At 38.8% G+C, this 247,965-nt stretch overlaps 4 protein-coding genes across 10 annotated transcripts; 2 read left to right on the top strand and 2 right to left on the bottom strand.

Moving 5' to 3' along the window:
• Window positions 1-14,279: 14,279 nt before the first annotated feature.
• Window positions 14,280-31,210, top strand: LOC127456711 (hippocalcin-like protein 1). 2 transcript variants are annotated; one of them, XM_051725222.1, is made up of 5 exons: window positions 14,280-14,473; window positions 14,670-14,766; window positions 24,809-25,262; window positions 27,635-27,740; window positions 29,607-31,210. In XM_051725222.1, the coding sequence occupies exons 3-5, from the start codon at window positions 24,885-24,887 to the stop codon at window positions 29,702-29,704; spliced, it is 582 nt and encodes a 193-aa protein (XP_051581182.1). In that variant the 5' UTR covers window positions 14,280-14,473; window positions 14,670-14,766; window positions 24,809-24,884; the 3' UTR covers window positions 29,705-31,210. The 2 variants fall into 2 exon arrangements, with proteins under 2 accessions (XP_051581182.1, XP_051581183.1); XM_051725223.1 differs by having other exon boundaries at window positions 14,280-14,480.
• Window positions 31,211-31,304: 94 nt separating this feature from the next.
• Window positions 31,305-41,806, bottom strand: pdia6 (protein disulfide isomerase family A, member 6). The gene is made up of 13 exons (XM_051725219.1): window positions 41,643-41,806; window positions 40,942-41,086; window positions 40,451-40,508; window positions 40,147-40,273; window positions 38,588-38,694; window positions 38,331-38,464; window positions 38,014-38,128; window positions 34,078-34,218; window positions 33,833-33,917; window positions 33,043-33,115; window positions 32,723-32,881; window positions 32,480-32,576; window positions 31,305-32,384 (listed from the first exon to the last, which is right to left on the bottom strand). Exons 1-13 carry the CDS (start codon window positions 41,656-41,658, stop codon window positions 32,316-32,318), a joined length of 1,326 nt encoding a protein of 441 aa, XP_051581179.1. The 5' UTR covers window positions 41,659-41,806; the 3' UTR covers window positions 31,305-32,315.
• Window positions 41,807-47,257: 5,451 nt separating this feature from the next.
• LOC127456703 (otoferlin-like) lies at window positions 47,258-162,199 on the bottom strand. 5 transcript variants are annotated; one of them, XM_051725201.1, is made up of 46 exons: window positions 161,953-162,199; window positions 156,872-156,930; window positions 130,348-130,436; window positions 125,824-125,923; window positions 121,626-121,822; window positions 105,503-105,576; window positions 103,363-103,489; window positions 99,140-99,194; window positions 97,990-98,121; window positions 96,431-96,493; window positions 96,193-96,277; window positions 95,856-96,015; window positions 94,888-95,074; window positions 82,381-82,567; window positions 82,052-82,275; window positions 79,360-79,468; window positions 79,059-79,248; window positions 78,599-78,719; window positions 77,192-77,292; window positions 76,822-76,912; window positions 75,947-76,063; window positions 75,711-75,863; window positions 75,396-75,585; window positions 74,149-74,273; window positions 73,933-74,067; window positions 73,070-73,231; window positions 71,098-71,217; window positions 70,797-70,958; window positions 70,550-70,712; window positions 69,882-69,952; window positions 69,598-69,627; window positions 69,331-69,465; window positions 69,164-69,239; window positions 63,515-63,654; window positions 62,965-63,102; window positions 62,729-62,866; window positions 62,518-62,645; window positions 62,228-62,398; window positions 61,964-62,124; window positions 58,801-58,943; window positions 57,327-57,415; window positions 56,260-56,358; window positions 51,995-52,236; window positions 51,700-51,878; window positions 51,284-51,384; window positions 49,410-50,180 (listed from the first exon to the last, which is right to left on the bottom strand). In XM_051725201.1, the coding sequence occupies exons 1-46, from the start codon at window positions 162,029-162,031 to the stop codon at window positions 50,000-50,002; spliced, it is 5,979 nt and encodes a 1,992-aa protein (XP_051581161.1). In that variant the 5' UTR covers window positions 162,032-162,199; the 3' UTR covers window positions 49,410-49,999. The 5 variants fall into 5 exon arrangements, with proteins under 5 accessions (XP_051581157.1, XP_051581160.1, XP_051581159.1 ...); XM_051725198.1 differs by lacking the exons at window positions 97,990-98,121; window positions 99,140-99,194; window positions 103,363-103,489; ... (4 more) ...; window positions 156,872-156,930; window positions 161,953-162,199 and adding exons at window positions 48,419-48,557; window positions 71,542-71,613 and having other exon boundaries at window positions 49,980-50,180; window positions 69,882-70,027; window positions 96,431-96,464; XM_051725197.1 differs by lacking the exons at window positions 49,410-50,180; window positions 97,990-98,121; window positions 99,140-99,194; ... (5 more) ...; window positions 156,872-156,930; window positions 161,953-162,199 and adding exons at window positions 47,258-48,557; window positions 71,542-71,613 and having other exon boundaries at window positions 69,882-70,027; window positions 96,431-96,464.
• Window positions 162,200-165,942: 3,743 nt separating this feature from the next.
• Window positions 165,943-233,535, top strand: LOC127410331 (fibronectin type III domain-containing protein 1-like). 2 transcript variants are annotated; one of them, XM_051645532.1, is made up of 22 exons: window positions 165,943-166,015; window positions 170,705-170,899; window positions 171,671-171,757; window positions 173,152-173,211; window positions 181,226-181,435; window positions 182,185-182,283; window positions 182,382-182,502; window positions 182,782-182,969; window positions 183,543-183,650; window positions 184,999-185,187; window positions 185,309-187,558; window positions 188,758-188,873; window positions 192,909-193,020; window positions 193,119-193,496; window positions 204,552-204,680; window positions 221,195-221,431; window positions 226,816-226,924; window positions 230,230-230,309; window positions 230,396-230,425; window positions 230,985-231,146; window positions 231,410-231,532; window positions 232,722-233,535. In XM_051645532.1, the coding sequence occupies exons 1-22, from the start codon at window positions 165,943-165,945 to the stop codon at window positions 232,835-232,837; spliced, it is 5,172 nt and encodes a 1,723-aa protein (XP_051501492.1). In that variant the 3' UTR covers window positions 232,838-233,535. The 2 variants fall into 2 exon arrangements, with proteins under 2 accessions (XP_051501492.1, XP_051501493.1); XM_051645533.1 differs by lacking the exons at window positions 165,943-166,015; window positions 171,671-171,757 and having other exon boundaries at window positions 170,730-170,899.
• The last annotated feature ends 14,430 nt before the right edge of the window (window positions 233,536-247,965 follow it).

Below are 247,965 nucleotides of genomic sequence, written 5' to 3'. Positions count from 1 at the left end.
TAATTAAAATATATAATTTTGTGTAAATTTAAAAAAGGCTATTTTATGAACATAATGCATAGAAAAATCTTTCTTAATTTCAGCTGGATAATTAAACAATTTTGTTTCTATTTCATTATAATTTTGTTTTACACTGTTGATAAAGTCTAAGACCTTAAATGTTGTCATAAATAATCATTGTGTTAACCAAATTTATTGTGTTCCTAATTATTAATGAACACACAACACTGATTTTGTGTAATGTGAGATATATATTACACTACATATCCCTGCATAGAGGCATGTATGTGGACACACACACACAGACAGACAGATCCGCTCATTGCCTTATTTACCACACATACACACACTTTTATCAGTCTCTGTACCAGACACCATAGCTGTTAGAAAATGTGTGAATTTGTCCACATTACAGTATAAGGCAGATACTGTACTTGCTCTGTATGTGATGACAGTATCAGACATAGACGGTTGTGCAGCTGTGATAACTATTATCTAATCAAATAGCCCATATATTAAAGACCTCTTGATAGAAATAAATGGTAGGCTTTATTAGGTGATTTTATTAAAATGGAGAAAAGATAAACTTTTATAGTAAACGTTCATTTAACAGTTATAATGAGATACTAATATACAAAATACTGTTTTATGTTTATATTATTTATAATTTGAACCATTTGGCACTGGTCTGTTGGTCTATATTGTTTGTAAATGTGTTTTCAAAGTAAAATAACACAAAATACAAAATAAGGAATAAGACAAATTATAACAATATAACAAAGTGAATAAATTTGATTAAAATCACCAGTATAAACTGATTCCATTCATGTGCATAAATCTCTAGATATTATTCCCATTATCCAAGCTACAAGAGGTTTCACTATATTGTTCAGGACATGACCAGTGTATTGCATTTGAGATGCATAATACACCACTTTATCAACACTTGCTGATTACTGGTTTCTGAAAAGTGTTGACGCTTTAACAGTTATGGGACGTTGTATTCTGGGATGTGGTATATTGTGCATTCCCACAAGCACATACTCACATAAATTAAACACACAAACATAATCAGTGTTAATGCAATAATGTAAATATGATTCTACTAATCTGAAATGGTAAAGAGCAAAAGGAATGAATCATGCAAACCTTAAGGTATGAGATTTAATACAATATTCTTTATAACAAAGGATTCATTTTCAGACTTATTCACAAAAATACACACATACATAATAAATACTACATTTGCTTTAACACTTCCTGACTCCATTGTTGGATAGCATACATGTATTTTTTTGCAGACAAATTTGTTCAGGCTGCAAGACTTTGATCTTTACATTTTAGTTGGATCCAACCTTCGTTCCTGCATTGATGAGCTTATCTTTTGTCTTAGTTGAGCTATAGATTGAAAGGTGTTCTGCTTACCTATGGGAATACATAATACACTATATCTTCTAACTGAACAAGATATTGGTTTTGTGCTGGAAAAGTCCTTCATGATAGATGTGTTCTGGGTCTGTGATATCACCAGGACTTGAATACTGATGGACTTTTTTCAGGCCTATCTTTTAATTGTAATCAATTGTAATCAAAGTCCTTTACATGAATTAAATGTGATACAATTGGGTCATCCCAATTCTCAGTTACTGTTACATCAAAAGATGTGTTTGTGATCATAATCATAATATACATTTTATTTGAGTGGTTGATTAGTTATTTTTTTAGAATCAGTCCTCGGTTGGTCTGAGTTCATGAAACCAATTCATGATTCTGAATTTTTCTTATCGTGCCTGCGGATATTTAGTAACAGCACTGTAATGCTTCACCGTTTGTATCACTCCACTTGTCTGTGTTTGTGGCATTCTAGACAGCCTATCAGTCTGCCAGTCCCTTTGAAATGTTATTATTAAAGGGATAGTTCACCCAAAAATGAGAATTCTCTCATCATTTTCTCACTCTCATGCCATCCCAGATGTGTATGACTTTCTTTTTTCTGCGGAACATAAAGATTTTTAGAAGAATATCTCAGCTCTGTAGGTCCATACAATGCAAGTGAATAGTAATCAAAACTTTAAAGTGCCAAAAAGCACATTAAAGCAGTATAAAAGTAATCTATAAGATTCCAGTGGTTTAATTCATGTCTTCTGAAGTGATCCAATCAGTTTTGCATGAAAACAGGAAGAAAACAGGTAACTCCCTTTTCACTTAAAATCTATAAAACTATTAGTCACCTTGGCGATCATGATTTCAAGCTCGATTATACTTCCTTGCATCATCAGGCACTCTGTGCATGCGTCAAGCACTAGGAAGTGTAATCAAGCTTGAAATCATGATCTCGCCCAGAGACTGCAATGGCAAGATGTACAGTGGAAAAGGGGTTATATCTGTTCTCATCTGTTTATGTGCTTTTTGGAGCTTCAAAGTTTTAGTCACCATTAATTTGCATTGTATGGACCTAAAGAACTGAGAAGTTCTTCTAAAATCTTTCTTCCGTGTTCTGCAGAAGAAAGAAAGTCATCAACATCTGATATGGCATGAGGATGATTAAATGATGAGAGAATTTTAATTTTTGGGTGAACTATCCCTTTAAGGCTTTGGCTGAAAACATTCACTCTCAATTTAGCATTTGTTAGACACTTTGGTTTGTGCAAAGCTGAAGTACATAGAGTATAATGGTTTCTATAATGGGAGTGGGAATTACTTTACATATTTGTGCATTGTGGACATGCTAATGCTATGCAAAACACACAGTTTACATGCCCAAAACATGCAATCAACACCCAACCATCACTGCATCCACACACTAGTGCCATTACAAACTGAATCTGACATATCTTTAAATTCCCTGTACAACATATTGTTTATTAATTTACAAATTACAAACATGTGATATAAAACAAAAAAAACAGAGCAGTACTTTTTATTGTCTGTTATTCAGAATTCAAAGACTTTCCTAGGTAAGGCAGAAAGTACATAAGAAAAGCTCATAAAAAGTGAAAAGATCCTGACACTGATTTGGTCCCCACCTTAATGATAACATATACAGTAGAAATAATTTTGACCCAACTGGATTTTGGAGCAACTATATATTTGACAAACCTAATAATTACTTCATTTGAATTTAATTTTAAATGCTTTCTTCTATCAGAGTAACATTGAGTGCAAATAATGCATGAGTTAAGCCACTGGAAATTTCTAAAGCATGATGAAGGATGATATTGACAGCACCAATCTAATTGTTGGTTGTTTTAATGCCAAATAAACAGACAAAAATCAATTAATCAAACACAAGAATCATCATCTACTGTTTGTTTTTGTTAAACTTAAAAAAAAAAAATTAAAAAAAAAGCAGATCCCCCCTATGAACAAATATGAAAGCTAGTCTAAACCAGCATTAAAAACTAGGACATTGTGGTAAACTTTCAAAATATATAAACCTTAACTAAACTAAATTGTTAAGATGCCACTTGAAAAATTAGCTTATAGCTTTTAGAAAAGTTAGCTTAGGGTTTTTATTATTAATAATAAATTATTTAAAAAGCAGTTTTTTTTCTTTTTTTTTTTCTTCTTTTTGTTTTTTACTCATGTCAGTGTTAACTGGAAAAAAAAACTTTTGTTTTTGCTCTCAAATGTTTTAGAAATTAATTCGAATTTACAACAGTTTTTACTAATTGTTATTAATTGGTAATTTGTTATGAGATTTTTCAGATCCTTTTTATAGAGCTTTTAATGAACTTTAGTAGAACAGTAAGGATATTTAAAAACTGGTCATGATTACAATAGCTTTTGGGGTTTGTTTTATATGTTGATCATCAATTTTAAAACTATTGTATTTTGCACATGTTACGTATACTGTACATTTTTGTCATATATACAGTACACTTTGTGAAAATTGTTTTCCTGTGGTAAGAGTTAGTCTATGGACTCAAAATGGTCTAGAGATATTTGCGCTCTCAAATGGAGTGACCATAAAAGACCATTGCCCCCTATGTGTCTGAGGTACATTTACAGTATATCTGTCAATATTTGTTTAAACTGTATGTGCTTTTGAACTCAAACACATTGCACGAGAATCCTTACATGCACAAGAATCATTTATAAAAGTGGGAGGTAGTTAACAGATCTGGGGTCCATTCAGCTGTGAATTTATATAAATAGAAATATTATACAAAAACTTACATTTTGAATTCTTAAACTCAAAGCTGATTCATGCACTTATTGTACAATACCTGGTTGTTCCAGAACATGAACAAAGGTCATTTGTACAAACATAGATCAGATATCATGAGTGTTTTGATGAGGTGGGCCTCTTGTATGTTTGAGTAATTTCAAATCAGTTCAAAGTGTCTTCTTTGGATTGTCAACATGACAAAATAAGGTGGAAAGCTTATGAAGAGATAAGAATCACATTGCATAGCATTTTGAAAATCAGAGCACGAATTTTAGCAGAGCACATATTGCCCATAGAGCTACTCTTAGAGACAAACTTCTCTGGAACTTTGTTTTGGAAAGTAGGCTAGTTAGATGGTTCTATATGGGAATATACAACAGGCTAATATTGGATTAGAGCTATTCTATGGGATCAAAATCCTGTCAAAAGTATTGCTGTCACAGATCCAAACATAATAAGCGTGAATCAAAATAATAAGCGTGAATCAAAAAATAGTAAGTGCAGATAAAAAAATTATAAGCGCAAAAATAAATAAAAAGCGCAGATCAAAATAATAAGCACAGATCAAAAAATAACAAGCATGAATAAAAAATATATAAACACATTTAAAATATGCTGCAAAAACAAAACAAAAGAAAAAATAAAGCAAAGTCATCAGAATTGCAAACTAAATAATGTTTTCCTTTATATTACTGTTTTTTGTGCTCTCTGACAATTTTGCTCATATTTTCATTTTTGTACGCTTACGCTGTATTTTTCTTTGCTTTTGTTTCCAAGTTCTGCGATTGATTTTCCAAAACTTGTGAGTAGAGTTTCATGTAAATCAGGGGGCATTTTGCGTCCCTACTGGTCCACAAGCACTTGATCAACAGCTCCTCCTCTAGCCAATCATTCAAAAAGCTGCTGCTCAATATTATATTATTTGTGATTTATAGATGTACACATGTGGCTTGTGTCTCTTTTGAGTATTTTCTGCCAGCTCTAGGAGGCAATTTGTTGTCCGAGTAGGCCATTATCATTGTCCGTTAACACATTTATCGAGCCAGCTGAATTTAGATAGCAGAGCCTTTAGTTTAGGCATTATTTCAAACTTCCTTGTTTGTAGGTTATTGGCTGCATATCTAAAAAAAAAGCGGCTCAATTTGGTATCTGAACTCGCGACTACATTGGTACAGCTAGGAAAAACACGCATCAAACATCCACACCAACCCAGCCTTGTTTTTGTTTTTTTTTTTTTTTTTTTTTTAGATATGCAGCCAATAACCTACAAACAAGGAAGTCTGCAATTATGCCTAAATTAAACACTCTGCTAAATAAATTCAGCTGTCTCGATACGTGTTAATGGACTATGATAATGGCCTACTCGGACAACACATCGTTTCCTAGAGCTGGCAGAAAATACTCAAAAGAGACACAAGCCACATGTGTACATCTATAAATCACAAATAATATAATATTGAGCAGCAGCTTTTTGAATGATTGGCTAGAGGAGGAGCTGTTGATCAAGTGCTTGTGGACCAATAGGAATGCAAAATGCCCCCTGATTTACATGAAACTCTACTCACAAGTTTTGGAAAACCAAGCGCAGAACTTGGAAACAAAAGCAAAGAAAAATACAGCATAAGCGTACAAAAAACAAAAAACAAACAAAATGAAAATATGAGCAAAATTGTCAGAGAGCACAAAAAAACAGTAATATAACCAAGGAAAGCATGATTTTGTTTGCAATTCTGATGACTTTAAATTTTCTTTTGTTTTGTTTTTGCATCATATTTTAAATGTGTTTATATATTTTTTATTCATGCTTGTTAATTTTGATCTGCGCTTATTATTTTTATCTGCACTTTTTATTTATTTTTGCACTTATTATTTTTTTATCTGCACTTATTATTTTTTGATTCACGCTTAATATTTTGATTCACGATTAATATTTTTGGATCCGTGACTGCAATAATTTTGACGGGATTTTGATCCCATACTATTCAGTAATGATGTCAATTTGAAGGCCAAGCCAAAAGTCTACTTCGCCATGGCTTCACTTGGGAATTTCTTATATATATATATATATATATATATAACTTTTTTATATATGTAAATGAGTAAATTGGATCTGTGGTAAATGCAAACTCTCTTCCTGGTTTTATGACTACAAACTGAACAGCTCTTTCTCGAGTCATGTTCACTGTGTGCTCCATGTAGAATCACAACGTAACATCTGCTGCCCCCTTGTGGAAATGTTGAAATGTTCTCAGTCTCAAGTCTTGAGCACACTTTATGACTGACAGTGCAATGAAGGACACAGCAGGAGTAATAATGAGTAATGTAGCAAAGTAATGCAGGGTGCACACAAGACCACACAATAACAAGCAACTACACCTACACTGATTTTAGAACTAGTAACTCAGTTCCAGGACAGGATATACTGTCATCATTTACTCACACCCATGTGTTCCAAATTCTAATAATTTTTTATTTCTTATGTGGAACACTAAAGTTGCTTTTTCCAACGAAAGTGAATAACTGTGCTGTCAATCTCCAAGCACCATAAAATTAGTCAATTTTTGACTGCACTTTTTTAAGTTTTCTAAAGTCACATAATATATTTGTGTGAGGAACAGACCCAGGTTGCAAATTTTGACACTCTGACTAACTGTTTCCCAGTGTTGGGCAAGCTACTAAAAAAATGTAGCAAGCTAAGCTACAAACTACTCAAGAGAAAAATGAGTGAAGCAAAGCTAAAAGCTACACTTAAGAGAAAGTAGCAAGTTACACTACAAGCTACATGCCAAAAGTAGCTTGCTACATTTAAGCTACTTCATATTTTTTTTCAACCGCAGATGCATGGAGCATACCGTCATAGACAAAGCATATAAAAGACTTTCGCATGATGTTTATCAAAGCCTTTGTACAGTATATTACAGTTTAGTGCAATATAGTATACTGTATGGTGCAATACTTATGAGCATGTAAATTCATATTTAGACATGCTACTTATACAAACCCATGTGTTCAAAATTTAAAGTCACTCTTTTTACATTTTATTTTTCATATTTATACTACTACCTCTATAAACCCATACCCATTTAAACATCATTTAAATTGCACATTTCTGTATAAAAACTCTGCGTGCATACAGTATACTATTCATCTATACAATACAGAAATACAGCAGCTAGACAGAATTACAGGATATATCATCAGAAGCCAAATTTCTTGTGTGTGTGTGTGTGTGTGTGAGAGAGAGAGAGAGAGAGAGAGAGAGAGAGAGAGAGAGAGAGAGAGAGAGAGAGAGAGAGAGAGAGAGAGAGAGAGAGAGAGAGCGCACATCTGGGCAATAACAATGTGATTTCTGATGGTATCAGATGGTAATATCATGGTACTTTGATTTACAATGACCATATTTATGTTCCATTCTGTACCATTACTACCATGATAAATTGATATTTGATTACAATATTCATATACTAATGTATTTACGTGGTGATTCAAGGTAATTAAAAAATACCATGGTACTTCCATTGTAATAACATAGTGCGTCCAGGTAACGGTACATGTCCAATAAACATGGTAATGCCATGGCACTTTATATCTTATATGTTTTTGTGCAGGCTGATACGTGTTTTGATACTCTTTTGGTCGGAAAATGTATTTACCTGCAGAAGTCGTTTACAAGCTGCAAACGTGTTGAAGTTTATAAATACCTTCTTCATCACTGGCAAAACTGGTTAGGATGTATTTGCAGGTTTAGTTTCCATTGATTGTAGATCCACTGCAACCAGCGTTATCTTTATTTTTCGTGTTATAATATACTCAGTGAGCTGAATGGCAAGAGCGCGCACAAATGATTCAGTAGCGCGCGCGCAAGATTTCTGAGTCATTCAGATTGAATCGTGAACCGATTCAGACTGCTTTCCTATCACGTGTGACCAATTCATTTTAAATTACCGACTCAGATGAGCGATTAATTTGTGATCGGACATCTTTAGTTTTGATTAAAAACTGGCGATAGTAAACACCGGGTACAATACTTTTGTCAACGCTACGCCGCTACCTAGTCAAAAATATAGCTTCGCTACTGAAAAGCTACTTGATTTAAAAACTAGCAAAGCTACCATCTGGCTACTCAGGAATATAGTTAACATTTACAAATAGCAAAGCTACTGCCCATCACTGCTGTTTCCTATGAGACATCAGCTGTGTCTCATTTGGAAGACTTCCAATGCGACCTTCTTTCATGGGAATTCGGAGGATGCATGAGGTGTATTGTTTGTGGGCACTCATAACCCACAATTTTTTGCTTCAGTGGAAATGTCTAAAAAAAAATAAACATTTTGACGCCAATTTGCCCATAAATATGATGTTCAAATGCAAGGAATGTTAATTCCCAAGTTAAAGTACCTCAGTAGATGGGTGCAGAGTATATATGTATAATTATATTAATATATAATTAAAATAAAGTATAGACTAAAAGTACACCTGTAAAATCTAATTTCCTTTCTCTTTACATCATTATAACTCTCCTAAAATGTACCTCATACATTCCCTTCAAAAGGGACTTTTTTCAAAGAGTGGTGTGCTGTCATAGCAACCATGTTACGTTCCGTTTCCGTTTGTCCTACGAAGGCCGTCTCATTTATACGAGGTTTGTTTAAGGAGGACACTCGGTATACTGCAGCCTTCAAAGGACGCGTCCTACCTAGCACGCAGCCTTCGAAACGAGACACAGCCATCATTTTTTGTTTTTTGTTTTCCTCAAGGTGGAGCATTTTGACCTCTCAGAAAGCCAAATCCTTCATTGATCCACTTTCAAATCTAAATTTTTTATGTCTCACTGGAGAAATTTGTAAACTTAAAAGTGAAATAATAATAATAATAATAATAATAATAATAATAATAAAATCCCAAATGTTTTCCTGTGGATGAATATCTGCCCAGCTAATATCCATAAAATAGGACTGGGAAATTTAATTTACATTTAATTCAATTTACATAAAAAATAAATAAATAAATAAAAATAATAAAAAATAAAGATGCAGGCCTGTTTTTTCACTTCCTGAAACTTCACTGATGTTTTTCCCAACATCCTGAGGCCAAAATGGGCATATATTAATTAGCAAGAGGTATGCTCGTCTCGACTGAACAGCAAAGAAATTGATTATGGGGTGCAGTGCACGCTTATTCATTACTCGCGATGCATGTCCCAGACATAATTTTCTATATGGAGAATGGAAACTTCACCTGCAAGTGGTGAGCCAGGTGTGGGAGAGATATGGGCAAGCTGCTGTATCTCTTCGCATCGCCCCAAAACGCTCACTCACTGTCATCTGAACAAGTTTCAAAAGCAAATCCCAGCGACAGTCCCAGCATTTCTGCAATAGAGACTGAACGGCAGCTGGAGAATATTTTTATTTTTTTATTTTAAACTACAGAAAATTACACTTCAGCATTCAGTTTGTTTTAAATCTGTATGTACAGAGTCTAATTATGCATTGGCAATGTACACTAAAGTTTATCTTGCCAATAAAGGTAGATATTAATTTGCCCATTTGATCCTATTATTAAAAACAAAAAAAAGTCTACTGGAAAATTGCAGAAGATTTTGCCCAACTTTTAATTACAGAATGTCCACTGATTTTGTTGCATGTAAACATATACTTGTATCAAAGATTTATACCTGTAAAAATGTGTTTAATTTAACTCTTTCCGCAAAAATAAATACATTTTAGCATGTACATATTTAAGTAACTAAAATAAATGATGGATAACCAATTTCTTGCAATTTCTTTGAGACAAAGTATAAAATAAATATATTTATGATTTTAATCTACCATGTACCATGACTAAACGCGATTTACACAAAAAAATCTGTGATTAATTAGGTAACATTTTGAATCGATTCACAACACTTCTATAAAATCATTAAAAAAAAAAACTTTATTATGTAATTACAAATGACTGTGATTGGTCCATCCTAACCAGCGCTGAGAAAAGTATCAGGTACTACATGACCTGGCAGTCAAAATGCGGCTTCAGCAGCAGTCCTGACAATAATTTACAGCCGAAAAATTATATTGCGAAACAAAACTTAAACTTGAAACATGAACTACTGCACTTTATATATATATGGAATTTGGTTAATCCATTGGTTAATCCAGTCCTGCTATAAATTTGTGGACCCACAAGTGTTGAATGAGTTAAAATGCCCCACCAGCACGGTGCAATTATGTATATGAAGAAGAGTCCTTTTTTCCTGAATTGTGAGTTCTACCCACTGTTCTGAACATAACTATAATGATAATCGGCTATGGCTGGCAAAAACAAAAAATGATTTTTGAATGATGACGACGTAATTCAATTGCTCAAGTGGTTATTGGATGATGACACCATCAAGAAACCTCTAAACAATTTTATATAATATATAATTTTTATTTAACTGTATTCAAATACAAAGAAAAAACAATTTGTTTAACGCAGGGTGATGTTAGATAAATTGTGCCATCTGAAAAAATGTGCCAAATGGTTGGAGTGTATTTCTTTGAGTTTCAGTATTTAATCATATCATATAAATGCAGCATAAATGTTATCCATATGACTCTAGTAGTTAAATCCATGTCTTCAGAAGCAATATGATAGGTGTGGGTGAGAAAAAGATGATATTTAAATAATTTTTTACATATTTATAAATTTTATAAATCGCCACTTTCACATTCTTCTTCTTTTGTTTTTGGCGATTCAAATTGTTTGTGCATATTGCCCCCTACTGGGCAGAAAGGAGAATTTATAGTAAAAAGGATTTAAATATTGATCTATTTCTTATCCACACCTATCATACCGCTCCTGAAGATATGGATTTAACCACTGGAGTCTTATGGATTAAGTAATGGATTACATTTTGTGAATACACGCTTCTTCTAGTTTTTCCAGTTATGCTGCCTTTCTGTGCTTTTTGGGGTGAACTATTCCTTTTAAATTAATGCCCTGACATGCAAATTGAAACATATTCACTTTGAAGATTTATTGAACATCCAAGAGTATCATGAAAGATATCTTCTATAAGGCATGGGTTAAAAAGTGAGATTTGCTAAATGCCCCAATTAGTTTATGAAAAAGAGAATTTAGTTACTGGCCTGTATTAGCTGATTAAGGGAAGATTAAATGGGCCACAAGTTTCAGTTCCACTTGAGGAAATGTCTTTCATTATGCAGTGCTGAACACATGAATTACACTGTATATAAATAATTACATCATTTTATTGACTTTATATTACTGTATGTTGGTTCTCTTGTTGTATTTTAAGTATGTTGTGTCATCACTAGGCTACTTGTAGGCACAATCGGTTTTGTGGAAATCCAAGATATAATTATAATAATAATAATTATTATTATTATTATTTTATTTTTTTACATATTTGGTTTTTACGAAAAAAAATTACGTTTGACGAAAAAACTGAAACAATTTACGCTCTTTATTAGTATCCACGAACTGTTAGGCTGGGAATCGATTCCAAAAAGAAAAAGCGTTGGGAATCGAGAATAGACTCGATACGTTGGAATCGACGCCAAAGCTGGAGTCGATTCCTTTCGGGGAAACTGGTTGAAATTTGCGGAATGTGTTTATTTCCTCGACCACTGAACTACTACACATTTCAGAAGCATAACAGCACTAAAACAATTTACAAAAGTCTTATAAAATGACTGCATCTTGAGTCTTGTGTAGTCTGTCATCATCTGTAATCCGCTCCGTTTGTTCATCTGTATGAAGCAATCACACAAGCCCTTCAACACATCTGCTTTCCAGTAGGCTAGTTTGCCGGTATTTTACTTTGACAAAACTTATAATCAATTAACTTGCCAAATTTGTGACAGTAAATTGGCATACAATAACAACTTGTTACAACACAAGTCTGCAAAAAGGAGATGGCAGAGTTCAGTTAGCGTCCCAGTTCACATCAAATTCAATATGTTAAAGTTTAAATGATCAATGTGCTGCACTTATAAAAGTGAGAATGTAACGCTTCTCTACTCGTTCTCGTTTACAGTGTTTTAAAACCTTTTGTATATATATATATATATATATATATATATATATATATATATATATATATATACACACTATATTGCCAAACGTATTCGCTCACCCATCCAAATAATTGAATTCAGGTGTTCCAATCACTTCCATGGCCACAGGTGTATAAAATGAAGCACCTAGGCATGCAGACTGCTTCTACAAACATTTGTGAAAGAATGCGCCACTCTCAGGAGCTCAGTGAATTCCAGCGTGGTACTGTGATAGGATGCCACCTGTGCAACAAGTCCAGTCGTGAAATTTCCTTGCTACTAAATATTCCACAGTCAACTGTCAGTGGTATTATAACAAAGTGGAAGCGATTGGGAATGACAGCAACTCAGTCATGAAGTGGTAGGCCACGTAAAATGACAGAACGGGGTCAGCGGATGCTGAGGCGCATAGTGTGCAGAGGTCGCCAACTTTCTGCAGAGTCAATCGCTACAGACCTCCAAAGTTCATGTGGCCTTCAGATTAGCTCAAGAACAGTGCGTAGAGAGCTTCATGGAATGGGTTTCCATGGCCGAGCAGCTGCATCCAAGCCATACATCACCAAGTGCAATGCAAAGCGATCGGATGCAGTGGTGTAAAGCACGCCGCCACTGGACTCTAGAGCAGTGGAGACGCGTTCTCTGGAGTGACGAATCACGCTTCTCCATCTGGCAATCTGATGGACGAGTCTGGGTTTGGCGGTTGCCAGGAGAACGGTACTTGTCTGACTGCATTGTGCCAACTGTGAAGTTTGGTGGAGGGGGGATTATGGTGTGGGGTTGTTTTTCAGGAGCTGGGCTTGGCCCCTTAGTTCCAGTGAAAGGAACTCTGAATGCTTCAGCATACCAAGAGATTTTGGACAATTCCATGCTCCCAACTTTGTGGGAACAGTTTGGGGATGGCCCCTTCCTGTTCCAACATGACTGCACACCAGTGCACAAAGCAAGGTCCATAAAGACATGGATGAGCGAGTTTGGTGTGGAAGAACTTGACTGGCCTGCACAGAGTCCTGACCTCAACCCGATAGAGCACCTTTGGGGATGAATTAGAGCGAAGACTGCGAGCTAGGCCTTCTCGTCCAACATCAGTGTCTGACCTCACAAATGCGCTTCTGGAAGAATGGTCAAAGATTCCCATAAACACACTCCTAAACCTTGTGGAAAGCCTTCCCAGAAGAGTTGAAGCTGGTATAGCTGCAAAGGGTGGGCCGACGTCATATTAAACCCCATGGATTAAGAATGGGATGTCACTTAAGTTCATATGCGTCTAAAGGCAGATGAGCGAATACCTTTGGCAATATAGTGTATATTAACTAGCCTACAGTTGACACCGTTTTACATTAAATTTATTTTATGAAATCAAATTTTAAATATACGTTATAATATATATATATATATATATATTTACATTGTATGAAATAAACCACAACAACCTGGATTGTTAAATAAAACTGCAATGTATTGTTTAGACATTTTATTCAGTGTACAAAAGGTAGTGGACAATTACTGTAATTTAAACCTCTTTCTAAACTCATGAGTGGAAACTGACAATTTAAATGTAGGTAAATGGTGCTTTTAGTAAGATGATTTGCGGTAGTTCTTCGAAATGCAGCCTCATCTACTCAAACTTCCCTCAAATTTATCTCAACTGATCGAAGCATCGTGCTTTGGTATGTGTATATAGGACCTGATTTAATTTTAGAATGGACCTGTTCATAATAAATAATGTTCATACTATTATAAATAGTGCAAAGAACACTTTGTAGTGAACAATTTATTATGAGATTTAACGTTACCTCCCTTTTTTTTTTTTTTCCGGAATCGAAAAAATGAGTCTGGAATCGACTCTCGAATCGATTCCAAAACCGGGAATCAGAATTGGAGTCGTTTCCCAAATTATGTAATCGAACAGCCCTACGAACTGTACTTGATACAGAAGTTTCCTCAGACTCAGAGAGTATGGACGAGTCCATGCAGTGGCGTGGGAGTTTTTCCCAGTCTAGAACGTAGTGCATGAACAGAAATGGCGTATTTTCGAAATTTGTACTCGAGTTTTGTCTTCAACCATATCTTACCGATTCTCACAAGGCGAAACTTGCGTTTTTATTGTGAATGTTTTCGAACATAATAATAGTATATCCTCCCCTTCTCAATTATAATATGAGTCTCTCCTAAAGTTTAGTAGTGGACTCGCCCATTGACAACGGAGCAGGGCTGTGTGGTGTCAGGTCTCTCGCTCAATGATGAGGTTTCAAGTGCGCCTTTGAGATGTTATGGAGTCTGTAGAATATTCTACTGTTTATTACTTTTCTAATTTCCTTATGTTAAATCAACAATCCTCATCTTAGAAATCAAGATCAACCAGTAGCCTACGTTTAAACACACATCTTTAAAATTTATATCATTTTGTTTTGTGAATGCAAGCTTCTGGTTTTTCCATACAGCGTGAAAGTTTTGTTGAGGACACTCCTTCAGGACCCGACGGACCAAGCCTACAGCCGTCAAGCTGGGGGACATATAAGCTCTTTCAGTTTCTTAAAGGTAAGTTGAGGTCTTTTTTTTTCTTTTCTTTTTTTTTAAAAAAAAACCTCTGTATTTATTTTGTGCGTTAAAAAAATACTGATAACCTATAATATATCACGCTTTTTCTCTGTGCGTGCAGTTATAAACCCTAATTTGCTTGAAAGAGGTCTCTGGTCTGCTCTCTGGGAATTAATGCACAGTTCTTTATGGCACGAAAAATAACTATCAAGTTCAGCCCAAATACTATTTTGAAGAAAGAGATCTCTCAAAATAGCAGTATGTGAGGTTTGCACGATGGTATGTGTGGCGATCAAGTAGAGTTTAGGTTTGGATAACATTAGTTTATGGACAGTTCACCATTGAAAACCATGCATGAAAACATTTGGGTGACACTTATGCCCCAAAAAAGCTAACCATCAACTTACCTTTTACTCTCACTGACTCTTTTTACACTCTTTAATGTAAGTCATACACTTTGCAATCCATCCTTTATCAATAAAGTGAACCATAGAGTAAAACGAATTAATTACTAGCCTATCTATCTATGTATCTATCTATGTCTCTATGTATCTGTCTCTATGTATGTATGTCTCTATCTATCTATGTATGTCTCTATCTATGTTTGTCTCTATGTATGTATGTATGTATGTATGTCTCTATCTATCTATGTTTGTCTCTATGTATGTATGTCTCTATGCATGTATGTATGTATGTATGTCTCTATGTATGTATGTATGTACGTACGTACGTACGTGTGTCTCTATCTATGTTTGTATGTATGTATGTATGTATGTCTCTATCTATCTATGTTTGTCTCTATGTATGTATGTCTCTATGCATGTATGTATGTCTCTATCTATCTGTGTTTGTTTCTATGTATGTATGTCTCTATGTATGTATGTACGTATGTCTCTATGTATGTATGTATGTCTCTATCTATCTATGTTTGTCTCTATGTATGTATGTATGTATGTATGTCTCTATCTATCTATGTTTGTCTCTATGTATGTATGTCTCTATGCATGTATGTATGTATGTCTCTATCTATCTGTGTTTGTTTCTATGTATGTATGTCTCTATGTATGTATGTACGTATGTCTCTATCTATGTTTGTCTCTATGTATGTATGTATGTCTCTATGCATGTATGTATGTCTCTATGTATGTATGTATGTATGTATGTATCTATGTATGTCTCTATCTATCTATCTATCTCTCTCTCTCTCTCTCTCTCTCTCTCTCTCTCTCTCTATATATATATATATATATATATATATATATATAGAAGGCTATATACTGTATGTATATAGTGTATGTCGTTTGCTTAGAATGGAGTCTGGAGACAGTTGTTTGCCAACAATAGGTTATTCTTGTAATTCTGTTGCCATTTGTATTTCGCCTGTATTATGATCACCCCATGGGTCACAGCATGATCCTCACAACAGGAGCAGCAGGTCGATTTCCCACATTTCCAATCAAGTCTCTCCATGAAGCCTTGCAATAAACTGTTCGGCATACCTGCCAAGTTGCCGTCAATGTCAGAACAAACCTATCAGGCAACCTCAAATTCTGTCAAAATTCTATTTCCATCTCTAGTTCTGGTCTGGTCTGATTCCGGGCAATAGATGTGTAAAATTGTTTCAGTGAATTCAGCCTATGAACAGATGATGGGAAATGTATTTGATGACCTTTTGACATTATTACATTTAGCAACATGGTATTCCAAGAAAAATACACAGAATTCTCAGATGAGGGTATAAACGGATTGTTTGTTTTCCTGTAATTTAATGGTTTGTTGGAGCAGCTGAAAGACTGGGTTTTCTATTCTACTGCTCTTTTGACACCTGTCAGGGTTCATTTTAGAAAGGTTGCATTGGGGAATAGAAGGCTTAATGAGACACACACACACACACACACACACACACACACACACACACACACACACACACAGAAAGAGAGAGAGAGTTAATGGAGCTGATGTTTTATGCATGATAGGTCAAAGGTGAATACTGTACTTCTGCATGTTGAATTGCACTGGCGTACTGTATACTAAGACAGAGTGTGACCCACTCTTTCCAGGTAACATTTCTTTGGTTACTGTATATGTTTAGTGTGACAGGACAGATACATGGTAAATTATAGCATATATATATTTTAAAGAGATAGTTCACCCACAAATTCTGACATCATTTACTCAAACTCTGTATATCTGATGTTAGGCATTATGTTAGTCTCAGTCACCATTCACTTTCATTATATCTTTTTTTTTTTTCATACAAAGAAAGTGATAATAATACAGGTTTGGAACAACATTAGGGTTGATGACAAGTGATGACAACATTTACATTTTTGGGTAAACTATCCCTTTGTGAGAACACTTGGACAAAACTGTATTTGAATGTGTTAAAATTAAAGTATGGGCATATACGCTCTGCATTTAGCTTATTTGTACAATTGAGGGCAATAGTTGAAGTGTAGTTGAAGCCTTGTAGGTAAGAGGGGAGTCTAGTATCCCACACGCCTGAGGGAAAAAGACATGTCGTGTGAGTGTGTGGAATCTGGTGGCAAGGCACAACATTCATAATTGCTAGACTGGCAGGGTTTACACTCAGTGCTGGTAATGGGGGCTACATTAATGAGAGGAGGGAGGTAACAAAGACAGACGTTTTTGCAACTATGGCTACCGGAAGTGAAATTGGAAAGTCAAATAGGAATGTTTAGTCATTAGAAGCACTTTAAGAGCTTTGACTTATTGTGACACAATATTTGCAATCAAGACATGGTAGAAACAGAATGGGCAAGGTTTAGACATACAGTGAGAAGTGCAACAGGGATCTGTCTTATAGAAACTGGCATTTACAATAAACAAAAATACACTAATTCCTAACCAAAAAAGTCCAAGTTTCTTCTTCTGGAAGGACAGCTGCAATAAATGAAATACCAAACTGAAATACTCTATAAGCTTTAAAAGTGTTAGTTCACCCAAAAATGAAAAGTATGTCATCATTTACTCACCCTTATGTTGTTGCAAACCCTTTCTTTATTCCATAAAAAAAAGAGATGTTTTGGGAGAATGCTAGGGTATGACAGGTTAGTCACCATTCACTTTCATTGTATAGAAAAAAATTCAATGAAAGTGGATGGTGACTAACATTATTCCTAACATCTTTCATTCTCCACAGAAGAAAGTCATACAGGTTTGTAAAAACATGGGGGTGAGTAAATAATGACAAATGTTTTTGCATGAAATATGCCTTTAAGTGTTTATAAGGAACATCGCAACTGCATGGCTAAACTGTACAATTTGACTTTGAGCCTTTTTTTCCATTACAACATTGATCAACATTTTCAGATCTACTATAGTGCCATTCTTTGCACAGTGTTGACATAAGGATCTATATGGTTTTCCCAGTGGCCTTTAGGGTGTGTGAGTGACACTTGTATCACTTATAGCAAGACACCAGTTGTGAAACCACCTGTAGAGCATTATGGTTTGTGACTAGAGAGGCAGAGGATGCTTCTGAATCATTAGGTACTTGAGCACACAATAATATACCATCTGCTCGCCACCCACATTTCATCCAAGGAGATGCATCTCACGCATTGGTTTGTTTCTGATTCAGTTTTTGCAAAATGCTTTTAAAGCATTTTGAACATTGAGGCTATGTTTGACTCCTTGCTCTCCTCATGTCTTTCATTTTGGTTCCTCTTCAGAAAGAAAATGTGGGCCTGAATCTTAGCTCTCTCTATATATGTGCCCCCTGTGAACATGTTATTTTGCTGGGTCAGGGTCTGTGGGGACCCTTCTTTTTTCATAGTTTTTTCCATTTGACAGTAGCACATAAAGCTTTTTTTTTTTCCTTCAGAATAGAAAGTTCTGGGTTTCTTGTGGCTTGGTGAGAGTATTTGAGGGAATGGGGAGGGAGCAGAAAGTTACTACGCCCATATTTATGTCTGTCTGCCTGCATGCTGCCAGGCAAGTAGCTTTACCTGTGTGACTCCAGCCAAGGGAGGAGCTACCCTTATGATGCCCCTGACAAACTAGCAGACTGAGCAAACTAAATTTTTATTTTTTTATTTTATTTTTTTTTTTTTGCAGAGGTGGACAACATGACTACAAAAAAATCACTCTAAAAAGATCTATAACATTTATTTCTAATGGGTGAACAGGTAAGCAGAAGCTCCTAATAGGGATAGTTCACTCCAAAATGAAAATTCTGTCATCATTTACTCACACTCATGTCATTCAAAGCTGTTTGACTTTCTTTCTTTCTTTCTTTCTTTCTTTCATGGAACATAAGAGGAGAAATTTTGAAGAATGTTGATGCTCTGTGTTTTCCATACAATGAAAATAAATGGAAACTGAGGCTAACATTCTGCCTTACCATCTCCTTTTGTGTTCCTCTGTACTTTCCATTGCAAAAACAGAGAGCTCATGGCAAATTTGCCGCAAACTTGCTTCAAATACGCCACTGATAATTTTCACATGCAAATGAGCTTTTACTCTCACTTTATTAGGAAGACAAAAACACCTACATATTCATGTGATTATCTAATCAGCCAATCGTGTGGCAGCAGTGCAATGCATAAAATCATGCAGATATGGGTCATGAGCTTCAGTTAATGTTCAAATCAACCATCAGAATGAAAAAAAAAAATTGATCTCAATGATTTCGACCGTGGCATGATTGTTGGTGCCAGATGGGCTGGTTTGAGTATTTCTGTTACTGCTGATCTCCTGGGATTTTCACGCACAACAGTCTCTAGAATTTACTCAGAATGGTGCCAAAAACATTCAGTGAGTGGCAGTTCTGCGGACAGAAATGCTTTGTTGATGAGAGAGGTCAACGGAGAATGGCCAGACTGGTTCGAGCTGACAGAAATGCTACAGTAACTCAGATAACCACTCTGTACAATTGTAGTGAGCAGAACAGCATCTCAGAATGCACAACATATTCAACCTTGAAGCGGATGGGCTACAACAGCAGAAGACCACGTTGTGCACTTAATTAGGACCATAGTGTTTCTAATAAAGTGCTCAGTGAGTGTAATATAATATAATATAATATCAAATCAAATCACTTTTATTGTCACACAGCCATATACACAAGTGCAATGGTGTGTGATTCTTGGGTGCAGTTCCGATCAACATAGCAGTCGTGACAGTGATGAGACATATACCAATTTACAATAACATCAAATTAACACAGCACAATTTAAAGTCTAATATACACATAATTACACACAACAATATACAAATATTAACATACACTGTACAGTATACAATACGCACAATATAGATACACATTATTCAATAAAAAAAAGTATATATAGTAGTATATATAGAATGTACAGTAGGTTGTATTGTACTGTATTGACATTCAGGCTGTCGGTTGATAGTAAGTTGTTAAGAGAGAATATAATATAATAATAATATAATTTATGACAGTCTGGTGTGAGATATAAGAGTAAGAGTAATAAAGTGCAGTGCTGATGTATTTTGATCATGGGAGATCAAGAGTTCAAAAGTCTGATTGCTTGGGGGAAGAAGCTATCATGGAGTCGGCTGGTGCGGGTCCTTATGCTGCAATACCGCCTGCCTGATGGTAGCAGTAAGAACAGCCCATGGCTCGGGTGGCTGGAGTCTCTGATGATCCTCCGAGCTTTTTTCACACACCGCCTGGTATATACTGTATGTCCTGGAGGGAGGGAAGCTCACCTCCGATGATGTGTCTGGCAGTTCGCACCACCCTTTGCAGTGCTTTGTGGTTGTGGGCTGTGCTATTGCCGTACCAGGCGGAGATGCAGCCAGTCAGAATGCTCTCTACAGTGCAGGTGTAGAACCGTGTGAGGATGTGGCGGTTCATTCCAAACTTCCTCAGCCGTCTCAGGAAGAAGAGGCGCTGATGAGCCTTCCTCACAACGACTTCAGTGTGGATGGACCATGTGAGTTCCTCAGTGATGTGGACACCCAGGAACTTGAAGCTGCTGACTCTCTCCACTGGTGCTCCATTGATGGTGATGGGACTGTGTTCTCTGTCTTTTCTTCAGAAGTCCACCACAAGCCCCTTTGTCTTACTTACGTTGAGGGGGAGGTTGTGCTCCTGACACCAGTGTGTCAGAGTGTGCACCTCCTCTCTGTAGGCTGTTTCATCATTGTCAGTGATCAGACCTACCACCGTCGTATCATCAGCAAACTTAATGATGGCATTGGAGCTATGTGTTGCCACACAGTCATGTGTGTACAAGGAATACAAGAGTGGGCTGAGAACACAGCCCTGTGGGGCTCCAGTGTTGAGGGTCAGTGATGAGGAGATGTTGCTGCCTATTCTAACCACCTGGCGTCTGCTTGACAGGAAGTCCAGGATCCAGCTGCACAGTGAGCTGTTTAAGCCCAGAGCCCGGAGTTTCTCATCTAGCTTGGAGGGCACTATGGTGTTGAATGCTGAGCTGTAGTCTACAAACAGCATTCTCACATAAGTGTTCTTTTTTTCCAGGTGGGAGAGAGCAGTGTGTATTGTAGATGCAATGGCATCATCAGTGGAGCGGTTGTTGTGGTAAGCAAACTGCAATGGGTCTAGAGAGAGAGGCAGCACAGAGCAGATGTAATCTCTGATTAGTCTCTCAAAGCATTTGCTGATTATGGGGGTCAGAGCAACATGACGCCAGTCATTTAAGCAAGTTATTTTTGATTGCTTTGGAACAGGCACAATGGTGGATGTTTTAAAGCATGTGGGGACTATAGACAAAGAGAAGGAAAGGTTGAAAATGTCCGTAAAAACACCAGCCAGCTGGTTCGTCCACGCTCTGATGATGCGGCCCTGATTGCCGTCTGGGCCCGTGACTTTGCGGATATTCACCCGTCGGAAGGATCGGGTTACATCCGCTACAGAGACGGAGAGTGAACTAACCTCTGTAGCTTCGGCCGCGAGAGCTCTCTCCACGAGGGCGGTGTTAGTTCCCTCAAAACGAGCATAAAATGTATTTAGCTCATCCGGGAGAGAGGCAGCGGTGTTCATGGCGGAGTTTTTATTCCCTTTAAAGTCCGTGTTGATGTTAAAATGCTTCTAGAGTTGGTGGTGTTAAACTGTCCTTCAATCTTGTTCCTGTACTGGCGTTTTGCTGTTCTGATAGTTTTTCGGAGGGCATAACTGGCTTGTTTATGCTCCTCCACGTTCCCAGAATTGAAAGCGGAGGTCCGCACATTAAGTGCCGTGCGAACATCGCTATTTATCCATGGCTTCTGGTTCGGATAGATCCATGTTGTTCTGGTTGGAACGACATCCTCCACGCACTTTCTGATGAAACATATTACGCTATCAGCATAAAGCTCGATTATCGTCATCAGAGGCGGACCGGAACATCTCCCAGTCCGTGTGATCAAAACAGTCCTGTAGCGTAGAGTCTGATTGGTCCGACCAGCACTGGATTGTTCTGAGGGTGGGTGCTTCCTGTTTAAGTTTCTGCCTGTAAGCGGGCAGAAGCAGAATGGAAGAGTGATCTGATTTGCCAAATGGTAGGCGGGGGAGGGATTTTTAGCCATCCCGGAAGGGAGAGTAGCAATGGTCCAAAACCCGGTCCCCTCGTGTGTTGAAACTAATGTGCTGGTGGTATTTTGGTGCGACTGATTTGAAACTGGCTTTATTAAAGTCCCCGGTCACAATGAATGTGGCCTCAGGGTATATAATATAATATATAGTATATAATAATTCAAATACATTACATTACATTGGGGCAGACGTGTAAAGCATTGATTAGACAATACAAAAAGGTGCTTTAGAAGTAAATACATTTATTTTATATCCATGTCATTGACCATAAACCTATCACTGGCCTATAGTTCACAGCAGTCCATTTTGCAAATGAGTTTGTCAATATGTCCAAAGCAGACTTGGGTTGTTCTCACAGGATGCGTTCTTACATCCGTGTGCATTATTTCTGTTATGAACATAAGTAAAACAGACACTTTTGGAGAGTCTCACTGTGGTTATGTCATGTTTCACTGGTTTTCAGCATCTCTAGCCATAATTGCCACGTTTTTAGGATGCTGTGCCAAGTTAAATGTCATTTTAAAATGTGAAAAAGTTACATTTTGTTGTGTGGCGTGCAACTGTATTTGAACAGCTATTATATGGTTTATTGTCTGTAATGCTCCTTGGTCTGGACGTTGCTTGTACACCTGGATCTGCACTGACTGCCCCCTGCTGTCTGCAGCTCATGAAGGTTGTACTTCAAGCTTGAATTTGTTTCGTTGGTAGAAAACATTTATTATCACAAAATTTACATGCGGTCAGGGGACATAGTTAATTGCATTATTTTTTTACGGATTGTTTTTTACATAATAAATCAACACATTAAATTACTACATTAAATTAACACATTAAATCAACTGCTATAATTCTTACATGAAAATCCAGGTGCCAAACAGTAATTTATGGTATTTTTGGAAATGTAAAAATATAAGAATTTTTTGTAACCCATGAGAGAGATTTTATTAAGTAAAAAACAATTTAATCAATCACAGGTTTGCTCTGTGGATGCAGTAAGAGATGGATGGCAAAAGGTATTTTAGTCACAGGAGCACCAATTTATTTTCATGATGAAACATGACCTCATCTACCACCACTCAGCAGTCCTGAAACCAGGTGATCTTAAACTAAAGTAGGGCAAAGCAGGGCTTCTTGCAACACAGGAGTGAAAATTGGCTTCATAAAGATCTTCATTTCTTTTGATCACCTCTGTTAACCCTAGAATACATATGTGGGTTAAAAAATTTAATGGCCGTCTGCTTTTTGACTTTAATTTTTACATGAAGTGGTCTTTTATGTGAAGGTGTCTTAGACAATTTGAACTGACTTTTTTTAACATTAAGTTATTATTATTATTATTATTTTACATTTAGAATATTTTTTAAACTATAAGAGAATTTGCATCACTACACCTTGAAAGCATACGTGGGTCCTATATGACCCAAATGTGTTTACCATGATGTTCAATGCATAAAAAAAAGAAAAAAAAAGAAAACATTTTAGTCCATCGTACTTGTATGCAAGTGTTTGTGTGGGTAGAGTTGTTGAGACCGAACATGGGAATTGCCCATATTTCTGTTATACAGCATTTTTACACTGTCACCCAAAAGTCCTACTTCATTTTCAATGTGTGTAAACTCTTCAGAATTTAATAAAATATACATCAACCATTTAAAAATATAAACTATATATAAAATGAAAATTACAGGTAATTTTCTTTGGGGGGAAAAAAAAATGTAATGAAAAATATTTATAAAGAATAGCATCTAGATTTCACCTGGGTCTTTTTCGAACCACATATGCATTTTAGGAGGGTACGTTTAGGAGGGTAAGTATATTTTGGCAAGCAGAAATGTATACACAGTCACTTTAAGCACTGAGTCAAACGATATAGCAAATGTAAACTACCACAAGTCAGAAAGTACTAAAAAATGTGAAACAAGACAGATTAGAAAGGGACGAACTAAAGAAGGAATGGAGAGACTAGTAGAAAGAGAGGGAGTAAGAGCATATGGCCATGCAACAGACTTATGTAACCTGTCATTAAATTTCACTATCCCTGCCACCTCACCATTTATATGGTCTTTCTATAATTTGTTTAAATAAAACTGATGGTTCCTCACACTCTGCCCCCTCCTATTGCCGCAAACACAGGCTCATGTACAGTAAAAGACACCGATTGTTCCAAATTACCCACACACACATGCAAAAAAAAAAAAAAAAAAAAAAAAACACATCTCCCTGGAACCCACACTGACTTAATTGTTGTATAGTGACAGTAATACCCTCATATTAGTATCCCTGTCTGCCCTCCACCCCCACTATGAAGAAGTCAATAAATTCTCACCTTAACAAGGTATTAAATGGATCATATGGAGACCAGGATCCACTGCCTCACTTTGGAAGGTTTACACATTTTTCATTATACAGAAACCCACATCTTGCAAAGGAAATGTGAATCTCTTTTTTTGTCGCTGGCTTATAAAAGAGACTAATTTAGGTTAAAATATCTATTTCATTGTACTTGTGTAGGGTGCTAGCAGAAAAACGCAGAAACTTCAGTGGAGAGGAGCAAGGGTCTGGGATTAGCGTGTGAAAGAGATTCATCATGGGAAAACAGAACAGCAAGTTGCGCCCAGAGGTCCTGAATGACCTGCGAGAGAACACAGAGTTCACAGACCACGAGCTGCAGGAGTGGTACCGCGGTTTCCTTAAGGACTGCCCTTCCGGCCACTTAACGGTTGAGGAATTCAAGAAGATCTATGCCAATTTCTTTCCGTATGGGGATGCATCAAAGTTCGCAGAGCATGTTTTTCGAACCTTTGACACCAACGGTGATGCCACCATTGACTTCCGGGAGTTCATAATTGCGCTGAGTGTGACCTCGCGTGGAGCCCTGGAACAGAAGCTCCGCTGGGCCTTTAGCATGTATGATTTGGATGGCAATGGATACATCAGCCGAGCTGAAATGCTGGAGATTGTACAGGTGAGTTCTGGCTCTGAAACCTCATTTTCTGTTTGGGGTCTGAGAACATACTTAAAGGAATAGTTCACCCAAAAATTAAAATTCTGTCATCATTTACTCACCCTCATGTTGTTTCAAACCTGTTTGACTTTCTTTCTTCCCTGGAATACAGAAGGAGATGTTAGGCAAATAGGCATGTAAGCCTCAGTCACCATTCACTTTCATTGCATCTTTTTTCCATACAGTAAAAGTGAATGGTGATTAGGACTAACATTCTGTCTTACATGACCTTTTGTGTTATATGGAAGAAAGTAATATAGGTTTAAAACAACATGAGGGTGAGTAAATGATTACACCCACTACAAGTTACGCCCACTAGAATTTACACCCTCTTCAAATAACCGGCGGAAGTCAGATGCCACATAATTCATTCATTGTGTTTAGCTACCAGAAACCTATGCTTACCCGTAAACCTAACCCTAACCATACCCCTATACCTAACCCTAACCAAAAATATGAAAAATGGTAAGTTAGTAAAATTATTAAATATACCTCAACTTAAATGTTCGAGGAAATGCATTCATACTGCCATATCGCTAGGCGGCAACAGTGAAGAGAAGAGCGATGTAAGTGAACATGAGAAAAAGCTATACTACTGTGTGGTTATCAGGCTAATCAGCTAGCGGTATGCTAAGCTAGTAGGCTAACCAATAAGCTTGTGGGATATCTGGAAAAACAATGTGAAATGTTAAATTTTTTAAATAAAAAAGTTATTTTTTGTCATATTTACATATTTAAGACAACATGAATCATAAAGCACCCTTACAAAAAAATCTAAACTAGACGCAAATTTGCCACTCGTTATTTTCACATGCAAATTAGCTTTTAATTTGCCACAAAAGTTTGCCAGATGTTTGCAGCTCTTCGCTGTTAATGGTGAATCTCCGGCAAACCTTTGACAACAATGGACAATTTGCCGCAAGTTTACCGCAAACCTCATTTGCATGTGAAAATTATCAGTGGCAAATTTGCCATGAACTCTCAATTTTCATAAGGGCTATTGTGATAGGATATTAAAAGTTCTTTTGAGATTCAATGGGCCATTAATTGTAGTGGGCATAAAATGTATAAGGGGTGTAACTTGTAGTCTTGCAGTATTTGGTTAATACTTAATGATTTTCCATAATGCTATGAGAACTGACTGGCAAGATTTCAAGTTTACAACATGCTTCAACCGTCCTCCATGAAAAATATTACATTACTTACTGTATGTTAAAAGTGTTTCGGAGACCCCGTGTATAAAACAATGAACAGTTAAATACAATGATTTTCCCCTTTTAAGACTCTCTGATTATTATACATTTTTTTAAAAATTTGTTTTATTGTATTTTTTCTGAGATGTGTTTTTGCTGGGGTCAAATTGACCCCAATCAGAAACAATAGTACCAGTAACATTTACTGCATGAAATGTCAAACCATGTGGTAATACAGAGGGATTAAAGCTTCAATAACATATGCCTACTTGGTTTTGATTAAGTCAGAGGAAAAACTGAATTTGAAGAGAAAAAATAAGAGGTTAATTTCAAAATATATTACTATTTTTATTTTAACGCATCATTGGAGTCTGGTACCCCAATCATAAAAACACTAAAGTCTATCTCAACAGAACATGGGGGTTAAACCTTCAGCTGCTGTTTTCTCTTTGCACTGTACAAATGAATGCTTTTGTACATGCTGTATATTCTTAGGAATGCTGGAAGACAAATAAGTTAACTACTTTCCTTTCTTCTCCTTTATGTTCATTTCAAGATGTATTTTTCTGTATTTTGCTTGATGAGCCTTTGGTTTCAGTGCAGCTTGTTCCATATCAATATTGGCTCAGTCTAATGTTTGGTGATACAAACGTCCTGAATAAACAGATGCCCTCAATCAAGTGTTCCTCAGGCCATATGGTCTTGCCACAAATGGTGGCCAAACACAAAGGATTTGTTCACTACTTCAAAAGGTCTGTTGACTCTCAATGTTAATAACATAGATGGCTCTTTTACACCTGCAAAGAAGAGGCTTGCTATAAAAAAAAATATATGTCTGACAGAGAAATTGTCTAATGGACATTACAATGAATTACCATTAGATGACTTAAAAAGGTTAATTTAAGGTGTGACAGCAACAACAGCTGCATAATGGAATTTCATGTTAGGTTACAAGTCATTTTTAATTGTCAGTTGTGGCATTATGGGGAAACTGTTATTCAGATAATCAGAGATAAATGCAGAAATTGGAACAGGTTGTGTAAGTTATATAAATTACAGAAAACAGAGAACTGAAAACTTAAGTCTTTGCATGTTATGGTAAACATATGTTTTGACACACGGTTTCGCAAATTTGCGTAGGCAATTTATAAAATGGTGTCATCTGTGATGAAGATGCCCGAGGATGAGTCAACTCCAGAGAAACGCACAGACAAGATATTCCGACAGATGGACACGGACAATGATGGTAAGCCTTCCTCCTGGGACCTGTCTCTCACTCACAGTTAATATTTCTATCGATCTAGTATCTATCTACAGTATCTATCTGTCCGTCCATCCGTGTGTCTGTCTGTTTGTCTATTTCTCTTTCTGTCTTTTTTCTATCTATCTATCTATCTATCTATCTATCTATCTATCTATCTATCTATTGTATCTACAGTTGAAGTCAGAAGTTTACATACTCTTAGGTTGAAGTCATTAAAACAAATTTTTTAAAACAGATTTAATATTAGCAAACTATAGTTTTGGCAAGTCGTTTAGGACATCTACTTTGTGCATGACACGAGTACTTTTTCCAACAATTGTTTACAGACAGATTGTTCACTTTTAATTGACTATATCACAATTCCAATGGGTCAGACGTTTACATACAGTAAGTTAACTGTGCCTTTAACCAGCTTGGAAAATTCCAGAAAATAATGTCAAGCCTTTAGACAATTAGCTTCTGATAGGAGGTGTACTGAATTGGAGGTGTACCTGTGGATGTATTTTAAGGCCTACCTTCAAACTCAGTGCCTCTTTGCTTGACATAATTTGAAAATCAAAAGAAATCAGCCAGAGAACTCAGAAAAAAAATTGTGGAGCTCCACAAGTCTGGTTTATCCTTGGGAGCAGTTTCCAAATGCCTGAAGGTACTGTGTTCATCTGTACAAACAATAATATGCAAGTATAAACACCATGGGACCACGCAGCCATCATACCGCTCAGGAAAGAGACGCATTCTGTCTCCAAGAGGTGAACGTAGTTTGGTGCGAAAAGTGCAAATCAATCCCAGAACAACAGCAAAGGGCCTTGTGAAGTTGCTGGAGGAAACAGGCAGACAAGTATCTATATCCACAGTAAAACGAGTCCTCTGTCTTCATAACCTGAAAGGCTGCTCAGCAAGGAAGAAACCACTGCTCCAAAACCACCATTAAAAAGCCAGACTACAGTTTGCAAGTGCTCATGGGGACAAAGATCTTACTTTTTGGAGAAATGTCCTCTGGTCTAATGAAACAAAAATGTAACTGTTTGGCCATAATAACCATCGTTATGTTTGGAGAAAAAAGGGTGAGGCTTGAAAGCCGAAGAACACCATCCCAACCGTGAAGCATGGGGGTGGCAGCATCATGTTTTGGCGGTGCTTTGCTGCAGGAGGGACTGGTGCACTTCACAAAATTGATGGCATCATGAGGAAGGAAAATTATGTGGATATATTGAAGCAACATCTTCAATAACATCTTCATCCCAGACATCAGCCAGGAAGTTAAAGCTCGGTCACAAATGGGTCTTCCAATTGGAAAATAACCCCAAGCTTGACCTCCAAAGTTGTGTCAAAATGGCTTAAGGACAACAAATTCAAGGTATTGGAGTGGGCATCACAAAGCCCTGACCTCAATTCGATTTGTGGGCAGAACTGAAAAAGCGTGTGCGAGCAAGGAATCCTACAAACCTGACTCAGTTACACCAGTTCTGTCTGGAGGAATGGGCCAAAATTCCAGCAACTTATTGTGAGAAGCTTGTGGAAGGCTACCCAAAACGTTAAACAATTTAAAGGCAATGCTACCAAATATCAACAAAGTGTATGTAAACTTCTGACCCACTGGGAATGTGATGAAAGAAATAAAAGCTGAAATAAATAATTCTGACATTTCACATTCTTAAAATAAAGTAGTGATCCTAACTGACCAAAAAAGGGAATGTTTTCTAAGATTAAATGTCAGGACTTACGTATTTTAAATGTATTTGGCTAAGGTGTATGTGGCAGCTAGCATGCATCCATCCATCCATATAATCTATCTGCCACTGAACTGTTGGAAATGGGTCATGTAACCTTTGGTTTTCTCTTCTATAGGCAGACTTTCTCTTGAGGAATTCATCAAAGGTGCCAAAAGCGACCCCTCTATTGTCAGACTATTACAGTCTGACCAAAGCACGTCTCGACAGTTATAAATACAAATGTGAAAAGCAGCTGACAGGCAACCACAAAAAGACAGAAATAGTAGAAAGTTTGTTGCTTGAATCTGAATTCAAACAGTATTTGAGTTGTCATAAATGTCTGGGCTTTGTTTAATTTTATTTTAAGGGATGACCAAAAATATTTAGAGTAATTTCAATTACATTCCACTATAGGAGATAAATGACCAGGAAGTACTGCCTTCATATCCCCAAAATGGCTGTTGGGCCATTTGGGTGAAAACATTTAGTAAACATATTTAATTCAAAATTAGATCTAAAAATAGTCAAAAATTGCGTTGAAATACACAACGTAAAAGTAGGCTACTGCTCTTTATAGTACTATCATTAGATGCTTTTGTCAGATGTCGATCATGGGTTTACACTACAAGTGGTCTGGATGCATTTGAAGCAGCACTGACTGAAAGTGCTGACCTGCCAATCATGATAGATGTTGGGGCATCAAAACGTCTAGTGCTTTATTTTTTTTTTAAACATATTGCCTTGTTAGGTATGTTTCAGAATATACTGAAAATCTCTGTATGCCCACAGACTCAAAGCTGCTTTGATTTACACGTATGTTTGTGCTCAAATACAGCTTTTAGATTTAATTAGTCAAAAGAAATATACCAGAGCATGTTTGGCAGTTTTTGTTATCAGGAGTTGATTCAGAATGATTTAAAATATAATATGGAATGGCAAACTATTTTAAAGTGCAATATAATCGAAGCACATGAGTCTATTTTGCTGCATTGTAACATCTGATTTAAAACCCGGTTGGCTTTAATTCTTAAGTTCATGATAAGAAGGAAGAAATGCAAGAGGACAGTCCAAAATCCTTTTTTTTTTTTTTTTTTTTCACCATAATGCCCTCAAGGTAAACACCAGCAGGCTTTAGGCTGCTACGGTGGTTAAATAATTAATATTTCAACACTGTTATCCATTTGAATATATGGAGCAGATAGAATAGCAGACAGGTGGTTAGTTTCTCCATGTCCTTTCTCCATTCCAATGTCAGTAAAAACAGAATAGATGCTTTTGGATATTTAGCTGCATAGAATGTAATGTTGAAGTTTCTCCAAGATCTGTGTTAATGCAGAGAATGAACCTTCTTACTATAAACATTGCTGCTTGTTAGATTGTGCTCTAAATTTTCACTGTTGCATGAAGTACAGTATTTTTGTGCTCTAAAAAGCTCTATGTAAAATGCTTTGTTTTAAGAAAGTTTAAATGAAATGCCAAACCTAATATTTGTACTGGATATATTAGATTTATGAGTCATTTTTAATTTTATATAATAGTAATTGTGCTATAAGCAATGATGTTTCAACTAGAGACAATAATTCTGTCTTTACTGTAGCTGGGAATGGGATGTCCAGCCATATCTTGGTAAAGCCAAAGCATCAGTGCAAATCTTAATGTTGCATCTTAACTGAGCAGTGCACTTGTCTGCATGAATTCTCAATAACCCACTGATTCATAGGCCATTTAAGTCACTGGTGTCCCCTTGAAAATGTGTGGATATTTGTAAGAACTGCTCGATAATGTGGATAAGATAGTCTTAAACTGTCACAGGAATGTAATAAAATCTAGCCAATTTATTACTTGTTTTGTTTTATTTTCATAACAAAAACATTTTGATTTTCAAAACAAAGCTGTGTAAGAAAAATCTACACGATGCCCACATTACACCCTGTCCAGCACATCAGACAAATTGGATTACAAGTTGGCTGACTTCAGTAACACATTTAAAAACAAATAGTCACATCAGAGGGAGAAATGGTGAAAGAGAAAGAATAATGCTTCCTGAAACTTGGGTCCAACAAGATTTCTCCCCAGGAAAGGAGCTGCTGAACTTATGGAAAAGGTACATTAATCTTCACTGCTTAGAGGTTACTGTAGTCAACAGTATATTGCAAGAATCATCAGATTAAACCTAACAAATATTGTCTATGAAACAGATAATATAGATATTATACTTTGTGTTTTTGAAAGAGTCCTATGAAGAACCTCTGTGTGGCATCTGTTTACAGCTGAGTGTGCTGGAAACAAGTGATTGGACAGAGAAAATAATCAGACATTCACATTCTAGTTCACCATGCTGATTGAAAGATTCAATCAGTCACTAACTCAAATGTTAAAGGTATAGTTCAACCAAAATTATGAATTTTGTTGTTCAAACTTGTAAAACTTTTTTCCTCTTCTGTGAAACAAAAAAAAGGTGTTAGGCAGAACTTTAGCCTCAGTCACCATTCACTTTCATTGTATGAAAAAAATGCTGTGAAAGTGAATGGTGACTGAAGCTAACATTCCACTTAACATCTCCTTTTGAGTTCCACGGAAGGTCATATGGGTTGGGAACAAGATGAGGGCGAGTAAATGACAGAGTTCCCATTTCTGGGTGAACTATCCTGAAGGAGTTATGTGAGGTGAGTTTCTTTTTTAAACTAACGGGGAGATTTTTTACATTTTTTTACATTTTTAAAAGCTGCACAACCATTTGCTTTATTTGTGAATTTTGTGTCCCAACCATCCCCTCATCCATGGGAGAGAAGATGTGGGTATTGTTTGGGTCTTAGTAGTCTAGAGTAGTTTAGACTAGGCCCTCTCATAACTCATCCTTCCCCAAATCATCCAGATCCACATCACTCAGGTCAATGTCATCCTCCAAAGGCAGCTGAGGAAAGGGAAAAAAATTAAATAAAAATGGGGTTAAGGACAGTAAAGGAAAACATCCACCCTTTCCAGCCTAGCTCTATTTTCTGTACTCACCACTCCATCTTTCCCATCCCAGGGCTCTACACTGTTGATCTTAGGCAAAGCTCCACCTCCCACTGTAGCAGTGGAACCACGGCCAACAGAAAGTTCTCTGGATAAAGACATTTTTAACAACATAAAACAGGCTGACATTTAGAAGGCTCATTATAAACAACACCTTAAATTTACAGCATGTTAACAGTCTCTGTAGCGTAACTTGTTTCCTAGTAATATAAACTCGGCGAAGCATTCTAGTACCTAAGGAATTCATGGATGCCCGTTTCGCTGAAGGAACCTCTGAGCAGAGCAAACTTCATCTTGCGAGAATTAATGGCTGCCATGGCAGGATAGCCAAATCCTCCAATCCCGAGAGAAGCCTCCAGATCCATCTGAGCCCCTGCTTCAGTCCACAACCAACTGCATAGAGAGAGATGGTGTATGATGTGCATGACTGTATTTCACTCTCCATTCCCTTTAGTCTTATCTCTGGCACACAAGCTTCGACATGGTGTTATGGGCAGGCCAATGTTAACTTGTAGTCAATCTGAAATAGAGGATGCTGAAGAAAACAAACTGACCCCCACATCTTCTTTTTGTATTTCTCTGCCATCCTCTTCATAACCTCCAGGTAACCAGTTCTTCCGGATGCACCTGCAAGTATAAAGAAAATACAGGGATCGTTAAACGTCCTCAAATTAACCATCCTTTATATGTAACATGGCCAAATGTATGTGGACATACAAACATCACACCAATATGTGCTTGTTCAACATTTAATTTCAGAAACATGACTACTAATAGTGTGTTGGTCCTCCATTTGCTGCTTTCAATCTTGTAAGAAGGCTTTCCACTAGATGTCAGAGGTCCCATTCAGACACAATGAGTGATGTCAGGTGCTGACAATGGGGTTCAGGTCTTGGCTTTGTGCAGGCTAGTCAAGTCTTTTCACAACAGACTCAGTAAACTATTTTTATGGCCATCACTTTGTACACATGGGCATTGTCATTCTGGAACAAAACAGGGCCCTATTCTATTGAAAATGTTTGTCTAAGTAGATTGTATGGCTGTATGCTTGATTTTATGTACCTATTAGAAATGGGTGTAGCTGAAATAGTCTGTCCACATAAATTTGAACACCTAGTGTATATACACAAGCACATTCACAATGCACTGATCCCTTTTCATAACTATTTCGATTAAAAAAAGGTGGCATCGCTGTTGTGAACTCTTTTCTTATGCTTCTCTGCATCAACAAAATTTTTTATTAATATCAGCATTTTTATTCCTAAAACACAGAGCAAAGCATAAACAGCAAATTATCCTTATTTTTTATTTATTTATTTTTTTAAAGATATGCTTATTTCATACCGGTGTCTAGAATGTGAGGCAGCACAGCTATAATACACAGCTGGTAGTCTTCGCAGGTCTTCTTTAAGACATTTTCATTCAGAATCTAAAGAAAACAAATTACATAAATTCAACCATTCAACCTAAATAGTATTTTAAAAACCTGTCATTTATTTCAAATCATTTAAATAACAAAAATAAATAAACATTGGTTTAACTACATACTTTCATATATTGGAGTGTGAAAATGGAGAGACAATACTCACCTCCTGAAGCTCTGGAGGAGGGATATTGTCAGAGAAGAGGTCCATGGCACGAGCGATGATGTCAGATCTGGTACGTCCCCCCTGATAGTCCTCTGGCTCCTCTCCCTTACGAAAGATCTTGATGGTGGGGAATCCTCGAATCTACCAAAAAGTCAAACCAACCAAGATAGCAAAAAAGACAGTGAGTCTAGATGCAATTAATGAACTCAAAGCCCTGGGGGAAATATGGCTCCCAGAACAAGGAATTCTACTATACTGGCACCGTGAAAACAGTCTTTCAACAGTCATGCTATTATTCAGATATAAAGAAATGAATAGAGCTACATGGTTCCCATATTTTTTGGGCCCATAAATTTCCATGACCTTTCCAGTCGTTTGCGATTAGGGGATAAGGACTATTACATATTAGCCCCTTTCCCACATTCAGTTCCGGTACTTTTCCGTTAGGAACTTTCTAGATGAGAACTATTAAGCCCAAAGTATACTTTGGTTGTCCGCGTTGCTGACCACTCCGCGCACAGTATACGTGACGGAAATATTGTCTTCAGCACAGTCTGTGTTGACTGTGTGCATGTGGCCTAAATTTGACACGCGCACATTCCTTTCATTTGCGCATCGTCCACATTGAGAAGAGATGAGGCGATCAGCCTATTTTATTCAGAAGTGATCATTCATATGCCCTATTCCCTTAGAAGGCTTTACCATCCACTGTGAAAGCTTTGGAATGCTGAAAGGTGCGGGGCTCAATAATAACGTTCATTCGGAACTTTGGAAATTCTGTTTGAAGCAATCTTACAGCATGACTATCATGATTGTTCTCACTTCGAAGTGCTGTTCGGAGGCTGATTTATCCCATTGGGAACTCAGCGAAAAACATGTTGAAAATGCACTAAAAACCTATTTATCAACATGATCATTAATAATAAAAGCTTTTATGACTCAAAATACTGTTCTTACCTACTCACCCACTGACTGAAAAAAAAAAAGTTTTGATGCAAGTTAACCACACAGTAACAGACACGCAACTCTCTCCTCATGTAAATTAGATTCCATGATGGTTATGTTTATAATACATTTAAATTAACCACTCTCGATAAACATTATTTATGTCCGTTATCCCAGGAAAAGACGAGCCGGAGGCGCCAGTTAGAGAGAGAGAGGAGAGAGAGCACACATGTGGCTGCTGTGTGTGTGTCTGTGTGTTTATGTTTGTTTAAATTATGTCATTAAAATTATGTTGACTGTTCTGCCGGTTCCCGCCTCCTCCTTGCCCATCCTGTGAACTCTGTTACATACTCTTTGGATACTTTGTTATTTCTGTTAAGGGAATTGGAAAAATAGCGCACTCCTCCAAGTATAAAGGCTAGCAGCTACAAGTTTGTTTCTCATGGCGGCTGCCAACTCCTCGCATTTCTCATTGCTTTGTGCATCATACGTGTTTGACCAATCACAGGTTGCAGCACCTCCCACAGTCCCTCTTCACCCAAAGAGTACCCACCCTGGAGTAGGAGCTAAATAGGTCCCTCTAGGTCTGTTGCGATTAATAGATAATAGAAGTGCAGTGATGCACGCACCATCTGTGGAGGCTTCGGCCATACTCCTGCAAAAATATAAACAAGGATTTTCGGAAATGCAAAGCGTTCCGGTTTCACTTTAATTTAAGGATCGTGTAATGGCAAATGTTATTTGCCTTTGTGGGTTCATACACGCAGTGTTAATGACATGCAGTGAAACCGAGATGACGCCCACTTACTCCATTTGTAAAGAGATGATAGAAGAAACACAATCTCAGAGGTCTGTCTTCATGTGAAATAAGGGCTCGTGAGTCATTTTTAATCAGGGAGCCTTACAATAACGTATGAAAACGGAGAATTTGACAAAAATTTTACTATTGCATATAATGTAATATAAGCTAGTCAGGTTGGCTGGGTTCCAACAACAACGTACAGTAAATGCAAAATGGACCAAGACTAAAGTTGACCAAAAAGAGAGAGTATTTTAAGTATTTTGAAATATTTTGATGTTTACATTATTTTTTTCAAATGTCATTCAGATGTTTTTAAAGCCTCAAAAGGAAATCATGTAAAAGGAAAATAGAAATAAATTACTTAAGGTTTATAAAGCACACATTCGCCTATGACTAAAGTATAATAATTTGAATGATAATTAATAGTCATAATCATGAAAGCCCTAAACCAGACAATTAATTGTCATAATCACAATTATTTATTTGACAATTAATCATCAGCCAAATTTCATAATCGTGACAGCCCTACATCCCTCTAACGGTTAAGAGGAATTCTAGTTCCTCATATGTGAAAATGAGAAAAGGCAGTAATGTAGAGTAAAAAAGTACCTAAAACAGGCTTTAGCTCCTGCAGTGTGAAAGGACCTATTTTGAAATTAAGACTGATTCGCTACTGAATATTTCAGCTCAATATGTGAATCGGATTCATTAAAAACTCAAAAGAAAGATTCTCACAAATCAGACATCATTATGATTTGCAAGAAAGACTGACTCCACACAAGAGCAATATCTATCTAATTGATAGCATGACGTTTCTTATTTTTAGTTTTTTCCAGGCCTGGAAAACTAAATAAAAATTAACAGTTCATAACATTTCCAAGTTTGTATTGACCACTGGCACCCTGGAGCTAACTAATTTCCACTGTGCAAAATTAATTAATATTGTTAATTTAACCTGGAAGGCTACTGGGATGTGGAACTGAACTAGGCACAAATTGTAAATACTGGCATATCAAAGGTTATAATTAGGGCTGCAGCTAACAATTATTTTGATAATCGATTACTCTTCGATTATTTCTACATTTAATCGATTAATCGGATAAAATGAATTTTTATTTCCTGTATTTAAAAAAACAATGATTTAAAAAAAAAACAAATGATAAAGGGCGTAGGGGGCCTGGGTAGCTCAGCGAGTGAAGTAAACTACTGACTACCACCCCTGGAGTTCACGAGTTCAAATCCCAGGACGTGCTGTATGACTCCAGCCAGGTCTCCTAAGCAACCAAATTGGCCCGGTTGCTAGGGAGGGTAGAGTCACATGGGGTAACCTCCTCGTGGTCACTATAATGTGGTTCGCTCTCGGTGGGGCGCGTGGTGAGTTGTGCGTGGATGCCGTCTGGCAGGTGGATGGCATGAAGCCTCCACATGCGCTATGTCTTCGCGGTAACGTGCTCAACAAGCCACGTGATAAGATGTGCGAGTTGAAGGTCTCAAATGCGGAGGCAACTGAGATTCGTCCTCCGCCACCCGGATTGAGGCGAGTCACTATGCCACCATGAGGACTTAGAGCGCATTGGGAATTGGGCATTCCAAATTAGGGAGAAAAAAATAAAATAAAAAATGATAAAGCGCGTAAGGATTCGGTTTGATTTACATTAATGAATTCACAATTCTATACTCACAAAACTCTGAACAAAGCCTGAATCATGAAAAGTTACATTTTAATTTATTATTATTATTACTACACAGATGCACACGCTCGCTTGCACATTAGAGTTTAACGGAGACTTGCTTGTTGTAAGAACAAACAGTTTTGCGAAATACGTGGCTGATTTACATTCTAAAACATAGAAAACAGGAGTAAAATATAAGTGATGTGCTGGAGAGAAACAATGCTTACTATGAACTTCTTTGAAGTGTTTATTAAATGCTCTCGTGCGCTGGACAACTTGGGTCATGTTTTTTCTGTTTCAACTTGTCTCCGTTGTTTTTCAAACGAGTCTCAGTGAAGTGACGTCACTGACGGGGCTTCTCTGTGCTTACTGCAAATATCCAACTAAACGAAAATGAAATTCGTTGTTGATGATTTCCATTACCGATAATTATCAATTAGTTGTTGCAGCCCTAGTTATAAATGCTCAATTCTTGTACTAAACACATTAAATGCAAGTGCTGATACTCAAACATACCCCATAGCGGCTTGCCAAGCCCTGGTGGACAGTAGCATCCACAGCACCCAGTTTCACTTTACCCTTTGTCTGCTCTTTGACTTCTGTGGCAGCTGCTGTCCATTCGGGCTCAAGACTGAAAACATTGAGAAAAGAGTCAACATGGGAAACCCTAGCTGGCAGAGGAATTTCATTGGGTCTTTGAATCCATTTATAAATAATTGAACATGGATTCAGTGCATAAATAATGAATTAAACAACATGTCAGATACTACTTCAGTGGAATGACAGATAGACAGGTCTTATGAAGTACAGGAGACCCTGAGAAAATGACTTACTTTTTGCAGTGTCCACACCAGGGAGCAAAGAATTCCACCAACCAGACATCATCGCTGTCCAACACAGTTCGGTCAAAGTTATCATCAGTCAACTCCACCACATCTTTCTTACTGCCAGCGCTGCCGCCTCCACTCTGATCACAACATTACCGGACAGTCAAACAATCAGAGGCATACATAATAATAATAATAATAATAATAATAAAAGAGATCAAGATGGGGAGTAAGAACAAAAATTTGATTTTGGGCTTAAATACCTGTCTGCCATAGTCTGAACCTCCAGTCTTTCCACTAAGTCTGTCTTTTACTAGGGAGCGGAGAGCATTCAGAGCTGTATCTACAATAGCCTGACTGCTACGCCCACCTATGACAGAGAGAGAGAGACAGACAGACAGACAGACAGACAGAAAATCCCAATTAGCATACCTAAGAAAAGCAAGTCTTTTTATATAGCAATGAATTTCAGTTCAGTGTGTAATTTTTTTTGATACTTTCTCCTATCCCAGTTTAATATACAGAGACAATTTAAGTATAAGTAAGCCTATAAGTAGGCCATTTCTAGGTTGATTTCCCTGAACAGTGGCACTATGAAAACATTGCCTGGCCTGAAAAAGTAACATTGTCTTAACCAATGGCATTTTGGGAAGGCCTATCTGTTTTTCAGCCATGTGGAGAGTTCAGGAAACCTACTTGAAAGCAATTAATAGGTCAGCACCTGGCCAGATGCGATGCATGGAAATTTGAAATTTTGTCTCTCTTTTCAACTCCTCCCCCAGACTGCAATCAGCAAATCTCGATGAACAGTAAGTCAAAGAGCAGTTGAATTTGAACACACCTAATTTTGTTGCTGTCCAACAGGGTGTCAGTAGTAGGGATGTGCTACGTTGGTCGAATAATCGACTAGTTGTCAACTGATTACTCAATTAATCAGGTCGACTACTAACATTAATATTTTTAGTGGTGGTGGTTTAATGGGAGACGCAATTCTCAAATTAATTGTGGGATGCAACTTCTTGGAGAGCGTTTCTGCATGATTACAGCTTGCTGTGCTTAAAAGTGAATAATAGTCAGCACAGTAAAACCCTCTGCAAGAAGTTTCGTCTCTTTAATGCTTTAAGTTTAGTCCATTTATGCACTGTTACAACCATCAAAGTGCTGCATCAACAATAGAATACGATCACTATCGGACATTAAATCCTCTGTTGTGAGTAATTTTCCCTTATTTGCGAGGTGCTGTGGAGAGATTAAAGTCTGATTCTGTCTGACACCATTTAAATAAATGGTTGCAGTAAAAAAGGTTTAAAATGCTTAATGTTGTGAACTAGATGTGTACATGCAATATTATCTTGCAGTTCTGTGCTTTTAAATGCATAGCAAGAATCACCCTGAGACACCCAATTCTCTGTTTATACTGAAGCGCATCATTCTGCATTCAGGATGCACATAAGCGGTTTTGAGCCTTTCTTATTTCTTACTTTGATAGTTTTGTGCAATAAGATGTTATAGTTATTAAGTCTTTTTATTTGTTGGATATCCATTGGTTACCATGTTGATGTGCTGTGCTTAGCATCCATATATCCCTCTGAAAAGTGTTTAAAATAGGGTCACGTGCCCACAACAGAGCCTATGTTATACATTATTGTCCTTAAAACTGACTAGTTGACTAGTCATTCAAACAACCGACAACTAGTCGATTATGAAAATTGGTAGTTCTGCAAATCCCTAGTCGGTAGAGGCCCAGAAATTACTCACTTCACCTTTAAGGAAACATTTTTTGTGTGCATGCAAAGACATTAATGAAACAGCAGTATCAAACCTTGGAATTCCTCTGGTTTTTGTTTGTTGGCCCCAAAGATCTTGATGGTTGGGAAGCCTCGGACTCCATATTGGCCTCCCAATGAGTTGTGCTGGTCTGCATCCACAGCACCCACCTTCACAATACCCTGTGGCAAACAAAATCACCATCAGCAATAAATAAAGCACTTTTTTTTTTTCTTTTTGTATCTCCTTTACATCCGTTTTCACTTTCAGATTCATCTTCCTGGTTAATTCAAAAGATTTAAATATAGCAATTTCTGAAATCAAATCAATTGTTGTGTAGCCAGAAGTTTAGAATTAACCTTCAAAGCTGAGGCTGCTTTCTTCCATTCAGGAGCCAAGTTCTTGCAGTGACCACACCTTATAAGACAAACCATAAGATGTCAAGTATTGCATATAAACATCTGAATGTCAATCATGAAATGCATAGCACAGCCACGCTGGTTTAATTATAATGTTCACGTTTGTATTAAGTAACACATGCAAACAAAAACTAATGAGATGCAAAACATGCAAATAAAGCTCATCATTTAGAGTTCTGTAGTTAAAGCACAGCTTTTGGGGTGCACCTAAAAAAACTACATAAAAACAGTGGCCATTTATTTTCAAAAATACACCATCCTCACCGCTATTCAACTGCTTAGAGAGCAACAATTTATGCTTAACATGCAGAACTGGTTCAGCACCAGCATTTCAGGTATGGAAGTAACTTAATCTGTGCCTACAGATGTTGAGACATCTATGGTGAGCCACACATATCCGGGTACCCACCACCACACTTTTTCAAACTTACCAAGGGGCATAAAACTCTACCAGCCAAAGGCTGTCGCTCTGTATGACCTCCCTGTTAAAATTGGAGGGGTTGAGTTCAATTACATCATCACTGGCAGAGTACAAACCATGGACAAAGAGAACAGTCAGGGAACACACCAACAAACCTGAAAGACAAGATAATAGATAAAGAAAGTGTAATGTTTTGCATCAGTACTGGAGTATTGCATGTGATTTCATCAGTTTTATTTTACTCCATAAAACAAGAATCACAGCATGAAACACTGTATTTGACTCATAAGAGTACCTGCAATGCAAACAAGAATTTCTGCTACCAGACTCCAAGCACAAACAAAAACATTGTTGCCATCTCAGTTAAATAAACCATCTACTTTACTTCACCACAATAGAACCTGATTATTGCAACTGGTGTACAGTAATATGCCAGTAATTTAAAGGCCCAACCCCCATTACTAACTCTACACTTCCATGTTAAACTACACTAAAATATTTAGAAGAAAAGCATGCTTAAAATGCCATTCAGCAGGATTACAGAATGGTTCTTTTCCATTTTGGTATATTAACGTGTATTCTCCAAGCTGGGATTCTGCATGCCAAGATGATTCATAACTAAAGTTGGGTTCTATTCCATTTACACTTTGCTTGCGAACACATCTTACAATAAAACACTTATCTACAGCGAAGTTCATGTCTTAAACTCACCCAGTAGCGCTCGCATGGTTGTTCTTGATGCCTAATCAATATATTGGTCAATTCTTCAGGCTGTGTAATGGTCTGTTCGCCGCATGCACTCTCCACTTCACTCACTCGCCGCAGATGGAAGCGCATCACATCGCCAGTCTCCAACCAGCAGTGCAAAAACGCAACATAGTCGTACCGTGGCCCGCGATGATTGGCGCGCCGCTACCCGGAGACGAGCTCAGCCAATAGCAGTTCGACGTGTAGTTCTGCGCCTCGGTGAAGTAAGGTGACTGGGAGGTATCATGAAATGGATAAAAAGAACTTAAAGGAATATTCCGGGTTAAACACAAGTTAAGCTCAGTCGACAACATTTGTGGCATAATGTTGATTACCACAAAAATTAATTTCAATTCGTCCCTCGTTTTCTTTAAAAAAAGCAATAATCTGGGTTACAGTGAGGTACTTACATTAAGTGAATGGGGAAAATCTGTTAATGCTAAAATACTCACTGTTCAAAAGTATAGCCATAAGATGTAAACAGTATGTGTTAACATGATTTTAGTGTGATAAAATCATGTACTAACCTTTTCTGTGTGAAGTTATATCCAATTTTACAACTTCGTTGCCATTACCACATAACATCGAAAACCCTACAACCTTAAAACGATGAATTAAACAACTTTACAGCTCGAATAATAAACAAGTTTTAAGAATTAAAGTGCTTTTATCAAATTATAAGCTTCACTTTTCTATTCTATTTTCTATTCTTCTATTGTAAGTGCCTCACTGTAACTTTGTTTTTTAAAGAAAAGGAGGGACAAGTCAAAATACATTTTTGTCAACATTGTGCCACAAATACTGTCAATTGAGTTTAACTTGTATTGAACCCGGAATATTCCTTTAAAAAATAAATAAAATGCTCAGAACAATATACATAAAGTAGCCAAGACAAACAAACAAATCATATACTGATGGTCTCACACCATCATCACTCAGACGATTCACTGTGTGTATCACTCCACTTGTGTTCATGCCATTCTTTTTTTTTTTTTTTTTTTTTTTTGGGTTTTCTTCCCTTTTTCTCCAAATTTGGAATGCTCAATTCCCGATGTGCTTTTAAGTCCGCGTGGTCATGTAGTGATTCGCCTCAGTCAGGGTGGTGGAGGACAAATCCCAGTTGCCGCCGCGTCAGAGACCGTCAACCTGCGCATCTTATCACATGGCTTGTTGAGCGCATTGCCACGGAGACATGGCGCATGTGGAGGCTTCACGCCATCCACCACGGCTCAACTCACCACGCGCCCCACTGAGAATTATAGCGATCACGAGGAGGTTACCCCATGTGACTCTACCCTCCCTAGCAACTGGGCCAATTTGGTTGCTTAGGAGACCTGGCTGGAGTCACTCAGCACACCCTGGGATTCAAACTAGCGAACTAGCGAACTCCAGGGGTGGTAGCCAGCATCTTTACCACTGAGCTACCCAGGCCCCTGTGTTCCTGCCATTCTAAACTAAAGTCTAAGAGCAGTGCAGATGTGTTAAGAGCCATCTGTCTCTTTACATTTAACTTTGTGACATTACATATTTTAGCCAGCAGGTGGAGGCGTGAAGTGAGTCAGCGTCACTCAGTGTTTATATTCAACAGTGCTCCGTGATTACTCGTATTACTACTACACTACTAAAGCTAGGAAATAGCTTTAAACAGCTTTAAACTAACAACTTCAGCATTAAGGCTCATCACAGCTGACAGACACAACAGACTGATTAATTACACAAACTCAAGGCGTTTACCTCTTACCAGACTTTCCACATTGGAGAGGACAAAATGGCTGAGGAGATTGCGGTTTCTATAGCGAAAGACTCTTGTGCACCGGCTACCGCGAAATGGGGAGGAGTATCCCCACTTGAATGGCTATTTTTCCACTGAGAAAATAGGATGCATTTCACCAAAATGACATTATCTTCAGAAAGCTGACTAACAGACTACAGCATCATCAACAGGTGATCACACATGCTCCATCTCGCTCTCTCTCTCTCTCTCTCTCTCTCTCTCTCTCTCTCTCTCTCTCTCTCACACAAACACACACACACACACGCACACACACACAACCTTGTTTCTCCAATAACATGTTAAAACAGCCCAATCTGTAGTTCTAAAGTGATGTTTTTGAGAGACTTGTACGCATCATTTGGTTTGAACCAGCAATGGCAGATTCTGATCTGTCGTGTAAGAAAGTAGTTCCATGAACAAATGAATTTTTTTGTGACCGTCCTCAGTTTTTCCTATTTTTTAATTTTATTTACTTGTTCATTGAACTGTTGTATATAAACAATATCACACTCACAATCATGCTATATGGCCCTAAATCAGCATTGCTGTGATTACCTACGGCACGCGGCCTCAACCGAATCACAGCAGTGCTGATGTAGGGCCATATCGCACTCTTGCTCGTGTGATATTGCTAAATATATATATATACATTATATATGTGTGTGTGTGTGTGTGTGTGTGTCTAAGTTTCAATATTCTTCAATACTATCATAATAATAATAAAAAAACATTTTCATAATATCAGGGTTGTATGTGTTTTTGCTCATGTCTTTTACTTTGATAAATGTGTTCCTGTTTCCTTGTCATGTGTTTCCCATGTTCTTGTGTCTTGTCCCCATTGGTTCTTTGTTTAATTGGGTTGTTAGCAGTCTCATTATCTTGTTTAGAGTCCTATGTGTACATTGGTTTTCATTGTGATGTGTTCTCCCTAGTCCTAGTATTTAACCCTCATGTTTGCCATTGTCCATTTTAATTGCCCTCAAGGACTGTTTTCGCTTTGGACTGAATGAGCAATCTCTTCCCTGATGCCAGGCGGTAAGAGTACCCACAGTCTGGCTCAGTATATTGACCTTGCCCTACTAATATGTGGTTCATTGTTCAGTGTGGGGGAGGTGGACGCCAAGCCAGAGTTCCACATCATGGCCGCCAAGCCAGAGTCCCACATCATGGTCGCTGAGCTTGCGCCACCTTCTGTCCCGGATCCTCAGTGTGCTCCATGTCACAGCCATGCCTCAGCCTGCTCCATGCCATGTCACAGCCATGCCTGAGCCTGCTCCATGCCATGTCACAGCCACGCCTGAGCCTGCTCCATGCCATGTCACAGCCGTGCCTCAGTCTGCTCCATCCCATGTCACAGCCATGCCTCAGTCTGCTCCATGCCAAGTCACAGCCACGCCTGAGACTGCTCCAATGCCGTGTCACAGCCAAGCTTCAGTCTGCTCCATGCAATGTCTCAGGCTCACCTCTGGTCAACGAGCCAACACCCAAGCCTGCCACGGTTAACGAGCCAATGCCCACGTCTGCCACGGCCAACGAATCAGCGTTGCAAACCTCGTCCATTCCAGAGCCATCTCTCACTGGGCTATTTGAGTTGGAGTTGGTTTCCACCCTTGTGCCCACCCTGAGTTTTCCTGATCAGCCGGTACACCCCAAGCCACCGGCTCAATCATCGTCCTCTGAGATATCCCAGACATGGAGAACTTTCGAACCTCTGACTCCGCCTAGACCCTCCAAGCCCTAGACTCCACCTTGGCCTGTCGATCCCTTGACATCTCCTCAGCTCTACGTTCCCTTGGCTCCACCATGGTCCTTCAGCCTGTCGGCTTTACAGGGGTCCCTCGTTCCTCAAGCTCCTCCTTGGTCTGTCAGTCACCACTTTGGTCCTCCCTGCCTCTGGCTCCACCCTGGCCCTTCGAGTCTTCAGCTACTCTCCGGGTATCCAGTTCTCCATGGTTTAGCCCCTCGAGCCTCTCACGGCTCCGCCTTCCATGGCTCCACCCCTTGAGCCTCTCATGGCTCCACCCCCCACGGGCTCCACCCTGGTCTCATGCTCCATGGCATGTTTTCACCAGACCACGCCCCACACCTTGTTTCACCATGTTTCCATATCCTGCCACGTAACCACGTCATGATGCCACAGTGTTCTCCCTAGTCCTAGTATTTAACCCTCATGTTTGCCATTGTCAGTTGTTGAGTATTGTTAGTGTAATGTTGGTTCTATGGTCAAGTCATGTTTACGTTTTGTTTCATAGTCAAGCCAAGTCATGTCAAGTCAAGTTTAGTTAAGTCATGTTCATGTTTATGTTTATGTTTTGTTCATGTTGAAAGTTAGGGTTCTTGGATATCACTTTTGTAAATAAACTGCACTTGGGTTCTACACTTCATAGTCTCATCATCTACCTGTTGCCAGCCTCGTTACACATAACAAATATTAAAATTGCAAAACAAATTTGTCAGTTATAAACCTAGATACCTCCTTACGCAACCTCTTCATATGATGACAGTGCCAAAAAAGATGAGGCACAACTTCTGACTGCATCAAGTAAAAATAACAGTTCATTTACAAATCATTTTGAAACTTACTAACAAAGTGCTTTGTAGGGTAAAATGTATGTATTATTTTAATGGAGATTTTATTTATCTTATTAGTAACAAAAACTGTATGACTTTCTCCCAGTAAGCAATTACATATGGTATGGTGTGGTCAAAAGTATCTCTTTCCGAAATGAGTGTCATATGCAAAACAACAAAGAATATAGTAATGTTGCTTTTTTAGTTTCCATAGTCATGGATGGATGTAACCAAACTTACTGTAATGTAAGATAACTTATAAAAATATAACAAGATATACCTTATATTACATTTAAGGTATACTATTATTATTGTCAATTATCTAATAATAATAAAAACATGAAATGTATGAAGAAAGATTTTAATATTAAACTTTATTTTAATTGAACATCATAGGAGGGACATTGCCTTAGTATACATCTTCGCAGCCTGGGAACTTATAAAAATGTATAATAAGCCATCAATTGGTGAGAGATGCATTACACCCTTAGTGCCAAACACCATGATTTAATAATATTCTGTAATATGGCCTCTTACTTGCAGCACTGAAAAACTTACTTTGTATCATACAATACTTTTGGAAATGTATAGGCCTACTCCTTGTATTTTACATGTTTTAAATTAATTTAAAGTTTAATATCAACCATTTTATAAGTCTGTTTGTTGTCTGCTGTGAGCATATCATTTTGTGAATAGTGTGATATCAGGTTTTTATCCTGAGAGATGCTGAAGATCTTCTGGATAACAGCAGAATGTAGAGAAAAGAAGAGGAGGCCCAAAAAGATCAGCACGGTTATGCTGAGCAGAGTCACCATTGTGGCCAACTTATACTGCTGCCAACCCATGTTGCAGGTCACCCGTATTGGACTCAACAGCCATGAAAGGTTGGTAGTTGGACTACTGTGGTATGAAAGAAGATAGGATTATATACACAGAGCACATGCACACACACACGTTTGTTTTTGTATCTTGGTGGGGACTTTCCATTGACTTAAATTGTTTTTATACTTAAGTAATTATATTTTCTATACCATAACCCTAAACCTAACCCTCACAGAAAGCTTTTTGCATTCTTAGATATTAAAACATTATGTAATATGATTATTAAGGCATTTGACTGGTCCCCACAATGTAGCTGATTTCAGGTTTCACTATCATTGTGGGGACAGTTGGTCTCACACACACACACACACACACACACACACACACAAATAACCATTTTCAAAATGTTTATTGCAATTAATTCATTTTATTAAGTCTTCATACAGACAAAAAAAAAAAAAAAAAAAAAAAGAAATCAGTCCATATTGCACAAGACTGAAAAATACACACTTTTTTTTTATATAAACAACCCAAAATCAGTGCAAACAAGTCCTTTGTCAAATGTACTATTCATTAAATAGAGCAACAGTAAATATCAAGCAAACATAAAACTACGTAAATGTGCACAGCAAGCAAAATCAACTAACCAAATGAAGAATGTTGTTTAAACTTTAAGTGCCAAATGAAACATTATTCCCTACTTGTCTTTGTGTGTTTCTCTAAAGGGTAAACAACATTATCTTACTAGAGTGCAGTAGACTTGTGTCATGAATTGAAAGTGCAAACATCAAGGCAAAGTGTAATCAAATTACATAAAGCTTGCAGCCCTATCATAGTATTTTTCAAACTGTAGATACTGATGAACAAGTCATCTTTGTAAGACAAAGCTGCATGCTTATTATACTTTTACAAGACTAGACAATCACAATAAATATCCAAGAATCTAAAGCAATGCATTCATATGAACACCAGAATGAATACTGGAATTACTATTCCAGTTTATTTAATACATTTATACCAAAAACAATCACTTGAGCTTTATTTTTCTAATTCTGAATAATTAGTCTGGCAGAGAAACATAACAAACGACAGAAATAAGATAACTGATCTTCCCTGTTGAAAAGATCAGCATAAAATATGTTGTGTTTTGCATGCTGGTTTGCTGTTGTACCCAACAGGCTTAACCAGCAAGAGTTCCTTGGTCAATCAGCTTCAGCAGGTTGGCCAGCATTTTTTGCTGGGGAACAGTGCAGTTATGCTGGTCCACTAGCTAGACCAGCACCTAACCAGCATAAATCAGCCTGAACCAGCATGGAAATGGGAAAGACATGCAAATTAGTTCTGTAAAAGTCTTAGTAAAACAAGTTATTTGATACGTTATGCTTAGAATGCAACTGTGAGGGATGGAAAACTCTTGAGATGTCATTAAAAATAAAAGCAGTGCTTTAAATAATTAGAAATAAAAACAAATATTAGAAATGGGTCACTTGAGTGAAGAAGGGTAAATCATCATCATCAACTTTACCCCACTTTAGGCCCCCAGCAGCTTCTTGACCAGATAGCCTGGCATGCTATAGAGAAATAGGCCAACCATGATTAATAGCAGCAGAGCCAAGACGATCTTGATAATGAGCCACTTGTAGCGGTTGCATATCAGGTAGCGGATGGCCTTCAGCGGGCTCAAAAACCAAAGGAAGGTAGTGTCAGGCCGGCTGTGATTGGAAGTGGTGGAGATGGGTGGGTGTTGCAGGGAAGAGGTGGTGAGTTGAAACCATGGATGATGGAAGCAGAGAGATAATACAAATGTTAGTGGATAGTAAGATATGATCATGATTGAAACATTGTAAAATCTCTTAAAGGGATAGTTCACCCAATAATGAGAATTCTGTCATAATTTACTCATACTCATTTTGTTCCAACCCATATGACTTACTTAAAGGGATAGTTCACACAAAAATGAAAACTCTCTCATCACTCTCACCCTCATGCCATCCCAGATGTGTATAACTTTCTGTCTTCTGCTGGAAGTTTGTTTAGAAGAATACCTCACCTCTGTGGGTCCATACAATGCAAGTGAATGGTGACCAGACCTTTTAAGTTTCAAAAATCACATAAAGGCAGCATAAAAGTTATCCATACATCTCCAGTGGTTAAATCCCTGCGATATGATAGGTGTGGGTGAGAAACAGATCAATATCTAAGTCCTTTTTTTTATTTTTTTTTTACCATAAATCTCCACTTTCACTTTCACGTTTTGAAAGTGAAAGTGGAGATTTATGGTAAAAAAGGACTTAAATATTGATCTGCTTCTCACCCACACCTATCAAATCACTTCCGTAGATATGGATTTAACCACTGGAGTCTTTTTAGTTTTATGTGGCCTTTATGTGATATTTGGAGCTTTAAAGGTCTATTCACTTGCAATGTTAGGACCAACAAAAAGTACCTGAGATATTCTTCTAAAAATCTTCATTTGTTTTCTGCAGAAGAAAGTCATACACATCTGAGATGGCATGAGGGTGAGTAAATGATGAGAGAATTTTCATTTTTGAGTGAACTATCCCTTTAATTCCATGAAACACAAAAGGTGATGTTAGTCAGTGACAGCCTCAGCATTCATCAAAATTTGTCCTCTTGTGTTTCACAGAAGAATTTTATGGGTTTGGAACTATGAAGATGAGTACATGATGACAGAATTAAAAATTTTGGGTGAACTAAATCTTTTAAGGAATATTTATTTATACAAATTAAACCTCAAGAGCTGGTTCAAACATTTGCCAAGGACTACCTCTTTTGTGTATGATACCATAAATTCCACAATACAAATATTGGATGTCTTTGCCCAAATGACAACCGCACAGACCTGAGGTCAACATACTATAGTACAAAAATATGCAATAAGAAATGGGATGGGAAACCATGGCAATGGAATGGTTAAATGGAAAATCGAAAAAGAGGCTGTTTGTGGCAAGGACAACACTAAATCCCCCCAAAACCCTCAGGTCCGTGTTGTAGGTCTTGAAAAAAAATATGAGTAACAAAAAGAAAAAAATAAACAGTGACGAGCAACACTGAAAGGCTGAAAAGTTGCCCACAGAGAGACACAGAAAACAGATGCAGTGAGAGTGGGATACCAGTGGTCTTCCCCCTCTCCTCACGCTCCTAGGAGTTTCTTGACCAGGTACCCAGGAATAGAGTAGAGGAAGAGCCCAACGAGGAGGAGGAGGAGCAGCAGGGCCAGAGCCTTCAGGATCAGCCAGCGGTACTTGTGCCAAATGAAGTACCGTATGGACTTCAGAGGGTTCATGAACCACATTAGACTGGTGTCTGGACGACTTTTTCCAAAACAGGGATGGGGTTGGAATGAAGGAAATGAACAGGAAAGGGTAGGGGGAGGAAGGGCAGTCACAAGGAGGAAGGAAGGACGTGAAAGAGGAGAGTGGGATTATTAGAAAGGGAAGTGAACAGTTTTAGAGGGGCAGTCTTCACTGACTTATCCCCATTATATTTGACAGTTTTTGTTCTCTACCTGTAATTACTTACTGTATTAGAACTCCTTAGTCTCCTTTTTCTAGAACTGTATAATATGCACAGTTCTCTCATAATTTACTCACCCTCATGCCATCCCAGATTTGTATGACTTTCTTTCTTTTGCTAAATACCAACAAAGACTTTTAGAAGAATATGTCAGCTCTGTAGGTCCTCACAAAGCAAGGGAATGGTGACCAGCACTTTGAATCTCCAAAAAGCACATAAACGCAGCATAAAAGTAACCCATAATACTCCAGTGGTTAAATTCAGATCTTCAGAAGTGATATGATAGGTCTGGGTGAAAAACAGACCAATATTTAAGTCCTTTTTTACTATAAATCTCCACTTTCACTTTCTTCTTTTGTTTTTGGCCATTTGCATTCTACGTGCATATTGCCACCTACTGGGCAGGGAGGAGAATTTATACTAAAAAAGGACTTATCACCTATCATATTGCTTTTAAAGATATAGATTTAACCACTGGAGTCTTATGGATTACTTTATGCTGCCTTTATGTGCTTTTTGGGGCTTCAAAGTTTTGGTATCCATTAATTTGCATTGTGATGACCTACAGAGCTGTGATATTCTTCTGAAAATATTTGTTTGTGTTCAGCAGAAGAAAGAAAGTCATACACATCTAGGATGGCATGAGGGTGAGTAAATGATGAGAAAATGTTTATTTTTGGGTGAACTATCCCTTTAAGGAATGTGGCTATGCAGAAATTAACTTTCAAAAATAAACCTACCTTAAGAAATATTCACTGGAGTAAAAAATGTGACAACAAACCCGGTCTACCCTATTGGATATTTATACATATGTTGAAACTAAGTTGTTTCTCAGATGATCTAGGCAAGTCACCATGTGAAGGGAAGTAAGTGTATATACATATGCAACTTTATATCTTACTTAGGTTTCTCAAGTGGCTCAGGATCACTCCGCCCGAGGCCGACTGGACTTTTTTCTGCCTCCTCTGCAGTCAATAGATGAAGCTCTGCTTCCACTTTTCCCTGTGAGCAGGATGTTAGGGGTAAAGTAAGGTAATCTTTTGGTGATATCCCTGGGTCTACAGTATATACAGTAGTTCTGTTAAAAAAAAAAACTAAAATATAGCGCCTATATTAAACAGGTCTACTATAATATAATTATTATTATAATATAAGTAACATGTTTAATATAATATAACAGCATTTGTTTCTATTAGAAAAGATTTAACTCTAATGTGGAAATTATATATTGCTGAAACTCTATGTAACTTGTATGTTTAAACTGCCACAATAAACCCAAAAGTTTATTTTTTTCTCATTTAAACTGTTTTAACCTACTGTGAGCTCAAATTCATCATTCTCATCTCGGGCCACAAAGGGCCACCAGCCCTTCACTCTCTTCTGTTTGAAGATGGAAATGGTAGGAAGCTCTTGCTCTTTCAGAACCATGTTGAGAGAGCACTGCTTGGCTGTTTTTGCACCACGGGGAAACTTATTCAAATCCAACTCAATTGCACCTGCAGAAATAAACACAGATAGCATTATTTCACTGTACATACAAGTACATTAGAAATATATAATAAATAAATAATGAATGTTCTTTTTATATTCTTTTACATCATGCACGCCATACCCAGGAAGTCATCTGCAGAAAAGTGGTCGGCATCCCAAACTTGAAGGGTGAGTCGAGCAGGAATCTTGTACTCTGTCTCATCCCAGGAAAACATGGATTCCTTCTTGGAGATGACTATCTTCTCCTCAGCCATGAGATAGTCAAAGGGAAAGACAAAGCGCCAGTTAAAGTTTCCCTCCCCAGTCAGAGAGTGATAATGCACATCTGTGTCCTGCTTATCCTCCTGTTGTCCTTTTAGCCAGCTGAGAAAAAATGATATGTGATATGATTTTGTGTTGTTAGACGCCATGCAACATAGTGTGCCCATGTGCATATTAATTAGAATATTTTATTTATACAAAAAATAAACAAGCACAAACCATCAAACTACACATACAGTCATTTATAGCTTATTGTAGTGGCATAACAAAAGCATGCAAAAATGTTCTGAACAAAGAAGTGTTTCAAAGTTTAAAAGTGCATTTTCATGTTTGTAAAATGTCTAAAATATTGACACAACACCACTTAGACAACATGCATATAATATAAATGATCTATATCACATATCAAGGTAATAAACACCACCAAACACTGGAAGAGCTATTCATATACAGGAACAGGATAAAAGAATCAAAATTCTACAGAACCCCATGGTCATTGCAGTTGGATGTTCTTAAAAATATTTTATACAGTCCAAATATTTATACTTGTAGAAACATACTGTATATACAGTGGCCCCAAAAAGTATTTGGACCCTTTTAAACACTTAATAAATACTTTGAGTTCAGTAAAAGTTAACGTAAATCAACAGTATTTGTGTCATAATGTTGATAACCACAAATATAATTTCATCTTGTCCCTCCTTTTCTTTAAAAAAAGCAAAAATTGAGGTTACAGTGAGGCACTTACAATGTTAGTAAATGGGGCCAATCCGTAAACATTAAAATACTCACTGTTTCAAAAGTATAACCACAAGACATGAACAATATATGTGTTAACATAATTTTAGTGTGATAAAATCGCTTACAAACCTTTTCTGTGTAAAGTTATAGTCAAATTAACAACTTCGCTGCCATGATGATATAATGTCAACAAACCCTAAAATTACAATCTGAACAACTTAACAGAAGAATTAATGTAAGTGCTTTTATAAATTTACAAGCTTCACATTTCTGCATTGAAACCCTCCAAAAATTGCCCCATTTACTTCCTTTATAAGTGCCTCACTGTAAGTTTTTTTTTTTTAAAGATGAGGGATGAGTCAAAATAATTTTTTGTGGTAATCAACATTATGCCACAAATGCTGTCAACTGAGCTTAACTTGTATTGAACCCGCAATAATCCTTTAAAGGCAGAAATGTGAAGCTTATAATTTTATGAAAGCACTTACATTAATTCTTAAGTTAAAACTTGTGTATTATTTGAGCTGTAAAATTGTTTAAATCATCGTCATGGCAGTGAAGTTGTAAAATTGCATATAACTTTCAACAGAAAAGCTGAGATTTTATCACACTAAAATCATGTTAACACACATTTTGTTTGAGTATTTTAACGTCTACAAATTGGCCCCATTTATTTTCACTGTAAGTGCCTCACTGTAAACCAGATTTGTGCTTTTTTATTTTAAAGAAAATTAGGGACCGGTCTAAATTGTTTCATTTATTTCTATTATGTCACAAATGTTGTCAATTGAGCTTAACTTGTATTCAACCTGGAATATAAAACAGTATGAATTTCATTTAATTAGAAACAAAATATCAAAGCAAGTAGCATCTGCAGACAATTCTGTCTAAATGCTAGGACCTTTTCTCAGAAGTATCTTCACTTTTAAGATGTTCTTGCAATTACTTTTAACAAATTAAAATTGCCAGATCTCAAGGTGATTATGTTGGTTGTAAACTCATACCTGATCATGTGGAGACCAGGCCACTCCTCAATCCTGACAAGCCAGGCATAGAGCAGGTACCTAACAACATAACCTTGTCTCGAGTCACGCTAATATACTTTCATTTTTGGCAAATTATATTTACGTGGCTCATTGTATGTATCACGGCATACAATGAGTTCCCCACAAATTCACAGGTGTCCAAGCAGAGTAAACACAGGTAAAGTTTACATTAACTATGGATATGGTCCACAAAATCTGACACGGTATGCAAATACTTTTTGTCTTTATTGTTTTATAATTTAAGACCTAACAAACTTTTTTTGTGAAATGTTTTGCTTGAAAATTACAGTATATTTGTCCTATATTTTAAAAAAATATACAGTACTGTGCAAAAGTCTTAGGCACATAAGATGTTTCACAAAAGCATTTGTCTTAAGATGGTATTTATATCTTCAGCTTTAGTGTGTCAATATGAAATATAACTTTTAGACTCCCAAACATTTATTTTGCAAATAGAATAGAATAGAAGAACAGGGAGCTCTGCAACAGATAGCATGACCCCCACAAAGCCCCCCACTGAACATCGAGTCATTCTGGGATTACCTGAAGAAACAGAAGCAAGTGAGATAGCCTAAATAGATAGAAGAACTGTGGTGAATTCTCCAAGAAGCTTGGAACATCCTATCTGCCAACAACCAAGAAAAACTGTGTCCAGGTGTACCTAGGAGAACTGGTGCTGTTTTAAAGGCAAAGGTGGTCACACCAGATATTGATTTAGCTTTTTTATGTTCACTGGACTTTGTATGACATTAAGTGATAAATGAAAACTATTTATGTCATTATTTTTAAGACATCCTCACTATGCAACATTTTTCACAAGTGCCTAAAACTTTTGCACAGTACTATATATATATATATATATATATATTCTATTTTGTCTGATAGTTATATAATGGTTATTATAAGAGATTCATTTATTTTTTTAAGGGTGGCTTAAATACTTTTTGGGGCCACTGTATCAGAATTTAAAACCAACAACAGACAATTTTTTTCTCTTTCATGACTTGGAAGAGTTATGTGCTTGCTTGTTACTGTTTGATAATAGCACTTGAAAAAGATACTTGAACTGACATCTAGTCCTTTTTCTACACTTCTGCTGTGAGAATTGCATCTGCAGAGCTTACCAGTTCCCAGCACCATTACATTATACTGTATTATGTATTTAATTGAACCAATAGTACTGCATGGATCAAATACATGCATTGTTTTATGATTCAACCCATGTCCTTGTGAGAGAGATCCTTAAATGTTAAGCAGGACACAGTAACTAGAGTCAACAGTAAAAGTGCCAGCATTAAGGAGGTGATAGTAAAATGGTTACTGGGCTCTACCAAGAAGTCTGCTGATTAATTACTCTTTTTTTTTTTTAGATAACAATTCCACATGTCATATTGTAAAAGCAGGTTTTTCCATGCAAACAAACACATCTTATGCTTTCAAGCAGTATTTGATTAGAGAGTCTATCGGCCACCAAGACATTATTAGGCCTGAAAAATAAAACAACAAAGCTCTAGCAACCAAGACCATACCACTTATAAATATAGAAAGGTCAAAATGTGTAAGAAATTCAACTCAACTGATAGTTTAATTACAGACTGAAATGTTTAATTAATATTATCAAATTAATACAGAGCTGATACATACAGTACTGTATATTATAGGGATACTGAACTCACCTTCATGTTGTTCTAAACCTGTATGACTTTCTTTCTTCAGTGGAACACAAAAGGAGGTGTTCGGCAGAATGTAAGAAAATTATAGCTTCAGTCACTATTCACTTTCATTGCATTTTTGTTCCAAACAATAAAAGTCAATGGTAACTGAGGTTCTCATTCTACCTTACATCTCCCTTTGTGTTCCACGCAATAAAGAATGCCATACAAGTTTGGAACAACATGAAATCATTTAAATTTTTAGTTGAATTATCCCTTTACATTACAAAGTAGCATCTGTTTGAATGATATGGTCCTGTTTAACTTGCTGGATTTGTATGGAAGGCGGCATTTTTTCATTTGTTGTGATGGAAAGGCGCAGGTGAAGAGCAGTCGAGCCATGCGATCGTATCATCTTTACCCCCTGACATAGATGTCAGACATCTTCTCTCCTGTCATGAAAGCATCGTCCTCTAGAATTACATCATCAGTGTTTCAAATAATAACACAAAGCTAGATAACAGCACAGCAATGACATGGGGGCGGGGCGAGGGGATGATAGACAAAATGACACCCAACGCAACAAGACAAACAGACAAATAACAAAAGGAAACAGAAACAAACAAACAAAGGCAACCCATTAACAAGGCCACCCACACACTTTTCACACACCTGCCCATACCTACCCCCTCACAAAAATGTCACTGGACTTTTCCCCTGTGAAGTAATCATCGTCTTCCAGAATTACCTCGTCAGTATTCCATATTATCACCCTGAGCTCATATCTGGGAGATGGAGGTGGAGGGGAAGGAAGAGAACGGGATCATCACCACTTGAATGAGTGTCTCTCACTGAAATAGGACAGTTTCACTGTACAGGCCTTGCTTAAGGGAATATTCCAGGTTCAATACAAGTTAAGCTCAATCGACAGCATCTGTGGCATCATGTTGATTACCACAAATTATTTTGACTCTTCCCTTATCCTTTTCTTTAAAAAAGGCAAAAATCTGCTTAATCTGCTTAACTTGTTTTAAACGTGAAATATTCCTTTAAATCGAAATGAACATGATGAGCTAAAAGCAGATAAAAGAGATGGAGAGATGCGTGAAACTGAGAGTTTAAGTTAAAAAAAATAAAATAAAAAAAAAGAATCTACCAACTCGGAGTGAGAGAGTTTCATCTGTTTTGTGGTTCCTTTGTATCTAATCTGTAGTTGAAAATCACAGTAAAATTTCACTAGTTGAGATGAACTGTAAACAATTAGTAAAAAGACATTTAGTAGTTTTTAACTGATAAATGCACATTGGTTATTTGCCATTCTGAAGCACTTCTACCTCCAAAGTATCTATTTCATTCAAAGATTATTAACTGCAAAAACAGTCCAGATAATGAAGCAATCTGTTCCTTGCCTAAGGGTGCAAAGATCTAATAACAGAAACATGATCTCAGCATGACTGATTTATTGAAGCTTCCATTTATTTTTTTGGCTCATCCTCTAATGGTTCTTTAAAATCAAGGCATTAGGATATCTTGTTTCCTGCACCTAAAGACTTAAGTAAAGGAAAACCCTGAAAAAATACATGCAACATTAATGTACAAATGAAATATTAATGCAAATCATTTGAGATTACAAGAGTGTGAATAAGTGAAAAGCTTTCAGTCTCACTGATGCTGACCTTTTCGTGTTCAAAACTGTGTAATTTATAAAGTGAAACAGATCATCCAGAGACTCTGATCTCACTGTATCACCTACCTCTTTGGTTTGCGTGGTGATATGTCAATGGCTGGTCCTGGTGCAGGTACATGCATAGGAAACATGTCCACCCACATTTCAATTCTTCCCTGTGAGATTAAAAAAATTCAGAGGAGCTAAACAGAGAGAGATGGTAGTCATATCACTTTATGACTAACTGAAACAAGCTGACATTTTGCCTTCCTCTTTCTCTATGGTTGTTGCTATTTTATTTATCATTATTCAAGCATATGTAAACTGCAAACTGCTCAATTCTGCAGCTGTTTATTCAGAATTAATCCGACATATCTCACTATTTTCATTAATAATGTTTGAAAATTAAATTAATTTATTAAAAAAAAAAATTAAATCAAATACATTTCTAAATTCAAATTGCACTCCAAACGAAACAAAAAAGCAATTAAAATAACGAAGTGATCAAAAAAATAATATATTTATAAGTAACCACTTTCCATTTACCATCAGGCAAGAATCTGTTTTAACATGCAGGTGAAAAATTACTTACACAAATGAAGACATAAAAACAATTCTAAATGTAAAAATAATAATTATAATGATGATAATAATCACTGAAATATAAATCATGGTTCGAGGTGAACATGTTTTTGTATTATTTTATGTTTTAATCACAGATGTATAGGCTGCAGAGTTGTGTTCACAATGAACTGCTCTGTGGAAATAAAGCAAACTGAACTCAAAGCACCTCCTGAGCTGAGATGTCTGAGGTAATTTGCAGCACTCATAGACAATACTGTTCTTGCAAAAAAAAAAAAAAAAAAAGTATTCAGAAGACCTTTTACATGCGCGTGTTCCACAAGACTGCACGCCTCTGTATAAATAGTGCATCAGAAATGAGCACAGAAGGCTTTTCTGTCATCTGTTCTTAATAATATAATAAAGTGTGTTTCTTCAAGCGCATGTCTGTGTGCCATGGGGCAAATTATTTGTAATATTAATTTGATAATAATAATAGCCTAATAATAATAATTGAATACATTAATTGGGAAACGAGCCAAATATCGTCTTGACATCGTCAAAGGCATCAGCTATTGGCGACAACTCTGACCATCGTCGATCCCTGAGATCATTGTCTATCGGCACAACCCTATAGTCAACAACACAGTTGCTGAAGCAACCCCGTCACTGTGTGGTGCTTTAAGCTTACGTGTCGACTCACATGCTCTTCTGGAATCCGAAAATGTCATTATGTAATGCAAGTATTGAAGTGTATTGGTGTCATGCATCATAAAATAGCACTGTGTGAGGAACAGAGTAAAAAATAATAGTTTATGAACTGAAAATCTTACTGTTTTACTTGTGATTTGTGTGAAAGTCAATAAAAATCATTGTTGTTGTAGCACCTCCAGTATTAATTTCACCAGGAAACTGCCGGGGTAATACATACAACGAGCCACGTAAAAATAAAATGAAAGTAGAGTAGCGTGATTCGAGACAAGGTGGTTTTGTTAGGTACCTGCTCTATGCCTGGCTTGTCAGGGTTGAGGAGTGGCCTGGTCTCTACATGCTCAGGTACGAGTTTGCAACCAACACGTGGAATCTCCTCCCAGCATCTGAGAACAGTAAGAGCCAAGTGTTCTTCTGTCTGCTTCTTTAGACCTGCAAGATACAATGGCATTATAACAAAACTTTTTACATATATGGTATGAGAAACATAAAAGCAACTTCAGACAGCAGCCATATCACCCTATAGCTCAAGGCTGGTTGCCCACTGAAGCTAAGCAGGGTTGATCCTGGTCAGTACCTGGATGGGAGACCTCCTGGGGAAAACCAAGGTTGCTGCTGGAAGAGGTATTAGGGAGGCCAGCAAGGGGTGCTCATGTCCCAGTATAGTGATGGGGACACTATACTGTAAAAAGGCACTGTCCTTCAGATGAGATGTTAAACCAAGGTCCTAACTCTTTGTGGTCATTAAAAATCCTAGAGCACTACTTGTAAAGAGCAGGGGTGTAACCCTGGTGTCCTGCTAAATTGGCATTTGTAAAAATGTACAACGTGCATTAAATGGTTGCTGATATACATAAATAAATGTAACAAAAACGGTAAGCGCTAACAATTAGCTGCATTTAGAAAAATGAATAAAACCTGTCATTCACTACAGAAACCGTACTCTCCTCCACCATGTTGAAAGTTTAGGACTCCTCCCATCTCGGAAACTCGGGTATCAAAATTATCTCAGAGTTTCCCAGTCGTAATCACGACTTGAGGAGTCATTCATGTGCAACAGACAGATTGTTTCACTTTTAATTGACTATATCACAATTCCAGTGGGTCAGAAGTTTACATACACTAAGTTAACTGTGCCTTTAAGCAGCTTGGAAAATTCCAGAAAATGATGTCAAGCCTTTAGGCAATTAGCCAATTAGCTTCTGATAGGCAAATTGGAGTCAATTGGAGGTGTACCTGTGGATGTATTTTAAGGCCTACCTTCAAACTCTGTGCCTCTTTGCTTGACATCATGGGGAAATCAAAAGAAATCAGCCAAGACCTAAAAAAATAATAATAAAAAAAACCAAAACAATTGCGGACCTCCACAATCTGGTTCATCCTTGGGAGCAATTTCCAAATGCCTGAAGGTATCAGGTTCTTCTCCAAACAATAGTATGCAAGTATAAAAACCATGGGACCATGCAGCCATCATACCACTCAGGAAGGAGACGCATTCTATCTCTTAGAGATGAACGTAGTTTGGTGCACAAAGTACAAATCAATCCCAGAACAACAGCAAAGGACCATGTGAAGATGCTGGAGGAAACAGGTAGACAAGTATCTATATCCATAGTAAAATGAGTCCTATATCGACAAAACCTGAAAGGCTACTCAAGGAAGAAGCCATTGCTCCAAAACCAGCATAAAGCCAGACTACAGTTTGCAAAGATCTTACTTTTTGGAGAAATGCCCTCTGGTCTGATGAAACAAAAATTGAACTGTTTGGCCATAATGACTATCGTTATGTTTGGAGGAAAAAGGGTGAGGCTTGCAAGCCGAGGAACACCATCCCAGCCATGAAGCATGTGGGTGGCAGCATCATGTTGTGGGGGTGCTTTGCTGCTGGAGGGACTGATGCACTTCACAAAATAGATGGCATCATGAGGAAGGAAAATTATGTGGATACATTGAAGCAACATCTCAAGACATCAGCCATTAAGTTAAAGCTTGGTCACAAATGGGTCTTGACCTCCAAAGTTGTGGCAAAATGGCTTAAGGACAACAAATTCAAGGTATTGGAGTGGCCATCACAAAGCTCTGACCTCAATCCGATAGTAAATTTGTGGGCAGAACTGAAAAAGCGTGTGCGAGCAAGGAGGCCAACAAACCTGACTCAGTTACACCAGTTCTGTCTGGAGGAATGGGCCAAAATTCTAGCAACTTATTGTGAGAAGCTTGTGGAAGGCTACCCAAAACGTCTGACCCAAGTTGAACAATTTAAAGGCAATGCTACCAAATACTAACGAAGTGTATGTAAACTTCTGACCCACTGGGGATGTGATGAAAGAAATAAAATCTGAAATAAATCATTCTCTCTACTATTATTCTGACATTTCACATTCTTAAAATAGTGATCCTAACTGACCTAAGACAGGAAATGTTTTCTACAATTAAATGTCAGGAACTGTGAAAAATGTTGAGTTTAAATGTATTTGGCTAAGGTGTATGTAAACTTCTGCCTTCAACTGTAGCAAAACCCCAGCAATGCCCTAGTAACCACCCAAAACAACTTGACATTGCATAAATTGAAACAAGTATCATAAAAAATTATGCATTTTTTATTTATTTATTCATTCATTATTGTGGAGAATGTAATACAACCACAGTAATTCTGCGCATTAAAGGGATAGCTCACAAAAAAAATTCATTCTCTCATCATTTACTCACCATCATGCCATCCCAGATGTGTATTACATTTTTCCTTCGCCTAAACACAAATGTCAATACACTGCAAGTAAATAATGACCAAAACTTTGAAGCTCCAAAAAACACAAATGCAGCATAAAAGTAATCCAAATGACTCAAGTCGAATTGATTTTAGGTGAGAAAAAACCAAAATGTAACTCCTTTTTCATTGTACATTCTGCCATTGCAGTCTCTAGGCACGATTATTATTTCAAGCTCGATTCGTGCTAGATGGTGCTAGGAAGTGTAATCAAGCTTGAAATCGTGACAGTCAGGGGGACTGCTGATTTCAATATTTATTGTAAAAGAACAAGATATATTTTTGTCTGTTCTCACCCAAAACCGATTGGATCACTTCAGAAGACATGGATTAAAACACTGGAGTCATATGGATTGCTTTTATGCTTTCTTTATGTGTTTTTTGGAGCTTTGAATGTTTGGTCACCATTCACTTGCATTCACAGAGCTGAGATATTCTTCTAAAAATCTTTGTTTGTGTTCTACAGAAGAAGTCACACATCTGGGATGGCATGAGTAAACGATGAGCGAATTTTCATTTTTGGGTGAACTATCCCTTTAAGGATGTTCAACTGAACTGCATGCTAGCATTCACATACTTGAGTAAAGTATGTTTCTAGCATAAGTTTGTTATCCTTGCAAAGGAAAAATACATTATACAGGAAGACTGAAAAAACTTTAGAGAAGAAGCTCCTTAAATGTCTCACCACTTTCATCTTCAATTTCTGTTGGCCCAAGAAATATGCGGTTTGCAACTTTGACTCTGCCACCCGGTCCATAGTGGGGCCCATCCAATTTGCCTTCTTTGCACAATTTAGCCAGGATCTGAGTTGGCTTCTGAGGATCCCGCCATACATTGTAACCATGGCTACAGGAAAATGTTTTTTAGAACATAATTTTAAAAGTATAAAGGTTTCACATGTTCAGGCTCACTATGTTCCAATCAATTAGAAAGCCAAAGTGAGACTTACACAGAATAGTTGGATGCAATGCCGCATGTGGCTCTGTGTTTGCTGTAGTATCTGTTCTCCAGATCAATCTTAGTCTCACCAATCAGATCATCAGTTCCAACTAAATCCCAGTCATATACAGCCACTGTCAGCATGGACTCCATGGGAAATGTGGCCTCTATATCAAATGACCTTAAGGGCAGGAGAAAGAGAGGAGGGTGTTATACAAATATTGTTTTTTCCAGAAATTAACGTTTCTTACTGGATCTCAAACCAATTCAGCTATTTCTTTGCAGCAATCTTATACTCACTTGCCAAAGACGGGATTCAGCTGCTTGGAAATGTAGTTCTCTTTGTCCCTAATCTCAGACTTTCCCAATCGAATGACTATGTAAGGATCCGCTTTGCCATTTATATCAGCAGGGTGCAGGTCGGTGGCCTGAGAAGACAGTCATATTACTTAAGCAGGAACAGTGCTATAAAAATAACACCAGCTCAATTTAGAGTTGGGAGTTCACTTACTCTAATGATATAAATCCTGATGAGAACACTGATGGGGTCATTGTGAGGAACACTTTGGAACATGCCCATGTTAGGATCAAATCCTGCCTCCCTGGTGACCTCATCAGACAGTGGTAGCTTATACATACAGAGGGAGCCCTGGTTCATAAGGAGACAGGTTAAAAAGCAAAATGAGATACTTCATGTTCATAGTCTTGTTCATATTTACAGCTAATGGAAAACAAGAGATCTCTTACCTTGAATCTGCCCACAATCCTGTCATCATCAACCACATGGTGGTCATCATCGTCTCCAGCCTTCCCTCTATACAGGTTGAAGGTGTGGAGCCAGTCTTCAAAGTTATCAAACTCACTTTCCAGCTCTTTATTATACACCTGAGATAAAGGTATTTACATTTGCAACAGGCTGCTTTTTGTAAAAACTAGACTAAATTACCAAGTTAGTTAGTAAAAAAAATACATACTCTACTAGTCAAAAGTTTCACTCTTGACTGAAATTGTTTCTCATGATCTTAAAAACATTTTGATCCAAAGACTTAATTAAATATAAATTACATTTAAAATAAAATGGTAATATAAAACAAGAATTAAAAACACTTAGCTGCACTGACATGCACAGAACGGGCGCTAAAACCCGCTCAACAACTTTTAGGTCTGTTTCTATTTAAAATCCCAGACCGATTTCTCTTCCCACTCTCTCCATTTCCTTCAGACCCTGTCCCTGCTAAGGTCTGTGCACGTCACTGCTTAGCTGTTATATTTTCAAGCCGGGTAAAAGAGCACTGACCATGAGTTCCTCCACTTTTGGTTTTGGAGATCGTTTCTCTGTTCCATCCTGGTTCTTCTTTTTGTCCTTGGAGCTCTTCTTGTCTTTGCTCTTCTCTTTAGGTTTGGTGCCTTTCATGGGAAAGTCATCAGCTTTGATCTCTGAGGTCAGGGGTGAATGGTAAGTATAGATGGACATGAAAAATGCGTAAACAATACAATGTCAGTTTGACTAGACATTTTTTAATGAAAAATAATGTTCTCAAGCCATTAGAGTTAAAGATCCAAAATAACATATGGATATTTTGATATAGTTTGCTAGATGTGCAGCCCCAAAGCATGAAAAATAAAAATGAATTTGTTGAAACAGTTACCAGATTAGCAAGCAGAGTTTTTCTTTTTTCTAAATGATCGCTAAGGGTTTTCCGGTAACACTTATAGTACAAGGTTGCATTCGTTAAAATTAGTAAACTACATTACCAATTAAAAACACATTTACTGCCTTTGTCAATCTTGGTTAATGTTAATTTCATCATATAGTAATACATTTGAATTAAAAGCTGTATATTTTAACATTAGTTAATGCGTTTTGAATTAACATGAGCTAACAAAGAACAAAATGTATTTTTATAAATAAACATTTAAACAAGATTAATAAATGCTATACAAAATCCTTGTTCATTTTTAGTGGTACCTGATGTATTTACTAATGTTAACAAATAGAACCTTATTGTAAAGTGTGACTGGTTTGTTTCTAACTTTCGTGGCATGAAATAAGGATACAAAAGGGTTACTTACGTTTTTCGATCAATTAATTTCCATGATTTTTTCAGTTAAAAATAATTGTATGGAGATCGCCCTCACGAATTGTAGCCAATGAAATATTTTAGAGCTGAGCATAACCAGAAAAAAAATATATATTAACTAAAAAATTTCCACAATTAATTGCCTTAACTTTTTCAAGCCTGGATATCCTTTTTTAAAATTCCATGATATTTCTAGGTTTTCCATGACTGTGGGAAGCCTGTACATACTAGGGACTCTAATGGTTATATGTCATGATTACAAAAGTGATGAATTTGATATGGAATGATGGTATATTATTTAGGAACAATACACCAGGGGCCGTATTACAGAAACATCCTCTCTTAAAACTAAGCCAGAAACATTCACTGAAAAATATTATTTTGTGGTGAACTAAATATAGCAGAAAAGATTAAGTACTTTCTACATTGAATAAGTTAGTTTAAGCGTGAACTTGAAAATATTAAGTAAATTCTTAATTAAAACGTGTAAAATGTATGCTCTAACTTATAAGTAAATATTATTTATGATTTATTATTTTTACAATGTATTATCATGTATTAATCCTAAAATAGAAAACGTTGAATTTATTGGCTAATTTGAGTACATTTCACTGGTACAACCCCAATTCCAAAAAAAGTTGGGACAGTATGAAAAATGCTAATAAAAACAAAAAGTAGTGATTTCTAAATTATATTCAACCTTTGCTAAATTTTTATTTTAGCAATTTAAAATCAGATGATTGCAACAACCATAAAAGTTGAGACAGGGGCAATTTAAGACTAATAACAATTTGACGAGTTAAAATAACAAGGCAATGTGAAACAGGAGATGTTAAAACAGGTGAGGTGATCGTGTTATAGTATATAAGGAGCCTCCAAAACAGCCTAGTCGTTTAAGAGCAAGGATTATTCGAGATTTGTCAATTTGCCAACAGATGCTTCAGCAAATAATCCAGCACTTTGAGAACAATGTTCCCCAAAGACAAATTGGAAGGATTTTGGGCATTTCACACTCTACAGTGCACAATATGGTTAAAAGATTCAAGGAATCTGGTCAAATCTCGGTGTGTAAAGGGCAAGACGAAAACCACTTCCACAGATGTAAGACTTACTATGCAAAGCAGAAGCCCTACATCAACACTGTCCAGAAGCGCTGCCGACTTCTCTGGGCTCGGTCTCATCTTAGATGGAAAATAGAACAGTGAAACTGTGTTTTTTGGTCCGATGAGTCCACATTTCAAACAGTTTCTTAAAAACACAGCCATCGTGTTCTCTGGGCCAAAGAGGAAAAGGACCATCCAAGCTGTTATCAGCATCAGGAGTGATTGGAGTGTTTTTGAGGCTGCAGCCATAGACCTGGATGAGCTAACAGATACTGTTACATCATATATCATTTTCTGTGAGGATATGTGCATTCCTACTAGGACTTATTTAAAGTTCAACAATTACAAACCGTGGTTTACAGCAGAGCTCAGGCAGCTTCGTCAGGCCAAAGAGGATGCTTACAGGGGTGGGGATAATGTCTTGTACAATCAGGCCAGGAACACACTGAACAAGGAAATCAGAGTGGCTAAAAGAAGATACTCTAAGAAGCTGAAAAACAAGTTTTCAGCTAACGACCCTGCATCAGTGTGGAGTGGCATGAAACAGTTCACAAATTACAGGACTCCTACCCCAAACCCTGTAGGGAACCAACAACTGGCTGACGACCTGAATGTGTTCTACTGCAGATTCGAAAGGCCCAATCTCACACCCCACACCCACTCTGACCTTTACTTCACACAAACATCAACACCTCCTGCAACCCCCCTCCTCCCCCTCCTGCTACTGAACCTGCACTTAAGATCTGTGAAGATGATATGAGCCGCGTCTTTCGGAAACAAAAGACGAGGAAAGCTTCAGGCCCAGATGGCATCTCACCAGCGTGTCTTCAATCCTGTGCTAACCAGCTGGCCCCCATCTTCACACAGATCTTCAATAGATCACTGGAGCAGTGTGAATTCCCATGCTGCTTCAAACACTCAATCATTATTCCTGTCCCAAAGAAACCAAAAATCACAGGATTTAATGACTACAGACCTGTCGCCCTGATGTCTGTGGTCATGAAATCATTTGAGAGACTGGTGTTGGCCCACCTGAAGAACATCACTGGACCCTTTCTAGATCTCCTTCAATTTGCTTATTGACCAAACAGGTCTGTGGATGATGCAGTCAACATGGGATTGCATCATATACTGCAACATTTGGACAGACCAAGGACATATGCAAGGAAGGATCCTTTTTGTGGACTTCAGTTCGGCTTTCAACACCATCATCCCAGCTATACTCCAGAATAAATTACACCAACTCTCTGTTCCCATGTCTATCTGTCAGTGGATTACCAGCTTTCTGACGGACAGGCAGCAGCTTGTGAGACAGGGGAAACTCACTTCTAGCACATGTACAATTGGCACTGGTGCCCCCCAGGGATGTGTGCTCTCCCCACTACTCTTCTCCCTCTACACCAATGACTGCATCGCCAAGGACCCCTCAGTCAAGCTCCTGAAGTTTGCAGACGACACCACTGTCATCGGCCTCATCCGAGATGACGATGAGTCTGCATACAGAAGGGAGGTTGAACAGCTGGCTGTCTGGTGCAGTCAAAACAACAATGAGCTGAACACGCTCAAAACGGTGGAGATGAATGTGAACACCCCAACACTGACCCCCCCCCTCACCATTCTAAACAGCACTGTGGCAGCAGTGGAGTCATTCAGGATCCTGGGCACTACCATCTCACTGGACCTGAAGTGGGAGACCCACATTGACTCCACTGTGAAAAAGGCCCAGCAGAGGTTGTACTTCCTTTGCCAGCTGAGGAAATTCAACCTGCCACAGGTGCTGCTGATACAGTTTTACTCAGCAGTCATTGAGTCTGTCCTCTGCACTTCAATAACTGTCTAGTTTGGTTCAGCTATGAAATCAGACATCAGAAGACTACAAAGGACAGTTCAGACTGCTGAGAGGATTATTGGTTGCCCCCTGCCCCCCTTCAAGAACTATACACTTCCAGAGTGAGGAAAAAGGCTGGAAAAATCACTCTGGACCCCACTCACCCTGCCCACTACCTTTTTGAACTGTTGCCTTCTGGCCGACGCTTCAGAGCTCTGAGCACCAGAACCGTCAGGCACAGGAACAGTTTTTTCCCTCAGGCTATCCATCTCATGAACAGTTAAATTGCCCCATTGAGCAATAACTATGTGCAATACACAGTTAAGTCTTTTTTATATTTATCCAACCTCTTCTGCCATTTCATTCCTCTGAAAAAAAACAAAAAAACATTTGCACTGTACATAACAGATAACAGATTGTATTAGATTTGCACTACCTATGTGTATGTGTGTATGTATGTATGTGTGTGTCTGTACGGATGTGTATAATTAGTTTTTATTTTTATTTTTTTATTATTATCTATGCTGTTTTTGTATTGTTTTTGTATTGTTGTACACTGGAAGCTCCTGTCACCAAGACAAATTCCTTGTATGTGTAAGCATACTTGGCAATAAAGCTGATTCTGATTCTGATTCTGATCTTCTGATTTGAAATTACTGTACATTAAAAAACACAATGTTCACAAGGTAAAACATCATATAATGTTTAGTTTAGTAATGCTTTCAATATAGCAAAGGGTGAATATAATTTACAGATCACTCCTTTTTGTTTTTATTGTCATTTTGCATACTGTCCAAACTTTTACAGAATTGGGGTTGTAAATGAAATGTTATTTTTACTTAACCTTTCAAAGCTGGTGTTCCCAGCATGCAGTGGGCTTAAATTATTAATGATCTTGCATGGTTTCACTGTTTGCAAGTTTATTTACACTGTTTTATTGTTAATTCTTGATTTGTGCAGTCTAAAGTACATTTTCTACTCAAAATTACCTGTTCATGATAAAAAGAAAAATTATCTGTTTATTGTCACCGTCATGGTGTTGTGTGCACCAAGTGTGTAGCTCTATATCTCGCTTCTAATGCCAGTAATTTAGGTTGATGTTGTCTTATAGATTACATAGCATGCATTAAGTTTCCATGTGAGACACTTCCGTATGTCACGTAGTACATGATTAAACATATGTTTGTATGGTTTATATAAGTACCATGTATATCATAGTTGTAAGTAAAAGTTACTGAATTTACTAAAATATTTAAGTTAAATTTACTCACTCACTTTAATCAGTATTATATTCATTAGATTTTACTTAGTTTTATTACATTAAGATTTATTTAGAAAAAATCGTGTGCAAAAACACAAAAATTAAGTATATCTTACAAGTAATTTCTATCAGTGTACTTCAAGCAAGTATGCGTACACAGATGTGATGCAGTTGAAAAAGCTTACTGTGTTTTAAAGCTTAATGTTCTTGCATTGCTGTGTCGATAACAAATTTCAGTACTCAAGGGGGTTACATTCAAAAGTTTGTGCCATAAAACTGAATGTGCTATGTTCAGTTAAGTTATTAATACATTGATTTGAACTTATACTCGCTCAGCAATATTTTCTTCAAACTGTTACTTCGCCATAACAGTAGTTGATTTGAAAGATAAAACTCACAGTAGAAGCGGACGGTTCACACTAATGTCCACTATACCGCCCCTTGTGTTATGAATTGCAGTCTGACACATTTTTTAGAACGCAACAACACACTAAATCAAGCTTGCATAGCTAGAAGAGTCTGCATTCATGTAGTGTGTAGAATATTTTTTCGGCCATTAAGTTCAGTTCAGACAAATTCTAGTTAGGATCTAAACAGATATGATTGGATTCTAAAGCTAGGATGTTTCTATGTATGGCCCCAGGTGCAAGCTATGACACAAATTTGTGGTTACCTGCACTCTCTGCTGCTATCTCCAAATCTTCTCTTTCCTCTGCCTCTGCCAGAGCAGCCTCCTGGGCTCTGAGATTCTGAATTCACAGAATGTGAATAGGTGTATAACAGTACAGTATGACACAGTATATATCAAACAAAACTTTTAATACAAGACAGTCCCCCCACCTCCATCATAGTGTCTATTGAGGTAAAGTATTTGGACCACCAATCCAACATGCTCTCATCCGGCTCCTCTTCCTCCACCTCGTCTCCTTTCTTTTTCTTCTTCTTCTTTTTTTCTTTCTCTTTCTCATCCTCAGTCTGTTAATACAGAGGTATGCTTATTTGTATTAAATGTAATGTGGAGACATTTGTAGTCATGCAGCAATGTCAAAATTTTTTACTTTGTGTTTGTCTAAACATTACAATTTCTCTAAACAAACCAAGACTTACCAAGTCAACATTAACAACAGCATCATTGGTCTACAAGGACGAGAGGTTACACACAACAAACATAAAATAAAAACAACATCTACAACAGATCGTACAGTACCACACTACCAGACACATAACATGTTTTTGGCTGTTTTATAGCAAACCTTATTAATAACATTAAAAACAGAAACAAAGTAGAAACCAGGCAGGTATAAAACACATCAAGTAGAGAAGAATTCAATTTGTTTTCTTCTCCAATAACAGTTTTGTTGTTCTCACAGCATACTGATACATTTACTCACAGTATCAAGTTTGACAACTGTGTCGATCTTCTTGATGTTGGGTTCAGGGTCCATATTGACCACAATGTCACCTGAGGAATGAGAAATGGGGTGGGAATTGGGGCGGGAATGAGACATCCCATTGGTGTAGCCATTGGCCAGTCTAGCTGGTTTGGGCAGGGTCATAAGATTCAGCAACAGGAAAGAGAGAAAAGCACCATCAACAGATCAGAGGAAGGGGAGGAAGAGATAGAGAAAAGGAAAGTCAGAAAAGCTGACATAGAAGCTGATATAGAAATAGTTTTCAGAAATAGTGCTGACAAATCAAAGCTCTGCTACCAGCCTCCAGCTTACACTGAAGCCTTGATCTTAATGACTTACAGTTTTGCACTCTGTGTCTTCCACTTCAAGTGGATTAGTGAGCAATTAGTTTAGAACCGTCCTCCTTAGCAGGAGAGTTTAGGTTAGACAAAACACTTAAAGATGCAATCAGTCATTTTTTCCACATTAAAAAGGTTTGCAACTAAAGAAAGGAATATTACTTTTGAAAAAGTCTAAGATGACTTCCATAAACAAAAAACTACTGAGTGTACCTTTTACAGGGAAATGGAATACATGACCCTGATAGTGTCAGAGCAGACCAAGATTATTAACTACAGAAGTGCATGCACTCTGCACAGAACAGGTACCAGTGTGAGCCCAGTTGTTAACAGTCTTGTCTGGGAGGCTGTAGAGGAACTTGCGAAGGCTGGTAACGGCATGAGACCCCACCAAGGTGTAGCGTCCGAATGCCCGGCAGTCCACCACCCGAATATTCAGTGGCGGATGGAGTAACTCATTTTCTGGCAGATCCTGCAGTGCAAGGCAACTTGAGGTAACTGTTTTAATCAAAAATGTGGAGGAAGATTTTGTAAAAATATATCATGTTTCGCTCACCACTTCAAACCACTTCACTAACGTGCTGAAGTTTGGATTCTTCTTATAGTTCTGAATGAGGGCTGACTGAACTCCTTTCCCTGCACACTCAATGTCCACTCGAGGTTTGTCCACCTGGGCTAGGTTAACTCTTTTAAGGTCCCTCAAACCCCAGAACAGGACCTGGAGAGAGACAATGAGCTTTAGCTTAACCACACTGATCTAAAAATAATATGAGCTACAAATTTATTAAAAACAATCTGGTTTGCTAATAATCTTGTTGTATAATATTGAGGCTATGGCTTGCTTGCTATTCTTTCACCTCTATGCGATATCTGCTCAGAACCGGTCGTATGCCCAATGGGACAGGCAAAATTGGCCCACGGTCAGAGTCAGTAGGGCCATCAATTGAAGGGAGTGCTGCCTGCCCTGCTGGACCAATCTATGAATAAAAAGGTATTTATTCATGAAAATATATCACTTACTTACTTATAAAATATTGTATAGAGGTAAATCAGTAACCTAAATAACACTGAATAGGCTATATCGCATGTCAATAATGTTTATAAGAATGTTATTACAAGGTTAATACACAGTAATAACATGTCCCTCTTTATAATCCTCTTCATATTTTTTAAACCTGTCTTTTGAAACAGGAGAGAAGCAAAAGCATATAAATATAGCAAAGAGAATGGAGTCAGTTACACGGAAATGGAAAGTAAAGAGAAGTATTGAAGAGGGGAAAATTTTATTCTGTTTATTGCACCTTGATTTGAGGCACAGCAAAGTCATGGACAGCAATAAGAGCCCTCCTGATCTCCTCATCATCATAAGGAATCTGTCAAGGTGCCGCAGAAGGATATAGTGGAAAGGTGGGACAGAGAATTATGGAAAAATGAGATGAGAAATGAGGTAAAAACGGCAAGAATCAAAGACAAGTGACAGGAAAAGAGAAAGAGTGATCTGCATTGTCACTCTTGTGTATGGAAGTGTATGGTATGTCCTTGGTATACACTCACTGAGCACTTTATTAGGAACACCTGTACACCTGCTTATTCATGCGATTATCTCATCGGCTAATCATGTGGCAGCAGTGCAATGCATAAAAACTTGCAGATACAGGTCAGGAGCTTAATTTAATATTTACATCAACCAGCAGAATGGGAAGAAAATGTGATCTCAATGATTTCAAATGTGGCATGATTGTTGGTGCCACATGGGCTGGTTTGAGTATTTCTGTAACTGTTGATCTCCTGGGATTTTCACGCACAACAGTCTCTAGAGTTTACTCAGAATGGTGGCAAAAACAAAAAACTTCCAGTGAGCGGCATTTCTGCGAACGAAACAGCATGTTGATGAGAGAGCTCAAAGTAGAATGTCTGGACTGGTTCGAGGTGACAGAAAGGCTACAGTAACTCAGATAACTACTCTTTGCAATTGTAGTGAGCAGAATAGCATCTCAAAATGCACAACACTTGGAACCTTGAGGCAGATGGGCTACAACAGTAGAAGACCACATTGGGCACTTTTTTAGGACCAAAGTGTTCCCAATTAAGTTTTAAGTGAGTGTATATTTTAACAAACCTTTGATATGTTTAACTAAAACTATGGTATATTTAACAAATATTTTGTTAAAGGAGTGTTTCAGGTTCAATATAAATTTAGCTCAAACAACAATTATTTTGACTCATCCCTCGTTTAATAATAAAAAAAAAAACAAAAGCAAAAATTGCAGTTACAGTGAAGCACTTACAATGGAAGTGAATGGGGCCAGACCATTAACATAAAAAAGAAACACACTGTTTCAAAGTATAGCCACAAGACATAAACATTGTACGTGATAACATGTGATAACATTAGTGTGATAAAATCGCTTACTAACCTGATCTGTGTAAAGTTATATCCAGTATTACAACGTCGTTGTCATGACGATGTAACGGCAGTATAACATGTAATCTGGTAAATGCCAGTAAATCCTGAATTTAACACACTAAGATCATATAAAAAAAAAACATTAAAAATACATGTTTAATGTTGATGTCTTGTGGCTATTCTTGCAAAACATTGTTTATTTTAATGTTTATGGACTTGCCCCATTCACTTCCATTATATCTGCCTTACTGTAACAGTGATGTTTTGCTTTTTTCTTTTTCTTTATAAATAAGGAACAAGTAAAAAAAAACCGAATTAACATTATTTCATAAATGCTGTTGATTGAGCCGAACTTGCATATGTGTCCACTCAAGATGAGAGTATGTACAAGTTGGTTACAACCCCTGTGTAGGATCCAGTACCTGCAGTAGTTCAAAAGCAGCCAGCAGATCTCCTGCAGTGCAGTTCCCTCTGTAGATCTGATAGTACTCCAGCTGCGGAGGAAATCGTGGGGGCCCATAGTGTTCATCAACCATCTTAGTTAGTGGCTTTGCAAATGTTCGCCCAATGAATTCAGCTTTTCCCTGAACACCAGAAAACAAAAAAAGGCCAGTTACACTTCCATCCATAAACACCAGGGGTCAGTGTTACCACATGCCAATTACTTTTGTTTGTAACATCACTAACACACCATGGCTACTTTATTGCTGGGGCTTTAGAATCAATATTTGGTTCCGGATCATAAATTATGTTTGTTAAATGTTGAACATATAGTCAACATTCACAACAGGCAAATTCTGCTTGTGTTTGTTTTTCTCGAAGCTAAGGAAATGCCAGAGGTAGATTATGACCATGGGAAACTTTTTTCCTTATCACCAAATAAGTAATTCTCTCACATGGATATCGTAAAAACAAAGATTGGATTTTTTTTCTCCAGATCAGAGCCCCAGGCAATCTCACCTCTTGCATGCCTTGCTGATTTTGGCTATCTATGAAAACACAGACTGGCCCAAGTGACAATAGTGTTGAAATAAGTTTTCACACTCTACTTAGCCAAAATGCTGTCCAACAAAAGGGCAGGACCAGAAGATTTTAAACAGGAACAAACACGAAGTCAGGACAATAGGGCACATTTTCACACACTCTTGCTGTAACACATGCATATATAGTATAAGGAGGATAATGCCAACAGATTTGTGAACTGAACTAGCAAACGTTGAAATGAAATTTTGGATATTTATTTTTTGATGTGTAGGCATTAGGATGTTTTGCAGTCTCAACTTACCACATTGTCCTGGTCGTACAGTTCAATGACAATAATTGGAGGGTCGTCACGGAGTTCACTGGCCTCACCATAGAGTTCGACATTATCAAATACGAGCAACTGATCCCATGTAGGGCAGAGAGTCTCACTAAGGACCTGAAATACACAAACATAACAGCACACACTGTATTTGTGAAGCACAGAGGGTCATAACCAAAGACTAATATACACACTCACCTCTGTCACCTGACTGTGTGTGGAGAAGAAGACTCTGGCAAATGGGTCTGACAGACCACTATTGTCAGCAGCAAACAGACTGCGAGCCTGATACATGTGAGCCCTCAGCTGAAAGACTTGCTTCACTATAGAACAAGATATTGAGGGTCGGGTAGATTGCTTCTGAAATGTAATCTGGTACTGATTACAAATTACATGACTAAAATTATATATAAAGTTACGCAATTTTTAAAATAACATTGTTTAGTGATTACTTTGGGATTGCTCATTGCATGTCTTGCTAAATATTATCATTAATTTGAAATATTTTAAGTACTAATTAACCCTCCTTTCATTAAACATTAGTAAACATAAAATCAAATAGCAAATTGGATATAATTTTTTTATGGCCAAGAAAAGTTTTTTTTCCACGTGTCTCTTTGAAAGTCAAGATATTTTTGTACGTGGTATAAATTGTGCACTAGTTATTGACGTTTGTTGATTAGTAATGTAATAAAAAATGTAATCATGTAATCCAAAAAAGTAACTGTACTGTTATCTGATTATGTAACATTTAAAATGTAATGTAATTCAATTACAAGTAATGTGTTTTGTAATCTGATTATGTTAACCAAATTACATGCAATCCGTTACTAACCAGCACCGTTCAACACATACAGTGGGGTTCAAAAGTCATATTGAACACATTGAAAATTATTTTTCATCATTTTAACCTGGAAATAAACAAAACGTTTTAGGATATTTAACAAATTAAAGAAAATTTTTATGTAAAATGAATAAGAAATATTCTTTTTAAGATTATTCGTAACATTCTGCACTTTTTCTAGGTTACTAATGAAATGTAAGCAAATGTGTGACATTGCTTGTTTCCTTTGAAACGTGATTCACAAATCATGCTGGAATAACATAAATCATGAGGTTTTGCTTAAACTAGTGGAGTCCATGCCAGCTCGAGTGCATGCTGTCATTAAAGCAAAAGGGGTACATACCAAACACTATGAGTCTCTCAAAATCATGTAAATTTTGTAAAATTGTTATGCTGATAATATAATTTGTGATTAAACAAATGTGCATTAATTAAGAAAAGATTAATTTTCACTAGTGGTCTCAGACATTTGGACCCCACTGCAATTAGGCCTATATATGTTACAGTAAAGTACGCCAAAGCAGAAAACTGTCTGCTTGTTAAAAGAGTTAATTAGAGGAGAACCATTAATGCATACTGTATATAGTGCATATAATCTTACTGTTATAAACCAGGCAGATGGGAGGGACAGCTTGTATGCCTATTCCCTTTGCTGCTTTATTTTCTTCAAATCCACAAGGCAGGCCACTCAGGAAGTCTTTTCTCTGTTTGTTCAACCCCAACCACAAATACATCTCCAGTTTAGCCTGAACTGTCCAGCCAGCAGGCCCAAAGCCTTTCTTCCCAGGCAGCTATTGTAAACACAAACACATAAGTAGAACATTTACACCAATAGTATACAATAATGCTTTTAATTACCATATTCAGAAAGAAACCAAGAGATAAAAGAGGAAAATGGGATATAAAGTAGAAGTACCCTGAGAAAAACAGCTTTCACTTTCCCACAGTCTTTACCCATCTCTTCATCAACAATCGAGTAAAGGATGTCTTTAGAGGGTATGCGGGCATATGCTATGCGCTTGTTGTTGCTTATCATCCATATGAACACATCAGGGATGCTGTGCTGGGGCTTAGTGAATACAAACAAGAAAAAAGTCAAACAAAAGAGATGCCGACTGTGTATGGAATTATGGGATTTGAGATTCTGTTTACCTCATCTGCCAGAAAACGGAGCCTTTGAAGGAAATTGAATACTAGTTTGAGTTTGTCTCGAACTGTGTTTCTCTTCACTTGTGAGCGAATAGTCTTTGCCTGCTGACCCATGCTCTCCTGTAAACAATAAAACCACGCAAATTACATTAAACATCCAATCAGCAATTCTTAAAGAGACAGTTCAGCCAAAAATGAAAATTCTCACATCATTTACTCACCCTCATGCCATCCCAGATGTGTATGACTTTCTTTCTTCTGCAGAACAAAAAGATTCTTTAAGAAGAATATTTCAGATCTCTAGGTCTAGACAATGCAAGTGAATGGTGACCAGACTTTTGAAGCTCCAAAAATCACATTAAGGCAGCATATACTGTAAGTAATCCATATGACTCCAGTGGTTAAATCTATATCTTTAGAAGTTATATAATAGGTGTGGGTGAGAAACAGATAAATATGTAAGTCTTATTTTTACTATACATCTCCACTTACACTTTCACATTCTGAAAATGAAAGTGGAGATTTATAGTAAAGGAGTGAAATACTAATTTGTTCCTCAACCAAACTGATTGAATCGCTTCAGAGGACCACTGATATATCAAACCAATGGAGTCGTATGGATTACATTTATGTTGCATTTAGGTGCTTTTTGGAGCTTCAAAGTTCTGGTCCTCATTCACTTGCATTGTGTGGACTTACAGAGCTGAGATATTCTTCTAAAAATCTTTGTTTGTGTTCTGCAGAAGAAAAAAAATCATACACATTTGAGATGGAATGAAAGTGAGTAAATGATGAGAGAATTTTGATTTTTGGTTGAACTATCCCTTTAATGTCCAAGCTGTGACCATAAACAGTTACTGTAGGGAGTGTAAACGTACCATCTCTCTCATACAGGACTTCAGTCTCTCCCTATCCAGTTTGGTTCTTCCGGCTTGATTCTGATCTTTGTTTGCCAGTGTAACAAATCGGCTTACATCATAGAGAACAGGGGTAGAAAAAAGTCAAAAGATTGTTGATGTGAGAAAGTTGAAAATTGATGACACACAGACTCTTTATTCAAAACCTCATGATTTATGTTATTCCAGCATGATTTGTGAATCACATTTCAAAGAAAACAAGCAATGTCACACATTTGCTTACATTTCATTAGTAACCTAGAAAAAGTGCAGAATGTTACGATTAATGGTTGAAGTATAGACTTTCACATTGATTGCCTGGATACAAATGAGCCCCTTTAGGGTCTTTCACCTGCAACTTGTGCTGAGTTCTTCTAATACACCCCTAAGTCTGCGCTCTGGATATGCTTTCTCTGTTTTTATGATTTCTTGAACATCATTTAGGCCTTCTTCCTGTTTACATAGACACACACATACATAAATACAAACTGAATAGAGATGTTTGACTTTACAAAAACTTATAAGTGTTTAGAAGGAGATGTCTGTTAAAGGGTCATCATTGCAGTCTAATCTCATGAAATGTATTTAACAATGGCAACATTTTTGCAAACCAAAGTTACATGCTACACCTTTGGCTGCAGTTTCCTAGTGAAATGTCCAGAGGGGGATGCCAAAAGCAATTGCAATTATGTTGTATTCAGACAAAGTTTTTAAGGTGAATAGTAAATAGATGTTTTAATGAGTAAAACGTACCTCCCTAACCTAAAACTTTAGCCTAAACCTAACCAATAATGTCCTAAAAGATAAATGAGAGATAAACAAAATAAACATCCTTACCCTAAACCAACACCTAAACCTAACCAATAGAGTTCTGAAAGATAAATGAAAGGTGAACAAAACAGAGATTCTTACCCTTAACCAATGCCTAAACCTAACCGATAGCGTTTAAAAAGCAAAATCAACGTGAAAAGCACATTTACAGAAGCAATCGCATCATTTCGTCTCAGTCTTATGGCACTTTCGCTTCACTTTCATTTCGGGCATCCTTGGATGGGCTTGAGGCTCAGTCTCTGAGTCTAAAGTCCATCACTTTATCAGGTGAGCTAGAGTGGAAGCTAATCATGTTGGAATACTTGTATAAATGTAGGTGGGTCTGTAATACAGCCGTTAAAATGTATAATTTTTCAAATGATGCGTTACAGTAAAATTTTTCAATATCATAACATAGGTAATAGTGCAAAGAATAAGTGCTTATAAAGTCCTAAACAGCCAAAGTACCCATGGTTTGTGTGAAAGTGAATAAAAAGCACAGTTGTTGTAGCGCCTCTAGTGTTCATTTCGCCAGGAAACTGCAGCAAAACTTAGAAAGCAGTACATAAAACTCAGTTTGCAAACATTTTGTTATAGTAATGTTTATTCTATGAGAATAGGTTGCATCATTTATATCATGGTTCTAAACCTGTAAAAAATAAATAAATAAATACATAAATAAAAAATCTATGAAACACGAGGAGAAATTCTTAAAAAAAATATATTTTTCCATTCAATGAAAGTGAATAGTGACTGAGATTGTCAGTCCCTAAAATACTGCCTGACATTTCCTTTCATAGGGAAGTCATAGGGGTTTGGAACAAAAACAACATGAGGGTGAGTAAAAGATGGCAGAATCTTCATTTTTGGGTGAATTATCCCTTTAACTCTATTGACAGCTTTACTGAAAGGTTTGACTGAATAAGAGTGTCAATTTTAGAGGCCTGACCAGTTTATCTGCAATCTTGTCCATGATATTGGAGTTGTAGAGCCGTCTCCTTTGGTCCTGCCACCAGCTCTTGATGTAAATACAGGGTTTCTTCTCAAAGTAAGGCAAGTGGAAGTAATTTCTGTAAATGGAGCAAAATTAACACAGTAGATGGCATCATTAAACAAATGCTGATGTTTGAAGTTAAATTTTGACAAACTGTAAACAATTTAAGTTGCCTGTGATATGGATATCAGTCTTAGAGAACACCGGGAATAGTCACATATACTAATAGCATAATGCTTTTGCTAGAAGCCATATTCTATAATTGCTAGATGATAAGAAAGGGGCGTTCACACATGTCATAGAGTCTCTGTAATGTTGGTCACTCTGTAATGTTGGACTTTTTTTTTGTCGCTGCAATTTCTTTGACATTTGATCATGTTCCTTTGAACTTGGCCCATGTTCCCTAACCTCTGACCTGTCAGTGATAACTGGTTTCATAGGAGGGGTGGACGGCACAGACGTCAAATCTCCATCATCCTCTGCCTCCTCATCACTGGAGTTGTGGATGAGTTCAGCCTCCTCCTCCTCACTCTCCCCTCCACCCTCTTTCTTCTTTTTTGCCGATGTTGGCTTGCTCACTCCATCTATCTGGTTACCATAGTTACCTAGGCAAAAAATTGTGTCCACATGGTGCTATGATTTTCTTTTTATTATTGATGGAGCTTTGACTCAATATACTTTTGAATCCATAAGTTTGAATCCAAAAATTTGCTCACCGATAGTGACCTCAAAGCTGGTGGGTTTATCTCCAATTTTCCTGTCTATCATTGTGGCCTCCAAAAAAGTTCCGAAAAGGAAAAACTCCTCGATCCTCCCTGTGGCACTCTGAATGTGAAAAATTAAGATGGTGAGATGGTCAGAAGCACATCAAGATGACCCTCAGGGTATAGTGACACTATATTTGATTTTATTAAAGTAAAGAAGGTTAGGATAACTGGCTGTTGATGTTACATTGCTACATTGGACAGAAACCTTTTGTGATCTTTTATTTTTCCACATTGGGTCTTCTCACACCTTTTCAGCTGTAAAAAGTAGTAATCTGCAATTGTTATATTTAGGAGATATTTCTACTTGATCTAACCCTTAAAATTACCTTTGTTAGTTCAGTGTTGTTATATAATATTTTTGATTTAAAGGTGCACTCAGTAAATTTTGTCTTTGTGTCAGCTTGGACTTACAATTACACCTAGCGGCTTGGATGTAGCATCATTTAAAATCAATAGTTTTCAGTTTCGGATGCCATTGTAGAAATTTTCACAATCAGCCATGATTACTTTAATCAGTTAGTGAAAGTGTCAAATAACATTCCTTTTTTTTTATTATTTTAATTAGGGCTGTCGATTTAACGCTTTAATTCAGTGCGATTAATTCCACAAAAAATTATGCGTTAAAAAATGTATGCAATTAATCATGTCCCTGGACTGTAATAAGGAATATCCCTTCCATATAAGCAATTCAAGCATGGAGTACCACCTGTTTTCTCTAGGGGGAAGTAAGTGAAACTCGCTGTATAGGCAACGCGCAGTTGAAACATATTGAACAAACCACCCTGACCAAGAGCAGAGAGCACAAGATGAGAATACGTTCTTGCGTACAAACACAGCTTGATGGAGAGCAAATTCGAAGACAGGGATCTCAAGACAAGTTTTTCTAAGTTTCAAACTTTGTTTAACTTAACACAGCGACCTAAAAACGGTATGTTTATGATGCAACACAACTGAGACACTCCAAAAGCAACCATCTGATGCATGTGACAGGTCCTTAGACAAGCCCTCATAATAAATCTCGGACTGATTTATTAATTTAATTGCAAAATGGATTGCTGTGAACTGTAGGCCAATGACAGACTTATGTTTAATAATATGGAAATAAACAATATATTGCCTTCTAAAGCCACTTTTTGTATCGTTTTTTTAATGCTTAAATAATGTAATGCATTTTAATTTTCTGTACTATTATTTTTTTTTTAATGTAATTAATTCGATTAAAAATGTTAATCAATTGACAATTTTAATGTTTCTTGAGGTCCACTTATAATATAAGTTAAGTTTTTGTTCAAAAAAACATTTATTTTCCAATTGAGGGAGCGAGGGAATCTACAGATTCTTAGATTCCCTTGTACAGTATTACAATTATGGCACTTGTAGTAACAAGCGCAGTGTTTACACCACTATATTTCAAAACGAATACCATAGTATGATTTATAGAAACCCTATTTACATTAATCTAACTATGGTAATGATCCGTGGTAAATCGAAAAAAATATAACATTTTTATGAGGACTTAAAGTGGAATTGTTAGGGTACAATGGAGATGAAAGCCATCCAATAGTGTAAGTTATGGGTGGGAAAGCTGTTTGAAAACAATGTTTATTTGTACAATGTCCATTAGGTGGCACTAGTGGCGCCGAAAATGATCCACTTCAGCTTTGAAGAGTTTTTTAAACTCTACCCTAATCAATAAGAGAACATTTGATTATCTGTGTTAGTTTCCAGTTCCTCTGTATTGTGTCAATGATCACAGCCTTGACAAATCTTTAACTTACACATTTTATGTCTCTATTCTTCATGCCAACCAGGTTAGTCAGGCCATGAAAGGCAATTTAGACTATTAACATCAGGTGACTTTGTGCAGGCTTGCCTCCAGATCAAGTGTGATAACAAATCCTACCTTTCAGCAAAATGCATTCCGACAATCAATATATAACGCCCCAAGGGCCAAACAAAATCATAGACAGCTGGACTTAACTCCCACATCTTCAATTACTTTTAGTCTGAAGACATAAATCTTGGGCTTGTAATTTCCCAGTGGGGAGTTAAATATTTTGTGAAATCCGGATTTGTAATCCATTTGTCTTTAGATATAGTGCAGATATTTAGACATATGGGGGATCAGAAGGACACAGATGAGTTATAATGAACCAGCTGGCTTGCAAATGATTAATGTGTAATTTCAAGATGTGTGACAGCCAGGTAAGTGCAGAATTATGTATCATTTATAGAGCATCCAATACTGATTTCAAGAGAACTGTCATAATGCCTTAAAAGGATAGTTCACCCAAAAATGAAAATTCTGTCACCATTATGTCGTGCCAAATCTGAGTTATGACTTTATTTCATCTGTGGAACACAAAAGATGATATTAAGCAGTATGTTCCAGTATATATGTTCTATTCCATACAATGACAAAGGATTGGGACCAGGGAAAGCCATGGTCACCATTTACTTTCATCATATGGAAAAGAACAGCTTGGACATTCTGCTAGATAATTACTTTTGTGTTACATGAAAGAAAGAAGTCACACAAGTTTGGAACAACATGAGGACAAGTAAATGATGACAGAATTTTCATTTTGGGTGAACTATCCCTTTGACTCAATCTTTAAAAAAAGGAAATAAGGACTCTCACCTCTGAGATGTTGGACACTGGCTCCATTTGTACCTCAGTAGAGCTCATTATGTCTGCGGAGGTGGTGTCTAAGATTTCCACAGTGATACTAATGAGGAGGCGGGCCCTGAAGGATACACCCTCTCCTAGACCCTCGTTCAAGTCCTGGTGCTCATCCATCAGGGTGTAGTTGCGGGTGGAACCATACATATTCACCCAGGCCGGACCCATAGTGGGCAAGAACCCTGGGTAGAAATAAAAGAGAAGTCAATTCTATTCACTGTTTAATGGATGTACAACTGCTACATTCATTAAACTGTTAATGTTGTGTTGGGACAGATTGTCGGTACCTTTGTCTCCATCATTCGCAATCTTGCGTAGATCGATGAAATGTGTTCCTATGGCAACATCATTCACCTTGTCTGAATCACGTATCTGAACTTTTAATCGCCTACACAAAGGTGGGAACATCTCCGTGAACACTATTTGCTCATTCCAGATGGGCTCATAGCTGCTCTTCTGAACTGAGGTTTTACCCTTCATACACAAAAAAACAGGAGAAATTGCATTTTCAGTTAAAACAAGAAAATCGAAAAAAAAAATTTGACATCTCAGCTCATACACCAGTAAAGGGCTTGGAACTGTGCACGTTCTTGTAGTGTCATCAGCCTATCAGCATTCTCAGGAGATCATTTTCTGGTGACTCCAGAGTGATTGACGTGACAATTTCTTTCAGAACTGAGTGCCCATAAGCAAAGGTTGCAGCATGCAGGTTGCACACTTCCTGCCAATAAGAATGTTAACTGATACCTTTCTCCAGGTATTTTAGACCTTCTTGCATTATACAATATATAAAACATGGGCCAGTATAAATATACAGTATTGTGCAAAAGTCTTAGGCACTTGTGAAAAATGTTGCATAGTGAGGATGTCTTAAAAAAAAAAAAAACGACAAATAGTTTTCATTGATAAGTTAACATCACACTCAGTCCAGTAAACGTAATAAAAAAAACTAAATCAATATTTGTTGTGACCACATTTGCCTTCAAAACATCACCAATTCTCCTAGGTACACCTGGTAATGGTTTTTCTTGGTTGTTGGCAGACAGGATGTTCCAAGCTTCTTGGAGAATTCGCCACAGTTCTTCTATCTATTTAGGCTGTCTCAATTACTTCTGTCTCTTAATGTAATCCCAGACTGACTCAATGTTCAGTGGGGGGCTCTGTGGGGGTCATGCTATCTGTTGCAGGGCTCCCTGTTCATCTATTCTATTCTACTCTATTTGCAAAAGGAATGTTTGGGAGTCTAAAATGTATATTTCCTATTGACACATTAAAACTGAAGATATAAATAACCATCTTAAGTAGGGATGTACCCGAAGCTGAATACCTTATTCGGAAAGGCACGAATAATGACTTCAAAACGAATAATGGATTCATCCAAATAATATACATTTTTTTTTGTATGACTGATTAATAAACATATCCAAAATTACAATGAATTTATGAATCTGTGCAGCCAATATTTCTAAAGTGTAAACCTTATGAATGAAAATGCGCACTGTGTGATTTCAGATCTGATGGGCGTGGTCTTAACTCCATTTGCGGTCTCTGTCAATTGTTCACGTCTGGAGCTTATCAAGTGTAACATTAACTAAGATATGACATCTTATACACTTTCCACTTCTTGAAATGTCCATGTTAATGTATCACACGATTCACACGTGATTCTCGTGTATTTATTTTTAGCCTAAACCTGAGCACGATGTTAAATTCCTGACCTGAAGTGATTTAATGTCAGAGCTCATCTTTCTGTCTCTTAAAGTTGACCACATTTATATCCACATCAATGATTAAGGTTATTAACTGCTTAAGACTTTATTCCGAAAAATAAATGCTCCATAAAGGTTTAAGTGTTCCATAGAGTATTCATCTATTCGTAATATTCCTGCTTATGTAAAACGAAGAAACTGAAACATGCTCCGTCTTTTTTTCTTCTTCTTTAAACTGTGCTGAATTTGAAAATGTTAAGTGTTCTTGAACTCTGGTAAGGCGCTATATAAATGTAAAATTATTATTATTAGGGGCCAAGCATCGAATGTGCGTAGGCTCCAATTGTGTTTTTTAGTGTTCTTTTTATTAATATTATTATTATTCTGTATATGGTTCCTATGGCAGCCCATAGAACCATTCGCGGGAAAGTTATGAAATTTTGCACACAGGTAAAGGACAGTCTGAAGTGCTACCATAGTAAATTTGGAGCCTTTATCTCAAACCCTCTAGCACCAACAACAGTTCAAATTTTCACTCTTGTTTATGCTAATAACTTTCGAACCATATGTCCTAGAGACAAAATTCTATTTCTATTCTAATTCTAATTCTATTCCTGAGCTCATGTCGAGTCAAAAGCATACCATGGTTTCAATTTCCGCCCGACTCTATTTTCCATTTTGAATTTTCAGAAAAACCTACTTTTTCGAACTCATCCTAGGCCGTAAGCCCGATTTGCACAAAAATTGACGTGCGCCATCTGGAGACACTCAAGACATAAAGTTATTAAAAGAATTTTGATAGACCAAACTGTTTTTGAATGGCGCTTCAACAAATTCAACGAAGAACGCACAAAATTGAATTTGTGGCTGTATCTCCACAACACTTTGACCGATTGTGACAAAACTTGGTATGTGTCATAGCCATCATGCCCTAAGGTGACCTGCAGCGTTCCGGTGTAGTGCTCCCAACGGGTCAGGAAATATAAAAAAACTGCTATTTTTGCTTATAACTTCTGAACGGTTTGTCCTAAAATCACGAAACTGGACTCTTTAGATTTTGTGGGGCATACCATGTCGAATGATACCAATTTTGCCTATGTCTGCCATTTTGAATTTTGTTGTAAAATGCTGTATTTTACAAACACATTGGTGTATCGTTACAAAACTCAGTATGTGTCATCGACACTATGCCCTGAAGGTGCTCAACAAGTTTCAGGACAGCGCCACCTTGTAGTCAAAAAATATAACTAAATATATAAAAATGCTAATAACTTTTGATCATTTTAGCCTATTGTTATGACTCTGGTCTTGATAGATTCCTTGGGTCAAGCCAAGTTTAACGATACCACATTTGTCATGGTTGGCCAAACTTCCTGTCGGCCATTATTAATTTAATTGAAAACCTACTTTTTCAAACACCTAGACGATTGGCCCGATTTTCACCAAATTTGGCTCAGATCATCTTTAGACCATGCTGACAAAAAGTTCTCAAACCGTTCTCGAATAATTTGAGAAGAAATTTGATGACGATTATCAGGAATCATAGAATAAATTACCACTGTTATGCTGACGATACCCAACTTTATATCTCTTCAAAACCTGATGAAATTTCACAATTCTCCAAATTAGCAGAGTGTATCAATGAAATCAAAGATTGGATAGCCAGAAAGTTCCTTCTACTCAATTCCCTCAAAACAGAGATACTATTTATTGGACCAAAAACCTCTAAAAACAAGCCGTTAAAATATAATTTGACTCTCGATGGATGTACTGTTACATTGTCTTCAACAGCGAAGAACTTAGGTATTATATTTTATACCAATCTGTCCTTTGAAAATCAAATTACCAATGTTTGTAGAACAGCATTCTTCCACCTAAGAAATATTGCTAAATTACGACACATGCTCTATGTTGCTGATGCTGAGAAACTAATTCATGCATTCATGACCTCAAGACTAGATTATTGTAATGCATTACTGGGAGGATGTCCAGCAAGTTCAGTAAATAAACTTCAATTGGTTCAAAATTCAGCAGCCAGAGTGCTGACTAAAACCAAGAAATATGATCATATTAGCCCCATTTTATCGTCGTTACATTGGCTACCTGTTAAATTTCATAATAATTTTAAAATTCTGTTAACTACGTACAAAGCTTTAAATGGGCTAGCTCCACAGTACTTAAGTGACCTTCTACCTGTCACAGTCTGTCTCCCTCATTCTCTTCAAGGACTCTTATTTTGAAGTTTTCCCCAGGACTTCATTTCCCATAGTGCACTGCCCTCATCACTTCCATCTTTTTATCCTCACCTGTATACCATTCCCTCATTAGTTCCTTTTGTATAAATATCCTCTAGTTTTGCCCACTCCTTTATCAGTCCTTGAAGTGTTTCGTTGAGTTATGTTTAGATGTTAAGATTTATTGAAGTGTTACATTGAGTTAATGAAGTGCTACTTTGTGTTTAAGAAGTGTTACGTTTAATAGTTTGTTTCCACTCCAGCGAATATTCTACTCCAACTATTATAATTTAAAGATTCCACTCCTGCATCTCATCTCTTCCTCATCCACTCCTAGACACCAACGTTACACTACCATGCTATATTCCATCACGTTCATTACGATCGCAAAATTCTGGCCTGTTAATAGTTCCTAGAATATCAAAATCCACAAAAGGAGGTAGATCCTTTTCATATTTGGCTCCTTAACTATGGAATAGTCTCCCTAACACTGTTTGAGATGCAGACACACTCACTGAGTTTAAGTCTAGACTAAAGACTCATCTATTTAGCCAGGCATACACCTCATTTATCCTTCAGAATCCTTCACAATTAGGCTGCTTTAGTTAGGTCTGCCGGAACAAGAAACCAGAAACACTGATCATGATCTATAACTCTGCAATAAATTGAATGGCATCTATGCTAATATTATTCTATTTGTATCCCTGTCTCAACCTCGGGACTCCTATCCTGAGGTCACCAGAACTGGCTGGATCCAGCTCCATTCCTGCTTCGTGCTGGACTCCACTGCTACGTGTCTCTGAGTGATGATGACTAAATGCAGCCAGTGCCAGCCAAACATCACTTCAGTCTATTACGATGGACTTCAGAGGATGAACTGATGCCAACTCCAACCATAAGACATGGGATACATCATATGCCATTGCCTGAACCTTTGATTTAGGATAGACCTCACCGAAATTAACAGCTGGTTGAACTGCGATGCACCTCACTGATCTCTGCCTGCATCACCTCAGTCTAATGATGGACTACACTCTTGAAATGGAATATACAGACTATCAGTTAATTGCCAACAAAAGCCTTCATCAGCCAACTAACAAAGGACAATGCATCTATGTGAACTTCTACGGTTAATCCAGGATGAACTTCAAAGACATTAGTAATTAATCTTTCAGTTCTTACAAAATCTTTGTTTAAACACTGACCCTTAACACTTACTTAGTTTAATAATTTTAAACCATGACTTGCACTATACATAAGTAATATTGGCATTATATTCATAATGTTAGCCAGAGGGGAGCTGGCCCCCACAGTGGGCCTGGTTTCTCCCAAGGTTATTTTTCTCCATTAACCAACATCTTATTGAGTTTTGTGTTCCTTGCCACAGTCGTCTTCGGCTTGCTTACTGGGTTTCTAAATACAATTATTATTTAATTACTTATTTTTAAACACAATTCACAATCGTATTTTATCAAACTACACAATAATGACTCTAAGACATAATAGATATTACAGTTTCATTTTTTGTTAATGCATGATTTTCTGTAAAGCTGCCTTGAAATGATGTGTGTTGTGAAAGGCACTATACAAACAAATGACTTGACGACGAGCACTCCAAATCAATTGTTAGCCTATATCTCTGCAATGCTTTAGCCTTTATGGATTATTTAATTTTGGGGGCAGTGGTTCCACTGAAATTTTTTCAGAGGCTCCTGGGGCATATGGCACCCTCAGCGGTGGCCACTCCGCCCCCTCTACGAGGCACCTGTATGCCTTGATGTGGCGTCTGTTCGCTAAGTGGTGTTCTTCCCAACGGGAAGACCCCCAGAGACGCACAGTCGGATCGGTGCTTTTCTTCCTGCAGGAGAGGTTGGGAGGGTGGCTGTCCCCTTCCACCTTGATGGTGTACGTAGCCGCTATAGCAGCACACCACGACACAGTGAACGGTAAGTCCTTAGGGAAGCACGACCTGATCATCAGGTTCCTGAGAGGCGCCAGGAGGCTGAACCCCTCCAGACCGTGCCTCGTTCCCTCATGGGACCTCTCTGTAGTTCTTCAGGGTCTACAGAGAGCCCCCTTTGAGCCTTTGCAGTCTGCTGAGCTTAAAGCACTCTCCTTGAAGACTGCCCTGCTGACTGTGCTCACTTCCATCAAGAGGGTAGGAGACCTGCAAGCGTTCTCTGTCAGTGAAATGTGCCTGGAATTTGGTCCGGGCTACTCTCATGTGATCTTGAGACCCCGACCGGGCTATGTGCCCAAGGTTCCCACGACCCCTTTTAGGGACCAGGTGGTGAACCTGCGAGCGCTGCCCCAGGAGGAGACCCAGCCCTGTCGTTGCTGTGTCCGCTGCGGGCTTTACGCATCTATTTGGATCGCACACAGAGTTTTAGGATCTCTGAGCAGCTCTTTGTCTGCTCTCCAAGCAGAGGATCGCCCACTGGCTCATTGATGCCATAGCTATGGCATATCATGCCCAGGAAGTGATGCCCCCGGTAGGGCTACGAGCCCATTCTACCAGGGATGTAACGGCCTCCTGGGCCCTGGCCAGGGGTGCCTCTCTAACAGACATTTGCAGAGCAGCGGGCTGGGCAACACCCAACACCTTTGCGAGGTTCTACAACCTCCGGGTGGAACCGGTTTCGTCCTGGGTAGTGGCACGCAATACAAGCGGATAAGCCCGGGATAGCCGGCCAGGTGTATCGCTTGCACATAGCGCCTTTCACCTCCTCTGAGCTGAAGACGTGCGGCATTAACTCCCAGTAGTGTTCACAAACTATGTTCCCTGGTTAACTTCCTCCAAGCCCTGTGGCAGTCGAGTTTTCGGAGAGACTCGCTGCCGGCCCAGTACACATGCTAACTAAAAGCCCTGTTCTGGGGTAGGTATTCTGCATGTGGCAGTTCCCTGTAGGCAACCCCATGCGATGTATATCTTCCACTAATTCGTTTCCCTGTTGGCAAACTGCGTCTTCCTTGGGCAGAGGCCCCTCTGACACAGTCACCATGTTTGTAGTAACTCCTTCCCCATTGGGTAGGACCTACCATGAGACTTCTCCACATGATCGGCAAGACCATGTGACATATTTTCCACTTAAATATCCCCCCTCTCTGTGGGCGAGGTGTGGTCTCCGTGGTGGCCTCCCCTTGGGAGGGACACCCCCCAACTAAACCTTGTTGGCCCAGTTGGATAATCACCCTTTTTCTTAGGGAGTGGAAAAAAAGAAGGGGAAAAGAGGCCACAACTGGGCTAGCCTGTCTCTATCTTTTGGGTAGTCGACTTGTCCCCAAAGGGCTGTTCGACACTCATAACTATGTTGGGGGAGGTTACGTGTCGGCCTGGTGCGCTGGCTATGAGGTACACAGTTGTCTGCCCATCACACACCGCCAGTTCATGTAACATAGTTCAGCCAGTTGCGGCGTTTTGTATAGGGACCCCTAGTTTCACTACATCGACACAACGTCGAGTGAGTGACAGATAGGGAACGTCATGGTTACTTGCGTAACCTCCATTCCCTGATGGAGGGAACGAGACGTTGTGTCCCTCCTGCCACAATGCTGAACTACCCGCTGAAATGGCCGGACCTTGTCTCGGCTCCTCAGCATAAAACCTGAATGAGTGGTTGCATACCAGCTCATTTTATACCCGTATGTTAGGGGGAGTGGCATGCAAATACCACTCGCCAATTTTCATTGGCCTTTTATCAAAGACCAGAGGTGTCTCGGGCTCCCAAGAGTGACCCCTAGTGTCACCACATCGACACAACGTCTCGTTCCCTCCATCAGGGAACAGAGGTTACGCAAGTAACCATGACGTTTTTTCATGACTGTCTGAACCGTCTATTTTCAAATCAATTTCAGTTTTGAAGACGCTACATTCTGTACCATTTAGCTGTGCTCTGTCTCTGCTGTATATGCGTTGAGTCCACTATCACATGCGCCTGGTGTGTGTGTGTGTGTCCAAGTGTTCGCTCCTGTGGGAAAGATGCAATGCTCCATATTGTTGTTGCTGTAATGATTCATGAAGCATTCCATTCAGCTCGGATTGTCTGAATTTCCACCTTTCTACTGGGGAAAGAGCAACGGAATGACATTTTATCTTGGACTTCTTGGAACTTGGAAATTGGTGAGGGAATATTCAACTCCCATTTCGACGAGATGCAGGTGTGTGTTACGTCACTTAGGGCAGAGAGGTTTACTGTCAGTGACAAAAATGGACTTTATTGAATAATATCCATTAACGAGTCAAAGTTCTTATATTAAATGATAATAAAATGTGTTTAGCAAATGTTTTGCAGAGACAGGTGTTCAAAACACGGTTAATTACACTCTCTTTGTTTTGATTATCATAACGATTGCATTGTAGCGTCGTATCAGTTTCGTTGCTATGAGGTACACTATATTGCCAAAAGTATTCGCTCATCTGCCTTTAGACACATATGAACTTAAGTGACATCCCATTCTTAATCCATGGGGTTTAATATGACGTCGGCCCACCCTTTGCAGCTATACCAGCTTCAACTCTTCTGGGAAGGCTTTCCACAAGGTTTAGGAGTGTGTTTATGGGAATTTTTGACCATTCTTCCAGAAGCGCATTTGTGAGGTCAGACACTGATGTTGGACGAGAAGGCCTAGCTCGCAGTCTTCGCTCTAATTCATCCCCAAAGGTGCTCTATCGGGTTGAGGTCAGGACTCTGTGCAGGCCAGTCAAGTTCTTCCACACCAAACTCGCTCATCCATGTCTTTATGGACCTTGCTTTGTGCACTGGTGCGCAGTCATGTTGGAACAGGAAGGGGCCATCCCCAAACTGTTCCCACAAAGTTGGGAGCATGGAATTGTCCAAAATCTCTTGGTATGCTGAAGCATTCAGAGTTCCTTTCACTGGAACTAAGGGGCCAAGCCCAGCTTCTGAAAAACAACCCCACACCATAATCCCCCTCCACCAAACTTCACAGTTGGCACAATGCAGTCAGACAAGTACTGTTCTCCTGGCAACCGCCAAACCCAGACTCGTCCATCAGATTGCCAGATGGAGAAGCGTGATTCGTCACTCCAGAGAACGCGTCTCCACTGCTCTAGAGTCCAGTGGCGGCGTGCTTTACACCACTGCATCCGACGCTTTGCATTGCACTTGGTGATGTATGGCTTGGATGCAGCTGCTCAGCCATGGAAACCCAGTCCATGAAGCTCTCTACGCACTGTTCTTGAGCTAATCTGAAGGCCACATGAACTTTGGAGGTCTGTAGCGATTGACTCTGCAGAAAGTTGGCGACCTCTGCGCACTATGTGCCTCAGCATCCGCTGACCCCGCTCTGTCATTTTACGTGGCCTACCACTTCGTGACTGAGTTGCTGTCATTCCCAATCGCTTCCACTTTGTTATAATACCACTGACAGTTGACTGTGGAATATTTAGTAGCAAGGAAATTTCACAACTGGACTTGTTGCACAGGTGGCATCCTATCACAGTACCACGCTGGAATTCACTGAGCTCCTGAGAGCGGCCCATTCTTTCACAAATGTTTGTAGAAGCAGTCTGCATGCCTAGGTGCTTCATTTTATACACCTGTGGCCATGGAAGTGATTGGAACACCTGAATTCAATTATTTGGATGGGTGAGCGAATACTTTTGGCAATATAGTGTATCTTTGACAATCAATGTACCCCTCAAAACCACAACGTAATCAATCTCAAAATTTTAAATAAGCTCCCTCTTTGACACATTTGTGTTTAGTTGTCAGGTAATTGTCACTGAATTTTGAATTAATTGAAAAGTCACATCATGCGTGATCACCTTCGATCATCGTTTTCATGATCGATCATTGCTGCCACATCCGAGTACCTGAGTACTTGAGTACTCGTGCCTATCCCTAATAGCTGCTATGAGTCCAAATACAGAATATGCGCTCCTGACGGTTTGGGGTTTATTACTCCTCAAAACTGCATGGAACTTATTCCAAAGTACTCAAATCTAGCTAGATTGTACTGTTTTTGCATAGATCCATTGAAAGAAGCAGTTAAAATTTTAGATTTCGTCTCCGATCGGTCATCAGAAATGGAAGAAAGCTCAGAGCGTAATGGTCAGCGGTGGGTAGTAACGCACTACATTTACTCCATTACATTCACTTGAGTAATTTTTGGGAAAAATTTACTTTTAGAGTAGATTTAGAAGTGGGTACTTTTTACTCTCACTCAAGTAAATTTCTATTGACATTTTTTTACTTTTACTTCGTTACAATGGGCGGCGTTCCTGCCGTTACATTATTGGGTTTAATTTTAATTAATGTGTAATTAATTGAGAGATTATTGAATGGGACTTTTATGACAGCGGAAGTTCACACAGCTGCGCGTGCTGTCACAGATTGTCACTCAAGCCGAGTCCATCACTAAGTAAAACACTTTCTTCACTCTGCAGAGTAAAAAAAGAATAGTCAAGGTCAGAGCTTTGTGATGGCCACTCCAATACCTTGACATTGTTGTCAAGCCATTTTGCCACAACTCTGGAGGTATGCCTGGGGTCATTGTCCATTTGGAAGACCGATTTGTGACCAAGCTTTAACTTCCTGGCTGATGTCTTGAGATGTTGCTTCAATATATCCTCATAATTTTCCTTCCTCATGATGCCATTTATTTTGTGAAGTGCACCACTCCCTCCTGCAGCAAAGCACCTCACAACCTGATGCTGCCACCCCCATGCTTCACGGTTGTGTTGATGTTCTTAAGCTTGCAAGCCTCACCTTTTTTCCTCCAAACATAACAATGGTCATTATGACCAAAGAGTTCAATTTTTGTTTCATCAGACCAGAGGACATTTCTCCAAAAAGTAAGATCTTTGTCCCCATGTGCACTTGCAGACTGTAGTCTGGCTTTTTTATGGTGGTTTTGGAGCTGTGGCTTCTTCCGTGCTGAGTAGCCTTTCAGGTTATGTCAAGATAGGACTCATTTTACTGTGGATATAGATACTTGTCTACCTGTTTCCTCCAGCATCTTCACAAGGTCCTTTGCTGTTGTTCTGGGATTGATTTGCCCTTTTTGCACCAAACTACGTTCATCTCTAGGAGACAGAATGCATCTCTTTCCTGTGTGGTATGATGGCTGCGTGGTCCTATGGTATTTATACTTGCGTACTATTGTTTGTACAGATGAATGTGGTACCTTCAGGCATTTGGAAACTGCTCCCAAGGATGAACCAGACTTGTGGAGGTCCACAATTTTTTTCTGAGGTCTTGGCTGATTTCTTTAGATCTCCCATGATGTCAAGCAAAGAGGCATTGAGTTTGAAGGTAGGTCTTAAAATACATCCACAGGTACACCTCAGATTGGCTCCAATTAGCTGATTAGCTTATCAGAAGCTAATTGGCTAATTGCCTAAAAGCTTGACATCATTTTCTGGAATTTTCCAAGCTACTTAAAGGCACAGTTAACTTGGTGTATGTAAACTTCTGACCCACTGTCTGTCAATAATTATTGGAAAAATTACTCGTGTCATGCACAAAGTAGATGTCCTAAACGACTTGCCAAAACTATAGTTTCCTAATATGAAATCTGTGGAGTGGTTAAAAAAATGAGTTTTAATGACTTCAGCCTAAGTGTATGTAAACTTCTGACTTCAACTGTAAAAAATGCTAAAAAAGTATATATGGGACAATGCCAATTAATGGGCTAAACTGGCTCTTCAGTATACTTACTGTCTGACTGTTTATATGACAACTACAGAAGAAAACATTTGCAACATTTTGTAAGGAATTAATTTAATTTTAATTTATTGTATTTAAATGTTTTATCAATTTTATTATGAAATGAAAAAAAGAGTTCACATCTATCTGAGTACTTTGATAAAATAATTGAAATACGATAAGATGTATCATGCTGCATCAAGGCTTATTTTGTAATCAAATCATAATGATGTTTCTAAAAATGCTAATAACTATCATTGATAGACTCTTTAGCTGATGCCAAGAACAATGATATTACATTACAAGTGATTCTATTCATTGCTTTTCGAGCATTTTGCCTAAAATCTTCACAAAAATGCAATTTTCACTAATTTTTGCCATTCCTGTGCTTGGCCCCGATAATTGCTGCTTGCAGCTATATATTATTATTATTATTTAACTAAATAATGGTGTCCTATCGTAAACATTCCTGATAGATTTATGGTACTTTCACCTGTTTGTAGGTTATATTGATTTTATTTTAATTTCTTTTAATGTTTGAATTTGTATTTATTATTCACTGCAAAATGTGTGCTTGACATTTCACATTTTGCTTGACTCCTCTTGCCTCCAGAATAATGTGAACATGCACAGACAAATGAAAATTCAGTTCCATGCAGCTATTAATATCTGAAATACCAGGAGAAACCAAAGTTAACAACATATTCCACAGTTAATGTAGCCTACAAATTCATCTTCATCTGGTAAGAAAAAAAACAAAAAACAATAAAATAATATATTGTTTAAATAATAATATTAATAATAATAATATTAATAATAATAATAATTACATTATTATTATTGTTGTTGTTATTATTATTATTAGGCTATTATTATTAAAAGGCATATACAAGGCATATTTTATTAATATAAACTATAAATGTAAGAGTAACACTTAAAAATGGGCGTTTCATTTAGTTTTGATGCACTTTCGGTTTAAGTCCTGCCCACACCAAATTCTAGCTGAATACAGAGACAGATACAGATTATTTTGTCATATGTACAGATACAGATACAAATACAGATAATGGCTTCGCTGCACACCCCTAATCTTAAGAAAAATGTTTTTGTGAAACATCTTATGTGTCTAAGACTTTTGTACTATAGATCTCTTAATGAGTGTGTTATCCAGTGTTTCTTACCTTTTGCCCTGCAAATTGTACCAGGACATAAGGATCCACAAGGTCCCTGTTCTCCCCAATAAAAGCTTTCTTCACATTGGCCATGATGCTGGTGTTCATTTTAGGAAGCCCCTCAGCTCTATAAATCTTGACATAGAACCGAGCCCACTGTCTCTCTGACGGAACACCCTCTGGCAATAAAAGATTCCTGTAATATATTCAAGAGACATGAAAAATGAACCAACATGATGCAAACATAAATAAATAAATACACTAAATAAATAAACATTAAGTAGAATGGAAATTATAGCATTATGGCACTGTTTAGTAGCCTATATCTAAAAGCACTGATTAGGCTATTTTTGTCCTTAACAAACATTTTATAAAGGCCTATGGCATTGTTTACTGCATGACATGTAAACTATTTATTGTCGCATTAGATGGTGTAGAATGCAGTCTGAATTTCCTTTAAAGTCCCTGCTGAAAAAATCAGCATGATTTCTTTCATTCTAGTTTTTGCTGTTTTAGTGCAGATTTGGTGCTGATTTAACTGGTGGACTAGAAAAACATAACTGGTGAAACTCGTCAACCATCATGATCTTTCTGGTAAAACTGGTTGACCAGAGAAGTCTTGCTGCTTAAAGGAATACTCCAGGTTTAATACAAGTTAAGCTTAATCGACAGCATTTGTGGCATAATGTTGATTACCACAAAAATTTATTTTGACTCGTCTTTAAACTAGTTAAGAAGCCTGGTGGGGACACAAGCACACCAGTATCCCATTGCTGATGACCAGCATCTAAAACACAACATAAGTGGGTGGCCAGCTGAGCTGGTCTATTCAGCAGGGTGAACTTTGTATTACGCATCTTTTGTATATAAAAATCTTCTGAAATATCTAACATAAAGATATTATTTAATCAATATTATTTAATCTAACACTACAGGGCCTATTGTCATTTATCAATGAAGAGATCTGTGTTACTAACCCCTCTATGTCATCTTCTTCTGTCTCACTGGCCTTGTGGGGTGTCTTGATGTTGTCTCCTTTTCCTACGACTGCAATGTCACACTTAACATAACCTTTGCACCCAGCTGTAATGTCATTAGGGTCAGACAGCATTGCCCATTTGTGATGAAATTGATGTTCTGTTAGAGACATGCATCAATTAACAGTCAACCAACAGATTACATTTTCAGTCTAATTTGTGCATCTCTGTTTTAATTAAATGCAGACTTGGCATACATTTCTTTCTTTTTTTTTTAAATGAATGAAATTACATTTACAAAGCACAATTGCTTGTTATCATTTCCATGGTTACTGACCAGGTTGTGAGTAAACAGTTCCAACATCTAGTTTGAAGGTGCCCACCAGGGTGCCACTTCGTAGAAGGTTTTTAGAATGTATTACCTTGAATTTTGCATGAAAGAAGAACAGAAGTACAATTCACTCAACATAGTCAGTATGTTTCCAATCACTGACATTTCTTATGCTAGACACAATCATATGCTGAAATGGTGTGTATATGCCACTAAATAAATGTTAGATGCTTAATCTACTCACTGAGATTTTCAAGATTTTGTCAAACATGACATCTGGTGGCACATGGAAGTCGAAGACAAAGTACTGTTAGAAAAGAGGGAAAAATATGGAAATGAAAGATTGTTTGAACAAATTCATAACATAAAATTAACACTTATTAAACAATGTTGTTGGACTAATTGTTGTCTTAATGTTTTTAGGTGTTGATATGAGCAGTTATCATGAAAAAGTACATCTCATCAGTAGATGATTCTAAGTTGATTTACATTAGACCCTCTATAGGGGGTATTTACACTTGGTCACTTCATACGTTTTTACTGATCGGATTGCTATCCAATTGAATGAGCACTTTCCATTTACACTTGGCCACATATATGTGTCTCCACCAAACAGATATATATCCAATCTTCAATTCCCACGCCATATGCAAATAAAACAAAGTTCACTTCTGCGATTATGCTAATGCTGGGCAATTTAAAAGATGTGATTTATTACAGTATTTGATTCCAAGTAACTTTGCCCAGTGTGTGTATGTGTCTGTTTGTGTGCACGCTGTGTATTTTTCCCCTCAGGGCTTGTGGTAGGTAAGATATGTCCATGCACTTCAGCTGCGTTTTTTGTCATTGTTTAGTTTCAGTTTCGGTGGCAATTTGCATCAAAAAAATGAATAAAAAAGTTGTATCTCTCCTGCAACGTACATCCATTTCTTAATTTGTTATTATTTATTGCACGATGTGAGCCCTATGCAATTACTCGGTAGCATCTGTTATGTTTCACATTTTCCCCATGCTGACGTAGTGCTGTTTTGGCAGAGAAAAGTTGTAAGCTTGTAAAGCATATGTAGCATATGTAAAGTTCATGTTCTAACTCTGAAAATATTGTGGAACATCAAATTATGCCCCTGACAATAGCCGTTTTATGAAACAAAAATATATGAGATTTGTGTTAAACTATCTACAGGTCATGCTTTATTTTTCAATTATTATTATTTAATTTATATTTTCAATTGTATTTATGATCTCATTTGCATTGGCATTTTTCTTCCTGTTTTTAAGTCACTGCAAAAGGGACCGGTGGAGAAGTTGGAGAGGGTAAAATGTTTGGATTTGGTCTGATTTTTTTGACCACTTCGTTATTTTGATTATATTTTCATTTGTTTGAAGTGTAATTTGAATTTAGAAATATTTATGGTTTAATTTTTTCGTGTTTCAATAAATGAATTACATTTTCAAAATCAAGTAGAAGTGAAGTGCGTGCTGATACAATCACTGTTAATACTAGTTTTTGTTTGTGTGTCAGTATATAAAAATGATTAGTAATACTTACATTCTCATTAATTTAACAGAGCCTACATCCATATCCTGAACCACACTTTCCATGTGGATAAAAGGAGCGTGTCCCATTTAACAAGGACACAGTTAATGCACAAAATAATGTAAGTCTATATTTCTATTATTCTAATTCAATGCATAAATTACCCAAGTGTAATTACCCTCTAAGAAGCTGCCAAGCAGCCTTTTAAACTGCCAAGTGAAAAGCTTTTGCTCAGATATTTCAGCAGTGGAGGAGGTAAGTATAACCTCATTGTAGTAGGGACAGTTTGTGGACTCTTTCATGGATGTGTACTTCTTCTCCTCTCCGATTTCCACACACACCACTGGATCCATGTTCAAACCAATCAACTGACGGGCCTCAATTACTGTAACACTGATCTGCAAGTAGGACATTTAACATAAAAGAAGGTATTTGAGAAGAAAACAAGTCTTAGTTGCTCATCAAGTATGATGAGTTTGTGTTACCATAGGAACTGTAGCTGTTATGCCTTATAAGCCTTGAGGACCAATTAGATAAAATTGCTTAAGGGAATCAAATGACAAATGAGCAACTGTATTCTATTTGATCTTTGAAAAGTACAGATCTAAGGCAGAATATGGACAAATGCCAAAGCTAATCTTTGTCAACATGTAATTTTAGCTTGTGAGCACAGCCCTTACAGTATACTTCATATTTACTATCGTACAGTTTCAATGAACAACCAAACTGCTTGCTCTCTCATTTTCCCCGTTGGTGATGCCTTTATTACACTCCAAAGCTGAATTTCCATGCAACATTATAAACTCAATAAACTTCTCTCCACAAAATAAAAGAAACTGGGTTCTAGAAGAAAGCACAAAATAAAAGGGCTTATTGCTGCAGTGACTATTTTTTGCAAAAGGGTCCCAAAAGTTAGTGAATGAAAGAGAAAGCTAAAGGAGTTTCCAGCCTGCAGCAAAACATGAACTGTTAGACATAAAGAAATAAAGCAAAAACCCTAAAAACACTCACACAGCACACATTCATTATGGATGCATTTATCGTAAAATAATTACTCAGTGCCAGCATGGAAATTAATTTGTATTGAACTGCTCAAAACAACAGCTATGCAGAGGAAAATTAGTTGGTAAACATCAAAGACTTCTCTGAAACCTTAAAGTTTAAGGGCTTAGTTGTTTATTTGGGACAGCTCTGTACAATATATTCAGGGCATTGAGCAGAATACACTACTCAAGGATAAACTCTACTGGTTTACATACCTGGTTGGCAATTCAAGGCCATGCAGTTACTGTCTGTGTGAAAGCTGGAAAGTTATTCAGCTGTGTGAGGCTTTGCATAACATAACTCCATAAACACCAATGGAAGTTTGCTCAGAACTATTTGTATCTGTCTTTTCCCATTTGTCTCTCTTCATACCTGATAATCCACTGGACGTCCTGAGCTGGGCTCCATCTTAATGTCAGGCTTTGATCTGAAAACATGAATGGAGGATCATACTCCAACAAACACAAAACATTTAAACTCAAAACAACAAATTATTTTCTTAATCACTTTTTTTTTATTAATAAAATTGTATTACTTAAAAACAAGATAAATGTACTTTTTTTTTATTCTTTAACATTGTATAAGATAATAAGACTTGTTTTCATAGAAAATATCATTTGAGTTATTACCGCATTGGCAAATTGTTTGTTGTTGTTCTATGCATACTACTTACAAAATGAAATGTATGCAACACGAAGAAAAAACTATTTGACAGAGGAATAAGGAAAATTACTGTATATACAGTACTGTGCAAATGTCTTAGGCACATAAGATGTTTCACAAAAGCATTTGTCTTAAGATGGTTATTTATATCTTCAGCTTTAGTGTGTCAATAGCAAATATAATTGTTAGACTCCCAAACATTACTTTTGCAAATAGAAAAGATTAGAATAGAAAAACAGGGAGCCCTGCAAGATATGTCATGGCCCCCATAAAGCCCCCACTGAACATTGTGTCAGTCTGAGATTACATAAAGAGACAGAAGCAATTGAGACAGCCTAAATAGAAGAACTGTGGTGAATTCTCAGAGAAGCTTGGAACATCCTATCTGCCAGCAACCAAGAAAAACTGTGTCCAGGTGTACCTAGGAGAATTGGTGCTGTTTTAAAGGCAAAGGTGGTCACACAGAATATTGATTTAGCTTTTTTATGTTTACAGGACTTTGTATGACATTAAGTGATAAATGAAAACTATTTATGTCATTATTTTTGAAGACATCCTCACTATGCAACATTTTTCACAAGTGCCTAAAACTTTTGCACAGTACTGTACGTATAAGAAAAAGATATATTCTCTGAAAACGTCATGGTTACTTTCGTAACCTCCGTCCCTGATGGAGGGAACGAGACGTTGTGTCGATGTAGTGACACTAGGGGTCACTCTTGGGAGCCCCAAACACCTCTGATCTTTTTTTAAAAGGCCAATGAGAATTGGCGAGTGGAATTTGTATGCCACTCCCCCGGACATACGGGTATAAAAGGAGCTGGTATGCAACCACTCATTCAGGTTTGGTGCTGAGGAGCCAAGATAAGGTCCTGGCCATTACAGCAGGTAGTTCAGCATTGTGGCAAGAGGGACACAACGTCTCGTTCCCTCCATCAGGGAACGGAGGTTATGAAAGTAACCATGACGTTCTCTGTCTGTCACTCACTCTACGTTGTGTCGATGTAGTGACACTAGGGGTCCCTATACAAAACGCCACAACTAACTGAACTGTGTTACTTGAAGTGGCGGTGTGTGTCGGGCAGACTGCTGTGTGCCTCGTAGCCAGCACACCAGGCCGCCACGTAACCTCCCCCAACGTTATTTATGAGCGTCGAACAGTCCTTCAGGAACAAGTCGACTGCCCAACGAATAGGTGGACTGGCTAGCTCAGCTGAGGCCTCTTTTCCTTCTCTTTTCTCCCCAAAAAGAGTGGAATTTGTTAACTGACTGGGAACCCTAAGTAGAGTGGGCTCGTAACCCCACAGGTGGTGGCACGTCCTGAGCCTGATATGCCATCGTGATGGCTTCAATGACCCAGTGGGAGATCCTCTGTTTGGAGACAGCACTTCCTTTCCGCTGTACACCAAAGCAGACAAAGAGCTGCTCGGAGCTTCTGAAGCTCTGCGTACGATCCAAATAGATGCGTAAAGCTTGCACCGGACACAGCAACGCCAATGCTGGGTCTGCCTCCTCCTGGGGCAGTGCTTGCAGGTTCACCACCTGATCCCTAAAAGGGGTCGTGGGAACCTTGGGCACATAGCCCGGTTGGGGTCTCAGGATCACGTGAGAGTAACCCGGACCAAATTCCAGGTATGATTCACTGACAGAGAATGCCTGCAGGTCCCCTACCCTCTTGATGGAAGTGAGCGCAGTCAGGAGGGCAGTCTTCAAAGAGAGTGCCTTAAGCTCAGCTGACTCCACGGGCTCAAAGGGAGCTCACTGTAGACCCTGAAGGACTACAGAGAGGTCCCACGGGGGGACGAGGCATGGTCTAGAGGGGTTCAACCTCCTAGCGCCTCTCAGGAACCTGATGATCAAGTCGTGCGCCTTGTAGAGGGAGCCCTAGCCTAATTGATCGTGTCTACCACCGCGGGCGGTAGGCCACTTAAGTCCTCCATGTCCCATCCAAGGGCCAGACATGGAGATTCCAGAGGTCTGGTCGTGGGTGCCAGATGGCGCCCCGTCCCTGAGAAAGCGTGAGATCCGAGAACCATGTCTGGGTGGACCACTCGCTCTCCATCCTCCCTGTTCAGGTAGGCTCACTGGGGGAAACACATACTTGTGTAGTCCAGGGGGCCAGCTGTATGCCAACACATCTATACCGAGAGGTGCTTCAGTCAGGGCGTACCAAAGCGGGCAGTGGGAGGATTCCAGGGAAGCAAACAGGTCTACCTGTGCTTGACCAAATCGACTCCAAATCAGCTGGACCACCTGAGGGTGGAGTCTGACGTGACGGTCGCCCGGGATGTGAATGGCTTGTAGCGACTTGAGGCGCTGCTGACTCCAGAGGAGGAGACGGCAGGCGAGTTGTGACATGCAATGGGAGTGTAGACTGCCTTGGCGGTTGATGTATGCTACCATCGCTGTGTTGTCCGACCAGACCAACACGTGCTTGCCCTGGATCAATAGCCGAAACCTCCGCAGGGCAAGCAGTACTGCCAACAACTCTAGGCAGTTGATGTACCAACGCAGCCGTGGGCCAGTCCAGGAGCCGGCGGCTGTGTGCCCATTGCATATGCCCCAGCCCGTCTTGGAGGCATATGTTGTAACCACGACACGCCTGGAGACCTGCCTGTAGAAATGCCAGGTCAGTCCAAGGGCTGAAAAGGCAGCGCCATGCCCATCTCGGGACTCGAGTCCGAAGCCAGTGCTGAAGCGGTCTCATATGCATCAACCTGAGCGGTGTGGCCGCCGCTGAGGATGCCATATGCCCCAGGAGCCTCTGAAAGTGTTTCAGTGGAACCGCTGTTCTCCGTCTGAACACCTTCAGACAGTTCAGCACCGACTGTGCGCACTCGTTCGTGAGGCTCACTGTTATCGAGACTGAGTCCAACTCCAAACCGAGAAAAGACATGCTCTGAACCAGGGAGAGCTTGCTCTTTTCCCAGTTGACCCCAGTCGGCTGAGGTGCTGAAGCACGCGGTCCCTGTGTGCGCACAGTAATTCTTGAGAGTGAGCTAGGATCAGCCAGTCATCGAGATAGTTGAGGATGCGGATGCACACTTCCCTTAGCGGGTCAAGGGCTGCCTCTGCGACCATCGTGAAGACACGAGGGGACAGGGACAGGCCGAAGGGGAGGACTTTGTACTGGTATGCCTGGCCTTCGAAGGCAAACCGCAGGAAGGGTCTGTGTTGAGGTAAGACCGAGAAGTGGAAGTATGTGTCCTTCAGGTCTACAACCACGAACCAATCTTGATGCCGGACGCTTACTAGAATACGCTTTTGCATCAGCATCTTGAACGGGAGTCTGTGCAAAGCCCAGTTCAGTACTCGCAGGTCCAGGATTGGTTGCAACCCACAGCCTTTCTTTGGTACAATGAAGTAAGGGCTGTAGAACCCTTTCTTCATCTCAGCTGGAGGGACAGGCTCTATCGTGCCCTTGCACAGAAGGGTAGCGATCTTAACCTAGTTGAAGTGGATGCCGCTGAACCTGGGCGCCTGGCGAACTGGATCGCGTAGCCGAGTCAGACGGTCTGGACCAGCCATCGCGACGGGTTGGAAAACGCGAGCCACGCGCCCAAACTCCGGGCGAGGGGGACCAAGGGAATAATCACGTCGGACGTACCGGCGGGTGGGGCCTCACGGCGGGGCGGAGCTCGAGGTGCCATGTCAAGGGGATCCGAGCCCCGTGGCCATGCCCACCATAAGACGCCGCCGGGTCAGAACTACCCTCATGCAGTTCTCTAGGCCTTAGCCATCAGGGACGACATAACCCTACAGGCTCTGGACGGGAGTTTCGGACACCCGTGCCAGGTGGCGGCACACTGCGGACATAAGTGGCCGCTCCAAATTTTGTTTTTTCTTCACAGTGACCTATATTAAGGATGAAAACAGATGTATTGTAAAAGTGTATTGCCTAAAATGCATGAGCAACACATCAGAAATCTGACCTTTTGTTGGAGACATTAGTGGTTACTGCAGTAACAGACGCCAGTGAGATGGCATCCGGGTCCAGTCCACCAACCAGACGTATTGCCTTTCGATCCAGATCTTCTGCATCCAAAATGGCAGGATCATCTGTGCACAAGACTTCAGCTGAGTTTGTATTGCATGAACTACAGTATTTCAGCTGACTTTCCACTTTGGGCTCAATAAGTACACCTGCCTGTAGTAAAAATGGGCAGCAGATCATTTTTAAGGGCTTTCTGAGTGCAGGGACAAAACAATACTGATTGCAAATGCTACTAACCATATACCATATAGTAATTGTGTAGATTTAGGATTGAAAAATAAATAGGCTTATTGTCAATGGCTGTGAGTCCAATCAAACTCTATGGTTTTTGGTGTAAACTTGACACTTGGTAATACTAATACAATAATAAGTTATTCTGGTAAATCACACTCTGGCTGCTGTTTACACATTTATAAAATAGTCCATTTAAATTCCTATTCGTCCCATGCCATGTTAATACTTTTGCATTTTATATGGCCTATGCAATTCATGGTAAAATTAATAACTGTCATGTTAGATTTTAAGGCCAGTTTTGTTACTTTTGGTATTGTGTTGGGCCGCCACTTAATGTGCAATTTAAAATCTGGGTCCTGACGCAAAACCAGTTGAGAACCACTGATGTAAAGTAAAATTAACAAGGTCAATTAAAAAAAAGAAAATGAATTACTGTAAATTCTTTAACCCCTGTGCTGTGTTCATTGTGTGCTAACACATTTTTTTGTTCCCGGTCAAAAATGACCGGCCGACTAAGATTGTTTATAAGTCTCTCATGTTGCATATATTATCACAAGATATTGCATTAGATCTTTTTATCAACTTTTTTTTTTTTACTAATTATGGCAGGTTTTGTACTCCTTTTTTTAAACTTGTATTTTTTAAATGTATATTGATTTTGATAGAAGGTTTTTATTAAACTGAGCTCATACTATGCTAGTGGGGGTGGGGGGTGGGGGGGTTACTCCCTGCAGAAAACAAAAATACAAATATATAAATATTACATAATAAATTAATGACCGCTTGCTTGATCTGAACAAAACAGGCGTCATTTTAAAGCTTAGAATCTGGACTTTTCAATGCATATAGCTTAATGGTTGCTTTTTAATTTGTTGACAAATAAGAACTGCTTTGTTCTCATAATTAGCTAATTTGTTTTTACAACAATTATATTCAGAGTTGGTAAAACCATAAAAAAGTTGAGATAGCCATGTGTTATATATTATTGGAAAGGTCTCAGTTTGTAGAATGCAGCTTATTTGTTTCACTCAGAGGCCAAACTGCAGTTTTAGTGTATGAAATTCCCATTGACACACGTAAATATAATAAGCAGGAGTATCTTTTTGTCACATTTTTCCTTATTACTTCCTGGAAAATACAAATAACTTAATGACATATTGTAACTTATAGCAGACTATCCCGATTCAAACAAGCCCAAACACAACATAATATGATAAGTAGATCTTGAAATATTCCTCAAAGAGTGTACATGGAAAGACGATGCACAAAAGGGTGCTCAACACACATTGTGTGTGTGTATGTTGTGTGTGTGCTCATGTCCAAGGTTTTTGTGTGTGCAAAAACACATCTACATATGTGCTCATCTAAAGGATTGGGGGCTCCTAAACACTTAACGCCGGGTTCACACATCCTCCGTGAGCGGGGCATGAACAAGTTGTGAGCGACGTGTTTTCGTTTCGGCGCCCATATTAACAGATTTCACCATTCCCACTGCAAGCGTGAGTCGCGAGGTGACACGTCCCAGAAGCCGCAGTGAGCGGATAGTTCAGCTGATGAGGCTAACCGAACCTATAGTACACCACAGTTTATATGTATGCATGCAAGTAAACTCAATAAAATAACTTAATAAAGGAAAGGATTCATAAATTAAATGACTGGAACACAACATAAGGGAGTGCCTTATAGTGTGCTCTGAGCACTATTATTATCATAAATGCAAAAGAGCTCAGATTTGACACAATATATACAATTTGACATAATATTGTCAAAGATATTTTTTTAGATTTATTTTCTGTTTTCCCTATCAAAAAATAAATCAAAATATAAATCAGCCATCTAATTACCTCCTTTTTTGTGGTCCTCTTTCGAGCTGCGTACCTTGCCCAGTTTCATGGCTGAAAACACACCTTTTCCTGCTCTACAATATAAAACAAACATTTAGATGGGCAAGAATGGGAAACGTAGTGACAACATTTGCACTGTGATTCATTTTTCATTCACCTCTACCTCTGGGGATCCCAAAACACTGAATAATTTATAAGTCTGAACTAAGAAATGTGGTTATGTTGCATATATATATAACAAGCAGTGATCCATCTGAATACATTCCGCAATTTCTTAATTTTCAATGACATAATCTATTAATAAAGAAAATAAGGATTTCATATAGCAAAGCTCAATGGAAATAACTCAATGGAAGGAACACTTTCAAGTATACAAATCATTTCCTTATACATTTATTTTATCTTTTCTCCACATGAAGATAGTTCTCTATCTGTCTCTCACTCGACGTTGTGTCGATGTAGTGACACTAGGGGTTGCCTTTGAGAGCCCCAAACACCTCTGATCTTTGAGAAAAGTCCAATGGGAATTGGCGAGTGGAATTTGCATGCCACTCCCCCGGACATACGGGTATAAAAGGAGCTGGCTCGCAACTACTCATTCAGATTTTTTCTTTGGAGCCAAGCGGTTGTGTTCAGCGAGCTGAACAGCTGGATTTACGGCGCATTACAGTGGTTTCTCCCCCTCGTGCACCGGTGGAGTGCAGAGAACGCCCCTGGGTGCTTCGACAGTCTAAAAGAGTATATATTCTTGCAATAAAAGAGTATATCTTCCCTACTAAAAGAGTGGTACTGATGGAGAGTGTCTTTTTAAAGATGCCTTTCCGTCTGTGTTTATTTCCTGGTTGCGGTCTTTACCTCTCCGCTTCCGATGGCCACGATCACTGTCTTACGTGCTTGGGTGCTGCCCACGCGGAGACAGCGTTCGTGGATGGGTCATGTTCTAACTGTGGGCGGCTGCGAGTGTCGGGCTGGAATGGAACCCTCCACTCCCCCCTGAACCCTCACGGCTTGACGATTGGTTCCTGGTCTCGGAGCGCCACTCATGGCCGCACACCGCCCGGTCCCTTTCTTCCCAGAGGTTTACGTCATCTCTGGCAACTAGGGCCTACAGTGCCGCTAGACAGGCCGCCTCCGCCCTGCACGCCATAATTCTCCTGCAGGTGCGCCAAGGTGCTAAGAAAACTGCAAGAGGTTAGTTCTGACCCAGGATTGATGCAGGAGCTGCGCTTGGCAACCGATCTTGCCCTCCGGGCAACGAAGGTCACGGCGCGGACTCACGGGATGTCCACCCTGATGGTCCAGGAGCGCCACCTATGGCTCAACTTGGTCGAGATGATGGAGGCTGACAAGGCACGGTTCCTTGATGCCTCCGTCTCCCAGGTCGGCCTATTCAGCGACGCCGTTGAGGACTTTGCCCAGCAGTTCTTGGTGGTTAAGAAGTAGACGGAGGCTATTCAGCATATCCTGCCCCGGCGCGGATCAAGATCCGGCACCCTGTCTGCTCGTCGCCAGGAGCGTCCCCCTGTGGAGACGACACCGGCTCCACCACAGCCCAGGTCAGCGGCCCGGCCCTGGCATAGAGCCACCTGCAGGAAGCAGACGCCCCCCATCTCACGGCCTGGCGCCAAGAACCTGAGGAAGGCTTCTAGCTGCCCCTGAGATGGGCGACCCAGGCACGTGGAGACCTGGTAGTCAGTGCTGAACTGCCTGAAGTTGTTCAGGCAGAGCACGGCGGTCCCACTGAAGCATATTCAGAGACTCCTGGGGTATATTGCATCCTTGACGGCGGTCACGCCACTCAGGTCGATGCATATGAGACTGCTTCAGCACTGGCATCAGACTCGAGTCGTGAGTTGGGCATGGCGTCACGGCACACATCGCATGGTCATCACGCTGATCTACCGCTACCTGTTCAGCCCTAGAATGGGCCTTGCATTCCTGTGGGCAGGAGTCCCCTTAGTGCAAGTACCCCAGGCGCATTGTGGTTATGACAGATGCCTCCGAGCGTGGTTGGGGCGCTGTGTGCAATGGGCTGCATTGGCATGTCAACTGCCTCGAGTTGCTCGCAATGTTGCTCACCCTGCAGAGGCTTCAACCGTTGATCCAGGGCAAGCACGTGTTGGTCCGGACGGACAACACTGCAATGGTAGCGTACAGTAGGCACCATGGCGTCTTGCGCTCGCATCGCATGTTGCAACTCACCCACCACCGCCTCCTCTGGACACAGCAGCGACTCAAGTCTTTGCGTGCCACTCACATCCCGCGCGACCTCGGCAAATGTGCTGTCACGACAGGTCACACTCAGGGGAGAGTGGAGACTCCACCCCCAGGTGGTTTAGCTGGTTTGGAGTTGATTCAGTCAAGCGCAGGTAAACCTGTTCATTTCCCGGGAATCCTCCCACTGCCCACTCTGGTACGCCCTGACTGAGGCTTCCCTCAGCACAGATGCGCTGGCACACTGCTGGCCCCGGGGGCCATGCTAGTATGCATTCCCCCCAGTGAGCCTACTTGCACAGACCCTGTGGAAGGTCAGGGAGGACGAGGAGCAGATCATCCTAGTGGCACCTTACTTGCCCACCCAGACTTGGGTCTCGGACCTCACACTCCTCATGACAGCCACTCAATGCCGAATTGAGGTGGGTTCTCCTCTCTCAGGGACGGGGCACCATCTGGCACCCACGACCAGACCTCTGGAATGTTCATGTCTGGCCCTGGAAAGGGACGTGGAAGACCTAAGTGGCCTACCACCCGCGATGGTAGACATGATCACTCATGTGCTATTAGGCCCTGTACTGGGGTAGGTGCTCCACATGCGCTGGTTCCTGTTTGTAAGCCCATGTGATGTATCTTCCGCGAGACGGTTTCCCTTTTGGTAAACCCGCATCTTCCTTGTGCAGAGTTTCCCTCTGCCACCGGTTGCTATGTTTGTAGAGCTCCGTCCCCTCTGGGTAGGACCTACCACGGGGACTTCTCCACATGCGACACTGCTGACAATGGGAATGGACACCCCCCCCTGACGTGGACATTTATGGCCCCCAACTGAATGATTTCCATTCTTTTTTGGGGAGAATAAAAGAAGAGAAGAGGCCACGGCTGAGGTGGCCTGTCCCCGTTTCAGCTGACTTGTCCCTGAGGTGCGGGGGACCGTACGATGCTCATAGAAGCATTGGGGACGGCCAGGTGCGCTGGCTACGAGGCACGCAATGGTTTGCCCATCTCGCACCGCCAGTCCACGTAACACAGTTCAGCTAGTTGTGGTGTTTCATATAGGGATCCCTAGTGTCACTACATCGACACAACGTCGAGTGAGTGACAGATAGGGAAAGTCCTGGTTACTTTCGTAGCCCCCGTTCCCTGACGGAGGGAACAAGACATTGTGTCCCTCCTGCCACAACTCTGAACTACCCGCTGAAATGGCCGGGACCCTGTCTTGGCTCCTCAGAACAAAACCTGAATGAGTGGTTGCGAGCCAGCTCCTTTTATAACCTTATGTCCGGGGGAGTGGCATGCAAATTCCACTTGCCAATTCCCATTGGCCTTTTCTCAAAGATCAGAGGTGTTTGGGGCTCCCAAGGGCGACCCCTAGTGTCACTACATCAACACAACATCTCGTTCCCTCCATCAGGGAACGGAGGTTACGAAAGTAACCAGGACATTTTATAGAATGCACACTGTGAAGATTGTTTAGACACTGCTGGAGTATAATCAAATCGTCACTACTGGAGCAAAGTGTTCCCATACATTTCGGTGATACCGTATTTATCACTCAGACAAGACACTCGTTTCAACAGTGGGACCCCACTCACAATAGCCCCAATGGTATCCAATAACTCTGCACTGATATTATGGTGATTAGATATCAGTTCAACTACAAAGGCCTGATGATGTCATAGGCTGGCTAGACAAATGAGGGTCTTAATTATTCAAGATGGTTACAATCCTCCAGTGAGCTGTGATCCGTGGATATAGATACTCACTCAGGACCAGATGAAAGAAATACAGATCGCTTTGTTCTTTTATTTCCTTTGAGCATTTTAAACAGAGAGAAAAAAATGTGTCAAGCACACACTTAGTTCTCCATTATTTGGATGAATAACATAAATCAACAAATAAGAAGACATTAGCTGTCAAATCAGGACTGTCCATTCTCAACATTCTGCCTAAACATCATCTTTAGTTCCTAGAAGAAAGTCATACTGATTTGAAAAGACATAATGTTAAGAAATGGATGACAGGATTTAAATTTTTGGGTGTACAATCCCTTTTTTTGCAAGTGCATTTAAAAAAAAAATAAAATACATAAAAAATACTTTTTTTGGCCAAAATCCAGAAGTTCCATTTTTTTTTTTATCTGAACCTTTCCTAACTAAAATATCCCTAGAAAAATACATGCCCAGCCCAACATGAAATATATTTTTTAGCTTGAATAAAACCAGTAAATTTAGATGTAACCACATGAAGCACATTTTTAGGTTACCTGATCAAACATATAAGGCTGATAAACACATATACAGGGTACTCACCACACGCAGACAACCACCAAAAATTTACCCAATGGAGATATGTGTCTATAAAGCCCTCAGGGGCAAAAAGTAACGTATTCCTGACTAGTGGGTGTACTATATCTCCATTTTCAGTGACTAGTCCAGATTGAAGCAACAAAACCACAGAGGTAAAGAGACACAGCTTAGACTAAGGGGTACGTTCACACTAAAGAGTCAACCTGAGATGATGACTGGCTGAGTGAAAAAGTAACAGGAGAGTAGGTGGCCACACACACACACACACACACACACACACACACACACACACACACACACACACACACACACATATGCACAAAAACACACACAAACCCTTACTCTCACTCTTATAAATGTGCATGGTGTATTACAAAAAAATTACTTATAAGACTAATTATGCAACATCTCTGTTGAGTACAGTTAGTTAATATTGTTATAAATATACTATGCACTTTTCATTGTTTGTTCATAATGCATTAACTAATGTTAACATGTACACTGTAAAAAAAATTGCCAGGATTCTACCAGATTTAACAGTAATTTCTTACAATAAAATACTGTTGTCAAAATTTTACTGTAAAATCAATGCAGGCTAGGTTATTTTCTGTCACAACATAACAAATTACTGTGAAAAAATACATTATAATATCGCACTGCATTATAGGAAAATGGTGTTTCGTTTGAAGTCACCATTATGGTGTTTAGTGTTCCATTTGGATGGGAACTTATTTATTTATAATACATTTTCTCCCAGTTGTTGCAATTGTGTTGAAGAACACAATTTGTTGTACTGTGATGTATGGGGAAAATTAATACATTTAGTGGTTGACTTTATGTCGGACCATGATGTATGATCTACACTTTATGATGCATTTGAAAGTAAAGAAATAGTATCATTTTTAATGAACAATGAGGAAAGGATGTTTGCAAAGCTAGGCTATAATATGGTTGTTTTTATCTCTCAAGATATCATCACTCAGCTTACAAAACTCAAGGATGGTGACAATTAACAAACACTGTAGATAAAAAATACATTTGATCATTGTTATTCTACAATACAGCATTGCTACATTACAGTAATTAATTGGTCCTGTTCACTGTGAAGTCACAGTATACAGTTGTCTTTTAATTGTAATAAATTGTAGAAATAATACTGTAAAATATACTGTGAATGTCCTGAAACTAATAGCCAAGAATTTACTGTAAACTCACACTACATTTTTTTTTTTTTTTTTTACAGTGTACAACTTAATGTTAAAAATGTATTAGTATATATGTATACATTAACATTAACCAATAGTTAACATTAATGTTAACGGATAGTTCACCCAAAAATATCCATTAAACACTCCAGACCATGTTTGGACTTTCACTTGGACATTAAATATATTTAATTTGTACAAAATCAAGTAGAAGAGACTGGATTGTATCTAGACAGGATGGTAAGGTGACTTGACATTAATACGATTTTCAGAGCGTGATGTGTCCAGCTGTTTAATCAAACGATTCACTCCAGCAACCAAGGAGAACAAGCAAAGGCAATGACTTAAAGGGATAGTTCACCCCCCAAAATAAAATGCTGTCATCATTTACTCACCCTAATGTTGTTTCAAACTCATATCACTTTATCTCTTCCATGGAACACAAAAGGAGATGCTAGGCAGGTTTGGAACAACATAAGTAAAAGGGTGAGTAAAGGATGGGCATTTTAGTTTTGTGGTGAAATACAGTATCTATTTAACAGCAGTGACCGCAAAGTTCATCAGGTCTTTGGGCCTCAGAATTAACAGACCAGAGGAACTTAATAAAATAACATTTATTTTTGTGTTTTAAGAGTTTGCTTTATGAACCAGCCTGCACCTTGTTTGTGGGCAGAACTTCTATTTTACTCACACACAATAGTCCTACAGTAGGTCTACCTGTATATAGGGAAGACTTTTAGCACTAACTTGTTTAGTCTGGATAGGATGTTCAGGAAACCATCACCCTGACTGACAATATTGCCACAGAGAACAAAGCCAGAGTCTCAGATTGCGTTCTGAGCTGCTCAACTTACCATGGAGCAGAAACCATTTTTAATGTCTAGCAGAAGGTCATTTATCAATATATTCTTAAGAAAAATTGTCCTACACTGGATTAAGGCTCTTTGTCTTGAAACAATAGAAGCCTTTTTGGTGCTACAAAAGCCTTTGTTAGGTTCATGAAGAACCCTGTTGTTGTTGTTGTGCAAAGAACCTTTTCAGCAAAAAGGCTTTTTTAGGTTCATACGGTTCTAAACTGAACTATTGATGCAAATAAAGAACCTTTAAAGAACCTTGCATTTCAAAGTAGTAGACTTGGACACTGCTGGACAATAAAGCACTTGGGACAAAAAAATAAACAACTAAATGTAACTTGCTCACTCTTAATAAAATTAATTTTGGTCATGTTTTGTTAATTCCACCAGTAAAGCCTAAATGATTCACTTTCATATGGTTTGCAGTCTTCCCATTCTATGTTGAAAGCAATTCTTAGAAGAGAGAATCTGTTGGGTGCATTGTTACAGTAGATATTGCAATAAAGGCATACAGCGCATACAATCAAGTATTATATTTAGAGTCACACATTAAAACACATTAGGCGTTGCACGACTACTGATTTTTAATAGTCGACTAGTCGAGCCCATTACCATAACTGAGTAGAATTCGACTAGTCGTAATGTCATGGACCTGTAGCTGCAGGCATGTACCCATCCTCTTGCAGATGATTTTTCAAATGGATTCAGGTGGCTCTTCTTATGCTCTCTTGGATGAACTAAAGTTGCTGAATCGGATTCTTAAAGGAGTGAACAGAAATCAGGTAATGGGGATGCATTCCGTCAGGTCATCGGACTCCAACTTGAAGCACTTTTCTTACCGCCACTGAACTGCTTTCTTGAAGGAGCAAATATCATCTGGGTCAAAACTGGCAAAGGCAAAAAAAGGTAGTGACATGTCCCACATGTAAATGATGCCTAGGTGTGTGTCCTATTTTTATTAACTGAAAGGGATTCTTTTGAAGTTAGGATTTCAAAATTAGGTTAGAATTGTCATTTTGAAAAACACAATCCCAGTTTAATAAAAAGTGTCATCTCCCCACCCCTTCCCCCCAGTTTCCTAAAGAATAAGCTGGTGAGATCAAGTGACATTTTATATTTATGAGTGAAGATGAGAAACTAGGATGCACAGAAAGGCATCAAATACAAAACAATTATCTATAAACACTACTTTGCACCTTGCTTAGGAATTATGACCTGCACCTTTACAAAATAATATAAACAACACAACAACTGTCAATGGAATATGAAAGGAGAGGATATGACACCTGGGGGAGAGTTGTGAAATGCATTTTGTTTGTATTTTCCTAAGGCATTTAGACACGATGGAATATCAACACGCATACATATATTCAAATCCTCTATTGTGACATAATACTCCAAGACTACACTCCAAGTTAGAGCAAGAGCAATCCATGGACATTTAAACCACTCTAACTACTCTATTCCAAGATATAAATATGTTCTGATTCACTCTGAAAACACTGCATACAGTGATATTTATTAGTGGATGGTAATGCACACTCAAACCACATTGTCATTGCCTTTATTACTTCTGCTAAAGGTACTCATTATATTAAAACTAAACAAAAACATCACTGTATTCAACAACAATAGCTCTACATAGTTTTTTGTGCTTAGACCAATAACCACACATTTTTCTGTCAAGTCCTATGTGTGTGAGTATGTGTCCTTAACCCTCTTATTACTTTCAGTCATTTTAACCAGAATTTATTTTTTATCTTTATCTGGTAGGTACAAGACTTGGTGACTTTGCTCACACTTGCTATATCTGTACACACACAAAAAAATGGACTTGATTCCATAGGTCTAAGTGGTCATGAAAAAAACAAAACAACAAAAAAAAAAACAACACCTTTTACCTTTCCAGTCAAAATTGACCAGCCATAGGAAATGAATGGGAAATACCATAATGTAGAGCAATTATTTGGGGGATTTGTGAAATACAATCTATAAATCAACCACAATGTAGAAAAAAAACACACAAAAATGTGTGTGAGACTATGACACAGAGCATTTCTTTCTGAAATTTGTCAAATAAAATCTATAAATTAGACATAATGCAAAACACACACACACACACACACACAGAAATGAAGAGGTGAGACCCACAATGCACAACATGCAGACACACACGCACACAAACAAACACACAGAAATAAATGGGCAGTGATGGATAGTATGGATTACATGTAATCTGGATTACATAATCAGATTACAAAAATCAAGTACTTGTAATTGGATTAAATTACATTTTAAAATACTCATAATCGGACTACAGTTACTTTTTTATAGATAACATGATTACATATTAACAAGGCAACGTCAGTAAATTTTTACCTTACAACAGTAAGATATGCACCTCAGATAAATAAAAGAAGATGGGCTATTACTAAGTAGTAAGGGTAAAAAATAAGTGTGTCAGAGTTTTGAGCTGTTAGCTATGACCAAGCAATGTCATTGCTGTTGATTTCAGGTTCATTACTGTTTGTTCATGCAACGTTTCTATTATTTTATGCACATAAAATTAACTAGATGTTTTTATTATTATTATTATTATTTCTTACTAACTCACACATTGAACTAAATTGCTTCAAAGGATCTAGTGGATGCCATCTCTAAGGGTCCTGCCCGCAGTGTACACAATAGTTCAACTGCAAAATATGCAGCAATATGGAACAAAGCCCATTGCTCTACTGTTGCTGCTGATGCAGTGGAATCCACTGAATGAAACTTGACATAAAACTTGACACAGTTGTTCCTTGTGTGACTCAGTGGAACTCTGTTGTATAAATAATCTGCTCTTTTAGAATATTTTTGCTGTTCAAAAGATAATATCTTGCACCTCAGCTTTGGAATAGGCAATGGACTATCAGTAAGTAGTAAGGGTAAAAAGTGTTTCAGTGTTTTTAGATGAAAGCTTTGACCAAGGCAACGTCATTGCTGTTGATTTTATGGTCATTCATTTTTGTTCATTTTATGATCAATTTATGTTGATTTTATTTATTCATTAATGTTCGTAATGCTGCTCTTGTTTTATGCACTTAAAATTAATTTGATGTCTCAGTATTTTGAATTATAAACTTTGGCCATGTACTGTTAGATTTATTGTTTATTTCATTCATGCAGAGTTTAATGCACTTTATAAAAATGTCATTAAGAGCTCTTTTTGTGAGGCTCTTTTTTGTTAATTCCTCTTTGTACTTTTATGTTAAAACAATTATCCTAATCAAAGGCATGTGACATTAAATAAAATAGAATTAGTTTGAAAGTAATCCAAAAGTAATTGGATTATATTACCCCAAAATGCAATCTATGAGATTACGTTACTCATTGCATTTTTTTTGTCATGTAATTTGGAATCAGTACCTGATTACAATTCACAAGTAAGCCCGGGACTGTAAATGGGTGAGACTAAAACTGGCAGAACACACAATCCAACACATAAACAATCACACACTCAGCTTGCGCACACACACACACACACACACGCATGCACACAAACACAAACACACACACGAATGCATGCGCGCGTGCGCATACACATACACAGAAAAAAGATCAAAGAACAAATTCTAAGTCTGATCCCAAGGTAAGAAAACAATTTATTTCCACTGTGGGAAAGTTTACGCTTAAATGCAGGGCCTCATCGTTCAGATGTCCATCTTTTCAAACTGAGAAATTTATATGTGAATAAGATCCAAAAAAAAAAAAGCTTATCATTTTATTGGTATTGCTCTGGAGAAGAATAAATGGTATAATTTTTATCATCCAAAAAAAAAAAAAAAACGTTACACCTTTTATCCTTCCGGTCATTTTTGACCGGTAAGGTACAAGTTAGGGCCTTTTTTTGTTTTGTTTGTTTTTTGTTTTTATTTTCACCCCTTTTCTCCCCAATTTGGAATGCCCAATTCCCAATGTGCTCTAAGTCCTCATGGTGGCGTTGTGACTCGCCTCAATCTGGGTGGCGGAGGAATTAGGGCCTTTTTTTTTTAAAGTATTCGTGGGTTAATAAGCATGGAATTATTTAGATTTTTAAAAATCACAATGAGAAAAGGACACTGACACTGAAGGGAAAGAGAAAATCACTCAAATCAATGAAAAGTCCCAGAGTATTTCACTCACTCATGACATGGAATAAATAATTTATTTAAACTGAGATAAATAGAATGCAGTACAAAGCACAAAGCACAGCCTAATAAATAATTATGAGACTGTATCACTGTATCACTGGCCACAGATACTGCACATATGACATTTCACCACTTCCGTCTGCAACACAGAACTCAAACACTGTCCTTTACTATACTAAATCTTTTATTAGAACGAACTAAAAGTTGCAGTGTAATTTAGACAACTACTGAAACATTGAAATCGGCACTGATTATTGTTCCCTCCATGGGTCACTCTAAAATCCAGCATAAATTTGGTTTCTAAACTTTAAACAATTAAACAGCTGAAACATCATTCATCAGGAACATTAAAATCTGAAGGGCTATTTTTTTATTCTGAAAAGTCTCATTTGTCTTTTTTTTTTTTTTTTTTTGCATTTTATGTTTATTTATAGTGATGTGGAAATGACTATGAACAGGAAGAACTATTTTGTTTCATTAATGTGACACTATTAAACTAATGCATTTTGGAACAATAAGTGCCTTTGAGCTTTTGTGTACTGGTTAAAAAGTGTTAGTTTTATGCAAATAGGAGGAGAGAACAATAAAGAGAGAGAGAGAGAGAGAGAGAGAGAGAGAGAGAGAGAGAGAGAGAGAGAGATAGAGAGAGAGAGAGAGAGAGAGAGAGAGAGAGAGAGGCTGAACATTAGATGGCAACAAATAAAGCAAACTAAACCACTAGAAAAATGCAGAAGCTCTGAAGTGACAAACAGTCCTCTGAAAGCCCCTTTGTTCTTGAAGTTTCATTTCAGTGGAAGCATCAGCCTGTCATTGTATCAAGCTCAACAGGATAACACAAGCTCAACTTTCAAACATTAGACTACTGAGCAATGACAAGGAATCTGAACTTCATGTTCTATCATCACTTCCTTGGAATATGAAAATTGCTCAAGCATGAAAGCATATTCTCTACAGCTGAGGGTAAACATAAAATGTTCTCTATATGATAATGATATTTCATATTAAAGGCTGATGGGATATTGGTGTTATTTGTGCTATTGGTGCTGGATGTTCTTCTTACATACCTACAAATGAAAACACTCTTATAAAACAATGACAGAAAACATACTGTACTTTCAATACTGTTTGCAATGATGTACATTTTTCGACATTACTAAACTCGTTCTCCTATCGCAGCTAAATATGCAAAATATGCACTTTCAGAACACTGCTCTAATTGTTTGAGCATCCCGAAAAACCAACCTGACATAGTAACATGTCTTGTGTAACCAATGGCATGAGTTTGGGACTATCTGCTTGACAGACCAATTACAGATTGCGAGAATGTTCAGTAAACCATCACATCTTTAGTTCATCCCAGAGAGCATAAGAGGAGCCGCCTGTAACCATCTGTCATTATTTTTGCAATTCCTTGTGTTCCTTGTGCAATTCAATTTTAAATGAGTATGTAAAACATGTTCTCTGTGCAAGTACAAGCAAGATGTCTTGCAGAGAAATTCAGAAAAAAGGCGTTCTGAACAGATTCTGAAATAGCCGCAGAACTATGAATCTGTAGAGAAAAAAAAACTAGAGTGAAAAAAGAAGAAAAGGGAGAAAAACAGAGAAAGAGATTAAGCAGGGATGTGTTGGAGGAGAGAGAGTGTTGGAGATGAGAGAGGGGTCTAGTCATTAGAGAGGACTCGCTGTTCCTTAAGATCTGAAGCCTCACTGTGTCCACTTCAGCTACGTAACACAGCCTGATACACACACATACACACACTTTCTCCACAGAGAAAATCCAAGAAACTATAAAACCTTGTAATCAATAATGAAACAGCACCAAGACTATGGTTCAGGTAAGGACACCTGTAAAAAAAAAAAAAAAAAGGTTTTGTCAGGTAACCTAAAAAATTTATTCATGTGATAAAATCTACAATAACTGGCTTTATTCAAGTAAAAAATATTATGTTCCATTAGTTAACATTAGTTAATGCATTAGGTATCATGAACTAACAATGACCAATTTTATTTTATTTTTTTACAGCATTTATTAATCTTATTTAATGTTATTTAATAAAAATAAAATGTTTTAATGTTAACCTCGTGCAACCCAGCGTCAACATGCATGGACGTTGTCTTTTGGCTTCACTATATGCAATGCATAATTTAAATGAATAAAAACTGACTGAATACTGTTCACAAGACTCTAGACTTTCATTTAAAGGGTTAACTTTTGCCGCAACGAGTCACGTGACACAACAGCATGAAGTCGATTTCCTTGAAGCGTTCCTACGGATGCAGCACTAGCAAAAGTGCCTCACTGAAACCTGTTTAGTTGTAAAGAGGACAGTATCTAGTTCCGTTTGGCATGCCACTTTAAAAAAATCCGTTCATTTCTTGCGCATCAGCGCACTAATAAACATGATGTCCACATATGTGGAAACTGGCACAGCATTCCTCAAAAGTAGAAAAACATGTTCCTTATTTTGAATAATTTTCAACACATCTGTGAATCATTTTGCTTCATTTTAGTATATACAGTATATTGTCTATTTTATTTTGTTATAAATGTGAAACACAATTCCATTCATTAACATTAGTTAATGCATTCCTGTATATTTACTGTGCATTTTCATAGAGAGAATAAATGGGTTAATCCAAAAGCTGAAAAATGTTGCTTTCAGAGGCTTTATATGGAGTTAGGATGAAAATAAGGTGCATTTCAAACTATTCTAAGACCACTAAAGACAGACAGCACACTGGAGGTTAAGTCATTCACTAAATAGGGAGCAAGGGAGCATCCTATAGCTTTCTATGCAGCTAAGTGCATTAAATCCTAAAATCCAACCAAAAGTTCAGTTTCAGGCTGCAGATGATGTTGAACCACTCAACATGTTTGGCAGACATGGGACAATGGTGATCAATATAGCAATTCAGAATTTTATATTGCAACATTTTATTTTAACATGGTTGCCAGTGATTTGATGATGCTGGACATTCCTTTGAATAAGAATGATTTATTTAGCTTTACAGAAAATCAGCTGTAATGTCTGTAACGTCTCAAAAATATGAATAACCAACACTCTTGGAAACATAATAAACAATTTGATGAAAAAAAAAATCTGACTTTCTATAGCTTGGTATTATTTATAATTTCACAACGCAGTCTCGCTGCCCACATATGTGGACATTAATTTTTAGGAAAACTATTTAATCTTGACATTTTTTATTTGTTTTTGCTTGTTTATTAGGTGCTACTAGTTACAAATCAAAAAGAGAAATGAAAAAATTCACACAGCAGTCACACGGGGGTCTCAGGAGGTTAATTTATGTTAGTTCATTGTGCATTAATTAATGTTAACATATACAACTTTTGATTTTAAAAATGTATTACTACATGTTGAAATTAACATTAACCAAGATTAACAAATACTGTAAAAGTATTGTTCATTGTTAGTTCATGTTAACTAATGCTGTTAACTAAGGTTAACAAATGGAACTTTATTGTAAAGTGTTACCAATATTATTTACAAATATCACATAAACAACCTTACTACATAAGGTCACACCAATTAAGTAATTTTTAATGGTTAGCTCTGTAAGGTAACAACAGCATATTTTCACTTTTTACTGTGTAGGGTTATCCAGCATTTCTGGAGTATAATAAACTTAGACTGCCATTTTCTTTTTTGTACTGCCATAAATATAAAAATCTCTAGTATTCAAGAACTACACTTTAGCAGAGTACCATTTTCTGCAATGAAAAGGACCCCAATAAACAATTAAAAACAATAAACTTGTCTTGTGTGTGCCTGAAAGCATGAATGACACATTATACAGGAGGAAAAGTGATTGGCTCGTTAACTTAAAGAGAAGTTTAAGTTTACTTATACAACAATCCAAAATTACTTTTAAATAAATCTCTCATGTGGCAGCTCTAATTTACCTAATCGTTACTTCAATTAACTTACCTAACATAGATTTTTAAAATATAGATGTATATTACCTAATATACATTCATAAGTATGTAAACACATCTGTATACAGTATGTTTATTATATATGGATCAGATGCCCTATGGAGACTGGAAGGCTTAGTGGAAATCAATACATCCCACACATTATTCAGAGTAAAGTCGCCCTGGCCCCATTACTAAGCAAAAAAGCCCTCTCAGTGAAATTATCTGGTAATAAATGTGCATCCTTAACAATAAAGTGATTTGATTTGATTTGATTTGATATGCTATTACCAGTTCCTTATTACACTGATTTGGGTCTAACAAGCCTTCGGTATGCATACCAAAGTCATATTTTTTGGTTCATTTAGAGTTGAACATGACTGAATATAATGACTTGATCAGTGAGTGAGTCAAATGCTGCTTCAGTAACTACTCTGACTGATTCAGTGAATCGCTATAATGATTCAAAAGGACTTTCTTTCAGCCTGATCTCATGAAAATTACATGACCGTGGCAACATTTTTGCAAACCGTAATTGCATGCTTCATTAAACATTTTGTTGCAGTTTCCCAGTAAAATGTCCAGTGGTGGGCGCCAAAAGCAAGTGAAATGGTATCATAATCAGACAAGGTTTTTAAGGTCAATGTTAGATGGAGGTTTTAATTAGTCAAACTTACCGCCCTAATCTAAAACTTTAACCTAAACCTAACCAATAGTGTCTTAAAAGCAAACTGATAGTAAACAAAAACAAAACTGATAGTAAACAAAAACGAAGGTAAACAAAACAGATATACTTACCCTAAACCAACACCTAAACCGATAGTGTTCTAAAAGCAAATGTACATAAAAAACATAAAAAGCATATTTTCTGAAGCAACCACGTAGTTTCATGTCACTTCTATGACACTTTTGGCACACGTCAGCTTACGTGCTTTACTGGTCTCAAACCACAGCCTTTCAAGTCCAAAGTCTAACACTCTATCAGGTGAGCTACAGTGCAAGCTAATCACATTTATACACGGAATAAGTATATAAATGTAGGTGGGTCTTTACTAAAAGTGTTAAAATTTACCGTTTTTTAACGATGCGTTATAGTAAAGGTGTTCTGATATCATAACATAGCAGTGAGTGACTAATAAAGCGAAAAAGAAGTGTTTATAAAGTCATAATCAGACGTTGAACTCCTTATTTGTGTGAAAAGTGAATAAAACACAGTCGTTGTAGCGCCTCTTCTGTTAATTCCACCTAGAAACTGCGGCGAAACACTGAACGCAGCATGTAAAAATCAGTTTGCAAAAATTTTGTTATAGTAATGTTCATTCTATGAGACTAGGTTGGATTCTTGAGTCTTCTTGACCGATACATTACAAAGAACCAGTTCATAAGGATCATTCATTTGTGAATCCAATTAAGATTACCAAAATGGCACACTCACTTGCGGAATGTGGGAATACCATGGAATGATCGTCCAGGTAAGGTTCCTGAGCTCTGGCTGTGTCCAGAGAGCAGACTGTCTGTCTCAAACTGGAAGGTTCCATCACAGTCGTCAGGAATATCAAGGAATTCCCCATCACTCCACACCTTCACACTCCCATCCATGGTTTGATATTTGATCTCTATGGAAATACTTGTCTGAAATAAAACAAATAGAAATAAAAGATAGAAAATAATTTATGTATAAAAAAACTAAAAGAAAACTGATATAAGCCAATATCCTATTGTGCATCTTTTTGTCCAAGTGGGCTACTGCACAAAATGAATTTAATTTATTTTCCCCATGAAAACAAAATTTGAGTTTTGTGGCTTACAGACCATGTCTGTTAGCTTTGAGGCCAGCAATATGCTAGTGTTATCCTAAAAGTCAGCAAAATTAACTTTTTGCAGTTATAGACATTTCAGAATTCACAGTATTTCTCTTCCGGGAAAACAGACTAAAAATATTGCGTACCTAAACTAAAGGCTATTGGCAATTTTTTTGAAAAAGAGGGACCCTCTGCCTGTTTGAATAGGAAATACGTCAACACAGGGACAAAACTGTGCTCACCAAGCCATTTAATGAGGTTAAATAAAGTTTTAAATAAATAGGTTTTTAATAAGTACGGTATATACACATTAATGAAAACAGAGATAGTAAACAAACATGCTCCCAGGTTTCACGAGCAGTAAATAAACTTCTCTAGCCTAGTCCTAACATTTAGGATGAACAGAGGTTAAATGATAAGGTTTAGGGTTAAGTTAAGAGTTAGGGTTAAGTGTTAGGATTAGGGTCATTCTAAACCAAGTGGCAGTATCAGCCTATCAGCATCAGCTAACATTTCCTTCTCATGTTTACAAACTCATTAAAGAAGGAACAAAGAACAAGTCAGCCTTAGCCCAACTTGTCTCTGTTAACTGCCTGATGGTCACTTCTTCCGGGGGAACATGTTGTACAAAAGGGGAACCTGAGCACAGGTGCTTGTTGCTGTTGCAGAGCATCCTGTAACCCCCAATGCCTTAATTAACCAAGATGATTCAAGCTATGCTAATGTCAAACCTCACTGTTTTTTTTATTTTTATTATTATTCTCTTACACAGTATAAGTAAGTACAAGTAGGTTGCCATGAAATAAGTACAGTATGATGATTTTGCTCTATGATTATGATGTCTTGAAATCTTAAAATAGTGTAGCATTACACTCGGCCATTGCCAGGGATGAAACTGCTAGAAGTGGAGCAGAAACATTGAACATGACAAATTCCATAAAACTTTGTGGGTAGAGGTAAAAAATGTCTCCTCTCATTTTTTGGAAAAGTTTTTGCTTTCCCAGGCATATGTTTATTAACAATTTGACAAAGTTTAGGGAAGCTTATGTCCTGGGAAACAAACAAACTGCATATACATGCATTTATTGAGCATTTGCTCAAAAGGAATTACAGTGTATTCAAGCTGAAAAAAATGCATTTAAACTATAAATCTTATTAGTACATGTGTTCCTGGGAAAATCAAACTCATGAACTTGGCATTTTTAACTCCATGATCCAACAGTTGAACTACAAGTACATGTAGACCCCCCAACATAGTTTAAGTCTCATATGGTGCAATATCATACAGAAGAATGTTATGTTTGGCAAGACCTTGGCTGAAAATTCACAGGAACATATGTAGGAGTCAAAGAAAGCTTAAGGGAGAAATTGAGTTTAATATAACACCTACACTGTTACATTTTCTTTACTATAGAGCTGCTATACATTGTCCTGACACACAGAGATAAGGGTAAACCGTATAGACATCACACTGCACATGATGGTGTATATCAGAAGAGAGTAATAAAAAGAAAGAATCTGAATAGTCCCTTATAGCCTCTGAGTAGACTTGTAACCATGACGATGGTGGTTTTTGTGCACATTGTGCAAAACTAGACCCATTGGTGAAATACATGAATGGATGTTTTTGTCCTGTGTTGGTGTATGTGGTTAGTAGACATAAACATTTTTATACAGTATGGAAATACCTATACTATTACAATTGTATACCCTCATGTTGTTCCAAACTTGTATGACTTTCTTTTTTCCATGGAACAAAAAAGGAGATGTTAGGGAGTACAGTTGTGCTCAAAAGTTTGCATAACCTTGGAGAATTGGTAATATATGTTCCATTTTTAAAGAAAACATGAGTGAGCAGGCAAAACACATTTATTTTATTTCTTATGGGATTCATATTCAACTGTAGGTTATAACAGAATGGCACAATCATAAAACAAAACATGGCGACAAAGAAAAAAATGAAATGACCCCTGTTCAAAAGTCTGCATACCCTTAGTTCTTAATACTGTGTATTGCCCCCTTTAGCATCAGTGACAGCGTGCAGTCTTTTGCAATAGTTGTCTTTGAGGCCCCAAATTCTTGCAGGTGGTATAGCTGCTCATTCATCTTGGCAAAATGCCTCCAGGTCATGCAAAGTCTTTGGTCGTCTTGCATGAACCGCACATTTGAGATCTCCCGAGAGTGGCTCAATGATATTAAGGTCAGGAGACTGTGATGGCCACTCCAGAACCTTCAACTTTTTCTGCTGTAACCACTGGAGGGTCAACTTGGCCTTGTGCTCAGGGTCACTGTCATGCTGGAACGTCCAAGAGCGTCCCATGCGCAGCTTTCGTGCAGAAGAATGCAAATTGTCTGCCAGTATTTTCGATAACATGCTGCATTCATATAACCATCAATTTTCACAAGATTCCCCGTGCCTTTAGAGCTCACACACCCCCAAACATCAGTGAGCCGCTACCACCATGCTTCACAGTGGGGATGGTATTCTTTTCACTATAGGCCTTGTTGACCCCTCTCCAAACATAGCACTTATGGTTGCGAATTAGGGCTCGTCACTCCAAATTACAGTGTCAAGGTGTTGTCGGGCATATTGTAACCGGGCTTTTTTGTGGCATTTGCGCAGTAAAGGCTTCTTTCTGGCAACTCGACCATGCAGCTCATTTTTGTTCAAGTATCGTCATATTGTGCTCCTTGAAACAACCACACCGTCTTTTTCCAGAGCAGCCTGTATTTCTCCTGAGGTTACCTGTGGGTTTTTCTTTGTATCCCGAACAATTCTTCTGGCAGTTGTGGCTGAAATCTTTCTTGGTCTACCTGACCTTGGCTTGGTATCAAGAGATCCCTGAATTTTCCACTTCTTAATAAGTAACTGAACAGTACTGACTGGTATTTTCAAGGCTTTGGATATCTTTTTATATCCTTTTCCATCTTTATAAAGTTCCATTACCTTGTTGCATAGGTCTTTTGACAGTACTTTTCTGCTCCCCATGGCTCAGTGTCTAGCCTGCTCAGTGCATCCATGTGAGAGCTAACAAACTCATTGACTATTTATACAAAGACACTAATTGCAATTTAAAAAGCCACAGGTGTGGGAAATTAACCTTTAATTGCCATTTAAACCTGTGTGTGTCACCTTGTGTGTCTGTAACAAGGCCAAACATTCAAAGGTATGTAAACTTTTGATCAGGGCCATTTGGGTGATTTCTGTTATCATTATGATTTAAAAAGGAGCCAAACAACTATGTGATAATAAATGGCTTCATATGATCACTATCCTTAAATAAAACACAGTTTTTTTGCATGATCAGTCATATTTTCAAAATTAAAGCCAAAATTTCACAATTTCTGCCAGGGTATGCAAACTTTTGAGCACAACTGTATATTACTTGAGTCACCATTCACTTTTATTGGACCTTTTTCTTTTCCATAAAATGAAAGTGAATAGTGACTGAGGCTGCCTATCTGCCTAACATTTCCTTTTATGTTCCAAAGCTGTGTTGAGATGTGTTTCTAACTACAATACCCATAATGCTTCCTGGTGTGATACGTCACGGGATGTGTCGTGCATGTGAGGCGCAAGGCTGTGAGAAAGTTGTTGTGTGTGTAAAGTTCTGTTACGAGCGGTTACGAATAATAAAACCTCCCTGGAAATCCACACTCTATGTACATGAATACGTGACAAAATCCATGTGGGTTTGGAACAGCCTGTGGTAGGGGTGAGCAATCAAAGACAGAATTTTTATTTTTGGGTAAACAAAAGAATATTTCTGAATTGGCAGACCAGAAACACATATACAGACAAATGTACTGCTTGCAAACCACATGTCTCACCCGGATGGCTGTGTTGTTGTCGTCAGTAAGAGTGTCAGACACCTCCAGGTGACCCTCCTCTACCACTTTCTGCAGAACCATTCGGAAAGTACCAATCAACCTGTAAAAAAAAAAAAAAAAAAAAAGTCAAGCAGACTTAGTTTAACACTACACTCTCTCCCTTTTGCCTGGCCTGAACCAGACAGCTTGTAAAGGTGGTCTGGTGAGTGGTGGTCACATTGAAGGGGACACACAGTAACAGCTACAAAGTGCATGTGAAAAAGAGAAACACAGTGAAAATCATGCACACAACCAGACCCTATAAAATTATCAAATATATGAAAATATGCAAAATGCATAAAAACACGATGTATGCAAAGTTGTCACCTAAGAATATCATGGGATTCTACATGTACAACAAAATCTTTAAAGGTTAGCCATGTAATTTCTGTGCATCTAGCATAAAAAAAATGGAACTGCAAAAACAACACACACACACACACAGGCATGCACGCACACACACACGTTGGTGCAGCTAACATTATGAGGACTCTCCATAGACATAATGATTTTTATACTGTACAAACTATAGATTCTATCCCCAAACCCTAACCCTACCCCTAAACCTAACCCTCGTTTAGTATGTTTAATAAGCCATTTTCCTTGTGGGGACCGCTGGTGAACTCAGGTTTTACTATCCTTGTGGGGACATTTCGGGACAGTGTTCGATAAAGGTAAAGAAATGGCAGCTTTGTGACTGACTGTGGACCAGCACACGGTGTGCATGCATCCACGGGTGAATAATTCACTGATCCTGGATCAGGTTCTGGCTCCCGATCAACTTTTCTAAAGACCACACATATATTATTGATCCTCTGAACAAACAACAGACAATTGACTTTCATCTACTCCATAATTTACGGCACCCTGCCTTGTCAAGTCACTACTCTTTTGTTGGGGACATCAGAACTGGAGAATTCATGCCCTTTGGCTGAGTGTGAGTGTGTTTAGAGAGGCATAAAGGAAAAAACAGAGACAGAGGAAGCCCCCTACTAAAAATTTGGCGCAATTATCTAAACATCTGCAGTATTTTTAAAACTAAACCAATATAGTAATAGGAAATCCCATTCTCTAGTTTCTCATTCTTTGAAAGATTTGTTTTTTAACTGAAAGCACTGCAGTCTATGTCAACTTTACAGAATTATTTCATCTCAGCAATCCACTTAAATGCTTGCCTATTGTCATCTTTGCCTATTGGGTCAGTTTCCTAAGAAATGGCCTCATGCAAGCAAAGTCAGGTAGACATCTGCAAGGTCACCACCTAGTGGTCAGTTGGAAATGAAACAACAACAGCAATTAATTCATTTTATTTTTGAAGTCCATTACATTTTCTCCATTCATGCCAGGATCAAATATGGACATTATCTCCCCAGGTATGTTCATCTCTAATGTATTACCTCAAAGGTAAGTGACAGTTTTTCAGCTACAGATCATTGGTCTGCACAACAACCTGGCGAACAGTATGCAAACATTAGGATATCACATGGTGTTTGTTGCTGTGATCAGCTACAGTAAGTAATGCATATCATGGATATAAATTACATCTGTAACTAACAAACAAATAGTTAATGGCATCTCAATTATTTATGTAACATATACCTCTTTCTACATAGTGGTCTATTTACAGGTGACAAAAGATGTCTTAGTGTCACATAAATCGGATCTCTGTTTGTAATAACACAAAACAAAGCATCAATTGTGTACCTCAATTAAATGACTTGGCTAATAATCTCAATAACAAAGAAAATCATGGTAGATTTTCTACTGCCACACAGCACAGCTGTCTGCTTACTTAGTCATTCATTCCATACAGTCAGACCTGTTGAAATGGAACTGATTTAGATTAGAAGAGACATCAGACCAATTCTGAAGTGAGAGCAACAGAGAATCCTTAAACATCCATGATAATCTGAAATCTCACTCAATTTAAAATCTGACTCATCCCAGCAAAATGCCAGGAAGTTAGCCATATACTATATATACAGGCACACGCTGATGCCTTCATCGGCAGGCATGTCACACCTTGTCAGGACAGAGAATTTACACGTCACTCAGTGGACAAGAGCTGATAATGGCTGTCAGACATCCACCACCTCTATAGAAAGGCAGTGAATGGAAACACACCACAACACTTCAACGGAATAAGAGCAGTGGGAGGAAAACTTAAAAGAGTGAATACTGACAGGTACAAGTATAGGAAAAACAGGAGTACTGCATCCCTTTAATAAGTTTCTAGAAAACAATGTAAAAGAAAGTCATGGCGTGTGAGTAGTGTTGAGTTTATATGAGCACAATCTCATAAAAAAAACTAAAAAAAAACTTGACTGTGGCAACCTTTTTGCAAAATGATATTTCTTGGTTACTTACACATATTATGGCAGTTCCAAGGTGAACTGTCCATTGAGTAATTCTAAAAACGAGTAAAACTTTTTCCCAAACAGATGAGGTTTTTAAGGGAAATGCTCTAACAAGTTTTAAATCAACAAAAATTACCTCCCTACCCCTAAACCTAAACCTAACCGATTATGTCATAAAAAGCAAATGTGAGATTAAAAACAGATGAGGTTTAAAGGTTAATGCTCTATAAAATTTTAAATCAACAAAACCTACCTCCTTACCTTAAACTTAAACCTGACCGATACTGTCATAAAAAGCAAACGTGAGATTAAAAACAAACTTGTTGAAGCAACCATGTCATGCTGTGGTGCTTCTACGGTATGACTCTTTTGGTTCATGTGTTGATTTGCATGCTCTTAAGGTCTCATACCCGGTCATTGTAATCGCAATTGCAACGCTCTATCAGTTGAGTTATTGTGTAATTTGATCACACCCAAACTAATTTGTAAATGTAGTTGCTAATGTAATGCAAACGCTAAAATGTATCACCTTACAAGTCATGCAATATAGCAAAAGTGCTTTGATGTTATAAGACAGCATTGTGTGGGGAACAGGTCAAAAAGCAATTGTGAATGAACTGTTATTCTGCCCCTTTAATCATTGTTGCTTACGCGCCTATTGTTTATTTCACTAGAACACTGTGGCGATACATACAACAAGCAATGTAAAAATCATTTTGAAACATGGTTCTATGAGACCAGGTTGAGAGTAACTGACTAAAAGTAGCTATAAAATATCTAAAAGATGCTTCTACCTTTACTACATTCTTGGAGTGACAGAAGTTCTGCTATTTTCAATAAAAAGCTTCTTTTTCCAACAAATTGTGTTTTTTGTCACACTGGATTATGCACACAGCTCTACAGTCAAGGGAGTTGAGGTAAATTTTAAATGCGCTTGTTGATCTAACCAGTCCAGAATAGTGTGTTTACCACCGTGGTTGCTGCTGTAAATGTGCACTTGCTGCTCTTAAGTGCTAAGTGGCGCTATATAATATCGCCCAACACTGCCCCAACAAAGACCAACAAACTTTATGTGTTGTTTGCTTTTAAAGAAGGCGACTAAAAAGTAAGAGGTTGTGGATGAAGCCCTGGTCATTCAGTGTGAGAGACAAGGAGCTGGTGTATATGCGATTAATTTAAGTAAGGGATAATGTACAGTCAGCCGGTTTTTATCGCAAAATAAACCCTGACAGTGTGATCAGGATTACCCTGAAGAGGTTTATTTTGCAATAAACAACCGGCTGACTGTACATTATCTCGCTTATTACACGGCTACTAACCCAATAAATAAATAAATGTACAATTATATATTTATTTGCGTTGAAATTATGTGAAAAGAAAGAAATCACTAAACAGCTGAATTCCAACACCGGTTTGCGTCACAGTTCTGTTGGTGTTTATTTAGCAAAAATTACAATCTGTTGTTCATTATCCAGCTTATTACAAGACTTCTTGACAAATAAATAAATGGGCATGAAACATTGATATTAGTTGAAATTATTTTATTATCTTACTTGTAGAGATCGCATAGTAATATGAGAAGTAGGAAAGATGACTCGCAATATCCTGATATAATTCTGATATGACGTAATCCCCAGATGTGCAGTTGTTACTCAGAAATATCAGACCGTTAGATGGTGCCATTGACCAATCAGAATTGAGTATTCCAGAGAGCCGTATACTAAATATTTTTAAAGCCGTTATTTTAACGAGTGACTGTTTGCACTACGTGTTAATTGCAATGCCCACACAGCCTGACTATTTGCCTGAATATGTACAGTAGCATTGGAAAGTATGATGCATGTTAGCAAATCGGTTCATTCGAATTGACGAGGTTCAAAAACGATTCACAGATTCATTCACCCAGCGCAGCACTTTATAGTACATATTTAAGCTCTATTCATAGCCTTGCTTCACTTAATGCCTTTTTTAGATTCATTAAGGGCTGTGGATACAATAATCCTCAACTCAATACTTTACAGCATATGTATTGAATAATTAATCTTAAACAGAAGGCAGTCTATAGACAGATACTTCAATAGTTTAAGGCAATTTGAGTTCATATAGGAAATTTATTGATTTCGCATACCTGTTAGTGAAGACTTTGCTGTAATTAAACACCTGGATCTCCAGCATCTCGTTGCCGTCCACTTGACTCCCGATTGGCCATCGAAACACCTGGAAAACAAATCAAGCAAAGCAAAAATCTATCTGTTCAATTTTTTTTAAACAGAATTGACTATTTGTAGACTTTCCAGGCTCATTATCCATGCTTTATCACGCCATGAGCAATGATATAACAAAACAAGTCTAAAATCAGGGACTGTGACTGTATATATCAAACCCAAACAAGTCTGGTATCTGAATAATTACTGATAATTCTATAAACCCCAAACTATAATCTCTAAAGATAAACAACATTAATAACACAACTGGAAATGAACTCAAATAAAGGCAGTTTAGAGACATTGATATTCTGTCATGCATAGTGGTTAATCGTAGCAACAGAATTATTTTTGAAATGTCAGATGATTTTTCCTTTATTTACACAAAATATAATACAACAGACACAGTGTCAAGCTGAATTATAATGGTGTTTAACTGTTAATTATTATTAACTTTCTTTCTGTATCATAATCAATGATAGAACAGATCTTAATACACTACTGTAAGTCCATTTACAGATGCATCACTTGCCTTTAACATCCAGTGCAATAATTTAATGCTAATTCAGACCACATTTCAGACCCGTTAGGCATTTCAGTATAAAGATTATATAGGATATTGAAGGACAACCCACGTCCATGTCCTTTTCAATTCATTGGTGCAATCTAATACTCTGTGGGAGTCTTTTCTGGTGCTGGGCTTGTATCAGTAGGATGATCCATTAGCTTGCTCCTGATCCCAGAACATGGACTCCCATCTGGCACACTGATCTATACAGACAAAGTGGCTGCCCTCAGGGATGCTGAGCAATTCTGTTTCACTCCGATTATACAGAACAGTGGTACTCTAACGCCAGGCTATGGGACCACAATACTTCTTGCCAAATCAATCAGTGCAGAGCAGAGACAGGGCAGGATCCTCTGACTTGGGGAATGGAATGCATATTATGTTGTTTTTTTGTTTATAAAGTAACAGAGACACTAGAGAAAAAGTAGATTGCAGTGGACCCCCGTGTCTTTCTCTATGAAAGACAAAGTCTGCAGTAACTATAATGAAGAACCACTGAGCGGTAAAAACAAATTTAATATGAAAAAAATAACAACATCCAGTAATAAGGCTAATAGATTCATCAATATGCTAAAATGCTCAGATGAACGGGCAGATGATGAATAATACATTCTTAAACACTCCTGATCTAAAGGGCTAATGATACAATTACACCTTACGTCCAGAAACACGTAAATGTACATATACCAGAAGATCAAGGTTTGGCTGGTTAGCCTGGAGTCAGTTAGCTCCTGCTAGTAGATGCTGAAATGTGTACCATTATGTGGGCAAAAAGCATGTTTCTCTATTGACAGCCATTCAAGTAGCCATTAATTCTGATTAAATCAATAGTAAATTGCAAAATGCACTATATTATAGTAGATGTGTCACCAGTGAACAATTTATTTTGGAGGGCTGCAAAGAGTTTTAATATAGGAGGATCAGTCGCATGGTATTTATTAGTGATTTGCTCAAACAATTGTCTGCAAATGCTGTTGAATAGCTCTCTAGGCATTTTAGCCCTATTTACAAAAAACAAACACATACAATCACATATTTCAAACAAACAAATTGGAAATGTTCACAGCTTGTTGTCAATGTCCTATGCCAATGAGGCCTACTCAAGGAAATACCGCATTTAAGAATCTAAGTGAAACTTAATGAAAACACAGTTTGCGGGTAATGACATGATATTATTAACCACACACACATTCAGCAAACTTCTGTCAATTTCACACCCACGTCTTTAATTCCAAACATATAAGGTTCAATTGTCTATTTGAATGTAATGGGTTCTCTTCACAGTATGGGCTGTTAATGTGATGAGAGACACGATTTGCACGAGAGAGGGAGAGATGGGTGCTAGATGCATGTTTAGGAGTACAGCTGAACATTTTATAAAGCTAAAGAGAAAAAACAGGGACACAATAGGGTCTCAAAAGGAAAAAAATGGCATGTGTGGAAAATGTGAAGTCCTGCAGAACACTAAAGGCTAAACGGTTCAGTGCCTTTTACTGACAGTTTCTTTTCGATCCAATATCAAATACTATCAAGGCCAATATAACTGATATAAATACTGATACAGATACCTCTATTAAAAATGTAAAATTTTTGTGATGTCTGAGAATAAAATTGTTAATTACACACATTTAACACTAAAAAGTCATTTTTAACACAAATTGTCATAACTTATCAGTATTTTTGTTTTCCATTTATTAACAACATTGATAGAACATGATTAAAGGATTAGTTCACCCAAAAATTCAGTCATTGTTTACTGACCCCTGTGTTGTTATAACCCCATATAACTTTCTTTCTTTTTCTTAATACAAAGGGAGAAATTGTGAAAAAAAAAACAAAACGTTGTGCTCAGTGATGTCATACAATGGCAATTTATGGTGACCACCTCTTCAAGCTTCAAAAGGACACAAAAGTATAATTCAGGAGTCTAATAAATTATTCCATGAGACTCATGTCTTGTTCTGAAGGAATACGATAAGGTTTGGTGAGACACAAACCGAAATCTGATGTATTATTTAGTGAAAATCTTCAACGATCGTTGTTCTCCTGTGCGCATTCGCACTTCTGTGCAAGTTTTAGAGCTCCTTGCACAAGAGCAGAGCACTGCAGCCGCTCGCAAGGTGGGGCATTCAATTGAAAACTTGTTTTGTTTTTCAACAAGACCACCAGTGATATTAACAACAGAAAACACAATATGGCTGCACACAAACAAGAGAACAAAACTTACAAAACATGTATGAATAGTTTGTAGTTGAAAAATAGATGGATTTCTATGCCCAGAACCGGAGAGAAAGGCGGATGGAGTGGGAATGTCCATCACCTCTTCTCCATTCTGAACCTGTGTGTGTGTGTGTGTGTGTGTGTGTGTGTGTGGGTGTGTGTGTGTGTGGGTGGGTTTGGGTGGTTTACGAGGACATTTTTTTAGGGTTACAAACTGGTAATTACAAGGGAAAACTCAGCAAAAAAAGAAATGTCCCTTTTTCAGGACACTGTCTTTTAAAGATAATTTTGTAAAAATCCACATAACTTTACAGATCTTTATTGTAAAGGGTTTAAACAATGTTTTCCATGCTTGTTCAATGAACCATAAACAATTAATGAACATGCACCTGTGGAACAGTCGTTAAGACACTAACAGCTTACAGACGGTAGGCAATTAAGGTCACAGTTATAAAAACTTAGCACACTAAAGAGACCTTTCTACTGACTCTGAAAAACACCAAAAGAAAGATGCCCAGGGCCCTTGCTCATCTGTGTGAACGTGCCTTAAGCATGCTGCATGGAGGCATGAGGACTGCAGATGTGGCCAGGGCAATAAATTGCAATGTCCATACTGTGAGATGCCTAAGACAGCGCTACATGGAGACAGGAAGGACAGCTGATCATCCTCGCAGTGGCAGACCACATGTTACAACACCCGCACAGGATCGGTACAACTGAATATCACACCTGCGGGACAGGTACAGGATGGCAACAACAACTGCCCGAGTTACACCAGAAACGCACAATCCCTCCATCAGTGCTCAGACTGTCAGCAATAGGCTGAGAGAGGCTGGACTGAGGGCTTGTAGGCCTGTTGTAAGGCAGGTCCTTACCAGACATCACCTGTAACAATGTTGCATATGGGCACAAAGCCACTTTTGCTGGACCAGACAGGACTGGCAAAAAGTGCTCTTCACTGACAAGTCGCGGTTTTGTCTCACCAGGGGTGATGGTCGGACTCTAATTTATCATCGAAAGAATGAGCGTTACACTGAGGTCTGTACTCTGGAGCGGGATCGATTTGGAGGTGGAGGATCCATCATGGTCTGGGCCGGTGTGTCACAGCATCATTGGACTGAACTTGTTGTCAATGCAGGCAATCTCAAAACTGTGCGTTACAGGGAAGACATCCTCCTCCCTCATGTGGTACCCTTCCTGCAGGCTCATCCTGACATGACCCTCCAGCATGACAATGCCACCAACCATAATGCTCATTCTGTGCATGATTTCCTACAAAACAGGAATGTCAGTGTTCTGCCATGGTCAGCAAAGAGCCCGGATCTCAATCCCACTGAGCATGTCTGGGACCTGTTGGATCGGAGGGTGAGGGCTAGGGCCATTCCCCCCAGAAATGTCCGGGAACTTGCAAGTGTCTTGGTGGAAGAGTGGGGTAACATCTCACAGCAAGAACTGGCAAATCTGGTGCAGTCCATGAGGAGGAGATGCACTGTAGTACTTAATGCAGTTGGGGCCAGTTGCACCAGCTATACGTACATTACAACTTAGCCTAGATGTGGCTTAAATGGGCACTAAGTCACAATGTACGTGCTACTAAATATTTGAGCATTGCACCATTAAACGTAGGTAGGACATAACCCTACATATAAACGAAATATTTACGGAAGCCTCCAACAGGAGTAACGGATGGAATAAATAAGCAGATTCATTTAATGACATCAATGAGCTCATGTTTTGTGTGACAGGCTTCAATCCTTTCGACACATATGATGATGTTGGCATTTACACTCATGTACATTTACTAGAGAGAGAAAAAATAAACGTACTTTTAAGCATCTCTTCAGCATGAAACCGTTCAAACGATGCAGTTTTCAGGGTGCATGTCAAGTTTCAACATATACGAAATATATAAGATATTAAAATGAATAAATGTCTATTTTTGCAGCCTGTTGTATTAGTATTTATTTATCACCCCTTATTTATTTTAGATACAGTTCCTATTTATTGTTATTTACACAGGGCAAATATACTATTTATCAAATGTAGCTACTTGTATTACATATCATATTTTAATGGGGATATAATTTATTACATCTGACAGTTACATGAGCAAACAAGGTTTGAACATCAGCCATAACAAGATAAAACTGAACTGCACAGCTTTTTAACAGTTCTGTGTACAAATTTGAAGGCTGCTTATTGAATAAATACAGGTAAACGTCATATTATGCGACTACAAATTACTTTACGGAGAGCTTACGACCTACTAGTTAAGTCTTGCTTTAAGAACGGGTGGTGTAACCAAATTAAGCACTGATTATTTACAAACTAACTAGTAGTTACTAAGCCCTTAGTGTGAACTTTACGTCCTAACTTATGTGAGAACTTACGCACAGCTGGTGCAACCCTACCCTGGTGTCCACACCAGATACTGAATGTTACTTTTGATTTTGACCCCCCTTTTGTTCAGGGACACATTATTCAATTTCTGTTAGTCACATGTCTGTGAAACTTGTTCAGTTTATGTCTTATTTGTTCTTTTTAGGTTCATACAAATATTTACACATGTTAAGTTTGCTGAAAATAAAAGCAGTTGAAATTGAGAGGACGTTTCTTTTTTTCTGAGTTTATTATGCTATAAATGTGGTTTATGAGGACATTTCTAGTGTCCCCATAATTCAAAAATCACTTAAAAAAAAACTAAAAAAAACACATACTGAACAATGTTTTTTTTTTAAATGTAAAATGCAGAAAGTTTTTTGTTAGGGTTAGGTTTAGGGGTAGGGGATAGAATCTATAGTTCGTACAGTATAAAAATCATTATGTCTATGGAGAGTCCTCATAAGGATAGCCGCACCAACGTGTGTGTGTGTGTGTGTGTGTGTGTGTGTGACAGACCTCCGTCTGAAGAGGTAGGTAACATATTGGCCAAAAGTCGTTTTAACCAACAAGTGAGGTGCTGGCTTCAATATGTTATCAGAATGATTTTGGACCAGTGCCAGATCATAGCCCCAACTCATGGCGCGAGGCCAAATATAGAAACCAAGTGACCTTGGGTGAACTATCCCTTTAATCAATAAAAACTACAACTGTACAGAGCTATTCTATGTAAATTTCTGCTCATTTTCAAAAGCACAGAAGTATAAATAATTTATATAAGATATTTTTTTTCCCATTCAAAGCTTATACACTCTCATTTTCATGTTAAAGGAACAGTTCACCAAAAAACACACTCATGTTGTCCCAAATTTGTATGACTTTCTTTCTTTCTTATGTGGAACACAAAGGGAGACACTTCAATGAATATTTTGTTCTGTCTTTTCAATGCAATGGCAGTGGATAGTGCCTCAAATCATATTTTTCAAAAGACTTGGAATATGATGCATAAATGGTTCCTTTCTTAAGCTTTAAAGTAAGTCACTATTCATCGCAATTGTATTGAAAAACGACCACGATATTAATAAAAAAAAATCTCCTTTTGTGATTTGCCCATACGGGTCGTACGGGTTTTAACTATTTGAGAAATTATGACAATTTTTTTTGGGTGAATTATTCATTTAAATAACTAATAAAACCATTAATATAAATAAGTATGGTTGATAATTTTATATGAGGACTGATCCTCTCGATACAACATCAAAATCGGAAGTATCAATATTTTTAAGATCGATCCGCCCATTCCTTATACATGTCTTAAACTCTCAACTCCGTTCTTACTACAACAGCTGCAAAGACTGCAGCAAAACTCTGTATGCTCGATCTACAGTGAGGAGCTGCTACAGGTATGTGTTTGCATCAATGGAGTACTGCAGGAATTGTGCAGATTGTTCCTCTTCACGGCCTGAGTTACTGTAAATACCCAAGGGGTAAACTCCAGACAGGCACAGTGAGGATTCTCCCTCAAATCCCTGAGCTCCAGTATCTATATTCACACCCAAAGACAGTGCAGAAAATATGAGGAACAATAAACAAGGAGGAGATGGAGCGGCTTATTATAGAAGAAGGGATAACTAGCAGTGGCAGTGAGGGCTTATTATAAACTCATCTCTACATTTCCCTCGTGTACGTTTGGACTTTATTTTGATTATTACAAAGCTCTAGGTGAGAGGTGGTGCTGACAGTATGCACAAGTATTAAAAAGAATATGCAGAGCAGAAACGTCCTGGTTACTTTCGTAACCTCCATTCCCTGATGGAGGGAACAAGACGTTGTGTCGATATAGTGACACTAGGGGTCACTCTTGGGAGCCCCAAACACCTCTGGTCTTTGATAAAAGGCCAATTAAAATTGGCGAGTGGTATTTGCATAACACTCCCCTGAACATATGGGTATAAAAGGAGCTGGTATGCAACCACTCATTTAGGTTTTGTGCTGAGGAGCTGAGACAAGGTCCTGGCCATTTCAGCGGGTAGTCCAGCATTGTGGCAGGGGGGACACAATGTCTCGTTCTCTCCATCAGGGAACAGAGGTTACGAAAGTAACCAGGACGTTTCCTATCTGTCACTCACTCGAAGTTGTGTCGATGTAGTGACACTAGGGGTCACTATACGAAACGCCACAACTGGCAGAACTGTGTTACGTGAACTGGCGGTGTGTGACGGGCAGACCACTGTGTGCCTCGTAGCCAGCGCACCTGGCCGACATGTAACCTCCCCCAACGCTGTTATGAGTGTCGAACGACCCTCTGGGAACAAGTCGACTGCCCAAAAGAAAGAGACAGGCTAGCCCAGTCGTGGCCTCTTATCCTCCCCCCCCCCCCCCCAAAAAAAGAGTGAAATTTGTTAACCGACTGGGGCCACCAGGTCTACGTAGGGGGGGTGTCCCTCCCAAGGGGAAGACACCGCGGAGACCACACCCCGCCTGGGGGGGGTATTTTGAGTGGAAATACATCACATGGTCTTGCCGAGCCTTGTCGGAAGTATGTCATGTGGAGAAGTCCCATGGTAGGTCCTACCCTACGTGGGAGGAGTTTCTACAAACATGGTGACTGGGGCAGAGGGTCCTCTGCCCAAGGAAGACACAGTTTACCAACAGGGAAACAAATTAGCGGAAGATATACGTCGCATGGGGTTATCTATGGGGAACCAACAAATGCGGAGCACCTACCCCAGTACAGGGCTTATTTAGCACATGTACTGTGCCGGCAGCAAGTTTCTCCGCAAACTCATCTGCCACAGGGCTCGGAGAAATTCATCCAGGGAACACAGTTTGTGAACACTACTGGAAGTCAACAGCGCACGTCTTCAGCTCAGGGGAGGTGAAAGGTGCTATGCACAAGCGATACACCCGGCCAGCTGTCACGGACTTACCTGCTTGTGCCTGCCACTACACGGGACGAAACCGGTTCCACCTGGAGATTGTAGAACCTCGCAAAGGTGTTGGGTGTTGCCCAGCCCGCTGCTCTGCAAATGTCTGTTATAGAGGCGCCACTGGTCAAGGCCCAGGAGGCCACCACACTCCTGGTAGAATGGGCTCGTAGCCCTGCCGGGGGCGGCACGTCCTGAGTGTGATATGCCATTGCTATGGCGTCAATGACCCAGTGGGCGATCCACTGCTCGGAGACAGCGCTTCCTTTCCACTGTCCACCAAAGCAGATAAAGAGCTGCTCAGAGACTCTAAAGCTCTTCATGCGTAAAGCGCGCACCGGACACAGCAATGACAGGGCTGGGTCTGTCTCCTCCTGGGGCAGCGCTTGCAGGTTCACCACCTGATCCCTAAAAGGGGTCGTGGGAACCTTGGGCACATAGCCCGGTCGGGGTCTCAGGATCTCACGTAAGTAGCCCGGACCAAACCCCAGGCAGGATTCGCTGACAGAGAACGCTTGCAGGTCTCCTACCCTCTTGATGGAAGTGAGCGCAGTCAGGAGGGCAGTCTTTAAAGATAGTGCCTTAAGCTCAGCTGACTGCAGGGGCTCAAAAGGTGGCTCTCTGTAGACCCTGAAGAACTACAGAGAGGTCCCATGAGGGAATGAGGCACAGTCTGAAGGGATTCAACCTCCTGGCACCTCTCAGGAACCTGATGATCAGGTCGTGCTTCCCTAAGGACTTACAGTCCACTGTGTCGTGGTGTGCCGCTATAGGGGCTACATACACCTTCAAGGTGGAGGGGGACAGCCGCCCTTCCAACCTCTCCTGCAGGAAGGAAAGCACCGATCTAACTGCGCATCTCTGTCGGTCTTCACGTCGAGAAGAACACCACTTAGCGAACAGACGCCACTTCAAGGCATACAGGTGCCTCGTAGAGGGGGCCCTAGCCTGAGTGATCGTATCTACCACCACGGGTGGTAGGCCACTTAAGTCTTCCGTGTCCCATCCAGGGGCCAGACATGGAGATTCCAGAGGTCTGGTCGTGGGTGCCAGATGGTGCGCTGTCGCAAGAAGTGTGAGGTCCGAGAACCACGTCTGGGTGGGCCAGGAGGGTGCTACCAGGATGACCTGCTCCTCGTCCTCCCTGACCTTGCACAGGGTCTTTGCAAGTAGGCTCACTGGGGGAAACAGTATTTGCATATTTGTGTAGTCCAGGGGGCCAGCTGTGTGCCAGCGCGTCTATACCGAGAGGTGCCTCAGTCAGGGCGTAACAGAGAGGGCAGTGGGAGGATTCTCAGGAAGTGAACAGGTCTACCTGTGCCTGCCTGAATTGACTCCAAATCAGCTGGACCACCTGAGGGTGGAGTCTCCACTCTCCCCTGAGGGTAACCTGTCGAGACAGCGTGTCCGCTGCAGTGTTGAGGTCGCCTGGGATGTGAGTGGCTCGCAGCGACTTGAGGTGCTGCTGACTCCAGAGGAGGAGACGGCAGGCGAGTTGTGATATACAATGGGAGCGTAAACTGCCTTGACGATTGATGTATGCCACCATTGCCGTGTTGTCTGTCTGAACTAACACATGCTTGCCCTGGATCAATGGCCGAAACCTCAGCAGGGCAAGCAGAATTGCCAACATCTCGAGGCAGTTGATGTGCAAACGTAGCCGCGGGCTCGTCCAGGAGCCGGCGGCTGCGTGCCCGTTGCATACAGCACCCCAGCCCATTTTGGAGGCATCTGTCATAACCACGACGTGCCTGGAGACCTGCTTTAGGGGAACACCTGCCCATAGAAATGTGAGGTGAAGGGCTGAAGAGGCGGTGACAGACCAGCGTGATGGCCACGCAATGTGTCCCACGGTGCCATGCCCATCTCGGGACTCGAGTCTAGAGCCAGTGCAGGTCAGCGCCGACTGTGCGCGCTCGTTCGTGAGGTGCGCCGTCATCGAGACTGAGTCTAACTCCAAGCCGAGAAAAGAGATGCTCTGAACCGGGAGGAGCATGCTCTTTTCCCAGTTGACCCAAAGCCCTAATCGGCTGAGGTGCGAGAGCACCAGGTCCCTGTGCGCACACAACACATCCCGGGAGTGAGCTAAGATTAGCCATTCATCGAGATAGTTGAGGATGCGAATGCCCACTTCCCTTAACGGGGCAAGGGCTGCCTCTGAGACCTTCGTGAAGATGCGAGGGGACAAGGACAGGCCGAAAGGGAGGACCTTGTACTGATACGCCCGACCCTCGAATGCAAACCGCAGGAAGGGTCTGTATCGAGGTAGAATCGAGACGTGGAAGTACGCGTCCATCAAGTCTACCGCCGTGAACCAATCTTGATGCCGGACGCTCGCTAGAATGCGTTTTTGCATCAGCATCTTGAACGGGAGTACTCGCAGGTCCAAGATTGACCGCAACCCACTGCCTTTTTTTAGTACAATGAAGTAGGGATGGTAAAACACCTTCTGGGTGGGCCTCGTCAGACATACCGGTGGGTGGAGCTTCGTGGCGGGGCTGAGCCTGAGGTGCCTCGTATGCCGTGGCCGTGCTGAGTTCAGGGACATCGAAGCACTTACCTGGCTCCTTGTGACCAAGCTTTTCCTCGTGACCCATGGAGACCATCACATTGGGGGCGGATTTGTGCCACAGCTGGGCACACAGGGGCGGGGGGACCGCCGCTGGAGCGCCAAACCTGCCGAAATGGAATGGTGGACGGTGGTCATGATGACAGCTGTGCGCACAGAGTATGTGACCCAGGGAACAAGGAAACCGCTCTTTGCTGAACTCTTGGGTACCGCAGCCATTGGGCATGTGGCGAAATTAAACGAAATGTTAACAAAAGATTCTCCTCCCAGCCCTCCACCGGGGGATGTCCCTGGGTCGCCCGTCTCAGGGGCGATATGAAGACTTTCTCGGGTTCTTGATGGCCGGTGGAGCCAGTGCAGTCACCGCAGGAGGACGCCCTTGGCGAAGAGCAGACAGGGTGTGGGATCTTGAGCTGCGCTGGGGCAGGATGTGCCGGATAGCTTCCGTCTGCTGCTTCACCGCAGAGAACTGCTGGGCAAAGTCCTCGACGTTGTCGCTGAAGAGGCCAACCTGGGAAATGGGGGCGCCAAGGAACCGTGCCTTGTCGGCCTCTCCCATCTCGACCAGGTTGAGCCAAAGGTGGCGCTCCTGGACCAACAAGGTGGACATCGCCCGCCCGAGAGACCGCGGCGTGACCTTTGTCGCCCGGAGGGTGAGGTCAGTCGCCGAGCACAGCTCCTGCATCAATCCCGGGGTGGAACAACCCTCGTGCAGTTCCTTTAGTGCCTTGGCTTGGTGGACTTGCAGGAGAGCCATGGCGTGCAGGGTGGAGGCAGCTTGTCCAGCAACACCGTAGAACTTGGTCGTCAGGGATGACATAAACCTACAGGCCTTGGACGGGAGCTCTGTGGGCATAGGTGCACTGCGGGGGGAAAATCGCTGAATAGCCCTCGGCCGCCCCACCAGAGGGTAATGAGGGCGTGGGAGCTGAAAGATCGGGACCAGGCAGTAAAAGGTGCCTCCCACGACCTTGTCAGCTCCTCGTGCACTTCCGGGAAGAAAGGAACTGGGGCGGGGCGTGGCGTGGCACGAGCCGGCGGACTCATCCGGAAGCCCGATCGGGCAGACGAACGTGCTGAGGAATGGGAGGTCCGTGGGGGGATACCCGGTTGAGGTGGTCCAATTGGGGTCCCCAAATCGCCCCCAGTGCTAGCTGCGCTGGCCTCATACCCGTGGGTAGAAGGACCAGGGAGGAGAGCTGCTGGGGTGGCTTGCTTTCTCACAAAGATACTCTTTTTTAGAATGTACTCTTTTATTTCTGCCGAAGCGCCCAGGGGCGTTCTCTGCAGTGCACCAGTGCAGAGGGGGGAGAAGCCACTGAAATGCGCCATCAGATCCAGCAGAGGTGAATGAACAGTCATGAGAATTCAGCTCAGTGAGCATCGACTGTTCGGCTCCGAAGAGAAAATCTGAATGAGTGGTTGCATACCAGCTCCTTTTATACCCGTATGTTTGGGGGAGTGGTATGCAAATACCACTCGCCAATTTTCATTGGCCTTTTTTCAAAGACCAGAGGTGTTTCGGGCTCCCAAGAGTGACCCCTAGTGTCACTACATTGACACAATGTCGAGTGAGTGACAGATAGGGAACAGAGGTCATCTCTTTAACCTGTTTTATGCTCCCTGTGGATTTTGAAAAAATCAGCTGTCTATTACAAGATGCTACTTCCAATCCAATCATTTCCAAATGGGTAAAATCAAGTCTCAACCTACATTTTTTTTTCTGCATATAGAAGTAAAATGGATTTCGTATTGGAAGCTTTCAAACAACATTTATTTTAGACTTTAAGATGCTGTTTCTAATAAGACTTTAAGCAAAATATAAAGCAGTCATATACACTCAAAAACAAAACAAAGGCATTACTACACATGCATAATATACAGTACACATATTACAACCTTTTGCTGATATTGTATGTAATTGATGGTGTTACAGCTTATTATACTTGTATAATAAATGAACATACAGATTATTGCGTGAAAGTGTAATCATCTGAGTATAACTGAGTTTGTTGCCAACAATTACGAACAATACTGTAACAATCAGGACCTGCATATCCAACATGATCTCACAAGATCCACCAGATTTGTCACAATAGTACGAGGTGGCAAATTCGTACCAATTCGTTCAAATTATTCACCCACCAATGAGAGACACTTCTCTAGTGTCCTTGTAGTTCAGGATGTGGCGTGTAAATCCAAAACTGTGTTTTCGTAACTTTGACACCAACTTTAACCCAAACCCCATCCCTAAACATAACCATAGAGTGTAACATTTTACCCTACCCAGAGCGTAAACATATACATGATATTAATGTTAAAAGGCCTGATGTGTAATATGGAAGAAAGTGACACTTCCGTGTTCCGAACGCATGTTCGTACAGCGTATGTGATTGGTTGATCTGTAAGTCATACATTTTCGTACGAATGAAGTCATTAGATATATTTTTGTAACATAGCATTTGTAACACCCTCTCTACACCGGACACGAGCAATATCACAGCGTGTCGCAACAGCTTAAAGCTTGTCTACACTGGGTGCGCCGAAAAGAACATTCTAAACTGTTTATTTGTCTTGTTGGCAGGGGTAGTGTCAGCGCGTAGAGTGCAAAATGTCCATTTACTGTCGGTGCTCACATCTGGTGAAGACATGTTGTTAGAAGTCAATGATGTACTTCAGGCTCACAGTTTCTCACCATGACTCATTAACCCCAAGAATAAAAATTAATTGGACAAAAAAAAAAAAAAAAAAAAAAAGCATGACATGTGCATTCATTTTTTTTGCCATATGTACAGTACATAGCAATAAAAAAATTAATCTGAGAATATTTAATGAACTGCTGTACAGCTGAGATAGAGTCATATTTGTATTGCATGTGTAATTCACATTAGTTCTTCTAAAAAATAAAGTTCTTCTACAAATAAATTAGATATCACAAAGAAAGGCCTGCAATGTACAGTAAGATTATTTGATGTTCACTTTGAAAAATGCATATGAAAAACCTTAAAAAGCCCTTAAAGATATCTATAGAAGAAATATAAAAGAGTTCAGGACAGATTGTGGAATATTCTTGTTTGGAACGTGTTTGTCCATCAAAAACACACTTCTCTCCCCAGTCTATGGTCTGCACTTATATAGTGCCTTTTTTTAACCTTAGCGGTTCCAAAGCACTGTGACTCACACTGTGACTCATTCACCCATTCACACACACCAATGATGGCAGAGCTGCCATGCAGGGCACTAGCCTGCCATTGGGGCAAATTGGGGTTCAGTGTCTTGCCCAAGGACACTTCAGCATGTGGAGTCATGTGGGCTGGGAATTGAACTGCTAACTCTGTGATTAGTGGCCAACCTGCTCTACCACCTGAGCCACAGCCTCCCCAGTCTAGTGCCAAGAGGTTTAAGCTCAGAAAACTGGCATTACAGATTCATTCAGTGTCTTGAATGACTTCATCTTATTTCACTGGAGATAAAAAAAAAATCGTAAGTGAAATAGAGTTTATTCTCTGTCTTGCTCCTTACAGTACATCTCTCTCTCTCTCTCTCTCTCATTTTTTTTTCTATTGCATTGGCATTCACACCGATACACACAAACAAACCAAAGAATAATGTCATAGATTTTTTTTCCCACAGGTTTTCCACAGCCCAATTTTTTTATATCATGCCGTGTTCAAAATCAAAATCATATTCCACTTTATAAATAATGGTTAAAGTGGCAAAATAATTCTCCTAAAGAAATTCATGACTTTTATGAAATGTATGTTTTCAAAGAGGTTCCCCGAAAACTCCCCCATCTGCCAATGGTCAAACAAACAGGTAGTCTCTGCCGTGTCGGGTGCTCAAACAGAGCAATATTTTACACCACAGAACTACAATGTTTAAACTTTTCGAGGGCCATTAACCAACGATTGGCTTACCTATAGCTGTCTCTGCATATTAAGCTGGGATAGAACAAAGTATTTTAACATTGAAGAAATTACGCACATCACATTTTATAAAATACTTGCATTTAAATTTATTGTATCATCATTAACCATTGAGCTGCCTCATAAATGAATAGATGAAAAGTTCTCAAAGATGAGTTCTCTGCTCCAGTGCCGATGAAAACGTAAAGTGAATTTAGGTCAAAACTCCTCTCATCTTTTTCTGAGCTGCAGCTTTAAGACACTAAAAAAAAGAGCCTCCTCATCATTTAAATGCAAGGAGAGTGAATTATTAAATGGCAAAATATCACACAATATGATATGCCCCATCTCCCTACCCCTCTCTTCTTTACTTTCTGGAGACTTTTTTTTGTTTGTTTTTGTTTTTTTGTGATTCAGGTAATGGAAAGATGCATGGACCCTCAATACTTTGAGAGAAATCAATGGCTCACCATCAGGTACAAAATGTGCACTGGTCCTGACATCAAACTGCATGTATAATCAGCCTACTCTGCTGAGCCCCCTGGTGTTTTTCTTCTCGTTCTCTTGCCCTTCCATTTTTGTTTCTCCTCCTCTCATAGATATTTATCTGGTCGCTTTTTCCTCACAGTTCTTGTATCTGTAATTCAAGTTACATTTGATCTTGATCTGATGTCTCTTATTATTATATCTATCTTTTGAACTCCATAACATTTCATAATTATGCTATATTGCACATGCAAGTGTGCTGTTGTTCTGAATATCAGCATGACTGTAATTACTTGCTGTAATATATATTGCTATTATACAAAAGGTTCTATAAACATACATTCAAATTGAGTAACTTATATTTAAGACACAAAATGGCAATACATTCTTTTCATTTTTGCTCCATTAATGAAAATAGTTCAAAACAAAGCCAAATCAGGATCAACTGTTGCATGTTTAACGAGCAACGCACAAATTGAAAGCCTGTCTGGAACACTGCGAGCACAAACAAGTTGAGTTATACAAAGGGTAAAGTGGCCCAGTGCTATTACACTAAATATCAGCACTATTGGAATGCTACATATTCAATCAGAATAGAGGACAGTTAGAAACTAGCTGTTGTACAATGCTAAATAACATATTGTAGCTTCCTGAACTTTTTTTTCCTGAAACAAAAAGTTAAAGTGTTTCTTATTTCAGAATCCCAGTGTGACACTAACTCTTAGAACATTTCAGCAAATGAATCTTATTAAGAACAGATTGTTTTGTTTTACCGCAGTAATTTAGGATGATATAATGTGGCCATTAATTTAGCTCTCTTCCCACTCTAGACCATATGGCCTCACAGTGTGTGATTTCTCCTGCAGCATCTCAAACATCTCACCCTCAGCAGATCTCTTCTGTAGGTGACCTCGCTCACTTCTGAGTCACAAACGAAAGTTTGAGAGTTCATCTAATCCTGCCACTATAACTCTTACCTCATTACCCTCACAACTGTTCCATTGTCCCACCACCTCCCCAACTCTATTAATTTCTATTATGTATTAAATGTTCAGAGTGACTATTTGCACTAGGTGTAAATAGCACCTGCCACACAGCGCAGCTATTTGCAATCAAATAGTCTGGCGGAAACACCGAAAATTAAGACAAACTGTGTCTCTAGTGTCGCTGCAATGGCTTGGGGTGTAATGACGGTGTGGATGTACGTTTTTCATGCAGACAACCCAGATTCTATTTCGCCTTTTGTCCCACTTTTTCCGATCCTTTTCCTTATCCTCCTGTTTTCAAATATGATACAGCAGGCTTTTGAGGTATACTGTTTTTCTCAATCGTCATTACATTCCACTCATACCCATCACAATAAAAAACACAGTTTTGTAAATACTGACTGTGGCAGCGGGGGCGTGGTCAAGCATCTCTCCGAAGAGAGAGAAAGCGGTAAGGGCGCTTACACCTGAGCTAAATTATGTCTAACACCTGTCTCTAATTTCAGTGAGCACGGGGAGAGCGGCATAAATAGGGCCACGCAGCACTCAGAGGAGAGAGAGAGACTGGACACGACAGAGCCGAGCCAGAGCAAGGATTGTTAGTAGTGAAAGTTTATTTGTGAAAGCAGTGTGTGATAGGATTTAGCTTAGTGCTTAAAAGGAAAACTGGAAAGTGGTGTGGTGAAGAGGAAAAATAATCCTCACCTTAAGAAGGAAAACTGCTTCTCGCCTCATCTTTTACACTGACATATAAGATATATTTAAAATGTGAACTGATTTTTATATAAACATTTGGTATTTGTAATTAATGAAAATATAAATTGCTGTTAGATATTTTTATCATTTTTAGAATATCTTATCTATCATCATCATTGATATTCATTGATGTCTCTATTTCTTTCTTCATCAATCTCTCTTTTTTACCTAAAATTGAACATTTTGTCATGAATTTACTCATGTTGTTCCAAACCCGTACGACTTACTTTCTTCAGTGGTACACAAGGCAGATGTCAAGCAGAACCTTGGGACTGACAGCCTTAGTCACCATTCACATTCATTGCATCCTTTTTTATGATATGGAAGTGAATGGTGAAACATTTCCTTTTGTGTTTCAAGGAAGAAAGTCATACAACATGAAGGTAAATAAATGATGACAGAATATTCTATGCCTTTAATGTTGTCATTGAAATGGTAAAACACAATAGGTAGGCACAAACTGTACACAACTGTGTCTAAATATTCTGCTCCCTGAAGTTTCATCCACCACAAAAATGTGATTAAAACATGTAGTGCTTTTAGCTGCTCAAGGCCCAAAACATTCACATCAGCGGCCTTTAACAACAGAGTTTCTTGCTGGACTCATGCAGATAAAGTCAATGTGCAAAAGGCAGGTACTCCTGCAGAGCTGATGTAAAGGAAGGCAATTTAGCTACAGCAAGCGTCTGATTTGAACATTACTTGTCTATAGCAGTCAACACCAGGTTGCAGGCATAAAGCTGTGTGCAATAGCCCTGCAATAATAAACACTAATAATAAACTGCAATAACACAGCAGCATTGAGAGCACAGGTTGCACTACAAAAATCATTTCCAGTACTTTGATGAACTGGGTTGTACATTTTCTGTCATGCTCTATTTTTATCTGTCAGTAAATTATTGCAATGTGTGATATTTTCAATGTGATATTGATATCACAAAAAACCTTCATGACAAGAGCTCTTTTAGTTTTACCAAACTGCTTTTTCTTTTTTAATTCTACTCTTGCAATGTGAAAAATGCAAAAGACACTGCAGTCTTGTACTCCTGTCAACTGATTTAATGAATTATATCCAGTGGCGGGCCGTGCATTTAAAGTCTAGGCCTTCAGTGTGATTCATACCATTAAGAAAACACAGTTTAATAATGAATAAGACACCCTATGCCTTTGGGCATCATACATTATGCCGCAGCTAACTATTAATACCAACTGACATTTTAAAAACACGTCCACGCACGAAAGCCAGAACATGAAATGACACTTAATGCTCAAGCAAACCTAATTTTAACTGCAGCATGACTGTCTCCCGAACAGACTTTCAAAAATCATAATTTTTCATATGAATGTACCAAGGAGGTCTATAATACCTGGAAAAATCTATCTCATAATATTTGCGATTTAAATGTTGCTTGCAATAAATTGCGTTTAGTCAGGGTTGTGCTGTGTTCCATTCAAGTTGGATGTGGGACATTCCTACTTGATATCTCTGACCATAAATGCATTCCATTCCCAGATATTCGGAACTGCAACGCTCCCGTTAGCTTAGCAGGGGTTTGACTCTCATTAGAGATGTCTCCTAGCAACCCAACTGATAAACAATGCTGCAGAGCTAGCATTTGTGGTTCAGGTGTATGATTATCAAAAGAGATTATAATGTTTTATACACCTATTTCTGCAGGCGTTTGTTAAACAAGCTTTAATATCATGTAATGTGGAAACAAACTCATTTATCGATATTACTTAATAAAGTAAATGTTTATCACTTTGTATATCTCCCTGAGTGTCGACATGTTTGTGTGACATCATGCCCCTTCATCTTGGCGAAATCAAGTTGAGAATTTCTGCATGAGCCTACAAGTTGTAATTCTGACTTCAAGATGCATTCCATTGCACTTTTCCTAGTAGGAAGTTGTAAAATCCGACTTTCCAAGTTGAATGGAATGCAACACTACTTTTCAAAACTTGATCTGACACTGAATGCTCCAGCAGCCTAATTTACACTTACAATAACAATGCAAAAAGCACTTACCAATTTACTTGAAGTGAAAATCAGTCCTCCTTTCCTGTTTAATTAATCAATCACACGGTCATGCAGAACATCCTGTGTTTTTAAATCCATAAGAATCTCTTTCTCAATGGTGATGTGGCAGTGATGACAGCCGACTCCTCAGCAAGATCTCGCGCTTTCGCTCTTGAATTACATTCATCACTTAAAGCGTGATTGCGTCACGGGACATATCCTAAAGATCACACCCACCAAGAACAAATAAATCAATCTGATTGGCTGATGAATCTGACAATCTGACTCCAGTTGATCATTCATTTGCACTGTTGAGGGATTCTGAAGAAATTCTGAAGGCCTAAATGGGTGGAGCTCAGATTCTCGCGCTGCTTCAGGCATGAGATTTGTGAAACAGTTGTCACGCTTCGCTTGTAAGCATCAAGGAATAAATTCTGACTGGATAAACTTTTCGTTTTTCCCTATTTGTTTGTAGATTAATTGCGATTAAAAATTCATAGGCTAAAAGGTGACTGAGAATTAAAGGATGAAAAATATTTATTTATTTGTCATGTTAGGCCAGCAGAGAAGGCTTTGTTGGCCCTGAGAAATCGCCACTGATGAAATACGCTGCATTCCACTCAAGTCAGATGTGGGATACTCCTACTCGATATCGCCGATCTCCAACCATAAAAGCATTCCATTGCCTGATATTCGGAAGATGACGTTTAAGGAAAGAAAATTGCACCCCACCCCCCTTTTGTTGCTGTTCTGCTGAAGTCCATTATGCACCACTGTCTAATTGTCATTAAGTTGTTGCAGGAATAACATAATGGTTTAAAAAAAGTGTAATTATTTAGAGTGCTCAGTAGTCTAACACCGCTCGTCGATGTCATATTAATAGCCAATCAAATCGATGATGGTGGGACTCAAGTTTTTAGAAGCTAAGCGGGAACCTCGCATCAGCAAGCAGTTTAGGTTAAGGGTGTTAGTGTCATGTCAGATGTAAGTATATAACTAAACATGCAATATTTGCCCACTGTTTTATGATTGAAATGTTGTACCGACCAACAGTAATTTCCAAGGGTGCAAACTATATTCATCATCTGGCGAAATTCACCGTTTTGAATTGAAAATATGTCATTAGAGTACGTGATTCGTATGTCATTCATAATTGTGATTGTGAAAACATTAACAGAGTAGTTTTCAGCATATCAGGCTCAAGACAAAGAGTGAATGTGTGTAAATTGTAAAGGAATTGAATGAATGTGGTAATCTGGCAGGCTTTGAAGTAGCTTTTTAGAAAATTCACATGACATTGTCTAAGAAACTGATCTATAAAACACAAAGTAGAGCGTTATCACCCACAGATTAGAGCAAGAACATGGTAAGACCTGTGACTTGTGACTTCCATTGAGTTTTTAGGCTGTGGCAGAGACAGTGTCATATATTTTTTATGTAAATATTATTAGGTAATAATTTACAATCAATTTAAGATTTTCTAAAAAATTTCTTTAATTAATTCTACATTTTGTACATCATCTCCTAAGAGTCTTCTTTTAAAATATACTTTATTTTGAGTATGTCCTTGTCAGGTCTGTGCTCCAAAAATGAGCCACCATTTAAAGGAGTAGTTCACCTTAAAGTGGAAAATTTACTTTACTCATTCATTTACTCACCCTTATGTTGTTCATAACCATATGCAATTACTTTTTCAATATGAACTTTTTCAATACTTCCATACAATATGTTTTTGTATGGAAAAGAGAAGCGTTAGGATTCTTGAAGATTGTGTTAAGATTCTCATATGGGGGGTTGGGATGAGGGACAACTTGATAATTGAAATTATATTAGTTTTTTCTTTGAGACAGCATAAAAAGAAAGGACAGATGACTGAATCAGGTGAATTGCTAGCAATGCAGACACAGTGTTTGTCTTGTACTGTGTGAACTTAAAAAACAAAAAAAAAAAACATATCTTTTAAAACCAAAAATTATAAAATTGTGGGCCTTTATTGCATTTAAAGTTTTAGTCAGGACCAAAGAGTACCATTGTTTTTATGACTCACCCTCCACCCTTCAAAATGTTTTGGTCCCCCCCAATGTTCAAGACATGGTTACAGCCTTGACTTCAAGTGGCATTCCACTGCACTTTTCTTAGTAGGAATTTGGAAAATCCGACTTTCCGAGCTGAATGGAACGCAGCATTACTCCGCTTGACAAGACTACACTTGGAATTTCTCATTTATCTCCTAAAATCTTCACTTGTCTCTCTCCAAGTCTCATATCAACAGAGGTGGACAAAGTACACAACTCCATTACTTGAGTGAAAGTACAGATACTACCGGTCAAATATTACTCCATTACAAGTGAAAGTTGTAAAGACAGATTTTTACTTAAGTAAAAGTACAGAAGTACTTGGTTTTAAAAGTATTTAAGTATCAAAAGTAAATTTCATTTTTTATGCCAATGCATTGTTTTATTATTGTTGCATTGTTTTAACGTCATTGTCAAACCTTTCCTATGCATTAGCGGTGTATCCACAAAGCTATAGCAACTTGGCGGGCAAATCCATAAAAAATAATTTGACCGCCCATACTTCATACTGAAACTTTAGCTCTAAAGCACAGATAATTTCAGGCTTTCATAAGAAATTGAAAGTTTACATACCTCAGTATGCTTCCAGAGGTTGGACGGCGAGTTTTTGAAGGCTGTGATATGGTTCGTTTTAGGCAAACAAAGCAAACATTTCAAACGAAACAAATCTTTAACATTTTCAGAAAACTGAAACATATTTTCTAAGTATGGCCATGGGTGCGCGCACTGCGCCGAGGAACCGCCGTCTTCCATTTTGCCAACTGATCAGTGTTCAAAAAATGCTGGGAAATCACTGAACTTCACAACACATAACCCTACAAGAGTGATTACTGATAGGCTGTCTGTCACCTGCAAAAAAACAATCACGTTTTAGAGAAGAAAAAAAAAATCATCCACTGATTTTCAAAGCTGCTACATAGTAACGACTTTCTACTCGAGGACCTTGATAGAAATGTAGTGGAGTGAATAGTATGATATTTGTCTTTCAAATCTAGTGAAGTTAAAGTCACAAGTTTCCAGAAAAACTTATACTCAAGTAAAGTACAGATACTCAAAAAGTGTACTTAAGTACAGTACTCAAGTAAATGTATTTCATTACTGTCCACCTCTGATTATCAAGTGGTGCTTTAAAACTTTATTTTCTCCACTTTTCTTTACTTTTAATTCCCAGCATACTTAATTGTGGGAACATTTCTAAAGTAAAACAATATAACACATTTTTCATCTGTCAATATGACAATAAAATTCCATAAATTACAGAACATTAACACAATCTCTTACTGAGAGTGCTTAATATATATTAATATTTTATATTACATAAAATGTGAAAACACATATTGTGTGGAGACTTTAAATGTGTAAATTTACTTGAATAAAATGCATCATTCAACTATAACAGGTAGTGTATGCTAAGAGCAGGAACCGGCTAAAATGTGTCTGGTTTAATTATGTACACGCTTTGTCTATGGAAGCATCTGTGAGCTTGTTGAAGATGAAATGATAATTGCTCATGCATAAACAAATGCTTGATTCATTCTGATTCAAATGAATAGTCTGTTTGAGAGTATACAATGAGTACAGCTGGCGAGAGACCTGAAAGGTGTACTCAGCTGCACACAGTAGGATTAAAGAACAAGGTTAGGGCTGTATTTTAGTTAGTTACAATGACATGCCTGGTACGAGTTAACAAATAATGGGATACATCATGATGGAATAATATAATTTTAAAGGAGGATTTCTAAGGTTTTAAAGAGGATTTTTAAGGTTATGATAGGACTGGAGTAGGGGTTGCACCGATTAGTCGATTATTTCAGCCACGAGTCGAGTAGTCATGAATCTAATTTTGACTTTATTTGCGCTTGTTCTACACATGCCATAGGACAAAAATTCCTTAGTTCAGAAACTGTGCAACCCAGAGTATTTGCATTAGTTTTTGTTCAGTAGTTTTGTATAGTAACCCATGCAGCAAAAAATAAGTGCTGTCAGTTGGTTAAAATGTTTTAATCGCAATTAATCGCATAATGTTTTGTAGTTAATGCTGAAATTTGACATTATATATATATATATATATATATATATATATATATATATTCCTGTCAAAATGCATTTAATTCCATCTTAGGAAAGAAAACAAAACAATATGTAACAATATAATGCTTTATTAACATTTTCCAAACAAAGCCTTCCACAGAATAAATATAGAAATGCACTAAAATAGCACAAATTCAAGTTACATTAAACATTTTCCAAAGTTTAACTGGGAGGTTGACTAATTGAAAGAACTAGTCCCCCCCCCCCCATAGGTTGCATTTTCATTGCAGTGGGCATTAAATCTCTTAAACTCTCATCCTCCACAATATAATCAGCCAGCAGACTGTGGATATGTGTTTTGCTACAGCAATCGTGAAGCGTCAAGCGCCACTTTGAACTTTGAACATGAAAAGCGCTTGAAGACAAAAACGTCTCACTCTGCAATGACACATTACAAAGGTTCGGTCCTTCCAACGACTGTTTATGCTGATTTATGCTGAATTAACGGTAAATGCATTAATCACAATTAAGAAAAATGAACGCATTAAACTTTTTTAATTAATCGCATGTGTTAACGTGTTAATTCTGACAGCTCTACTAAATATATAAGTAAAAAATAAAGTGAAACTGGAGCACTTTTCACTCACAAAGCATGTTAGAAGCAAACAGTGCTGGATGCACAGCGGAGTCAGAGAGAGTCTGACATCAATGTTCATATAAAGTGTTCACAAACAAGCCAAAATTCTTGCAAACCAATCTAAAACATGCATGCTTTTGTTTCTCACCTGCATAATCTCAGCTGCACAGACATTTTCTCTTCTTACACAATCTCTGTTAATGCAACATTGTACTTGCCAGGAACATCAAGGACCATTGATGTTGCATTGTGTATTGTGAGTGTTTAAAAAATTTTACTGAAGAAATAGATTCACACACTGTTATACTATTCCCTTTTATTGATTTAAAAACAACAGCAACGTTTAGATCAAAATGATCTTCGTCAGGCATTCATTTTGATCGAAATATTGCTGTTGTTTTTAAATAAATAAAAGGGAATAGTATAACAGTGGGCAGATCTACTTCTTCAATTCTATTTCAATGCTTTTTGCCTTACTCTGGCACCTGTTGAAGAAGTGTTGGATGTTCGTGCATTTTCCAACCGACTAGTAGACTAGTAAAACAAAAAAACTAAACAAAAAAGAATGGAGGCTGATGATTACATGATACCATTCAGTACCTGACTTTCTGCATGTAAATGTCTATAAATCACATGTTTGAATACTTCTGAAATGAAACCTGATCCAGCCCACCTGACACACCTCAATGAAAGTAAAATGCTGGAGCCAAACACAACCATGCTTTTAAATAAAAGAGAATTAGAGGCAAAAGTGGGAGAGAGAGAAAGAGAGAGAGAGAGAGAGAGAGAGAGAGAGAGAGAGAGAGAGAGAGAGAGAGAGAGAGACCATATCATAATGGAAATCAGAGTGAAGAAAGTGTTGTCTGAACTGTCTCGTGTGGTTTGGAATGAGGCCTGTGATGTAATTGTAAGTGGCGAGTGGGCTTAGTGGATTTGAAGTGTGTACTGACCTTTCAGCCATTAAGCCTGGCTAACTCGCTAACTGCCTAGTAATTATTAAACTATTACCACAACGCTATGAAAGAGGGAAAGAGAGGAAATGAATAGGCTGGAGGTGAACCAGAAGGGTCACCAGGCATTTGAAGAAAGCACAGTAAAATGCTGTCAGATTATCCTCTCAACGTGGTCATACTGTTGCTTTTCTGAATCAAGCAAGAACTACCATAATTGTGTCACCATAAAGAAAACTGTCCTTTGCTTTTAACTGTACTCAAATGAGAAATTTGCAGATTTTTGCCATTTGTGATCAACAACCTTTTTAATTTCATTCTTTACATTACTGCTTACAATTAGATTTTGACATATAGTATGGTTCAAAAGTGTGAGATCACATTGAAAATGTTAAATGTTTTTCTTCTAAACCTTGATAATAGAAATAGAACATTTTAGAATTTACAAAAAATGCAAAACAAATACTTAAAATAAAGAAAGCATAAGATTCTGCACTACTGTCACGTCCTGTCTCTCTCAGTCTGGGTTTTTTCTGACAAGACTGTGGCATTATCGTCCCATGTCTGTCTTGTGTTCCGTTGTCTGTCTTTGTGTGAGTGCACAGTTTCGGTTGTATTCCCTGCCGTGCGCTCTTCAGTCTGTCTTGTTTCATGTCAGGAGCATGTGTCTGGATCCTGACTTCCTGTCTGGTTCGGTTTCGGTCTGTGTCGGAATCCAGACACTTGTGCTCCATGTCTGTCTGTTATTGACGTGGGTGCATCGCGCTTATGTCATCTTGGCAGCATGCACTCACATCAATAGTTTGTCTGTCTCTTGCAAACACAGGTGCACGTACAAAGGATTATATTAAGCCACTTTTCTACCATCGGGCCGAACTGTTCTCATCTTAAAACTGTACCGTTCCGGGCCAGCTGGCACAGTTACGGTTTCTTATTCCACTGTGGTGCGGTGAAATCAGGAGAATGTACGCAACATATCTGTCTGTTGGCGACAGCATGAGAGGTAAACATTGGAGCAGGTGGATGATCATCCTATGGAGGATGATCGCATATTCCAGTTGTTAGGACTGCTTCTTTCCCTGGTATCACTCTGCTAACAAACAACAAAGACACGGCCCATGTCGCAAAATGGAAAGTAAAGAGAAAAAGGCTAGAGGTTTACCATAACTTGCTGAGGGCTTGTGTTTGCCACCGGACACAAACATGCAGAAAGGTAAAAGTTCCCAGACTAGCTAAAAAATATATTTTTTACTTATTGATAAAATATTATAAAAGTATTGTATGAAAATAGTATATGAGAATATATTTTTAGTTTAAATGAGCTAGTAATCTACTTCCCTAACGGAAAAGGCATTTAGAAAAATAAATGTAGGCTAAAATACTAATTAAACCATCATAATAAAACCATGACGATACACTAAACGAGTCGCCACCTACTAAAGCCATTCAACCAGCACGGCTGAAAATGATTGAGTACGGTTAGCTAACCATGCTGAGAATTCTAGGCCAAAAACGGTTTATATTCATGCCATGCCGAACTGTGCTCAAGTGGAAATACTACTGTAACTGTTCCGTACCATGCTCAGAACCATTTGGCCCGATGGTGGAAAAGCAGCTTTAGTGTCAGTCTACTGGTAATTTATTGGTTCGTCCACAGTCTTCTTGCCACTTCACACTGCTGTGTTGCTTGCCTGAGGCTCTCTGCAAATGGCAAAAGGCCATAGGAGTCAGTGGGGCTAAATGTGATGCGTTCGGCCATGGTCAAGCAGTTCGATTCCTCTTATGATTCCTTCACTTCAAACTCTTTTGGGAAGCAGAATCAAATTTGTAGCATGTATATGTTTTGGTGCTCTAAGGTCTGAAGTGAAGGATTATGTGTCAGTGTCACACTTGAACAAGCTTGAATCAGTAGAGGAAGCTGAAGAGGAAAATAACTGACCTGCTCAAATCGAGCCTCATCCTCGCAATTCTCCAGCACTCGCGAGAAGAAGGAGAGACCTACGGGGAGAAAAACAAGGTTAAATGTCAAAGATGTGGTTGAGCAAAATATAAAATCCGTGATCAACATTATTGAGATTATTTTGGTCTAAGGAATTCCTAATAATTGTAAGTTTCATACAGAGATTCACTATCCCTGATTGTTTGTTTTTTTTATATACTAATAAGACTTAAAAAACTGTGTGTTCAAAACTAACATACTTCAGTGGGGTCCAAAAGTCTCTGACAAAATTGAAAAATCTGGGATTCAGATCCGAATTAAAACCTAGAAAGAAACAAATCATGCTTGGATAACATGGATCATCAAGCTTTGCACAATTCCATGCCTTTTTACCATGTCAGCTCGAGTGAATGCTCACATTACAGCAAAAGTGGGACATAACAAATCTTTAGATGTTCTGAAATTTGTTCCAGGTTCAATTCAAGTTAAACTCAATAAACAATATTTGATGCATAATGTTCATTATCACAGAAAATTATTTTGACTCGTCCTAATTACCAAAAAATAAAAAATCACAGTAAGGTATTTACAATGGAAGTGAATGCAGCCCTTGTTAAAATACTCACTGTTTCTAAAGTATAGAAGACGTAAACAATATGCATGTTAGCATGATTTTAGTGTGATAAAATTGCTTTCAGGGTTTACCGGCGTCGTCTGCAAATGAAGTTGTAATATAGGGTATAACGTTACTCGGATAAAGTTAGTAAACGATTTTATCACAGTACAAGTAGACTATAATAATGTATTTTAACGCTTATAGACTGGCCCTATCAACTTCCATTGTAAACACCTTACTGGCTCCAAACGTGTTGAAATTATTTTTTGTGGTAATCAACATTATGCCACAAATGCTTACGATTATGCTTAATTTGTATTGAACCTGGAAACTTCCTTTAATTTTTCACTTCAACTTTACACTCACATTGTTAAGCTGATAATATACAGTAGTTAAAAATAAAAAAAGAGTGTATTAAATGCTAAATTGAAGCATTTTCCCTTGTGGTATGTTTTGCAGGTACTGTATATGAGCTCACCATTATAAGTAGCACTCTGCATGCACCTAATATCTATATGAAAGAAATTTTATTTTTACATAAAATACATTAAAAACTATGGGCGCAACACAACCTACATATCTAGGCTTAAACATAAACCCCTTTGTATAAACCAACCTACGATGGTGCCATTCAAATAAATGGTAAATTAAGCTGTCGCCAGCAGTGCAAACAAACAGTGTGGACACAGACAGCTAAATTAGGATTATACATACTGTAAGAGGATACCAAGCCCACAGGTCACCACAGACCTGCCATGTTTTGGCAACAGAAGCCTCTATACCGGACAAGAGCTGGAGTACAACCATTATCACAAAACTGCAGCACAGTGAAATGGTGACTTGTGCAGTTATTACATAGTACAGTTGGAGTTAGATTTGAGGGAAAAAAAAAAATCCTGCAGCCCATTTCAACATTGTGCAGCTATTCTTGCCAGTGTGTGTTTGTGTGCACAAGATAAGTAAGCATTAACTGTCAACACAAATATGTTTACTTACCAACTTACACAAACACGTGGTACAATCTTAGTGATATTTCATTGGAACAATTAATTAATGTTTATAACTGAGGCATTGATATCTCTCAATGCTTTAGAAAGGTAAACATAAATCACCATTAGCTTTGGTCTCTTAGACCACCTAAAATAAACCCACACTCCGAATAATTCTGTTTGCTCTTGTCGTCTTTGGTATCTATAAGGTTCACAAGTATATATATATATATATATATATATATATATATATATATATATATATATATATATATATATATATATATATTGTAATAAAATAGTCTAATTAAGCAACATCACACAAGGAAGGGAGCTATCAATTTTTTCTTCATTACCGAAAATGGGAGTACTTTACAATAAGGTTTCATTTGTTAACATTAGTTAACAACATTAGTTAACATGAACTAACAATTGACAATACTTTTACAGTATTTTTTTTTTTTTTTTTTTACCTCGGTTAATGTTAGTTTCAACATATACTAACCCATTTTTAAAATCAAAAGTTGTATTTGATAACATTAGTTAATGCACTATGAACTAACATGAACTAACAACAAACAACTATATTTTTGTTAACTAACATTAATAAAGATTAATATATGCCGTAATTGTTCACTGTTTGTTCATGATACCTAATGCATTAACTAATGTTAATAAATGGAAACTTTTTGTAAAGTGTTACCACGAAAATAGTTCCAAACGAATCCAAAGCAGGATCAAGTGTTGTTTGTGGCCAAGCAACACACAAACTGACAGCCTACCATATATACAGACGAACAGAGTGATACAAACAGTAAAATGTCCCAGGAATGTTATAAACAGTACTTAATATCAGCACTCTTGGAACACTGCTTGTCCAATCAGATTAGAGGACAGGAACTAACTGTTGTATAATTGACCACATACAGTGGATAGAAAATGCTTTTGTGTTCTTTTGTGCTATTTTCATACAGTAATCCCATTTTCTACAGTCTTTAAGATTCCTTGATTCTTTATAAAACAATGCCGCTGGTAAATCTCATCTGTCAAAAGCTCTCTAAAAGAGCAAAATTAGGCATATAAAACATGGAACGTTGAAATACACCAAACAAAGTTCTCTCTGGTGATTACACAGGCTCAGTAATAAAAGAAGCAGATCAGCTTAAGCTCATTGCTTACTGTACAGTGGCACCTTTACCCCAGGTAAACATCTACATCTTTGAACCCCTGCGCACAGGAATCAGAATCCATTACAGAACTGCAACTGAAGAATAGTTTTTAACTACTAAGCTTCCTCTATGATCAGAGTAGCAAAGCAAGAATGATAAGACAAAGTAATGTGATGAGAATGATGTTGCTATTAAACTTTAAGTACATTATGCATAAGCCTGAGTGAAACTGAACAGCACAACAAGGAAAAAAAGGCACTAAACAAGTGTCATCAAGCTGAAAACCTAGATTCAAAGAAGCTATTGCTTGTTAACCATAACATGAATGCAGGGATAAAATGTGGTTATGTAACCTGTGTAAACTGGGCTTTATAAAAATTGGTGGGCAGCATTTAAAGCTACAGAACAATCTTGAACAGTATATTCAACACAGTGTTTTCAAGGAATTTTAAGAAGTCAAAATGGAAGTTGTCTCAAAATGTGATTCCTTATTTTGATGAGCAATTTCTTTTTATTGTCTTCTATTTGTATGGCAAAGGGTCTCACTGCAACTATTTTTCAACCATCAATCTTATTCTATCTATTCTGAATACTTTGTGGTGGAATATCACATGGTGATTTTTCATTGCGCTAAGATCCATGTAAAGGTACTCAATCTAAGTTATGCAACTCCTTAAAACAGGACACAGCTCAGTATCTGGTGTTTCCGGAAAAACTTTTCCGTTCCAGACAATCTAGAACACTCTAATATGTGGGTGGTGGAGATAAGGGGGAGGCCGAAAAGGGAGGGAAGGAAAGGGAGGCAAGGGAGCTAATAGTCATTATACAATTACAGTACTACTGACATCAACATCAATTAGTTGTTTGAGATTCTTATAATACTGAGACATATTGGCTACTCTTTTGAAATGTACTGCAACCTTTGAGCAGAGGTCTAGAACCTTCTTTAAATATAATGGTGGTCGTCCTTGCTCATCTCCGCTTCATTTAACTCTATAGAATGTTCTATGATTTCTCAATTCTCAACCCTCACACATACCCTATTTTATTAAAGACTATGATGACAGTGTTTAGTACACTGAGCAACTGTCCTAGGTGCTGAAATACAAATACAAGAGAGAGAGAGAGAGAGAGAGAGAGAGAGAGAGAGAGAGAGAGAGAGAGAGAGAGAGAGAGAGAGAGAGAGATTCTTCACAATAACTTACACCTCAGTAATTCATTCTAGCCCACAGCATGTATACACTGTGTTGGTGCTACTGCATTAATAGTTTCCTGAAAAAAATGAATTCATATTCTCTGAATCCGATTTTAAACTCTTTTTATGTTCAACTTTTGCCAAACTGCATGCCATTTCACTGATGGATTTTTGTAATTTATTCAAACAGTTTAGGAAGAGATAACAAAACCCAAAGTTGAAACTATTTTTTTCAGCTTACAGCTTTCTGCAGTTTTTGTAGGGTAACAGGGTTTAAGGCCCCCCAGGGTAAAAGGCACTTTTGATTTTATTTTCTCCTGGAACACTAAACAGCAACAAAAACTATGCCACATAGTTCCTTAACACTTGTTCATTACTATGCACTGAAAAATTTCCCTGATCCATGAGATCATTGCGTGCAATGTGTAAAGTTAGATTTTTAGGTAATTTAATCTAATATTTAATCATTTTTTTAAATGTTGCAACTTTATGTAGCTAATGAGAATTTATTTTTAGACAAACTACTTATCATTTTCAGTTTTGTTCAAGATGATAAAATCAATTGTATTTTGAATAAGTATTATCCTAATTTGTTACTCAGAAAAGTCTTCAAAGTATCCGCCTGTTAAAGAATTTTGACCTATAACTATTGTCTATATTTGCACTATATCACTTTAACCCCCCAAAGTGTGGGGTTAAAAATTAAAAAATTTAATCGAAACAACCTTCCGTTAGGCTATTATTTATTTTCACGTTAATTATGTTGCTCCATCAATAATCAATAAAAATTCATTTTTCAATCTTGATACACTCTCTGACCATAAAAAAAGCTCATTTATCTTAAGGTATGCCTTTAGCCGTGTTGTACTCTACTTTGGGGGACCTAGACACTTTCGGAAAAGAGTCCCAGTATCCATTTTATTGAAATAACTTGCTAGACTACAGCTTGACAAATCACAAAATGAACTTGAGAAATGAGAAAATTAGAAGCCCTGATTTAAGGGAAAGAAACTGAAATCAGCTATGCAAGTAGAGCAAGATAAATAGTGTAGAGATGCAAACATACCAACCCACTCAGTGTTAAATTAAATAAAAAAAGTATTTCTCAATACCTCTAAAAGTCATTTTGGCGATTCGGTCCCCTTTCCCACGAAGCTCCGTGACCGTCTTCAGGTTCACTACTAAAGCCATTTCAACTTAGAAAAATCTAATAGAAACCACAGATGAATAAAAAATGTTTCATCATCATAAAGACCACTGGTGTATCTAACCCAGCACTGCGCAAGTTGTTACAAAATCATGTCTAATTTGCCGGATACAACCGGGCAAAAATCCTCCCATTGCACAGGCAGCATCATCTGTGCGCAATAACACTAAAATGAGTTATTAATAATTAAAGAGCTTTCATTTTCTCCCGCTTTACTATGCGCACATGCACATTCGTCAGATCCGCTCCGAGACTCTCTCACACTGCTGTGCGCTTCTCCGCTCAACATGAAGCGCAGTGCGATGATGAATTACGCCAGCAGAGGGCGCTCGCACACAGACAACACTACACCATTTCTCACTAAACTATTTTCTCAAAAGCTCTTACAGCTTTGGTTTCTAGGCAACCATTTGTTGTTTCATCAGGTGTTGTGCAGGTTACGTTTAGATGTAGAACTGAAGTCAGCTTATGACTGGATTGGATTCGTAGTATCCTTGTGTTTTCAGCCATGGCTTTACGAGGAAATGGGACCCTCCTCATTACACATAACAACAAAACCTACAATCCACCGTCTCTGATGCCTGAGTAAAATCAGTGCTAAAAAGCAAAGCCTATAAGGCTATAGCCTATTGACCTATTGAAAAAAAAAAAAAAAAAAAAAAAAAAAAGAATTGTGAGAAAATAGATGTGATTTAGGAGACATTATTCACAGCAGCGCCATCTTTGATTTTTGACGGGAATGACAACGAGGTTGTGTGGAATAGTACAGTCTCTTCAATGGGTTGTACAGTTGTTTAAAGTGTTTTTGGATCGTTCAGCTGACAAAAAAATAGAAAAAACAAATTCCCAAAAATTTTAAGTAGGAAAAAAAAAAAAAAAAAAAAAAAAAAAAAACAATTGTTGTGAGAAAGTAGATGTGATCTTGGAGTTTTATACACCTTATTCACAGCAGCGCCATCTCGTCTTTTCAGTGAGTTGTACAGTTGTTTATAGTGTTGTTGGATTGTCCCGCTGACAAAACGTTGAAAAAATATATTTCAAAGAAATTTCAGCATGAGTTGTGAAAATTAAATCCACAAATGTGATCTAGTAGCTTTTTGATAGCTTTATCATGTCATTGAAGAGATAGTAGTCTATCCCTTAAAGCCTCGTTTTCATTCCCGTCAAAATGTAAACATGGCTCTACTCTGAAATAAGGTCTATTTCTGTATTCTGCAAACAACATGACTTTACAACTTTTTATTTCATGGTAATAATTAATATGTAAATTGTGCAACTGTTGGATCATTTAAAGGTACAGTGAACGTGTCCCAACTACAAAATTCCTGTATGAGGAGACCTTTGGCAGTACAACTCAAAAGTACTTCCAAAACACCCGGTCTGCCAACATGGCTTCGACCAAAACACTTTCAATAGAGGTGGCTTGTCTGGGACAACCCTGTGCTTCCATATGCAAGAAAATCCCGTCATCATGCCATACTGAGTCAGGTACAACATTAACTTTAAATGGCAGGAGGAGCTCAAGGACTTTAACATGGTAAGGATGAGCTTAGAAGAGAATGTGTATCATGGTCTGTGGCGTTCTCTTTGGTGTCCTAATTTGATAGTTTGCAGAGTCCAAATCTTTTATCTCACAGATATGGGTGAATACAAAGTGGGACAACTGGTAAAGTGGGACACTGATGCCAAATCATACAGTATATCATTGTGTACATTCTTCCACTACTAAAAAATAGCATTAAGTTAATCATAATCATTTGATGTCACCATTTGAATCATATTTTTAAAAATGCAAAAAAAGGTGTCCTACTTTGCTTGTATTCCCCTATTAATTCAGTGACAAGTGAACATTTTAAAACTGTGTTTAAGATAATTTCATAGAGTAAAGTGAGCAAGAAAGATTGTTTAATAGTAAAACGTATGTTTTGTAGCAGCTCACCTTTCACCAACACTGCTCCTCTTTTCCCAGCTGTCACAGAAGCACAGGGAAAATTACAAAGATAAGACTGCCACTGTGCAGCCTGTTAATAACTTTGTTTTGCCAAACTGAGAGGAACCCTCCAGAGCCAATTTAAGATTTAAAAGAATTTTTTGTGTGTGTGTGTGTGTGTACATTTTTAGAGCCATTAAAGAACTTTTTAATTTCTAATTGACTGTCTTTACTCTAACCATGCTGCATTAATAAACACATTAAAATATGTATTAATGAAGGGTGAAATATGCATCTGTAAAAGCAAAATAACCTATTATTTATGGCATAATACAGATTAACCTCTAAATGTATGAAGGATTCTTATAAAACATTTATTGGCTTAGTTTTAAAATGACTAAAAATTGCTATATATTTGAGGTTGTGTAATCTCTAAAAAACTAGTCTTGGGCTCTCTCTCTATTTATCCCTCTCCCTTAATACCCCATCTCATGCAGATTTATTGCCTCTCTCTCATGCCACCCTGAGACAATAAGGGACCATGGCTGTCCAGTATTTGTTATGGAGTCTTTTAACTTGGGGTTAACTGTGCTTGGAGTTTTCCTGTCTATAGGGTTTTATTTTCAATTATGTTCATGTTGACCTACTGGGTAGTTTCTGGAGTCATAAAGCATTTTATGTTCAAGTGAAACAAGAGTTAAAAAAAAAAAAAAAAATCCCTTCTCATTTAATTAGAGATTACATCATGTCTGCATAAATGGTATTGAAATGACAGCCTGCCTCCAAAGAAGATAATGAAGTCTCAGAGAGTCCAACACAACCAGGATTGCCACCATACAAAATTATTACTAAAAATGCATAAATACATGAATTTACTGTATGATAAAATATGTTGGTCCTTTCTCATTTGTGCTTCTTGGAAGAAGAAACAAAATATTAAAAGTTTACATGCTTCCAGAGTGCATAAATTTATCACCATTTTTTTCTGCAATTATTACCCTAATTTTGGTCCTTACTTCTTTTCAGTGCAGGGGTAAATTACACTTTAGAATTGGAGCGTTGAAGGCTACTATAGCATACATTTTCACTGTCAATAATTTATTTTAGAGGAATGTGTCTGTGTGCAGAGGCAGTAGCTGGGATACATTAAAGCATGTAATGTATTTTGGCTCAAATGTCTCAAATGCCTTACAGTAATTTTTGTATTTTTTTTAAATGGCAGGATTGAAAACGAAAACAAGCTTAGAAAGGAGAGAAAGTATCTCTGCTGGCCAGAACTGCTATTTGACTGTATTACTATATATTGTGACGATTATTTAAAAAAAAAAAAAGCAGTGAGTAACATAGTTTTATCTACTTCTTGAGAAATAAAAAACTAAGATCCTCAGACTATGAACGTCCAGGACACCACCTATATGAATTTTTGTGCGCATTTCTTTACTTCGTAAAATTAAAAGTAAGTAAAAGCTAGCCGCGTTTCCTCCAAATTACGCGCATTAATTTTGCGCTTTAAGGAAGATTATCAAATTGTCCATTAATTAACACCTTTATTTATTTATTTATTTATTTATTTATTTATTTATTTATTTTGGTGAATATGACACACTACAATGGTATAGAATGCATATCGTTTTTATTATCGATCATTTTGCCATGGACTATTTTGCAATATACCGTTTTACCAAGAGCGCAGAATGAAGTTTATGTAAACACGCTTTAAATATGAACTGGACATGATGAACAAGCTCCACATCAGAAGGCAGTATATTTCCAAAAAAACTGTCCATCGCCTTGTTCTGCTAATATTTGAGTATCCCCAAGTCCCTTTCGTCCCCGGAAGAGGGAGACAACGTCTGGGAAGGAGCGCAAAGACTGACGGTGTGAATAGGCACCGAAACATCCGAGCATCCCACATCCCTCCTTGCCTCAGTGTATCGGATCACGAATACTGAAGCGCTATTTGCAATGTCTCCTGCACGGGCACGGGCTCTTCTCGGGCTCCTGATCACACTGTGCACCCAGAGCGCACTACTGTCGGGTAAGTGAATCTTCATATATCTTTTATTGAAATATCAATGACCAAAATAAAACTTTGTGTCTGTCATTTAGAATAGTTTGGGCATTCAAGTATTTTATTATTATTATTATTATTATTTTGTATTACTTTTTTTATTATTATTTTAAACTTAACATTCTTTAAATTAACTTTTTAAATTAAAATTTCTAGTAAAATGGTCAGGGCTTTCTCTATGGTGGCATTTTGGTGGTGATATTGTATTGTAACAATTAGCTATTATTTAATAAGCACTTATGACAGGTAGCTTACAAGATGAATCACCTGTGGATCTGTCAATTTTGTGGTCTGATTCCTGCTTATTTTAGCATTATTGTGTTAGGTACTATGCTTGGAGACCATGTCAAACCTTTATCAAAACAATTCAGAACTAATGCTCAAATCAGTTTAGAAGTGAGGCAGTGATTGGACATGAGTCATTGGCAGGTGCACAAGATTCAAAATTTGTATTTGCTTTACTTGAAATTTTTAAAGAAAACAGTCATTTTATTGACAATTTTAATCAGTTTTAGAAAGGCAAATATGACACTCTTACTGTCATAATATGACACTCTTACTGTCTTACTGTCAGTCTTTGAAATTACTCAATATTCCTTGCTAGAGTTCTCAAGTAAAGGGGGAAATTAATAATGCTTATCACGGAGGATGCCATTACTTCAAAGGCAGAAAATAAATTCGTTTTTCTACCAATTGAGTAAAGGTTGTCAATAACAGATAAAATGCTCTTAAAATCATCTACTTTGACATACTGAAAATGTATTTTCAACTGTCAGCACTGTGCCAAAAATATGATCTAATGTGACTGAGACAAACATATCCTCAGTGGCCATAATTGTGTCTCTGGATTGGCATTGGTTTGTAAGAAGGTGTACACTTATGACATATGCTCTGGCTCACACAATAGTCCAGTGAAGAAATTTACTTGTTTCGATCTGTGAAACAGGGTTTTGTTTGGAACATGTTTGGCAAACAACAATTGATTTAGAAATGGGTTCAGTAGAAATGTGAGTGACCAGACTAATTCTCTCCAATCAGGTTCTCCAATCATTTCTGTCTGATGAATGGTAATTATTAGTCCAGCTTCTGGTTACAGTTTTATTAAAACAGTTCATGATCAGGTCTTGACATTTATGTGAGTCACATAATTAGTGGCCAGCCTTATGTAACATGAGTCAGAAGCTTTTAGCCATTACTGAGTGTCCCAAAAAAACTGGATGGATGGATGAATGGATGGATGGTTTCAAAACAGTGCAGATTGATGGATGATGGATGGAGGGATGGATGGTGTCAAAACAGTGTGGTTGGATGTATGTATGTATGTATGTATGTATGGATGGATGGATGGATGGATGGATAGATAGATAGATAGATAGATAGATAGATAGATAGATAAAATATCTGTATCATAAAATATCTAAAGCAGAATAAACTACACATGTGTACACTTGAGTATACACTGCATGTGGAGTAGTAATGTGCTATGAGTGCTGCTCTCAGCAAGTGTTTTATCAAATTAGAGCCAGTACAGGATCTACAGTTAACCTCTTTAAAAGGTCATCAGGGAGTGTAGAAGCCATAGCACAGATGTTTTAGACATCCTTTTGCTTCCAGTTCTTTAAATCAGTTTCAGCCACATTTTCCTCTCCTCTCTCTCTGACTCACTTTCACTCTCCCTGTCCCTATTATATTTTGTGGAGAAAGTAATAGAGCAAAGGAATCTTGGATGAGAAAAGTAGTAGCTTCTACTGAGCTGTATTAGCTGCCACGTTACAATGGGCTTTTTTCTTTCTTGTCTGCTCTCGCATGCTTTTTCTGTGTTTTGCAAATATTCTTTATATGAGGTCACCAAGTGCAGCCTGAGACTGCCATCAGCAGCTGCATAATATCCAGTCCTCTCTTCTCCTTTTACAAAACAAAATACATTCAACACAACTAAAACTTAAAGAAATGGTTCACCCAGAAAAGAAAATTCTATCATCAGTTACTCCACCTTATGCCCATATTTGTCATATTGCTTAGATATGACATTCTAGAGGTCTTAATGACCTTAATGGTGCCCATAACTGCTTCTTCCAAATCATTCCAGACATCTGCTTGACAGATAAAAGATATATTGGAAAGAAAAAGGCTGGGTGTTTTGTTCCACAACCCTGCACTTTATCATCACGTCTGTTGATATTCCTGTAAGAATGAGGCTGTGTTGTCAGGCATTAGTTATGCCAGAGAGGTACAGAGGATGAGAAAGAGAAAAGTCATGCTCTGACCGGCTACTGGAATTTAATTTTGCTTAGATTTTTGCAAAAGAATTTGTGGAAAGTCTTTGATTGGCATGTGCAAGGTTTTAAGCTAGGCCGTAGATTATAGAAACTCAGTCTGTCGATAAGTGACCGCATTATGGTTCAAGATGTCGGTATGTTGTTGGCACAAAGAATATGCTCAACCTGTCATTTAGGTGTTTGAGCATAATCCATTATCAGCTGCACCCAGTGAACACCTGGGCATTTTGTAGCTCAGGTTGAAGACTGTAGAAAGCTATATCCTACGCATAGACCTTCTGAAGATAATTTAATTAAGATCATCGGGACATCATGAATATAAGCTTTTTTAATGTTAACTGGTCTTTGTATGACTTAATAGACAAATTAAAATTATTTATGCCATTATTTTTGAAGAAATCCTCACTAAACAAAATTTTTAACAAGTGCCTAAAACGTTTGCACAGTATTGTATATATGCATATCCATGATATGCCTGATACTGTTATTGTTGTCACTTACTAGACAATTCTACTCCAGATACCTCTTGCATTTGTCTGAATGTCATTCAGACACCTGAATGAAAATAGAAGAGAGAGAGAGAGAGAGAGAGAGAGAGTTTTTTGATCATTTGTTGATGTCTTTCACTGACAGACTTATGTCAGAGCAGCAGGTGCTTGCCTTGCAGGTCTTTCCATTTGTCCTTAAACATTCTAACATAACTGAAAAATGAACCACAGGGCGTTTACTTCACGCTTCTAATAAATACATCATCACAGGGAAGGTCTTGTTCGAAAAAGCCATCCCCTTCAGTGAGAGTTTTAATGCAAATTTATCCAAACTCTGGACACAAAAGGGTGCAAACTCTTATCTTTAGAGATAAAACCAGTTGTGCTTGCTCTATGCTGTTGTATAAACTAAATAGCAACAACAGAATTATCACAGTCTACTGCAGCTTTGTCTAGGTGACGATTATTGCATCTAGATCATGATGTTAGAGGTTAGTTTCCTGCAGGATAAACTGTTTATTTTAGGGGTAAAATCTAATTCTTATGTTTTACAAGGCTTGATTTAATCAAAACGTGCACCCACCCTACATCAATCATTGTATATGGGCCAAGTCAAAGACTGAGGTTTGATGTTTCTGTGGTGAGTGTGTGTGTATTTGCGGTAATTCCACTGACATGTATGATGTGATTCCAGATTTTGTGGCAGGATGTGTCTATTGCCAATATTACATTATAAAGCAGTGACCGAGAGACCTGCGTCTGTGTGTATACTTACATAAATACAAAAGAGATTGATCTTTCTCACAGGGCTTGATGCCAGAATCATGCTGTTGTACAATAAACAGGCACAGTGATGAGAGATTTGCTCACTCCAACTCAAAGCAGGGTTAGAAAAACAGTCTGAGCATATTACAGAACTCTAGATTGAGTTTTCAGTTTGATAAACTGATGGAGCTGTAGGAGTCTTAATAACTCTAGTTCAAGTTCTAGATTTATGCTAATTTACAGTAAATAGTGTGCAAGCACTTTCATGTCCAGGCTCCACAGACATAAAAAAGTTCACTTACAGTAGATTTGCTTTATTTAGTAAGACACCCACTAATGCAACAGTCATGCTGGGTTTCTGATTTCCTACAAGCTGTTCCTTTTTCATGTTTCTCATTTCAGTCTGCGGTCTTTCTTCTCCCATAATAAAATAACTTAAAGCTGAAGTATGTAACTTTTTCGGTGTTAAAATACTTTCTGCTGTCCCAGGTTAATATGCAGAGACATGCATTGTGTCTCTGTGGCACTATAAAAATCCATATGTTTGTTTTGAGCGACCTGCTTAGACTGCCCCAACAACGTTACTCAACTAATTGCGTGAGATGGGGCCAGGACTATCTGACGGTTTGAATAAAAGCAGATGAGGGGCGTATTCGAAAAGCTGTTTTAAAAATATTTATTTTTGCAATTCCGTTCAGCGGTTCTAGTGTCTTAGAAATTAAATATTTCAGCTTTAAACTCAAAACAGAGAATGACCAGACTGATTCGAGCTGACAGAAAGGCTACGGCGCCTCAGATAACCACTCTGTACAATTGTATTGAGCAGAATAGCATATCTGAATGCACAACACGTCGAACCTTGAGGCAGATGGGCTACAACAGCAGAAGACCACATCGGGCACTTTATAAGGATCATAGTGTTCATAATAAAGTGCTCAGTGAGTGTATTTTAAAAGAGCTTGAAAGAGTGCAATGAATTTATTACTCCAAGTTGCAAATTTTGCACCACTTGATTTTAATTAAAACTGGCAGGAATTAATCTTAGGTTTTCAATTTAGAATTTTGAAATATTTCTTTTTTACAGTGAAATGTTACTGACAAACAACTTTGCTTCACTCTCTCAGGTTCAAAGCCATTGCCACCACGTAATGTGAAGCTGACATCAGTAAATAAGGGCTTAAAAGTCACATGGGATCCGCCCAGTGAGCTGGATGGACGGCCAGTAGAAAGCTACAGCATTGGCTATGGGAAGTCCATGAAGTCATTACACTTTGTCACTGTGGACAAGGACAGACGGTCTGAGATACTAGAGGACCTAGGTAAGGGCGCAAATCATTAATTCATTAAATAAATAGCTAGAGACTCACATTAGGGCTATCAACTGGCCAGCCAGGGCCAATAGCTTCGGATCTCGAGCTGCAAGACCAAAATCGATCTGCATTCCCACCATCGGGCCAGTAGCCCTGCAGTGTTGCCCTAAAACCTGCCCTTAACACACCGCTCTGGTGCCAACGTTACACTCCCCGCTAGTTATCTAGAATACTGTGTTTATATTGTTTGTAAACATTAGCTAGCTAGCAAGATAAGTTAGCATTGACAACTCACCATTGGCTGTAACTGCCATGGTGTCCCAAGTGGTTTCTATATTAACAGTGGGATGCTGTCCCAGCACACTGTCCATGATCTCGAACCATGGAGCGTTATTTATTTGGGCACTGCTTTGTCCATTATGCATTTTAACAGATCTGTACTGTACTCGTATTTTCTTTTCCCCAAACCTGTACCATTGTGCGTTGGATACACAATCTGTTGGCAAGTTCAGCAAAACTCCAACTTTGACATTGACCCTGCCTCAATCCCCAGATGGCCTTGTTTGGCCCAAGGGTAATCGGCGGGCCAATGGCCGTTGGTGCTGAGAAAGTTCAGAGAAGGCGCGATGAAGAACTGGAAGTGACGGTGGGAATGCAACTGGCCCTGGCACGCACTAGCACGCCCTCATTTTGCTCAATAGTGGAAATGCGGCTATTGAGTACTTTACCACTAAGTCAGGCTTCTCAGCATAGTTCTCTCATGTGCATGTTGTGTTTTAGAGCCTGGAGTCCTGCATTTTCTCAAGATGAGTGCAGAGAATAAGGATGGGATGAGTAAACCTGTCTACAGGGCAGAGACTCCAGGAGGTGTGTGCTTGCTTGTGTGTTTATAGAGAGAACTGCATGTTTCTCTATATGACTCTTTTCAACATTTTACACTGGTGCATGGATACATATGCCCATAAAACACTTAATATGCATGTGTTTTAAGTGTTTCTTTACTTAAAGATGAAGTGTGTATATTTTTTGGGATGTTAAAATACTTGCTTCTTTCACAGCTCTATGTGCAGAGACAACAATTAAACCATTTGTAGGTTGATTTCACCAAATTCTGTGGCTGTGTGGCACTTTCAAAACATAGCTCTGTTTCTTTTGGTTCATTAGCTCAACCAATGGCGTGAATTTGGGGTGGGACTATCTGTTTAATAGACCAGTGGCAGACTGGGGAAGAAACTTGTTTGAAAATAGTCCTTATTTTTGCAATTCCATTTGTGGTGCTAGAGTAACAGAAATTATACACTTCACCTTTAAATCTGAATGTGTAATTTTTACACCACCAAATGAGCAATATTTTATAGTGCCACAGAGACATGACGTTTACAGTTTTCGGGAAATCAACCTGTGAATTATTACTTATTATAACCTATTACTATATCACACTTCAGCTATAAGTTTCACAAAACATGAATTCTTCAGCATCTTCTACACATACCAATGTCATTGGATGTATTTTACAGTTCTATGAGCCTCATTAATTTAGTTAAACAGATCGTAGAAGAGCTAACAGATTATTTTAGGCCTTTTACAAGGAAAAGGTATTTATAACTTTTAAGGCTCTCTCTGCTCATTGTTTATGGGACAAAATTAAGCCAGACTGGATGGCTAACACACACTCATGCGTAGCCTGAGGCTGTAAGGATATACAATATAGCCGTTTCTGTTTTTCAAATAACTTCATTCACTGTTGGCATCTGTAGAGATTGAACTCCCTAGAGATTGAGCATTTATGTGGCCAGTGTTTTTGTATCCAACCCTAAACTCAGCTCAAAAACCTTAAACCTTGTGTTGTGGTTGCCAGTCACTTGTCCAACGCACGCCACATAAATTTTTTTAAGTATGTCTATGTTTGTCTCCAACAAGCAGGATCTGGATATATTGCTGCTTGTCCCACAGCACTTTCCCCAAACATCGGTCATAATAGAAACATACATTAATAATTCTACAAACAGATCATAAATATGCTTGGCCTAGGATGTGTTTAGCAGTAGTAAACATACTTGTGTTACAGCTCCCTGTTTAAAGGATAATTGGATGTTTAATTGCATAAAGTGCCTTTTAAACTTTTTTGTGTAACATAATTCAATTATTGTCCATTAATTCAGTAAAAGCAAGTGCCTGTAAAGGAATTGTTATAAAGAGGTGAGATGGTCCCATGTATTTTACGTTTGTGTATAACCACATTATTATTATTTGTTCTGCAGGGGGAGAGTGGGTGAAATTGGATGGCTTTGCTGTCGAGCCTTTTAACAGATCCTCTCCAGGTAGGCCCTCTATTCATCTTTGTTATAGATGAAGTTACTGTTTACACACAAACACTCTGCCCCTCCACTTCCGGGTTCTTTTGGTAGCCCAGAAAATAACTGCTGTCTATGGGCGCTTTGCTCAAATTGCCCTGAAACTGCCCAAAAAGTGCTGTTTGTGGGGTTGAAACACCCCATTTCCCACAGATTATTAAAGAGATGATGGCTTCTTTAAATTTCCACCAGATCATTGCATCAGGAAAAACTCAGGATTTGACATAAATAACTATATTTCACGGGTCACCGTCATTGTTATCGCATCTGCTCTGTAAGACACAATTGACCCGCAGCAGCTGTTGGTGGATATTAATTTATGGCTGTTATTAAGTTTTGATATGGATTATGATATTGAAGAAAAATATTATTATTTATTGTATGTGGATTAATAATGTATGCAGTTAAGACACATATTGTATGTCTGATGGTAGTTTTCATTTCTAAGTACTCAAATTCTTAAGTTTTAGAAGTGTGTAAAACGTGAGGATGTGTATTCATCAACCTGTTAAATGTCCGACATAAACACACAGGCTCATTGAACCAAGTTTAAACTTGTTTTGCTGATATTTCAGAAAAGAACCCACATAATTTCATCACTGTAAACCATAGATATTCCTTTATAATAGCTTTTATTAACATTAACAAACATTATTACAGTCTATAAAGCTTAAAAGATGATTAAAACTGCAGCACTGCCTATTTCCACCATTGAAATCTTCTGCTCGAAAGAACCAAGAAGCGTGGTTTCCTGCGGTGTAACGTCAGAGTAATCTCTTATAGTCTGTGACTGATGTACCACAATTTTAGCGGAAGTATCACAAAGCAGGTGGCAGATGAACAAATCGTATTTGCATTGGTATGCAAACAAAATTATCGTTTAAGTTGTTTAGTGTTTCCTTGTCTGTACAACAATGGCAAATGACAGATTTGAAAGATGCAAACTTATGGAAAACATCTACTGTGTGTTTGACTCCCTTAAGAAGTTTGTAAATTTGGACTCGTGTTTGCTGGAGAGGAAAGACCTTTAATTCCCCAGTTTCTAGGAAAGACAGTGGCAGTTTGGCAGTTGTAAATTTGTTAAATAAAAGCTTTTTTGGATTTTTTTTATCCACTGAGCACATTTAAAGCCAAGCTCTGATCATGTGAGCCCTCCAAAGGAAGTCAAAAAGGAATCCCAGATTTAAATCAAATAAAGAGGATTTTACTTTCCCATAATCTTAAAAGCAAAGGAGATAAAATGAAGAATCCAAAAGAAACAGTAGAACATTACACTGGCCCAACATCACTGTTGTGGTGTAATCCAATTACAAAGTAATTAGTTATTGTAGTCTAATTACTTTTTAGTTAAAAAAGTAATGTGATGTATTACATTTAAATACTTGTAATCAGATTACAGTTACTGACTTTCAGTTAATTTAATTACTTTAAAGTACATTATAGCATTATAGGGTTATGCTTGTAATATGTTATTTATGTAGAATACATTAATAATGGCTACATAACGAGTCATTGTGAATGAAATATTTGAGGTACTAAGTGTATGACTTGTGTGTAGCAATGAACAAGGAAGAAATATAGACACTATTTTTAATTTGTTGAGCGGAAAAGTGTTTTAAAAAGAAACTTAAAAGTAAAGTAATTAGTAATGTGATTACTTTTTCAAGGAAGTAATTATTAAAGTAATCTGATTCTAATTTTTAGAAAAATAATTAGTACTTTGTAGTGGATTGCTATTTTTAATAAATTTACCCAACACTGCCCAACATATCTCTTTAAATACATACAGTTAAAGATGCACAAAAGACTTGGAAACGAGCCTTCCATGGCTCCGCCATTAACACTACAAACTCCACCTCCTAAATCTCCAATCCCTACTCCTGTTGTTCCACCTCCTGACCCTGTTCCTGCCCTGTGGCTGCCTCCCAGGCCTCCTGAACCTGTCCCTGCCCTGTGGTCACCTCCCAGGCCCCCTGAACCTGTCCCTGTCCTGTGGCCGCCCCCCAGGCCTCCTGACCCTGTCCCTGCCCTGTGGCCACCTCCCAAGCCTCCTGACCCAGCTCCTGTCCAGTGGTCACCTCCCTGGCCTCCTGATCATACACTAACTCCTCCCTGGCCACCGGATTGTCCGTCAATTCCTCCTTGACCTCTTAATCGCCTCCTGGACACTTCCCTGTTATCTGTTTCTTCCTGCCCTCCTCTACCATCTTTGGGCGCCAGGAGTCGCCCTTTTGGGGGGGGGGGGGGGGGTTCTGTCACGGATCCACCAGACTCTCGCTCTCTTTCTCCCTCACTGCCGACACACTCCGCTCACTCTCCCCTGTGTGTTGATCACACGCACCTGCTCATCATTAGCGGCTAATCAAGGACTGCAGAAAAAGCCTGCTCTCACTCACAATCATGGTCTGTTCTCATCATCAGTATCTCAGAGACTCCAGACCTCTCGTATATGTTAGACCTATGACTACAGACTTCCTAGTTTGCTGATACTTAACTGTTTGTTACCTACTATGTTCCATGTTCTCCTCATCTTAGTTTGATGTTGTGCATTCCCATGTTATAACATCCTGTGGTTCATCCTGTGTTTACATTTCCTGAAAGGATCAAAGGACTTAATGTGAGTTTATGATCATCTGTACATTGCTATATACCCTGTTTGTATCTTGCTCACCAACTGTTATCCTCGCATTCTGTTTCTGGATTAACTTACCTGTTGTTTACATCGCTACTTCAAATTACCTGGGGTCGGTTGCACCAGCTGTGTGTAAGTTCAAACTTTGGGCACTAAGTCACAATTTACGCACTACTAAATATTTGAGCGTTGCACCATTAAACTTAGAACGTAGAACGTAACCCTACATATGAACTAAATATTTACGGAAGCCTCCGACCAGGCGTAACTGTTGGAATAAAAAAGCAGACTGATATTTTATGACATCTATGAGCTCATGTTTTGCGTGACAGGCATCAATCATTTCGACATACATTATGATGTTGACATTTACACTCGTTTACATTTACGAGAGAATTTTTTTTTTTTTACTTTTAACGGTTTCTTCAGCATGAAACCGTTCAAACGGTGCAGTTTTTAGGGTGTGTCACCCGGTGTCAAGTGTCAACATATACAAAATATATAAGATATTAAAATGAATAAATGTTATTTACACAGGGCAAATATACTATTTATCAAATCTACTTATGACGTATCATATTTTAATGGGGATATAATTTATTACAGCTGACAGTTACGTGAGCAAACAAGGTTTGAACATCAACCGTAACAAGATCAAATTGCAGTTCATGGCTTTTTAATACTTCTGTGTACATATTTGAAGGCTGTTTATTGGATCAATAGAGGTAAATGTCATATTATGTGACTACGCATTACTAGTTAAGTCTTGCCTTAAGAACAGGTGGTGCAACCAAATTAAGCACTGACTTAGTTACAAACTAACTAGTAGTTACTAAGCCCTTAGTGTGAACTTTACATCCTAACTTACGTGAGAACTTACGCACAGCTGGTGGAACCCTACCCTGTTCAATAAACCCTGCAATTGAATTCATATCTCTGCCACTGTGAGTCTCTCCGTGATAACAATGTGGGTGGATTTGGATTTATTTTGGAAACAAAAAAATTGCAATTATTAAATCTAATTGATACTTCCTTGATATGGATAGAGTTGGCATTTCATAAACTTTTATTCCCTTGGTTTTCCCATAATGTTGTCCAGGTCATGTTTGTGTTTGCTAGCTATTGTGATGTTGTTGCCATAGTGTTGCTCTAATTTTTTATCTGGCTTTGCCACTGGATTAACAAGACATTTGCAAAACACATTGTGTAACTGCAGTGTGACAGGAAGAGCACAATTCTGTTTCACAGCCACCATTGTTGTACTATCATCTCTTTGTCATCACTAGCAGTAGACATAAAAAACCAGGGTCACATGTAGCCCAGCAGAGTCCACACATGGACACTGGTATCTCAGCTGATCTCTGGAACCTGGAGCTTGTTTCACATTCAAAACCTCTCAATGAGAACAAATGTGCAGCAAGATTTTCAAGTTAAGCCAAGTGTGCCATACTCAAGACGAAGTCAAAGGTGGGAATGCCAGAGATTAAATTTCCCACTTCTGACCTCAATGCGTTCCAGTCAAGCACACATCACAGTCACATGTAGGGGCTCCTGTAGCTCAACTGGTATATCATGGTGCTAGCAACACCAAGATCATGGGTTTAATTCCTAGGGAACACACAAACTGATATCTTGAATGCACTGTAAGTTGCTTTGGATAAAAGTGTCTGCCAAATGCATAAATGTAAATGTAAACACCACAAGATGTCATAATGACTCAACAAGAACACTTCTTGTTGGTCACCACCATCTTGGAAATGACGCCAAATGACATTTCTCACCACGACTTCACAAGTCAGTTGTTCGACTTCGAGCAGCATTCTAGTCATTTTTTTCTAGTGTGAGGTGGAAAAATTCAGAGTTCTGAGTTGTCTGGAACACACCATAAGGCCACATGATTTTTGTGTGACCAATGAAATAACGCTCAGTTTTTGTCTGGATCTATAGACCAATCCCATTTTTTACAAACATTGCAGCGCATGCACAGTAAGTGGTGGCAGAAAGCCGGTAAACACTTGTGTTAAATTTGACAGATTAGACATCTGGTGCTAGCTAGCACCTTTAAATATGCATTTAAAAGATAATATATAATAAAATTTTTAGGCTCAAAGCTAGCTAGGTTTGCTAGTAACAGAGCTAGTTATGGTAATCAGTTAATGAAAGTATGACACAACGGCATCATAAAGACAGAAATATTCTTAGCTGTACCATTATTATAATAATATGAGTTAATAAAATACCTGTAATAAAATGTTCTCTGCAAAACCGTGAATTGGAAATGATCTCCTCCATTAATTTCAATAATAATCAGTCAGCTCTGATAACGAAATCTGGTAAAAATGAAGCGAAGGTTATTGCCATTGCGATTTTGATAGCCAACAGGGCAGCACGACTCTTCATTTAGCTTATCCAGACAATTTAAAGGTAACAGCTAACATTTTGAAGACTGTTGGGTCAGCTATCTCCACGTTGGGTTTAATGATGGCATCTGTGTTTTTGCCACCATTTCCGTATGTGACATACTGTAGATGTGACGTTGCCAAAGGATTGGTCTATTAAGTTATTAAAAAATATATTAAAATGCAATTTACACAAAACACTTGAATACACCTCTACTATTTTTTTAAATTGTTTATTTACTCAAAGTCAACCAACATGATCACATGGGAAGTCGTGGTTCTAAATTTAAGAAAAAATTAAGAAAAATGTAAGTGCGAACCTATTTATTATTCATGATTTCTGCACTAAAACATTCACACACAGGTTTTACTCACAAATACTTGCGTATGTAGTGCACGGTAGCACACAGTTAGTGAATGAGACCCAATGACAGAGGGAAAGTGTTAGACAGAAAACTACTATGTCTCACCCCTGTTTCAAAGCCAGTGATATGTAAGCCTGGCTCAGCTGTGTTGGCTGGAATCTTTGAATAGGAAATGTCTGTTTGTGTGTACAAAAAAAAAGAGAAGTTGCTGTTACTGTCATTTCGATTCATTTTGAGACTTGACACTTCTTATTAGTTTCAGCATTAATTATGTTGGCAGTGATCGAGTAAAGTGAGTGAGTGATGCCAGAGCAATCATATGTTAGTCCTAAAGCATGCAAGGCTTTTGATTAGCAAAAACACTCACAAAATGAAGAATAACTTTTACACCCCTCTCCTTCTATATTCTCCCTTTTCTTCTCTTTCTTCAATCCCCACAATAACCCGCAGTGACATATTTAAACAATGCTTATTTAAAACCGATGTTTATTTATAATCAGCATTTCAGCACCCTTCAAGTCAATTGCTAATGGTTAAACATACCATTCAATCAATGGTACCATTCATACCATTCAACTTTAATCTCTGAGTGAAACAGATGCTAGTTGACAGAAAATAAACTACCACTAATTCTTGACTGGTCATCCATTGTAATTATGGAAGGCCGTTACAGTATTTTATTATCTACATAGCTGTACAAGGTAATTGATTTGTTCTCATTAATTTCATTAATTTCCCTAGTTTTGTATGAAAAGTTTGAAAAGCACTGCTTAAAGGTGAAGTGAGTAATTTTTTTCTGTTACTGTAAAGATACTATTTCAGTTTAATATGCAAAGATAGCAATAAGTCATTTGTAGGCTGGTTCCCCTAAAAAGTGTAAACGATGTGGCACTAAAAAAATTGCTCTTTTTGTTTGAGCATCCCAATCTGTCTGAAATAGCAATATTGTCTCAACCAGTGGCATGAGTTTGGGACAGGACTACCTGTTTGATGACCACCGGAAGACAGGGAGACTGTTCTGGAAAACTGTTTGAAACCGTCCTTATTTTTGCATTATGGTTTGATGATAATTTAATGCCACTCTGGTTGAATTGTCACAATCAACCTTAAAAATATACAGAGATGCTTATGAGGAAGTGTGACTACAACTGGTTATCTGAAAATGATTAAAGGAGAAAAAGAGAGAGGGATTGAGAAGGGAGAGAGAGAGAGAGAGAGAGAGAGAGATGCACATGAAACTACTGTTTGTGAAGGAGAGGAAGATTGTCTGAATGTCTACTTCGACTGCCAAGTGATGTAAGATTGGGAATTACAGTAAAGAAAGAAGAGGGAGGATGTGAGAGTGCACATGACTGTAAACTGTGTGGTCCTGTCTGAGTAGCTGTACTTCCATTAGCAAATCTCCAAATGTTCAGTAAATACTAGCAGAAACTTGTTTTAGACTAAGTACTTTATGTTTCAGTGTTTCCTATTGTTTTGAGAGATTGCAAACACTATCTCTACTCAGTAAAGTATATAAATTATGATAAAATTTAACAAACACAGTATTATCATAATGATGTTGCTACTATAATTGTAGACACTTTAGCATTTATATTAAAGATAGTATGACATCAAAACGGACCCTTTCTACTCCCTTAATTTTTTTTTTATTGTTTCTGGTCAAGTTATTCCATTTTTTTTTTTTTTTTTTTTTTTTGTAATCTTTAATCAGTGGTAACTTGAAACTGAAACTACTTTGCTTTATTGGCTGACATCACCTTGGCCATGCAGACTACTGGACAATTCACTCATCATTTATTCACCCTTATGCCATTTTAGACTTGTTTGACATTCTTTCTTCTGCAGAACAGAAACAAAGATAATTTGTAGGATATATAATATGTTTTTGTCCATACAATCTAAGTCAGTGGGATCCAACACTTTGAAACTCCAAAAAGCCAGCATGAAGGTAATCCATAGACTTGAGTGGTTTAATCCATGTCTGCTAAAGCGATATGATCACACTGGATGAGAAACAGACAAAAATGTAAGTCTTTACTTACTATAAACCGTTAACGCACTTAAAGCGATTGTATCGCTTCAGAAGACATGGATTAAACCACTGAAGTCTCATGGATTACCTTAATGCTGCCTTTATGTCCTTATTGGAGCTTTGAACCACACTGATTTAAAAACACATCATACATCCTTCATATTATCTTAATTTGCATTCCGCAGAAGAAAGAAAGTCATACGAGTTTGAGACTGCATGAGAGAGAATAGATGATTTATAATTTTTGGTTGAACTATCCCTTTTATCAATAGCCAAATACTGTAGCTATATACTGTAGGCTCACATATAAGTCTGACTCCATTCTGGTATGGAACCACTTTTTCATGATCTAATCAATTCCAGATGGACAGTTCTTCCCTTTTATTCTTGTTGAATATTCTATGTCATTTGAAAATATGTCACATTTCAGAAGTAAAATTGGTTGCGAACAGGCTTTTACATTGACCTTAAAAATTGTGAAATTGTGAAAAAATTGAGGAAAATGCCAGTGCCAGCTCTTTTTTTTTTTTCATTGTTTCTCTTTCATTAGGCAGAATGGTGTCTATAACTTCATCTCAAATTAATCCACGGCCCCTGGCTCAGAAGACAGCACTAGGACAACAGAGGGCCCCACAGTCATCCTCTGGACCAGAACCCCCTCAACAAGGAGGACACTTCCTTCTCAGAGGCCAAAATAAACACAGAGTAGACCTCAGCCAGCACCAAGCAGACCAGCGTAATGCTAACAAGCCCAAATTGGGTGAGGACATAAGTCACTTCTTCAAGTTGATGTCGTGAGGAGGCTTATTATTATTAATTTGCGTTTGAGATTTTAAATTGCTTGATTACTTGCACTACATGGCCAAAAGTACAGTACGTGGACACTGTATATTACTGATATTACACACCCATATGTGCTTGTTCAATATTTAATTTCAAAACCATGGACATTAATAGGGAGTTCATCCTCCCTAACAGCTTCCACTCTTCTGTGAAGGCTTTCCACAAGAAGTTGGAACATGGCTGTGGGGATTTGCTCCCATTCAGACACAAGAGCATCAGTGAGTTCAGGCACTGATGTTGAGCGATGGGGCCTGGCTTGAAGTATGCGTTCTGATTCATCTCAATAGGTCTTCAGCGGGGTTCATGTCTGGGCTTTCTGCAGGCCAATCAAGTTGTTTAACACCAGACTCAGTAAATTATAATTAAGGGCATGCTGAAACAGAACAGGGCCCATCCCAACCTGTTGCCACAAAGTTGGAAGCACTTAGTTGTCTAGAATGTCATTGTATGCTGTAGCATTAAGATTTATATTCACTGAAATTAATGGGCCCAACCAAACCTATTAATTCGAGGGTGGAGTCCCCATACTTTTGGCTATGTAGTGTGTATATATATATGCAGTTTAAATTTGCAAAAAGCTCTCAGATTGCATGTCTTCAGTATGTCCCTTGGTAGGTAATGTGTAATGATACATGGCCATATCTGGTATCCTCCCTCTGTTCGTAGCCTCTGAGTCCATCTATGTGGTATCACTGCAGGCACCCAGAGCCCAGGAGAGGAGTACACCCATCAACACAGCCGTTATGAGTAAAAAAGTCACCACAGGTACATCTCAGATCATAATGCTGCTATCCAGAGCTGAATATTCCATATTTTGGAACCACTAAAACCTAATATTCATTCATTATCTTTATGTCTGACAGAGCCAGAGTTTGTGGATGAAGTAGAGGACATCACAGTTAGAGTTTTGTCTCCTCAGTCTGTGGTTATCACATGGGTCGATCCACTTGTTGAAAAGAAGAAGGAAATTCCAGGCGGATCCAGGTAAAAAATTATTCTATCAGTTCTAGAAGGTTTCAATTTTAAAATTCTTAAGTTGATTTCAACTACAAGTGTAACACTGTGGCTCAACCAACATTGGCTCAACCAATAGTGTGAGTTTGGGGCGGGACCATCTCTTTGTACAACTAATGAAAGATGCAGGACATTTTCTGGAATCAATGTGATAAAAGTGATTATTTCAGCAATATGGATTGGTGTTGTAGAATTTACACACTTCAGATTTAATATATAACATTTATGATGTGTTTTTTGTCTATGGAGGCATTACACAGTGAAATACAGAGAGAAAGGAGAATCTGCTCGATGGGAATACAAGGACACCCCTCAGAGACGCCTCATGATCGAAACACTCTCTGCAGACAGCATGTACGAGTTCTCTATTCGAATCTCTTTAGGAGACCAGAAGGGAAAATGGAGTGCATCTGTGTTCCAAAGAACCCCTGAATCAGGTTTGTTTATGCTGCCTGAACATAATTATGACTAGACTCTGTGTGCATATCGTAACCCAGATGTTTTGCTTGGTTTGCATTGCTGAGCAACAACATCCTATTAGTATCTATTATTTATGATGGATATAATTTACTGAAAAACTAAAAGGTCAATGTCAGATTGTGTAATAAACGTGCATAATTGGATACCATTCCACATATAATTACTAGAATATAATTCTAAAATTGCTAGATTCTAGAAAATGGGGTTTCTCTTAACACAATGCAAACAGACAAAGGTACACACATCCATACACACACTAAGGTTTTTAAGCCATAAGCATGTTATAACTGCCTCTGTGTTTTGGTTCAGGGGAATGTCATCATTTACTGCCTGCTTGGAATTTACTAAGGGATCAGAATGAACTCATTACTCATTTTCCTGGAAAAACATAAAGCTGTATTTGTTTCCACCTGAAAATCTCCAGGCATAAGAAAAATTAAATCCAAGAGCATAGTGCTTCATGTTGTTGGTAATTATTACTTTTTTTTTTGTCCGTCATGTGATTACTTTTAGCCTCTGTCTACTTGCAGCTCCCTCTGGCCCTCCAGAAAATTTTCAGGTGAAGCCACTTAAAGGGAAAGGTACTGCCGTCACAGCAACCTGGGATCCACCTGAGCAAACCAATGGACGAATAAGAGGTAAGACCACAGGGTAGGTAAGATATTAATCAAGAAAGATCTCTCATTTGTTGTAGAGCAAGCAGTTCATCGATTAACATACTGTAGTTTAACAACGTCTTTATGTAATTCTCTGTTTTTCATTCTCAATAAAGCAAGTTTGTTTTATAAAACAAAATACAAAATATTTCATAAAAAAAATTCACAATATTTCACAATGTTTCATTTTGTTTTGAGAAAAATCAAAACAAAAACAGAACACATGCATCCCTCCTACCTCCCAGGTTTCGGCACCAATATAACAGGTAAGGGTTGGGAAAACTTGACATAACTGTCAAAAAAATGACATAAACTCAATTTAAAACTAGAGTCCTACTTAAAATCGGATATATCCAAATACAGATGCAGATAATTTTGTCATTGCAACAGATACAGATACAGATAATGGCTTCACTGCACACCCCTACCATTACAAGAATTAATATACTGTACCATCCTTTGCATCTCTAATCAGCTGAAAATAAAACAATCCATTGTCTACATTACTCACAAACCAATTTTTATTTATTTATTTTTTTTTTTTTTTAAAGAGCTGTGTAATTTCTCCACCACTAGCATCAACAAACGAAACTGCATAAATAAATGCCCCCATCTGCCATTGGTCACACAAACTGAAAGTTCTGCCCCAAACTCACACCATTGGTTGAGATATTTTGCGATGCCGGGCTGGAGGGGATGCTCAGATAGTGCTGCACTGTTGACACTTTCTGGGGAAATGAAACCACAGATGGCTTACTTGCAAGAAAGTATTTTAACATCAAAAAACATTCATACATCATCTTTAAGTAAGCCTTTCTAATTTTTGAACTTCTGCTACTATTTTAAACTATTGGTCTATAGTAGATGGATATTCTTTGTGCCATTTATGGGTAACAGACTTTTTTCTTGTTTTCAATAATTTGTTAAACAGATATCTGTCAGCTTTTTCTACTTCTTTTGGAATATACTCTGAACAAAGAACAGAAAAACAGTTTGGCATTCATAAAGTAACAATGTTACTAATAGTTGATCATAATTCTTCCCAGAAACCACAAATCTTTGGGCATTGCCAAAATATATGGGAATGATAAAAGCCTCTACAGTTTCTCCAGTACGGGTGCGGACCACCAGTCTGTAAATCTTGACCAATACAAATGTGCATTTGGAAAAAACAAACTGAAGTTCCCTCATGCAGAGGAAGTTTTCCACTTTACTGTATTGTCCTTGGCTAAAATGTATTGATTCAAACTTGGGTATTATAAGTGTTCATTGGAAAATATTCAGCTATGGTGAAATTGTCCACACTGACTGATTTGACATCTACTTCCAGAGTACATCCTTTCCTATGCTCCTGCTATGAAACCGTTTGGTGCAAAGTCAATTACATACCGTGGCACCACCACCTCTGCTACTATAGATGGACTTACACCAGGTGACCGTTACATCTTCAAAATCCGTGGAGTCAATAGGAAGGGGCAAGGACCACAGACTAAAGCTATTATCATTGCAATGCCTGCATGTACGTATTTCCAAACACAAATGTTTCCCCAAATAAACCTTATCATGCTAGCAATTTTGCAGAAACTTGGATAAGACTTCTTATTTTTCTTAACTTCTACATATCTTAATTTTGTCTCTAGCCAGCAGCCACAAGACCAGTCAAAGTGCCTCCAAGACATCATCATACATTAAATCAGACAAGCAGGAGTCAGAAAATCAGGATGAGATGGAAGAGTCAAATATGCAGACCACAACTCCGGCCCCACCAACAAATCGAAGGATACGCCCTCTTTCTCAAACAAGGTCCTATCACAGCATCTTCTCATCTGTTAGGGGTTCTGTCAGAAATGGAGGTTCTAACTCAAGGCCAAACTTACATTCATCATCCACTCATACCAAAGAGGGAAATACAGATGAGGAAGAGAGGCCAACAGAAAGTCCAACAGATGAGGAAATAGGAGCAAATGAGGCTATTGAGGACACAAAACCAGAGAGCAGTAACAATGTTTCACCGCAAATAGAGGAAGATTCAAAATACTCGCCTGACAATATGGAATTAAACCCAAAAAGATCCAATCAGTCACCAGGCCCAACACAATCACTTTTAAAACCGTCTTCAACTGACTCCCTCCATAAAATATCAGAGGATCAACGGCCTTCTTGGACACCTCGCACTTCCTCAATTGTCGATATTAGCAGATTAAGAAGGCCTAATTCTCGCACCCATGGTTCTCGATCAAGGACGCCAAATGAAGATTCTTCCAGCTCATTGACCAACCAAGAGTCTGCAGCTACAAGAAAGGGCTTAACTGCAGTCTCCTATCCTCAGAGAAAGGACTCATCGAACCAGATAAGTGTCACTGACAAAACTTCGGTGCCCTCGCCTCAGGAAACCACACCTGAAATAGAGAAAGATTCAGCATCATCTTCCACTAGCACTACTTCATCTTCCTCCTCATCTGCATCAACTTCATCATCATCTTCATCATCATTACCATCATCATCGTCTTCTTCATCATCATCTTCAGGTACAAGAAGAATTTCCTCCCCATCAAGTCGAGCCACAAGTTCAGGATCTGGTTCCACATACCCTAATAGCAGAAGAGTTGGAATTTCAACTAGAGCTCATAGACTTCAAATAGGACAGCGCAAAGCTAATTCATCCTCATCATCTATGTCTTCACAATCCACACTGCCAACAGGAACTGGGATTTCTGACAGTAGTGATAGCCACTCAACAAGCCTCCACAATAAAACAGAGCATGTGAGCCATCATAACAACCAAAAGAAGACAGAGATATACACAACAAAGGATGAACAACCAGCTGCTTCTGACCAAACCAAAACCCCCCATTTGGATACAACTAAAGAGGAACAAAATGTAAATTATGATAACAGAGAAGAGAAAAACAAAATTAATGGTTCTACTTCCCAGGCTTCTCCAAGGATTAACCCCTCTCTAACAAGGCGAAATTCATCCTTTCCAATACCAAACCGAAATTCTAAGATAGTTACAGGAAGTCGCAGACAAGTTGGCAGGATTCCATGGAGTAGGACTGCTTCTTCTGTAGGTGCAGGAAGGCCAATTATTAATAGACTTCCTCCACATACTACTGCTTTTACCACTCAGGACACTAATGATAAAGCCAAAGCTTCCTCTACAACATATCCCTCCAAGCCTGGGGTTGATCCTGTTTCAAATAAACCTAATATGCTAACCAGAGAAACTATTTCAACAAATGTTGCTACAAGTTCAAACAATCCCAGTAATAATGGACATTTAAAAATTAGCAATGATCATGAAGGTGATTATCTTTATGAGGAAAGCAAGGAGACATTTGAGAGGCAAAGTAAAGATGTTGTCCCAACTGCAGCACCTAAAACTACTACAACAGCTGTGAGTGAAACTCACAAACCTGTCCAGAACTTTGAGAATGTGGATGGGGAGCCAAGTTCTGCAAGTACCAGTTCAAAGTCACTTCCATCAGTTCCTCAAAGAGTTCCTCTTTTGGGTTCTAAAGGAAGAGCGCGCTCACCTGTGGTAGCAAGTCGGCTGAAAGGGTCACGGCTTCCCAGTCGGGTATACCCAGTACAACACAGAAGACTGGGCTCTGCTTCCACACCTGTTACTACATCATCATCTTCTTCCTCTCAAAACAGTCCAGCAGAATCACCCCATATTTTAGATCGAGACACAGGTGTCGGCAGTAATACTAATGTTAGGTTGAACCCTGGTTCAGTTACTCGCTCTATTGGTGACAGCTCTACTAGGATTATATCACCTGAGTCTCTATCTTCTTCATCTCGGAATCCAGTGGTGGGATCAAGGCTGCGTTCAGTTTCAAAAGAAAACACCCCAGTTAATGGCTACAAACACAGTTATGGAAAAGGTACATATTATGTTGTCTACAAGGTGCTATGCACCAAAAATTTTCACAGCCTGATCTCATGAAAATTACTGTGGCGAGGTAACTCGCTTTTAGGTCCACTGTGTGGCACTAAAAATTGTGGTAAAACCTTACTCCCTACCCTTAACCTTAAACCTAAGCCTAACTGATAGTGTCATAAAAACAAATGTGAAATGACAAACGCATTGCTTAAGCAACCACGTCATTTTTGGGTGCTTCCTTGACACTTTCGACTCATGTTGTCTTGCATGCTCTTCAGGATTCGTAGCCTGGTCCTTTGCATTGCAAGAGTGATGCACTATAAGTTGAGAAGTTCTGCTACCACGCAAAACTGTAGACTGTAGTCGCTTTTGCTGGCATGTCCACATTAGTTGACATAGTAACAATGCAAACTTGCATAGGTTCACCATGCGTGAGAGTTTAGCAGTGGATGTTTTGCCCTTTATGTTTTGCCCTTGATGTTGTTCATGAGGGCAGTATCCAAATATGAACATATTTGTGGGGGCACATAACAGTGGGGGTTAAAGGCAGTGTCTATATTATTGTAAAAGAGGTTTGCACTGCTTTGTCTGCCTTGCGACATACAGAATATATGACATATGGTTGCATTCCATTTAGAAGTGATAATTCCTTTGCCCTATTCCTCTCAAAGACTTTACCTTCCACAATCAGAGATACGGAAGGCTGAAAGGTGTAATAAAACTGTTATTTTGAACTAATTTTTATTGAATATTCTGTTAGCAATGATCCTACAGCGTGGCCGTCATTATTGATTTCCCTTTCAAAGAATGAAGACATAATTTATGCCGTTGGAAACACAGTATATGTTTTCTTGTCGCAAAACCTGACGTAAAAACCTGTCACACACAACGAAAGACAAAACACATGAAATCCAATCTGACCATTCAGACATTAACAAAAATCTATTTTAATTTTAATTGGATGTCAAATAATCTAAGAATGGGGTTAGGATCAGGCTTGTAAAAATCCAATTTAATGTATTTGTCCCGTTCAGACTACAGACTACAAACCTAAATGGATTTGAGTCGGACAGGCCAAAAATCTGCCTTTGTAAACAACCTGTTGTGAACATGTTGTGAACATCAGACCAGGTTGCATTTTTATTGTGTGCTTAAGTATGATTTATCATTCCATATTTATTTCTCTATTTCTGTGTTCAGGCAAAAATGGACGGCCAAATCTGACAGCTGCAAATGGAAAAGTATCCTCAACAGCTAATGACAATGCTAAACCTAATGGAGTCAGACATATCACAGGTCCTGATGGAACAAAATGGGTGTGTAAATATTGCTAAATTTGGCCGGACTGATTGAGATTAATTCCATTTGATTTCATTGACTGCTATAAAACTTTTATAAACATTGTGTCATATATGTAGTTCTTCTTTGTTTTCCAATCTATAAACTGTAAAGATTTAGCCTGTAATTTTCAGTTGTGATTCTAGCTCTGAAACCGTCATAAGTGCTTTATAGTGTTCAAAGCAAGATATTCAGCCAGTGGTTTCAACAAGGAATTTAAATTAATTAAGAACAATTATAAAATGTCATTTAGATCTGTTTATAGTAACACAGGCAACTATCATACTGCCTATATTTATTACTTCAGTTACTCACTCCTTCCCTGGCTTTGTGCACTTTTAAAATTAAATAAAGCAGATGGTACCACAGCCAGTTATGTGAATATGACTGTTCTCTTGGCATGGAACCTTCACAAGCAGTGACCTTAGAAAACATATACATATATATATATATATATATATATATATATATATATATATATATATATATATATATATATATATATATATATATATATATATATATATATATGAATACATCATGATGGCGCCGCAGATGGCCACCTCGGTGTTGAGCGCTTCTATTGTATTGCTGTTTTTGTTTGTTTGTCCTGTGTTTACTAATCTTTTTTCAGTCAGTTTTACCAGAGATGAACTGCTGAACATTCGACAGCATACACCAGTAAATCTTTTCCCAGATTTTGAATATTCGGACATTTTGTTTGACATTTTAGTCGGAGGCGCGGCTGTGTTGTTTAAACGCACTATGAGACGCAGGCGAGGGATACGAGCAGGCGCGCTGGTCAAACTCTGTCGGCGGGGCTCTCGCACAACGCTGCCGAGCATTCATCTTGCGAATCTCCGCTCTCTTCCTAACAAAATGGACGAACTACATCTCCTCACCCGCACAAACAAGGACTTTTCAAACTCTGCTGCCTTGTGCTTCACAGAAACCTGGCTGAGTGAAGCCATTCCGGACAGCGCGTTACATCTGCCGGGCTTTCAGCTGTTCAGAGCGGATCGCATCACAGAGTTAATGGGGAAAACGAGAGGTGGTGGAACATGCTTTTACATCAATGAAAGTTGGTGTACAGATGTAACAACGTTAAAGAAGATGTGCTGTCCTAATTTGAAAACGCTCTTTATTAACTGTAAGCCTTTCTATTCGCCACGGGAGTTTTCCTCGTTTATTCTGGTGAGTGTGTATATCGCACCAAACGTGTGTTTGAACACAGCGCTGCAACAGCTGGCTGATCAAATCACAGACATGGAACAACAATACCCGGACTCAGTTATTATTATTCTTGGGGATTTTAACAAAGTAAATCTCACATATGAACTGCCCAAATACAGACAGCACATTACATGCCCAACCAGAGACAGAAATATACTGGATCATTGTTACACAACAATAATGGATGCATATCGCTCTGTTCCTAGAGCAGCTTTGGGACTCTCTGATCACTGGTTCATCTTCTTCCAAGCAACAGACAGAAATTAAAATCTGCTAAACCTGTATTAAGGACTGTAAAGAGATGGACCAACGAAGCAGAGCTGGAACTACAAGCCTGCTTTGACTGCACTGATTGGAGTGTTTTTGAGGCTGCAGACACCAATCTGGACGAGCTCACAGATACTGTTACATCATATATCAGTTTTTGTGAGGATATGTGCATTCCTACTAGGACTTATTTAACATTTAACAACGACAAATCATGGTTTACAGCGGAACTCAGGCAGCTTCGTCAGGCCAAAGAGGATGCTTACAGAGTTGGGGATAAAGTCTTGTATAATCAGGCCAGGAACACACTGAATAAGGGAATCAGAGTGGCTAAAAGAAGATACTCTGAGAAGCTGAAAAACAAGTTTTCAACTAATGACCCTGCATCAGTGTGGAGTGGCATAAAACAACTTACGAATTACAGGACTCCTGCCCCCAACCCTATGGTGGACCAACAACTGGCTGACGACCTGAATGTGTTCTACTGTAGATTTGAAAGGCCCAATCTTACACCCCACACTCACTCTGACCTTCACTTCACTTCACACAAACACCAACACCTCCTGCAACCCCCCTTCTCCCCCTCCTGCTACTCAACCTGCACTTAAGATCTGTGAAGATGATGTGAGCCGCGTCTTTCGACAACAAAGGGTAAGGAAAGCACAGGGCCCAGATGGCGTTTCACCTGCATGTCTTAGATCCTGTGCTAACCAGCTGGCCCCATCTTCACACAGATCTTCAATAGATCACTGAAGCAGTATGAATTCCCATGCTGCTTCAAATGTTCCACTATCATCCCCATCCCAAAGAAACCAAAAATCACAGGACTTAATGACTACAGACCTGTCGCCCTGACGTCTGTGGTCATGAAATCATTTGAGATTCTGGTGTTGGCCCACCTGAAGAACATTACTGGACCCTTTCAAGATCCCCTTCAATTTGCTTATCGAGCAAACAGGTCTGTGGATGATGCAGTCAACATGAGATTGCATCATATCCTGCAACATCTGGACAGACCAGGGACATATGCAAGGATCCTTTTTGTGGACTTCAGTTTGGCTTTCAACACCATCATCCCAGCTAATCTCCGGAATAAATTACACCAACTCTCTGTTCCCATGTCTATCTGTCAGTGGATTCCAGCTTTCTGATGGACAGGCAGCAGCTTGTGAGACAGAGGAAACTCACTTCCAGCACCTGTACAATCAGCACTGGTTCCCCCCAGGGATGTGTGCTCTCCCCACTACTCTTCTCCCTCTACATCAATGACTGCATCGCCAAGGACCCCCTCTGTCAAGCTCCTGAAGTTTGCAGATGACACCACTGTCATCGGCCTCATCCAAGATGACGATGTGTCTGCATACAGAAGGGAGGTTAAACAGCTGGCTGTCTGGTGCAGTCAAAACAACCTTGAGCTGAACACGCTCAAAACGATGGAGATGATTGTGGACTTTAGGAGGAACACCCCAACACTGACCCCCCTCACCATTCTAAACAGCACTATGGCAGCAGTGGAGTCATTCAGGTTCCTGGGCACTACCATCTCACAGGACCTGAAGTGGGAGACCCACATTGACTCCATTGTGAAAAAGGCCCAGCAGAGGTTGTACTTCCTTTGCCAGCTGAGGAAATTCAACCTGCCACAGGCGCTGCTGATACAGTTCTACTCAGCCATCATTGAGTCTGTCCTCTGCACTTCAGTAACTGTCTGGTTTGGTTCAGCTACAAAATCAGACATCAAAAGACTACAAAGGACAGTTCAGACTGCTGAGAGGATTATTGGTTGCCCCCTGCCCCCCTTCAAGAACTATACACTTCCAGAGTGAGGAAAAAGGCTGGAAAAATCACTCTGGACCCCAATCACCCTGCCCACTACCTTTTTGAACTGTTGCCTTCTGGCCGATGCTTCAGAGCTCTAGAACCGTTAGGCACAGGAACAGTTTTTTCCCTCAGGCTATCCATCTCATGAACAGTTAAATTGCCCCATTGAGCAATAACTATGTGCAATACACAGTTTAGTCTTTCATATATTTATCCAACACATCCAACCTCTTCTGCCATTTCATTCCTTTGAAAAAAATAAATTAAAAAAAACATTTGCACTGTACATAACAAATTTGTATTTACACTGTACATAACAGATTGTATTAGATTTGCCCTACCCATGTGTATGTGTGTATGTATGTATGTATGTGTGTATGTATGTATGTGTGTGTCTGTACGTATGTGTATAATTAGATTTTATTTTTTATTTTTTATTATTATCTATGTCTTACTGCTGTTTTTGTATTGTTTTTGCATTGTTGTACACTGGAAGCTCCTGTCACCAAGACAAATTCCTTGTATGTGTAAGCATACTTGGAAATAAAGCTCATTCTGAGTCTGATTCTATATATATATATATATATATATGTGTGTGTGTGTGTGTGTGTATTCTCACAGTTAACTCTCTATTTGCTGTTTTTGTGGTGTACAGAGTTTGTAACAGTAATGGTGGGTATTCACTGTTTTAGGTTGTAGATCTGGACAAAGGTGTCTTAATGAATGAAAATGGAAGAGTTCTTCAAGATTCAAGAGGTAGACCAAGAAAAGTGATACTTGGAGAAGATGGCAAGACTATTTTTGGTTTGTCACTTACTGTACACTTTGCTGCCTTTTTATATTGTATATAAATACATAGTAGAAGCAATGTTATTAAATCTCTGTATTCTTTCATATATTAGATGACCAGGGCAGCCCACTGGTCAACCAGGAAGGATTAGCATTATTTGGTCACGGGAGGGACAGTCGGCCTGTTGTTAATCCCAGTGACAAATACCTAACTGTGGGAGGAAAGCCTGTTGTAGGCTTGGACCGCCCTAAACCTAGGATTCCTACCATAACATCCACTACAGCGACAACTACAACTACAACTTCAACTACAACTACAACCACACCAGAACCGACAACTGAACCCACAACAACAGAAATGGTAACAGAAACTTTGGAGCCAACAACATTAGCTGCTGAGCCTACATGTCCACCTGGACTGTACTCACGAATGGATAAGAATGGTTTCCCAATAGTGGGTGCTGATGGAATACTTAACTGCTACTCTGAAGGTGAGATGATCCTTTTGGAGCAAGACTAAATTGAAATATGTCTCTAACATTACAATTTTGTTAGCTTCAACACATGATGTGGATTTAAAGGGATAGTGTACCACCATTTACTCACCCCATATTGTTCCAAACCAGTATGACATTCTTTCTTCCATGCAACACAAAAGAAGATGTTAGGCAGAATGACAGCTTCTGTCACCATTCACTTTTATTGCATCTTTTTCCCATACAGTAAAAGTGAGTGGTAGCTGCGGCTGTCAGTCTCTAACATTCAAACTTTTTTGTGTGTTCCATGGAAGGAAGAAACTCATACCAAATATATAACATGAGGGTGAATAAATGATGACAGAATTTTTGGATTAACTTACCCTCTAATATTTTCAAACAAGTCTAAAAGTGCAGTCAAAACATTTTATTGAATGTGTGGCAATGCAAAATGATGAATGATGAAAAAATGGGCCTTAAAAATATTGTGGCCTAGTTTTGTTTTTTTGTTTTTTACTACTGTTGGCTGTTATATGACAAGTCTTGTCACAGGCATGTAGTTAGTGCCCACAAGACCTGATCCTCTGTAATTTAGAATCAGTATTCCAGTATAACAAAACAATCTTTCCTTTTACTACTGCTCACTCTCAAAGCTGAAGTTTGTAACTTTTTTAATGTCAAAATACTTTCTCTTGTCCTATCCCAACTTGTTATACAGAAACAACTATAAGCCATTTATTTGATTGGCTTGATTTGCTTAAAGGTGCAATATGTAGGTGCCTTTTTTTTTTTTTTAACAAAGTGTGAACCTCTTGTAACGCAACTTTAAAAAAATGAGCCCTTTCTGGACTTCCTAGGTTGCCTATTAAAGCCTGTAGACTGATTTACATGCGAAGGGAGTGAGTCGCTTTTGCCGGGAAAATTCATAGGATGTGACGTTTATGTGCGCTCCCGAGAGCCTCGACTCAGTGATTCTCTTCCGCTATTCAACAGCGACAACAAACTGCAACACTAGGTAACGTTAGCTTAAAGATGGAATCCAGCAAACGGCCGGCTCCCAGCACAACACCGACTCCTACACAAACTGCGAGTAAGCCAAAAAAACAAAAAACAAAACAAAACAAAACATTTATCTACTGAATCCCATCTGGCTAAGCAGAAACATGATTGTGGTCGAGCGAAAACTAGAGTGAACATCGGCAGGGCATTTGATCCCTGGAGGGACCTTCGTTCAGTTTTGGGGCTCAAAACTGACCCTGAATTGGCGTTCTTCTTATTGGACAGGTAAGCTTACATAACTGCAAAGCATGTGAAATATAGTGCCATAAGGATTGATCTGTTTGAGGTCTCAGGAAGATGTTAATTTGAGCTAACTTGATCTTGCCTGCTAACGCTGCCGAATTGCAAGCTACCTTGCTTCGTAACTTTCAAATAATTTCAATGATCTTCTCTTTATACTAAAAGTCAGGTATGCTAATTCACAGTAACTGACATAATGTTAATCTGTAATTATTCAGCAAGGTAAACTACAATGACACATGAAATCAATGCTAGACAATGATCAAGATAATGCAATTAATGCATTAGTGTAATGTAACTTGGTTCTACAGAAAATATATACAATCTATTAATATAAAACAATAGCGCATCAATATATCAAAATGACAGTTGTGATGGAATCACATCAATACTGAATTGTGTCAACATATTTATAATGTACAGTCTATTTTATAAACAGCTACTGTCATCATCCACCAAATTTAGCTAACAGCTATTGATAAAGCTGGCTAGCTAGTGTGGCAGGATGAATGAGGCACAGACAGTTATTCTCTAGTGCAGAGTCCCACAAAGGGGGTGTTTTATTGTGACAATAGAAAAAATAAGAACTTAATGGTGTGTGGTGTCTTCGGTGCAAGGGGCGGCGTGAGCGTGCTGGGGTGTCTGTGTTTGTGATTCCTGGGTTTAGTGAAGCTTCCATGGAAAGCGTGCGGTGATCGGCGCTCACTCGTTGCTGGTGTCTGGAATTGAGAGAGAGAGAGAAGAGGATTAGTGACATGCCTTGGAGTTCAAGCTCACCGTCTTCCTCTTCCTCTTCCTCCAGTGTTTAAATCCCCTCCAGCTGATGTTCGGTGTCGCGATCAGTGTCTGCATTCCGCGGTTGATTGGCAAATGAGCTCCAATTCCAGGGCGACACTGAAATGCACGGGATACCCGCCACACTAGCTAACGCCGACATAGGTTATCGGATAAATGCAGTCAATGTATCATGTAAAGAAAATAATATACAGTCACAAAGTTTGTAGTAAAACAATCATAACTGTTGTGACAGGGTGAGCAAGAGATAGACACAGTGGGTGTGTCGTCAAGCCTTGGAGAAGCATTTATTGGAAACAAAAATAAACTTAAAAATGTCCAAAAGGGGTAATAAATTGTCCAAGGAGGAATAGTGTTCATAATAAAAGGGGGAATCTGGCATCCTCGTGGTGAACAGGGCTCCGTGAAAAGGGGCAGGGTAGTGTCCATAGGAAAGCCCAGGCACGGGCTGGGTCAGTCGGCCGCTCACGCTCCCCTCCAAAGTCCACGGCACGTGAGGTGGCGGCGTCACTGGCGGCCTGTCTTCCCAGGCCCGCGGCAAGTATGAGGGGAAGGCAGCCCGGCATCTAGCTCGTCGGTGGCAACGTGAGCTGTTCACCCCTGGTGAATCATTACGGCATCCAGGGGTCCGAAGAACAGGTCCAGCAGCGCGTCCACTCGTCAGATCCCTCCCAGCTCTGGTCCTGGGTGTGCGAGGATGCCAGTGTTTGCACACATGGAGATTTGAAGCCAGCTCCCCAAGAAGAGGTGCGCACTGCATTTTAAAGACAGCGGTGATGAAGCATTATCCCCATCAGGTGTGCTTCATTCACCACTGACCAAACAAGGCTTATTAATTTTGCACCTCTTCTCACTCTCCTGCCCAACTCCCGTCGTGAGCCTGGCTGAAGGGCGGCCCTAAGAGGCGGGGTGACAATCATTCCGCCACATCTCCCCCCCCCAAGCGTCACCCCATCGGCACCTCCTCCCACACTCACATCCAATCATGGAATCCAGAGCCGGAGGTGCACACTCTTTAGCCGCCCACACGGTAATGCTACTTCCTCAACCAGGCCCTATGGTCGGAGTGGACGTAAGGGGGATACCTCTCCGGGCCAACTCCTCATCTCACTCGCACCCAGGTGGGAACAGAGAAAAAACACAAATTAATATGACAGCCTCAGCCAGCTACAAGGCAAAATGCTTATTAAGTGCCACTTACCCTTTGCTGCAGCTGGGAGACCGTCCTCGTGTTTTTCCATCCCACTCCAGGCTTTCCATCGAACCAGCGAATGAGAGGAAGAGTGACATAACTGGTGGTGCCCAACTGTGCTGTCTTTGCCCACAAAAGTGCCCACATTCTCCACCACTGTGACAGGATGAGCAAGAGACAGAAACAGTGGCTTTGGTGTCAAGCTGGCCAAACGAGGCTTATTAATTATGCACCTCTTCTCGCTCTCCCGCCAAACTCCCATCATGAGATGGCCTGGCTGAAGGGCGGCCCTTAGAGCTGGGGCGATGATGACGAGCTAGAGGGGCAGATCATTCCTCCACACTGTGTAATTTTAATTATGCTACCTCATCTGTGAGCATTATGTTGGTGAATCCCGTTCAGACTCTTTGTACATTACATCATTGTTTTGGTCGATGCTCCCTCGCTCGCGTCCCTATGGAGTGTGTGCATGAGCAACAGGTAGCTGTCTGCAGTTCACTTAATGGCCACAGGTGTCATTAATAACAAGGGTTTCTGAATCTGACATACTGCATCTTTAAAAAACTGTAAACATTGTATCTCTGTGGAGCTATAAAAATGTTTCTCTGGACTTCCGGTTTGGTTAGCTATGGAGTAGGTTGCGTTTCTGGTCACTCCTGCAGAGTTCATCGATTTCATTATTTTTTTCATTTATTTACGTTATCCACTCAGTCTATACGTGTTACTTAAATGTTTTTTATTATATTGAATGTGCCTTGCTCGCCGAAGAATGAAGAATAAATCTGGTAAAGGTGCTAACGCGCCGTCGTCACATCAGCGGCCTACTCTATGTGCTACGCCTCTGGCTTCGCAGACTTTGAGTGACATTCGCAGATGTTCAGGCGGAGCCACCGGCCGACAACGCAGCATCTAAAGCTGAACATTTATCATCAATACGTAAGGACATTGCGGAGATATTTCATTCCGAGCTGCAAGATATGCTGGGAGACGATTTATCTACCATTAAGAGTAATGGTAAAAGTCAAATTCACCAATACAATGGCTATGGTGCAGGCTGACATGTCAGCCATGAAAAGTACGATTAAGGACATTGAACAGTCATTATCGACCTGTACTGACGATGTTGTAGCCACACAAGAAAGAGTGGATTCTCTTACTGCGGATGTGAAGCGTCTGGAAGACAAATGTGAAGATCTTGAAGCGAGGTCCCGCCGTAATAATATTAGAATTGTGGGGGTTCCTGAGGACACTCTTGCCTCTAATTCTGCGGTTTCTAAGTTACACAGGGATGCCCTGCACCTTGACAAAGATATCCTGGTTGACAGATTGCACCGTATGCTGCAGCCGAAACCCAACCCCACGATCGTCCACGCGTCATAATTACTAACCTCCACTACTATCCGGATTGTGTGGACATTCTGCAGCGGGCAAGGGAGTCGAGGCAATTCAAGTTCGGGGATGCTAATATATATTTTTTTCTGGACCTTACCTCTAAGGTGGCTCATGCCCGAACGGCATTTTTGGAAGTGCGCCGGCAGCTGCGAGGGATTCCTGGTGTCCAGTTTGGATTTCGGCTCATTTGCGTGTCACGTATGATGGTGTTGAGAAGCAGTTCAGTCGGCTGGATGAGGCACAAGCATATGTCAAGTCTCTATTATCGTGTGTTGAAGGACTGAATTTGTGAACATGAACATGTTGGTGGCTTAAGCATCTCACAAGCTCTCGGTTGGCGAGCTGGGATAATATGTTGGGCTTTCTTGTTTTATTTTTCTTTTGCTGTTGATTTTGGAATACGGATCACCATAGACTGAAAACACTGGTCATAATCTATTTTAACTTGTGAGTAGAAGAGATAAGGATCCGTAATGACTGTGGGATACAATGTGACTGGGTGGATCGGAGAGTATATTCATGGATACATACTATGTATATTACTTGTTACTATCGTGAGTATTGCTTATTCGAGTTGGCTCCTGTTGGAGTCTGCACAGCGGTTCACAGTGTTCGGGGATGTGGACCTTAAATGTGCAGGGGGGTGGGCTATGTTTGTGTGTTTTGTTGGCCGATGTTTGAGTGTGTTATGTAATGTGACCTGGGGTGGGGTGGTTCCTTGTGGTGTGTTTTATTTATTTATTTATTTTCTAGTTTCTCTGTGGGGGATCAGAGTTTACTTTCTTCTTATAGTATAATAAATGACTGGCCCACTTAGTAGCTCTAGTAATAGTACCAGGGGATCCTCCATTCACTTCTTGAGTTGGAATATTAAGGGTATGGGCAATCTGGTTAAGAGGTCGAAGATTGTCTCCCACCTGAAATTTCTAAACAGTGATATTGTCTTTCTACAAGAAACCCACTTAAGAAATGAATATCACTTGATGCTCAGGGCTTCATGGGTAGGTGAGGCTTTTCAATTCTAAGTCCAGAGGGGTGGCTATGTTAATTCATAAAAGAGTTCAATTTTCCCTCACCAAGGTCATTGCGGATAAGAATGGCAGATATTTGATTATAGTAGGCATGTTAATGCTGAACCCCGTGCTGTTAGTGAATGTCTATGCACCTAATTTTGATGATCCCAATTTCATAAATAGGCTATTCAAAACCCTCCCCTCCTTGAATACTCATAAGTTGATTTTTGCTTCAGATCTTAATTGTGTAATCGTTCCTGCTTTGGACCGGTCAAACCCTTGTGTTCTAACTCCATCTTCTATGTCCAGTTTATGGCTTGCAATGGGTGTGTAGATCCATGGAGGTTTATAATGCTCAGGCCAGGGCTTTTTCTTTCTTTTCCTCAGTACATCAGTCATATTCCTGTATTGACTATTTTTTTTTATAGATAATAGTTTTATTCCTAAAGTTTCATCAGTTAAGTATCATACTGTTGCTATCTCTGATCATGCCTCCCTTAGTGTGGACATCCAGCTGTCTGCTCGACCCCGCTATTCACCACCTTGGAGATTTATCTCTTTGTTATTATCGGATTATAATTTTACTGAGTTTATCTCTGTGTCAATTGATACGTTTATGGCGACTAACCAGAACAGCAAGACTTCCTGCTCTTTATTGTGGGAAACACTTAAGACGTTTTTACGGGGACAAATTATTTCATATTCTGCCCAGTTAAATAAGCTTAGTACCGCTAAGCTGCATAAGCTCAACTGCGATATCTCCAAGCTGGACCAACAGCTAGCAAGTAGCCCATCTCCTGAGGGGTTTAAGCGCCGTATGGATTTGCATGTTGAGCTGGATCTTATTACAACTGGGAACGCGAAGCGATTATTACTGCAGCCGTGCAGCTCGTACTACGAGTATGGTGATAAGGCTAGCCGTCTTTTAGCACACCAACTTAGAAGGAGGGCGGCCGCACGTATGATCCCACAGATCAAAGACCAGCATGGTGCATTAATATCTGATTCAGAAGGCATTAATGCCATTTTTAAGGCCTTCTACTCTTCGTTATATTCATCTGAATTTCCTTCCAATACCAGCGCAATGGCTTCTATTCTTCAAGAGTTAGATGCCCCTGTAATTGATCCAGGGGTCTCTAGTGATCTGGATGCTCCCCTGAGTATTGAGGAGATTGCACGGGCAATTCGAACTATGCAGAGTAATAAAGCACCTGGCCCTGATGGGTTTCCCACTGAGTTTTTTAAGAAATTTCAGGATAAATTGGCCCCTTTACTTTTATCCGTTTATAATGAGTCTCTTGAGCTGGGGTCTCTGCCAGAGACACTTTCTCAAGCTTCCATTTTATTACTTTTAAACAAGGACAAAGATCCCAGTTCATGTAGCTCGTATAGACCTCTTTCATTACAGAATGTGAATGCTAAGATTTTGGCAAAGGTATTGGCTACTCGTCTTGAAGATACTCCTGGGTATAATATCAGAGGATCAAACGGGTTTCATTATAGGGAGACAAATGTTTTTCAACATCCGTACCCTCTTTGATATAATTTACTCTAAACATACCATGACAGTTCCTGAGGTGGTAATTGCTTTAGATGCTGAAAAAGCATTTGATCATGTCAAGTGGCTGTCTTTTTGCCGTGCTTAGAAAATTTGGGTTTGGGGAGGCCTTCATTTCGTGGGTGCAGCTCCTGTATGCTCAACCTCTGGCATCTGTACACACCAATGACTCACGATCGGAATATTTCAAATTAGGGCGTGGAACACGGCAGGGATGTCCGCTTTCCCCCATGCTGTTTGCTTTGGCTATTGAGCCACTGTCAATTGCTCTGCGGTCCTCTTCGGTATTTGAGGGAAACACTCGCTCTAATATTGAAGTTAAAATGTCTCTTTACACTGACGATTTATTGCTGTATGTTTGTAACCCTACTGTGGGCATCCCGTCAATTATATCTATGTTGAGTAAATTTGGTTCATTCTCTGGTTACAAAATTAATTTGCAAAAGAGTGAGTGTTACCCCGTTAATCAGCAGGCCTTGAAAAGCATCTTAAAAAAACTGATGTTCCAATTAAGTTAAATAGGTCCGGGTTTAAATATCTTGGGATTAATGTCACCAGATCTTTTTCATCTCTCTTTTCTGCAAACTATACCTCACTGCTGGCTCAAGTTAAATCCGATGCACAAAGGTGGCGCAGTCTTCCTTTATCCCTAACTGGAAGAATTAATGTCGTGAAAATTAATGTTCTTCCGAAGTTTCTCTTCTTATTTCAATGCATCCCCCTATTCTTACCAAATAGCTTTTTTAAGTCTCTTGACCAAATTGTTACTCTGTATTTGTGGAATGGCAAAAAGCCCAGAATTCGGAGATCATTACTTCAAAATTGTAAAATCAGTGGTGGGCTGTCACTACCCAATTTTAAGTTTTATTTTTGGCCGGCTAATATTCATAAGATTATCTACTGGTTTAATTCGTCAACCGCTCCTTGGTGTCGGCTGGAGGCGAACTCCTGTCCTTCTACCTCATTGCAGGCTTTACTCACGGCCCCCTTGCTCTGTGCGCTTCTCTAATAACTCAGTAGTCCTCTCTACTCTTAATATATGGTCCCAGTTTAGGTGGCATTTCAAGTTTAATTCTGCCTCTTCATTAATGCCAGTTGCTATGAACCATTCATTTCCTTCTTCAAGTACAGACCCTGTATTTAAGGTGTGGCATGATAAAGGACTAAAATGTTTTAGAGACCTCTTTAAGGATGGCACTTTTTACAGTTATAATATGATGTCCTATGACTTTGAGCTGCCAAAGTCCCACCTGTTTCGATATATTCAGGCTAGGCATTGTTCGCGTTCTCTACATCCTAATTTTAACTCTTTGGGAAGAGTTCCTCGAGCTTAACCTCTCTCATAAGGCACTTATTTCCAAGGTTTACTATCAGTTAATGGAATTAGAGGACTGCTCCATAGTTAAAATTAAAAATGCCTGGGAATGTGAGTTGGGAGAGAAGTTTGTGGAGGAATGGTGGGGGGAGGCTTTAACAGAACTCATATTCCAAAGCGCAGCTTTCGGCAATTTTCCCTAATGTTGATGATCGATGTGATAGGTGCCATATCTCACCCTGTAATCTAAGTCATATGTTTGTTTTTTGTTTTTTGTCCAAAGCTATGCAATTTTTGGAACAATTATTTTGAAACTATGACTAAAATATTTTAATTTAAAGTTAATAGGTGCCCTACTACTGCCATTTTTGGAATCCCTAAGGACTGGACTCAGTTTTCCTCAACTCAATTAGATGTGCTCGTCTTTAAGTCTTTATTGGCTAGAAGGTGAATTTCGTTTCTCTGGAAATCTTCCAAACCCCCTGGTACTTCGCAGTGGCTTGTGGACACGATGCATTTCTTGAAACTGGAGAAGATAAGATGCTCTCGCTTTGATAGATCTGTCTCCTTTCATGATAAATGGCAACCCCTTATAACATACTTCTATTCTTTACTTACTTTACCTGATGATTGAATTTAGATAGTCTTTATCCCCCTTTTAATTTTTTATTTATTTATGGTTTTCTTATCCCTCTGTGTTTTGTTTTGTATGTTGTTGTAAAAACAAACAAAAAAAGAAGGTCGATACTTCGTGGAATGGGTTGTATGACTCTGTCAATTGTTATGTCATGCTGTATGTTTGTGCCTACTTTACACTCAATAAAAAAAAAAAAAAATATATATATATATATATATATATATATATATATATATATATATATATATATATATATATATATATATATATAAAGAAAAAAAAGAAAAATGTTGCTCTGTTTGTTTAAGCGTCCTTACCTATTTACCTATTCCTTTTGGTGATGCTATTGGCGCAGAATTTACATAAATCACCGGAAAAAAACAACAACTTTTTGACTGTCTATGCCCCATGGAATACATAAGGAGAGAGCCTCAGTCACCATTCATTTTCATTGCATCTTTTTCCCATACAATGACAGTAAATGGTGACTAAGGCTCACATTCTGTCTAACATCTATTTTTGTATTCTATAAAGGAAAGAAAGTTGGTAGGAGAGTGAGTAAATAATAGTAGTATTTTTATTTTGGGGTAAACTTTTCCATTTATGCATCTAATATGGAGTAAGCAGACTCAAATAATGTGGTTTTCTTAAATATACATTGTGTTGCATGTTTTGCTGTGAATTAAATGCCACACAGGTTGAATTTCTATTACACGCCAATAGCACAGTCAGGACTGTTGCTGGTTTCTTACGAATGAATCACGAACAATGAATCAGTCAAAACATTGTCACAGATTTAGTTTGAACAAGCATAAAAATGTAGCACAGATCTGAAATTTTATTATCATTTTTTTTATACATATAAGGTAAAGTTAATATCGGTCAAATGAATAGTTCACTCAAAATGATAATTCTCTCATCATTTATTCATCTTAATGCCATCTGAAACTCATATGACTTTCTTTGTTCTGTGAAACACAAACAAAGGTATTTTCATAGATGTACTGTGTCATGTGAAAATATCCATTCAATGCAAGTCAGTGGGGCCCACAACTTCCCAAAGGTCAAGATTTATAGTAAAAAAGTAGTTACATTTTGGTCTGTTCTCACCCAAAACCAATCGTACCTTTTCAGAAGACATGGATTAAACCACTCGAATTGTATGAATAACTTTATGCTGCCTTTATTCCCTTTTTGGAGCTTGGAAGTGTTGGACCCCACTGACTTGCATTGTATGAATATATTCACATCATATCTCCTTCAAAATATCTTTGTTTGTGTTCCGCAGAAAAAAAGAAATTCATACGACTTTGAGACGGCATAAGGGTGAGTAAATTATCATTTTTGGGTGAACTATTCGTTTAATGTGCCATTTATTTGTTTGACATTTTTCTAAGCTAAGTGGCCTTGTAAACTACAAAGTAAAGATCTTTATAATTCAGTGTGCACAAACTTACAAACTTGGATGACCTTCCTGGAATGACAATTTGTTCTGTCTAATAACCAGACATTGTTGTGTAATCATTTGTTATGTAATTCTGTTGGTTTGAATACAAGTCAGTTAATATGGCCAAGTTACATTAAAGGACAAACTTGCAGGTTTTGGTAGTTACTTGGTTTGTCCAAAAAAATATTTCCTTTGTGTGACAGGAATACCTGTCCAAGTTAAAGGATATATTAACCATAAGGGAAAATGTGGTCACTTCCTTACATTATTACACAACTATAACACAGCAATAACAGTGTAATAACAACTTTTAATACAACAAATGCTGCTTTGACTACACAGAAAAGGCAGTGTTATCCTGATGATTTGTTTTTAGTTTTAATTGTTTTAAATCTGGTTTTGACTGCTGCTTTATCTTACAGACAAGTTTTTTGTGAAGACCACCACAATCCCAGTCTCTACAACAACACAAGCCCCCACTCCTGAGACACGGCCGTTCAACAACACCCCTTCCTCTGAGTTTGATGTTGCCGGCAAGAAACGCTTCAGAGGTAGTACATTTTTGTGTGTTTGTTTTTACATTTGCATTAACATAGTAGGCTACAACACACTGTGTGGTGAACAAATGCTTTAGCCAACTATCTCTGTGCTCATCTGTTCATGGTGCTCATGGGTGTTCCTGTAGGTGGTATAGCATGATGATAGCAATGCCAAGGTCATGTGTTCGATTCCCAGGGAACACACAAAGTGATAACAGTGTATATCTTGAATACACTGTCATTTTGGATGACAATGTCTGCCAAATGCATAAATGTAAATGTAATGGCTCCAAACCCAGTGATACCATGCTGAGACTAAACCTCTCAGGAAACACAACTGGCTGCTCACAGTTAATTTCTTTTCAATCACCTCAACATTTCCTGTTGATGCGAGGCACTTGAGAGTTGAATGGTGAATGTGAATGAAAATTATTTGGCTACCATATGCAGTTCATTCCCTTGGTGATGCTTGTAAGCAGCAAATAAAATAGAGCATACAGCTGATGGATTATGTAGGATTTAAATGCTAATTCTTTTTGTCCCTCGATAGTAGAATGATCTTCCAAACTCCACCCAGTCAGCTTAGATCATCACAATTTTCAAAGCACCACTGGAGACACAGTCCATATGTGAGCTCTTGAATAACTAATTCAGAAACATGTTTACAAAAAGGTCCATTCATTATCATTCTACTACACTGCCTGGCCAAAAAAAAAAGTTGCATACTCTAATATTTTGTTGGACAGCCTTTAGCTTTGATTATGCAAGGCCAAAACATTTATTTCCATCCAGAGTTGCATTAAATTTTGACCAAGATCTTGTATTGATGACGGGAGAGTCGAACCACTCTGTAAAGTCTTCTCCAGCACATCCCAAAGTCTTTCAATGGGATTCAGGACAGGACTCTGTGGTGGCCAATTCATGTGTGAAAATGATTCCTCATGCTCCCTGAACCTCTCTTTCACAATTTGAGCCCAATGAATCTTGGCATTGTCGTCCTGGAATATGCCTGTGCCATCAGGGAAATAAAAAACCCATTGATGGGATAACCTGGTCATTCAGTACATTCAGGTAGTCAGCTGACTTAATTTTATTGCTGCATAACGTTGCTGAGCTTAGATCTGACCAGTTGAAGCAACCCTAGATCATAACACTGCCTCCAGAGGCTTGTACAGTGGGCACTATGCATGAGGGGTGCATAGCTTCAAACGCTTCCCTTCTTACCCTGACATGCCCATCGCTTTGGAATAGGGTAAATCTGGACTCGTCAGACCACATGACCTTTTTCCATTGTTCCACAGTCCAATATTTATGCTCCCTAGCAAATTGAACTCATTTTTCCGATTAGCCTCACTAACAAATGGCTTTCTTGTTGCCGCACTGCTGTTTAGTCCCAATCCTGTAAGTTCTCATCACATTGTGCATGTGAAATACTCTTACTTTCACTATTAAACATAGCCAAGAGTTCTACTGTAGATTTTTTATGATGTGACTTCACCAAGCATTTTAGTGATCTCTGATCATGATCATTCAAGATTATTCTTGCAGGTTTTATTAGCGCATTGGACAGTTCTTAACCCAATTCCAGTGATTTCAGCAATCTCCTTAGTTTGCTTGATGCAGGCCAATAATTTGCCCCTTCTGAAACACAGTAACATCCTTTCCACGACCACGGGTCCGTCTTCCGACATGGTTGTTTAAGAAATGAGAAGCTACGCACTGCATCGGTTAGGGTTAAAATTATTGTTGTCAGCTGAAATGTATTAATCACTGCAATAATGATCAAATCATAAGCTCTGAAGTATCTGCTTATTTAAATCCAAACGGTGACTAAACCGATTTCAACTTTTTTTTATATTTATTGTAATATATATATATATTATATTTCAGGACATTACCACTGTCCTGAAAGGGCTGTCAATCAATTAAAAATTGTAATCAAATTAATTAAATGATATGCCGATAAATTAATCGAATGAATCACAATTAATTTACTTATTAGAAAGGCCCTCAAATAAAGAATTTAGTAGGCTATATCAAAATGTAAATATTTATAAACAATCTAAATAATTCATCCATCCATATTCTAAAGCCACATGACCTATGTAGGGTCACAGGTAAAGCTGAAGCCTATCCCAGCTGTCTAGAGCCAAAGGCAGGGACAGGTGGCCAGTCCATCACAGGGATGACACACAGACATACACTTTCACACTCTCACCTGCAGGCAATTTAGAATTTCCTGCATGTTTTTTTTTTGGGACTATGGGGGAAACCAGAGCACCTGGAAAACATGCAGACACCACACAGAAAGGCGCTGGGTGAGCTGGGACTCAAACCAGGAACCTTCTTGCTGTGAAGCGACAGTGCTACCCACTGAGCCACCGTACCGGCTATATAAGTCTATTTATTGTTTCTGTTATTTTTACATATCATGGAACACAGTGGCAGGCTGTGCATTTTAAGTCTTCAGTGTGATTCATGCCATTAAGAAAACACAGTTTTACAATGAATAAGACACCCTATGCCTTTGGGCATCATACATTATGCCGCAGCTAACTAATAATACCAATTGACATTTTAAAAACACATCCACGCACGAAAGCCAGAACTTTAAACGACACATAATGCTCAAGCAAGCCTAATTTTAACTGCAGCATGACTGTTTTTTTAAATGAACGTCTCCCGAACAGACATTCAAAAATCATAATTTTTCATATGAATCTACCAAGGAGGTCTATACCTGGAAAAATAATATTTGCGATTTAAATGTTGCTTGGAATAAATTTCATTTTGTCAGGGTACACGGTTACGCTGCATTCCATGCAAGTTGGATGTGGAATATTTCTACTTGATATCTCCGACCATAAATGCATTCCATTCCCTGATATTCGGAAGATGACGTTTAAGGAAACAAAACTGCAATGCTCCCGTTAACTTAGCAGGGGTTTGACTCTCATTAGAGATGTCTCCTAGCAACCCAACTGATAAACAATGCTGCAGCACTAGCATTTGTGTTTCAGGTGTTCGATTATCAAAAGAGATTATAATGTTTTATACACCTGTTAAACAAGCTTTAATATCATGCAATGTGGAAACGAACTCATTTATCAATATTACTTAATAAAGTGAATGTTTATCACTTACTTTGTGTATCTCCCTGAGTGTCAATATGTTTGTTTTGACATCATGCACCTGCATCTAGGCAAAATCGGAGTTGGGAATTTCTGCACGAGCCTACAATTCTGACTTTAAGATGCATTCCACTGTACTTTTACTAGTAGGAAGTTGTAAAATCCGACTTTCCGAGTTGAATGGAACGCAGCACTACTTTTCAAAACTTGATCCGACACTGAATGCGCAAGCAGCCTAATTTACACTTACAATAACAATGCAAAAAGCACTTACCAATTTACTTGAAGTTAAAATCAGTCCTCCTTTCCTGTTTAATAAATTAAGCAATCACATGGTCATGCAGAACATCTCAGGTTTGTCATTCAATTTTAGTGTGTAAGTATGAATCTGGTTCTATATTTGTTGCATCATCTCTTTGATATATGACAAATAAAACATCAAAATATATCAAAATGTATTCTATTCTATTATTTTCTAATTTTCTTGAAAATGTTTTTAAAATTTGACATTATCTGGGCATTTTTTACATCCATTTGTGATAGATATAAGTGCTAGGTCTCTAAAGACCCGAATATGTAATAATGTTTGGCAAAACACTTTTGCATTTAAGGGTTAAAGTGTTATTTTTCATATAACTAATCACACCAGATTAATGCATTTAATCGACAGCCATAACTTTTACTAATTTTCAGTAAGGAGGGAAAAGACAAATGACAAGAATTTGGATCATATTACAATAAATCTTCTAATTTTAAAGGTCATTACCTTGGTCTTTCCCATACGGTTGAAGTACACATAACCTTGTCTACTCTCAGGTCTGCCTCTAGTACAACATACCATTTGCTGGTAGAGGCTCTAAAAAATGTTCTTTCATTTGCTGGTAGGGCTCTAAAAAATGTTCTTTCATGTGGGCAGCTTCTGTAGGAAATTTTCAGAATGCCTGAGTGAAAATATTTAAACTCGGCTCTGTAAATTATGCCTGAATGTCTGTGGCTTTGGGCCTTCTTCCCAAATAGCCCACTTTCAGACTCTATGTGTGTGCGTTAAGATGAAGGTGTGTGCATGAATAAGAAAAACAAGACAGAATCCCAGTTTTATTTCAATCCACAACTATTTTGATGTTGATCAAGCCAATTCCCAAATAGTGCAAGTGTGTTTCAGTAAGCAGTGTAAATCACAATGAAAGCTTTAGGATTAGTACAGTCATGACATGATGCTATGCTACCATCCAAGGCTGAATTGGAGTGTGTTAGGCTATATTAAACAATTTTGGCCACTTCAACAAAGAAAGTCTTCCCTTGTACAAATAGGCATAGCAATGAACTATTATCATATGTGAAAAAATAAACCTTCCATTTTGCTTCACGGTGTGCTAGCTGACACTAGTCAAGCTTTTTCCAAGTTCAGCATGAATTCATTTGCCAAGACTCACCATAACAGCATTTCAACATCATGTTCAGTCCATATTTCCAAACCCAAATCCCCATAAACTATATACCTTGCTATGGAACATTGTTTCTTGTCCAGTCTGAGTTTCAGAATTGGTTATGCTTGGCTCAGAGTTGGTGCTTTGGATATTGAGCAGGCCTACAATGATTACAAATTTAATTCTGCCAATCACACATGTAATCAACCAACTCTTTAAAGTACTGAACTTGCAGAAGAGAAATATGGTTTGCAATTGCCCTAGGAACTTGTATCTGCTCAGATCTTCTACAGTACAACTCATCACAAGCTTCTTGTCATGTGACGAAACTATTTGGTTACATATGCTTTGACCAAAATCTAGGGATAGACTTATTACACACTTGATAGCATTATACTATTAATAATTATAGATGCGTCTCAATCAGCTCCCTAATTCAGTTAAGTGCAGTGGCCAGGGAGTTTTCCATTTCCAGGGTTGTCAAAACTCTTCCAGTGAACACGTCATCTCACGTTTCTCAAGGCATAGGACAAGTGCAAGTGTAAGTTTATGAAGGCAAATTGTAAAGCCTTTTACCTCTCTTTAACAGAGGTTTTGTTTGTAATTATCTTTCATTCCTATTGTGCATGATAGGAAAACTGTCCTGCAAACTTTACACAGGAATTTGAATAGTTAAAATTGAAAAAGATCTCTTTTTAGCTTAATTTATTTGGTCATTTACATTTGCAATCAAAATTATCCAACCCCCCTGACCAGCAATACATTCTGGTGATGTGAATTAAAATGTCTCGGTTACTGTTGTAACCTCCGTTCCCTGATGGAGGAAACGAGACGTTGTGTCAATCTAGTGACACTAGGGGTCACTCTTGAGAGCCACGATCACCTCAGATCTTTGAGAAAAGACAAATGAGAATTGGCAAGTGGAATTTGCATGCCACTCCCCCAGACATACAGGTATAAAAGGGAGCTGGAATGCAGGATTCATTCAGGTTTTGTGCTGAGGAGCCGAGACACGGTCCCGGCCATTTCAGCAGCTAGTACAGCATTGTGGCAAGAGGGACACAACGTCTCGTTCCCTCCATCAGGGAACGGAGGTTACGACAGTAACCGAGACGTTCCCCTTCTGTCACTCACTCAACGTTGTGTCGATGTAGTGACACTAGGGGTCCCTCTGGAAAAACGGCACAACAGCTGAACTGTGTTACGTGAACTGCCGATGCAGGTGCAAGCAAGCTGTTGCGTGTGTAATAGCAGGTGCATCAGACTGCACGTAACCTCCCCCAACACCCCAAAAGACATCATGTAGTTCCCCACATCCCTGAGGGGGGGAAGTGACGTAACTAGCATGGGAGCAGGCCGCACCAGCCGCAGCCTTTTCTCTCTATGTTTTCTTTCCACAGAGTATTAGATTCAGTTGGGGCCATCTAATGCTATCATATGCATCGGGAAGGTGTTCTTTTCCTTTCCTATTCTTTCAGGGGCAAAAGACCCACGGAGACCACATCATGTCAACATGTGGCAATACGACACATGGGCTCAGCAGCCGCACATGGAAGAGGCGTGGTGGTAGGTCCGCCATGAAAAGGGGGGGGGGGGGAACTCTACAAACACAGTGACGCGGGTCCGCCGACAGGGAGACCGTACCGTGGAATATACATCACAGGGGTTACCGGAGTAATCGGCACCTGTGGAGCACCTATCCCAGTACAGGGCATATTAGTCCCCATAGTGGGGTTGGCTGCAAACTCCTCCACCGAGTTCTTGAACCATAGGGCTAGGGAGGAAGGACATCCAGGGTCCATGACTTCATGAACTCGACTGGGGGTAAAAGCGCACATTTTTGCCTCAGGGAGGGTAAAGGCGCTACACGCAAGCGATACACCCGGCCAGCTGTTCCGTATTACCGAACTCTATCTGTTCATACCTGAAAGAACACGGGACGAAACCGGCTCAACCCAGAGATTGTAAAATCTTGCAAAAGTATTGGGTGTTGCCCAGCCTGCTACTCTGTAGATGTCTGCTAGAGTGGTGCCATTGGCCAGTGCCCACGAGGACGCCACACTCCTTGTAGAGTGTGCTCGAACCCGCAAGGGGGTGGGCACGACCTAGGTCTGGTAGATCAATGCAATGGCATCCACAATCAAGTGGGCAAGCCTCTGTTTGGAGACGGCATTCCCTTTCCGCTATCCACCAAAGCAGACAAAGAGCTGCTCAGAGCGTCTAAAGCTCTGCATGCGATCCAAGTAGGTGCGCAAAGCACGCACTGGACACAGCAATGACAGGGCTGGGTCTGCCTCCTCCTGGGGCAGCGCTTGCAGGTTCACCACCTGATCCCTAAAAGGGGTCATGGGAACCTTGGGCACATAGCCGGTCGGGGTCTCAGGATCATGTGAGAATCTACCGGACCGAACTCCAGGCAAGTGTCACTGACAGAGAAAGCTTGCAGGTCCCCCATCCTCTTGATGGAGATGCGCACAATCAGGAGGGCCATCTTTAAGGAGAGGGCTTTCAGCTCGACTGACTCTAGCGGCACAAATGGGGCTCTCCGTAGGCCCAGGAGGACCATGGTGAGATCCCATGAGGGGAAGAGGCATGGCCTGTGAGGATTAAGCCTCCGGGCACCTTTGAGGAACCTGATGATCAGGTCGTGCTGTCCAAGGGACTTACCGTCAACTGCGTCGTGGTGAGCCGCTATAGCGGCTACATAAACCTTCAAGGTGGAGGGGGACAGCCGCCCCTCCAGCCTCTCCTGCAGAAATGAGAGCACTGACCTGACTGCACATCTCTGGGGTCCTCAGCTCGGGAAGAACACCAATTCGCGTATAAGCGCCACTTTAGGGCATAAAGCTGCCTGGTAGAGGGAGCTCTGGCTTGAGTGATCATGTCTATGACTGCTGGTGGTAGACTGCTTAGACCTTCCATATCCCGTCCAGGGGCCAGACATGGAGATTCCAGAGGTCTGGGCGTGGATGCCAGATGGTGCCCCGTCCCTGAGAAAGAAGGTCCTTCCTCAGGGGAATCCGCCAGGGAGGTGCTGTCACGAGGAGTGTGAGGTCTGAGAACCAAGTCTGAGTGGGCCAGTATGGGGCCACGAGGGTGACTTGTTCCTCGTCCTCCCTGACCTTGCACAGGGTCTGTGCAAGAATGCTCACTGGGGGGAATGCGTATTTGCGCAGCCCCCGGGGCCAGCTGTGTGCCAGCGCATCTGACCCGAGGGGGGCTCCCGTCAGGGAATACGAGAGCGGGCAGTGGGAAGATTCCTGGGAAGCGAACAGGTCTACCTGTGCTTTGCTGGATTGACTCCAAATCAGCTGGACCACCTGGGGGTGGAGTCTCCACTCTCCGCTGAGCATTGCCTGCCATGACAGCGCGTCCGCTGTGGCATTGAGGCTGCCCAGGATATGAGTGGCCCGCAGCAACCTTAGCCACTGCTGACTCCAGAGGAGGAGATGGCAGGTGAGTGGCGACATGCGATGAGAGCATACGCCACCTTGGCGATTTATATATCCTACTGTCGCTGTGTTGTCGGACCGGACCAACACATGCTTGCCCTGGGTCAATAGCAATAGCCTCCACAGGGTGAGTAGTACAGCCAGCAACTTTAGGCAGTTGATGTGCCAACCCAGTTGCGGTCCTGACCAGGAACCGGCAACAGCGTGCCCATTGCACACGGCGCCCCAGCCCAGTTTGGAGGCATCTGTGGTGACCACGACACATCTGGACACTTGCTGTAGGGGAACTCCTGCCCGTGGAAATGCAAAGTCTGTCCAAGGGCTGAATAAGTGGCGGCAGAGTGGCGTGATAGCTACGCGAAGTATGCCGCGGCACCATGCCCGTCTCAGGACTTGAGTCTGAAGCCAGTGCTGAAGCGGTCTCATATGCATCAACCCGAGCGGCGTGACTGCCGCTGAGGAAGCCATATGCCTCAGGAGCCTTGTGAGGCACACTATCATTGAGACCGAGTCTAACTCCATGCCTGAAGAGATGCTCTGAACCGGGGAGAGCTTGCTCTATTCCCAGTTGACCCAAAGCCCTAGACGGCTGAGGTGCCTGAGCACCAAATCCCTGTGAGTGTACAGCAACTCTCGAGAGTGTGCTAGAATCAGCCAGTTGTTGAGGTAGTTGAGTATGCGGATTCCCACTTCCCTTAACAGGGCAAGAGCTGCCTCTGCGACTTTAGTGAAGACGCGAGGGGACAAGAACAGGCCGAAGGGGAGGACCTTGTACTGATACGCCTGGCTGTCAAAAGCAAAACATAGGAAGGGTCTGTGTCGAGGTAGAACCAAGACGTGAAATTACGCGTCCTTCAGGTCTACCGCTGCGAACCAAACTTGATGCCGGATGCACGCCAGAATGTGTTTCTGTGTTAGCATCTTGAACGGGAATTTGTAAGGCCCGGTTCAGAACTCGCAGGTCCAAGATTGGCCACAACCCACCTCCTTTCTTTGGTACGATGAAGTAAGGGCTGTAGAACCCTTTCCCCATCTCGGCTGGAGGGACAGGCTCTATCGCGCCCTTGCGTAGAAGGGTCGCAATCTCCGCACGCAGGGTGGCGGCATTCTTCGACCCAAGTTGGCTGCACTGAGGGAGACCTCAAAGCACTTACCTTGTTCTGCGTACCCGGCATAGGGCGGGTTAGTGACTGAGAAGGAGGGCCTCTTGGGCCGTCCTTGAGACTCGTCACAACCGGCTGGCCGTAGGTGTGGCGCGGGGGGGGGCCGTGTTCGCGGGGCCCTGGCTACGAATGCTCGGTGTCTGGCGGCCGTGACAACAGCGGTCGTGAACACTGATTATGTGACCCAAGGAGTGAGGAAACTGCTCTTTTTTTTGACAATTTGGGTACCGAAGCCCGTTCGGGGTGTGGCAAACCTAAAAGAAAAGGAAACAAAGGATTTACCTCCCGGCCCTCCAGCGGGGGATGGAGTGGTCAGGATACCAGCTCTGTAGCGGACATCTCGCTCCCTGGGTCGTCCGTCTCAGGGGCCCTTAGGAGTCTTCTGGGTCCTCGTGTCGGCCCGAGAGACTGGGGGCATCAGCTTCATGCGGGGGGCTCTACGCTGGGGCCGAGAGCTAGGCTCGGGCTGAGCCTCCTGGGCTTTCGCCGCTGCAGGGGGATGCCTTCGGTGAGCAGACGGGGTGTGGAATCTTGAGCCGCGCTGGGGCAAGATCCCACCAGGTGGTGGCGTTTTGCATGCACAGGTGCATCGCAACTGCTTGATCCACCTGAGGGACCTCCGTGTACCCGTGGATCGCCCCGCCATCAAGGGTAGTGAGAGCGGACGAACTCGTAAGTCTGTTTCGGGCAGCGAAAGGTGCTCTCCACGACCTTGTGAGTTCATCATTGCACCTCCAGGAAGAAAGGAATCGGGGGGGGGGCGTGGCCGTGAGCGTCGACCCAAACCCAGGAACCAATCTTCAAGCCGCGAGCGCTCAGGGGAGGCTAGAGGGTTCCAGTCCAATCCGATACTCGCGGCGGCCCAGGCAAGCATGGCGGTAAGCTCTGCATTGGCCTCAGACTGGGCAGGCAGACCCTAAGGTGGCAGCCGAGTCGAGTCCTCGGAATCCGACATCGCCAGTGCACTCTCCGATGCAGCAAACGAAGACTCATCCTGCTCGCAGGCCCCGAAAGAGACGTCAAGCCGGCCATGAGGCAGGCTGGTCTCATTTCGGAACTGGACAGGAGCAAATGAGCATGCTGGGGAACGGGAGGTCCGTGGCGAATTACCCGGCAAGACCACGCCCATTGAACTCCCCAAATCACCTCCAGTGCCAGCCGGGCTGGCCTCACACCCATGGGTAGAAAGCACAGCACGGGGGGCGGCTAGAGTGGCTTTCCCTCGGAAGAAGGAAAGCCGCAACCGCAACGTTGCCATGGTCATATCCACGCAATAAGAACATGAACCATCCACAAACACTGCCTCAGTGCGATCACTGCCCAGACACATGAGGCAGCGCCCGTGGCCGTCGGAGGGGGAGAGATAACGACCACATCCAGGAATCACACAAAGACAGAAAGACATCTTTAAAAAGACACGTCTTTAAAAAGACATTCAACGTCAATGTGTGTGCTCTAATAGAGAAAATATACTCTATAGCAGGAATATACACTCTTTTAGTGCTGTTGAAGCACCCAGGGGCGAAATCTGCACTCGTCGTGCAGAAGGAGAGAAAGCTGCTGGAAATGCGCCGTATATCCAACAGCATACGCTTCTTAAGAGGTGAATGGAACAGCAGTAGTATTCAGCTCACTGATAGTACAACCGCTCGGCTCTGAAGAAAAAATCTGAATGAATCCTGCATTCCAGCTCCCTTTTATACCTGTATGTCTGGGGGAGTGGCATGCAAATTCCACTCGTCAATTCTCATTGGCCTTTTCTCAAAGATCTGAGGTGATCGGGGCTCTCAAGAGCGACCCCTAGTGTCACTACATCTACACAACGTTGAGTGAGTGACAGAAGGGGAACACATCAACTAAAACCTCAGTAAACAGTCAAAGTTTTTAATACACATTTGAGTGATTTTGAGAACAAAGACTTCAGTTTACCCAAATTTTAAAATAAAAAATAAAAAATTCTCTCCATAAATGTCATGTCAAAAATATTCAACCCCCAAAGTAGATAAGTAAATGTAGCATCCCTTATCCTTAATAACAGCAAATAAATGTTTCAGGTAAGTGTTCTCAGGCTTCGGACACCTCTCTATTAGAATTTTTACACATATCTCATGAGCAAAAGCTTCCAGCTCATTGAAATTCTTTGGTTTCTGTGCTGCCACTGCTTCCTTGAAATCCCAACAAAGGTTTGCAATAGGATTTTAATGTTGGACTGAAAGGGCCATTTAAGGACATTCCACGACCTATCCCTGAACCAGATTTTGGACAACTTGGATGTATTCTTGCTGGAAAGTCCAGTGATCACCGAGCTTCAGTTTACACACTGAAGGCATCACATTTTTCATGCCAAAATGGCCTGATACCTGAAAGAATCCATGTTGTCAGTTACATAGTCAGGATAGCCGTTTCCTGCAGCCGTAAAACACCCCCATAACAGGACTGACCCACCTCCATGCTTGACTGTGGGGATGGTGTCATTCTTGTGATCACCTTGTCATCTTACTCCAGACGTACTGCTGCCCCATTGGTCTAAAAATCATTTTCAGTTTAGTGTCATTCGTCTATAAAACCTTCTTTCAGGACTCCACAGGTCTTTCCTACTTCTTTCCTATTACTTCTTGAATATTCAAGTCAACATTTCCCTAGTTGAAGTTTTGCTTTCTTCCACACCCCAAGAAGGTTGCTGTTGTACCATATTTAAAAAATGTATGAATGGTGCTGCCAACTTTGTCTATTGGAAATTGAAGTGCCTTGGAAATGTACTTTTAGCCATGACCTTTCTTGTGTAATGAAATAATCTCCTCTATTAGCTTTTGAGACAGCTTATTTTTGATTGCATTTTTTGCATAGAAATACATTTTTGCTTACAACACTAAACTTACATTTTAAAACTTAAATAAGTGCCACTGCAGATTGATGACTTAATTTAAACAATTGTGTAGCCTTACATATTTAAGAAACAGCTACATGCAGTAGGGGTTGAATAATTATGACATGGCTGTATTTTAAAAAAATCCTGCCATTTACAAATATTAGGTTATATATTCACACTATGACTTTGAATGTGTCACCCAACTGATATAGATGTAAAGTTTAAAAATTCTGGGTCATAAGAAAAGCTTACCTTTGTAAATCCTTATTGTCTGGGGGGATTAATTTAGATTGCAACTGTATTTATGTTCTACATAATTTTTTATTATAATTTTTATTTTATTCTCCTATGTTTAATATCAAGTGTCAGGTCTCCCTGATTACAATTTCTCCCTAAAGTTGTTTGTTTTACACAACACTGTTAAAAAAACAACAACAACAACAACAACAAAAAAAGCTTTTAAAAGCTTTCAACTTCTTTCGAGAAAGAATCCAATAACAAAACTGTATTTTTAGTAATCTGGATTGAACAGGTTTTGTTCAAATAACTTTAATATTATGACATGCAAGGTTACCCATGATGCATTGCAGCACCTAAAATTTTGATGATTTTTGTTCTGATTAAAGAACTTTATAAATACCAGCAAAGACTGAACATCCAATAGTTTGAATGAGAGGCACAGAGTTTTCAACATAAACCTGTGGTGACACTCAACAAACACCATTAAATAAAATATAAGTTCTTAACATCAGCACACAACTATTAACTAACAGGAATGACAAAAACAACAAAAACAGCACAAGTAAAGTCAACAAACTGCAATTGTTTTTATTATTATTATTAATAATAATAATAATCTTATAAAGCTAACCTCATTATTTATTCATGCTGTAATGCATGCTGGGTGTCACGTATTCCCTGTGTTTTTGCTTAGAGTTTTATTTTGAAATTCTTGTTTAGTTCCCCGTTCCTGTTTCCTTTGTTTTTCATTCAACTTGGTTTAGTGAGTTAAAATTTAAAATACGATTGTGAATCCAACTTAAGTACAAGTTGATAGTATCAAAATTTAACATTAATTTGGCATAACATTTTTGTTGTCAATTCAAAAAAAGCTAACTGATACAACTAAACCTTAAAATCAGTTTTTACAACGTAGCTTGAATTCTGTAATGCATACAGTATTTTATGAAAAGAGATTGGTTTTACTGACCTGGGTTCAGTTTTTTGATAATTAGCCAGCAATCCAAGAGCTCCTACTGTTTCATGCTTCCTCTGGTGTGCTTGTTTTGGCAGAGCCGTGACATCAACTGCTCTGGCTGGAAACATAAGAAAACACCATAAGAATGAGAAAAATATAATTAAGCCAACTCTTCATTGTTTTATGAAGGAGGCCCTCAGTGGTCCCAAGGTTGTTGATTGTAATGCATTTAAACAGCAGTACTACAAAATGGTTATGCCCAGCAGGGCTATGTAAGGAAATTGAGTTGTCAGCACCACTGGGGACAGAAGCACCACTGAACTTTTCATGTGATTATTGAAAGATCCTAGAAATCAAGTTGTACATGTCTACCTGTATATAAATAGTGTATGTTACATTCTGTGCTACAGAACTTGGTTAAGTAATGCTAATATTTGTACAGATGAGGTGGTTACAGCTGCAGTAACAGTAGGCTGAGGGAGCTGGCAAACACCAGCATTGCAGTCCTCTGAAATAGTAGGTGGTTTTCATGCTGGGCATGTTTGATTCTTCACAGTGCTCCCGCACCGTTGGTCTGGTTTCAGACACTTTCAGATTCTGTCAAACCCTGTTGCTTTTCTGGCATCAACTTGGGTCATTACAAACATGCATATGATGGAGAACACAACACAGGTCGCTATATTTATTTTTTATTTTTTTATTAATTTAGTGTCATTATGCACACCAGAGTGAACAACACTTGCACCTCTGTGTGTCGCATGCAACAATTAAGCAAATATGCATGTACAGGAGAAGGCAACTATATCTGATGCTCACAAATGGTCTTTTTTGAGGAGACAGCAGGTTGTGAGCAGTATTTGCCGTGCTGCTTATGTTCCCCTGCCACTCATGGTGAATGTGTGTGTTTTTGTGGAACTGATGATGTCATCATGCCAAAATCTGCAAAATGCTTGTGGCAGTTATTTCACTTCCTGAACAAGTGCACACCCAAGTACAGGTTGCTTGCAAACGTGAGGTTTTTTAGGATAACGCTCTATAAGGTTTTTAATAAACAAAACCGAAGTCCCCACCCTAAACCCAAACGTAACTGATAGTGTCATTCAACCAAACGTGAAATGAAAAGCAGATTAGGTTTTTTTAGGTTAACGCTGTATCGGGTTTTAAATAAACAAAATTGGCATCCCTACCCTAAACTTTAAATCTAAACCTAACTGATAGTGTTATTAAATGCAAATGTGAGATGAAAACCAGATTAGGTTTTTAGGTTAATGCTCTATTAGGTTTCAAATAAGCAAAACTGACGTCCCTACCCTAAACCTTAAACCTAAACCTAATCAATAGTGTTATACCCAAACATGAGATAAAAACAGATGAGGTTTTTTAGGTTAACACTCTGTCAAGTTTCAAATAAACAAAAATGACATCCCTACCCTAAACCTTAAACCTAAACCTAACCGATGGTGTCTTTAAAAGTAAACATGAGATAAAAAAAAAAAAAAACTGATGAGGTTTCTTTAGGTTAAAGCTCTATCAGGTTTTAAAGAAACAAAACTGACGTCCCTACCCTAAACCTTAAAACTAAACGTAACTGATAGTGTCAATAAATGTAAACATGAGATGAAAAACAGGTGAGATTTTTTAGGTTAATGCTCTATTGGGTTTCAAAGAAACAAAACTGACGTCCCTATCCTAAACCTTAAACCTAAACATAACCGATGGTGTCATTAAAAGTAAACATGAGATGAAAAACAGATGAGGTTTTTTTAAGTTAACGCTCTATCAGGTTTTAAAGAAACAAAACTGACATCCCTACCCTAAACCTTATACCAAAACCAATCTAATGGTGTCATTAAAAGTAAACGTGAGATGAAAAACAGATGAGGTTTTTTTAGGTTAACGCTTTATCAGGTTTTAAAGAAACAAAACTGTTTGCAGGAGAGGGGCACTTTTGTATAACCAGCAGCACCAAAACAAACTTCATTTCTATAAAATCTGCTGCTGGAACACAAGGAATACAACTCTACAGTAACACCTCTCATACTCGATGTGTGCAGTGATAAATCCTGACACTCCAGACTTTGGACTGCACAACAGACACACACTTGCACATATGAAAGCCATTTCTACAGAGAAACACATCAAGAAAAAATGCTAAATAAAATGACGAGCTAAATGTGCTGAAATCAGCTGAGAGCTGCTTCCTCCTGGCCCAAGCCTCAGACGTCTCCTTGAATATTTATAGGTTTAATATGTTAGAGTGTTCTCTGCTCTCCAGATCTCCAACAAATCTGCTATATTTCACACATTGTTTTTGCTCCCACCTTGGCATATGACTCTCTCTCTCTGGGTGCATGAAAGCAGTAGCTGTTGCTTTATTTTTCCAATGATTTCTTCTTCCAGATTCATCTTACACATATTGCACTGTGGCTTTTGAATCTTCACCTGTAATCAAGTGTGATGTGTGTAATATTAGTGGAGGCACATGCATAGAAGTGTATTTTTGTTCTGCATCATGGTCAACATCACATGGAGCTTTTGATTTGCTCCTGGTGTGAATCTTGTGGCCCAATAAGAGAGGGGAGGTCTGGAAGTGTTCACAGCTGTGGATCCAGCTGGCACTACCTAGGATGACAGAAAAAACAGAATTTCATCAAGAAAAAGCCACAGTCTACAGCGAAGTATCAACAGTTGTAGCTTTTAATATCCCCCACTACGAGTATGTGTAGATTGCATACATTCTTAGAATAGAGAAAAATGAAAAACAACACAAATGTATTGTTAATTAAATTATACTTGAAGTTATTTTCATGAGAGTCCATGTATGTTTTCCAATCCTTATAGTACAAATTGTAATACAACTGGCAGATGTGAAAGCAATTTTGATATACACAATGACCCCAAAGAGTATCTGGACATTTTCTAGTTGTTAAACATAAGTGGAACATGCCCCTAGTTAATGTGATGAACTACACCTTTAGTTACTCTGCTAGGACACCTGTGTAAACTTGAGGGGAACTGACTTCATACATCCTCTATAAATCATACAGGCTAAAGTCATCGCAAAAATGTCTCAGAAAAGTGAGTAAAGTTCTCAGAGAATCTCTAGCATCATTTGTTTGCAGATGCTTCTTGGTTTACTATTTTGTTATCTAATGTAATTACATTCAAACATATTTAAATGGGGCTTAAGTATCCATGTTAAACAACCAGCAGCTCAATTATTTTTAAACTCACATCCTTTCCCTTTCTCCTCTTCCCTTATAACCTCACAACCTCCTGCTCTCAGCTCCATATGTAAACTACATCCGTAAGGACCCTGGAGCTCCCTGCTCACTGACAGAGGCACTGGAGTACCTGCAAGTGGATGTCTTGGCAGACTTGATGGAGAAGGACCAGCAGACATCCAATCAAAAGCAGCCACCCAAGAACAAGCCCCATAATGTCACTGTGGTTGCTATGGAGGGCTGTCACTCCTTTGTTATTTTGGACTGGGCACGCCCACTTCAAGATGACATGGTGTCCGGTGAGTGAGACGTTTAACAGACCTATACTACTACTGCTACTACCATAAATAGAACAGAACAAGTTATACTGTGTGTGCATTCAGTTATGGGGAAAATAAATTAAGGAGATATTCAATGGCTTCCTCTACAACTTTTCCACTAATGACAGTGAGTTTGAATAAATATTCAGAGTTAAGCTCAATGGACAGCATTTGTGGCATAATATTGATTACCACATAAAATAATTTTGACACCCCTCATTTTCAAAAAAAAAAAAGTCTGGTTTACAGTGAGGCACTTAGGAAGTGAATGGGGCCAATCCATAAGCATTAAAATACTCACTGTTTCAAAAGTATAGCCACAAGCAGGGTTGGGGAGTAACAGAATACATGTAACGGGAATACGTATTTAAAATACAAAATATAAGTAACTGTATTCCACTACAGTTACAGTTTAAATCATTGGTATTTAGAATTCTGTTACATTCAAAAAATATTTTGATTACTGAACAGATTACTTTGCATTTTATTGTCATTTGTTTCATTTAATATTTAGTGCTTTCTGATGGAAAACATTTATACATATAAAAGATTCGATTCAAAGTGCATTTGAACAGCGGTGAAACACTTTCTTATGATGTGTTACATTCAAATGAGCAGACAGAGAAGTACGTTTGAAGTAAGTTTGGAACAGAAGAAATAGAAATTTGTGTAAATTGTCAGCTTTACTCTAAGCTAAAATGCTATTTCTAGCCATTTTACATGCACGTTACCAGGCACAATCATATTTTTTTATCAAGAAAATTCACGTTGGATCATAATTTCTTTTTTTCTAGAAAGACCTTTGATATTAGGGCAAAAATCATATTCTTGATAATAATTTTTGTATTGTTTTCCTGTAAAAATATCAAAAAATACTTAAAACAAGATCAATTTGATTTATCTTGTTTTAGAAACAACACTGCATAAGATATTTAGGTTTTTCAGAGAATGTATTTTTAATGTGTATTTTGTCTTACTGTACTGGCAGAGCCTTTATAGTCAAAACAAGTGAAAAAATCTACCAGTGCTGAAGAAGTATTCCTTGAGTAATCTAACGAAATACGTTTCAAATGACATTTTACAGCATGTGTTCTGTAATCTGTAGTGGAATACATTTCAAAAGTAACCCTCCCAACCCTGGCCACAAGACATAAACCATATGCCTGTTAATATGATTTTAGTGTGATAAAATCACTTACTAACCTTTTCCGTGTAGAGTTATATTCAATTTTACAGCTTCGATGCCATGACGATGTAATGTCAACAAACCCTAAAACCCTAAAATGATGATTTACAGCTCAAATAATACATGAGTTTTAACAGAAGAATTAATATAAGTGCTTTAATAAAATAACAAGCTTAAACCCTCCACAAATTGGCCCCATTCACTCCTATTGTTAGTGCCTTACATATCTTTGATTTTTGCTTTTTTTAAAGAAAAGGAGCAACGAGTCAAAACGAGTTATTTTATGGTAATCAACATTATGTCTCAAATGCTGTCGATTGAGCTTAGCTTTTATTGAACTCGAAATATTCCTTTTATAGTTATTTTAATAACATTAGTAAAATTTCTGCAAAAAGTATTTATTTTTATTTGAAACCCCAAAATCCTTTTGCATTTGTGAAATGACAAATGCTGCTGTTAGTCTGAAAATTTGTCACCACAGTGTTTGCTAGATGTAATTTTATATTAGATACCTTTATATACAGGGTTGGGAGGGTTACTTTTGAAATGTATTCCACTACAGATTACAGAATACATGCTGTAAAATGTAATTTGTAAACAATTCCGTTAGATTACTCAAAGTCAGTAATATATTCTAAATACTTTGGATTACTTCTTCAGCACTGGTAGGTTTTTTCATTTGTTTTGACTATAAACTAAAAATAAGACAAAATACACATAATAATGACATTCTCTGAAAAACCTAAATATCTTATGCAGTGTTGTTTCTAAAACAAGATTAATCAAATTGATCTTGTTTTAAGTATTTTTAGATATTTTTACAGGAAAACAACACGAAAATTATTATCAAGAATATGATTTTTGTCCTAATATCAAAGGTCTTACTAGAAAAAAAGAAATTATGATCCAACGTGAATTTTCTTGATAAAAAAAATATGATCGTGCCTGGTAACGTGCATATAAAATGGCTAGAAATAGCATTTTAGCTTAGCGTAAAGTTGACAATTTACACAAGGTTTATTTCTATTTCTTCTGCTCCAAACTTACTTCAAACTTACTTATCTGTCTGCTCATATGAATGTAACACATCATAAGAAAGTGTTTCACTGCTGTTCAAATGCACTGTGGATCGCATCAATTATGTATACATTTTTCCATCTGAAAGGACTAAATATTAAATGAAACAAATGACAATAAATTGCAAAGTAATCTCTTCAGTAATCAAAATTCTTTTTGAATGTAACTGTATTCTAATTACCAATGATTTAATTTGTAACTGTAGTGGAATACAGTTACTTATATTTTGTATTTTAAATACGTAATCCCATTACATGTATTTCGTTACTCCCCAACCCTGTATGTATATTACAAAATTATCTAGAGTACTCATAATCGCAACCTGGTCTCATGTATCATGTTACTATACCTGCATTTTTGCAAAATTATTTTTACATTGCTTGTTGTATGTATTACTGCAGTTTCCTGGTGAAATGAACAGTAGAGGCGCTATAACAACAACTTTTAGTCTTTTTCACAAAAATCACGAGTAAAACAGCAGATTCAAACATTACTATTGCGCATGACTTGTAAGGTGATACATTTAAATGTTTGCATGACATAACCAACTACATTTACAAGCTTGTTCAAGCATGATCAAACTGCACGGTAGGTCAACTGATAGACTGTTGTATTTGCAACGACTCCAGCAGAGTATGCGAGTTGACATGTGAGCCAAATTGTTATAAAAGAACCACAAAATTCACCATAAAATTGCATTTTCCATCTCATATTTGCTTTTTTGACACTATTGGTTAGGTGTATGATTTACGATAGAGCATTAACCTTTAAGAAATGTAACTCTCTTTTAGCATCACACAGTGGACATTTCACCTCCGAACTGCCGCAATCTGTGTAAGGAACCACATAAACATTATCTTGCAAAAATGTCCCCCAATCATGTAATTGTCATATGATCTGTCTGCATACAGTATTTGTCCATTATACGGTCTAGATCAAATAATGGCCAGAGTGCGGACTTAAGACTCACAACTTGGACTAAAATCAAATTTGAATCACAATTTTGCATGCAGTTTCACAAAAAGAAAGCTAATCATGTCTGGGCTTGTTTGATAGTAAAACTGAAGAACATATTTACAACATACATCACTAAAACAGCAAAAATCACAGACACATTGGCATTGCAATTAGACACATTGACGTTGCAATTAGATAATCAGCTACAAAATGCTAACTGGCAGCTGTTAAACATTTAATTTGTTCACAGTGCTGTAGCTACCTAGCTAGATTTCTTGGATATTTCTTTGACTAATTAACTGCCAAAGCATAATGAAAATCCAAAAATAGATTAGAATTTACCGTTTTGCTCTGTAGCTATACTGCTTACTGGTTACTACACAGCAGGACATACTGTCTACTGTATTGTGTTATATTTGAAAGTACTGTACAAATACAGGATGCAATATACATCTGTTTAAAGTGGAGCATGCTATCCTACTATCTGCCTTGTTCCAGTAGAAATGAAATCTAGGTTTAATTTTAATGTGCACTTTCAAATACAAAGCTATATATATCATTGTTCTAACATATTGACCTTGAGAGTTTCATCCCAATTTACAAATATACAGGGAGGCAATTCCCACAGCCGTTGTTAGTGTCATGATGTGATGTTAGGTTTAAATGCAGGGGAATCCCTACCAACAGACAACTGATAAAGTCTTCATGAAAAATAATGCTTATGATAAATAAAGTCCAGATGCTCATGAACACAATTTTACTTGACATTCCCGAATAACTGCAGTTTCTTAAACTGTAATAGAAGTTCAGGTGCGGATACACTGTGGGCAGTAGTAGCCAAACTAGTTAGCACTGACTGTTTACAAATTTTGCTGAATGTAGTAGGCCTACACTGTAAAAAGTGGTAACCTGAAATTGTTACCTTAAAGGGATAGATCACCCAAAAATTAAAATTCTCTCATCATTTACCCACCCTCATGCCATCTAAGATGAATAATGACTTTAAAAATGTGTATGACTGCAAGAATATCTCAGCTCGCAGGGGCCTGGGTAGCTCAGTGAGTATTGACGCTGACTACCACCCCTGGAGTCGCAAGTTCGAATCCAGGGTGTACTGAGTGACTCTAGCCAGGTCTCCTAAGCATCCAAATTGGCACGGTTGCTAGGGAGGGTAGAGTCACATGGGGTAACCTCCTCGTGGTCGCAATTAGTGACTCTCGCTCTCAATGGGGCATGTGGTAATTTGTGCATGGATCGGGGAGAATAGCATGAGCCTCCACATGCTGTGAGTCTCCACGGTGTCATGCACTGCAAAGCCACGTGACAAGATGCACGGGCTGATTATCTCAGAAGCAGAAGCAACTGAGACCTGTCCTCCGCCACCCAGATTGAGGTGAGTAACCGCGCCACCATGAGGACCTAGTAAGCAGTGGGAATTGGGCATGCCAAATTGGGGAGAAAAAGGGATAAAAAGAAAAGAAAATCTCAGCTCTGCACACGGGCATAGATTTGGCTTGAACATTGGGGAGTTGCAACATGAAGCATTTACTTGTTTCCATTAATCATGGTATAAATATTGGGGGGGTGTACTTACTTGTTTTGATTATTGGAGGGTTACCTCCCCCCATCCCCCCTGGAATCTACACCCCTGGCTCTGTAGGTCCATACAAAGCAGGTGAATGGTGATCAGCACTTTAAAGCTCCAAAAGAAGATAAAGTCATCAGTAAAGTAATCCATACAATTCCACTGGTTTAATCAATGTTTTCTGAAGCGATTCAGTTGGTTTTGGGTGAGAACAGACAAAAATATAACTTCTTTTTCACTGTACATTTTTCCATTGCACTCTCCAGGCACGATCATGAATTTCATATACTGTAGCTCTGTTTCTGCACTGTCTTTCTCTTTTTAATGTCATATTAAATAATGAAAAATACATGCACATGCTGTATATACTGTACATCCAGCTGTCTTGGCATGAGTTTAGCCTTTCCATGACATAATACAGAACTTGGATTATATTAAGGAATCCCTGCAAAGGAACATCATCTGTAACAGATTTTTGGCCAGACATACATCAGAATACATATTTTATTTAAGTCTCACATTTAGTGTATATTTCTCTGTTACTCTGCTCTTTTATAGGCTACATGGTGCACAGTGCATCCTATGACGATGTCCTGAATAACAGGTGGTCAAGCAAATCCTTAAGCGGAACACACCTTCCTGTTGAAAACCTCAAGCCCAATTCCAGGTGTGATCCAGCATATTCTCCTAGAAGACATGCACCTATACAAAAATATACCCCACAGTTTTCATTAACAAATACTCTAATGTATCCCTAACACTAACATGCTGTGTCTGAGAGGTGGCTTTGATGGCATGTTTGTACAGTTATTGCACATTTATACATCTATGATCGATAGTCAACAATGACCCATCAAACTGTCTACAAAGAAGTTGTGCTTTTATAGTTTTGATGTAAAAGCCCAGTTACACAGGAATCAATGGAAAGAGTGCTCAATGGAGATCTTTTGGGAGCAATCCTAAATCATGCTTAATCCATGAAATGAGAAAAAAATAAATAAATAAATAAAAATAAATGACATGATAGTAAGCTATGTGTGAGGGTTGCTGGTATACAAAACTATAAAATCTGGGAAGACCTACATCTCTTTGCACATACAAGCTTCATTTCCGGGTTGTTTGGTGGACACCCATTTATATGAATATGTCATTAATCTTCCTCTGGAAAGTAATGCAATGACCCAAAATCTTTTGCTCAGTCTTAAACTATCTCTGAGAAGATAGCTTATCTTATGAAGTTTAATTTGTCAAACATGTGACAGATTAAGTCATGGGAGCTGCGGACTAATAAATAATTAGTTTTGACCAATTATAGTGTTACGCACTTTTTTAGCAGTTGTTGCACTTCAATAGTTCCATATTGTATAGTAGTTTCATATAAAAGAGTAAGATATGTTAATATATTGGTAAAGTTTTCATTTGGCAAAGGACCCGGGTTCAAATACTGATTTAAGATATTCTATAATCTAAGCAAAATTGCAACTAAATTTGTGATCACATATGGAAAAGAGGAGCTTTGACATTTTGATAATAATGTGATAAGTAACACTTTACAATAAAGTTCTATTTGTTAACATTAGTAAATGCATTAGATGTCATGAACTAACAATGAACAATATTTTTAAACAGCATTTATTCATGTTGATTATTGTTCATTTATAAAAATACAGTTGTTCATTGTTAGTTCGTGTAAGTCCATAATGCATTACCTATATTGTTAACATATCCAACTTTTACTGTTAAAACTTGTATTAGTATATGTTTGGGCATGACGCTTCTGGCTTTGACCATGCACAATTATATCACTGAGGTATTATTAAACAGTGTAAAACGTTTTCCTTTGCTCCCTTTCTATGTATTTCTCCTCTTTCTATCACCAAGTTTGCTTTTCACTAACTTAGGAGGAATAAGATCGCTTTTACAAGAGCTAAAGAAACTGCTATTTTACACTGTGGAAACTAGCTCATGTGGAACATGTGTTCTAAGAGAGGGTCTCAGTGGACTCATCAGAGCCTGCCAGCCTTTGGTCCAGACCAAATTTCAAACACATTCACTGAGCTGTATCATGCCTACTGTCATGAAGTTACACAGAAACACTGTAGACCACTGCTCTCATGAACCACTATAAAAACTTTGCCTGTCAATCAATGCAACCCCTACCAACATACTGTATCTTAGGTAGTAGTATTTATGGACTTTTTCCACACATGTGGAGTATCTTCTGCCTAGCGAACCCATTTAAACCATCTTTCTTCACAAGGCAGCATTCTTTCATATTATAGGTGCTTTATGGCATATGATTTACTCATGCATGCCTAAATGCATGCAGATGTGTGCAACGGTCCAGGTTTGATTGACATTTGTTGTGTACATTTTCCCAGACAGGAAGAAGCACTCTTTGCACCATTACCTTGGAAAAACACTTGAATGCATATGCACTCATTAGAGATGTCAGAGTTCAGTTGGTTCATAAGTGTGGAATGTGAGAATAAAGTTATTTTCATTGTCTTCTGGGATTCATTTAGAAGCCTCTGTTATTATAGACTCTCAGCTGAGCTCAGTGACTGACACTTCAAAATTCAGCCATGAAGTGTTGATGAAGTTTTATTAATAATTTGTTATCGCTTTCAGCTATCTTTAGAACTTTTCTAGGTAAAAAGTGTTCTCCTTTTCTGATAAATACACTATGGGGAATAACAATTCCTTCTAAGTCAAAGCAACAATGACGAACCACTTGGATGCCAAGTTAAGACTGAGTTTTCATCCATTTCACAAAGAATTATGTTCAAAAGTACAAGGAAAAAGCACACACATACACATAAACTAGCTTGCAAACACACACATCCTCAATGATATATGGTCAAAAGGACCAGGAAAAATGATCAGCACAAACACACACACAAACATCCTTGTTGAAAAATTGCAACCCCCTCAGCCTCCCTCTGCTGGTCTGACTGTAGTCGTCCATTGTCTCTTTATTTTGGTCAGAGTTTCCACGTGGCTGTGCTAATTTGATCCAGTAGTACTGATTTTATGTCATTAAACAGGTCCTGAGTTAAACCAAGTGACGCGTAAGCTTACTGAACAGTCTCTCAGAGGGAGTTCATCAGAGTTCTCTTTTTTAATTTCTTGTCTTATTTATCCTCTGAGGCTAAATACATGCCAAAGTCAGGATCTAAGTGGCTGCGGTCTGATATTTGTCTGAATAAGGGTTTTGTCGGATTGAAAATTCCTTTTTGATGAGTTATTCTCATGCTCAATCTCTCCTACATGCAACCTCATCTCGTCATTACTCTTTGTTAGTCTTAGAGGCACACTGTTATAATTCTACATCATGCAACGCACATTCTCACTGTGACCTTTCCTTTCATTTCCTTTTCCTTTCCTTTTCTTTGCTTTTCCTTCCCTTTTCCATTCTTTGCCTTTCCTTTTCTTTCTTTTATTTTCCTTCCCTTTTCCCTTCCCTTCTCTTCCTTTCCCTTCACCTTTCCTTTCATTTGCTTTTCCTCTTCCTTCCATTTTCCCTTCCATTTCCTTTCCTTTTTGCTTTGCTTTTCCTTCCCTTTCCTTTCCCTTCCCTTTTCCTTTCCATTTTGTTTTTTCCCTTTTTCTTTTCTTTTTTTCGCTGTGCCCTTCGCTTTTTCTTTTTGTTCCTTTTTCCTTTCCCCTCCCTTTTCCTTTATCTTCCTTTACTTTTCCTTTTTCTTTTTCTCTTTCCTTTCCTTTGCTTTCCTTTCCCCTTTTCATTCCCTTCCCTTTTACTTTCCCTTTCTCTTTCTCTTTCCCTTTCCCTTCCCTTCCCTTCCCTTTCCTTTCCTTTCCTTTCCTTTTCTTTTCTTTCCTTTCTATCCTTATGTTTCTCACTGTGATACTAAATTAAAAAGTAACTAACTGGAACTTACTATTGTATAAAAATAAATAAATAAATAAAAATAGATTTTATACTTCTGTGTTTTTACTTTTTATTTCTAGGTATTACTTCAAAGTTCAAGCAAAAAACATCTTTGGGTTGGGGCCACTTAGTGAAACTTTAACATATGTCACAGAGTCAGGTGAGTCTTTTATTTGAACCCTCATTAAGAATGTTGAATTTACAAAAATCTCATACCTCAAATTAAATGTTTGATTTCTTTTATAGATGACCCCCTTCTCATAGAGAGACCCCCAGGTATGAATTGTTTTGTTGTTGTCATTTTTTTATTTATTATTTGTATAGCGCTTTTCCCAATACACATTGCTTCAAAGCAGCTTTATAGAAAATCATACTGTAATGTCTGTAATGTCTTAAATACCTAGAGAATGAATACTTAGATACATTGCATTGCATAATACACAATATTCCTGTATGTTTAGAGCCCCTTACAAAGTAACATTTTAAATAGTTTCCCCTGCTGAAAAGACCAACATGTGATGCTGGTATATTGGTGTCCCCACCAGGTTTCTTAACTAGATTAACCCGCAAGTCTTCTTTATCAAAAACATCATACTGATTGACAAGATTCTCCAGTTAGGCTTTGCAAGTGAACAGCATAGCTATGCTTGTCCACCAGCTAGACCAACACCAAATCAGCACTAACAAGCAAAAACCAGCCTGATCAGCATGGAAATTCATGTTGGTCTAATATGGTCTTTTTAGCAGGATCATGGATTTTATATTTCCCTACCATCCCTAATTATTTTTATCAAAATGCATTTGTTAATCTCATTGACTCTTATTCCCTCTTTAGGTGGGGAGCCTATCTGGATCCCATTTTCATTTAGGTTTAACCCTGCCCACAGTTCCTGTAAAGGAAGTCAGTTTGTCAAGCGCACCTGGTATAAGAAGTTTGTAGGTGTTGTCCTCTGCAACTCATTGCGCTATAAGATCTTCATGGGAGATGGACTGAGAGGTATTGACCATTTTCTCTCTCTTGACTAATACAATTTATCAGTGTTATCTGTTAATTGTCTCCATCAAATTGCACAACTTCAAATCTAATGCTACATTATTCCACTGTGTCAGTAATCTGAAGCAACCTATTTTTGTAGTGCTGGCCTTAAGCCTAAGAAAGTTTCCATCCAAACCACAGTTTCCCTCAGCTAAATACAATGCACTGTCTGTGGTTTGGGTCCTGGGGAATACTCAAGCTAGGACTGTTTTCCACCATTTCAGAAACATTCTTCAGCATTGCTGATACATTTGGCCATGGAGAGGACCACTGCCAGTTTGTGGACTCATATTTAGATGGAAGGACAGGACCACACAATCTCTCCCTCTACCTACCCACAGCTCAAGGTAATGCAGTGATTTGCAAATGTGATACTGTCATGATTTGCTACTTGCTAGTTGGTTGCAGGTGGTATTAGGAGGCGGTACATTCTCATTCTAGAAAATACTTGATTGGACTAAAATCTGTGTAGTGCAAGATAAGTCAATTTAAGTCAGCAGCCATATCACCCTGCAGCTCTTGCCTGGTTGCCCACTAAAGCTAAGCAGGGCTGAGCCTGGCCAGTACCTGGATGGGAGACCTCCTGGGGAAAACTATGTTTGCTGCTGGAAGAGGTATTTGGGAGGCCAGCAGGGGTGCTCACCTTGTGGTCTGTGTGGGTCTTAATGCCCCAGTATAATGATAGGGACACTATAATGTAAAAAGGCACTATCCTTTGGATGAGACTTTAAACTGAGGTCCTGACTCTCAGTGGTCATTAAAAATCCCAGGGCATTTCTTGAAAAGAGTAGGGGTGTACCCTGGTGTCTGGGCCAAATTCCCCCATTGGCCCTTATCTATCATAGCCTCCTAATAATCCCCATCCATGAATTGGCTACATCACTCTACTCTCCTCTCCATCAATAGCTGGTGTGTGGTGAGTGTACTGGCACACTATGGCTGCTTTCGCATCATCCAGGTGGATGTTGCACACTGGTGGTGTTTGAGGAGATTCCCCTTATACTATGTAAAGTGCTTTGAGTGCCTAGAAAAGTGCTATATAAATGTAAGGAATTATTATTATTATTAATTTACATTTTAAATGTGCATATCTGCATAATGTTAATTTTGTCAAATTGTAACAAGCATGATGGCTTCAAAGCTAATTGATAATTGATACCCCCAAAACTACAGTTTTGATTTCATGGGGTCTTTAAGAGTCTTTGATTGCATCAAGGTCTAAAGAGTTTAAAGTCAAGGTGTAGAGATGCCAACCTGATGTTTTGTTTAAGAGCAAATTGGCCAAAAACAATGTCAGAAAGCATAGTGTCTTATTGGTTTAGATGGAACATTTCGTTTTTTCATCTTTCATATGCAATTAAAATAGTTTATTGGATCCTCTTCCCATTCATACTTCAAAGTAAAGTGGATGTTAAATAGCCTCTTAAAAAATATGCCTCTTAGTGGACAAAAACTGCATAGGACATCTTTAAAAAGCAAGATATCTATGCTGGCATTCAATCACCACTGTAAAAAGATACCTTTTGTGTATTGCAGGTTATTATCGTTCGGATAGACAAGAGCCAGTTAATTTTGGTGCCATCGGCAGGCACACACCACATCCTTTCGTAGGATGGTATGAGTGTGGAGTTCCAATCCCTGGCAAGTGGTAATGGAAAAAAATCCAAAAGGACAATTCCACAGGCAATATGTTCTCCCCTTTATTTATCAGCCATTCACAGAGGTGAACTATTTCTCACCATGGCAACAAAAACTAAATCATATAGCAACAGCTTCTGATCAAAGGAATATAGTACTTTGAGTAACGCTAAAATTTCTACATATTCGATATCAAGCACTTTTTAAAAAAAATCAGTCTGTATATGAGGAAATTGCAGCATGTGTATTGAGTTTATTAACAGTGGGTTTTTTTATTTTATTTTTTTTATGTTCAGTCATTCCAGTTGTTTCACATTCAATTCTGCACTAGAATATTTATCTTACAGTAACTTCAAAGAAACACAGTAGGCTACTTAAATATCAAAGCACAAAATTTAATTACAAAAAAATTTGTGTGAATCTACACAACTTAAAGATGATATATGCAATGATGTAACAAATTTTCTGTGAGTTATGTGTGCTGTTGTTTTTATAACTGTTTTGTAGGTTGTTGTTGGTTTTTTTGTTTGTTTGTTTTTTTTTGTTTTTTTTTTACCAAAGGTTGTCATGGAAGTATTGCCCATATTAGGGCAGATTGAAAAAAAATTATTTACTCAGGAATGGTTAAAATTTGAATAAAGGTGCTATAGAGAGAATTTTTAATTTACCTCTTTCTCTGCTATTAACACTATTAAACTTTATTTTTCCTGTAGGTTGAGCCTGGACTGTTATTATATTATATTATATTATATTATATTATATTATATTATATTATATTATATTAGCAATCATTATTAATGCTACTCACTTTTGTGCCTCTTTGAAGACTCACAAGGATCTTTATAAATCCTTTAATGCTTTTCACAAAAACAAATATAAAAAGGGGAGGAATTAGAGTCAATGTATAAATGCATCAGTTTATATTTCAGCAAGTCTGCTAATGCTAAATGCAGATAGTAAATAATGGTTGAATTCTTTGTGTTTGTGGTCATGCAGCTGTGGTGGGTTTTCAACATAATAATAGGTGGTAATAAAAACTGATTCTTCTCAACTAAATCCTTTTATCCATTTTGGATGAGGTGTTTTATTAATAACCCTTTATTATGACATGTTTAAAAGCCTATAACTTTTAAAATTACAAATACTTAGAAGGCAGTTTTTCCTCCTACATATTAGGCAATAAATAATATATTCCTTTTTAGTCACATTATTGATTTTGATTATTCCCATCATTTGTCTAAGAAGAAGGCAGAACACTTTTCCCATCATTATAATCAACTGATGATTCTGGCATTTCAAAATCAATGACTGGCATTTAGTGACGTATTCTGGCATAGTTAGAATAGTGTGTCATCTTTTGGCATGCCTGCCATTATTAGGCTTACTTTGGCATCAAATGGATTTAAATCAGAGTGAGAAAAGGCAAGGTTTCTTATCTCTGAGTACAGCAGTTCCTTATCTTTAAATAAAAGTTTTATTTGGCATCCGGTCACAATCCAATGCCAGAGGGATTACTTATTTGGTTTTCCAGTGTTTGGTGGTGTAATGTTTTTTTGTTTTGTTTTGTTTGTTTGTTTGTTTATTTTTTCAAGAACATTTAATAACTAAGTTTAAGAATATCTTCTATTAATTTTGACCCCAAGACACAGAGTTTACAGTAATTGTTCTCAGCTTGCCTTCATTCAATCAACCGATAGTTATGTCTGTGGATGCCAAATCACAAATCAATATGAAACATGAAATATGAAACACAGTAAGAATCAAAAACTTCAGGTCATTTAATAGAAAATTCAGAATGGAGCCATTTATTTTCTGCGTCTTTACAGATAATGAGTTTGATTTGGGTTTGTTGCCAGGTCCATAAGTGGAGAAATATAACAGGACAAACACATCTGCTAAAGATGTTAAAAGAGGAAGAGAGAGAGAGACTGCATAAAAGTTATTTTGTAGAAACAGAACACAGTGTGGCGTGCTGTGGAATATCTTGTGGTAAATGTGTTTACAAACATGGAAGATGTCATGGTTGTGGAGAACATGAGAAACATTTAAGCCGGCCAGGAGTTGTCATGTCTTGTCATCACAATGTCCACATAACATTGGCACATGGGAACTATGATGTACAAATATGCACATCAGTTTCAGTTGTATACTTTACTACTTTAAAATAAAATCCAATGAAAATGTTGAACTAAGCAGAAAAGAGAATATGGCACCAGTCACAAAGTTACTACTACATGTCACATATTTCATTTATCTGTGCATTTTCAGAGAGTCCTGCAGCAGTTAGTTGGTTCCTTTTCCATAATTTTACTGATCATTCTAAACACGTCAGAATGACCACACATGATACATGGATTAAAGGTTATATGATGGTATATAGAGGAGAAGGATACATGTCAGTTATGAATTACATGGTGGCCCTGCTGTCTATGCCAGAGTTTATTTGACAGAACTAATTTACCTACAAAATCTAGTCAGCCATTGCAATCTTTAATCTCTTTCGATTTTATCAGATTTCACAAAGTGATTTCATACAGTGCTTGTCTTCTTAGTGAGTATCTTTTCATGTTAATATGCATACTTTTTAAACAGATTTGTCAAAAGGATTCAAATTTATATTTTTTTTTTTTACAGTGGAAATCTTAACTTCGTGCACTTTTAAATTTTATGCCAGTAAAATACCAATGAGGCATCACTTTTTGATCATTTTTAATGAATTTAAATATTAATTTACAGCTACTAAAATATAGTTTTGCTTAATTTTCCACTGGTCTTATTGTAAATGTAGTGCATTGCTTTATTTTTATTTTCCTGTTTTGAAAATAATGAAAAGTCTAATAAATGAAGCTTTAATGGGAATTTCTTGTCATAAAAAAGGAATCATTACCTCTTCACTTTGTAAAAACCTCAGATGTGTGGCAGCTAACTCTGTTAAACAATCTCATTAATGTCTATACATGCAGTGTTATTGTTTTGGCCAAATGCTTTTGTAATCCTGTAGGCAAAATCAAGGTAGTTGCCCAAGCAATTACAGCTGCCTTGTAATTTGGTTTATTTCAACAATTACAAAGAATAACAAAGTCACAAGTTTGTTAATCTGGATTTTCTCTGTTCTTCTTTTGTATATATATATATATATATATATATATATATATATATATATATATATATATATATATATATATATTATTATTATTATTATTTTAATTTTTTTTTTTTTTTGGAAACATGAAACTTGTTAATTATTATATAGCTTAATTATTTTCATGACAGGAGACCCAGTGTTCTTAGATTTGAATATTAGACATCATTACCTAAAACTGTATTTATATATAAAGTATAGCCATTCAAATTGAAGTAAAGCAGGATCTAAACTGTTTTCCACATGCTATTTGTGTGTCTCCCTTAAAAGTAGGTCACGCGCTACTTGGGCTGGAAAATGTTACCATTCATTCTAAAAGGATTAAATCACAGAACGAAAGTTTGGAGTTTGGAGACTAAAAGCAAGGAAAGAGGGAGAGAAAGAAAAAGATTTACCTGCTCATGAAATGCCATAAAGCTTTCCACCAATAGACGCATGTTGGTGTTTCTCTTTTTAGTTGCAACAATACATTTTTGGAACTCATTAATCATTGAGTTCTCTGAAATAAAGGTACTTTAACATAGAATAAGGCACAAATATGTTAAATGGTTAATTCACCATACAAATTCCATTTGTCATTCTAAAAATTTTATGACTTACTTTTTTTCTGTGCATCACAAAAGGAGAAAATGTAGAGGCCCTGAGGATGTCAGTCAATAAAATTCTGCCTAACTTCTTTTGTTTTGCATGGAATAAAGAAAGTCATGTTGTAATGAGGTCAATGGATTGAATTAGCGGGAGACAGCAATTCCAACTCATGTATGTCACTTTTATTAATAAACAAAAACAAAACGTGTCCGCTTCAAGCGTGACAGTGAAGATTCAAACAGCCGGCAGTGGCCAACACACAAACAGCTTCAGTGTCTGTCTCACTCTCTCTCAACACTTTGAGGTCTGGCCCCTTTCATTTCCCCCATCTCTCACTGCGAACACAGAAACAAGTAATTACTAGCAATTCATTTCAGGTGAGAACCCTTACCACTTACTCTCTTTCCAGACGAACGCTCAACCACGCCCTCGCCTCCACATACCCCCACCACCCGACTCAGGCTGGTGGAACCGTCCGGACTACCCACTCCCCCCCCACCCCCTATCTCCGCCCCTATCTGTACGCATTACCTTATAGTCGACTTCCCCAACTTGCTGTGTGACCTCAAAGGGCCCTTGCCACTTCGCAAGTAATTTTGAGCTCGATGTGGGCAGCAATACAAGTACTTTATCTCCCTGTGCAAACTCCCGAAGCCGAACTCCCCTGTTATACAGCCGGGACTGATGTTCTTGCGCTTGTAGCAAATTCTCCTGTGATAGTTGCCCCACTGTGTGGAGTTTTGCCTTCAGGTCAAGAATGTATTGAATTTCATTTTTACTCCGTGAAGTTCCCTCCTCACAATTTTCATTCATGACGTCTAACACGCCACGGGGCTTATGCCCATATAACAATTCAAATGGGGAAAACCCTGTGGAGGCTTACAGGACCTCTCACACTGCAAATAACAGGGGTTCGAGCCACTTATCCCAGTTCTGAGCATTTTCGTGCACGAACTTACAAATCGTATTTTTTAAGGTCCGATTAAATTGTTCGACCAAACCGTCCGTTTGTGGATGGTACACGCTTGTCCGAATCGATTGAACCCCGAGTAATTTGTACAACTTGCGTAGTGTACATGACAGAAAAGCAGTGCCCTGATCAGTGAGGATTTATTTAGGAATCCCCACTCGGGAGATAATTCTGAAGAGTGCCTCAGCAACACTACATGCTGAGATGTTGCGCAGAGGCACTACTTCCGGATATCGCATTGCGAAATTCACTGGGACTAACGAAAAGCAATGCCTGTGCGCTGTCCGTTCTAATGGCCCAACAAGGCCCATGACAATTTGTTCGAAGGGGACATCAATCAATGGAAGGGGGCACAATGGCGCTTTTGGAGCGGCCGGCGGATTCACCTGCTGACATTCACGGCATGCTGCACACCACCGGCGAACATCCCCGTGAATTCCCGGCAAATAGAAACGTGCCATGAGACGGCTTAGTGTTTTCCCCTGTCCCAAGTAACATGCCATTGGATCATGATGAGCCGCCTGGAATAACATTTCCCGATGGCTCTTTGGTACCAACAACTGGGTTGTATTTTCTTTTGTCAGAGCATCCTGTGTCAATCTATACAACCAATCTTTTATAATTCAAAAATATGGATATGTGAGTTCGATGCCCGGCTGAAGATGTTGACCATCAATCACTATCACTTGGTCAAATGCGTGCTTCAGGGATTCGTCTCGTGACTGCTCTAGAGGGAAATACTCTACTGGGAATTTTCACTCACTTTCTCACAGGACCCATTTGTATACAACCCCTTCAAAAATAATCGAAAAGCTGGCCAATTAGTTCCCAAAATTAACGGATGGGTGAGGCGAGGATTAAGCACTACCTCGACATTATGCTACTCCAGCAGACCGGCCCAAACTTCTCGCCCACACCTGTGGCAGTGTGTTCATTCACCTGGGATGAAGAGAGGGGAGAGAAGGGGTTTATTGGTGCAGGGAACCCCCAAGACCGGGGAGCCGGTTTCGGGGGAATGTTCCCCTGTTTCCGGGGGAACAGAACAGGGCAGCAGGAAGGAGAGTGGAGGGAGAGAGCCAGGGATGAGACAACAGGGGGGAAAAGTGAGTGGGACACGCCGGCCACCGAATACGCCGCCAGATGTTCTTCCACCAGCTAGACCGCGTCATCCAGCGATGCTGGCCAGTGGCACTGGACCCACTAGGCCGTTCCCTTTGGCAGCCGGGAGACGAACTGCTCCAGCACCACCAAGTTGATGATGTCATTGGTGACACTGTCCTCCTTAGCCAGCACCCACCACTGGCAGGTGTCAAGGAGCTGCTGATCAAAGGCAAATGGGCGGCCAACCTCGCTCAGTGTCAAGGAGTGGAAGTGTTCTTCTGGGCTGCAGCCGACCCGGACGAAAGGAAGTTGTTGCACCACGATCTGGGCTACCCATTGTTCCTGCGGCCATCTCAGGGCTTTGGCCATGTACTCAAGAGCTCGAGATAGGCCTCCAGATCATCTTGAGGCCCCATCTTCGCAAGCAGCATGTGAGGGTTCGCTGTCACCGGGGAAAGGGTACTAAGCTCCGCAGTACCCGCCGGTCATCCTCCTGGGCCCAAATGAGCACCTCAAAACGCAGCTGATGCTTCATATGTAGGTCCATGAAGGCCTGGTGTTGGGCCTGGTGGATGCTGGCAAGGGATCTGAAGACTTCCTCCAGCGGCGATGACTCCGTGGCAGTATATCCTTCTTCCTCTTCTCCCGGGTTTCAGCACCAGTGTGAAAGACCTCTGTTTGGTAGGGAAAGGAGGAAGCTGGAGCCGAATGCACATTCAACTAACTTTAATCCAAACATCGCATTAGACTGAAAACATAATGACAACACACACAAGGTGTCTCTCTCTCTCTGCGTCTCTCTCTCGACTGCAGCTCAGCTCCTGGCTTTATCCCCCGCCTACTCACACTGTCATCACTCACAGCTAGGTGAGATCATTTGCACCAGGTGCACACCTCTGCCTCGCTCCTTTCTGTCCTCGCTCCACCACCCCTGGCCTGCCACACTCCCCCATCACCCGATTCAGGGCTGTACTTACTCCCCTCCCACTCTGGAGAGCAACCACGGTCCTTCCAGTCGACCCAATGCCAGATGGTTTTCCTCACCTCCGGTACTCAGGCACCGCTCTAGGGGAAGAAGATGGTGGGGAAGCGAGAGAAGGAGAGAGCATGAGATGGAGGGAGAAAGAGGGAGAGAGAGAGAGAGAGAGAGAGAGAGAGAGAGAGAAGAGACAGACAACATTCTTCTTTGACTCCTGCGGGCACACCGCCCACCCAGTCCTCAGCCGCTCCTCTGCCCCCTGGTGGACGGCAGCAGTGAGTTCTCCCGGACAGCGTGCTCTTCCTCCTTTCCTGGGTTTCAGCACCAGTGTAACGAGTTAAATGGAATGAGGAAGCGGGAGATTCCAACTCAGTTATGTCCCTTTTATTAATAAAACAAAAACAAAAAGCGTCCGCTTCAAGCGTGACGGTGAAGCTTCAAACAGCCGGCAGCAGCCAACAAACAAACAGCTTCAGTGTCTGTCTCACTCTCTCTCCACACTCTGAGGTCTGGCCACTTTTTATTTCCCCCGTCTCTCAGCGCTTCATAGAAATAAGCAATTACCAGCAATTCATTTCAGGTGATAACCCTTACCGCTTACTCTCTTTCCAGACGAACGCTCGACCATGCCCTCGCCTCCACACATACAAATTTGGAACGGCATGAGGGTGAGCAAATAACTACAGAATTGTTTATTTTGCGTGATCTCTTTAATGTGCTATAAAGAACATTGCAAAGCAGTTGAACACAAAATGAAGCAGTATCCTCATGCCAAAGGCAGAAATCACACTTTTTTCCTCATGAAAATAAATCTAAATAATGTTTTGCTGAGGAAAACCTCTGTTTAATCATTTTATCTTAAAATAATATCCCAAAATGACCTACATGTGTCCTGATATCTGCTTTCTCGTTCTTAAAGAATCTGTGCAAGATAACCAGCCTGTCCCAGACAACAGCAGTTTATGCTAAGGGACAGCAGATATTGGTCTCTGTTGTACTCAGTTAAAATTTTATGTCCACACTATACAATCCAGAACATGACTGAATTACTTTGGCAGTTTTTTTACAGTGCCAATCAATAATGCTGCTAGCATGGGATCGTGTCCTGATCATGAACTCATTGACTGCCCTGAGAACACTTAAGAAAGAGTCTGGCTTTCTGTAACTCTCACACTATCTTGAACAGAAAAAATAAGTCACTTGTAACTTAGCTTGTGTTTTAAGACCTTAGAAGCTTAATATGTACTCTGTGTTCTTTTAACATAGATTTACAGTACATAGACATGGTTGGGCCTTTAGTTCTATCACCAGTACCAATGTGTAATTGATCATTTAAATTTAAGCTCTATAATGACAGGTTTGGCACTTAAAACCACTATGCATGTGTGTTCAAATTTATAAGAGGTATTGGCTTCTGTGGTGAAGGGCAAAAGACCAACCACTGTAAAATTGTTTAAAAGCAGTCAAATAGTGTGCAGTAATGTGCACAGAGTGTTTTGTACACAGACAAGACACACAGGAGAATGTGTAAGGGCAGTAAATTAAACCGTTGTTGACAACGCATTAAGGCTTATCACAGCTGAGAGACACAAAACAGACTGAGTAATCACAAATATGCTTACCTGATACTATAGGATACCAGAGTGTCCGCTTTAGGAGGAGATGTAAACAAACATTTGATATGGTGGAGAGGAGTACGGTTCTATAGTGAATGACACTTGCGCACTGTCACTGGCAACCGCGAAATAGGGAGGAATACCCCTCTAGGACAGCTATTTGTACACACAGAAAATAGGATGTATTTGACCAAAATGACATTATCTTCAGCAAGCTAAAAGCTGAGGAATAGAGTTAAACAGCTATAGCTTTACTGTTCATCTATGCATCAGAGTCGAGACAGACGCAGCTAATCACACACGTTTAATTGCTCTCTCTCTCTCTCTCTCTCTCTCTCTCAAACACACACATCTTTGTTTTTCCAATAACTTGTAAGAAACAGCCCAAGCCACCGTTACTAGTTCTAAAATTAGGTTTTTGAATTAGTAATGGAGGCTTGGATGCACCTTTTGATCCTGATCCATGGCTTAAGAAAGTAGTTCTATGCACAAGTGCATTGTTTTGAGACAGTCCTTAGTTTTTCCAAAAAATTTTATTTACTTGTTTTTTGAACTGTTGTATAAAAGCAATATCACACTCGCAGTCGTGCTGTATGGCCCTAAACCAGCACGGCTGTGATTACCTACGGCAGGGGTTTTTAAACTTTGTGCTGCCCAGGACCCCCAAATTTGGTGATGCCTTATGAGGGACCCCCTGTGTGATAAGAATAGTAAACATGATATTACAAAGACTTCTTGTTTGCAAAATTAAATAATTGCCATTTATATTGTCATTGTACTATAGCCAAATATATATATACTATATGGCCAAAAGTTTGTGGACACCATATGTGCTTGATGGACATTTGATTTCAAAACCTTAGGCATCAATTTCCCCCTTTGCTGTAATAACAGCTTCCACTCTTTTGGGAAGGCTTTCCACTATACTGTATGTCGTAACATGGCTGCAGGGATTTGCTCTCATTCAGACACTAGGCTATCAGTGAGGTCAGGAACTGATGTTGGTCGATGGGGCCTGACTTACAGTTGCTGTTCCAGTTCACCCCAAAAGTGATCAGTGGGGTTCAGGTCTGGGCTTTGTGCAGGCCAGTCAATTTCTTCCACGCCAGACACAGTAAACCATTTCTTTATGGACCTCACTTTGTTCACAGGGGCATTGTCATGCTGGAACATTAAAGGGCTATCCCCAAACAGTTGCCACAAATTTGGAAGCACACAAAGCCCAAGCCATTACATAAAGAAATATTAAGATTTTTCTTTACTGGATTTAATGGAGTAACCAAATTCGTTAATTAGAAGGGGGTGTCCTCAAACTTTTGGCCATATAGTGTGTATATATATATTTGAGTAATGCTAAATGTATAAACCTGTAGGGAAATTTTTTAATTCAATTTAATTTAAAAAATAATACAATACAAAATCATATTTTATTATAACTACTGCATTTATTTTTATCATGAAAAGCACTATATAAATTTGTAAAAGTATTCAATGACAAAATAAATATTATTTCAAAGCAGATTTACAGAGAATAGTGAATTACAACACTTATTTCTCACAAATAAGATTTTTTTTTTTTTTTTTTTAAATGAACGAAATTATATGCAATTTATTTTTATTTCTTACTATGGTTGTCAAAAAAATAATCGTGATTAATCAACGGTAATGGTAATGTCATATAGTGTCAAAATATTTTAACTTTTTTTTTCTCTGAAATTTTTTGCGGACACCCTAGCACCCCCGTGAGGCCACCTGGGGGTCCCCGGACCCAAGTTTGAAAACCTCTGACCTTCGGCCTGCGGCCTCGTGCCTGCAACTGAATCACAGCTGTGCTCAAATAGTGCCATACGCACTCTTGCTTGTATGATATCGCTTTATTATTATATAAAACTTTAAATGTCAAAAATGTATTAGTATATGTTAAAATGAACTTTAACCAACATTAATAAGTGCACTAAGAGTATTATTCAACATTAGGTCACATTAACTAATGTAGTTAACTAATGATAAAAAATATGACCCTACTGTAAAGTGTTAATAATTATTGCATTGAGATTCAACTTGATGCATTCAACCCCAAAACCTTTTGAATGCAACAGGATGACAAGATCTTTATAGAACTATAAACTTTGAACCTTTTTGATAGTTAGAAGTTCATATTTGAACTCTAAAGGTTATACCTCTTTTAAGAGTGTTTTGTTCATTGTCTTTGTCTCTATAAGTGTTAATGCAAGGTCTGGTTACTGCTGTGAATCGATCTGTTTATCATAACTGGTGACACATATTATGACCCATTTTTGATATCCATTTTCACAATTTTTCCTTTTTCCCTACTGTATGTTTTTTGCTACCTGTATCAAACTCCCCTCTCAAAGGAAAATTACTCACAGGTTTTGCACCTCCTAGAATACCTGAGACATGATGTAGTGTATTTCTGGAGTTTTTTGTGGTTTCTCGCTCTTGCATTGCAGTTATTTCCTGGATTTTTTTCTCATTCCTGCAAGGAACGAACCTGCCAAACGCAGACTCACCTCACCTCCACATGGAAAACCTGTCATAACTCACCAGAACAGATGTAAACATGCACCAGACAGAGTGAGTGCCCATATTTCCTGACTCCAGCCTGTTGCCTTGAGCCAGCTAACCTTAATTGTGCCATGAAGAGGTGCTGCATTTCTGGGGCTATGGAAATCACATAATAATCAGATAAATAGTATAAAAATTCAACATACTGTACATTTATATAATGTGCATTAGTAAGATTGTTATGCAAGGAGCAAACAGTGTCTTAAGGTTTCAATAATTACTCCAGTAACACAAGGACACTAATTTTATTAGCTGTATTACATAATCAGCTGTCCGCATGAGCACATTATGGCTGTTAGACACATGAGGACAAAAACGTAGTGCTCCACCCGTCTGACAGAGCTCCATTTGTTATTCTGTTTGGATGTAACCATGGACAGCGCCATGTGACGGGGGACTGCTGTATGTGTGTAAAAGTATGCCTTTTTATTTCAAATAATCTATTTCAATATCTGGTTACACACACACAATATGATTTCCTTTTGCCAAGTTGAGGAAGTGACATCCATATAAATGTTTTTTGTCTGTATTAAGATGAATGGTCTGAAAGATGCTTTTACAGTGTGCTGGCTGGGGGATAAATGCAGATTAACACCTTCAAAGAGCAAAAGGTCACAAGAACACAATGCTGACCATATAAAAACCACATCAGAGCCAAACGGATACTGTGGCTTTATTGTGCTGTAAAACAATGATGTGAATCACTTCTACTTCAGTGTTATCTCTGCAATGTAAAGTCTTATTGTTTTGGGACATGGTATTTGCACCCCGGTGTAAATAATGGCACATACTATTTGCACTCAAGTCTAAATACTAACAATTTTGACAGTAACATTATTCTGGTCTTACTGTGAATTTGGCGACAGTAGGCTGAAAGTTCTCCTGTAGAAATATGTTTGGGCTTGCCAAAATTCGAACCACTGCCTCCATTGACTGAAGCTGAAAGTGTTGTTGAAAGAATGGACACAAGTGAGCTCCAGTTTCCGGGTGAAATGTCTACAGGGTGGCGCCAAAAGCGAGTTGGTTTTAGTTGTAAATGATGCAGTACAGTCAATAGTGATGCATATTTTATTAACCATATGCCCTAACCCAAACCCCATCCCTAAACCTAACCATCAGTGAAGTAAAGTGTAATCTTAGAGGGGAAATGCAACCTTCAAATCATGCTCATTGATTATCTGAATGTGATTACTTACCGCTTTCCATGGGACCAGAGCCCATGTCGCTTAGGCTGTTTGCACAACACGCCATCAGTAGCGCCACAGGAAAAGGTAAACACATTTGAATTGATGCTAAGATGTCTGATGGGAGATGCCTCTTGTCAGTAACTCTGCAAGAGGTCTATGTCAGGGTTCTGGAACATTCAGTAGCAACATGTCGAGTTCCTGTGTAATCATGTTGGTAACATATACTATTATAATTAAAAAAAAAATAAAAAATAAAAAATAAAAATAAAAATTATAATAATAATAATAATATATATATATATATATATATATATATATATATATATATATATATATATATATATATATATATATATATATATATACACACACACACACACACACACACACACACACACACACACACACACACACACACACACACACACACACACACACACTGGCGGCCAAAAGTTTGGAATAATGTACAGATTTTGCTCTTATGGAAAGAAATTGGTACATTTATTCACCAAAGTGGCATTCAACTGGTCACAATGTATAGGGGCAGTGGTGGCTCAGCAGTTAAGGCTCTGGGTTACTGATCAGAAGGTTGGGGGTTCAAGCCCCAGCACTGTCAAGATGCCACTGTTGGGCCCTTGAGCAAAGCCCTTGACCCTATCTGCTCCAGGGGCACTGTATCATGGCTGACCCTGCACTCTGAACTGTGAAAAAAAATAATTTCACTGTATATGTGCAAATGTGTGATAAATAAATATAATTAATATGAAATTATAATTGATTACAGTTAGGACATTAATAATGTGAAAAATTACAATTTAAAATTTAAACTACTTCAAAAAGTTCTCATCACAAAATCTGCCACGTGCAGCAATGACAGCTTTGCAGATCCTTGGCATTCTAGCTGTCATTTTGTCCAGATACTCAGGTGACATTTCACCCCACGCTTCCTGTAGCACTTGCCATAGATGTGGCTGTCTTGTTGGGCACTTCTCACGCACCTTACAGTCTAGCTGATACCACAAAACTCAATGGGGTTAAGATCCATAACACTCTTTTCCAGTTTTCTGTGGTCCAATGTTTGTATTTCTTTGCCCACTCTAACCATTTCTTGTTGTTTTTCTGTTCAAAAGTGGCTTTTTCTTTGCAATTCTTCCCATAAGGCCTGCACCCCGAGTCTTCTCTTTACTGTTGTACATGAAACTGGTGTTGAGTGGGTAGAATTCAATGAAGCTGTTAGCTGAGGACATGCGAGGTGTCTATTTCTCAAACTAGAGACTCTGATGTACTTATCCTCTTGTTTAGTTGTACATCTGGCCTTCCACATCTCTTTCTGTCCTTGTTAGAGCCAGTTGTCCTTTATATTTGAAGACTGTAGAGTACACCTTTGTATGAAATCTTCAGGTTTTTGGCAATTTCAAGCATTGTATAGCCTTCCAATGATTGACTGATGAGTTTCTAGAGAAAGCTTTTTTGCCATTTTTGACCTAATATTGACCTTAAGACATGCCAGTCTATTGCATAATGTGGCAACTCAAAAACAAACACAATGTTAATCTTCATTTAATGAACCAAATAACTTTCAGCTGTGTCTGATGTAATGGTAAGTGATTTTCTAGTACCAAATTAACAATTTAGCATGATTACTCAAGAATAAGGTGTTGGAGTGATGGCTGCTGGAAATGGGGCCTGTCTAGATTTGATCAAAAATTACTTTTTTTCAAATAGTGATGGTGCTGTTTTTTGCATCAGTAATGTCCTGACCTATAATTTGTGATCAGTTGAATGCCACTTTGGTGAATTTCCTTTAGAAACAGAAAAATCTGTACATTATTCTAAACGTTTGGCCGCCAGTGTATATAATAACATATAAATATGGTATCGGAAAATGTCACAAGCTGGATTCAAACTCAGTTCTCCCATTCAAAATTACCAATACATGTTCTCTATTTTTTAGACCAGTGGTTTTCAAACTGGGGGCCTTCCAAGGGGGCCTCAAAATGACTTAAATTTTTTAAAACAATGTAATATGCTATAATATAATATTCGGTAATGCTTTAGATTATGGTAATGCTTTAGATTGTTGGCGTGACTCACAGCTGAGATGGACTGTATGCAATACACTTTCATAAGGTAAGTAGCCTACATTGAAAATTCTAAATAAAAACATAGCAGAAACTCATTAACTCATTTCCCTAGATTTCAAGTTTTGTTGTTCAGTAATCTCCATCATGTATCCTGTAATAATAGAATATGTACCCCGTGGTTAAAAAAAATACCTAGGCCCATATATATATATATACACACACACTACCGGTCAAAAGTTTTGAAACACTTGACTGAAATGTTTCTCATGATCTAAAAATCTTTTGATCTGAAGGCGTATGTTTAAATGTTTGAAATGAGTTTTGTAGACAAAAATATAATTGTGCCACCATATTAATTTATTTCATTATAAAACTAAAATGTCATTTAAAAAAAAAAAGAAAAAAAAAAACGTTTTTGAAATTGATGCCTTAGACCAGATAATAAAGAAAAGCAGCCAATAAGTGCCCAACATAGATGGGAACTCCTTCAATACTGTTTAAAAGCATCCCAGGGTGATACCTCAAGAAGTTGGTTGAGAAAATGTCAAGAGTACATGTCTGCAAATTCTAGGCAAAGGGTGACTACTTTGAAGATGCTAAAATATAACACAGTTTTGATTTATTTTGGATTTTGTTTAGTCACAACATAATTCCCATAGTTCCATTTATGTTATTCCATAGTTTTGATGTCTTTACCTTATATTCTAAATGTGTAATAAAAAAAAATGTTTTCTAAATTGCTTGCAAACGTAAGATTGTTGTTTAGCATAGTAGGTCATCCATACCACGTAATATTAGAATAGTTACACCTTACTTATAAAATACTTATAGTATAAATAATTTGTAATTTTCCATGTTGTTTAGCATAGTAGGTCATACATACCATGTA

The sequence above is a fragment of the Myxocyprinus asiaticus genome, chromosome 19 (assembly GCF_019703515.2).
Source record: "Myxocyprinus asiaticus isolate MX2 ecotype Aquarium Trade chromosome 19, UBuf_Myxa_2, whole genome shotgun sequence".
Classification (NCBI taxonomy): domain Eukaryota; kingdom Metazoa; phylum Chordata; class Actinopteri; order Cypriniformes; family Catostomidae; genus Myxocyprinus; species Myxocyprinus asiaticus.
This window is presented reverse-complemented; position numbering and strand designations above follow the sequence as displayed.

Coding starts and splice junctions, on each gene's coding strand:
- LOC127456711 (XM_051725222.1), top strand. CDS start 24,885: ATGGGAAAACAGAACAGCAAGTTGCGCCCAGAGGTCCTGAATGACCTG. Junction 25,263..27,634: donor AAATGCTGGAGATTGTACAG/GTGAGTTCTGGC, acceptor AAATTTGCGTAG/GCAATTTATAAAATGGTGTC. Junction 27,741..29,606: donor GATGGACACGGACAATGATG/GTAAGCCTTCCT, acceptor TCTCTTCTATAG/GCAGACTTTCTCTTGAGGAA.
- pdia6 (XM_051725219.1), bottom strand. Junction 40,509..40,941: donor GTAGAGTTTTATGCCCCTTG/GTAAGTTTGAAA, acceptor TTGTCTTATAAG/GTGTGGTCACTGCAAGAACT. Junction 34,219..38,013: donor GCTTGGCAAGCCGCTATGGG/GTATGTTTGAGT, acceptor ACTTTTTGGTAG/ATTCGAGGATTCCCCACCAT.
- LOC127456703 (XM_051725201.1), bottom strand. CDS start 162,031: ATGGCTTTAGTAGTGAACCTGAAGACGGTCACGGAGCTTCGTGGGAAA. Junction 95,075..95,855: donor GAAGAAGATGACATAGAGGG/GTTAGTAACACA, acceptor AATATATTACAG/GAATCTTTTATTGCCAGAGG. Junction 70,713..70,796: donor TAGTGAAGTGGTTTGAAGTG/GTGAGCGAAACA, acceptor CTTGCACTGCAG/GATCTGCCAGAAAATGAGTT.
- LOC127410331 (XM_051645532.1), top strand. CDS start 165,943: ATGTCTCCTGCACGGGCACGGGCTCTTCTCGGGCTCCTGATCACACTG. Junction 185,188..185,308: donor TATCATTGCAATGCCTGCAT/GTACGTATTTCC, acceptor TTTTGTCTCTAG/CCAGCAGCCACAAGACCAGT. Junction 188,874..192,908: donor GTCCTGATGGAACAAAATGG/GTGTGTAAATAT, acceptor TCACTGTTTTAG/GTTGTAGATCTGGACAAAGG.